Source organism: Takifugu rubripes, chromosome 17 (genome assembly GCF_901000725.2).
Source record: "Takifugu rubripes chromosome 17, fTakRub1.2, whole genome shotgun sequence".
Classification (NCBI taxonomy): Eukaryota; Metazoa; Chordata; class Actinopteri; order Tetraodontiformes; family Tetraodontidae; genus Takifugu; species Takifugu rubripes.
Window position 1 is genome coordinate 2,448,552 of NC_042301.1, and position 255,861 is coordinate 2,704,412.

General features: G+C 45.7%; 14 protein-coding genes, 3 long non-coding RNA genes and 2 other non-coding genes across 44 annotated transcripts in view; 8 read left to right on the top strand and 11 right to left on the bottom strand.

Annotated features, from left to right (window-relative positions):
* The window catches only part of septin9b (septin 9b), a 40,224-nt gene extending 4,505 nt beyond the window's left edge, over positions 1–35,719 (top strand). The window contains exons 1-11 of one of the 10 annotated variants that reach the window (XM_011612361.2): positions 2,402–2,550; positions 11,992–12,675; positions 27,108–27,293; positions 28,524–28,652; positions 28,748–28,829; positions 28,998–29,135; positions 31,656–31,773; positions 32,444–32,539; positions 32,713–32,809; positions 34,004–34,055; positions 34,218–35,719. In XM_011612361.2, coding sequence (XP_011610663.1) covers positions 2,529–2,550; positions 11,992–12,675; positions 27,108–27,293; positions 28,524–28,652; positions 28,748–28,829; positions 28,998–29,135; positions 31,656–31,773; positions 32,444–32,539; positions 32,713–32,809; positions 34,004–34,055; positions 34,218–34,434 — 1,821 coding nt within the window. In that variant the 5' untranslated portion in view covers positions 2,402–2,528 and the 3' untranslated portion in view covers positions 34,435–35,719. The other 9 variants (XM_029850124.1, XM_011612360.2, XM_029850127.1 and 6 more) reach the window with 9 other exon arrangements.
* Positions 24,190–26,476, bottom strand: LOC105417612 (uncharacterized). Its single transcript, XR_965201.2, has 2 exons — positions 26,341–26,476; positions 24,190–24,461 (listed from the first exon to the last, which is right to left on the bottom strand). It is a non-coding gene; the product is annotated as an uncharacterized lncRNA (long non-coding RNA).
* A 74,202-nt stretch (positions 35,720–109,921) lies between the features above and the next one.
* Positions 109,922–124,005, top strand: tnrc6c2 (trinucleotide repeat containing adaptor 6C2). Its single transcript, XM_029850174.1, has 17 exons — positions 109,922–110,125; positions 110,493–110,645; positions 110,743–110,820; positions 110,964–111,021; positions 111,102–111,241; positions 111,341–111,490; positions 112,220–112,360; positions 112,682–112,801; positions 113,347–113,430; positions 113,874–114,141; positions 114,215–114,379; positions 114,773–114,958; positions 115,052–115,201; positions 115,479–115,694; positions 116,303–116,376; positions 116,551–116,690; positions 117,532–124,005. The coding sequence occupies exons 1-17, from the start codon at positions 110,003–110,005 to the stop codon at positions 117,872–117,874; spliced, it is 2,589 nt and encodes an 862-aa protein (XP_029706034.1). The 5' UTR covers positions 109,922–110,002; the 3' UTR covers positions 117,875–124,005.
* A 61-nt stretch (positions 124,006–124,066) lies between these two features.
* On the bottom strand, positions 124,067–128,305 carry cd7al (cd7 antigen-like). Of its 2 annotated transcripts, none has more exons than XM_011612356.2 (5): positions 128,145–128,305; positions 127,612–127,965; positions 125,158–125,526; positions 124,654–124,754; positions 124,067–124,455 (listed from the first exon to the last, which is right to left on the bottom strand). In XM_011612356.2, the coding sequence occupies exons 1-5, from the start codon at positions 128,194–128,196 to the stop codon at positions 124,270–124,272; spliced, it is 1,062 nt and encodes a 353-aa protein (XP_011610658.2). In that variant the 5' UTR covers positions 128,197–128,305; the 3' UTR covers positions 124,067–124,269. The 2 variants fall into 2 exon arrangements, with proteins under 2 accessions (XP_011610658.2, XP_011610657.2); XM_011612355.2 differs by having other exon boundaries at positions 125,158–125,529.
* Positions 128,306–130,786: 2,481 nt separating this feature from the next.
* znf207b (zinc finger protein 207, b) lies at positions 130,787–135,040 on the bottom strand. Its single transcript, XM_003971952.3, has 10 exons — positions 135,000–135,040; positions 134,447–134,573; positions 134,195–134,333; positions 133,849–134,031; positions 133,664–133,730; positions 133,498–133,559; positions 133,237–133,376; positions 132,117–132,365; positions 131,680–131,836; positions 130,787–131,590 (listed from the first exon to the last, which is right to left on the bottom strand). Exons 1-10 carry the CDS (start codon positions 135,038–135,040, stop codon positions 131,442–131,444), a joined length of 1,314 nt encoding a protein of 437 aa, XP_003972001.1. The 3' UTR covers positions 130,787–131,441.
* A 979-nt stretch (positions 135,041–136,019) lies between these two features.
* rhbdl3 (rhomboid, veinlet-like 3 (Drosophila)) lies at positions 136,020–159,977 on the bottom strand. Of its 3 annotated transcripts, XM_011612351.2 has the most exons (9): positions 158,994–159,967; positions 158,567–158,590; positions 145,676–145,834; positions 143,018–143,242; positions 142,793–142,941; positions 141,077–141,189; positions 138,444–138,544; positions 137,905–137,965; positions 136,020–137,575 (listed from the first exon to the last, which is right to left on the bottom strand). In XM_011612351.2, exons 1-9 carry the CDS (start codon positions 159,111–159,113, stop codon positions 137,304–137,306), a joined length of 1,224 nt encoding a protein of 407 aa, XP_011610653.1. In that variant the 5' UTR covers positions 159,114–159,967; the 3' UTR covers positions 136,020–137,303. The 3 variants fall into 3 exon arrangements, with proteins under 3 accessions (XP_011610653.1, XP_029706835.1, XP_029706834.1); XM_029850975.1 differs by lacking the exon at positions 145,676–145,834 and having other exon boundaries at positions 158,994–159,977; XM_029850974.1 differs by lacking the exons at positions 145,676–145,834; positions 158,567–158,590; positions 158,994–159,967 and adding an exon at positions 145,044–145,270.
* A 2,409-nt stretch (positions 159,978–162,386) lies between these two features.
* rhot1b (ras homolog family member T1) lies at positions 162,387–169,613 on the bottom strand. Of its 5 annotated transcripts, none has more exons than XM_029850972.1 (20): positions 169,309–169,613; positions 168,666–168,724; positions 168,505–168,586; positions 168,368–168,411; positions 168,237–168,290; positions 168,092–168,144; positions 167,837–167,945; positions 167,075–167,176; positions 166,878–166,976; positions 166,679–166,787; positions 166,478–166,598; positions 166,316–166,400; positions 165,878–166,023; positions 165,290–165,390; positions 165,048–165,178; positions 164,775–164,858; positions 164,584–164,706; positions 164,299–164,501; positions 163,857–163,979; positions 162,387–163,466 (listed from the first exon to the last, which is right to left on the bottom strand). In XM_029850972.1, exons 2-20 carry the CDS (start codon positions 168,696–168,698, stop codon positions 163,349–163,351), a joined length of 1,920 nt encoding a protein of 639 aa, XP_029706832.1. In that variant the 5' UTR covers positions 168,699–168,724; positions 169,309–169,613; the 3' UTR covers positions 162,387–163,348. The 5 variants fall into 5 exon arrangements, with proteins under 5 accessions (XP_029706832.1, XP_011610651.2, XP_003972029.2 ...); XM_011612349.2 differs by having other exon boundaries at positions 169,081–169,613; XM_003971980.3 differs by having other exon boundaries at positions 169,056–169,613.
* A 150-nt stretch (positions 169,614–169,763) lies between these two features.
* Positions 169,764–173,039, bottom strand: LOC101079083 (arf-GAP with dual PH domain-containing protein 2-like). Its single transcript, XM_011612347.2, has 11 exons — positions 172,724–173,039; positions 171,874–172,004; positions 171,524–171,615; positions 171,334–171,419; positions 171,118–171,230; positions 170,892–171,038; positions 170,697–170,780; positions 170,554–170,616; positions 170,392–170,469; positions 170,075–170,303; positions 169,764–169,979 (listed from the first exon to the last, which is right to left on the bottom strand). The coding sequence occupies exons 1-11, from the start codon at positions 172,809–172,811 to the stop codon at positions 169,951–169,953; spliced, it is 1,140 nt and encodes a 379-aa protein (XP_011610649.2). The 5' UTR covers positions 172,812–173,039; the 3' UTR covers positions 169,764–169,950.
* A 669-nt stretch (positions 173,040–173,708) lies between these two features.
* On the top strand, positions 173,709–175,808 carry tefm (transcription elongation factor, mitochondrial). Its single transcript, XM_003971978.3, has 5 exons — positions 173,709–173,867; positions 174,097–174,581; positions 174,674–174,823; positions 174,906–175,084; positions 175,433–175,808. The coding sequence occupies exons 1-5, from the start codon at positions 173,825–173,827 to the stop codon at positions 175,695–175,697; spliced, it is 1,122 nt and encodes a 373-aa protein (XP_003972027.1). The 5' UTR covers positions 173,709–173,824; the 3' UTR covers positions 175,698–175,808.
* Positions 175,809–175,978: 170 nt separating this feature from the next.
* On the bottom strand, positions 175,979–182,961 carry suz12b (SUZ12 polycomb repressive complex 2 subunit b). Of its 2 annotated transcripts, none has more exons than XM_029850940.1 (17): positions 182,667–182,961; positions 182,280–182,424; positions 181,891–181,937; positions 181,724–181,788; positions 181,475–181,543; positions 181,320–181,369; positions 180,597–180,682; positions 180,271–180,502; positions 180,038–180,143; positions 179,849–179,954; positions 179,584–179,761; positions 179,389–179,474; positions 179,103–179,246; positions 178,839–178,996; positions 178,511–178,709; positions 178,243–178,322; positions 175,979–178,164 (listed from the first exon to the last, which is right to left on the bottom strand). In XM_029850940.1, exons 1-17 carry the CDS (start codon positions 182,679–182,681, stop codon positions 177,861–177,863), a joined length of 2,070 nt encoding a protein of 689 aa, XP_029706800.1. In that variant the 5' UTR covers positions 182,682–182,961; the 3' UTR covers positions 175,979–177,860. The 2 variants fall into 2 exon arrangements, with proteins under 2 accessions (XP_029706800.1, XP_003972026.2); XM_003971977.3 differs by having other exon boundaries at positions 179,389–179,477.
* A 71-nt stretch (positions 182,962–183,032) lies between these two features.
* Positions 183,033–188,888, top strand: utp6 (UTP6 small subunit processome component). 3 transcript variants are annotated; one of them, XM_011612345.2, is made up of 21 exons: positions 183,050–183,160; positions 183,618–183,707; positions 183,798–183,889; positions 184,073–184,157; positions 184,241–184,282; positions 184,435–184,527; positions 184,609–184,656; positions 184,733–184,796; positions 184,879–184,997; positions 185,089–185,166; positions 185,252–185,333; positions 185,526–185,607; positions 185,698–185,876; positions 185,991–186,070; positions 186,218–186,295; positions 186,746–186,925; positions 187,217–187,297; positions 187,589–187,698; positions 187,808–187,874; positions 187,990–188,062; positions 188,407–188,888. In XM_011612345.2, the coding sequence occupies exons 3-21, from the start codon at positions 183,798–183,800 to the stop codon at positions 188,556–188,558; spliced, it is 1,785 nt and encodes a 594-aa protein (XP_011610647.1). In that variant the 5' UTR covers positions 183,050–183,160; positions 183,618–183,707; the 3' UTR covers positions 188,559–188,888. The 3 variants fall into 3 exon arrangements, with proteins under 3 accessions (XP_003971999.1, XP_011610647.1, XP_029706427.1); XM_003971950.3 differs by lacking the exon at positions 183,618–183,707 and having other exon boundaries at positions 183,033–183,160; XM_029850567.1 differs by having other exon boundaries at positions 183,618–183,889.
* LOC105417610 (uncharacterized) lies at positions 188,806–190,574 on the bottom strand. The gene is made up of 2 exons (XR_965199.2): positions 190,410–190,574; positions 188,806–189,876 (listed from the first exon to the last, which is right to left on the bottom strand). It is a non-coding gene; the product is annotated as an uncharacterized lncRNA (long non-coding RNA).
* A 344-nt stretch (positions 190,575–190,918) lies between these two features.
* Positions 190,919–206,093, top strand: LOC105417609 (uncharacterized). Of its 3 annotated transcripts, none has more exons than XR_003891517.1 (2): positions 190,919–192,706; positions 199,795–206,093. It is a non-coding gene; the product is annotated as an uncharacterized lncRNA (long non-coding RNA). The 3 variants fall into 3 exon arrangements; XR_003891518.1 differs by having other exon boundaries at positions 201,996–206,093; XR_003891519.1 differs by having other exon boundaries at positions 190,919–192,293; positions 201,996–206,093.
* On the top strand, positions 192,870–192,957 carry mir193 (microRNA mir-193). Its single transcript, NR_105314.1, has one exon. It is a non-coding gene; the product is annotated as a microRNA mir-193 (primary transcript).
* Positions 194,886–194,980, top strand: mir365 (microRNA mir-365). The gene has a single exon (NR_105313.1). It is a non-coding gene; the product is annotated as a microRNA mir-365 (primary transcript).
* A 13,661-nt stretch (positions 206,094–219,754) lies between the features above and the next one.
* Positions 219,755–224,196, bottom strand: LOC105417625 (uncharacterized). Of its 4 annotated transcripts, none has more exons than XM_029850844.1 (7): positions 223,328–223,571; positions 222,809–222,890; positions 221,913–222,101; positions 221,677–221,753; positions 221,407–221,560; positions 221,223–221,308; positions 219,755–220,979 (listed from the first exon to the last, which is right to left on the bottom strand). In XM_029850844.1, exons 1-7 carry the CDS (start codon positions 223,416–223,418, stop codon positions 220,834–220,836), a joined length of 825 nt encoding a protein of 274 aa, XP_029706704.1. In that variant the 5' UTR covers positions 223,419–223,571; the 3' UTR covers positions 219,755–220,833. The 4 variants fall into 4 exon arrangements, with proteins under 4 accessions (XP_029706704.1, XP_011610721.2, XP_029706706.1 ...); XM_011612419.2 differs by lacking the exon at positions 223,328–223,571 and adding an exon at positions 223,783–224,196 and having other exon boundaries at positions 219,756–220,979; XM_029850846.1 differs by lacking the exon at positions 223,328–223,571 and adding an exon at positions 223,028–223,105 and having other exon boundaries at positions 219,756–220,979.
* A 296-nt stretch (positions 224,197–224,492) lies between these two features.
* On the bottom strand, positions 224,493–240,564 carry rab11fip4b (RAB11 family interacting protein 4 (class II) b). Its single transcript, XM_003971976.3, has 13 exons — positions 240,134–240,564; positions 233,821–234,071; positions 233,528–233,713; positions 231,121–231,255; positions 229,827–229,862; positions 229,067–229,166; positions 228,685–228,788; positions 228,459–228,599; positions 228,291–228,372; positions 228,033–228,170; positions 227,730–227,888; positions 226,730–226,873; positions 224,493–226,389 (listed from the first exon to the last, which is right to left on the bottom strand). Exons 1-13 carry the CDS (start codon positions 240,209–240,211, stop codon positions 226,273–226,275), a joined length of 1,671 nt encoding a protein of 556 aa, XP_003972025.3. The 5' UTR covers positions 240,212–240,564; the 3' UTR covers positions 224,493–226,272.
* Positions 240,565–247,932: 7,368 nt separating this feature from the next.
* naf1 (nuclear assembly factor 1 homolog (S. cerevisiae)) lies at positions 247,933–250,553 on the bottom strand. Its single transcript, XM_011612343.2, has 9 exons — positions 250,453–250,553; positions 249,912–250,091; positions 249,693–249,807; positions 249,496–249,589; positions 249,310–249,392; positions 249,065–249,225; positions 248,907–248,958; positions 248,550–248,637; positions 247,933–248,462 (listed from the first exon to the last, which is right to left on the bottom strand). Exons 2-9 carry the CDS (start codon positions 250,085–250,087, stop codon positions 248,146–248,148), a joined length of 1,086 nt encoding a protein of 361 aa, XP_011610645.2. The 5' UTR covers positions 250,088–250,091; positions 250,453–250,553; the 3' UTR covers positions 247,933–248,145.
* A 3,807-nt stretch (positions 250,554–254,360) lies between these two features.
* The window catches only part of vegfc (vascular endothelial growth factor c), a 17,405-nt gene continuing 15,904 nt past the window's right edge, over positions 254,361–255,861 (top strand). For both annotated transcript variants that reach the window (XM_011612341.2, XM_011612342.2), the window contains exon 1: positions 254,361–254,884. In XM_011612341.2, coding sequence (XP_011610643.1) covers positions 254,753–254,884 — 132 coding nt within the window. In that variant the 5' untranslated portion in view covers positions 254,361–254,752. The remainder of the gene's footprint in view (positions 254,885–255,861) is intronic.

Consider the following 255,861-nt stretch of genomic DNA (forward strand, 5'->3'; position numbering starts at 1 on the left):
GCAACCGTGGCAACGACGCACACGAACTCGAGCGGGAGAAGGGGCGAAGCGGGATGAAGACCAAGACGAGCGCCTCGTGGGGCGGCGATGAGGTCATCAGACGCTGGCCAGCAGCACAATATCACACCGCTTGCTCATTCCCCATCATTTCTTGTTCTCAGACGGGACTCTTAATCTGCTGCTGTTTTTTTTTTTTGGGGGGGGGGGGCTTCTGTTTTCACAGTCATCTGATTATCATGTTCAAAGAAAACCATGTTGATCTGCGTGAACAGGCTCCCTAAAATCCCAATGAACGGCCAGAGGCGTCACCCAGAAGCTGAAATCGCAGCTGTTTCAGGATGGACTCTCGTCATCTGTAACGTGCACACTACCCAGATGGGCAGCGCACACTCAAAAGGCCAACATGAAAGCCTCACCTTCCGTTGTGTGTCTGTAGGTTCTACTGGTGTGAGTTAATTTCATCGCTCCTTTTGTCTTCCCCTCCATTTACCTCGTTCACCTCTTCCCATGGCCGCTGCTTTTATCTTCTCCTCTGTTCCTTCTCCTTCATTGTGCATCACTGCCCCGCAGGCATTCCTTTAGTGTTGGCCTGCATGCTGGTGAGTTTCTTTGCTCCACTCTTATATAACTAAATTTAGCATGTTTGAGTCACGCGGCTGGGCAGAGGTCGCGCTCTGTGGTGACGGCTTACATTAATGTGCACCCCAAGGCTCACCATCAACCCTTGGTCAATTTTGGATTCTTTTTCTTTTTCCCTGCGTGTTGGTGTGCCAGTCGTGCATGAGTGATCAAGGACACGTGCCCATCTGCACCTCATGACCATCTGTCTCATCTGGTGCGAATGTGGCTGTTTGGTTTAAATATATCAATGAAAGTGTGTGTGTGGTTTTACAAATCCAATGGTACTACCAGAGAAGTACTTGAGCTTCTGTATGACTATTTTGAAGAGAATTTGCAGGTGTGTGTGTGTGTGTGTGTGTGTGTGTGTGTGTGTGTGTGTGTGTGTGTGTGTGTGTGTGTGTGTGTGTGTGTGTGTGTGTGTCTGTTAATGATGGAGAAAGGAGGTGGTGAAATGTATGATTGAGAGGGGCCTTCTTTGTGCACCATGTTTTCCTAAATTATGTCCTTTACATGCTCAAACAACTTCATTTGTTCCACAACCAGCACTGTCTTGTTGCATTTTTCAGATTATTTCAAGAATTCGTGACGCTAAAACCTAAAACGAAGCAATTCTGTGGTGATCTGAGTGATAGAGAGCTATGTAAGTCAAAGAATGGCTTCGTGACCCCTTTAATTGTTGTGCTCCTAATCAGACATATTTGAATAAATATAAATAAAGCTGAAAGGTCACTGTCACTTTAGAAAGAGTCTGGGCCACCGGGGGGAAACTCTGGGGCACACTGGTGACATTTTTACCTGAATTCTCTCATCTTCTTAATCGCTTTATCCCTTTCAGGATCATGATCATGGATCACGTGCACATATAGGTGACAGCTGGGTACACCCCTGCAGGAGTTGCCCTCTGCGAGCATTTGTGGGTCTGGTACCTTGCTCAAGGGTTCCTCAGCAATGCTCTGAAGGTGTTCTGGTACCTTCCCCTACACACCTCCGAGACCAAGAACCCTCCGCTTCTCAGCCCAGTTCCCAACAGACTGAGCTACCACCTCCCAATATATTTATTTCCATATAAAAAACTATAGAAATGAAGCCGGAGGCTGGCTTACACCAGTCAGAACCGCCATCACTATTTTCCCATTTTGGATTATATTTTGTAAGTTCCATGCCGATCATCCTGTAAACCATCTTTCTAAGCAACCTGGGCGCGGTTGATTTCAGGTTGATTTTTATATTTTAGAGATTTAATTGGAAATGTAAACACTCTTTCTGCTGTTATTGCTCCGTCTGGAAGACAGGGGTCAATGAGAGACATTCTCAAGGGGAAAAAAAGGAAGAGGAAGCGATCCATTGAGCTGACATGAAAACAAAGATGGGTGTGTGCGGCGTTTTCTTGGGAGTTTCTCACCCAGATGGAGGCCAAGTGGTCTGAGTTGAAAGCCGAGGCCAGGGTTCAAGTGTGTGTGCCGGCTGCTTTAGTGTGCACGACGGGTTTGGGGGCAGATGTGCAGCTTATCAGGAGTGTGGCGTATTCGGAATTGAGCAACAAGGAGGTCAAGTGTCCACTCATTTCCTGAATTCGGCTGAGGATCATGCAACTATTCTACTGAATGTTTCCCTTCACTTTCGGTGAAAGAGGAGAGCTGGGATGAATGGAGGAGCAGTCGAGGGGCTACATATGACGAGCACATGGCCGCGGCTGTCTGCAGCGCTCGCTTTTTACCCTGACAGGCTGAAGACATTAAATCTTGGAGGCAGACGCAGGAAAAAGAGGGAGGAGTGAGGGAGGGTTGAACGAGGGGGACAGGGTGACGAAAGCCGAAGAAAAGGGAAGTCTCCACCAAAGAAAAAAGGAGGAGGGAGGACAGAAAAAGCTACAGTTACATGTGACTTCTGGAGGTAGCCGATCAGTTATGGAGCGAGCCCGAATCGCCGGTAAGTTGGACCCTTTTTGAAACTTGTGGGAAAACTTTTCCCAGCTGAGTGAGTTTGATCTGAAGGAGAGGTGATTTTACTCAGGCTGCAGGGGAAGCAGAAGTCAGCAGAATCCTCTCTGCTTAGGTTTGCTTTACTTTCATTTGGAGTCTGTCCGTCTGTCTGTCTGTCTGCCTCAATATTTCTCCCTCTGTGGTTTATTCTGTGCTGTATATTTATTTCCAGCGAGCTGTCACCTCATCCATTTCCTCTTCTCAATGACGACTCAGCCACGGTTAAATTAATTGCAAAGTGCACCAGCCACGCTCTAATCTGGAAGCGCTCCCTTATTCCATCATCGGAGGGGAGACAAGCTGTCACAGAAGACTCCCCCGACTGGGGAAATCTAATCTTCCAGTGCAAAGTGGCAAACAAGCAAGCATGGACAGTTAATTCCTCGTGGCATCATCAGCGGACGTTAAAGCCGAGGCGCTCGGTCAGATTAATGCTGACTGACACAGACGGTTTATTTTTGGGTTACTAGTTAGTTGAAGTTGACCTTGGGTATCGTCAGATGCTTTGCGGACTCTCCGTAGAGCCCTGAACCAGACTAAAACACTCGGTAGCTTCTGGCTAAACAGCTAAGATGTGTTCCTCAGTTATCATTGTTTTTTTCCCATTTAATTTCAGTGAGGAGTTTGTTTTTTACTGGTGGAGCTTCAGTCTGGCCAGGCTTGTTCTCAGACTGCTTTGAGAGGATAAGGCTAATCTAGCATCCTGCAGTGATTAAAGCGTCATCTCGCTGATCCCTGCCTGACAAATTAGCCGTTAATTCAACCATTAATGGAGTAGCTGTGTAATATAGAAACAGGCATGTGACCACTTGGTGGCACTGTTGGCTCGTTCTCCGGAGACACTAAAATAATCCTCAGCAATGAAACATCTTTGCAAATGAATAATGAGTATTATGATTATTTCTTTAAGCAAGGTACAAGAATTCAGTGAGGCTACAGTGTAGACTGACATCTTTGTCAATCATTCTTCACAAATGAGGAAGTCTTGCAAGGGCAGTTCTACTTCCTGCCTCCGGCCTGTGTTCTGCACTTATGTTTGGGCCAGTTGCCTTGACGACACGGATCAAACACAAGCACTCTTTCATCCATCCAGCATAGATGGGGTTTTCAACTTGATCTAACGTCATCTCGATTTGGGCGCCTTGAGAGTATATGTTCAGTTAACCGTGTGTGTCTCACATGTTGTCATGCTACAAGCGCCAGTTTGTGACGTGCTGTGGCTTAAATGAAGGGAAATTTAAATGTGGAAGTGGAGGAGTGACCTCTGATTATAGCTTTAATCATTTCAAATACATTTACATTCATGCAATAGCTCTGCTGCAACTTTAACGCGTGGAATTAACGCGATTTCTGAAACGCGTGCACAAAACCACGGCCACCACCAATATTATCAACTTCAGGTTCTCGCACCAGAACTGAAAGTGTTTTATATACTTTTAAAAGAAAGTGGAGGATGAGAGTGAACGGCTGGCCGCTCTGCCCTCCCGGCAACAGATAATTATTTAGCAATGATAAGTGAGGGAGCTGTGAAAACAGGCAGCGGGGGGGGGGTTCAGGAAACACTGCGGGAAGCCCCACCTTCAGCCCTCCGGAGGGAGGATTTCTGACAGGTGAAATTATTCAATGTGACAGAAGCTCAGGCCAGGCGAGGGCTGATGGATGAACACGGCGAGGAGGCTGTTTACAAGTGGTTCCACTCGCAAATAAGGTCCAAACAGCAAATCAGGTTGTGTCAGAATGTCGGAGGGGAGCTTGCAGAGAGATGAATCGTTATTTTAAACTTTTGAACTTTCAGAATTATGATCGGGCCCTTCTAATTGCTGTAGCATTGCCAATAGCTACATAATTTCCTTCATGAGCGGTCGTGCTGATCGCCGTTAAAATCTCGTTACCTTGCAACCCCGTAAACTCGTATGGGCAAATACAAGGGGCACTTAAATGGAAATGTCACGTGACTTCCCAGCAGGTAATAGCCCAGCAGGTTTATCAATATACAGCATGTAGGGATCTGTGTGAATGACAGGAAATCTCCCTCGCGGGTGAAACAATAAATGACTTAACGCAACATTGTGTGTATTCCCGAGGGAGTCGCCGTGCTTTCACACTAGCCCATAATTATTATTTAAAAGGTACGAAATCAGCACAACTCTGGCTATGTGACTAAATGGCTTTGGTTACGCACATTCATACCACAAAAAGGCTTCTCAGAGTCCTGCGCCAACACACCAGTGTCTGCACTTGCACTCAAAGCAACCACACGTGCACGTGCGTGCGCCATCGCATTTTGACGCCCCTCGGAGTCCATGCGTACATGCACGCGTGTGGTTCAGATGTTGATTCGGAGCTTTCCCCTCATTCTGCTGCTCTTTTTTTGCCCCCTCCGCAGACAGTCCAGAGTGTGTATCCAGATTTAGATAAATACACACTGGCTGGGGGAGGTGTGTGCTCCACACACTGCGTGTTTGGGTTTAATTGAGTCCTGTAGAGAGAATTGCAGCATGTGGTTTTACAGCACAGCCCACTTGGGACTGCACGGGCATGGAGGGATACGTAAAGTGCACTGACACAGATGCCCGTCTAAATGTACGTCCACGTGTTCTATATGTTGCAGCTATGTTGACAAATGTTAACCAAAATACCAAATACAGTAAGAAGTGAGTGTGAGTGTGTGTGTGTGTGTTTGACATCCTCTGTTCTGCGTCTGGAGACGCCTTCCCAGGAGTTAAATGCACAGACCAGACCACCATCAACACATAGCATTATTCAGTTAGTTCCCTTCGACCTCTCAGGTGTTGGGCTGAGGGGGTGGAAGGTGGAATTCCCATCCTATAGTGCCCGGTAGAATGGCGCTTTTCATTCAGATTGTTTTTTTTTTCCCCGGGGTACTTAGGGGCTGTCGGGGTACCTCCTGTTTGTGAGGTTGGGTAATTGGCAGTATATCTTCTGGACACGTTCTGCGGCCCTTGTTTTAAATTCTAGACGACTGATTGTAAACCAGCGTTCTGCTTTTTGAACTCTCGATTGCCGCCTTGTCGGGGAGAAGAGGAAGTTGTGCAGACCAACTGACTCTTTCTTTCACCACTTCGCAGGTCTTTCCAACAGCGTCTCTTTCAGACAGCCTCGCTCGCGCGTCGCTCGCTCCCCGGCGTCCCGAAAGACTGCAGCAGTGCCAGATTTCCTGGTCAGATACGGCCTCCAGTTCTCATGCTCCTGTGTCACAGAGGGCAGGTTGGTGCATGAATAAACCCTCTGATTGCCCCGAGGCCTCATTTGTATATCTCTAATGTCAACTTTCGCTGGGAAGCCCTGCAGGCTGTGCTCCTTCTGTCGCAGGAGAGCAGCAACTCCAGGCGCGACTACGCTTTAATTAACATGCCAGTCGGTTTGTAGGGGTTGTTTACTCAGAGACGGAGCTTCAGAGTTAAACAGCAGCATCTCGTCGACAAGAGGGGGGAAGCTTTTAACCCGTCCGCTGGCAGCACAACTTGTTTAACATGACGTAAACTGTTTGACCTGACGTCTCCTTTCAACTCAGACCTGAACCATTCTGGTCGGGGGGGCATCCTGGGGAATGACCAGGTCTCTGTGAATGCTTGCGCGTGCATGTATGAGTGTGTGTTTGTGTTGGGGTGGTGCACACACACACACACACACACACACACACACTCACACTCATATATACACAGGACATGAGGTAGAAGGGGGGGTGTGTTCCTGGGCAGGGAGGAGTGAGCGAGGAGGCTCGCCTTGCCACTCTCTCTGACATCTAAATAGCCGTATCGGAAAGCAAGTGGGAAGTCAGGGGAAAATACGTTTGGAAAATTGGTTAACTTTGACTGTATTTTCGGAATTTGTTCCAAGAAAGCTCATCGAAAGTTCGACAGAGAACAAAAAATGTCCGGCAATCCACACTTGGAGGGAATCATTTCTGATTTCGAAGGTTTGTAATTTACAATGCTTCTTTTAATTAAATTGCAGGCAATTTATGACAAAAAGGTGGGGGGAGGGGTGGGGGGGTAGAGAATGGGAATATGGGAGCACATGTGTCCAGTTTACCTCGTACGTCTGTGTGCTACCTCAAAAGTGTTTATCATATTGTGGCTGCATGTGTGTTGCTGGGTACCATTAAGTCCAGTCTGGGTGAGCTTCTTTTATCGATCCTGCCGCAGTTACGTCACAAAGGTAACCGCTGAAAACTTCAAGCTCGGACAAATGCAGGGCAAACATCCGTCACAAGTGCGTCTCCCATTTGTTTTCAAAGCCAGTTGGCATTGATTCCCTTTGTGCGACTCTTCCTCTCCCCTTCTGTGTTTCCTCCATCCACGCTTCTTTCCTCTTCCTCCTCCGGTCACGCTGGGTCGCCCCAGCTGTTCTCCTGCCTGTTGTGACACACGCAGAGCGGAAGCCACAAAAAGCAGCCGTTCTCGTAGAAAAACAGCAGAATGGAGAGAATTTACGGGTAATTAGAGGTTAATATTTGACCTTTGGAACCTTCATTTCAAGTCTTACATTTTAAACATGGGTGTCATCTTTAACGTGTGTTTTCTCAAGGCGGCTCCCGCTTTAAAGTGCCGTTTTTAGAAAAAGACAAGATGCCTGCAGTTACCAATAGTGACCACTGTATCAGCCTCGTGAATCGAGCACACTGGTCTGCTGTTTTCGGAGACAGCGAGTTAATCCCGGTTCTATCCCAGCTCATTATGTTTTCCAGTGCATCGGGAAGCTCTGTGTGATCCGCTGAGGAGGAAATAAAGGCGTAAAATAAGCAAAGTCAACGTAATTGATCAGAGTGGTATAAGTGGAGGAATGGAACTCTTGTGTGGTCAAAGCACTGAAACGGCGTCTCTCAAAGACTAGAATGTGTAAACAGGACCGGGAGAGAGGGGGAAACCAATCCAGAATCAAGCCCCTGTACTTTGTGTTGTCAGAGAAACTGTAGATTTGGATTTGCGCCTCCATTTTGGGCCAACCTGGGCCCGATTCACAGTCTTCTGTGTTATCTGCTGGTGTTGTTGCTCTGGTGTGTTTGAATGTTGCGGCAGGAAATGAAATGGTGAGCGTGTGTAAACCAGGCCAGAGGGTTCAGCATGTTATTAGGCTGATTCCAGGGTGAGTTGTGAGGAACAGCTTCTCCGCAGCTCCCAGTGGCGCTCTCTGAATATTTAACAGCAGTTGGCACACGGCGCTGACACCATCGCATCCTCTGCTCGCTCATTTACAAGCACCGTGTGTCCTGGTCGCTTTTTTAAAAAAAATTTCCCCGTCTTTTCTCTTTTTTAATTTGCTGACATGCGTTTTCTGTGCTGGGTCGGGTGACTCGCAGTAAAAAGTGGAAGTGGTCCAACTATAATTTCTTCTTTGAGGTAACTCCAGGTTCCCACTTAATCACATTTTTTCCCCCCACACACACACACTTTGGTCATACCTCTCAAAACAGTCTCTCTCTCTATGTATGACTCCAACTTGGGGTTTTCAATCACATTGTGGGGTCTGATCATCCTTTTAGGGCCCAAACTTGGGACACCCACAAATCAGTCTTCACCTTTCAGGTTGAAGGGTGAAGGGCAAGCCCTGATTTGAGGTTCCTTTGAGGTTAGGGGCTTGACGAATGAATGGAAAAGGAGTGGAAGTCAAACTAAAGGTCCCGTAAGGATAACTGTGTGTGTGGTGCTGCTGCTGCTTAGTGTGTGTGTGGTTCTGAGTCAACATAGTTGCAACAAATCAAAAAAATGATCTGCAGCAAGTCTCTGCTGAATTTCTCCCCCAGTGCTGGACATGGGGTCGTCCAGTCCCACACGGTAATCCTGCACTGGCAGTTTTCAGCACTGCTAACCCCAAAAAATGGACAGGAGGACGTAGTGCGTAGTCATTAGGGTTTGAGCCGTACTCCTAAAATATGTCCTTGGCCTTGTCTCGTCAGACAGGATCTTTTTCCTGGTTTCCCCACGGCCATTTCCATTAATCCTTAATAATCATAGTTTTCTTTGGAAGAGCTCTTTCTGCTTAACTTTCTCTGCTGCCCAAATTTCTGGGGTGATGAACTTTCAGATTTTCAAATCTGCTCTTGCCTCCTTCTTTATTTCTGTTTATCAGTGCAAATTTGGCATTAAGTACAATCACAGTCCAAATCCTCTTATTTTTTTCTTCTCTTCTAAGCTTCCTCATAAAATGTCTAAATATTACCACTGGCAGTTTATTTCCACAAAACTCTGTAGTTGCTAAAGTATAAAGGATGAGTATTGGGATCTTAAACACAACAGGAAGTGTTCACTCTTGTGCTTTCTGTTGTGTTTGCTTAAACTATTTTTAATCATTATTTAAAGTTCATTAATTAAAAGAATCACCAGGCAAATAGCTAAGATTTTAACATGGAGCAGAAAACCACAGCCAAGAAGCTGATTATGCACAGATGCAAAAGGGGTTTTTCTAAAGGGAAATTCAGCGTCCTCACCAGTGCGCGTTCATGGCCGCCTCTTTGATGGCTGCACATTTCATCAAAGGAGAACGGGACGCCAGCAAAGCCGACGTTTTCTCCCCGTCCTCTCGTGTCGTGCTGGTGGTCAGATGCTCGTCCATGTTCCTGCTGCAGGCAGTCGTGCTGTTTGCGCTGCTCCACAGATCAAATGAAAATGGAAATCATTTCATTGGCCGTGCGCCCTGCTGAACTCTGTCACTTCCTGTGACCTGTTACTTTTCCCTTTTGACTCATGATGCCAAACTGGAACTGTTCGTCAGCTGCCATCAAAAGCGCCCCGTCCTGCCTGGGATATGAGAGCTTACGGCTGTTCAGACGCGTTGAGACGGCCGACCACTGATGGAGCAGTGAAAGAACTCCCGGTGAACTTTGACCTGCCCCTTCCCTGGCACTTTCACTTCACATTTTGCCTTTAAGGTCACCTGAACCGCCTCGGGTGACTTTACATTGCAGCTACCTTAACTGCCGTGCGCGCCGCGGCCTCAGGTTTACTTAAATAAAACAGTCGGGAACGAGAACAGGCTCTTAGGGGAGTTAAAAGAAGTCCAAAATGTCAATTTTACGAAATAAATACATCCTATCTATGGGTCCACTTAGCTGCAGCACCTCTAAATGTAGTGACTAAAACTCGTGGCAGCAGCTGAGCTGTTGTAAGCTCTGTTGGTTTACGTTTCTCCCGCTAACGTTATCTTCCTCCATGACCGTCTGTCCGGACCGTCCTGCTGATTGTTCGGTGTTTGTCCGCGAGAGAAAAGGTGACGACGGCGATAGAGGCAGCCTGGATGAACACCTGGGCTCTGTTAGGACAAACACTGCTGATGGAAGTGAGGACACCCCTGCCTCCTCTGCTGGAGGTCTGTCCGGTTTCAGAAGAGACAAGCTGGGGGGGGGGGGGGGGGGGGGGCAAGGAGATGAGACTTCTGGCTGCTTTTAATGAGGTCCCTTTGAAGTAGCCTCATTTCCAGCTCGTAGTCTGGGAATGCTGTCATAGTGGAAATGATATTCCTTCAGAACCATCTGTCCCACTCGTCCCATTGCTCTGTGACCCTGCCCTGTCAAGATTATGTAAAAAGAACCCCAAGCCAAGGTAAAAGCACCAGCAGGGAGCGTGCAGAAGGTCCGACCCTTGAAAACACATGACTATTTCTTTTTTCAGTTTGCAGAGAGCATTAAAGTGCAGAGATTCACCCTTCACTGCACACTCTCAGAATCCAAACAAATGGCTTGAAAAGACGGCACTCAAGTCTTCCACGGAAGACGCCTGAGGGCAAATCAATTCAAAACAGCGGAGAACAAAAATGCTAAGATCTGAGATCGCTCGCAGCTCGCCGGCAGACTGTCTCAAGTCTACATAATGTGTTTTGGTTTTGTTAAAGTTTTCTCTTTGAGTCAGCGCCTGTGAAATCTGCAGAGAGATTTTGGCAGACCGCCTCATCTGGCCAGAGCTCTGTGATCATAAAACACGGCACAGGAAAGCAGCGGTACCATGGATACAATCCACAAGGAAAATGGGCTCGGTCGCCTCTAAATGATTAGTTCATTGTATAGTTTTATGTCGCTCGAGGATGGCTTTTTAATGGCCCCTTACTGAATAATGAACTCTGTTCTTATCAAAACTGGTTTAAGCGGGCGATAGGTGTGCGAGGAACACAATGGCCCTGAAAATGGGTGTGAATGGGTTTGAAATGTGTTAACATCCAGGTCTTTTGTAATAAAAGCAACCTTATCAAAGAGTAAATCAGACCTACTGCACATAAATGTATGCATAATCAACATTAAAGTGCAGGTACAGGGGATTAAACCTCACCTAGGAACACATATGTACAGTTTTTTTTTTTTCATAAAAATACACTGATGACTTTTTTTTTTTTTTTTAGTTAAGAGAGTTTTTAGCTTTGTTAGCTTATCTCGTTAACGCAAACCAAGAACCAAACTCTGGCCTATATTTTTGTTGGGGCTCCAAATGTTCACCGGGCTGGAACAAAGAACCTTATAGCAGTAAATCTGATGAGCAATTGTGGCTGATGAATGTGGGAAGTGCAACAGGGACAACAGTTCTCTCGCTGGGGGCACGGCTGCTTAAAAATAGACATGTGCAAGTACGTGCTCGTCTTTATGACCACTGTGAACAAAGCGAAACGCAACACAAAGACGCATGAAAATGCAGACAAGCCACAAACCATAAACCAATCAAGTCATTGGTGCCGCCTTGTTGATTTGCTGGAAAATGGATGGGTTGGGATCTTTAGGGTGCGCGTGAGAGGACTGTGCCATTATGATACTAGCTCCCGGCCTTTGGGTTGGCATCGCAAATCCCTGACAGGAGTTAAATTCAAGTTGATCCCACGCCAGCGAGTCCGTCACTCAGGACCCCAGTGTAGCAACTTTCTCATGCTACATGCTAACAAAGGAGGAGGAGGCGCCTCGAGCTTGGAGATTTGCCTTAATGAGTGGCGCTCAATGATTCTCTCAGGGACACAATTGTGGAATCTGAAACAGGAGTTTTATTAGAAACTGCATCACAAATTGTAATAAAAAAGGAAAAGTCAGTACCTGTTTATCTGTATTTCCCTTGTATTTATTTGTATGTGTTTTGCTGTGTTTGGATTTACTTGTAAATTGTCATTCAGCTGGGTTTCATTGCCAGTTTTATCTTGTTTCATCGAGTCCTTCTGAGCATTCTCATTTGAGCAACGCTCATTTCATTATCTGTTGTTTTCTTCGTCCGTTTGCTCTCTTTTGGTGATTATAAAAACACTTCTGGACTCTTAAAAAGACAAACAATGTTTTTTTCAACGCTGAATTGATTACAAGTATAAAAAGCTGAGAGCCGGCGACTATTTGTGCTTATTATAGCATCATTAATCGGTGAATTTAACCAGGTATGAACGTGTTTTGTGTTTTCCTGTGCAGCTCTGAAGAGGTCTTTTGAGGTGGAAGATGTTGACACCTCATCCCACTCGCACTCTCCCGGCTCCCGTCGCACAAACAACTCCCCTCACCGCAACGCCATGTCGCCCACCAGCATCTACTACCGTGAGCTGGGTGCTCCTGCCACCGCCACAAACAACAACAACGCCAATTACGCCCAGCCCCGTTCCATCATGGGCGGAGGCGGCTCCAGGACCCCCGAGCCCGTGTCACGCCGTTCAGAACTCAACATCGACATCACGTCTTCCAGCAAGCAAGTGGATAACGCCACCAGCCCGTCCGCCACGCGCTTCGTGTCCAACAGCGCCCTGAAACGCCCCGAAGTCCTCGGCCACTCCAAGACCCCCGAGATGAGCCACAGGAGGGAGGTCACTTTTGCCAAGACGCCCAACGACTCCCCTGTGATCCGCCGCCACGAGGGCAACAACAACAACAACGGCACCGGCCGGCCTCCTGAGCAGAACCACGCCCGCAAGTTCGAGCCCCCTAGTCCCGGCGATGTCCGCAAACCTGACATCAGCATCACCCGAGCTCCTCCGGAAAACAACGGCCACCACCCAGCGGTGCACCACCCGCATCACCCCAACCCCCACCACAACACCATCGTCACTACTTTCCGCTGCTCCTCGCCGAGTCACGCCGGACGGAAGTCCCCCAACCCTGACAGTAAGTAGCTAAAACTGAGGTTTGTATTCATTCATTCGGCGGTTATTGCGCAATCATATCAAGCCTGTCCCAGTCCTCACTGGGAGAGACCCAGGCAGGTCACCGGTCTGTCACTGGAAACACGATTCACGCGCACCTGGAGGGAATTTTGTGCCTCCGATCCACCTAATGTTCGTGTTTTTGGGCCGTGGGGGACCCGCCCGTAACGCCATCCATTTTATTTCTCAAAGATGTCAAATTTAAAGTTAAAAATCAACTTAAAACGCCGATTATGAAGTGAATGTTCATCCGTGGATGATACTGAGTGTCTTTTCTGGAGCTCCATTCGGATCATCGTTGATTCGTCATTAATTCCAAAGCTGTCACTGACGACCGGGACTTTGGATCTCCAGAACTTCTGGCTTCTTATTCAGGAAAAACATGCTCAGAGTGGCACCATCTACTGGTGTGGAGAGGGCAGAACATGCATCCTCAATGGCGTTCCGCTTTCCAGGTTGGTCCACTGCAGATTTGTGGCACCGGAAAACACCGGAAAATCGTACAAAAGTTGTTTTGTTGTTTATGTGGCATCTCATTAATTTGCCTGCCGTCATCTTAACTCATGCCAGAATAATGCAACAGTGGATCTCCCAAATGGGAGGAAGGGTAATAAAATAAGTAACTTTTTTGATTAGTTTGCTGTCTGGATAGAACCAGGATCCTGGAGCATTTGTGCTCTGTTCCTAATGCAGCATTGGGGAGCTGTGGTTGTTGTTACCAGTTAACCACAACAGCACAGGAAGTGAAGTATGATTCAATAGTCATTAATGACCCAGTTGCAGTGGGATTGAACTACAGTCATATTTTATTCACCAGGCTTAAATTAGTTTTTCCTGTGCTGTCTGGATATGACAGAGCAAGATAAAGAATTTCTACTGTGTATTTACAAAGGGAGGGTAGAAGGAGGTCTGTAAATGTTAAGAGGATAGGCAGAATACACACTTCATCTGCAAAGTGAGCACATTTTTAAGAAGCGAGGACACGTTCCCGGTCGTTACAACTTCAAAGGGCTGTTTGATGTTCGAGGCTCGGTTTTTGGGGTTGTGACAGGACCCAGAGTGGGCCGGAGTCAGGGTGAACGCATGTTGTCAATAGGAGTCCTTACAATGGAGCACTTGCAGCAAACGCAGGGACGTTGTTGGGAACGTCGGCTCTCAAGATAAGATCAAGGCTGTGAGAAAGGCAGGACAATCATCTCACACTCCCAACGTGCCACACGACCAAGCGCTTATTTAGCAGCCTGAAATGACGCCCTAGTCAGCGGAATGCTGCGGGCTCCTTGAGAAGATGCTGTGATGCAGACTGATGCTCATGTACAACATCATTAGATCTGAGTCTCACATGCATTAATAGAGGGCTCTTTTAAATCACACACAGCCCCGTGGGATGCACACTGTCATGCTTCTGCTTGGTATTACCGTGCATATAAATGTGTGTGTGTGTGTGCTAAAGTCTCCCATGTTCGTCTCACAGCATGTGATGGTGGGGTAGGCTGTTATTTGTCCACATGGCGAGGCCCTAATTGGGGTCTTAATGAAGGGTGACCTGCCCAGAGGGCCTTGGGGCTCCGGCTGGGCCACCCGGAGGGAAGAAAGATCTCAACAGTTATTCGGTACCATTATGTGGCTGCATCCACTTATTTAAAAAAAATAAAAAAAAGCAAAACTCTTTATGAGGAAAAAAACTGAGGAGAAGCTAAAGTTTTATTTTTAATGCTGGCAGTGTTTTAGATCCTGAAAAACACTTTCCTGCCAATTCAGTTTTTCCAGTAGGAAATGACATCACACATCCAGCATCCTGTGCTTCCTTCCGTCTTCTGTCAATGCATCGGCTCCCCCTCCTGTGTAACCTCGCTGCCGAGCGCTTCCCCTCGCTCCGGGGTCGTGCCATCGGCTCCCTCGCCGACATCCATCCATTCTGTGATGGAAGCAGATTTAAAGATAGGCTGAGGTGTCTGTGCATAAGGTCATCGTGGAAAAGGTCAAATATGCCCCCGGGGCAGAAGTAAAGGGGGACGGATCGTCCAATAAACCAGAGCATGAAGACGACAGAAAAAGCAAGTTTTTTTTCTTGCTTTAACACAGGCGCCAGAACTTTGGCCATCCAAGAGGAGTGCTGAATTTATAGATGAGTGATTTTAGGGCAAAACTTGAGCTGCAGCTTCACTTCAGGCTGAACAGGGAGAGATTAGCATCAGGTTTGTTGCTGCACGTTCAGCCAGACGGAGGAACTTTATCTTGACAGGCAGCTCTGCTCTTCATCAATCTATGAGAGGCTGCAGAAAGGCCCCTGCCCAACCACCTAAAAAATCTCAACCATCTAGGTTCAGAACCAACACCTTCAGAGAGGATACATAGGTTTCAGACTAGCCTTTCACTCTCGTCTGCTGCTTTACTTGCATGAACTCTCCCTGATTGGGTCAAATTGATTATTCATGTACAGTTGTGTACTACACAAGTTGTAATAACTACAAGTGTCCGTTTGCTAGTAAAATACCATTTTTTATTACTTATTTTAAATCCAATGTTGCATTTCCTCCCTTGGGTTAGCAAAGGTTAACCCCTGAGCTAATGGGATGGGTTCAGGCTATCACTGAGGCCACTAACAGTAGAATTTTTCGAGCGTATCATTTGACGGACAATGTTTCGCCCCCAGCAGAGATGGATCCATGATTCTGGCGCTTATTTCCTGCAGTGCCATGGTGACCTGGTGCACAAATTAAAAAAATATCTGCCCAAACATGCACACCGAAGGGGCAAAATGGTACGTTTCACATGTTCTGCATAAATAAACACAAAGTCTTGAATCTTTCTTAAGGTCCAGAAGCAGCAGCCGCTTGTCTTGCATGTGGATTAACCTTCTGGTGGTGGGGCGGGGGGCGGGGGGGGGTTGCAAAGGGACTGAGGGAGATTTGTCCCAGCCTGCGCAGGTCATGAAAGGGCACACGCTCGCACACAAACTTCAACTATTTTCGTCGTACTTTGTCATCTGTCAACGACAGACAATTCCAGGGACCCCTTCCTCGAGGGTGACAGCGTATCGAGGTCATTCCCCTCCCACTGTAATTACTGCAAACTGATCCACAGCCATTATATGGCCTGTCAGCTAATTACCCAGATAAAAAGGGAAGAGAAGCAGAGAAAAAAAGGAAGGAGGCATTTTGCCTCCATGCTTGTGCTGGTGAACGTCGCTGCTTAAAACTGTGCAAGTGCAACTGGTGTTTGGAATTATTCCATTAAAATTACAGATGGAAAGGCACAATAATTGACACAAAATAAACAAATAAACAGTGACACAGATCATCTCTTATTACCGATTAGGACTTTTCAGAGTTGACTGACAGAAGATGGTTTTTATTGTTCATGTGCTTCCAAAAGCAGCCACCAGAGGGAAGCGTGTGATCAATGAAATCTGAAAACACACGTTGCACATAAATTTTAATTCCTCCATTTTGGAGCCACAAGCGAATCTAAATGAGATCAATTATTCGTGTTATTTAATTATTGGATAAGCAAATTGGCATTTTCCCAACATCCACCACTGCTCCATTTCAGCTCCATAAATCTAGCAAAGAGATGTCACAGCTGTTTGGTGCGTTGCTATAGGATACGCTCTTTTTCTAAACAACGACTGACAGTTCTTTGAACAACGTGGAGAGTAAGAGCATCCAACATGAAAGGATCTTTTCATTAACTTACATTTGAGGAGGGGAAGGGAGGAGCTACGAGATGTGAGAGCGATCAGCCACGCTGCCCCAGATAAATGTTCTCTCCCTCTTTCTAGCACACACACACACACACACACACGCACGTGCACACACGATTTCCGATCTGCCCAGTTAAAGCTTTCGGAAGTTGGAGTTTATGTTGAGCATCTGGGGGAAGTCAAGTGTTACAGAAGTTTCCCACCACTGCACAAAGACCTTTGTCCTGTTTGGTCATCTCATCGGATCCCTAAATGCAGTGAACTCACTCTTCTGTCATTTACTCCAACACACACACACACACACACACACACACACCATAATAAGCCTTTTCCATCACCATAAAAGAAAATACAAATACGAGGATATTGGCCATCAGCGGGTTGATGAACTGAGGGGAGATAACGTCGAGCCTCGGCTGACTTTATCTTCATTAAATTGCTCGTCTTCCGTCTCTCCTGATGTGAGATACCACCGCTGGAGTTTCCTTGTTCAAGATATTGATGTAAAAATCATTTCCGTTATCTCGGCCAAGGAAATGAAGGCAAAAAGCATCGCCGAGCCTTCGAATGGAAGCAAAAATCCCGCTGTGCCCATGTGGTCCTCGGGATGTTTACTCTATGTCTGGGGAAAATAAATATCACGAGATTAGAATCGATGGACGTTGTGTGTAATTGTTTGTTAATGGAAAGCAAAAGTTGAGATGAGGTCACTTTTTGCTCCACAGTCTGCTACCCGTGCTCAGCTCTATGTGTGTGTTTGCATGTGTGTGTGTGTGTGCGCACGCATGAATGCCCACGCTCACACACAGATGGCCTTTTGTACCACGGTCCAGCCATCTGCTCCAATGTGTCAGAGTCACTTGAGCAGGGTGCAGAGAGATTCGAGTGCACGGCTGTATCCAAGGAAGCATGTGTGGGGACGTTAGAAGTGAGCGGTCCCCTCGCTGCTGCCTCTTTCCTCTTCGTGTGTCCTCTTCTACGAAGATTCACCTCACAGTGGCTCGTAGAACACCGGCGCTGCTCCATCTCAGCGGTTCCTGAGCTGGGGAGCTCAGATTTCAGCTCCCTGTGGAGCAGTGGTGAGGGCTCTCCCCGCTCTGTAAATGCACCCTCATGTTTAAAATAAGTGTCTCTAACCCTGCAGAGTGGTGATGGAGGCATTTTCCCCGTCCTGTGGATCTAAAACCGGGCCAGAAGGACCAGGCCAGGCCGAAGCACTTTGTCATTTTTAGTTTTCCTGCTTTTTCCTGCAAGGAAAGCATCCCGAGACTCTCTGGCACGAGTCTAAAAAAATGGGTTTTGGTTTTAGCTGAGCAGGATGTGCCACCCACTGACTGTAAATATGTCACAGCCCAGCGACAGTGCTGAAATAAAGCATCGTGTTTCTGTCGTTGTCGACAGTGGGCAAGAACTTCAACCGACCGTTTCATCTAAGAAGGCAACCTTCCCGCACCTTAAACCATGAATATGCCACCAGAGTGTTTAAACAGCTGTAGAACGGGACTTTATGGATCGTGAGAAAAGCCTCAGAAGTGGCTCTCTGGGGTCCTTCGTGTGACCTTTCACCTCCTGATTTAAGGTGTCGATGCAGCAAAGTGACCTGTTGAGTCATCGCAGAGTAGAAGACCTTTGGCTTCTGTTCAAAATGAGGGGAAAAGCAGATGAATTCAGTGATTTACTGAGTTAACTGTCAGCTTATAAGCCAAATTCCTCCCCTGGATATGGAAAATTCGATACCCTCGCTTTGCTGGATGTTTAATTCCCGAGCTTCTCCTGTCCTCTCTTTGTTTTTGAACTTGAGTCATCTCTGTCCATCGCCTCCCACAGATCCAGTGAGGGGGCCAGGGATTCCCCAGAAGGCTGGTTCCTTAGAGCTGCTCTGTGTTTGTTATTCATCAGGGAAGGCTGTTCAGAAACAGGCAGCAAACACTGTCTTGCTTATCGGAACTAGCGACGAGCTAGCTCCACTTATCTTATCCGTAGGATAGTTAAGTATTTTAAAGCAGCTGCTGCATAACTGGGCGACGGGCATATTTTTCAAGCTAACTTTTTTCTTTGTAGAGACAAACAGAAAGAGGCTAGCAAGAGAAATGGCTTCTGCAAGCAGCGAGATATACAACAACCGCGAGATGGAAGACGTTTGTGAGTATCTGCCTGGTTGTCTTCCGTACCATTGGGAGGGAAAGACAGAAGGACTGGTTTTCATTAGGACCCCTCAAGCTGATGCGTCTTTAAAAAACCCACTCTGCTCAAACTTTTATTGCCTTTCTCCTTCCATTCGTGCTTAATATGCATACTGGATACTTTTCCTCTTGTGGCTCAGAAGCAAGTATTTGTGGTGTTGAGAGCCGACTGTAACCAACCCCCACTCTGTGCCCTTTTTGTGGTATTAATTAGTCCAGCTGGGAGAGTTTTGCAGGGTAATAACAGTGTAAACACCCCTGTAAACAAACACTATCTGACCTCAGTATCGGCTCAGTTGATTTTTCATCATTACGAGAGCGGCTCGGAGACTTGCCTTTGCAGAAGCGCTCGGGTTCGCGGCACTTTGGGGGAAATATGCGCAGTATTGTTGTCGTCGTTGTTGTTGTTTTTACCGCGAAGGTGCGACGCAGTTGGGGAAACATGCACGCTTGAATCCGCCTGCAGTGTCTCTGATTTCAGCAGAAACGGGGGGGGGAGGTGGCGATGGGGGCGTGAGGGGAGGGCATTTCAGGATGTTGACATAAACTCTGCTCCTTCATCTCTCTCACACACACACACACACACACGCCTGTCTCCATCTGCACCACAGGGGAGTGGAGCAACCACCGCAGAAAAACACAACAGGAAATCTGTAACAGATCCCAGTTATCTTCCCCAGTAAATATCCCATCCAAGCCAGATGTTGCTCTTCTCTCCCTCTGTCCCCGTGGCTACTTCCTCATCCAACTGTACCCCAGCTGCCCCTCCTCCCTCACATTTTATGACCTCTTTCTCTTGCTCCTTTGCCCCTCGTCCTCCCTTCTGCCCCCATTGCTGAGTCACTCTGCCTGCCTGAGTCATGGAGGTGAATTTGTAAATCAGCTCCATATGCCTCTGATTTGGTTCCCACCAGCAATTAGTCCCGGCCTGTAGGCCAGTCACAGAGTGTTTGCCAGTAACCCCCCCACCCCCACCCCCATCCCCATCCCCACCCCCGCCCACCCCAGCCCAGAATCTGATGCTGCCAAATGGCCGCAGGGTCTCAAACATCACAGACAGCTGTAACCTCAATGATGAGGCAAATTCTTGTCGTTTCCATAATAATCTGCTCAAATCTTCCTTCAAATGTTTTGAAAGCGCGCACGATCAGATTTGATTCATGACGTGCACTTACACGCCGATCAGTAACCGACAGTCCTAAATAAATTTAATGGCCATAAATAACCAGTTCAAAGATGCTTCTTAAGCCCTCATGACTAGAATCACAGAGATTTCCTTCATTTCATCTTTTGTTCCCACCAGAGGAAATTTTAGATCATCTGTTTCACACACATCGCTCCTCTTTTGATGTCTGGAAAGAGATCTATGATGGAAAGATTCTGGTGGGAACTTCTGACGAGGTGACGTTACTCTAAATATATAATGCAAAATGGTTGCATGCACTCTGCTCACTTTTGCAAACAGTTCTGTCACACCTGAATGTGCACTGGGGACTTTATGTCATATCTACCTCCATGCACCCAACTTCAAGAGGAAGGAACCATTTTCCGCTGAATGCTGCAAAAACCTGTTGCAGCTGACGCGCCGGCTGTTTCCTTCCTTTCAAAATCGTCACGTAGAGCAGATTTTCACAGGACTGTTGGGTTTTTTGAGCTGTTTTAATCTCTTTTAAGGCCTCAGTGCAGCATAATTCCCTGAAGCTGAGACCAAATCAAAACAGTGGTGCCGCGATAGCAGAACAGGGCCAAAGCCAAAAAGATGACGATCAGGCATGTTTGGCTTTCTGTCAGGAGCTCTTTACAAAAGCACCAGTGCGAGACTGACGCCTGCTAGTTCTCCATGGCTGCAACAGCCTTGAAACAGCCACCAGGGCCACGTGTGGTTGCTAGGTAACGCATTGAGACACACAAAGTCACAACTAATTGAGCTGATCCAAAACAGCAACTGGCCAACTTTAAGTAATGAAGTTGAAAGATGCAGACGCTCGACCATATTCCTGGGGTTTTTTTCTCTCTCTCTCACTCGCTCGCTCACTCACTCACTCACTCACTCACTCACTCACTCACTCACTCACTCACTCACTCACTCACTCACTCACTCACTCACTCACTCACTCACTCTGTGGAACATGGTTCGAGGTATTCTGCAGGCACTTTCTCTCAATAAGGGGTGTGTCCGGCAGAAAGCCTTCCCAAACTGCTTGGGATGGCAGTCATGTGACCTCGGGTGGGCGTGGCCTGTGGGCGTGGCCAAGGGAGCAGCCGCGGCAGTCCAGCCTCACCAGCTGGAGCTGTGATTGGGAGTAGAAGAGAGTGGAGAGAAGGAAAGGAAAAGGGGTTAGGTAAGTTGTTGCTTTTTAGGTTGTTGGGGTTTTTTTTTTGCTGTGTTTATTTTGTGTTGTATCAGGAAGGTTGTGAGTGATTCTGAGAAAAAGACAGTGGATTTGGCGGTGAGAAGGCACTTGGCCTCAGGGATAGTGCTCCAGGTGTGCTGGGTGCATTGAGGTTGGTAACTTTTGAGGTTCTCTGACTTGTTTCTGGTGGGAAAAAGTTTGTCTGCACATGGGCCTCATGCTCTCTCCCTGTGTCTCTTCCCCCATTGTTCAGCCATCAGGGAGAGTTTGCAGGGGGAGTTCTGCCCCCCTCCCCAACACAGCCACACACTCCTCCTTCCCACTTTTTTCTCTGCTTCTCTTCCCCATTGTGTCTTCAGCTCCGGAGCATGCATGGATAATCAATCTGGCCATAATGGCACAGAGACTGGACCAATCAGGGCAGCCTTTATTGGATTTTAAAGTTTCTGCGCTCCCCCTCGAGTGATGTTGTCTCTCTGGCCTCCGCTCTCATCACATCAGCCCGAGTTTGCAGCCCATCTTTGATCCAGTGCAGTGGATTAGCCAGACACTGATGCATCCAAGCTGTTTTGACATGATTTAATTTTGACAATCCCCCGTGACGGCTCTCCGGAGGGGGACTTTTGCAAAGTTCAGGAAGAGTTGACGAGTTAAACGGTTCGTATGTTCAGTTTCAGTTGCACTTGGGCCATTCGGGAATTGTAAGAAATCTTCTCTGCAAATGCTTGTCGGCTGCTTTTATTGTAATTTTCTGCCCTGGGGGGACTGGTAAAATAACTCCTCCGTGTTTGTGTCACATGATCCAGCGTTACAGTCCGCATGACATTGTTTGAATAGTTGCTTTGCTGTAAACTGCGACCAGAAGATGCAGCCTAGTCGTTCCTCCCGAGCTTGTTTTGGCGGGATTGCATTTGATCTTCAAGTCGAGCAGCACCACAACAGGAGTAAAGCGTGAATGAAGACCTGGAACACATGGCAGTCGACATGCGCTGTGTGTGTGGGCCCTGCGAATTCCCAAAGTTGCTTCATGTATGATTAATAACAATATTACTCACACCCGGCGCCATTGAAATCCACTTTGCTATGTGCTTCCTGCTAATGATGTTAACTGACTGATAGTAAATACATCAATCACTTGCACATAATCCAGCCTGGCAACGTGCAGTAATGTTGGTTATGCTGAGGTTAAAAACGTTTCAAATGTGATATTTCAAAGGGAAAATACTTGGCTTTTGTTGTTGCTCATGTTTTTTGACCAAATTCCAACAAGGAGAGGGAGGATTTAGAGAAAAAAAAGGCTGTCAGACAGAAAATAATTTGTCCCGCGTTACCGCTCGTAATCATCAGTCATTTAGATAATTGTAACCGTGTGTGTGTGATTTCATGAACGTGGAACAAATGAAAGAAAATTCAGATGTGTATCTGATCGCCTCAACATCAGAAGACATGTTGGTGTCATTTCTTTTTAAAAAAGGAAGCAAATGTGCCTGATTCAGTCCACAAGAGGATGTGCTGTGCATGTGTGCTACACGGGACAGGAAGACATATGGTGTCCTGTCACGGATGAAAGGTCGCGGCTGGGTGGGTGGAGGCCCTTGATTCTGTCCACCGCAGCGTGTGGGCGAGTGTTCAGACTTCTTCTCGGCCTTAATGTGAGGTTTTATTGTGAAGAACCAATTTTTTCGGGGTCTTTTTGCCCATTTTCTAGTGTTTATGCTTTGGTGAAATTTGAATGGGCTCTCTTAGTTGCATTTTAAAGGCAACGTGCGTTTAAATACTTTTCCTCAGTGACCTCTGCGACCTCCAACTGTCCAACTCTGAACAGCAGGCAGCTTCTTCTCTCCTCTTGTCCTGAATAAAGCAACATGTTGTTTTCCCACTTCATACTTGGTTGTTTTGACTTTAGGCATTCTTCTCCATTAAAACACTGCTGACATGTTTGGTTTGTGGTCGATTACAGCTCTCAACCGGTAAACACGTGTGTTTTCAGTGTTATTGTGGCAAATATCTCCCATCCCATGCTACGGGGTCACAGTCTTGACCCCAATAACCCCTCAAAGTACACCTATTTTCCGCTTTGAATTTAGTCTTGACTGTTTTGTGGCATGTCATTATCCGCATTACTAGAAGTTTTCAGAGTGACGGGTTGTATTTCAACACCGAGCGGCACCATCTGCTTTGCGGCACCTCGGGCCAGGGGTCCGGCAAAAGCGACAAGACGGAGGGATCAAACTAGGCCTCGAGCATTCTTTGGAGCCCTTCTTCAGAGCCGAGGTGTGTTCAGGTCCTGATCCACGAAGCCTCGTCGTGTTACGCGACCGGCACTTGTCGCAGGGTTAGAAAAACACTGTTTTGAATTGTAATTGTAAGTCAAGTTCCTTTCTACCAATCAGAATCTCTGCAATTATACACTTGAATGCCCTTTTTTGGCCGTCTTGCTGTGAGGATCTTGTGGTTAACGGCTGCTTATGCTCATAAAGTAAGTGGTTGTAGTAAGAGGAGATTGCTTTTTAACCTAAAACACCTGGTTTCAGTAGGCCGTAAAATGATCAGGAGCCCCGTTAAAATAAGTTCCCTCCACACAGAGACAAATATCACAAGGGATTCTTGTTGAGGGATCGTTTTAAACTCCCCCCGTCTCAAAAAAAGTTGAACTTTAAAGAAAGAAGAACATACACTCACTGGGCCTTGAAGGCATCTCAGGTTGTGTAACAGTTGGGGGGGCGAGCCACGCTCATCTCGTACTCCGCTCGGCTAACTCTACGCCTGCCATTTCTCATTATCGAGGAAAAGGCAGCGGTGCGTCGCAAGATCGGGTGCGACGTCATCATCATCATCGTCATCATCATCGTCACCACCGCCACCTCATTTCCCTGCCAGTGTGGACATGCTGTACATGCACATCTCCCTTTCTTCTGAAGAGGTTCTGCTGTTCAGACGGAGGCACCAATGGGCCGGTGGAAATGACATGTGAAAGCGAGACACGGAAGACCCCCCCCCCCCAGGGCAGAGATGGGTGGTTTGAGCCACATAGGATCCGAGCTTTAAAAGAATAAATATTATCTGGATTAGCAGACAGGGTTTAGGAGCTTTAAGTAGGAAAACAGACATGATAGCTACTTTTCCCAAAGCTCCCCCCCCCCAAAGGAGAGAACATCTTTTTAACACATGCTTGGACAAAAACTGGGCAGTGGCGCTGCAAACAGCTACAAAAGACTTTTTTATCCCTTGTATTTCTTTATAATTTCATGTTATTCTTTTAAAGCACATTTCATGTTGGTTTATTTATATTATAATTTCACAATTTATGAGGCCATATATATATTTCAATCACTTAAGTCAATTAACACTGATCCAAGATGCGCACGGGCCCAACAGTGCACAGCGAAACCCAGATTCCGGCGGGTCAGCGAAGGTATCACCGGTGTAAATCTGAGGCCCGATCCATTCAAATCATTTCCATGTTTTCCTCTTTGTTTTGTGTTTTCGTGCAGAATGGCGCCACCTAGAGAGGGATAGATCATCAGCGCACGCACCGATCATGCGACAATTTGCTCGAACCCACAACTGAAAACAAATTACGGTCGTAAAATCCAGCCTCACGCATAAGTTCCTCATGCTGCTCCGACTCTGTCGGGGGATTTTAAGGTTGATGTGTTTTGTTCGTCCGGATATTTTACCCTCAAGCTGCTTGGAAATTAATGATTTATATCCGCGAATGCTACGCAAAGGTTTGGTGCCTGGTGGGATTTTATTGGTGGATTAGCGGGGTGAGATAGTTGAGATATCCGTGAGGAAGCGGGAATCTCTGTTCCAACAAAAGATGGAAAATTATATCCGATGAAAGGGGAATATGTGGTGTTAGTTTTCCAGCTGGGTTATATTACAGGTCGGGAAGGAACAAGGCGCTTACGGATATCTGATACATGTTTGTATAAAGGATTTGCTGACCTTTTTCTAGTCCCAACAAATTTCCTACAAATCCCATGATGCATCTGGTCGCCCACTTGTCTTCTGTACATTGTCGGCGTCTTTTAAACTCCATGATCCAAAACTTGAAATAGAATCATTTCAACAACACGGGCCCGATGACATCATCGGGGTCACGTCCTCAGACACCTCCCGGCGCCATTGCAGCCGCATCTGTGCTGTTATTTTATAATTCTGACATTCACATCTTCATTTTTGTGAAGCGCTTTTAAGGTGCTGCCGTGCAGATAAAGAGGCCCTTGTGGTTTTGTGCGTCTCTCAGTTGGGAGGAACAGGAAACCAAACACAAGCCTGAATAATAACAGCCACAACTGGCACCCTACTTTACTAATGCGCTTCCTAACTTGAAATCAACACGTTCTCAAGTGCAACGAAAGGCACCAAGACCCCGTTTGAAGTTAGACACTCATCTCTTTGATGGGATCTGGCCGTTCGTGCAGAAAAGACCTGTGGACTCATTGAACTCTTGAATCAGCTGGACATCAACTGTCTGCGCAGCGTCTTTATTGTGAAGCGCTCCAACACTTCCTATTGCCTCCTGTCAATTGCTGCAACTTCCGCAGACTTAATGCTGCACCGTTGGTTTAGCATCCAGCGTGTGGGATTTTGAAGCTTTCCAAAAGAATTTAATTCCCTTTTAGTCACAGGGGGAGGGAGGAATGTATCAGGTCTGCTACACGAGCAATGAAGTCGCATTTGTTGCGTCAGCTAGCATCGCCGAATGATGTTTCTGCTCCTTCGGGGTGACTGTGTGACACGCTTAAGAGGCTGCCGTGGCCGATTCGTCATCGCGTTACACACTGATGATGTGAGAAGCAGGGAAAGACGGCGGCTAATGGCCACTTTAGGCTAGCTTATCATTTCCAGCTCTCTTGGCTCTGGTCCTTTCAGTCTCTATTCTTCTGTTGCTTGTGTTTGTGCTCCGCCTGCCAGTTTCTGTCACCAGGCCTGCACGTTTGCCTTTGCTAGAGTGTGAGCGCTTGTCTATTCTTAGAAAGCAGCAAAGAAGCCAGCGAATGGCCTCGGGTGAGCTGGGTCAGCGTGCCCAGGAGGCGGCTTGGCTGACGACCGGGATCCTGCCATTAGAGCTAATGTGGATTCTGTCATTCAGATGCTAACTGAGGCGATCGTTCTCACTAATGCGGACTTCAGTTCGGGGGTTTGCCAGGCTTCTCAAGCACAACTCGGAAGCTAAGGATAATGTAGCCAGATTTGGAATGCTGGAGGATGACTGAGTCACTCAGAGGATTCAGGGTTTCTGGAGGAAACATGATTTCACCCTCCAGAACTAGGACATTTGTTAACCCCCCCACCCCCATTTGTTAATCAGACTGCAGCCACAGTTAGAAAACCCAACACAATAATTGAATTTTGAAAAGGTTCTGGAAACACACCTTATTTTGGGATGTCTCCTCTCCACGGTGGAACCAGGAAGGTGAAATCGCTGCAGATGGCGTAAATTTTTGCTCCCTCCACAACAGAGATTCGTTGCATGTGTTTCACAAGTACCGTTTGTGAATGTGCACGCGTTCTGCGGCTGCAGACAGGCGGCACAAGTTTTCTGTGACAGGAAACGTCGTCCCCTCCCTCAGTCGATCGAGCTGCTCACTCGATCACATTTGAGAGAGCGGCGGGGCATCGGGCGGCATTCCTTCAGCTAATCACTCGCTAAAGTGAGGTAAGCCGCTGCTTTTAGGCGCCGCTCCTTCGTCTCTCGGGTTTAGCTCAACCTGAGGCCAGCTGCAGCTTTCACATCATTGATTTTTTTTTTTTTAAAACGTCTTCCTTTCTTCCTCTCTGGTTTCTCTCGAGGGCTGCGCTGCCAGCATGAGCACAATGACAGGTTAATTTGGTTTATTCCTTTTTAAATGTGCACCACATCTGCCAAATGTCTGTACAAATATGTGTTTGGTGCTTTAGCAGAGAGATGAACACTCTGGTTTTGTACAGGTGTGTGTGTGTGTCAGTGTGTGTGTGTGTGTGTGTCAGTGTGTGTGTGTGTGTGTCAGTGTGTGCGTGTGTGTCCTGTTTCAAACAGGAAACCAACCAAAACGATCTTCTTCTATTGGTTTTATCTGAATTTGCTTTGCAGTTGCTGAATCATTGAGTTGATTAACACGAACAAACCTCCCTTTAGCTGTTCCTGTTATTTGCCTTTCAGGGTCAGAGGTCAGTCTGAGCCACAGCAACATGTCCGAGACCGCCAAACCCAGCCACGCCAACCCGCAGGTCAAGGGGGACAAAAGCCACGGCGGCGAATTCGGCTATGTGGGCATCGACGCCATCCTGGAGCAGATGAGGAGGAAGGCCATGAAGCAGGGCTTTGAGCTCAACCTCATGGTCGTCGGTACGTCTGACATCATAAAATCATGTCCCATGAAAAATAAGCAAATTTTAAACTCGGTAAAATTGTAGTTTGTACTGACTAGTACAAGTAAGTAACGGAAGGAAGTAAGTAGGACTGCAGATTCTCTGATACGGAAACATTTCAAGAAAAAACGTTGCGTTTGTGTTAGTTGTGATTTCCTCACTTGTTTTAGCAAGTTCACTGCCAACACACACACACCCACACACACACACACACACACACACACACACACACACGAGTGGATAAACGTAGACTGTCGAGCTGAGAAAGTGGCTTAATGACAGCAATAACTCCCATGGGCTGAAGCTCTCACTCCAGCAGTTTGGTCCGTGCACGTGCAGCTCGCGCTCGTGCAGTTAATGGTGCCGGCCCATGTTTCATCACGTCGCGCTAGAACTGAAAACCTCCAGTCTTGATTGATTTGGGTCGTGGCGACCAGCCAGAAGGGACGTCGCGCCGATTCCTCAGATGTTCCTCTGCATCAAAAGCTAAATTCTTTGCATAGAGGCCGACGTGAAGGCGTGCCCACGTACGTATGACTATTTATTTGTGAGTATCTACTCACTACTACAAGTATCTACTCGCGTAGTCCTCCGACACCTCAGGGATTGTGAAATAGAACTCCAGAGTCACACGTTTTAGTGGCTTATTCAGTGATGGGTTTAAACATGTATCATGTTCTTCATATCAGAAGGCTGGCAGGGACAGATCGTCTACACACACCATAAACACCCATTAGTCTCTGTTTTAGATGTTCAATTATGGGTCTTGGACTTGAAGTGCTGTTTATTTTATTTGCATGTTTATATCAAAACACCCGAGCTGAGGGAAACGTGAAAGTTGTGAGTGTAATAAAGATGTCTGAAGAGGATGGGGGAAAGGTCAGAGCAGCTGGGGCCGTGGCCCCCGTCCCTTGTTGCATTTGCCTAATTCCAGCCTTCAGCCAGCCTGACCTTTGGAGTTCCACCACCCTGGGGGGCAGTTGTGTGCGTGCGGTGTACATACGATGTGTGTGAAAGATGAAGTGCGCCACTGGTTGTCGAAGGCCTGACAGCTTGGCAACACTCCACACGCCATGCAAGTGCCCACGGGGGGGGGGGTTAATATACGAGGGAGATAAACAAGCAACTGTCTTCTTTAGCTTGCTAGCCTATGGCTAGTGTTAGCAATAAATTGGGAATAATATGAACAACATCTGTTTTCCATTAGGTCAAAGTGGTCTTGGGAAGTCCACGCTGATGAACACCCTGTTCAAGTCCAAGGTGAGCCGTAAGTCGGTAAAGCCCGACCCGGAGGAGAGGATCCCCAAAACCATCGACATCAAGTCCATCAGTCACGGTGAGCTGCGGCCCATCGCCGCTCATTCCGTCGCTCCGTCTTCTCGTGCGTGTGCGTGCGTGTGAGCGTGTTCCTCCACATTGTTCTCTGCCCAGATATTGAGGAGAAAGGAGTGAGAATGAAGCTGACGGTGATCGACACGCCCGGCTTCGGGGATCAGATCAATAATGAAAACTGGTGAGCTGATTACAGAACTCTGAAGTCGTTAGCAGGAACGTAGCATCCGTTGCTACGTGCCACCGCGCCAGCCCCGCTCACACCCTGAGCAGAATATAACCACAACATCAAATCACAACTGTTGAACTGCTGTCTTGCACAACTGCTCATGTGAACTGTCTCCCCCAGCTGGCTGCCCATTATGAAGTTCATCAATGACCAGTATGAAGCCTACCTGCAGGAGGAGATCAACATCGACAGGAAGAAGCGGATCCCGGACTCCAGGGTGCACTGCTGCATTTATTTCATCCCCCCCACAGGCCACTGGTGAGTTCACGCTGCACGGCTGTGGCGGCCTGCTGGCGTCCAGCTTCTTGTTTCCACAGCTGCAGGGATGAGGGGGACGCAGAGGCGGTTCGAGGCGGTTCCCACGCACGAGGGCGGCCGGGTGCTCATTGAGCGGCTCCAAGTGGAGAAATGAAACAAATTCCTCCCGTAAACCCTCAGCCCGCTGCTTTTTGCTTCTTAAATTCAAGCCGCATTTCCATTAGGACTATTTCATGGGGCATTTTTTTTTTGGAGAACTCCCTCTCAAAAAGTGCACGAGGGAGAGACGTGCACCGAAAGCAGCCCAGCTGAACGCTCCGTCCGCTGCTGCTTCACATTTCTGCCAGTAGCTCAACAGTTGTCCACTTAAACACACTGGGAGTCGTTGGAGGGCTGATGTGTGTGTTTGGTGACCCCCCCCCCCCCCCCCACATCACAGCTGCCACTCCAGAGAATGTGTGTGTTTCCCTGACGAGGGTGTGTGTACAGACACGCTAACACTTGCGTTGTGTAGCATGTTTTGTGAATCGTCTCGTTAGCAGCTGCTCAGTTCGGCAACCGCGCTTCCTCTTCATCCCTCCCTCCCTCCCTCCCTCCCTCCCTCCCTCGCTGCCTCGCTCTCTCTCACTTCCTGTATTCTCAGAGAGTTCAGGTTGTGGTCGTCGGGTCCCAACGCTGCAAACGCCGATAAACATCTGGACGCTCGATTAAAAACCATCAGACGCTAGTTTTGATAGCAGCAGAAAGATCTGCTTTCCAATGAAACGCTGATTTTACTGGTCGTTCTGATCGTTTACGCTCATCAATTAACTCTCAGTCGAATCCTCTTCGTTCCTTTTCGCCTCTTTTAAATGCAGATGAAGCCGCCCAACCCTGCCGATACATCCCTCCTCTGCCGACAACAGGCAGGAAAAGGATGACGCAACCTTTCTTCTCCAACCTTTTTGTATCATTTAACATATTTGGGTTCGTCCCAGTTTTGTCGTTCTGAGTTTCGTCTGATTTCTCGTCGAAGCTGCACGTCAGCAGTTCGCTTTCGGGGTCGTTTCTGGGGTTTTTGATATAGAACTGTGGTCCAGTGAGGCAGAACGGCCTCAGCAGCCATTTCAGATAACGAGCCCAGCCACACGGACTTCCCTCTGGGCTGTCACGCTCATTGTGCACGTCTGGCTGCGACGCAGGAGAGCTGCACTTTAGTCTCGCTGCTGCAGCTGCTGGAGCCTCCAGTTGGAGCAGAGAGTTCAGTTCTCCTCATTTACTGACTGTAAATATGACGTGAGGAGGTTTGACATCAACACGTGCGCATAAGTGCATAAATGGGACGCAGCATATGTTTATGTGCAAAGATCAGCCGTGCGTAAAGACGCCGCTATACCAGTTTGTGTCTCCTTCCATCAGTTGTATCATTTATATTCCATATATATTTAAACGGATGCGTCATAAACACACTTGTACATTTTACGCAGGTTCTTGGGGAGTCAAACGCACAAAGTGAAAACATGTCTGGTTCGTATCACAGCGTTGCCTTTACCTCGGTGCGGCACACGCTCCCGTGGGTGCACGTCAGTGTGCACGTCAGTGTTGGAGCCAAGCGGAGCTCTCCCCCAGCTGTCCCTGGGTCTCTGAACCAGGCTGGCCTGGCTTGGCAGGGGTTTAATTGGAGGGCGAAGGAGGCAGCATGAGGGGAGACTGTCTGGAGGAGCAACCGGGGGCCATTTTTGATACAGAAGGGGCAAAAAAAAGGGAGGAGGGCAGGGAGAAATGGGGGGGAAATGAGGACAAACTGTCAGCAGGGACGGCGCTCCTCAACCGTGGATGTGAAAATATGTCTTTGCTTTGTGTTGGGCGACAGCACGTCGGAGGATGAGCAATAATCGCCGCCGCCAAGGGGGTCATGTGGCGGCCGGCGTTTGTTTGTTTGACTTCGATTTAAAAAGTTATGAACAAATTTCTAATGACATGTTTCAGGCAATGTTGATAATGGGTCAATGAGCTAGTTAAATTATGGTGATGTTCTGGATTTCGGAGGGACTTTGTCACCGAGGGGGCTTTGATCATAAAAGCAACCGTGTTCCCTAACATAGTCGGTAGCTTTGGCTAATTGGAACCTTGGTCTTTAAACTGCTGCCTCAATCAGCGATCTTTTAACCGAAGCTAAGCCCCGAATACGAGACGAGCGATATATTGCGGCAGACAAACTGCAGTATTAGTTTTGAGTCATGAAAATGAGGGAAATGAGCGGCTTGGCAGAGGTCTGCGCTCTCTGACTGCTATCAGCTGTGATCGCCTGTTTAAGGTTCTATTGTATCCAAATGGACGTGTGCAATCTTCTGGAGGTCGACTCAGAACACCTAAAATCATTTAAGTTCATGAACAAAACGCAGTTTGTTGAAGCGCACTGGAAACCGTGGCTGCCATCTTGTGGCCAGTCTTGGTAATTACAGACACGGCCCTCCTTGGAGCCCAGACTAGTTATTCCACATTCATGCATTTAGAGCCGTCTTCTTCTTCTTCTTCCAGTCTCAGGCCGCTGGATGTGGAGTTCATGAGGCGCCTCAGTAAGGTGGTCAACATCGTCCCCGTCATCGCCAAGGCCGACACGCTGACCCTGGAGGAGAGGGACTTCTTCAAACAGACGGTAAGAGGAGCGTTCCGATGCATCCATGGCTGCATTTATGCACTGGGTATCCTTCGCTGGGATCTTCTGTCCAGCACGGCGAAACAAGATGGCCGTTTTGGCTAGCGCTGCCCTCCCTGGTGCACGGTGGAAGGTCTCGGGGCTTCCAGCTTGTTTTGGGTGGCCACACCAGCTCTGGATGACCCTGACGCTGTTTGACAGGAAGCCTCTCAGGCTGATTTCCCCTCCTTTCCTCCAACACATTTGGAGGGGTTTATGTGGTCGGGTTCCTTTAACCACCAGTTAGTGTGGCTTTTATTTTGTAGAATTTAACTTCCTCCTGTTGCCAAGTAGAAATGGTCAAAATAGAAAATGCAGACGCAAACAGGAATAGCTTCTTTTTTTTTTTTTTAAATCCCTCTCCTCTTTCGATCTTAGTTTCTGTTTTTGTAAACAGAAGTGGCCATCATAAACACTTCAGTCTGTAATTACCCCCCCACCCCCCACCACCCCGACTGTCGAGAACGGAAAGGATGGGAAAGCTGAGTGTTTATTGAAGTCTTCAGCTTGTCAGAGTGGCGTCTCAGCACAAATATCTGAAAGTAAACGTCGCTTTACTCCAGCAGGGAGAGCGCGTCTTTAATTTAGCCCAATAGAAGAAACGTGTGCGCTACTGTGCTTGTGCGTGCAGATCAGAGAAGAGCTACGAGCCAACGGGATCGACGTTTACCCTCAGAAAGAGTTCGACGAGGATGCGGAGGACAGATTGATCAATGACAAAATCAGGGTAAGCTAGTAGCCTCCAGCCGTTCGCCATCACGGACCAACACACTGTGACACACAAACGCACCTTTGCCCAATCACTGACGGCGTTCTTCGCGCGCCCAACATGCTAATTTCCCTGGTGGACACCCCCTAAAGGGATCAATAAAGTACTCTTGAATCTTGAATCTTGAACAGGAAGCGATCCCGTTCGCTGTCGTAGGCAGCGACCAGGAGTACCAGGTGAATGGCAAGAGGATCCTGGGAAGGAAGACCAAATGGGGCACCATCGAGGGTAATTAATGACTCTGGAAAGAGTGTGTGTGTGTGTGTGTGTGTGTGTGTGTGTGTGTGTGTGTGTGTGTGTGTGTGTGTGCGTGCGTGTGACTGACAGGAAAAGGCCTCTGCTGTTATTTCAATACCATCATCCTTTGAATTGTTTGACCTTCGAAGGATGAATACTGTATTATCCCTTAAAGATGATGCCGAACGCACCCGTGGAACAAAAGAGAACCTTTCTAAAGTTCTTCAAAGTTCTTTCTAGAACACCATTGAAAAAGCTAATTGAGGCAAGCAGAGAGGAACTCTTCATTAAATCTTTGGTTGGAGGCCACAAGGTCAAACGCGTTTCTTAATTCCTACTTAAGTGTATTTCTGAGGGTTTTACAAAGTTATTTAATAGACTTCAATGCACAAGTCTGTTGCGATGGATTTACGGAGCCCTGAAGTCATTTTGGACGCGGCGGGAAGACGATACTTCTCCGATGGTGCTGTTAGGTAGAAGTGCGGAGACGTTTGGCAGCGAGAACAATGGCTCCTTTCTCTCGGAGTACCGGGAGAGAGAGAGAGAGAGACCACGAAAGAGGAGGGCGAGGAGAGGAGCAGCTGCCCGACTAGCTCATTTTGAGGCCAAATCCAGATTACAGCTCTCACTGATCAGAAATGATTCTCAAGGCAATTGCAGAAGAGAAGGTGGGCGCTTAAAGTTGTGCATTGCACTTCATTTATGGTTCTTTATTAGCGACGCAGCTTGCAGCAGTTCACGCCAAGATCTAGTAGCGGCGCGCTCCCCCGACGCTGCTAATCAGCTCTCACACGCGCAGCAGTTATCCCTCTCTCCTCTTTTCAAAGAGAATTTAATTTCCTGCCGCTGGATTTCAAAGCTTTACATAAATAGCTCTCCTCCCTTTTTTCATCTATATTCTTGACATAATCTATAATTCAAACACATGTTGGTCTGACTGGAGGCACCGGCGGCCCCGTCGCTGGGACTTCATTAAAGCGCCTCACTTAAAGTTCTCCAGGATGGAGCAGATCAGGGCTGCAGTAAATTACTCTAAAGTGGAGGCAGGCGTTATCTTAGCTTAAGAAAATTGGTGGAGGTGTCACGCTAGAGGGAACTGACTTGTGAGCAGTACTGGGAGCAACGCTGCCCCCTTGTGTTGGTCAGAGGAAACGCATCTAACCTCCTTTTTTCCCCTCTCTGCAGTGGAAAATATTGCACACTGTGAGTTTGCTTACCTGCGGGACCTTCTTATCAGGTGACCTTTCATCAAACTGTGTGATCGGTTTTAAGCTACGGCAAAATTAGACCTGTTTTTATTTTCATTCTGGCGCTCAGCGCCTGACAGGATCTGGAGCACATTGAATACATCACCGAAGCGCATGTCTGTGTAATTTAAAGTCCTCTATTCTCCTCTTAGGACACACATGCAGAACATCAAGGACATCACGAGCAACATCCACTATGAGACGTACCGCGTCCGCCGTCTAAACGAGTCCAACGGCCATTTCAGCATACAACCGTCCGACCACGCGGCCGTTCCTCCAAAGGCTAACGGTCAGCACGAGGAGCAGCCCGCCGTCCTGCAGGCCAACGGGGTGCCGCCTCAGCTCGAAGTCCTCTCCCACGAGTTGTAGAGTCGCATAGGCGGCCAAATCTGCCATCTCTGAAACCCAAACACAGCCAGGCGCGCACGCATCATCCCGTTTTTTTTGTCTCGTTTGTTTACATTCATAAGACCGCAAGTTTATCCGGTGAGACAAAAAGACCGTTTGCCTTTTGCTATCCAGGATTGTTTACAGTGAATCAATAATGTTTCCAGCTCGCTGATAAAGAAGAATTTCCCCCGTCGGCCCCACGTGGTTGTGTTCATTTCTCTCTGTACAGGGTTTAGTGCAGGTAAATCATGTAAAATAAATCATCAATAATTCTGTTTTTCTTGATCAGGATGGGGAAGATAATTGTGTTTCCTCCAGAACATCTTTGGGTTGGCAGCAAATTTGGCCATGCAAGTGCAACTAGATTAGCTCCGAGCTAGCAGAAACCGCCTGCACCGCTGTCCCGATGTCCTCTGTGTCGTGCTCTATAGATTCGTATAGATAATAAAGATAAATCAGTAGGTTAAGGTAAGCCTTATAGTGTTAAGATGGCAGATAGCTTTGACACGTCCGCGCTGCAACAGCAACCCGCCGCAGCGGTAGTTTATCATTATCAAGTCATCCTGTTCTGTTTTTAAACTCCTCAAATCACGCCGTCTATTTCCTCCGACTCCAGTGTTGTGGTGTCGTGCATCTCGCCGCGCCCAGTTATTGATGTTTTTATTGCTGTTGTTGCTGTTACGTAATTGTGTAAGATGGGGGAGACGTGCGTCTTTTGTTCCGAAACGCCTCGTCCTCCTCCGTTTTCTTTCCGACTAAATAGCAAATAAAGTTTTCTTTCCATGCCGTTCTGAAGAGAAGCACATAAAGTATTTACGGTTGATTTATGGATTTGTGTTTATGTGCATGTTAAGCATCATCGGTTTAATTCAACCTTCATTACAGCTCTTTGACTCGTGATCTTTACGTAGCTTTTAGGAGTGGAAGCTCCTCGCCTTCGTCCTACCCTGGAACAGTAACAAAGGACTTTTCTAAAAGGTAACATATAGAATCTATATTTCTACATTATTAAAGCCACTCATGGACACATTAGAAGTCGTCTTCAACGATCAGTTTAAAAAAAAAACAACCCAATATTCTAATGTGAATTCAGCAAAATATGGTTTCCACGGTTGTTTCTCAAACCCACAGAAACTGAGAAAATGATGGGATGGAACTTTGTTGACTGTTGTGTAATTCTTGTGTGATTTGTTCTGGTGTCCTAGGTCAAAGGTTAATCTTTGATATGCTCTTCTCAGAAATAAAGATCGATATTTTTATTGTTCAACGTTGCTCGTCTTGCTTCTCTCGGCATGTTTGGAGTTGGAGCCCAACAACCAACCAGCCTCCATCAGCTAAGATGTCGCTTTAAAACTGCGTAGACGTCGGCTGTCGTTACTCTAAGTGAAATCTGCACAGCGGGGGGTTCGATTTCTCCAAATTATGCTCCAAATGAATGTGAGAAATGTGGGTTTACAGCTTTGCGGTGAGTCGCCAGCTCTGCAGAAGATCTTGTTTACACCTCTGTCACACTCGTCCGCAGCGCTCCTTTGCTTGTGGAAGGTCACCGGCGGCCTTTCACACGACGGCGATGGCGCTGTGGCGTTTTCCCGCCGAGCTCGTGTACAGCTGTGGGCGAGTGTGCGGAAGATTGTAAAAAAAAAAAAAAACACACAGCACATTTAATTTAGGTTTGTGTTGCTCGCTAGTGAAATGTGGCGTTTCAGGTCCGCCGGTGTTACCAAGGCCATTTTCTACCAGATGTTCTGCCGTGTGTGTCCTTAAATGGATTTAATGCAGGGCCCAAAGAGACGCCTGCTGAGCCGGGGGGGGGGGTGCTGGTGATGAGACGGGTCCGGGTGCTTCTGCTGATGGCCAGTGAAAGAATCCGACGGGCTTGGAGGCAGTTTAAGGCGGTTTCGCATTAAACGCTGCAGTCATGTTGGTCTTATGTGTGTAAAAATAGAATATGATCCATTAACAGCTGCAATTACCTAAATACATTTATAAGTGAATGCGTGTTTGGGTTTTTATCTCCATTAGTGTCCTTTTGTGGTAGATGTAGGAACATCTGCTGCGGTTCATCTCTCTCTCTACCACACAGCAGTGCTTTTTACCCCGATGGGTAACCGTAGATACCCTCTTTATTTGACTACATGGAGCTACAATGTGGACAGGCACCGACTGCTGAGCAACTGAGCAAAATTCAGGTAAGAAATATTCATTTCAACACTAAAATTCCCGGAGTAGACCAGGAACCTCGGATTTGGTCACCACAGAGATGAAGAAGGTTCCTATTAGTCGAGCGCAGTCAGAAATAAAGCAGTTCGGGTATAAAATTCCATCTGAAGTATTTACATTGACTGATCAGTTGGACCCCCTCAGAAACATCTGTGGCCATATTAGGGTTGAGGAGGAACTTCCTGCAGTGTTGGGAGGAAATGACCTCATTTTACGGGGTTCATTGTAGGAAGGGTGATAGATTTAAGATGGCGCCAGAAGAGTTCTGGCCTTTGACACTAATTTGGTCCAAATAAAAGACGGGCCTGAAAACCAGCTCCAGGAACTCCAGGTACGTTATTGGGATCCCACTGTCACCGGCTCCACGGGTCCGTCCGACCTGTGCGGCCAGATGTTTGCACGCATACTTTTGTGTGTGTCGTTCTTGCTGCTAAAAACGAGCTTTTTGTGAAAAGATACAATTTCCCGACATTAACGTGGGTTTTTTTCCCCCAACATTTTTAAACGATGGCGAGCGGCCCCCTTTCCAGCCCACAATCGCAGATGCCGTCCTCGCCAAACGCACCAGCAGGTACATTATGTTTCCCAGTTGGACCATATTGCCGGATAAATCATTGCGCCGCAGCCGCCACCATGTTGCTCCCTGGTAGCGTCTCCCCGGTGCTGTGCCAACTCTCGCAGCGATTCCTGCTGATTTCAGCGAATACCGTGTTTTGTGGCATTTGCACGTGCTTTTAATACTCTCTTTTACGTGTTATCACCCTTGGCCAGTGACACCAGTTGCTACAGGTTTCCTCAACCCCTCACACACACACACACACACACATGTTTCAGGAGCTTCCATTGCCTCCGTAGCGCTACGCAGAGCTATTGAGAATCCTGGTAAATCTGACTTCAACCCAAAAACAAAGGACCGCAGCCCGTTCCTGGCTAACGTGCCCCTCCTGCCCCACGTCGCCGCGTCTCCGAGTGTTCCTCGCTAAGGTAATTTGTCGGTAATTCATCAATGTTCATTAATGCCGTTGCATCGATTAAAGAATCTGCATGCTAACGAGTTCCATTCCCGTCCTCATCCCGTGCCCCCCCCCCTCCCGGGGGCTTTGGGCGCCGTCATCAAACTCAACACGAACCTGCGATTTGCCCACGGTGCACCTCACTTTTGCCCGTTTTGCCCTTGAGTTCGCCAACTCTCGCCGTTCTCCTTGCATGTGAAGCGCGGCGCTCCTTTGCTGTGGCTACATGCTAATGTGCCACATCCATCTGTTTGTTTGTGTGATTTGGACCCCCCCCCCCCCATCCCACCTTATCATGCCCACCTCCTACATCCCCCTCCTCCTAACGCCTCCGTTTCACCGCTCCTCGCCGTCCCTGAGACATCAGGGGGCTTGTCTGCCTGGCTCCACGCCAGGCGCTTGCATGGTCAGGGCGGGCGTGGGACCGCCGCCTCCTCGCTGTCTGTATGCAAATTAGCCTTGTTTTGATTAAAAGCCAGCTGCGTATTTCATTAACGTCCCCGGTGAAGACAGGAAGGAAGGCTCGCCTCTGTGGAGGGGCGAAGCTTCTGTGGTTGGAGTGATGTCACGGAAGCTGTTTAGTGCTGTGAAGGGGAAACAAACAGGAAGACAAAAGGGCTGCCCAGGGACCGCTGCAGGCTTTAATGGGACCGCGCGACCCGCACATCAATTCAAATCTACACTGGCGCAGAGTGCCGGGGAGCGCGCGGCGCTTGACGACACGTGCAATTGAGAGTGAAATGTAGACCTCCGAGGATGGCGCGCTAGCAGCAGTACCGCTACCCACCAGCAGGCTGCTGATGCAGAAACAGCCCCCCATCGCCCCCTCTAATAGCTTTGGAAATGGGTTAGGGTCTGCAACGTACCGGGATCACGGCCTCGTGGCATCGTTACCGTGGTAGCAGCCCCAGCCCACACAGGTGTGTTCTGGTAATTCGATAACATTCTGCTTTTATGATTAAAATGCTTGTTTTTGGATTCGAATGTCATTTTCCCCCCTCCCCCCTGAACCTAACCGTCCTCTACTGTGATGTACGGGGGGTTGAGCACGGCGATGAGAAGGAAGGGGGGGAGGATCTCCTGGCACGGGGCCAACTCCCGGGGAATCCAAAGACGTTGGGAGGGACGGAGCGACACTCTGCATAATCAATCAGAAACAATCGCGCGAGAATGCAGCGGCTAGGCCGTTCTTGACAGCGCTGATTGTATTTATGCAGGTCTGGAAGTGAGGGGAGGGAGCGTAAAATGGGATTGGGATGCAGGCAGGTGCAGGGAGTGCTCATACGGGTGGCCCCCACAGCAGCGAGCCAAGGACATACACCCCGGAGCATCTGATTGAATGCCGTGCCAATAAAAGGAGGCAGTTTCATGCACCATTGACCGAGTTGGCATTCTCACAGTCACACTGAGATGAAACTCCCTCCGAGGTCGGGATAATATGAATCACATTTGGTTCCTCGGTGGGCCGCGCTGCTCCCAGGGAAAATTAAACCGGACCCTCAATTCCCCCTTTTGCTCCTCTGACAGTTTGCAGGCGTATATATCTCCCCTCCAGACTAGCAGAATCTGATTTAATCCCGCTGCTCCGGAGTTTGTGCTTTTGGGGCCGTGTCCCGGAGTGACTAATAGAATGCTTGTCTTGTATCTCCTCAGCCGTGACCTGTTTTTTTTTATCTGTCACAATTACGTTCACTCTGGAAGCCTTTGTGCCCCGCAGTCAAACACAGCACGTTAGCCGAAGTAAAGCAGCAACTCCACAAGGACATGTCTGCTTTTGTTGATCTGCTCTTATTTTCCTTGTGTCCTTTTGTTTGAATGAGCAAATCTTGGGGGCCAGGTCAAAGGTCAGCCTAGAGCTGCTGCGTCTTAAACATATAGATTTTATAGGTTTTATAGATGTGCTCAAAGTATTGAATAGTCCCCTTGAGGGTATTAACAGCGCTTATGGTTAGCATGCATGTTTTAAATGTGCAGGCAATACATACGCTTCTCCAGCTGGAGGAAGTAAACAGGAAGTGAACGGAGGTTCTAAATCAACAGGCTGGAATCGACATAAATGGCTAAAAAGAGAAAATACAACAGAATAGAAAAAACTACTTGGATGTACACTTACAGGCAAACAAGCTAGCTGCTATCACACATTTTATTCTCCTCTTTAAATTTTCTAAATGTCTTGTACCTTCTGTACATTTTGAAAGAATAACTTGATGTGTTTATCTAAGTGAATAACTGTGATGTGTTTATCTAAGCAGCACTCACGGATAATTTGAATCTAATGTTGCATTAATGTATGTAGGTTTCAGGGAGAAACTTTGAGAGACCTTCAAGCCTTGAAATTAGAAACTAATTATTTGTGAGGATCCCAATTAGCTGCGCTCTAGAGCCCTCCTAGGCTTCCTGGGCTCCAATGAAGAATGGTAAAAGGGTATCGAGAGCGCCACTGCCCCCTGTTGTTCATCTACAGCATCAACACCCAGTATATGCATTAAAAAGGCTGACTTTAATGCATATAGTGATCATGAGGCCTCTCCAGTCCACCTGCCTCCCATCCTCTGCTCGCCCGTGTTATCAATTCACTGTTTTCGCAAGGAAAATATAAGTTAAGCTCACCTTATTTACATTTATATGATCAGATTTTCTTCCTTATGGTCTGTATGCAAATTTGCCCTTTTCTCGAGTCTTAGCCGCCGAGTGTGTAGATTTGTCGCGGGGGGATGGAGTAAAAACATAATAATGTTGCCCTCCAGGAGGAAAGAGACCCAAGTAAGGATTTCTGGACTTCATGAATTTTTGTTATGATCAATTTTATTTACTGCGTCCAAGACTCCCATTTTGAATAGTCTATAAGACCTGAGATTGATTCACACCTCATACACGTAACCTTCTTATTTTCCCACTCCTGTAACCTTGGGCGATGCCTCTGCAAAGTTTAGAACATCATTTGTCATTTTCCTCAACTGATGAGTCGACCATAAGTGTGTGAGTGTGTGTGTGTGTGTGTGTGTGTGTGTGTGAGAGAGAGAGAGAGAGAGTTCTTCTGTTCTGTCTCAGCACATGAGGGCCGAGAGAGAAATATGACGACCGGCTGGATGGATGCACTCAGCTTGAGTTTATTTAGATAAATGCTCCACTCAATTGTCAGAAAAAGACTGTATGTTATGTACTTGAACGACCATTATGTTTGTGTGTGTGTGTGTGTGTGTGTGTGTGTGTGTGTGTGTGTGTGTGTGTGTGTGTGTGTGTGTTGGGGGACACAAGAGAGAATAGCACTTGAGAAAATTGCTTTTAGCCAGCATATTGCCTGAGCCAGCTCCTGTACCTGAGGATGGGGAAGCACGTGGCAGGTCATGACAGACCCCCCCCCCCCCACACACACACACACACACACACACACCACCACCACCACCACCAGCCCACCTGAATGCTCAACCCGTGTTCCTCACTTTACAGTACATTCTTCCTGACCACGCCGTCCCCTCGACTGATGAAATGCTGGTGTGGACACTCAGAGCGTGGCCTTACAGTAGAATCAGGTTATAAGAAATTCATTTTCTCCCTGGCAGCACTTTGACTGGGACGTTGCTCTGAGACTGAGACTGAGGCTGAGGCTGAGGCTGAGACTGAGGCTGAGGCTGAGACTGAGGCTGAGACTGAGGCTGAGACTGAGGCTGAGACTGAGGCTGAGGCTGAGGCTGAGGCTGAGGCTGAGGCTGAGACTGAGGCTGAGGCTGAGGCTGAGGCTGAGACTGAGGCTGAGGCTGAGGCTGAGGCTGAGACTGAGACTGAGACTGGGCTGAGGCTGAGGCTGAGGCTGAGGCTGAGGCTGAGGCTGAGGCTGAGGCTGAGGCTGAGGCTGGGCTGAGGCTGAGGCTGAGGCTGAGGCTGAGGCTGGGCTGAGGCTGAGGCTGAGGCTGAGGCTGAGGCTGAGGCTGAGGCTGAGGCTGATCTGAGGTGTCATTTACCCTGCACCTTTCTCCTTCCTTCACTATGCAACAACATTTCAATGACAGTGATTCCATGGCACCTCCTCACGTGCCTCGTGCTGCCGTGCACGTGCACGTCAAGATCCTCAGCAACGTGAGAAAGTTGGACCATCCAGTCACGTTTGTAACACACTCACTGTGGTCTGTGTAAGGCCACGCTCTGTGCTGGTTTGCTTGTTTACCTTATTTTCTATCTCCACAGAGGTCTCTCTCTCTCTATGTATATACAGTATATCTATGTCTCTCTCTCTCTCTTTCCTTCCTCTGTCCTTAGTTAATCAGGACTCAGGAGTTCATCGGTGTCAGTGCGCTAATGTTTTATCGGCCCTTCTCTCTCTCTCTCTCACACACACACACACACACACACACACACACATGAAAAACCCCAATGGAAAGCCATCAATAACCTCACCCACAGCACACACACACACACACACACACACACACACACACACACACACACACACACACACACACACACACACACACACACAGTTTCCACAGACCAGCCTGACACATCCATCCATCTCTCCACACACACCACCAGCATCAGCTCTCTCCCCAGCCTTCCACCACCCGCCCAACCAGCGCTCTCCCCTCCTCTTCCATCACCCACCTCCTCCCCTCCTCCCACCTCTCCGCACCGCTCGCCACCGCTGGCTCTCAACCTGAGAGCATCTGTCATCCCTCTGCACCGTGAGCTACAGTGAACGTGATGGGAAAAGAAAAGGTGGGGGGGCAAAATAAAATTGGCCGTATGCAGAAACTGCTAAAAGGTAGATGTGTGTTGCCCTGGCAACAGCTCTGAGGTTATTTCCAAGCGCTGATGGAAATCAGTGTCATGTGCCAGGCAAGCAGGCACCTCCGTCCTCAAGAAAATTGGAAAATGGGGAGGTTGGGGAGGTTTGGGGGGGCAAAGATAAATGCAGAGAAACAGACGTTTGTTTTTTGCCCTTTTTTCCTCTATTCTTTTCTTTAACCCTCAGCAGCTAATTGCTTTTCTTTAAAGAAGCTTGAGACTTGTCAGCACATCCCTGCTTTGTTGCATCTTAGCTGTCTTCTCTCTCTGACCTTTATCTTTGCCCATCAGATCCACCCCTCCGCTACACACTTCCCAACACCACCGGCCTTTAAACAGAAAGTGCTTTTCTTTTGTTTTCCAGCCAATATTTTCATCAGAAGAACAGTGTTGACATCTGCTGAAACATCGTCTCATCTTCCTTGTGTGTGCACAGACCGTGATTAGCATGCAGCTAAAGCTTTATCCACACACCCCCTGTTTAGCTTTAGCCACAGCTAACAAAACTTCTGCTGTTCTGGGTTATTGTGGCCCTACGTGAACAAATAGTGATTTTTTTTTTAGCGCACAAACTCCTTTTGGCCTGCTTGCGCACAACCTCTCCTCTTCATTTTCATGTGAAACGTGGAGTTCACACTCCAGTTGACACGTTTGCAACAGCCGCGTTATCCCATTGCTGACTGTTTGCCGCCCCAGCGTAATTTGCCGCATCGGCACTCTTTCTTCCCGACTGCCCGTCTCGTTTCCCATCATGCCTTGTGCTGAGGAATTTGCAAATTGTGCGCTTGGTTTTTTTTTTTTAAATTGCTTTTGCCGTGTTTTTGCCATTTGTTGCTAACATTTGAATAAAAATGTAGATCTTGATTTGATATTTGCACTAATGGCCTAAAGTAATTCAAATCGTTTTTGTGTCGCGTTGAAATCCTTCCCCACAATAAGCAATGTTCATTTCAGCGTCCCCACAAACTCAATATTGTGCCTGTTTGGGGTTAATGTGAGCCGTAAGAGCAATAAAGCTGATCATTATCTCCCCTGTACACACACATGCACGCAGGCTAAACATCTCCCAGGCGACCCTTTTTCTCTGCGTGTTTTCTGTTGCTAATATCAGGGTGATAATTTGTCATTTAATGTTTCATTTTTCTTGCTGCCTTTGCTCGGGATGTTTAATTTGAGTCTTAAATAAACTCCCGAAACCCTGCAGACAATTTCGCCCCCTCCCGACTCCTTCTCACCCCCTCTCAGCAGCCTTACAATGGTAAAAGAATGATGCGTTCAAGGGCGAGCATCAGTACTTTGTCCACCTTGCATGTCTCAGAGACATGCTGCTGGTCTGGCCTGCAGAGTGTTTCAGGGTTTTGTGTTTCACAGCAGGGGTCCTGATATCCTTCACCTGTCTTACGTGGCATTTCTGTTGAGCTCTTTTCACAAGTATCCGTGTAAACCGGCTTAACACAGAGTCTGTGAACTGTGTGAATGGAAACCCAGCGAGCGTCTCCCTGCTGCTGCTGAATCCTGACGCTCTCCCCTGAATACTCCGATGCCACGTTTGCCACTTCTGTTTCAGCTGCGCTGTGCTGGTAGATGAATATTCATGCCCGTGCATCACAGTGCCTACATGCATCACAGTGATTTCCACCCGTGTCATCAAGCTATGCTAATGAAGCCCCCACATGGCTGCACAGGCCGGGCAGCCCCTCTTTGTCTTCAATTAATGACGCTGGGAAAATGTTTCCTGTTCTGCTGAAAATGAGTCTCATTAGTGCACAATTGCTACAGATATTAATGGAACTTGGTTGGGAAGACATATATTTCCCCATCAGAGAGTCACATGGCTTTATGGGATGTCAGTTTAATGGCAAAACTTTGGGAAGAGATCGAAATTGGAATGCGATTTTCCATACTAACATAACACACTTTTCACTTTGATCCCGACATTTACTGGACGATGTTTCCCCTAACTCACACTAACCTATAACCCTCACACACACACACACACACACACACACGCACGTATTCACACACATGCACAAGCCTTCCATGATCGAATTTCCCTTCAGCAGTATTAGGTTTGTTATGTTTGGACAGTTTTTTCCTTTTATATTCTCATGTGTCTGTTATATTAGAATCTCTTCTTCCTGTCGGCATGTGACAGGCAGCTCAACCTGGAGATGAGACGCTGCTGAACTCTGAATTGCGCCCTCTTGTTCCGCTCCTCCTCTGCAGCCGCCGTGCGTGATGAACCTCGTCTTCATCTTCTTCAGATGAAAAGGAGAGCGCCGTGGTGTCAGAGGGTAACTTGTGAAAGAGACGGAGAAAAAAAAGGGTTGAGGAGGGGATAAGAAGTAAAGCTGACATCAGGGTCAAGTGCTGATCCGGCATCACGTTGCCTTTTTGACTCATCTATATGCATACGTTCGCACACATGCGCCAGAGCCCGGAGATGCACGTGCGTCGCTGCACGCCCACACGCTCTGCCTGGAAACCTGCCAGGGGGAGGTTAAGTTGCACTGAGGCGGGAAGCAGATGGACATAATGAAATGGAGAGACTGGACTTGTGTTTTGCGGGCGTGTGTGTGTGTGTGTGTGTGTCTGTGTGTGTGTGTGTGTGTCACAAAGAGAATATATGGTGGAGGGAGAAGCGGGGGAAGCGTCCCTCTGACAGACTGCACCGCCATGCTCAGCCAGTTCATTGCTGTCATTCCTTACATCTTTTGACATTTTCAATTATGTCTTTCACACATGGCTGCTTTTTTCTGCCATTCTACACCTCCCTCATAACCCTGCTTTGCCTCTCTCCCTTCTCCCCTTCTCCCCCCCCCCCACCTTTATTCTGTCTCCTCTCCAAGTGGCCGTTCTCTCGCTCATTGTGTGGCGATTTTTTATTTATTTTTTTATATACGTGTGGGGTCACCGGCGCCGGGATCCCATTACTGGAGTGAGCGGAGGATGCCGGGCTGCACGAAGGACGGACAGAAGAGATGCAGTCAGATATGTCAAGGACTTGGCTTCAATTTATGTGGTGGAACTCACAGGAAGAGCCGCACAAAAACACCCGGACTTGGTTTTTTGACGGCTACATCCTTATTTGCACGGATCCGGCTGACAGTAATGGAGAGCAGATTTATCTTTGACCGAGAGGTCTGTGCTAAAGGTGCCTCCTGGGGCTCGTTTGTTCTTTAGCAAAACCAAGAAGAGAACAAGAATGATAATAAATGACTCTAATTTAGGATACAGCAGAGGTCGGTGGGAAGAGTCTGGTATTTACCAGGTGCCTATTAACGTATTACCTAAATGAATAAAGCAAGTATCTTAATTAACAATGGGTCACTTTAGTTCAAATGAGTCCAAAATCATTTCTACTTTTAAAACTCCAACCTTGTTGGATCCTTATTTATTATGTAATCGACCAACAGATGATGGAAAGCGTACATACCTGTATGTCTCTACCCAAGGAAAACTCTTCTATATGGATATTTGCCACCGAACGGACTGATCCAGCCTTAATGAGGATGTAATGTTTATCTCCACTGAGAGGATCAGAGGACAGGCCTGTGCACGTGTCACATTAATGGGGAGCTGGGCCATTTTCCTTCAGACCAACAAAGTGATGGGCTTTGAGACTGATTAGTTAACTGAAGGGTCGTATCATAATAAGAGAAAAACACATTCTTCTCCATTATAGTAGCCCTGGGCGGAATGCGGGGGGGGGGGCTGTCCCTCTCCCTGACAGCCATGATGTAATTTTATTGGTTCTAATGACTTCAGCATAATCACCACTTTTATGACACAGGCAGCTTTTGAACCGTCACCAGTGTGGCCTGCTCATACTCGCAGCCAGACAAACAGAAAACAAGCGATAAGAGCAGATCTGAGACGGGATCTGGTGCCAGATCTGGTGCCAGATCTGGCACCAGATCACAGCAGAGATTTACCAGGTTTCCAGCAAAGCTTTGATTTGACAGACGGACAGAAGAGGTCGCTGTGCGAGGCCTCTAATGTGCTGGGTGCCGGGCTTGTTCCAAGCCCCCCTCGTCTGTGCAAAAGGGAGGTTGAAAAAGAGTGTTGGGATGGGAAAACAGGGAAGTCGGGGGCACAAGCTGAAAAAAGGGATGGGGGAGTCATGGTCAAGGGCTGATTAATGAGCCTCTAATTTAATCAGCTATTTCCATCTCAGGAGGGCCTCTCCACACGGCCGCGTAGCAGCTTATTATTTCTAACAAGTCGGTGATCTCCCCCTTTTCCTTTCTGCTCTTTTCTTCCCTCTTCTGTCTTTCCTAGATCCCCATTTTACACGCAGCGCTTATCTCTGTTACAGTCAGGCTAGAGAACAGAGCCAATGATTAATGGAGATTTAAGACCTATGAAGAACGTCTAATCTCTCGCTCTCTCTCTCCCTCTGTCTCGCTACCTCACTCACCCACCCATGCGCGCACACACACGCACACACACACACACGCACAAAAACAAAACTCAATATATAAAAAGTGTCATTAGCCATCTTTGAGCATTCATCACTTTAATTGCCCACAACACAGCAGCTGCCCAGTCTGAAAGTCTACAGTCGCGTGTGTGTGTGTGTGTGTGTGTGTGTGTGTGTGTGTGTGTGTGTGTGTGTGTGTGTGCGTGTGTAGGTGGGTGGGTGTGTCTAATGCAACCCTAATCAGTAATATTGATCTAATACAGGATGGTCACATTTGTCTCTCTGGGTTAAACCATATATTGAATATGTGACTCTTGTGAGTGAGTCAGTTTGAATCTTCACGCTTTCATCACCATAAAATTTGTCATAGGTTGGAAATGATCTTAAAAATTTGAACAGATGTGTGTAATCCACACTGAGGAGTTTAAACTCAGGTATCCGTTTGCAGACAATTGGAGAATATATTATTCTAATAACATTTTAACCCCCAAAGGATAATAGCTGAAGTTCCAGCGACCTCCTTCCACATGGATTTTTATTTATTACTTACTAAAAGGTCCGTTTAAGATCACAAACGGGCCAACCTGGGCGTCTCGCCTAGACTGATGGTGGCACCAGCTGCAGCTCTGTATTAATTGGCATTAACTAATTCACAATAAAGACACGTGTGTCAGTAAATTGTGCAGTTAGATATGGAGAAACTCAGAGTGACAGCAAACAGACAGTGGAAAGGAAGACAGCTCCTCTTTATCACAAAGACGCCGCCTGGATAAAACGGCACACGCAGCACCTTTTAAAGCTGCAAGAGCAAATCATTTATTTCTAGATAATTAGAAACGATGGCAGCTTTAGGGGAAAAAAAACCAAGAGAGGAAGTGATGGAATAAGAAAGGCTTTGTAGTGAGTCAGAATGGAGATGAGAGCTCTTTAATGTTTCCTCTGATTACTAAGTGTCTGCATCCATTATCTTTACACGGTGAACAGCAGAAATCCATAAAGGTAAAATGTGAGTCATCTGCCAGTTATCACTCTCAGTGGCTTATGGGAGCTGCCTCCCCCACGACCCAACGGCCCCGATGCCCCGACCAGCATCCCTCCACACACTTCAGACTCCCATTTATTCAACGGTGCTTTACACCGTCCCCGTCCCCGCGTGTGAGTTATTTTGCGCGCAGAAATGCTGCTGTGCAAGCGCGTCAGGCCATTTCTTCTGTGAGACCCGTCGAAGAAAGGAGGTCCCCGCTACGATCTTCTGCCACGGCGCTCTGAGAGGTATTACCTCTCTTATTGCTGTTGAAAAGCACCATCAGTGCCAGCTGCGCTGATTTATGTGGCTGAACCCCTCCACCTCCGGCTTCTTTCCATTAAGCTTTACAATATTCCCCCCATTGTTCATCCCCCCGGCGTTATCGGCCCTGCCCAGGCCTGTCGGCAGGACCGGGCCCGCACGCACGAGCAAAACTGCTGGGGGGGGGGCAAGCGATGAGAGGGGCGGGGTACAACAGATAGGAGGAGGAGAAGATGCAGGGATGAGAGGAGAGATAGATAAGTGGTGAGAAAGGGGGAGGAACTACGGAGAGATGATGGTAGTAGAGAAATGTGCAGGGAAGCATATTGAGGGAAGGTCCATCTCAACCCTCCTATAAGGGGGGAGCATAGGTTAGGCAAGATGCAGGTGGCTGACTATAACCATGAAGGGTGGAGACGCCACTTGGCTGCATTACTTTGGGTCATTATGCTAGCGTGTTGTCCATTAAGAACTAGATTTTATTGCCTCTGGATGGGACGGGGTGAGTGTGTGTTCAGCGTGGGGAGGTAGGATGATGAAAGTGGAGGGGAAGCTTGTTGAAATGGACCCTGCTCTGTCGGTTTAAGTCGGCTTTATTGCTCCACAGAAGGGTTTGAAGGAGCAGAAGCGCGCCGGCGTAGGCTCCTTTCAGAAGGAGGTTTTACGACGTGGCGGCGGCAGATGCGACGGCACCCGTTAAGTGCAGCCCAATGAACGCGTGGAAGGTCGTCTGGAGAAAGGTCGAGGGTGCCCCGTGAGTGGAATGGGAATAAGGCGCAGCTGTGTGAGGAGAATCGGGGCGGTCGGGTGCCGAGATCGAGGATGCAGAGACGGCGTCAGCGTGGCACCGAGCCTGGGGGCGGAGCCATGATAGTTCTGAGGACAAAACTGACCCGGGATTGTTCTCCCAAATGCAGCCCTGTGCTTTTTCATCAAAACTTCCAAATCTGCTGCTTTAGTGAACTTAAACGGCTCAATCCCCCCCCCCCCCCCCCCCCCCCCCCCCCACACACACACACACACACACATGCTAATTGAGAATACTGAAGACAATTCCCCAGAAATGGCACCAAAATAAATGCCGTTTGTTTGGTGAATTTCAAATGAATTGCAAATCACCCTTATTTCATATTCGGGGGGGCTCTCCTCCCTTTAAGAGGGGGCTCCTTCCTGTAAAAGATCTTCTGACATGTACCTCTGAGAAGAGGAAGAGGAGAAATTGGGATTAAAAGAAGATGAGAAAGCCTAGGGAAGGGGGGGGGGGGGGTGAGCGTGGCGGATTAGCTTGCTTGCTTTCAACTCAGTGGAGAATAAGAGAGGAGAAGTTTTAATATCTCTAAATCAGCGGCTCGATATTGAAAGTGTCATCTAATTGAAAATGATTTAGGACACCCAGCCCGCCTGGCAATCACATATAAATTCACTCCTGACACCGGCTCCAAAGTCTCTCTATTTCGACTTTATGAGTCATTTGCATGGTGGGGGCCTGGGAGAGCATAAACCATGCAAATGATATGGAGCACTGCAGTAGGTGATGCCCCCCCTCCCTGCCCCCTCCCTCACCTCCTCCATCTTCCCATCTCCATCTTTCCCCCTCTTAGCCTCAGGAGAAATGCTTTCTGCTTTGTCCAGAAAGTCATTTCTTTCCCTTGTTGTTCAGCCCTGTTCAGCCAAACAGACCTCATTTCCTTAAACTATATAGGATCAGATGGAGATATGGGCCATTTCTAGATCTATATATACTATATATATATACCTGTGGTCTTATAGGAGAAAGGAACCCCAGGACTGCATCTGTGCAGGATGTGTAATGAACTATTATTTGATGGATCGCCTCTGCCTTGACTCTAACTAGAACTTCCCATGTTATCTTCCAATTGGATCCGTCATCACCTTCTGCTGTCTGAGTTTAAGGCTGAAGATCTGGCCTGTGCAGAGTCTGTGTCAGAGGCGTTTCTCGGTGAAAACGTCACGACAAGCTGTAACAAAATGGCCCATCTTTGGCATTAAATGACTTCCAGAGCAGATCTTGACTTGACTGCCCTCCTCTCATCTCCAAAGGATATAAAAGAGCAGGGAGTGAAAGTTCAGAAGGCCTGGCTGTACATGCTTTACCCTTTATGGCCCCTATAAAACTTTTATGACTTGGAAATCCTCTCCTTCGCTCTCTGGAGAGAAACACTGAGATTAAGGGATGAAAGGATGATGGAGAAATGGAGACAGATGGAAAGCAATAAAACCTGTGCCTCTGCAGCTCCTGTTCGCACAAGAATGGTCACAAATTCAAAGGATGTTCCAGCGTTTCTGTCCCACCAACGCTGGCAGATGTGAGCTGACAAAACGCTACATCCGCGTCTGCATTATTGGCCGATGTTTTGTGGCCTGTCTCTGTGGAAACAGGAGTAAGTTATCCCACCGGGTGTCATTTGTGTGTAAAGGAGTGTGTGCACATTTCCCCCCCCTCTGGATCTGTGGTTTTGGTCCGTTTACCAAGAGGAGCCTCCCTCCTCTATAATCCTCTGTGTATTGTGTTCTGTGCGCGTATGTGTGGGGAGTGTCGACATTTTTCTGACACCACACACCTGCCACGACAGACGGTCATGTGTGCAAGTTTATTTCTCATCCTATACGTGTTAGCAAGCGCATGCTAATGTTCACGGAGGGACGGTATGTGTGTATATTGAAGGGTTGTGGAGTGAGTGACTGCGGCGCTCTCGAGTGTTGCCAAGGGAGCCGGTGCGTGCGGCAGCGGCCTTGTTTGTCTTCCACCGCTGCTCAAACAATGGCTCCCCGTGGGCCGACTCCACCTAATTGAGAGACTACAGAAAGAAAGAGAGCGAGAAGAGATGGGGCAGCGTTTACATCAATTTAATTGCACACACACACACACACGAACGTATACGTAGGCACACTCGCCATTTGGCACATATATGGACGTGTGGTCCTGTATGAGCATTACACACTGGTAATAAAGGTATTGCAGAGCCACTGTACACGTTATCAGCGCATACACACACACACACAACATACGTACACCACCAAAACCACACTCGCTCTGCACGTTGCATCATGATTGCATCAGGGCTCCAACGCTCTGGCTCGTGTTCAAACCAGATGATTGAAGGTCAGGATTGTTTGTTCCAGCCCGTAGTGTGTATCTGCCGCATGTCTATAGAGGCGTTTGTGTTTGTGAGGGGAGCCGTCGTGCACACATTTATGTCATTTTTGTCAGTTGTGGCGGGATGACAAAGCACTGAAACGCTAATCACAAAAGTGGAGATTCAGGTAGCTGAAAATATTCGATCGACATATTTCTGTGTCTGGTTTGGCCACCCAGCAAAGCTAAACAAATGCAGTATTGTACATTTTACATGTACTTTTGGCGGCTTTATCTGTTATTCGAACACAAGAGAACATTTTTATCCATTATTTCGTGTAAATTAACAAACCACACAACGGATATGCAACAGTTAGCATACATTTCTTTTCAAGCACACAATATTGCTCCTGCTTTTCATAGCAGGGAGAGAAGGGGAAGGGGGGGGGGGGGGGGGGGGGGGGGGGGGGGGCAAAAACTCTCTGGGCCTATTAGACTGGCAGTGTAGAGAATCTACCAGGAGAATATACTGCAGAAACAAGTGGATTAAGACTGCCTAATGAGGACAGGCAATACCGTTTGATGGATGACAGCCTTCACCGTGAACTGCCGTCCGCAAAGAATGTGTGTGTAGGACAGTTTCAGTGCACAGGTGCATGTTCGTGTGTGTGGCAGAGAGGGAGAGTACGCGCCTTAATTTGTACCGTCGTCTTTGTGCCATTACTGTCTGCATCAATGTTCGAGAAGAAACTGCGGTGCCCTTCAGTTTCATAATCCTGCAAATGTATTTTTTTTTAACGCAAACACGACAGCACATCTCTATTGAAGAGTGAAAACAACACAGGTGATTGTTGTGCACGCTGCTTCTGTTCTTCACCGACGTGCTCACTTGGTTGTACAATAAAAAGTGAAGAGCCAGAGAAGTGACGGCTTTTTTTGTAGTCAATGGGGTCTTTTTTACAAGCTATTTAAGAGGATAAAAAGCATGTCCTTTTCAGCGCGACATGGTGTCGGAGTGTTTCAAAGGCGCTCCAGGGCCATTTAGGAGCAATGGCAGCGCCGCCCGCTTTGATTAAAGCTCTGCAGTGCAGAAAGGAGAGAGGCAACACTCTGTTAAGTGCATATGGTAATGACCCTGTCGTCCTCCTGCTCCCACACCGACCACTCCAAATGCACGGAGGAGCCCGATGTCCTGTCTCTGACTCAAATCGTTAAACAGCGTGTCATTGCGCTGGTTAGGGAGTGGGAGAGGGAAGTGGGAGAGAAGTGGAAGAAATGGAGGGCTGCGTGGTTTTTGTCCTGGTTTTGATTAATTATGCTTGCCGACATAGCAGCTTGTGACAAACTAGCATAGCTATGACCTCTCCTATTCTCCTCCGGCTGAGGCAACCTGCGTTGCAATCACAGATTAATATGAAAATATATGCACTCCTAGATGGTTTCTCCATCTTGAAGAGAGAGTGACAGGATGAAGACATACTAAACCTGGGCTCCCTATGTGTTTGTACATTCAACCTGGCCCATACGGCGATAGAATTGTACTCAGGTGCACCACCATCCATTAATACGCAGGTGACAGCTTTAAACGTGGCGGTGTCCTGGTCTGTAGGTTAGCTCATTTGCATGGTTGCTCTGTTACATGCCATTGGCCCTCACAGATTGTCTCCCACCATAGAAGGCTGCAGTAATTAACCCACCACAACATACTTGTCATTCCGTAATTGACCTAATTGTTTGGCTTGTCAGCTCCCGTTCAAAGTATTAAGCAGTGAATATTCTGGGTGTCATTAATCAAAGGATTATCCCGTATGCAGGGGAGAGCAAAATTCCTGTCTCATTGTTTAGGAGATGCAATAGAACATCTGCATGGTGTTGTATAACCCCACTTTTCTTCAGGACCTGTCGCTGTAAGATTTTTACATGCATTAAGCCAATAACAGCTTGTGAAAGTGCTTATTTTACAGCCGAGCAACACTCCATTGAATTACCCACAGGGTTTATGGCGTACCATGTTTGTGTGGCATGTCATGGCTTCTTTAAACCTGTGTAAAATTGAATTTTGTATAGTCCCCCCCCCCCCCCCCCCCCCCCCCCAATAAATCAGTCACTCTTCTCTTACCATCACATCATCCCATTACTGTCAAGCTCACCAATTTGGCCTTTAGTGCTATCTTTGCTAACATGAGCTTAGCAGCCTTGAATCCTTCCGGAGGTGCGGCTGTGTGCACGTATGGGAGTGGGCTTTTTCCCTGGGTCTTTGCATGTGCAACTGAGGCTTAAAATGTATTTAGAAGCAGAGTGCCCATATCTTACAGTAGAGGTGTTGAGATGCCATTTTTATTGGATTTTTAATGGGACGAGATTACATCCGGTGGGTGCCTGACGCCTCCAAAATGATCTGGTTTCAGCTCCCTGCTCTGGTCTGGTTTTGGTACGTTCTTGGGTAAATTAAGAGGTGAGAGCCTTATGACCTATGCACACACCCAGAGCATTAATAACAATAACAATAAAAAAAGTAATCAAATCTCTAGAAACAATATGTACTTAATGCTGGCCCGGGATCCGCTGTTAAAAGCCCACCTCATCAAACTGCAAATTAGTCTCGGCCGTAACTTTATTACGGCCCAGCCTTCAGACGGGCAGCCATAAATAATTCAACTGCAGCGTCTCTGGAAGCACAGAGATTTAATTCCCTTGAATAGGAAGTGTGTGCTTGCATTGCTCCATGTGTCTGTGTGTGTGTGTGTGTGTGTGTGTGGGGGGGGGGGGGGTTGCATTTGCTTAGATGCACACATGCCTGTGAGGTTTTATTTGGGCTTGTCTGTGCGTGTGGTGAAATTAAAATACCCCTCCACCAAAAAGCCTCAACACCAACCTCCCTTATCCCTCTGCTCCCACATTGGCAGGCTATAGGCTTCGGCCTACCGTTGCGGCATGCTCCCCATCTAGTAGCGCCATGGCAACGTGCGCAGCCTCGTCCATTAGCCGCCCAGCGCTTCAACCCTCACAGCTAAAGACAAACGGGGAGAGTGAGAGAAGGGAAGACCAGAGTTAATTAGAAATAAAGTGAAGAAACAAGAAAAAAAAAGATTAAATATAATTTTGAAGGTGATAGGTTGATTAGTGATAGGTTAGGTGATAGGTTTGGCTCCCAAACAAGCAAAAGTGGTAGGGAAAATCTCCCTTTTACCAGGAAAAACCCTTGAGCAAGACCAGGTTCATATGGGGGGACCCTCCTGCTGATGGCCAAGAAGAGAAGGGAAGGAGACAGGCAATGAGGTGACATTAGAGCCGAGTTTTAAATAAACGATTCCACAAATATAAATTCATTTTAAGGGTTAATCAATATTTGCAGTCATTTAGTGCTATTTCCTCCTTCAGCATTTCAACTGTGCTGCTATAAAACATTGTGTCACTATTTGCAGAGCTCTCTGGTGGAGGAGGGCTCGTTCTTCTGCTCGTTTCTAATAGTGTCCAAAAGTCAAGTCTCCCAACAGACAGCTGTGGTATGAAGGGATGCCTCCGGACTGATGGAATCTGTCTCCTGCCCATGAAAATGTCATCATTGTACCTGCTCTATATATCTTCATTAGCACGGCTCAGCAAAGCATCAGGGAAAATGCCCCCAGTGTGATGGGAATGCTCTAGCAAAGTGTCCTAACAGGCGTTTCATCTGAGCTTAATGTGTGTGTGGTATTGGGCTATTAGTAGCTTTAGGACTCCTTCAGAGCAAAAGCCTGAGGTGTGCTGGAGCAGAGCTCGTATCCACCTTACTGCAAGAGTGGGACCACATCGAGGCCGGTTTAAAGGACCTGGGCGTGGGACCAGGGGGAGCATCTCTGGCCCAACATGCAACTGAGACATGGAATGACTGCAGAGGAGGAAAGTGGGGAGGAAAAAGGTACAGGAGAAGAGTGGGTGTGATGTGGAAACGGGTTTCTTCTGCCTCTCTTCAGATCATGTTATGCCTGATTGTTTGGACAAGAGGTGCGCATGTCATGGACACACACACACACACACACACACACACACACACACACACACACACACACATTCTCATCTTCTCCATAGAAAAACAACAGGTGCAAAGCTTGATGGGTCGCAAGGTGGATCAAGGCATTGCAAGTTCTGCAGAGTCGTGTGTGCAGGAACTCTGTGTGTGTGTGTGTGTGCGTGCGTGCGTGCGTGCGTGTGTGCATGTGTGCGTGCGTGCATGTGACTGAAAGAGAGAGAGAAACTAACATGAAGGTTATAAAATGAAGGCAATATCAGCAGCAATATTGATGGTCTGGAGCAGGAACACACAGTGTGTGTGTGTGTGTGTGTGTGTGTGTGTGTGTGTGTGTGTGTGTGTGTGTGTGTGTGTGTGTGGTCCCTCCCAATGTGATCTCATCGGGCTCAAAGCTCAGTTCCATCAAGCCGTCTTCCCCAGCGTCCTCCTTGCGCTGCCTTGCTCCACCCCCCCCCCCCCCCCCCCCCCCCGCCCAATTTCCACCCCCACCCCCGCCCCCTCTCCCCCCACCCTCTGGCTCACTGAGTCTCAGCGTGGATGCACCGGTGCAAGTGATAAGGCCAATATAACTCGTGGATAAAAATGGAATTAGTTTCCCGCTGTGAAAAGCGGGCACTGGAAGCCAGGGGGTTTCAGTGTGTGTGTGTGTGTGTGTGTGTGTGTGTTGGGGAGGAGGATGAGGTTGCTATGAAATAAAACCCCGCAGCCTGTCCTGCTCAACTATCAATCCTGCTGCACTTTATTTCCTCTTTCTGTATATTTCCGAATTTACTTTTTTTATTCTTCATTTTTGTTTGAATGTTGACACTTTTTACAGCGTTATCATCAACTTGAACATTGACAATAACACTGAAATGTGTTTGTTAAGATATGAAGAAGCTGCTCATGGCCAGGGCTAAGCTATACCCCCTGGACAGGTTTCTGTCCCACTGCAGGGAAACCAGGGGGCAATTTAATCCCAAAGTACCCCAAATGCATGGAGAAAACCAGAAAAAACATGGGAACACCCCTGTCTGACTTGAAGAGTGAAGCAACTCCCCAGAGGAAAAACATGCCATCCCAGAACATTCTTACTAGGCAACAACGCCAACTGCCCCCTCATACAGACGATAGCCTGAAGGCAACATGCCCAGATAACTCACACGGAATGGGCTTTTCCTTCCATCCACCCCACACTAGTGCCCCTAGTGGTCAGGCCAGGGTTCCCTTTTTTGGTGTGAACATGCACTTCATGGTTCAGATGTCTCATTCAGGTACACCTGGCTTCCTAACCGAACTGACCTCCTACCAGGTGTGTGTGGATGTGTGTCTTTCCCCCTTATTGTCCCGATAAGGAAGAAAGCGCAGTTTAATAGCAGAGGTCTGAAATATTGATGAGGGCCCCACATGGAGCGCACAGGTCTTTAGCGCGGCTGCTGTGAGGTGCTTTGTCATTCTCGGCTGCGATGTAGCTCCAGGAGAGAGGCCTCAGGGCAGTTGGCAATGGGCAGGAGGCTACACTCTTGCTCCAGTCCTAGACCTCCCATGATGCCCTACTGCACTTAGGTGTAAGAGAGAGTTTCATATTTTTGAATTAAGGTAGGGGACAAAAATGTCTGCGTCTGATCAAGATGAGAATTCTTCAGATTCCAACTGATTTGACTGAAAGTTGCGCGTTGACGTCAGAGCCTCCTGCAGATCCCGCACCTTCCTCCCTGCTCACATGTCTGGTGTGAACGCTCCATATGGGCCGACCCACGACAGTGGGGACGTGGTGACATAGGCGATGCTGCCCGTGCCACCGCCCCTCTGCTCACGCCGGCCGCCATGTTGCTGTGTGAGGAGGCGCCCTGGTCACTGCTGACTGATGGAAAGATTGAGTGTTTTAATCAAAAGCGTGGTGGTGCTTGTCAGCCAGCCACATATTTAAATGGGTTAATTAGTATCAGGCCACACGGGGGGAAACTGACGATTCAGCTGCTAAATAAGATAAGCTGTGAGAAGCACGCGTGGGTGTGTGAGTGAGAGAAAATGCGTGATCCCGAAAAACCTTTAGCGTAAATCTGTGTGTGGTTTTGCGTCTTGTGTGCTGTATATGACTGCGTCTTTAAGCACAGAGGGTGTAGGAGCGCAGTGTGTGAGTGGCTTTGGAACGTAAGGGGGGGCGACTGTTGTAATCTATAAGAACAACCTGGTGAAATGAGCATTAAATGTGCTATTTTGTGTAATCACCCAAGAAGCGTGTCTTGCTAGGCTCATTTTCTTCATGGTGTCTGTATTGGTCATTTAACCTTGGCTATAATTGTGTGCTGGAGTATAGCAGGGATTACAGAACTCTAGCAAACACAATTAATTAAACAAATAGATGCTCATAATCAGTAGATTGCTTATAATCTGTAGTATCTCCTGGCGCAGCTGTCCAGTAGAGCTACAAGCTATGGCGCATCGATAAACCGTGTCACAGTTTCTTCATATTCTGCACAGTGTTTAACATTAAGGGAGGAATCTTTCTTCACAGCAGCACCAGGCCTCTCATCATCCCAGTGTCCATAACCTACATATGAGGAATTATTCATCTCGTCCCTGCGGCGCTGAGCTGTATGAGATCAAGTGTGCAGCACAGAAGTGGAATGATAAAGAAAAGAAAATGTGGCGCTAGCGCTAGCTATCCTTGTGAATCTCAGAAATGTTGATATTTGCCCTGAAGACATTAGTATAACCTGCGCCACAACCTGCATATTCAGAAGTCTGTGTTATCCTAACTACAATAAGAAAGCTCAGGTCTTGCCTGGCGATGTAACAAAGCGCCTCACACAAAGGCGAGCTTCTTAGTACGGATGGTTCACCTGGGAATGAGCTGCAGCGTCGGGGCCAAATCGTCTGTGCCGCTTCAGCAGGAGCTCCCCGAGCGCACGGTTCATTAGAGGATTTAATTTATAATGATGCAAGATCGTTCGCTTACAAAAAAAAGGGGGAGCTCGGAAAGCAGTGGTCTGGATTTGTTCGGACTCCCGAAAACTTTTAAATCCCTGTATTTCCAAAAATGACGTTTTGAATAGCAACAACAGCATTTTAAGAATCGTGTGAAAGGACTCTGGTTCCTCGCACGTTCTGAAATGCTCGTGAGAGCAAAGCAATGAATGACCTTCAGCTGTCCCTCTCTCCCAGGCTCCGCTTCTCCTCTTTCTGTTGTTTTCTAAAAATAGAGCCAGCCCCACCACCACCACCACCACCAATCATCAGCAGAGTGCGGCGGATGGCCCTGTGGGCACAGGCTTTGGCAAGAGGGTGCCAGAGATGAGCCTAATTAACTCATTGAGAGGGAGAGAGAGCACGGGAGGGATAGGTGGGGGAGGAGGGAATCTGAGGAGAAGAGAGAAGGACAGAGGTAGGGGGTGTGTGAGGAATGACAGAGAGACAGAGCGGTTGCGAAGAGGAAGATGAGGAAGAAAAGGAGGAGATAATGAGAAGGGGCGACAGGCACCGACAGAGGAGGCAAAGCAAGGTCTCTGGGGCAGGGATATCGCAGTGAACAAGTGATGGAGGGGGGCACTAATTAGACACAGGACCGATGCCCCTTCTCACTTTACACGCTGGCAGAGGGAGAGCGCCAGAACAGGGGAGAAGGACTGGTGTGGGGGGGGGGGGGGGGGGGGGGGGGTGCAGCAGTAAGATTTGAAAAGGAAATACGTGCTCGTCGATATCGTGAGCGAATGACAGCAATCAAGCCAACTCAATTAGCTCAAGACTAGAAAGCAAACGGCACCTAATCGGTTCTGTCAGCCCCTTGTATGCAAAAGAACCACAAAAGAACCGCTTCCTGCAGGGAGGAGGTGGACAGGCGACGGCGAACACGCATCAACGCCGCTCCACCGCCCTTATCCGCACGGATCTGGCGTCCATTCAGGATGCTGTAGCACACATGTTTTGCCCATTCATGGGGGCTGTTTTACAAACATATGCTTTCCTCCTCCACATGTGTGCACTCCCCTCAAATTAGGCAGCCACCACTTGTGTTTTCAATGCCTCAAAAGGCTCAAACAGATTTAAAGAGGTTCGCTTAAACACGTCGTTTTGAATGAAAAAGTCCAATGTGTTGGTTGAAATTGCAGAAAGATTGAACATAACAGCCCGGTCAAGCTAATTAGACTCAGGACCAAGAGAAATACTTCCACACGAATCACAGTTTACAGGAGGGAATATAACCCTCCTGGTCTCCCAGTTTTATATGCTGCTATTGAGATGATTGATGTCCATCCTCGGGACACAGAGAGGGAAGAAACACTTATCAGCCCTGATGGTCATGCTAATGGAAGCTAATGGTTTTAGCTTCATTAAAGAATGTGATTGACCCTCTTTGATCACCAGACCAGCAGGGAGAATCCGGGCAAAATCAGCAAAAGAGCATCATAAACCATTACCCCCAGCAAAGAGCCCCCGGGCAAAGTCCTAAAACCCCATTCAGTGGCCAACAGATCAGACTGGTTGTACTGGTCAGCTTCCAATGGTGGCACAGCGTAAGCCTCAGTGGGGTCTTCCTGGCAGCAAAGGCTGTAGATGTCTTGAATACAGCTGCTGCAATAACTTTTACATGACACCCCCCCCCCCCCCCCCCCCCCCCCCCCAATGACTGTCCTGCCCCAGGTTGACTGTAATTAACAAAGAGGAGGAACAAGTGGCTAATTAACAAGTTATCAAGCGGCAGCCGCCCAACATGGGCTTACAACACCTCCGAGTAAGGATCTGACGACTTCCTGCCCCCATCTGCCGCCGTGCACGTGCACAGTTGTATGCCTGTGGGGGGGGGGGTTGGCACAAGCCAGGTGGTCTGGCTGGCAAAGCATGTTGCTAAATAAGGACGGTGGATGGATTATTTGCATTCTGTAGATTCAAAAAAACTAAGTAACTGTATCCAAGATACAACCTAAGAATCTAAAGAAAATAATATTTGTTGTTTTGTCTACGATCTAAAATGGGGGCGGAGCTTAAAGGGCACCTTCGTTTCTTGTGTTTGTGTCGGTGCATCCAGGTGAAGTGAGTATTTCTGGATGAGAAAATGATGGAAGGAATCATCCAGAAGCAGCAAATGGTGGAAAAGATCCGTGTTCTATCTGACCAAAACCCCCTTTATGTCCCAACCCGACCTGCCAGATTGTCCTTTTGTTCCGCAGTGATTTAAATGAAACGAATCTATTTCCCAGATCATCAAATATAAACATTTCTTGACATGTTGCTGAGGGCAGACAGCATCAGGTGTGATGCTTGATGGACTCGTGTCAGGATTCATGTTTTATTGACTGCCTCATTTAGCATTCCAGGAAAGGCATCCCAGAAGAAGCCTGTTCTGAGGTCAAACAACGCCTTTTTTGTCCTTTTGTTTTATATTTCTGCAGCAGGAAAAATGTCCATGGGTTTTTTCCTGCATCCCTTCTCACGTCTCCTTCCCCATCCGCAGTCAAGCCTGGGCTGCTCCCTCCCTCTGTTGTCAAGACAACCACACAACACGGCTCTGCCCGTGATGTCTGAGCATCTGTCTGCGTTTGTCTGTCCGTCTCTTCTTTAGTTTGTCCCTCACTTTGAGGAGCAGACCCCTGACTGGATGAGAGTCGGCTCTGGCAGCAGCCATCAGCATGACCGATCACAGCAACGCTGCGTCGCGCTGATAAACTGCTGCATTCCAAGGCTTCCAGTGTTGCTTACATAAACAGAATATAGGAGCTTTTTTTGGGGGGGGTGACCCTTGTGTTGTCTAATCAGCGCCTCATTGTGTGGCTGAGCTTTGCAGCATCAAACTGCCTCTGCAAACAGCACGTCCTCCCCAGCAGGCGCAGCTATGCTTCACATCCAGTGGGTTTGATTTTCTCTCTGAAGGAATACAAGACCCCCCCACCCCCCTCACCCCCCATACACACACACACACAGGCACGTACCTCAGCCGCACTGAAGAGTGTGGGGGACAGTCTTTTCACGCAGCGTGGCGTCAGCACTCCTCTCACTCATCGGCTTGTGTATTTGCATTTTCATTTAATTGCCAGCGTCGTGCGTCGCGGCTCTGATCGCAGCCCCAGCTCGGCGCGCGACCCTTAATTGCAATCATTACGCAATGCAAGTAACTGATTGCTCAGTCGTACGCTGGGTTTAATTATGGGAACTGTGTTAAATGCATTACTTAACAGACTAATAGACCGAATACGGGGGCAGTTTTTGTCTTGGTGGATGAGACGGTGGTCGAACGCCGAACACATGACAGGATCTAAGATTCCTCTGTGCTCTGTTTTTATATTCACATTTCAGTGGACGTCGCTGATTCAACTAAATATCCTTTAATTCAAGGCTTGTCATTTCATTTATAGGACAATGTAGATTGAAAAGAAACCCCAACTCATATCGATGCGGAGACACACGCTCACATCCAGACGCTCTTATTTATTCTTCATATGCTCGCAGAAACGCTCTTCGTCACCAATATTGTCACGTCTTGCGTGTGAGCAGTTAGGAACAAAGAGGAGTCGTGAAGCGTGGAGTTGGAAGAAAAAAAAAAGCAATTACCCTGAGCGGGGCTTTGTACCTGGGGTTAGAGCCTCTGGAGTAAATAAGTCAGGGAGCGAGCGTGCGCTCACGGTGCAGATCCAAGACAAAACACACACTAATGCACATTTTCCCCGGGAGCTGGCACAAGCACACAAATTCAATCTTGCTACAAATACATGCTCCCTCTCTCTCTCTTACATACAACCACACGCGCACACACACACACGCACCGTCCCGTAGCCTGTCACAGTAATGAAGCTGAGCCATGAACACAAAAGCTGCAACAGAGAACCCTCTCAGCACTCAAACTCCCATTTCTTTCCTTCACTTTTTATTCTTGCCCCCCCTTTTTCCCCCTCCCTCTTATTGCAGAAGCAAAGACAATTTGACTTGGGACAGACTGTTGTGTGATTGTGTAGCTGTCAGTCTGCAACCGGAGACGCTGATATGAATCTTAATATCCTATTTAAGGCTTTTCTTCACCACAGGTCCTGATTTATTAGCTGGGTTTCCTCTCCTGTCTATTAAAACAAACCAGTGAGTCAAAATAAAGCAAACACCAGACTGGGGAGGGCGACTTGGGGGAGAAGAGGCCCGCATACGTCCACATTTCTTCATAATAGGCGAGGCCGGTTAATGTAAATGGTGGCAGAGACACAGGAGATGGTCGTGGAGTGTGTATCTATGTGCTCTGTGTGTGTGTGAAGGAGCGGGCGAGAGTACAGAGAGATGATTTGTAAAGGGTTTGTGTCTCCATCATGATTGCCTGTTTTGCATGCTGAAGGATACGGTGTGTTTGGTTACTGTTATGAGCGTTCCAAATGTGTGTTTGATTACACACAAGGCTCCCGCCAGCACTCATTTGCACTTGACATTGAGACAAAGCGTATTTTAATTGAAGTGGTAATTCACAATAATAGCTTCCATTCCTTTCATTGTCGTCTCGTGTTTCTAATGAACACATGCACTTGTCCGTGAAATCTTCTGCCCACGTGAGCGAGATGATGTAATTTCTGGGGAGGAAAACGAAGGGGGAAAAAAAACCAGGAAGTAGACTGATCATTTCCTGATATATGAGCAGTGTTGCATTGTAATCGTTTTCTTTTTAAGAGCACGTGTCTGATTTCTCCCCCTCCAGATGCTTAAGTTCTTCCCCTCGTGTGGTGGTGATTTTAACCAACCATGATTTCCCTGCAGACATGACGTGACGCTGGCTTAACCCGCCCGGTCAGTCAGCGGCGAGGTAACCCGTCACCGCCACGACAGTGAAGCGGCCAAATGAGGTCATCAATCTTATGACCCTTGACCCGGCTCCTCTGACCCACGGGTCTGTTCGGGAGGGAGTCTGGCACAGGGACGCTGGATTTAATCAATAGTAGAGAGAAGATGTAATGTCACTGGAGCATCTCCGGGGAGGATCCCTAACTAACGACCAGCCGCCTGTCAGTTAACCGCTGTTGCGTCCCGCTTCTTAAGCAGCCTGTTTGTTTTTATGAGCACTGATCATTGTAGCATTTTCCTTTATGCCAGTATTTGATTTAATAAGCTTTCGAGCGTGTTTTGTGGTTCTGATAAAAGCCCGAAAGCAGCCATTGTTAATCTTCGATCGCCCCTTTCTTCAGGGGAATATGAGCAGTAAATAACAAACAGAGTTGATCTTTTTTCCTCAGTTGGATTGTCCCGGCGAGATAACGTGCGGTTTTATTTTAACCGTGCTTGCTGATGCATCGACCGTCTCCATCATTGGACGGGCAAATCACAGCGGAGCGGTTCTCCCACTTACCGTCTGTTTCCAGGCAGATTTCCCCTCTCCTGCCTATTGTTGCGTAGGGAGCCATTCTTTGCGTCTTCCGCCGCTCAAACCCGGGGCAAAACCTTCTATCCCTTCCTCCTTTTTCTCCCTGACCACTTCTCCATTCATCTTCCTTTCATTCCCCCGTCTCCCAGAGGTGTCTGGTGGGAGCAGAGAGGTGACAGCCTCGTGTCTGACTGGCCCTGCTGTCTGCCTTTCTAATGAGCCCGAAACACGGGGGGGTCAGCCTATTATGCAGATGAGGAAATCCACCAGGCCGAAAGGTGTCGAACCGCCCTAATAGTGGGGTCTCTCTTCTCTTTTACTCTCCCCCCTACCTGTCCTTTTTCCTCTCCTAACCCTTCTCCCATAAGTCAAGTCATGCAAGGTCTAATGAAGCGGCTCATGTGTTAAGCAGACCTCCTGCTCGTCCTTCTCTTACCCCCATCCTTCTTACCATTTTTCCATCCCTGTGGTTGTTTGAAGTTCCCCTCCCTCAACGGTGGGTTCAGTCATCTCCCTCCGCCCAAGGCCACCTCTGTTTGACTGCTTACTCACAATGGGGTCTCTTTGTAGCTGCCCCCTGCGTGGAAGCTCGCTATTCCTGCCTATTCGTGCACATATTTGTGCACGTCTCTGCAGTTTCTTTGGCCTTGGGAGTTGGCGGAGCCCTTTTCTCCAGCTTCTGTTAGGCTGTACCTCGGTCTACAAGAGCTGGCCTGAACAAAATGTATGAGACAGGAAGTGACACACAAATAGAACCATGTCAACTGTAGATGAACAGAAAAGCAGTTTTCTTACTTGATACATGTTCGGGGGTCCAGTCTTCATTCAGTATTTTAATGTTTTCCACTGCCATCTATAGTATATATACATTTAACCCAGGTAAACCTATGACTGCTGATGTTTCCTCTAGGGGTCGCTGGGGTCACCAATATTGGTGCAGCTCATGAGCAATTAAAAAATGAAAACCTTTCATTTGGGGGGGGGGTAAATCAGTATTTGAGCTTTTGGCACTGTCCTGCAGATATTTACTATTTAATCGTTCGCCAGTGCAGGGCGCGTTGGGGGCTTTTGGTTGCTAGGTCAAATGGAATGATTAAACAGGAAGCAGTTCATTGGTCAGATCAGGTGATATGCAGATTAGAGGTGCCTTGCTGTGCCTTTGCCTGGCAATAGGAAACCGCATGCTGGGACTGTTTTAAGTGTTGCTCGGTGGCTTTCAGTGATTTTAGGGTAATAAGCTTTTGGCATGCTTTGGTTCTGCTTAGTTTCAAGGTTCAGAATTCCCCAAGATGTATTTTTAATCCTATGAAACCCCAAACCAGTCATTCTTTACATTCAGAACAATGTAATTATTCAAATCCTCTTCCTAGCAATAGGGATGTTAGCACTCCTGTCAAATCAAATCACCCACTCAGGGTTCAATGTTTGAGATGTTCTATTGAAATTGCGTAATAAAATCGCCCAAAAATTAATCATTTATATTTCCAATCCTTGGGATTCGTGTCTATCAGGGATATTTAGTGTCATAGCCCAACTCACAGCAAGAGGTGATCCTCATGATTAGCCCCTGTTGGCATAAGGTCGCATCCACTTCTCTGCGTTATCCCTGAGCGTTAGTCTAATGGACCAGGAAATACCAATAATGACTCTCAGCACAGATTAGCATCTGGCAATGCTACTGCTGTTGGACAACAGGCACGCGTATGGACGCACACACGCACACACCACCACCACGTTGGACACTCGCAAACAGAAACCATGCATTAGCACATAATCACACATGAGCGAGGAACAAAAATGTATAAATGGAGTCTGTGGAGCTAATTACATGCATGGTTTAGCAACGATCCCAGAGATAAAAACAAACAGTGTTTCTGTCAGTGTCCTCCCTCCCTCATACACATCCATCACAACCAAATGAACCCCGCGCTGCAACAACAAACACCATTATCCAGAGATTTGAGGATACAGTATATCGCAGATCACAGAAATGACATATATATATATACAGGAAACTACCTTGGGGCCAACCTGACAGTGCAAATATGTAGAGTTTGGAATCATTTGGTTCCAAACCTTTTGAATTTAAATCGGAATGATAGCGTGTGCTACAAATGCCTAGAGATGTAGCTATTGGTTATCTGTGGGTTGCAATCCAGATCAGTGCATGTGTGCATTTAACGTCTTGTCTGTTCGTGCACGGATGTTTCTAACCAGGCGGGTCATTAATGTACGCGATCCCTCCTGCAGGGCAGTTGAGTGGTCCGAAGGGAGAGGGCCTTTTTCTGTCTATAAAGAGGGCTCTCCACATGCCGTGCACCGGTGATAGATGGTCACTTATGCTGCAGCTGACATCAAATCTGGCATCAGTGATTATAAAGCCCTCGTTTCTTGATGTGACCCTCTGCAGCTAGCAGATCCCCCCCCCCCCCCCCCCTTTCCGAAGAAAATCCCATTTTTCTGACAGAAGAAACTAAAATGAGATTTCTTGGGCATGTGCGCACGTGTGTTTGGGGTGCTGGGAGGAAAATGGGAGCCAGAGGCTCAAGGTGTTCCCGAATGTTCCTTAAAAAATGAGGTTTTGTTATTTCAGTTGGTGGAGACTGCAGTAACCTATCGTGTCACCACTGAAGCGCATTTCTGTTTCAAAATTGGATCATTTATTCCTTTTTTTCCCCTCCTGTTTGTGTTGCTGTCTTGCACTGTAGATCTGAACTTTGCTTTCCATGTGATACAGCCATGATCAAGACCTAAATGCGCTGGGCTGTTGTTCTACAGGGATCTGTAGGCCCAGCGTGGCAGCTCAATGCTGAGACGACTGCCACTAAAACAAAAAGCACACGCACGGGTTGGGTGTGTGCACATTTGTGTGTGTTTTGAGGTTGTCTTTGTATGTGAATGTAAACAGCCTGCATTTAGCTTGTGTGTTAGCCGCTGCATCTTCTCACTTGCTCCTGAGGGATTCGGATAGCACCTTTAATAAGTCTCTACCCACAGAGGGCAAATAATTCCAGCCTCAGACTTTACTGAGGAACACCGGCTCAAGCCCCACAGTGTAGTCCGGAACCTTCTCACAGCAGTTCTATATTACACCTTGCATGTGCATGGCCAAGAACACGATGTATAAAAGCCTGAAATAGTGCATCTACGCATTAATGTTGCACATAATGGGCCACCAAAGAGAGTTAAATTACAAGGAAAGCCAACCACTGCATTGGTTTGGGCCTGGAAAAGGTAGAGAAAATACCAGAAGTCACCTTGAGGATGAAAAGCTGCATAATAAATGATGGGAATAGATCTATGTACTCCGATATCTGTGTGCAAGTGCCTCAGTAGCCCCCCCGGTTCCTATTACTGCACACTTTATATTTTAAACTTAGCAAATATGATTTTGTTCTGCGATGAGCTCCAATTAAAGCACCCCAGAATCAAACACAGAATGCTATCCTACCTCGACAAGGTCCAGAAAAAATGCTCTGCCACAGAAAGGACATGATTGCTAATGGAAGGATGTCAAGTCGCTCCCCCGGATATGGAAAAAGTTTTTTTTTAAAAACAAAAAAAAAAACCCTCTACATCCTCCACTTGCTCCATTAAAAGAAACTCTCTCTCCCCACTTTTCACGTGGCATTTTCAGAATCGGACAAAATTGCCAGGAAGACATAAAAGAAAAAAAGTTGAAGCCAGAATATTATATGCTTAAGCATGGCGATAACGATTCTCCATTGAGTCACTAATGGATTTTCAAAATGGCTCTTGTCTGCTAAGAAACGGCTTGACCCCTTTTTCTTTGTGCTTTTTTCCATCAGAGGAAGGAAACAGAATTAGTGTGCGGTGAATACTCATTACTGGGCCATCTAAAGTCATGGAAAAAGGCAGACATTTTCAGTAAATCTTGAATTATTGCATTTCGCCACTAATGCGCGCGCACGTGTGTGTGTGTGGAGTACAAATACAATTTAATGGGATTATGATTGCCTTAATACTATGCAGTGCATGGCCTGTGATCGGCCGGTAAGCTATACATCGCCTTGAACGTTGATTATTCCTTTGAATCACACCTATATGGGGGGGGGGTTTGTCCTGTTGAGACACATGTGCAACCTTCAACATGTGTGTCTGTACGTGTGTGTTTGCGAATGTGCTTTGTTTTATTTGATCCCCCTATTACAGAATTAGAAGTAGCTTTAAAAAAAATCAATTAAAAGTTGTAATTTCCTCTTTTCAACAATTTGTCCATTTTAATTGCGATAATTAGCCGCCCCACACAAATGCCTGTAATTTCTAAAACGCACATTTATCCCTATTCTGTCTGTGTGCAGTGAAATGATAATTGCTGGGATGATGGAGGTGTGATTTTGATATTTACTGTCTGGTTTTGTCCCACGTGTAAGATCCTGTCTTTGTTAATTAAAGCCTCGGTCACACGTCTGTCAAAACATTTTATGTGGGTAATCAGAGGAAGCTGTTTGAAACAAGGATGGAAGGATTTAATGAATCATTCTGCAAATATTATTATCCCCACTGGAACGTTTTGTAGTTTGTTTGTTTACTTCAGTGAAAGTCACACCTTTAAGGCTGATGGATCTCTTGTCTCTGTGCCTTTTATTGCCACACAGATCAGCTAGAAGGTCGTTTCTCGTGTAACATCACGCCGGTCTGATTTTTACTGCCGCAACACCTCTCGGCTTCAGGCTCAACCCCCGTTCAGGTGGGCCCCAAATTGCAGCAGCTCCATGTTGGGGTTCTTTCTCGATTTTCCATGGCTCCTCAAACCAAATCACAACCATTTTTGGATGATTTTGAAACGAATATTGTCCAAATTTAAAGCTGCACACGTGGCTGCTTTTCATAAGGAAGCATTGCTGTCTCCAGTCTTAATAAACACATTTGGGAGTCGTCATTTGACACATTTACACACACTTCAGAAATCTAAGGAAAAACCCTTGTTTATATGTTTCCATTAGATTTCTCTTGGAGTTGGTGCATCACTTATGGCCACTCAAAATGGAATACACATTGCTGCTGAGCGTCACTTCTGTTTGGGTTTTTTTACATATTCCTAGACAGGCTTATTTGGGGGGGGGCAGAATATAGAGAAATGCAGGCGTGTTAATCAGATCCCTCATGATAAACATCATCAGATAACTGCCGTTATCACATTACGCCGTATACACGATCACTTGGATAATCTGATAGCTTCAGAAATGATTGAATATGACTATGTAAAGGGGCCCAATGTCATGTCCTATTCACTTTTAACCCCTGCAGAGCAAGAATATCCAGCATAATCTGCAGCTTTAGCGATGCAGACACTCATTTAGGCATCACGTGCCATGGCCTGGGAGCGAGGATGTTCTGCAGCATTGAGTTGAGCACGGTTTAAAGAGATTACCCTTGGGAAAATTAAGCTATATTCCCTTTTTTGTCCTTGAATCGGGATAAAGGAGAGAGGATTCAACCTCCCTTTTCTCCCATAAGACTTTTGTCAAAAACTTCAGAAGTTACTGTCATCTGCGAAGCCAAATATTGTATTTTTTATTTCATCCTGTAGTTTGATATGCGAGCAGACCAAGAAACAACATATGGGAGAGAACACGATGCCCAAACGATGTCCCATAAGGTCCTCATTGTGGCACCACCTCGGCTGTGTAGGCACTGAGACAGCATGAGCAAAACAGAGGGGAACGCGGTTATTTTCACCATCTCTCGCTTTCCTGAGAACATACAACAATTTTCAGCCCATCAAATAAGTGATAAAACACACGCAGCATAGGGAGGGAGTCTCCCTAATGCGCTCTGCTCGCAGCGGGGCTCTCCATCTACCCGAGCCTCTCATCTGCTTCCCCATTCCTCTACTCCTGTTTCCCCTTAGGCCCAACTAGATACATCCAGGCTAATTGGATTAGCTGTGACAGTAATGCACTACTGGGTCTCCATTGCACAAACACACGCTAATAAATTGCAAATGGGAGAATTAGCACTTCCAGTATCGTTTATGAGATTAAAGCAGATTATGAGTGGCAGAATTAAGTAAGTGTTAGAGCCTCTTGACAAGAGGAGGAGAAGGTTTCTGACCTTGGGGCTGTGGACCAGCCCCGCGCCTGGACCGTCAGACGCAGTAATTAGCCGGCAGACTCAGTAGCATGCTGGCAGACAGGGTAATAATAGTGTCATTGCTATTAATAATGAGAGTGATAACGGTGCTCGTAATTATGACAGTCATAATCATAATGATGTAAATCGTGTTTCCGAGTTAGCACTTTAATCGTCGCAAGAGTGTGTGTGTGTTTGTGTGTGTGTGTGTGTGTGTGTGTGTGTGTGTGTGTGTGTGTGTGTGTGCGTGCGTGTGTGTGTGTGTGTGTGTGTGTGTGTGTGTGTATTACAAATAACATGAATGTGATAGATTTATTTGAGGCTGATAATTTATTGTCAACAGATTGCTGCAAGTATCTGCTGGATTATTATACATCGCGAGCCTTTGTTGTTGAAGAACAGCGTAGTTCCCGTCTGTTGCTTTAGCTCACAGCAACAGACAGCGTAGTTCCCGTCTGTTGCTTTAGCTCACAGCAACAGACAGCGTAGTTCCCGTCTGTTGCTGTGAGCTAAAGCTGGAGGTCCAGTTTGTTTCCAGGAAGGTCAAATAAAGAGAATAGGAGCTCCGACGTCACCGTCATCTGTCGCCTCGTGTGTGCACCTGACGCTGGCCAACAGTCTTTGGCAGCACTCGTTTTCAGTCCTCCACCGTTCCCCGCTCCAGCTCTCCAGTTTTACGCCTGTGCGTCGACCTTTCCCAGGCGACGCTCTTCCCCGCTTCCCCTTGACTCTTTGTAGAAGCAGCGGCTTCGTCCTTTTGATTCGCACCGCAGCGTAGTCTCGCATTAACCACCGGTGATTTATTTACAGCCTTCTTGATGCAGTGACCACGTCATTGAATTGCTCCGATTTCACCGTCTTTAACTTCTCCCCTTGTTTCCCCTCTGAACTGGTGTCCCAGGCTGTGTTTTGGCAGACAGGCAGCCAGCATGCTCGGCGTCTGATCGAGGCTTACTGCTGCAGATTTGGGAGCCGCTGTTTGTGTTTGCCCAGGGCTCTTTCTCTGCTTCTCTGCACCGAGCAGAATTCATTACCAGGGCACAGGCCTGGCGAAACTCTGTTGTAGGTGGCAGCATCTCGCACATCGCTCTGCCAAAGTTAAAGTTGGCCTCGGGGGGCCTCGGTTCACTTCGGGACTTTCTTAACTTTGATTTCCTGTTTGGACTGCTTAGCTCTGCACTGACACTGAAAAGCTGTGTTACAAAAGCTTTTTGGATAAATGCCTGCCAAAGAAAAGCCAAACAAGCCATCATGATTAATGTCTCAAACTCTCAACTAAATTTTTAGAACGCTCGAAGCGCAACAAGATAGAATTACAAACTGATTTTGAAAGAATTTAGAAATGATAAAATCACATACACCAGTGGAGACCTATCTAATGAATATTTCCATATTTCATTCCTTTCATATTGATTCTATTTCCCACTGTAACCACGGAAGCTAAGGGAAATAAGTAGTGATTCTTTGTGGTCTCCAATGTGAATATCTTCAAACCATGTTGTCTCTGATACATTTGTTCAGGCATTTAGACAATTTACTCAGGCAGGCCAAGTAACTGCTCTGTATATCTGCATTATCCATACTACAATACCCATAAGCCCAAGGGTTTACGCTGTCAGCCAACCAATTAACTCCAAATGCTCCCGCCAGCCAATTATGCTGAAATAATGTTACTTTGGAATTCCCCTACCACCGAAAACACACTCACACACACACACAGATGCCACCTTATTTCATCAGAATGCCAACTTGGGTCGTGTGCATGTGTGTAACAGAGATGAAGATGAAATAACCATCTGCCACAGGCAGACGTGTGTGAATCCCAAATGAAGACGAGTGGTGGGCTTCAAACAGCAGCAGCATGGAAATTGTAAATGAACAGAGTGCGTTTGTGCCTGGAGGCAACCCGACGTATACGCGTACCTACAGAGACGCAGGCGCCTCACGGTTCTCAGATACAGGAGCAGTGGTCAATTACTCCCTTTTACACACTTTAATCCCCGCTCGTTTTCCCCCTCCCCATTAGTCTTATTCCCCCTCTCTCTCTCACTTTGAAGTGAGATGATACCATCGGAACTGGGTCAACAGAGAGCAATGTCAGCTGTTTGCTGATATTTGTGGAGAGTTTGAATGTGAAGGGTGTGTGTGTGTGTGTGTGTGTGTGTGTGTGTGTGTGCTTCTGAGAGAGGGGGACTCTTTTTTTTTACTGTGTTTGATGTGAGTAATCTGAGCAATGTCCTCATTAAGGTGCTCTCACGGTCTTCCTTTCTTCTGATCAAATGATTGCGCGATAACAGCCTGGTCCTATTAGACCAGGCGGTAATTTACACTCACGTTTAGAACGTATGGCTTTCAGACTTATTCCGGAAAACCGGAGATATTTTGCATTTTAAACGAAAAATCTGGTTTCAGTCAGATCCATTTTCAAACACTGCATTTGGCTGATGTTTATTCAAGCAAGTCTGGCCTTTTCTAGATAATAATAATCACATAGTTTTTAATGAAAAAAGAAGCACATGAGACTCCACTCAAACTTCCTGAATTTAATGAAAGGTTAGGTGCATAAATAATTGTTATCTAGTCCCATCCAGTTAGTCTGCATGGGTGGAACCAGATCTGGTGCTGTCCTACAGACTTTGTCCTTTTTTCTGTAACGTGTTGCACGGTGTGTATTTTAAAGTTATGGGCCTTATATCAAAAAGAAAACAAGTACAAGTGATAGAACCTAATTGTCTGTTTAATATAGAATGACCTTGAATGAAGAGAGCAGGTCTCCTTCTGCTCTGACAAGCAAAAATCTCAGCTCGACTATTAAACACTCGACAACATAAGCGTTGAGTGTGGATCCCTGGCTGAGTAAATGTGGACGTTCAAAAAGGCCGACCGACAAAACGTTCATGTTTGTAATTATACTTTATAACACACTCTATTCTAAATGTGTTATCACGTCATCTAGCATCTGCATCCTGTGTCGGTGTGGTGGTGGTGGTGGTGGCGGGGGTGTACGGGTACACATATACGCTTAGCTTTTGCACATGCATCAATGTAGCCCCACATGAGACCTCTCAGACACAAAGGAGGTAATATATGTATGGAAGGGCCTCTGTGTCCCAGTCTTATGGAAATATAGTCTAGCTCACCGTCTCCATGCTCTGTGGGTAATGCCTGCTGCAAACCCCCCAAATGGACTATTATGTGCCTGCAGAGTAGGAGGGTCAAGAGACCTCAGATGAAAATTGGAATTGGGGGTAGGGATACATTAATTCAACTTAGGGCTGTGGTGATACAAGCTCAAATGGGATGTGCTTATTTCTGTGTGTACACGTCCACACGCCTATGCATGTGTCTGCCAAAAATGGCTCAATATGCACACACGCAAAGGGGAGACACATGAATGCATCACGCAGGATATTCATGCATGGTTTGCTAAATGTCTATAGGCTCTGGCGTGCACACACATGATTATCTGTGACTCCAGAGCCCGTGATGGACCGAACTCCGCTCCGTAATCTGCACCGGCCACATGCTTAGATCAATGCTGTGATTACAGCCGAATGGCTCTAGCACACCTCCCCCCTGCGCTCCCCCACGCCCCCCCGCTCTCCTCTGCTCCCCTCTCGTCTCAGTGCAACCTTATCTCCCTGGCTTAATCAAATTGCCAGTTAGAGGTAAAGGCCGGTGCCGAAGTTGTGGATGAGGGGTAGCGACAGCGCCGGTGACAGATAGAAAGAGAGGAATAATGAAGAGAGTGGTGCAGAAGCGCTCTGTCACAGAAAGGGAAAGGTGCTATAATAGATGCGGACAGAAACCGGCACTGGATTCAGCCTCTCGTCTCCTGCATTAGCACCCGGTTCCAACCCCTACCTACCCCCAAGATACACACATGCTCACACATGCACGTATATCACATTTCTACCACATTACCCACGTTATTCTGTATTCTTCTCGTCCATTCTGTTCCCCATCTCGTGCCTCATCTCTCTTTCCCTCTGTCTTTTATTCTGGTGCAGTCCCTACGTATCTTCAGCAGTAATTGACATTTTCCATTTGCCAACCTCTTTTCCTATCGGCTGCCAGCCAGCGTCGCCAAGGCAACAGCAATGGACCCGTAGTTGGAAGTTGGGAGGGGAGGGTTAAGTCTGCGCGTGCACTGGCCTCTCATCTCTTCTGACACACGCACGCACAAACATGCACACTCCCTCATTTGACCTAACCTCAGAAGCCCACTTAGGGAATCGTTAATAAGCAAAAAATAATCATGAAGGTGGTGTTGAATAGGGGCGTTTAAGCTAATTTAAGGAATTAATGAGCATTTTATGATCCCTCTGGGCTTAAAAGGGTTTGCAAGACTGGCCTCATGTTCTATGTACACACATAAAATCTTCAACTACAGTGTGCTGTGTCCATATGGATTATTATAGTGAGCTACTAAATATTACAGTGCTGGAAACATCAGAACGGTTTAGCGGTCAAACAGAAATGCACTGAGAAGCAAATATCTATGATTCTTGGTTATTTTGCATGCATTTCTCCCTCTTTTCCTCTTTGTCCAAAGTATTTAGAGTTATTAATGGCCTCATTAACTTAATTTTGGACCTTAATTACCCTTGCCTAGCGGGAAGGCAGCTCAGCCAGCCACATGAATATGCCTGCATCCCTCACACTCTCCCTTCCAGCGAAATTTCAAATTCATTCAGTTCTTTAAAAGTAGACACGTCACAACTGAATTTGAACTACACCCCCAAACTAAACAAAGGCACAAATCACAACAAGTTGACAAAATGTACCCATAAATTGTACGTTTTGTGAAATCACATCAGTTACATTTTTCATTATTCCTAAAACTTTGCGTGACACTTACAAATGTGGACTTCCATGATTTGAAAGCAGAAGCTGTCAAATTAAACTACAGGAAGCTGTTGAGTTTGTCATAATTGATGACAAAACTGACAGCAAATGCCAGTTTTCCATTTATGAAAGAGCTGCTTAATAGCAACCACCCTGAAAGAGCCAAAGTAAGACAAAACATCGATAAAGCTAATATGTGCAACACATGCTGATACTAATCAATAATTGACAGTGGGTGTTCTTTTCTTTACCTCATTATTTGTTTTTTTCCCCAGTTTAGTTTGTCCAAGTTTACCTCCACAGACACTTTTCTGCAACTGTTTAATTGTGCATTTAAGATTGATTAGAGGCTGATAAAAGGAATAATAAAAAGGGTTTTGCGGTCCACAGATACGAGTTACAACAGGTTGAATCCGCTTTGCTGAGCTGAAACGATGAAGCTGTGTTAAAGACAGTTTCTTGCCAAAAAAAACAGATGTTACTATTTACTGTAACAGTTTAACAGCTGCAAAAAGGTTCATTTTTTTTCTAACACACATTAAATTATTTTTTTTCTGCAAAAGGTGAAACAAGTTGCCTGCCAGAAAGTTTGGATTCAATTTTGCTACGACCCAATAGAGGAAAGCAAAAAGCCCCAGTTATGTGCCAAACCGCTGTCTCCTATCGATGCTTTTTTAAAAATAAAAATCAAAAATTCAATTTAAACTCTGCAGGGGCATGTGTAGCTTCCAGTAAAGATACCTTCCAGTCTGAGTCGGACAGCAGCCCTTCCTGGTCCACCTTCTCCCACCTGCTCTTGACTTGATTACTACACAAGCCGCACATTTTATTCATGCCCTGGCATCTTCATTATTATAAAGTTGGCTACTTTACTCAAAAGAAATGGCTGAATTGATGAGCGCTAGCCTAAGGAATAGAATGAACCATTGTTGGATTGTATTCAGACTAAGGTTAATGATATTGTCATCACTTATAGCACAGAAATGAGACAGTTGTTTATCCATCCTCTTCTGTCGTGATTTCCTGCTCAAACTATCGTGTCGTTCTTACAATCCAAATTCAATGAAATGATGAAATAGCTAAATTATTGAGACCTTACACACCAGCCTAGGTTCTCCATCTCCATCAATGTTTGAGATTACAGCTGCTTTCACTTCCCCGCTGTTTATTATATTGAGGTGGGGAGCGAGGAGACGATAGTGGTGTGGGGTGTTGGGACTGAAAGGGTAGATAATCAGTGGAACCGGAAGCACATCTAATAAACTGCACTAATGCAACACTGAAGACAATTTCCATCAGCATGGCTCTTTATGGTGTAACCCGTAGAGATTTCTGCTCTTGATTACTAAGGCAATATAGGAGATAAGGCCAGCTTGTGCAATAAAAACAATGTGCAAATACCCTGACAAATGCAGTGTCATTTACACAGACATGTCGCACAAATGCAATTTCTTTTCATCAATGCACTGATTTTGTTACTGGTTAAAGTCATCAAAGCTGTTGGCCAGGAGCGTCACTATGTTCTGTGTAGCGAGAGGCTCAGTCAGCTGCCCCAAGGCCTCTGCCAGCTTTTTGCTTGCGTCTGCATAGAACAGAAGCCGACAGATTCATTATTCTTTCCTTTACTTTTGTTTTCAAGGGCGCTTATCTCACTCCCGTTCTTTTCCCCTACATGTCTAGATCTTTGTCGCCTAATGGGCAACTAAATTATTTCAATTAAAAGGGTCACCTGTCAGTCGGATGGCTCCAGGTGATGATTTGGAATGTGGAACCTCTGGCAACGGCTCTCTGGACCAAACCGCCAGAGGAATTCTTTTCAATCATCTCTACTGTGCGTGAGCCAGTCCCCACAGCCTCTACAGAGCGCTAGTGCTGTTCTACCTCCACCACCCCTATTCCACCTCCTTTCCCTCCCTCCCTCCTACCAACCCTCCCACATGTCTCCTCACTTTAATTAGCCCTGGATTAAATTAAAAGCTATATGTTGGTGTTAATTGATTTATCTTGAGATGAGGTCTATAATTACAGATTCTCAATGGAGAGATCGGAGTCGGAACGCTGGAGACTTCCGCTCCTTTATTGTCTGAACCTGTGTGTGTGTGTGTGTGTGTGTGTGTGTGTGTGTGTGTGTGTGTGTGTGTGTGTGTGTTTGCGTGTAACCACCACTCCAAACATATTCGGCACTGTTTTAGCCAGTCAGAGGTTAGCGAGCAGGCATCGCGCAACAAACCAGGGAATAAAAGATGACGCAAATAGATGTCGTCTCGCCATAATGAAACACAATTACAGCTTTATTAGAAGATGTAATTGCTTTGTTAGAGCGTCTCAATTTGTCCTTGTTGTGCACCGTTTACTCCTTCCATTATCCACTGCATATGCTCATCCATACTTGACCTGCGGTGTAACGTGCGCCATCCATCCTTCAGTTATTATTCTGCAAGCCATTGTCTTCATTGTCTTTGTGGAAAGAAGTGGGCCGTACCACCGGTGAAGGTTCATTTGCTCAGAATACAATGAGACAGACTGAAGATCTTTAGCTGTATCACTTACTATTTGTATTCTGCTGCAGCACACGCATGCCTTCAACAGTCATCGAGATGGACAAAGACAACCTGCAAAGCTATAGGCTATACACTATCACATTATCATTCTATTCATCCCCCCATCATTCAGCTCTGGACAGGAATATTAACCTGCAGCATTTCTTTTCCAGCCTATTCTTCCTTCCAGTCCACTGCATGCATCCTAATCAGGTCCAGCAGAGTACCAGGTGCTGTCTGCATGTTGGCTGTAACACCACTTGCTGGCCAAGTGGTTGGCATCAGACCTGGAGATGGGAAACGAGCCCACTGGGGGCTATAGTCTGGCTGGAGCAGTAGTCAGACAGTTCCGGACATCCAGAGAGAGAGGAGAGAAAAGAGCAGTTTGAGGAAAAGAAAGGAAAAACCAAACAAAAAGGTAGTGAGAGGGAACAAAGGAGCGAGGGAGAAAGAAAGAAAAAGATAGAAACCAACTCATCTGGAGAATGAGAGCGGGGGGGAAAGTAAGGCAGAAAGATGGATAGGGAGGGAGGGGATGAGGGATGTGAGAGACATGGCTCATCTGCTTCTGCTTTCTGGCTGTTGCGATATTGCAGGATTTCCTAGATCAGCCAACTGTGGAAGAGAATTTTTCCCTTTCTTGTCTTGCCTTCACTCCCCCTCCGCCCTGCCTTCTCTGTCCACCCTGTCTCAACATTATCACTGAGCAATGGATTAAATTCTTATTTCTCTTCCAATGTTTTTTTGATATCAGATTTAAGTCCCTAAGCCGATCTGCGATACCTGTCTAACTGACCGATATCTCTTCCAACCTCCCCATTTTGAAGTTAAAGCGTGTTTTGAGTTGAAAGGTGCCATCTTTGGTCGGCGAAATTAAATAAAAATGTGATTTTGATCAGGTTAATTTTATTCACGAGTGGATTTATGAATTTTAACATTACATAAATACTGTGACCTTGAAATGGTCCCATGCACCGGTCATGGATGGGGCTTGTTGTTTGGTCATTTTTGCAATAAAACTGCAATAAAAGTGTCATTTACATACATTTGGATATCAGCTTCTCTGCAAGCATCAGGGAATTACTTTATGTAGATCCTAAACAGTCTGGGCCCCAAGCGGGGCCCCTGTGGCACACCGACATTATGTCTGAGGGCCAGAAGATAATTCTTGATTTCATTTGACGCTCTGGGTTCTGCCGTTGAGATACAACTGCACACATTTAAATGCACAAGGAGAGAAACTGAAAGTTGAAAACTTTCCTGGGAGAACATTTTGTTTGACTGCATCAAAGCTTTTATAAGATCCAGGGAAAAAGCCCCAACAGGACCCCCTTTTCAAGCTTGGATCGTTTATTACCTAGAAAGCAGCAGTTGGCAGCTGCTTGGATCTAAACCCAAACTGCTTATATCTATTGTAGATCGGGTGTTTTTCTTTTCTGCTCGTCTGTAATTGCATTGATAGCCGTTTGAATAAATAATAAATCTCAAGAAAATGATGTGATGGGCCTGCTGGGTAAATCTGTAAGCACATGTCAAGTGGCCACAGTCCAAACTCACTGTCTCTGGGTGGACGGACAGCAGATGAGGACTGCTTCCATGTTACGCCCCATCCTGCTCTAAGTGACTGATGATTAATTGCACATTATTAACTTAACTGAGATTTTTTTCCAGATACACGGGCGTTGATAATGTCTGAATTCTCTTTAATTGGCCAGTTCTGACAGTACTCATAATGTGCCATTTGCTCTGATCCCTCCCTAATGTATTCCTACTTCGCGATGATTTCTCCAATTTAGGAATTGGAGAGAAAATTGGCCAAAGGGATGAGGGTGAGTGGATGATGATTATTGGTTAGTTAGCCTATAGGCAGGAGCACATGCCTTTAGAGCTGGGGTCAAAATAAAGTTTGTTCAAGTGTGAAATCTCTGGTCTGGGTTTTAGAACTACCATGAGCTCAACTGCTGTTGTCTAAAATCCCTCAGACTTCTGAAGGATTATACAAATAATTATACAAATTATATAATGATTGTGATAATTATACAATTATACAAATAATTGTGAAGAGACAAGTTACAACTGGCACAGAATAGCTATTTATTCACAGTGTTTGTGACCTTAAAGATATTCATGATAAGGGATCTTATTCCTGATTTAATACCTGCTCTATGGTAAATGCATAGTTTTAATGCTTGTTGCCTATGGCATGTACTTTGGTTAAAATCCAATGTGCACGTTTGCTTTCTCATGTGCTTTATCCTCTATTCACCCTTCTCTCCCTGTCAGGTGTGTTTGTGTGGGAGCACGTGATTGTGTGAGTGCATGTGAATTTATGTGTGATGTGAAAAGCAGCATTGTTTATCACCTGTCTCGGTCCGATAAGGTGCAAACAAAAGGCAGCGTCCAGCAGCGCTGTAAATGCCGTGCTGGAAGCCTGTGTCGATTTTTACCAAAAAGAAAAAAAAACAGCTAAGAGTCACATAATTTCCAGATATTTTGTGGAATTTACCAGTGGAAGATACCCTCTATATGCGTGGTGTATTGTGAAGTTGACATTTATGACTATTAAGATAGTAATAATGCTGCGCTGACATTTGCCCGGGTGGAAATATGCCAGTGCTGTGTCGCTAGTGCTAGTGTTAGCGCTACTGCTGAACTGCCACCTTTTTGTTGTTCAATTAATGTTTAATAAGGGAGCCTGTTTCAATCAGTAGTGGGGTCAGTGAGAGAGGTGTCATGTGCACTATAAACAAGTGCAGCTTTCATACAAATGCAAATCCAGCTTCTTTCTTTCTTTCTTTCTTTCTTAATGGTCTAATATGTGTTCTGGTTAGCTGTCAAATTCTAACATACTGCGCATTGGAACAGTGGGCAAGGAGGGCAAGATGAATGTGATGGGAGATAAATCACAAAAGGGTTTGTGTGTGTAAGCACCCATAGGGAGGTAAGGCTTAGATGGGGGAGGTGAACCCATGAGAATAAGAAAGCGTGCCGCTAGAAAAGGTGGTAGAGGAGCAGAGGCGTGAAATTAGCAATGTGCTGTCCACCACCTAGTGTGCACCTTCTTACCCTCTCCACTTTATTATACCCAGGAAGGGGAACATGTCTGCATATCCTTCTAATCCAGTTTCATGAGGAGATAGATGCCGCTGTTGCCTGAGGAGCTCACCCAAATTTAAAACCCACAAATATCTCCAAAATGACACAATGTGGAAAGGCAAGGATAAATCGCTGTCACATCTAAACTCCAAGGTGTAACAAGAATTACCTATGAAGACGTGACAACAATGGCCCTTCGGCATGAATGGAGTACCTCAGATCAAAGGAGATGAAGAGCTTATAGAGAAGAACATCAAACCATTCCATTGGGTGGACCATTGTGCCAGTGGCTGGGACAGACATCATAGAAATAACCAGGTCCAGAACTTCAGTGAAGGCTGCTCAAAGACTCCAATGATCTAAGACAGGTACTAGGAAGTAACTGTAGTTTTCCAGAATATCAATGAGCGTGAACAAGACGTTTCCAAGAATCATGACAACTTTGAGCTGTACTTGATGATGAAAGATGTCACTCGACCCCTATACAAGCCCACTTTAGCTCCTTTTCTATGGGTTGTCCACAACTAACCTTTGTATTGTGTGCTTAGGTTTGTACATTTTAAGTCTAGAGAAATTGTGAGAGCGTGTGTGTTGTTATAGCCCTGTTTATCATTTGTTCCACCTTTTCTGCAGACTGTTTATGCTGAGACTTTTCTTACACATCTGTTTGCATGATGAAGACCTAGAGAAGAAGCTACATGCATTCATTAACTGCCAGTTATCCCAGATAGCATATCACATAGCACATGCACATGGTTAGCCTTATTTTAGACTTTAGATACTTTATTGTCAATTCACTCCATGTTTTGAACATACAGATGAACCGAAATACCGTTTCTCTTCTCTCTAGCTTATCGTGCTGTAAAAAATGAAAATTAAAAATGAATTAAATAACATAAAATAATAATATAAGTGAGGCAAAAAAGGGGGTCAAATAGGGTGCCAAAGACAAGAGTGTGCATATACAATGAAGTGAGGTAGGTTGATAGAATAACACAGTCAACCAGCCAGGATTGGGCCATCCAGTCATCTGCTGATACAATATTTAACTGAGCATGCTGGTGCAGCTTTGCCTCTGCTCAATATCTGTCATATGTTACAGATCTTATTAAATGCGATTCATCTGCATTACTTTAGAGACCCAAGAGACGTATGATAACGTCATTATTTCACATCACTTACACTCATGGAAACCTCTTAACGTGTAATTTCTGGCTAATAAAAGTATCAAGCATTGGTGAAATGTTTTGTGATACAATGAATGTTTTAGGAACTCTTCCTCATCACGGTGAGGGCTGTGGGCCGTATCATTCTATTTGACAGTGACGGAAGACAGCAAACATCTGCGTTGCTATCTCTATTTGCTCTTGTATTGTTCTGTCAATGGTCAGAGGAACAGAGGATTGCACCTGTGCATTCCCCCTTTCCTCTCCCTTTCATTCGTCTCACACTCCTCTCTTGTCTGTGCCTGTCTGCTGTCTATCCACATTCTTTCTGTCTCCCCGCCACTCCTGTCTCTCCTCTCTGCCGTCTCCCTTTCTCTCGCTCCCGGTGCAAGGTGATGAAAGCGGATGTGTGCGGGTCTGCAAGAGCACGCCTCAGGGATTTACACAGCCAGCCGCATGAAAGATTCATGATGCTCACAAGGGTGTGTGGGTGCGTGTGTGTCTGTGTATGCGTGTCTGTTCGGGGGCGGGGTGGGGTGGTGGGATGGGACTGGAAAAAGGGAACAAGGAGAGACAGAGAAAAGGGAAGGAGGGTGGGGGGATAAGGGTACAGAGTGTGAGACAAATTGATGGAGCACAGCAGGGCTAACTCGCCAGCCTACGATTATACTGACTGCGGCTTTACACATATTTTCAGATGCCACCAGTTTATTTATTTAGATATTCAGTTGGTCCCTAAATGTAATTCTTTGAATTCAGCTCTAGTTTTGTACCCAACCAGCCAAATTGAGACACTTCTTAAATAAAAGAATAAATAAATCCCAAATGACTAATTTTGAGTATGTACAGGACTGTTCAGTTCAGTTCCAGTTATGAAGGACACATTTGCCAAAACAAATCTCACAGTAGTCCATAATACTATTTTTAAAAAAGTAACTACCAGAAAACAATATAAGCACAGGAAGCCATTTAATATAGTAATTTGTTCTTGTGAAGTGTTTTTTTGCCATTATGTTCATAACTTGTTCCTGCAATGCAAAAAAAAGGGGGCAAAAAAGATAAAAGCCTTGACAACATGATGGTATTAAATAGTACAGTGGCCATCGTTGATTTGTGATTTTTTTTTGATGAGTTCAGTCAAACACGTTTGAGTCCGCATCATCCGATTTCCCTACCTACTCCAGGTTCTCTCATCTTGCCAGGTCCGTGCGAAGACATGCTGGCACAAGAGGAAGTGCAGCATTGCCAAGTGTCTATTGATGTAGAACAACTCTATTCACACACCTTTACCTCGCCTGGCAGACAGAAAGAGAGAACGCTTTTCTGTGTGTGGGTGTGTGTGCGTATGTCTATAATATATTTGTGTTTACCTAAATTCAGCAGGTGCCCTAATATCCCCTCGCAGGGCTTTCCCCCTCCCTTTCTCTCTCCATGCAGCAGCATAAAATGCCTTCCATTTTTCCGCTTTTGATTGCGTTTCAGATTGCACTGGCTAGAAGTGAACAAAATATTCAGGTAGGGGAGAAAAAGAAAAGGCAGGGGTTGAGAGATTGAACTTCAAACGCAAGGTCAGACCAAGGAGAGCAATGAAGAGACAGTCAGAGATTTCAATGTAATACGAATAGAGGAAATAGGGGGGAAACGGGAGAAAAGCCTCTGGGGGAGCATATTATATGGCCGTTACCCTCCTCTGGTGCAGTAGCGAATAGGAGAGGCTGAGTACCCACTATTTCAGTGACCTTGGAGGTCAGCTGGAGGAAAGCAACATTAATCAATCTGTCGCCCAGGCTGAGGTGGATGATAGCAAGCAGCAATGCTCAAAACAACCCCCCTCTCCTAAAGCCATCAACACCACAACCAGCTCCCCCTCCAGCCCTCCGCACATACAAATCTACCTCCCTCCATATTTATGCACAGTCCCCCTCTGCCCTCTCTCCATCACTGTTTCTGTTGTGCTGCTGATTATTCTCTTTATTTTATGCCGGCGCCCTTCGTCTTCTTCTTGTTCTTCATATGCCCTTAAGTCTCTCTGGATCTCTAGCTACAAACAGTGAATTAACCCATCGCCACCCTGTGTTAATGGACTTCTAAATATCAGCCTTTGCCTGTAGCCATGCCAGCAACATTTATATTAGTGGTGGGATTGAGTTCCATGGTTGCCTCCTGGCCACCTTCAGATGCAGAGATATGGATTGGCTGGTCTTCGTTCTCTGCATCTGTATAATCAGTGGAAATGTCTAGTGGGAGAGTTTATTTATTAGCATCTGGGCTGGTATTTAATGAACATCGGTTGGAGCTGTGTAATTTACGGGTAGACCTAAGACACACCCGCACCAAGCAGCCACTTGAATTAAAAGAAATTGTGATTCAACAGGCCAGTCCAGCTTCTGTAACTGCTCTGAACCAATAACCTTGAGGACAAAACCCTGTCTGAAATATCCGTAACATGATACCCAATCAGTGTATATAAAATAACATTTTAAATGAGGATTTTTCAATTCTTTTGGACTCATAGTGGGACAAAAGTTGCCACTTCAAATGCACACAACAGTGTTCCTTTTTAGATTCCAAACTGTTACAAAATGACAAAAAGGAAGCTATAACAAGCTCAGCGCCAACAACCAGCAAGAAATGTCAGCATGCCAGTGAAAAATTAAATCAACAAGCAACTGTGCAGGTGTAGAAGTTCTCTGTGTGTCAGTACAAACCAATCAATACAGCCAGAACCCTTAACAAACCAGAGCAATGGAGAGGATCTGTGCGTGTCTGTGTGGTTTTGTGTGTGTGTGTGTGTGCGTGTGTGTGTGTGTGTGTGTGTGTGTGTGTGTGTGTGTGTGTGTGTGTGTTTGCTGGGGGTATGGAGAGGGTTGGGTTGTTCGACGGCTGGGTTAATCTGCGACCGCTCGTCTGTGCTGGTGATAGTATTGATCTGGTGAAGATCATGTGAAGGTCAGGATATGTTGTCTCTGTTTGGTCTGCCTTTATCTTAATACACTGCCTGTCCTTTCACTGCAGATATATAACAGCTCGTAGCACATGGATCATGATAGAAACATTAAACACAACAACAGAGGCTCTATAAAACAGCAAAGCAGCGAGCGGGAAAATGGATCGGTGGCTTTAGATTTGCCTGTTTGAACTTAAATATGATAAGGCCGATAAGCGTTTTGTGTGGTGGGCAATGAGCGCACTTCATATGGAGCTTTCCTATTTCCTATTTAATGCATTCATCATCTTTTCCCCTCAAATCAAAGTAGTCTATAGGAAAAAAGAAAAAAAAAACAGTTTTATAAGTTAATCTAAAATGGCCAGTCCCCGCCCCCATGCATGTAATGATATCAGAAAAGAAATGTAAAGGATATTTTTCAGTGGCTGCTACGCGTGCAAGGTTTTCTCATTAAACCACAAAGTCACTTAAGAAGAGTACACGATGGAGTACTGTGTCATGCTGTCAGCCCAGAGGGAGGATCTCATTTTTTCCCATTATACGACAATGCATTTACCCACAATCATGATCACTTTGACAAATTTCACTTACTTTCTATTGAGAACTATTAGTATATTTAAGAACAGTAAAGTATAAAGGCAGATGTTAGTATTTTGTTGTTTGACACTTTCTCCCGTCCCCCTTGTGGGTCATTATTGTCATTTCACAATGATGAAACAGAAAATTGGTTCGTTTGTTCTTAATTATTCATTTTCATCCATAAAGGCAATCAATTAAGCTTAAGTGTGCAATAAATCTGATTAACCAGTCAGTTCCCAAAACACCATAAAATCCACACAGGTCTTATACCCCGGTAATGAGTTCGCAAGCAGAAAGGGGGGAAGGGGTTAATAAGCGAGGGTACTAACCAACAAATACGCACACATACACACACAGGCGTGGAAACGCTGGTCTTTTTTAGGTGAATTGGTGGGTCGGAGGGACATAATTTAATGTATTAGCAATTGGGGATGAAAGATAAGCTGGTGTTAATGTATGCTAATATTAAGGTCTGCAGCATGTAACAAAATAGAGCAAGGTCATCAGGAAAAGGCACACTTGTAATTAATGGATGAATTCATTACAAAAACAATGACTCAGCTCAGAAACGCCCATTAACAAGATAAGGCATTTGAAATGAAAATAGGAATGTTAATGTGTTTACAATGGGAGCCGCTGCAATCCAGCTTTCAGCCGTTACGCGTGCGTGCGAGTCGATGTTGATGCGCTCATTTGATGGGGTGAACATGCGTGCCTCGCTTACTGCCACTGCTGCATCATTCCTCATTATTCTCAGACACACTCGCCTGCTGCCTCTTTGCCTTCTCCCTCTCCCATGCCTTCAAGTATCCCTCCACCCCTCCCTCCGTGGCTCCATCCCTCCCACCCTCTCTTGCTGGCCTTTACCTGCCCGCAGTCCTCAGGGGAAATTACCCGAGCTCGGTTACAGTGTCCGGCTGCACTGCGATGCTCCGCTTTGCCCTACCCATACAGCACACACACACATATGGACACACAAATACAGTGCAGACATGGTCCTAAGCAGGCCCGACATTCCAATTATATCGACATTCTTTTGTCAAATGTGTGTTTAGAGCAGAGTGAAGGTGCATTTCATTGTGCAGCCAGTTCCATCATGCTGAGGATAACTACCTCTATAGTCTTAATGCAAGTTAATGAAAAGGAGCCCTCCTCCTGTCTTATGGACTTTCACGCCCTCGGCTACTTGCAGTCCATCTTCTCTCTCATTTGCATTACGTTTGCAGGATTTCACTATTCTTCACTATTGTTTGAAATATCTCAAATGATTGCTAATCCAAGTGAGAATACCCTCAACACTTCATTGTCGACGCAACTACCATTTGCCTTGAAGTAGCCACGGCACCCTTGCTTCACAAGCTTCTTTTATTTTCATTTTTATTTGACTCTTTCCCCTCTCAGAATTATCTTTGTGACAGGCCTTTTGCATATGTCAAGTCATGCCTTTGGAAATGTCACTTTGAGCGCAGCAGCAGTCCCCTGCCTGCATTCTGATTGCTTACTTGCATAACATTCAGGCTGTTAAGAAGGATCATGATCATGTATTCATAATCAACACCAGAGGACATACACCCAATGACACATTATATATTCTTCATTGTGGAACTGATTATAAAGCTCTTTTTTTTTTGTCATATGCAGTGTTGGGGACTTAATACCCAATCTGATTTTTACTTGCTACTGTCATGAAATATTTAGCTACCACTCAGATTTGGTATGTTCAGTTAACTCAATCAGATTAAATGTTAAAATGATGCATTTGGAGAGAAGCTTTAAACTTCAGCTTGAGATTAACAATTTATTTTAAATGCTAGAAATTCATTTGATGTTCCTATAAATTGATTTGTCCTGTCATAAACCACATAATATAGTTTGACTTGTAAAGTACAAATTATGTAATTTGTATGATGGCGTTCCAACTTTTTATGAATGGGTGTGATTATTAATGTTTCAAATGGAGATACTTTCTCTCATGGGAATCACGTGTAAATAATAAAATGTAACCACAGAGCAGATGCATTAAATATGCATGTGCACGTAAAATACCAATGCAGGATGCATGAGGATCTGCGATTTGGTGTTCGCACATGCGTTCTTGCGTGAACTGGTTCCTGTGTGTATGTCTGGCGGGTTCCCATGCATGGCAGCCTTGAAATTAAAACCTTATGCGGAACGTGGCTCGTGATTAGAAGGGAATTAAAACAACAGGCGGAAGAGACCACAGGAAAAAAGAGGAGCGGGGAAAAGGGGAGGAGAGGAAATGGAGACGTGTGCATGTGCACGGAGAGGAATGAGTGATTGCCTTTGCTGCACTCCCGCAGTCGCTGTCTGGGCTGCGCTTTTATCAGGGTGTCAGGCAGACCTTTCCCGCTGGCTCGCTTCTGTCAGCGGTCTGCTCAAATGTGATAGCGGCTGGGGAAATTTGGTGGAGGCATGAGGCAGAGAACAGTGGCGATGAAAGGAATCTGCGGGTTGCACTAAAAACAGACCCATGTGTGAATTAAAATAAGACACGACCTATATTTAGCAATATAGAAGGATAAAAGTATGCACACTCGCATAAAGCCATCCCTGTCCATCGTCCCAAACACACCGTTGTCAAACTGAATGCATGTTATTGGAGAGACGAGGTGCTGGTGTATGGACATTTATGCTAACGCTGCTGTGGGCACTTTGCATAAAGAGTTTCTACTGTGGAAACAGGGCTAAAACACCGAATTGATGCTTGAGCTGGCTTTTTTTTTTGAGGGGGGGGTGGGGGGGGGGGGGGGTTACCCAGACACAACTGTTTAAACAAACACACTTTTATTGTTATGAGTTAACAGCAATTTTCTGCGTACATTTAAATGGTCTGAGTTGCAATGAGCTACATTACCTTGGAAGAATTTTCTGAAGGCATTTGTTTCTGCTCTCACCTCTTTTAACCCCGAGTATGAACATCTGCTTTCTCCATTCAGCTAGAACGGTCTATTTTAATAGCTCTGGGCACCGTGCCTTAAAATAAAGAGAGAAAGGAAACTTCTGGCCAGGGGCCCCCTTGCTTTCTTACTAGCAGTCTCTCCGAAAGACATACGGAAGCTTGGAGTTCAGTTAAAGAGTTCTCACTGGTCAACATTCTCCTTTGTGCACTTCAACCTTGACCTTTTCCCACTGCACTATGGACATATGTGTGTGTGCTAGAGACAGAGAGGAGAGAACAGAGAGAGACTGGACACGGAGAAGCCATTTCCATGAGAAAGGCTTGCAGAGAATGGACAGGGGCCACATTTTCTTTCTGTGAGACAGCTGCAGATGTGATTCGGAGAGCACAAGGGCGACCTCATCCATCAAGTTGAGAATAGCCACGAATTTGCACCCTGTGTTTCTAGACATCATGTGATCAGAAGATTCTTGGCAAAGGTCATCCTGGGTAGGGAAACTTCACTTGGTCCCTTTAAGACACGTTTCAGTTTGTGATGCAAGATTCAAAATGTGGACTCAAGTCACCTTTGTGGGACCTATTTCCTTTGTGAAGTCTCCGCAAAGGACCTTTGGTACTATGCAGCAAAACTAGTAAATTCACATTCCACTAAAAACACTTAACTTGTGTGTTGATGACTCAGTGGGAGTTTAACCTATATTGTAAACACAACACCTACAGATTTAAAAATGGTACTGACAGGAGGCATGTAGCCCATAAACGGCTATAGGGGGCTGAGGGAAACGGCAACCTGCGGAGAACTCTCTACGCAGTTGTCACTAAGCAACATGGTTTGATGTTATATGATAGCGGATCAACTGTAACACCTCCAGTTATTGAGGTTTTCAGTGAGTACATCATGTAATATTGTCTCCATATTCATCCCCAGAGCAGCCTGACATTTGTTTCCTTCTTTAAAGACTTAATATCAGCTGCTTCCTTGCTTGCTCGCTTCGGCCATCACCTTTGAAACATGAGCCAGGATCTGACCGTCCTCTCTGGCAGGTTGGAGAATGATAAGGGGGCGGGCCGGAGAGCGGGCGAGCGGGCGGGCGGTGTTAGGAGCTGTCGTGTGATTGGTCGGGAGTGACGTATCCGGAGCCACTTCCTGGTCGCTCCGCTCTCCGGGAGGAGGAGAGTGCAAATGCGGTGTTGTTAGTTTGAACAAAATGGCTGCGAGACCACTGTCAACGAGAGCTCACTGAACGCCTATCATGACTGTCCGCTCCGCCGTCTGGATTCACATAGAATGTATGTCCCCGGAGTCGTTTTTCACTTTGCATTTGCGGTAGACCGCCCTCGGCTTGTCGTCCCATTGACGACCTAAACAGGAAAAAAAAAAAACAACAACCATATATTTTTTTGCACTTTACAACAAGTTGGCTGACTGACGGAACGTCGACTTAATAATCTGCGTTTTGTTTTTCTTCTTCAGAGAAATCCCGGCTAATATCGATGGCTTTTCAAAACCTCGGATCCATCGACGCGAACTAGCGCTAACGCTATCTTACCTTACACCATTTAGCTGCTTTTAAAAGTGATTTTTAGTCGTCTTCGTCTATGGGCTTTTTAAAAAATTATTATTTTTGTTAGCGGTGCTTCGTTAGCTTCTCCGACCACCCATTTTATTGTGACATTTAAACTGTTTTCGTCGAGTGTAATCCTACTTTATATATATATATTGGTTTTTTTTAAAACAGCGAATTTGCTGTGTGTCTGACTGGGTTTCCCTTGTTTACCTCGGTATCTTGTCACTAAGCTGCTTCAGTCGCCGTGTGATTAACTGCGACTGAAATTCTGCTTCATCTCTTTACGGGTAACTTCAGAAAACGCATTTTGGAGAATGTTTTTTCTACGTGTTTTTGCTGCCATGCACCGACTCCTCACCGAGAGCTGCCAAAGCTGCACTTAACGCCAGGTAAGTTCCGATCTAACCTTCCTCAAACATCGATGGACCAAACTCTGGCTGCAGAAAAATCCGGATTTGCAATTAGATCAGCCGAAATATGTGATTTCAGCGTTAACTGGCGATGTTTGCATGATAAAGGTCACCCATCCCATGTCTGCTTTTCCTGATGCGTTTGGAATTTTGGGGAAATCTCCCTCCTGTTCCTACTGTCGTGCACCATCGTGAGGACCTAAATAATCCTTGGACATATTTAGTGATGGTGTCCCCTGTGAAAGATGGATCAGTGGAGATGTTCTCCTAAATGCTGCCTTTAATGAGGTTTTTTTTTTTTGATTTTGTCAGGGGAAATGACATTAAAACGACACAACTTTCTTGTTCTATCGCCGCTCCTTCACGATTGGCTGGATGTACCGGAGCACACTGGGTACATGTGAGCGTGGTGGGTTCTTGGCCGGCTTTGGATTCTCCCATAATCCATGTAAAATAATGCAGAGACCACGCGCTCCAACAGAGCTCCCCATGGGCTGCTGTTGGACATTCCCATTTGGTCCCGTTCATGCGTTCATGGGCATTCAGGGTTTCGCCAGTCATGCACACATTTTCAGCTCATTTCACCCCTTTTGTCTTTGGTCCATTCTGTCGTTCTGCGCGTCTCACCGTGTCCGTTGCACGTGTGCATTCCTGTACATGAATTTTAAGTACATTATTAAAGCTAGTCGTCCCATTTCTCCCCTCCTTCCTTCACCCTGCGGCACAGCGAGGAAGCGCCGTGTTCTGATTGAACTGTCGTCTTCCATTGCGTACCCCCTTCCTGCATCCTGTCCCCAGGCGCTGGGCTATAGCTTTTAATATCTTCTCCGCGTGTCTTAATTGAAGTACATAATTTCCTGTACAGTTTTACCCCCCCTTCCCAACCCCGACATCTCTGTCACCACTGTATTATCTCTATCGTCACCCACCCGTGCGGCGCCGAAATGAAAAATGCGTGCCAGCAGCAGTGGCTCATATGTGTGGCAGCATTGTGTGTTTTTAAAATACGTGTACGTCACTTATTCGCATATCTGGTGCTTGTATATTCATGTTCGACTTTATGGCTTTTTGTGTGTGCACATAGAATTTCTAATGAATATATAGACATTTCTTTTTCTTGATTACTATTCCCCTTGCGATGGTTGTGGGGAGGGTGCTGGAGCTAGTGCTAGCTGATGACAGAGCCCTATCTGAGCATTTGAGGGTCCGGCGCCTTGCTCAAGGGTACCTCGGCAGTGCTCTGAAGGTGTCCTGGCACCTGCTCACCTTCCAACCTTTGTCGACAACCAGGGCTTGAACCAGAAACCCTCCACTCCACGGCCCAGTCTCCTAAGGACTGCGCTACCACTGACCCGTGCTTCCACTGCCTCATGGAATCTTTATTTATTTTTATTTTTTTTCTGACAGATGTTTTATATTTATGGCTGAATAAACCAGAGTTCACATTTGACGGAGATGGAGAGTGTGTGATTGTTTGTGCGCAGCTCAAAGCTAATTGTTAGCAGTTGGCTAATGACCTGCGGTCGTTCAAACGGCCTTGGACACGCCGACACACACCATGTCACATGACCATGGTTAACTCCCAAACAGTCCAACATCTTAGACTGTTTGTCCCAGAACTGCAAACTCTTATCAACTGTAACTATCAAACAACCTTTTTTATTTTATTTTTTCTTTCATTGGGCTCCAATCTCGGCGATTTACAGGAATCCTTTCTGACATTTTGGCAGCGAGCTCGCAGGAAATCCACATCACATGTTTTCTCAGGTCCGACCAGGCTGCACACTGTTGGCTTGTCGACGTGAATTTCTTTTGAGCATATTTGTAACGAAGCCACGAGGACAAATCCTGACTGGGACTCCCATCTGCTTCCTTACCACTAAAGGGGCAGAGTCATTTGTTTGAAAGGAAGTCCTGGCTCGCTTCCCCTTGGCTGACCCTCTATGGACATTACACCACAATCAGAAACTCCTAAGGTTTCTGCTAATAACACATAATTGGAAAAGGAATTCTTCACATTATGTGCCACCATAATGTGTCCTACTGTCACTTAGATGTCTTATGTTTCTAAAGTATACTCAACGTATACTTCCTGGTAAGCATTTAGCACTACCATTAGCATTTTCCCTGTATTTTGCACGGATCAGCGTGTTTGAAAGTGTCACTCTTTTTTGTTGTTGCTAGCGTTCCAATTGGTAACACTGCATCGCTGTGGTGCCAACAGGGTGGTTTTGACACAATCAGCTTACTCCATTTTCCAGTGCCAGACCATTGTATTTGGTGTGGTCATATTTCTAGATCGAGAGTGTTTATTTTTCTACGTGTAAACGCACGTTAGCTGGGCTCGTGATGGCAGTTCTCCAGGAAGTAACAAATAGCCTTTCCCTGTTTATCTGTATTTTAATACACATCACTGTGAATATAAATAGAGCCACTCTGTCATCCCACCTCAGTTACCGACTCCAATTTAAGGTGTGAAAGATACATTATGGGCTATTTCATCTCCCTGATATAGTAGCGAATGAATTCATTGCTTAAATCGTGTGTCACAGCGAGCTCAGTTGCAACTGGCTGTCAGTGTAAATGTGAAAAATCCTGCTCATCATAAAGTAATGTGTGACTTTAAGAGGAAGGTTTGTTGAGTTTCCATTTCACGTTTAGGAAATCTGGTGCTTAATTGCTTCGGGTAGCAGCGTTGTCGTATTAATTCCAAGTCCTGTTGATAATTATGTCATCTCGGGGCTTTTTGTTCGCAGAAATATAGAAAAGTTGTGGACACAGTTGTGTGTGAGCCCTCTTTCTAGTCAAAATGCGTGCCAATAGACGAGCAGAAGCTTTGGGGCCCAGCGGGGGAGAACCATTAGTGGACTGGGGGACAGGGGAGCCAGCGCCTGCGAGCCTTGGTAGGGGTCCAGGGAAGTGCTCAGTGGACCTTGGTCCTTTCCTCCCTGCGCTCCATGTCATTTAATTGGAAGGATGTAATGAGAATAATGTGGACATCTAACGTCTACAATGTGTCGTTCTAAACTGCTAAAAGAACTCGGGCCTAGTACAGGGCCTTTCTGCCTGGATGGGAAAGCTTTGGGCAGCTAACTGCAACTGGTTGAAGCATTTCTGCATCGCCACAGGTCCTTGATCCCTTTCTCTTGATGGTTCACCGAATATCTTTCATTTGTTCCTCTGCTCCTTGATTAAGCTTTCTTGTATTCTCAGTATTGGCTGGAAGAAAGATGGCGGCTCCGTCTTGTGTGTTGGGCGTTTCTCTGTTAAATGAGCCACGATCAGTTAAAGTGCTCTTATCGACTTGCCAATAGGAAGCAGCAAAGACACTGAGAGCTAATTTTCTGGAAGCCAACCTCAAAGCTACTATATAGGGAGAAGTCGGACTTCCCCACCACGCACCCCGGTTCGCCCATCCATTCCCTTTCACTCGGTTCCATTTCTGCCATCAGTTCAACAAGTTAGCCAAAGTTCCCCTGGGCTCCACTGTCACCACAACAAAGTAACGAATCTGTCCACCTGCCGGTAACAAACCTGCTTCATACCGTGTGAACGTGGCCGCGGAGACGATGGAAACGTCTGCAAACAGGCGCTTGTTGTTGTTGCTTATCAACTGTGGAATTTACAGGCCTGTTTTCCAGGGGGAGTAAACAACCCACACCTCCAGATATTTGTGGAAATGACCTGGTCTGCAGCAGATTACAAGAACCATCCCCAGGTGGAAGGACTGTCCATGATTAAGGTTTATGTAACACGGCCCAGGGGAGCCCTGTGGCCTTCTGCTACCGCGGGAATTGGGGATTTACCACATTCTTTTTCCTGAATACCTGTTTTAAACGTCGTCTCCCTCCCTTTTGTGATGAATGTTCTATATATGGTGGATTCATCCTATCCCGATATTTTCCTTGAACCTTCCATCTCTCTTCGTTTGTCTTGCTTGGCCTTCTTTATGCTCCGAATCATCTAATTCTATCTGCTTTACATAGTTCATCCCTCACATCAAAAATCCCCCCCCCCTTGCATATTGAAATTCTGCCGCTTCTTTCCGCCTTTCCCATCTTCCAACGTCGTCTCTCCCGTTTCTCTGCCTGGTTTTCCAGCGGCTGTCATTTTTAATTGGTGTTTCTGTGCACCAGCTTTCATCCTCTGCTTGTTTTTCCCTTTCTCAACCCCCCCCCCACCCACCCAAATTCTCATCTTCCCTTCTCCTCCCACCTCTTCTGCATCGCTGGCATCAGACGGCCTGCCTCCTGCCTGCGTACATCAAGATTCCCTGTCTGTTTCTATGTGAATGGGAGTTTCTATCCCCTTTTTTTGCTACTGGGAGTGTTGTTTTAGTCCTGACGACAGCTGATGTTATGCATCAGAGATCAACCCAGCAGTCCCAGCATGCGCTAAACAACTCTAATCTAATGCATAGAGCATGAAAACATATAGATGCAGAATGCTTTTGTTCATCTGCTGCTCAACTTTGAATTTGAAAACTGCTGAAAGGATATTTGAGTGCAATCAAATCTATAAATAAGCTTCAAGTGGAACCATGTTATTTCATTAAGGCTAACTCTCTGCTGTTTCAAGCTAATTCTATCTTTAGCTTCTGCATTATTCGAAATTAAATTAATTCCACGATTGGGGGCAGGAAAGGTGCTAATGTGAGCAAAGAATGAGAGAGATGAGAAGGGCAGGGCTTGTGATACAATATATGGAAGCAGAGCATATATGGAAGGTTAAATATGCATCAAGATGTCTTTTAAACAAAGAGACCAAGTCTTCCAGAAACCTCTGGCAGTGCGCCAGTGAAACACAAGATTAGAACAGTGAAGGGATTGATTGTGCAGTGCAAAGTTCCTCTGAAAAGGGGGGTGTTCCGCCCTTTCCCACCTCCCATCCAAGCTATCCAGCCTCTCACCAAGACAACAGATGCTGATGTTGTCCTGCTTCTTGCTGAATGAATGTATAAGCTGACAAATACAAATTGCTCTTGATCCAATACTTTGCAGCCCCTCCGGAGCGAGCCTTTGTTAATCTCGTACCGTTAGATTGTCTTTGTAATTCGCAGCTACTAATTTAAAAGTAAAATCTAATCTGTCTTTAATACTTGTTATCTAATAGTGGATGTTATTATGTAGCAGAGGTTTAAATTGCTATTGATACAGGCTTAAACCTCGCAGAATACCCAACTCATACTGTAAATACACACATGACACAGTTGTTCTAAACTCAAAACCATACTTCCTCATTATTATACTCATTATATACAAATTGGGCCTGCCTTTGTTTGTCTGCCCTATTGCCACAGATTGTGTACGGGCTGTCTTCTGTCATTATGATTGACAGCTTCCTCGTGCCTGTTAAGATTACAGGTTAAAGGCCTTCCATTACTCATCTTATGGAAATATTGGCTCAGTGATGTCGATCATTATTTATTACTGGTATAAGTACTTTTATGTTAATACACAATCATCCAGCAAATTCCTATGTGTCTCACTGACTGATTGACTCCCTGCCTACCGACATTGTTACAGTTGTGTTGTTGCTGTTTAGCCGGTCATTAGCTGTGCAATCCGAACTTTTTACTGTCGATCTGCTCTGTTAGACGTTGGTTTCTTTGCAGCCCTGTTGCAGGGAAAGGGAGATGACATTAGAGCAACTGACGTTGTGCTCAAATACAATTTTTGATCCTTAAAAAAAGACCTTTTGTAAAATGTAAAGGTACTTTAGGTTAGCTGCCATTAGCCAAAACAATCGCTTCAGCGGTTGATTTTCCTTCTGCTAAGGCAACCAACTGTATTCTGCTGTGCAACATTCAACGGCATTATCAGCCAGTGCACGTTTATTGGTAGTTTGGAGCTCTAGTGTGATGAAACGTGGAATTTTACTAATTATTTTAACTTGATAGTGGTTCAACTTTTCATTAAGACCTCGTTTCCCTTCTCGTTTAACAGCTGAAAGAAGCTAGCGACAGAAAAACGAGAACCATTTGATGGAAGAAAAGAAAAAGAAAAAACAAGAAGAAAAGACCAAGACGGACATTGCTCAGAAAAAGGTGAAGGTACAGCACACACAAAGCACTAGCATACGGCGTTTAATGAAACGGACTTAAGATCGTAACATTACGTAGGGTCTTTCCCTTCAGAAACATCCATTTAAACTGTTGAACAAGTAACTTGTTTTGTGCCTGCAACTCTTAAAATGTCAACTCGGAAAGGGGAAAAAGTTATTTGCCCTCTTTCAAGTTGAATAAAAGTTAAGCTATTACAATTTCATTGACAATTATGAAATAATTACACAGCTTTCTTGCTGCATTAATCTCCTAACTTAGCTTTCTTAATAGGTGCTTGACATTTCTCTCTTTTCTTGCAGGCTGCTGATCAACAACCCAAAGGTGAGCAACACAATCAAACGTACTGAACGCACTCATCTACCTCTTTTTTCGACTCCCTCCCAACCCCTGATTATACATTAATAAGCGCTGATTAACACGCAGCGACCCAGAAAAGCATATCCTCATATATACGACGATTGTGCACATTGCACCAAGTGTGGCATATTGTGCCCAGATGGACAGGCGTAGTTTTCACCTGTATGCACAATGATGCCATTTCATTCCATGTCGCTGGCTTGCACATATACAGAACAGTGAATACAGTAGAGTCTAATGCAAAGTGATGTGAAGTGACACTCGGTGCGCCCTCAGCACCAGCCAGTGAAGCGTGACGACATTCAGACAGCAGTGAAGTGTATGGGGGAGGGTTGGGATGGGAGAGGTGAATGGCACAATGGAATGGAGTTGTGAGCTGAAATGAGACAATGCACTGAAAGAGTGGTGTCCCTGTATGTCCCTGGTGTTCCCCTGAGATGTCAAGCTTACTCCAGCTTACTTCAGCTTCCGTATTGAGCTGCGTTGAACACGTTTAGGTCGTTTTCAAGCAGAATAGATTTACATTTACTGCTTTATGCTAAAACAATGCTTAAGCTAAGTATATGGGGGTCGACCAGTCTAAATAGTAGTAGCTAGGTTATCTGGACTGTTGAACTGAGCAAAAGTCAGCACGGCTTTCCTTGAACTTTAACCTCTCAATTAAATTTCCATGACTGTAGGCTCATTTTTTTAAATCAACAGTTTTGAAAGTGTCTTGTGTTTTGTGGTTGTTGCTTGATTGATTGTGGCTTTATTTTAAAGACATGATTGTTTAGCCCACGTTTCATTCATAGATATTCACTGTTGTTCCGATCGCCCGTGTTGTGTTTTGGTTTGTGACTTAAACCCTGACTGATGAGCTGACAGCCAGGCAATTATACGTTTTGTCAAAAAGTTGGCTCATACAAACTTAAATCTTTGATTTTTGCTTTAAGAGACTGTGGAAAGTGGATATATAGTTTATATAGAGTGACTCAATGTTTTAGCTGTCAGTTCTGAGTATACGTTTGTCTCTGGGCTTTACTAAATTAACTTACAGGCAATGCCAAAGAAATATGAAATAGACTGAAGCCGTGTATAAAAGGAACAAGTAAAGTTGGAGACGGCTCCAGGGAAGGAAGGAATGAGAGTACTGAAGCAGTGGTTAGTGGCCAAAAATGACCTTCAGGAGTCTGTGACACTGTTACTATAGGAAAGGACGCAGCCATTTGATCCATGGCATGTTTAATGGGAGATGAAAGAGAAAGGAACATGAATTCCAAACGTATTCTCATATAGGCAGTAGGTATTTATATAGAGGAGGGGAAAAGGCCTGTTTGAATGCTATTTATTGAGTGAGCCAGAAGGACCTCATCTCCTTAATGGCATCAAGTGGAATAAGTTGACTCTTAATGTGTGACACTAAATAATGATAATAAATGTGTTTTTGTGTGTGCGCGGGGAAGGAGAAAATCAGAATTGAAAATGGGTGAATTTGCTTTCTTATACACTTTCAGAAATTCATAGACACATACATATTTCCCCCCCCCATCCTTGGTCTCAGGCATTTCAATTTGTTTGCAGTAATCGATCTCAGCCTTCCACATCCATATGTATGAAAATGAGATAAAGCTTTGGCACATTGGAATTAACTTTGCTGCCCTCCATTAGCCATGGCGCTTCACAGAATGCAAGGTTCCAGGAGGAACCGTGCCACTGCCTCGCACCCTCCTCCCCACCAAGACCCCCCCACCACACACACGCCGAGATCCCCCTGATTCTGGACCCGCCCATTACCTCAGAGGGATGCTGATTATTCATCCTCGGCAGACACGCGGCTTCATTACACTTTCCCCCACCGCAGCAATCACAATCAGTCTGTATGACTGCTTCACTTGCTGAACAATTTTGACAAAAACATGCATATTCCAACATGCATCTAGCCGTGGTTCCATGCTCGGAGTCGGCAGAAAACACGGGTACCTCGGGGTCTTTGTGTCTGTTAAGAGGAGCTGAATTATGGAGTCCGCTGTAACACATCTGCTCACAAATATAATGAATTGATTTGAAAATGTCCTCCCAAGGGAAACTCGCACAGCAGGAGTCTGCGAGCAGCAACTAAACTGTAAGACATCAGTGCATCTGTTGCATTCCCAGTTGCCAATAAACCGGATATCTGCATTCTGTATTTCTGCTGCCTATGCAGCTTTTCCCACAAATGGCAAACGTGTTTCCAATGTCCCCATTACCGCCAGCATTTCTGCCTCCCACCGCATTAAATTCAGCCTCCGCCTCGGTGGAGCAACACATTTTCATGCTGCCACCACAGCAGTAGCAACATTAAACTCTATAAACACGTGTGTGTTCTAAGGCTGCCTTGGATTTGCAATTTTCTCTGCTATTAATTGCACCAAACATTTTTGAAGTGGAATTCCATGACTCACCATCTAATTAAGGAACAATTTAGTTTGGCAATTGGCCTGCTTCTCACTCCTGTTAACCACATTTATAAGCGCTGGATGAATTAATAGTAAATAGCTTGTGAATTACATCCTGTGGATTTATGGCTACCAAGCATAATTGCTCCCCCTTCCCCCTCCCCCCTCCTGCCCAAATGTGTACAGCCTGCACGCACTGCGTTAGAGATGCATGCAGATGCACACACTCAAACAATACCATCCTCTCTGCGTGCACGTTGGCTTGTAGCTGCTCACAATCGAGGCCACTGGGATGCTCTTACCTCCTCCCCCATGATACCCTCTGCAAAGCGTGAGCCGTTTCATGTTGGCTATTAGGCAGATTATAGGCTGCAGCATCACTGATGCGAGTGACAGTGGAGCCCGCGCCGAGGCCGTGGCGCTGGCGTTGGACAACTGCTCTGATGGCAGGGAAAATGACTCCTCTCGCTCTTCCTTCAGGTCAATGTCAAACACCACTCAGACCAGGGAACGTCGGCAAAAATGACAGCTGATATCTTCATTAATGCTGTCATTGTACGGTAATGTTACAGATATAGTAGAAGAGGAAACTCATTCATCATTGATAGTATACTGAAGCAATTAGATTTTTTGTGTTATATGTGTCTGAATATAAGTGATTCATAGTGTGTTCTAAGGATGCCGAGGCTTTGACCGCAAGCTTGATTTGGTCATAATACATTACATAATGTTCATAGAATTACAAAGATGATGACTTCAGTTAAAGGGGTGTTTGAGCCATTTTTATTTCTCTATTCTGTGACCGTATTAGCAGCTGTTGGGGTTAAAATGAAAAGATAAATGAAAGCAGGTGCTTCGGTTAAAGAATCAACACTTGTGATTGAGCAGTTTGGGGTATTCATTAAAGAGGAGAAGGGGCTGGAAGGGCAATTTTAAGAGAAGAGGTCACTGGAGGCCTCGGGGGTCACAGGAGGCAAATGGAGGCATATTAAGCAACTGGGAGTCTCTATAGCAACCAAGCATTATAGGATGGGTGATGGGTGAGAAAGTTGGCATTTGAGTGAGGCCATTTCTCTTATTCTGTACTTACACCGGCAGATGGCTCCTTACAGAGAAACACCCTTTTCCCCTCCCATGCGTGCAGAAGTACACACACTGCAACCTTTGCCTTTTGTGAGTTAAAAGTTTGTTGCCTCCTCTTTCTATTATTGTTGTTGTTGTTTAGAAAAAAACATAAATCCATGTTGTTCTACGGAGATTTAACCAGCTTCAAATCAGGCTGTTTTCTTTACCTGTATTCTTCTGTGCTCATTAGATTACTACATGCACCATTGTGTAGGGAATATAGCCCTCCGCGTTGCGTCTATCCCTCCCCCCCTCTAAAAACATGGCTGCATAATAAAGTGGCTCAGTAGACAATAGCCTAAAGTGATGTGGGAAGCTGCAGTCCTGAGCACTTGGTGCAGAGAATCCAATCACTTTTGCTGTCCAACAATAGCATAAACCCTGCTTCATGTTCATTTTCAAACTGTGTTTTAATACGTTCACTTGGCCTCAATTCTTTCCCTCCTCCTTAATATATGTGGACTCCTGATTCAGAACCTCGTTCTCTCATTGTGCTTAATTAAGCCTTAATGCAAAGAAGCCCTGTAATTAAAAGTTTGGCGCAAGGTTGCAGAGTGTGCCTCAGCTGATGGGATTAATGTATGAATTTACAGGCCACTCAATACAAATGCCTATTTAATTAGCTCCACTTTTCCGCTACACTCGGAGGTATTAATGCCACTTAGTGCAATAAATTTTCCTTCTGCACTCTTTGCATTTAATGGAAAACTTACCTTCCGTTTGTCTCGTTTACTCTTGTAGTAAACTGAACAAATGTGCATCTGTCTTTCTTGGAAAATTACAGTTGTACATTTTGTAAATCCTATTGATTTGGGGAGAAAAACAGAAACACCAAGACAAGGCATAAAAAAGGTGGGGGGGGGGGGGGGGGATGAATCCAGTGATGGAAAAATATGGGTAGATGTGATGGAAAGGGAAGGGGGCAGGGAAGTGAGCTTTCACGGCCCTTCTGTCTGATTGGTTTAGGCAGCATCAGGCGGAATGAAGTGGATCTAATCAGAAGTGTGCGTCGCCAGCTGCATTTCCAAGCCTTAAAGTGCCTGTAAGGCACTGCTGTAGGGATGCAAATACTCACTCTCTCTTTTAATCATTTAAAGGTCTCCACTTAGATGGGCAGTATCGGATTTATGAGCACTATAAATTTTCCTTGTTCCATTGTCAAGTTATCCATCTCTGCATATGTATTTGATCCTAATTTCCATTATCATACATAATGACAATGATTTCCACCATATTGCCAAAACATCCATCAACGTTTTACTGATTTTTCCCTTAAAGGAGTGAGTGTCAAAAACATGATGTGCAAATATGATGCACGTGTGTTGCATGATTTTTATTGGATTAACCTAAACAGGGAGCAAAGCAAATCTATGTGGTCACTAGCTATCCAGGAACAGCTCTTTTTTTACACATTTTAACATGATTCTGATTTAGACTGTTGACTGGACTACAAGACAGAAAAGGTCCAACAACACAGACAGCTGCATGTTTAAGAAACAGTCCCACAAACGGCTAAATCAAAGGGCTAAACAACAGCATACTACAAATTATGTGTATGAATATATGCTGAATTTAAAGGATACCTAGGAACCAGTCCTCTTTTGGCTGCCTGTGGCTTGATAAAACCAGATTCACAGGAATCTCACATCACCTTGAGCGACATCATGATCGATAGCCTTACTTTGTTAAATTTTTAGTCTTTAACACTGATTCTATTAGTTGATATAACCTCTAATTTGTATGTGTGTGTATGTGTCTTTCTGTGTGTGTGTTTCTGCACCTGTGTATTGCGTCGATCCAGTGCCAGAACCTGAACCCACTCAGCCCAGTCTTGGCCCACCACCCCTTCACCTCTACCCCACCAGCCCTGCGCTGCCCTACTCCTCGCCTTCGTCTTCTGGCAATGGCAAGCGCGCCTCCTCAAGCGGTCAGCAGACGTCTCAGACTCCCCCTCAGCAGCCGTGCCAGTTGTCCTCTGCCAGTGCTCGCTACCCACCCAGAGAGGTACCCCCACGCTTCCGCCAGCAGGAGCACAAGCAGCTACTGAAGAGAGGCCAGCCGCTCCCTGTTGGAGCTCTTGGTGTTTCCGCCATCTCCTCCTCCTCCGCTTATTCTTCTACCACAACTGCCAACGGCGTCACCCCGAACTCCACCACAACAGCTGTTGGTAAACTGCACTCAGGTTTGTTTCACACATCCAAGAATACTAAGAAATAAACTACCACATTGAGGCTATTTCAATTTTTATCATGTCTGGCCATTATTTTATTGAAATATGACTCTGAAAATGCTTCATTAACATTTCATAACACCCATGCTTTCTTCCTTCTTTATCCATCAATCAACATTTTTATCACATCAGTGAAATAGTATCTATTGACTTCTGAAAATGTGAGTTTCTGGCACATTTCTAGATGGTAATAAAACGGACTCATTATTAATAAGCTAATGGAACTACGTAGTTGGAAATATTTGTTTTGTCAAAAAGTCCTTCCGTTGATTATTAATCCTGAATTGAAATCTTTTTTTTATGCATTAGATTGTTATAGTCATAACCAAGGCACTCTATTGTCAAATGCAGATGCATTTAGCGAGCAAATCCATTTGAATTTATAGAATCTTTTTCATTTTTCACCGCAATACAGTGAAGATGCCATAGTTGAAGACATTAATCTTTACTGTCCTCCTTTTGTCCGCTAATTGTTTTGCTGTTTGGTCTTGGCTACTCACTGGTTTTCCCATGGCTCCCTCTGTACAACAAACTACAACAACCCAAAGGCAGAATAACCACTGGGTTGGATACTATCTACTTCCTCTCTAATTTCTGTCCCAGGGGCTTCTGCTACACAACATGTTCTTTCCTGTCTGCTTGGCTAATAGCCTCAAGCTAGTGGTCCTGTTGTTGCAATCATCACCGGGTGGCCATTTTAATAAAAAATCCTTTGACATTCTTCTTGCTAAAATACTTTCTGTGTAAATGTTAATTAGATGAGATTAAAATGTATTTTAGATGTTCCAACTAGAAGACACAATGAAGCTTCTAGTGCTTTGATTAGGTGTGCAATAGATTGGTCAGAAATGTCTGAAAATCTAAGCAGGAGAAGGGATTCCTTTCCATTAAAACAGCAAGCGAGGCGTGACCTCTGATTTCAGGACACGTTTCTGACTTTTGTGTTGAGGTTACCACAGCCCACAGGGATGCGCTGCTCTCTTGCTTTCCCCCTGTCATGTAATCACACATTTCGACTCGCAGAAATGCAACCACACAGTGCAGAGATGTAGTAGCTCTGCTGCAGCGGTAGCGCGACCCAATTGTGTCCTCTCGGATCTGTTTTCTGCTTTTGAATTAGAATTGTGCCAAATTAATTAGGGGCCATACTAATTTTTCCTTTGCATGGTATTTGTCATTCTAGTATGCTTACAGTTAACACCTATCTGTCGGTGATCCAACGGACCCCTCCCAACTCCATGAAATATTCATAGACTTTCACTAGACTCCCACACAACCACCACTCTCCAAAGCCCATTTAAACCAACACGACTACCAAACACCAGACAGAGCCCCCCCCCCCGCCGCCCCCCCGTCTGATTTCCCTCTTTCACACCCAGCTTCCCCATTTCCCCAGCTGACTGGGGACCATTAAGTAATCCAGACGGGCTGCCCAGTAGCAGGTGCTTGAAGGGGGGGGGGGTCTTGTAAGATTGTGGGAAAAATTGGCTCAAACAGCTGTTTGCTGGTCACCCAGATGGAGCCTTGAACCCGACAGCGTAATTAACACAGTTGGACTTTCTCATTTGAAGAATTAGAATTTCTCTTATTTCAGTAAAATGCTTTTATTCCCAGTTACAACAAACAGAGGAAAAGTTCGGCTTTATGGCCATTGTTCTTCAAATGCCATGTCTTTATTACGCAAGTCTGCTTTTTCAAACACGATATTATAAAGTAAAAAAAAATGTTGATAATTATTACCGTCAAAAAAATGATCATAGGACGACTTTCTCTAATGAAGCCAGGGAGGTGTAGACTTCCGTATCAGCTAAGGATGCATTATGCATATGCCCATACACGTAAGGGAAACCCCTAGTGGCTTCATTAATCCAGCCTCTGCCAAGAAAAACAGAGGAATCACCATGGTCTCGATCCTCTGTTTACTTTCTTTTCTTAGCTGAGGTAAACAGACATGAATGATGAGCATTTTAAAGACTTTGTGGCCGTTCCCTGAATCCCTGTCTTGTAAAGTAAGATGAAGAAGGGTGCCTTTGGGGGTAAGGAAGTCGCGTCTGGCTATGGTTCCAGTGTTATGTCACCCCACAGTGGGCTCCGAGGAAACAATTGTCAATCTGGTCACCGTCGATATGTTTGTGCTTTCTCTTCGCTGTCTCCCTTTTTTGTGTCCCTTGGCATCACATGCGTCCACCCCCATCTCACAAAAGTGTCCTCCATATTTTCTACCTCCATCACCCTGAATTCTGTTCAAGAGAACTGTAGCTTTTTATCTCTGGACTCCCTGCCCATTGCTATGATGACATGTGTCATTCATCCAGGTCTTAACTGGTTTTGCTTGAGGATATCAGTCATATTTAAAGAGTAAGATGCTTCTTAATGCATGTACAAGCACAGAAATGCTTGCTAAAAGGCAACCGTGCTCCCTGTTGGAAGCAGGGCAAAGCACAGGGGGCCCTGTTCAGCTTTTTTTATGACCCCTTTATTCACAAAGCATAATCAGTGATTGGTTTCCTAATTGCAACCAGAATGAAAGCCCCATATTAGAGACACATGATTTCAAAAGCTGGCTGGAAATAATTGTCCTCTTTCCTTTTGTATTTTTATGTTCCGCTTTGTCGAGTCGCAGCTTTGCCAAAACTCAGCGAGACCTTTCTGTTGGAATGTCAGGGTGAAAGGAAAATGGCGTTCCGGTAGTCCAAGCATTCACTTGCTGGAGCTTCTGAGGTGCTGAGTTGAGATCTGATGAAACTATTCTCATATTTTCTGAAAAAAGAAAACGACAACAGAGCTGGGACACACTGTAATGTGGGCAAGGGTTGAGGATTTGTTTCCTTTCTTTGGCTTTTGAGAACAAAACCCCCACAAAGTCCCTAAGAGTTGTTTTCTGTGACTGCTTTGGTTTTGTTTCATTAGTTCCTCAGACAAGGCACTTAAAGTTGCAGATATTAATGCTTCAGACATGAGGGTCTAATAGCTCATCATACCAGGAGGATGATCTGCCACCCAACAGGAATGTAAATGTCTTTAATTTCCACGTCATTTCCTTGTTTACCAAGTAGTTCTTGGATCTGTTAAATGTCTCTCAGTGCCCTTTTTCAAGTTTTCAGTGCCAGATTGGCATTTGAAATTACACTATTGAGTCACATTATGATGCGTTGTTCTTCTGTGGCCAAAAAAAATAAATATATATATATAAATTATATAGTCAATCAATCATTATTTAGCTTGACACAAATAGCATCTGCTTTAAAATTGAGTTGTCATTTTGGAAAAATTGCATGTGTGTATGTGTGAAGACTATGCATCTCCAACAAATTCCCTTTTCCCTTATCTGACTGGATTGTTTTGACCATTGAGTCTTAATCTCATGACAAATAAGAAAAAGCATTGGTGGAAACTATTGCAATCATGTGATGGAAACTACTGGCAGTATAATGTGAAGATGTGGAAATATAATTACCAAAGACAATACTTTCCTACCTGTTTTGGTGTATAACACTTTATTGAATAGATTGACACTCACTCACTCACTCACTCACACACTCACTCACTCACTCACTCACTCACTCACTCACTCACTCACTCACTCACTCACTCACACACTCACACACTCACACACTCTCCTTCCCTATCCTGGATTGATTTCTGCCCCAGTGTGGCTGTTTTTGTTTGTTTCTGCTCCCCTGAGGGTTGCTGAGTTTTATTAGATGCCCTTCAGATGAGAGCAGCCCATCGGTTAGGATGTTAGCATGCAAGATCGATAGCCTCTCTGCTTTCTCCCACTAGCATTAATAAGATCATTGATTAACTGCCTCTCTCTGATTGATTACCCCTTTACTGCATAAAATAGTCTATTATTAGTTCCTATTCTGATAGGATCATTTTGTAGCGAATGAAATTGCTTCTGTGTGATACCGTTTTTGTATCAATAATCATTTCAGAAAGCACTGAATTTTGCAATCACATGCAAATGTTATAGGTATTAGGACAAGGTGAACACACATTCATCTGTTGTTATTTTGGCTAGCGTGCATACACGCATTGTTTTGGACTTCTAGAGGTGAGAAGCCAACAGACCAATGTATGGACAGCAATAGTTAAATCTGCTTTCTTAGTCCATTGCGGTTGGAGGAATGGGCTCAGTGGAGCATAGGGAGTGATGGATGAGAAGCCATGCTGGTTTCATTCCAATAAATGAGCAGCGTTCCACTTGGGCTTCCCTTCACAGCCGCGACCGGCGAAGACACGATGGAGACGGATTGGCCTCTCACCGCTGGGTGTTACAGAAGAGCAGAGAGAGGAAAAGGGAGAAATTAAAGTCTGAGGAGGAGGTGCAGCGAGATGAGACCAGAAAAGGACAAGTAACACTGAGGTTTAATGTCTGGAATCTATTGGAGAGAAAGAGAAAGATGTGAGGGGCAAAACTAGATGAGTTAGTGGAACTGAAATAGGAAGTTGAAGTGAGAAGTAAGTGAGGCAGGAAGAAAGATGAGTAAATAAGAAGCCTGCCTCCATCTTCCAGTTTCTATGTGGATGACTGCACCAGGGTAGAAATATATGGATATGATCATATCTGATATGACAAGTGGCACGCTTGGTTGTGCATCCTGATTATGTGTTGGGTTCTAAAATGTGCAAGCGTGGAAGATTATCCCCACTATGTCTGATGGCTAGCATTATTCAACCAAGAAAACAAAATTGGTCCAGAGGGCTAACATATCTGCACTTCCTGGTTCTTCCTACTCTAAAACAATGCATTTCCTTACATACATGCATCCCCTAACCCTCTCCCCATTCTTTGATAAATCCCTGTCGCACCATTTTATCACATTTATATTATTCCTTTATTTTTCTGCAAAACAAATCTGCTCTTATCCCACGCATCATATCCACCTCCCACGCATGACATATAATTTTGTATTGCTGCATTGTTTTATTTATTTTTTTGGTTTAAGATTTCCCCATTGTCTTACTCTCTCCCTTTCCTTCTTCTTTTAGACATATCCATCCAGAGTGGCCCAGTTGGCCTGTATGAGACCTCTCACTGGGGCGCCTCTTTACCAGTTGACAGCCCCTCCAGTGCCAACAGCTGGGACAAAGTGATTATTGACCGAAGTGACACAGAAGCTTGGCCATCCATCAGCCGCAGCAGTGATCTCAACCATCCAGCAGTCCCAGAATGCCCCGTGGGCTCAGCTAGCTCTAACCAAGACACAAGTGCTGTCACCACCACCTGTAGTAGTAGTAGTTCCCTGAGTATGGCAACAGGTGCTGCAGGCCAACAGGCCCACTACATCTCTCTCAAAGCAAATAATAACATGACGGGACCGGGATCAGCCAACGTATTAACCAGTAATAGAGGCTGGGGCTCCGATGGTAAACAGGATGGTGTAAATAGTAGTCGGGTAGGAGCATCAAGTAACTGGGGCTCTCCCAATTTTAACCTGAACCTCAACCCTAATGCCAACCCATCTGCCTGGCCTGCCCTGGGCCATGAAGTTGGCGGAGGTGGCATTGTTGGCTCAAATGGCACATCGAGCACTCCATCCCTTCCGCCGGGTATTAATGGAAATGGCAACATTATAAAAGGGAGCATTGGAGGTCCTGATAATGGTGCCGGAAGCTGGGTTGGCATAGTAAATGCTAATGAGAATGATCAACAGCACTCTTCAGCAAAAACAAACTTGTCCTTTAATATGGAACCTGCTAACACTGATGGACCAAACCACGCTAATCAAAAGCAGCAAGCTCAGGAGCCTATGAGCCCTATACATGGGTTAACTGGTTGGGGAGGCCAGTCACCCACTGAATCATCCCAGCTTAATGGGGACACGGCAGGAAGCTCTATATGGGGAGGCGGAGAAGCCAAGGCAGCTGACTCTGCCAAGGACTCGGGCTGGGACACAACTTCCTCTGGAGGCCATTGCGCCTGGGGTCGACAAGGCAGCGGCGGAGGGAGTTGTGGAAGTGGCGGCTGGAGCGAGTGGGGAAAGCCCTCTGGAGATGCATCTAAAGCATGGGACGTAGGAGATGCTGGCAGCTCTGGTTCAGGCCAAGACCAACAGATTGGCTCATGGGGCCAACAGCCTGGAACAGCCCCGGCAAGTGAAGGTAGTGGTGACAGCAGTGAAGATCCCATCACCTCTCAGAGAGACAGGTCTTCTCGCATGGAGTTAACCCCTTTGCTACCCCGTCAGGACTTGGACCCAAGAGTTCTGTGTAACACGGGCTGGGGACAGACCCCCATTCGACAACATACTGTATGGGAGATGGAAGAAGTCAACTCTGATGATGGAAAGAGCACCAGTAGCTCAGACACCTTGGGTGGCTCAAGTTCTAATAGTGCCACCTCATCAACCAGTGGAGGTACCATCAACTTGAATATGGTTCCCAATCAAAGGCCTGGGTCTGGGGGGAAAAGTGACAATGGAGGATCATCGTCGTCCAGCTGGGGAGCCCCACCAACACATCCAAGACAGAGCGGGTCAGGGTGGCAGGAGCCCCCACAGTCACTTAACAAAACAAATAGCAGCAGCGGTGGCTGGGTGGACCCTTCACCAAACAATGGTCCTAGAAATGGAGGTTCACCAACCTGGGGTTCAGAGGACAAGACGCCCAACTGGGACAATAATGTGATGAAAAGTCAGCATAATAGCTGGGGAGATGACCCTAAAAGTTCTCACAGTTGGAGCAACATTAAAGGCAGCTCTAATGGCTCGACCACAGGAGATTGGGGAGAAGCAGACATCAAGGACAACGGCTCCTCCACTACCATGTGGGAAGATGGAGGAAGTGGGTGGAAGGAAAGCCCCAGAGGTGGAAACAGAGGTGGAGGCTGGGGTAAGCCTCCCCCTACAGTTAATAAAAACAGTTGGGGCGAGACCCCACGTGTCAACGGTGTAGTGCAGGGAGGCTGGGGCTCTTCCAAACCCCAAGAAAGTAGTAGTGGCAGCAGTACTGGCAGCGGAGGAGGTGGCAGCATTGGTTCCTGGGGTGGCCCAAGCTCTGTAAAGCAGAATGCATCTAGCTGGGGCATTGCCGGCAAACCCGATCAGGGCGTTGAACCCACAGGCTGGGAAGAACCCTCTCCACCCTCTATTCGTAGGAAAATGGAGATTGACGATGGAACATCCACGTGGGGCGATCCCACTGCTTACAACAAGACTGTCAACATGTGGGATCGTAATAATCCCAACAATAACCCAGGCAACAATGGCCCACCTCCCAGCAAGAATAGTGGAGTGATTCTCCCCAACAGTAATAACAATCACTCTATCACCCCTGGAAACAATCACCATCTCTCTCACCACATGCACCAACATCCCCAACACTGCCAACCTCCCAATCACCTGCAGCATCACGGAAACAACAATGGTTCACCTCACAATGGCAACCCAAGCGCAGGCCCACAAGGAAGACCGTCCCACTCTAACCCAGGTACATTGTTGCAGCAATGAAAACGAATCCCAAATGGTCCATGTTTAGGACCCAAGTTGATGTTATAGAATAAACATAAGTGTTTTATTTCGAGGTGGAAAGATTAAGAGTATTAAAAAAAAATGACAGAGGAAAAGTGCATTAGGAAGAGTCCTTTCTTTTATTTAGTTTTAAACAAAAAATGTGAAAGTGAGTGAGAAATTTAATGCATGTACACCTAATAGGGGATCATTTGTAGTTCAAATTGAATAGGTAGCCTCTCAATAGCTCATTCTCACTCTTATTTTTTTCTAAGGGGTTCCTTTCAGGATAAAACATGCTTGAAAGCAGTCTTTATATATTCACTGTAGCAGAGCAGACAAGTTTAGAATTAGTCTTTTATTAATGTCACACTACAGTAGCTCAGAATAAAGGCCTGACAACAGTGTAACAGAGATAAATTCCAAACTTAAACCAGTGATATCTTTTTGGATTATTAGAATCTGCTTTCACATTGGACATTATTTAATTGATATGTATTTTACAGGATGGGGGGAGCTTCCTAGTGTCCATTCTAAGTCAGAACCTGCTTGGGGTGAAGCAGCGTCTCCCACATCAACTGTGGACAATGGCACTTCGGCCTGGGGCAAGCCCACTGGGGGAGTGGCAGGATGGGGAGACGGTTGCCATGAGCCTTCTGGACTGTATGGGCGCACCAATGGACCCCCAGCATCTGCACCTTGCAAGCCAGGTATCATTTAAGATAAGATCTTATCAGCTTTCAAATTGCAAACACTTTCTTTATCAAAGCAACCGCACACATCTGTGGGTTGTGTCGACATAAATATCTACATTTCATGCCAGTTTAGATTATTTTAGAGCTACAGTCAAAGAAATTCCACACTTCAGTAAATCTTTTTTATTTTCCTTTTTTAATCCTCTGTGCTATGTTTGAAATTCAGAGCTCCCCTTCTGTCAAGGCCAACAGCGACACCAAGTGGTCACATAGAAAACTGCCCTCCTGCAGTTGTTTTTGAGAACGCCTACAGCTCATCTCGGGCATTTGTAATCTTAACATTTCTTACATTTTCTTTTTCTTTCTGTGAACTTTTTCTTAGGACCCAAACCTATGCAAGATAGCTGGGGAAATGGAGAAGATATGGGCCACTGGGATGCAGAAGATGGGGATATGTGGAATAGCCCCACCTCCCAGGAGAGCAGCTCTTCTTGCAATTCCTGGGGTAATGGACCCAAGAAGATCCCAAAACAAGGTCAGAAAACATGCCCTGACTTTAGATAGTGACAGGCCTCGATGCTGTAAATCTCTTTCATTTGAAAACATTGTGCGTTTTGATTGTGCTTTCACAGAATAAGCTTGGCAACAAGCCAGATGAGGTTTGGATTATGAACCGTCTCATCAAACAGTTGACTGACATGGGCTTTCCGGTATGTGAAAACACGATGGATATTTGTTATTTCTTTTATATTTTGCTGTTTAACTGAAAGCTGAACGTCTCGGTCTCCATAAAGTCGATGATGCATGCAGTCAAATGGTCCCTGAAAAGCTTCTGTTGTCCCATCTGTTACAGAGAGACCCTGCTGAGGAGGCTCTGAAGAGCAACAATATGAACCTCGATCAGGCCATGAGTATGTTCCCATCAGTACTTTTAAGTGTCCATTGTATCCAATGCTGTTTTTTTACTAATGTCTTCACGTTCCCTGTTAAGGCGCTCTGTTGGAGAAGAAGATGGACCTGGACAAGCGTGGAATGGGCATGTCTGATTACAGTAACGGCATGAACAAGCCCATTGTGTGCCGGCCCTCTGCACTCTCCAAAGATCCCTCTGACCGCACCTTTCTTGACAAGGTAAGACATTAAACTTCAGTCCATTTTAAAGGACAATTAGAAAGGTCTTCAGCATAGAATTTTGGCCCTCCACAACCAAACTTTTTTCCTCATTTTCAGGATGGTGTCTTGTCAGACGATGCCCCCCCATCACCATTTCTGCCTTCCCCCAGCCTGAAGCTCCCCCTGGTCAACAGTAGCCTTTCTGGGCAGGGTCTGGGACAGGGCAACACGGGGCTGGCCATGCAAAACTTGAACAACAGACAGCAGGTAACACATCATCTATGCAGAATGTACGAGTCCCCCTGGGAGCCACAGGCGGTTCTGTATGGAGGTTGCCCGTTCCCCAACTGCCTCTGTTTTCTCTCCGAGTGCTCCGGCTCCCTCCCACTGTCCAATGACATGTATCTGGGCGATAGCTGAATTGGCTAGTTTAAAGTGGAAGATGGATGGATGGATGGACAATTGGTTCCCATTGGAAAAGATTAGTCTCCACAGAACTGCTCAAATGTCCACTTTTAGTTGTTTTGTACATGCATGACCTTGCCTGAAGTGTTCATTGAAATCAAATAGTTGTTGATCAAATAACCTCCCCTGAGGCAGCTGTGGCCCAGAACAACTACAGTGTGTCCTTGAAGTGCAAATAAAGACATTGTGAAGAGCTCTTTAGGTTTGCTCCAACTACAAAGATCACATTGTAGAGATGTGTATGAAGCTGCCCTGTAACAGACAGCTGATGTAGGTGATCACTTAGCTGTGATATAATATTTATCAGCTATTATGTGGATAGGAATATTGTGAATATTTGAGTAGCCTTTGACATTAATGTGCACTCATTGGTGCGTTAAACAAACCCATGTTGAGCACTCGTGTGTTGTACTTTAGATTTTATTTTATTTTGTTAATAGTGGCTCAGGAAGAAAACAACGTCGATAGCTTGACTAGTAATAAAACTTTAGAACAATACCAATGCTTGTTTTTTTACACGCTTTCCTTCAGATACCGAGTGGAATGTTTGGCAGTAGTGGAGCCGCACAAACCCGGGCCATGCAGCAGCAGCCTCCTCAGCCACCAGTGCCACCTCTCAGCTCCTCCCAGCCTAGTCTACGTGCTCAAGTGCCTCAGTTTCTCTCCCCTCAGGTAGATGAATTTATTTTGCATTTGCGCTTAAACTTTTGTCCGTTTGTCCTGTTGTAGCTTAACAATTTTTTTAAAGTATCGTTTGAGTCACAGGTGTAAGAATATATTTTCTGACTAGTTATATTATTATAAATGTGGCTGAACTCACCGAAAGACAAAAAGTGAAATATTTTGTCTCTTTCTCACGAGGCCTTGTGGTAATTTCCACCACAAGTGTCAGACCTTTGGTCGGCTTCCTCTTTTGTTGATCTTGTGCAACTGTTTTTGTTTTTGTGTCCTCTTCATGACTTCATATTCTTCCTGGTTCCGCTCTACCCCCAGGTCCAAGCACAGCTTTTGCAGTTTGCAGCAAAAAACATTGGTCTGAATCCTGCACTTTTAACCTCACCAATAAACCCTCAACAAATGACTCTTTTGTACCAACTTCAGCAACTGCAAGTGGTGAGTCCAAGTCCCAGTTTCATTCCGTTTCAGGAGTAGATGGCACAAGTTGCCAGCTCATTGCAGGATTAGCATATAAAGCAATCAACCATTCACACTCGCATTTCAACAAGAAATATATACAGTGGAACCTCTACTTACGAAATTAATTGGCTCCGGAAGTTGTTCCGTAACCTGAACATTATGTAAGTAGAGACGTGTTTTCCATGTAAATGCCCTAATCCGTTCCAAGCCCCCAAAAATTCAGACATAATTTTTTTTCTAAATCAGAAAAATGCATTAAAACATGTAACAAATACATGTTACAATTAGATTACCGCACAATAAATGTAGGAATTCAGTGCAAGGCTTCTCCAGGAACAAAATGAACTTTATTACAGGCTAATCTTACATTAGCCGTCATTACTAGCAACAAATGTTAACGCTTGTGGCAACACCGCCATCTAATGGACAAACATACGAACACCCATTATAATTAAAAATTTTCCCCTCTGCCCATGTCTTGTATTAATCGTTGTCCTGTCTTTGTGGATTTTATAAACTAGGCGTACCAGCGTTTACAAATCCAGCAGCAAATGATGCAGGCGCAACGCAATGTTTCTGGCCCCATTCGACAACAAGAGCAGCAAGTGAGTCAACACATCACAGCATGTGCAAAATGTGTGACCATGAGTGTGATTCCATGTGGGTGCTGGTAAAAGGTGACTTCTTTTCCTCACAAAACATGCCTTAACATCTCATGTGACAACAACAACCGCATGATGTAAGCGCGTGAATTGCTCAAGCTTCAAAATGTTGCCATGACCACAGTTTGCTCGTTGTTGAATAACAGACTGTTTCTGTGACTGAGACGGAGAGTTTGTTCTCCTTTTTTATTTTCCACACGCCACCATCATAAGGCTCGGTGAACACGTCCTTGTTTATGTCACTTTTTCCTCAATATTCTATCAAACATGTTTCAGGGCCCGCCTTTCCTTTGTGAACCTTTTTAATTCACTTTATCCTTTACTCCTGTGTCAATGGCCAGCTTGTCTTTCACCAAGTCATTACAGCGTCGCTCCTTCTCATCCAGGTTGCACGTACAATCACCAACATGCAGCAGCAGATCCAGCAGCATCAGCGCCAGCTGTACCAGGCACTGCTGATGAAGCAGCAGCAGCTTCCCTCTCATTCCTCCTCCTCTTCTTCCTCGGCTGGTCTGCATCATTCCGGTGGCCCTGTCTCCAGTAAATCAATCCTGGATCCCTTCACAGGCTCCCATCAGGCCCCGGGCCTCGCCGACTCACTGCACACCAAAGAGCCGCCGTCTTCGCCCAATGCCTACAACACCTATCCTCTCTGTAAGTCTGACCTGGGGCAAACGTCGGTTCAATAAATATGGTGCACATGGTAACACATTGTTTTTGTGAACAGCTGGACTGAATCCAAACATGAATGTCAATTGCATGGAGGTTGGGGGTTTATCCTTGAAGGAACCCTCTCAACCCCAATCCCGCCTGTCCCAGTGGACACACTCCAACTCCATGGACAGCCTGTCTGGCAACTCCTCAAACTTGGAAAACAACCTCAATAAGCACGGTACTTTGATTGTGATTAAACTAAATGGTTGTACTATAGAGTAAAGTGAGTGGATCAAGTGAAAGAAAACATGGGTTAGCTTTACCAGTACGAGCCACTTATGCAGTAGTATGTATGTAATGTGTGTTTTTATGGGATGCAGAAGTGTTTGGAGGAAGAGAATGAGGATTCATTTTCGTACGTCTGTGAAACTTGCAGAAATGCTTTTATCCAAAAACCTTTTTGGATTAAAACATGAAAGCAACTTCTTCTTGAAAGCAACATAAGTCTCATAAGTAGCAAATATCCGAACGCACTAATGTTCTTTTTGGTAAATTTACTTAATAGTAAGCTCATTTCTATTCCTTCAATTAGAAATTAGAACTAAACTGTTTACTTATCACCCATATTTAGGTGCCATATCTGCTTCTATGGGCCCTCCTGGGAAGCCACCCCAGCTGGATGACTCTTACAGCCCTTACAGTCTAATGTCAAGTTCCGAGTCTCCCACCAGCCCCCTGGTGCCCCCAGACAGCTGGGGCCAGGGCAAGAGCCCCAATGAAAAGATCTCTAATGGGACCAACATTAACTGGCCCCCAGGTAAGGACATGATTCAAATAACGACGACATTGAAATATGCTAATTAAATCCCTCGTTGCTAGACGTTTTCACCGAGTGAGTGTCTTTTGACAGAATTCTGCCCAGGTGTGCCATGGAAGGGCCTTCAGAACATCGACCCAGAGAATGATCCCAACGCGACCCCTGGCAGCGTCCCCAGCGGTCCCACCATCAACACCAACATCCATGACGTTAATCGATACCTCCTACGGGACAGGAACGGAGGTAGGACCAGAGGCAAGGCCACATATGTTACTCTAAGACTAACCTTACAATTTTGCTGTCAACAACTTTGTTTTGAAAGCTCATTTTTACATGTATGTAAACCCTTACTTGATGAGTATTTTGGTGGCCCTAGAGCCACAAATTATTATTGATTTAGTTACGGGCCCATGAATTATCTGATGCAACTGGTGTCTTATTCTGAGCCTGAGTCAATGCAATGTTGCCTCCTTGTTTATGTACCCTTTTTCTCATTTCTCCGTCCTATTTTCTCGTAAAGGTAAACTGTCCGATATGAAGTCCACCTGGTCACAGGGGCCCATCTCCCAGAGCCAAGCCTCTCTGTCACACGAGTTATGGAAAGTTCCTCAGGGGCCACGCAGCACCACAGCCCCTTCACGTCCGCCACCAGGACTCACAAACAGCAAGCCCTCTTCTACTTGGAGTGGCAACTCTCTGGGCCTGGCTCCAGGTTGGAATGGTTCTTACTCCTCTGGTGAGTGCTCTGATCTGTATAATGAAGCATTTATAAGGGAAACACCTGAATTGCTCCTGACATGTGCACTTTTTTAACTGTAAGCCATTCAAGGATATAACAAACACCAAGATTTAGACTTCATGATAAAAGTTCTCCAACATTAATTATTTCTGATGAAAGCAATCTAAAAATGTTCAACGGGGAGGCGTCCTTTTTCATAGTGAAAGCCACATCGTTGAGACGCACATAGCACCCGCACAGGCGTGACTGAAGATACACGAGTGTGGTGAAGGTCACAGCTGCGTGCCTGCAACATGTAGCGCTCACCAGAGTCTGTACGAACACGCCCCGCTAAACTGACACCCTGAGGTTTACCGGCTGTTCCCCATCAAAACAGCATTTCTGACCTTTTTACATGTAGCACGAACAGAGAGGCTGTTACAGTTTCCTCTGCAGCTTTTTGCTGGCAAATTCCTCCCAGTGCTTTCGCTAGCGTTGGGTTTTTCTCTGTCAACTTGACTCTTCTTCACTTCTGTGAAGATGTTTTCTTAAAGCACCCACATCCCAAAACCAATTAGGTACCTAAGACTTTGTATTTTTAGTCGAGAGTTGTGTTTCTTTTGCAGAAGGAACCACCTGGAGTACCGACAGCTCCAACAGGACCAGTAGTTGGCTGGTACTGAGGAATCTCACCCCACAAGTATGTTTGAAACCATCACTATCTCTACCATCATTACTCATGCTATAATACCTTTATTATAGTCTCCCGACTGCGACCAAATATGAACCAAATAAGATTATTCCAGTGAAAGTAAAGTAAAGTCAGGGTCAAACCTTTACTTAAAGGAATGTAAAATCCTCTGTTTTGCTCTAGATTGACGGTTCGACTCTGCGGACCCTGTGCATGCAGCACGGCCCCCTGATCACATTCCACCTCAACTTGACCCAGGGGAACGCTGTGGTGCGATACAGCTCCAAAGATGAATCCGCAAAGGCCCAAAAGTCTCTGCACATGTAAGCCCTCAGCAAAAGTGAAGAAATCCAGTTTGAATAGCCTGTTCCCTTTTTCTAAGTGAAGTATCAGCCGGACTGAATGGGGAAAACCCATTGAGGTTTTTGTACAAGTGTGACTGGATGTGTGCAGATGTTATTTTTGGATCCGGGGAGTCACACAGGGACAGACGTTACAGCCGTGACCCAGTCAGATGTGTTGCAATATTCAAGATTCAAGATTCAAGATTCAAGATAACTTTATTGATCCCTTTAGGGGGTGTCCACCAGGGAAATTAGCATCTCCAAAGATCTACAGCATCTACAAAATTTCCCACCACCATTCCCCCCATCAAACCTATTAAAGATAATAGAATATAAGAAAATAAGAAATAAAATAAAATAGAATAAATTAAAAATAGAATATGAATATAACAATATAAATATAAAACTATAAAAATATCACATGAAGTAGAATCGAAACTGGATGACTTGTAACTAATATTCTTCTGGGAGTCAAGCAAACCCTGCCTAATCTAATCTGACCCACATTTCATGTAATCCAGTGGTTCTGAACCTGTGTGTACTGAAGCCCACCAGTTTACCATGCGCCTTCACCCAACCCTTCTTCATTAGAAAAATAAAACGGGATTTCTTTTTTTCCCCTTTAGTTTTGCCGCTGCTGGACTAGAATGCAGTTAGGCTCCCACCACGTTCCATTAAACATGCGAATCCATGTTGTACATATTCATAAGACCGAACCACTAATGGTTAATCAGCTGTTTCAGAAGTGGTGTGGTTACTACTTATATACATGCACAAACGTACGCGCTCCCACCTGAAATTTTCTCTTCGTGTTTTTAAGGTGTGTACTTGGAAACACCACCATTCTGGCAGAGTTTGCTGGGGAGGAGGAGGTGAACCGCTTCTTTGCACAAGGCCAGTCACTGGGGGCAAACACCACTAGCTGGCAGGCCAACCAGGGATCCAATCAGAACCGGATGGGAGCAGCGCAGTCCCACTCTATCGGCCAATGGAGCGGCGGCGGCGGAGGCAAGACCAGCGGAGGAGACCTTCTTTGGGGTGGAGTGCCCCAGTACTCCAGCCTGTGGGGCCCTCCGAGCGGAGAAGATGCCCGTGTGATTGGGAGCCCCACGCCGATCAACACCCTGCTGCCCGGAGATCTGCTGAGTGGAGAGTCCATGTAGGGTGGCGTCATGACACTGGGGCCAGGGCAACAACCAACCCACCCTCCCTCCTGTTGGCCAACGGTGGAAGGTGCAGTGGAAAAAAGGAAACAGAAACTCAAACAAATGTGGTGATAATCAGTATGATTTCGACTTTTCTGAACTGTGAATCGTGAATCAGAAAGGCAGGGTCACAACCACAGACTGCAGACTCCGGGCCTTCTGTTCAGCCTTTTTTTGCTCTGGTTTACTGTTGTTGGGTCCTTTTTTTTTTTTTTTTTTAAACAAACAAAAAAAAACCCCAGTAAAACATTTTATCTTCTTTTGATATTTTTGAAATGAGACATTTCAAAACAAACTGAAAGGAAACAATACAAAGAAAAGGTAGCGATTTTTAGATTTTTTTTCCCAACAACCGAGACATTCTGTGCGAAGCGTTTCTAGTAGAAGCAATCAAAATTTCCACCCAAGACTTTTTCCCTCCAAATCAGACTTGTAAACAACCATTCCCAGCATGTTTGTGGCCAATGATGTGGTTCAAAGACCTTTACCACTGACCGATATGTTACCATTTGTTTCTCAGCACTAATATTAGCCTTAAGTGCTCTGGCCCAGGTCCTTCCAAAGCCTTTTTCTTTTTTGAAAGTTTGTTTTTTAACTGAAGAAATGGATGAAACCTTGCACAGTTTCACCCCTGGAGCAGTGGAACAGGACGTTTCTGCTGACTTGCGCCGTCACTGGAGGCCTGGCCATACGTTGAGCCCAACCAATCATCATTTTCCATCACGTTTTTGCTTCTTCTTTCTTTTCATATCTCAACATCCGAACTGAAAGATCATTCATCAGCCCGGCTGAACGTGCTCTCGTGTGCGGGCCACGCCTGTTTTTTGCCGTCACCTTCAAGCTTGGAACCCAGAGGTGCTTTGTTGACTTTTTTTTTTTAATGATTTATTTTTCAATTGTACAGAATCTGAGTCAAAATGAACATAGTTCCGCCTTCACGTGACAGGTACATTGTGCAATATACACTAATGACTTTTCTTCCGTCCCCCCTCGATGTCCAAACAAGCGTCTCTTTTGTCTTTTGGGATCTCTTAATCTCCCCCCCCCCCGCCCCCCCACTTTTCACTGAGTGCAGCAAGACTTTGGAACTTTAAATCTTAACCCCCGGATTCCCGCCAGACCACCAGTCCCCCCCCCCCCCCCCCACCTGAAACTGTCGGGGAAGAAAAACTCTGCAAAAAGGAAGCTGCATCCGCTGAGCCGTGCATGCAGGTAGTGGGGTGGAACTCTGAGCGCACAGGCGTGCACACTTCCTCTCTGCACGCCACAGCCACACCCATCCACAGCTCGTGGGATTGGATGGTTCTGGTCGACTGGCACAATACCAAATAAGAGGGGTTTCTCCTAATGCAGTAGACCTACGAGTGTTCCTTGTGTTTGGCACCGTCCAAACACAAGAGACTAAGACTTTTATCACTTCTAAGGGTTTTATCATAGCACTTATTACGAGCAAATCGCTTCAACCGCAATCCAATAAATCAGCAAAGAGCAGGAAAAAACACTGAATGAGGGGGAAAACCTGCTCATGTACTGTAACCGTGGGAAAGTGTCTGGTGTTCGAAGGGAAGCCAAACTGAGACTCTTCATTGGACTTTGGAGGAAGAAACGCAGTCGATGTTTTTGTTTGTTTTGTTGGTTTGTTTTTTTCCCCCTTCTGTGAACAATATCGAAGTGAATATCACTGTTACTCCAAAACGTTTGCCTTCTGTCTGGAGGCACCGGACCGGCGGCGCCGCGCTCGCCGCTCGCTCGCCGCTCGCTCGGTCCGTGGGAGTTGACTGGGGAGGGGAGCATCTTACCGAGTGCCTCTTGTCTGTGGCTCTTGGGGCGTCGAGCAGGAGCCCCACAGCGCAGCACCTCCTCCCGCACTCCGTCTGACCCGCCTGAAGTACCCGAAAAAGCAGCTCCTGCAAGACTGGCCGTTTCCAAAATGATGGGGGGGGGGTTAGGGGTGCTGGGGTCCGCCATTGCTCGACCCTGCTGTCCCTGCCGTCTCCCCCGGCCCTCCGTTCTTTGACACTTTAGCTGGAAGATGTAATAGTCATATTTCTGGGAATTTGCCAGTCTGCTTATTTTTATTTTTATTTTTATTTTTATTTTTAATTGTCTTTGCGTTTGTTGTTCTGCGGACGCTGGCCGCTGACCCGGCCCTTCGCCGTCCGGGTGCAGAAACACTTTGGTCAGAGGTGCCTCTGTAGGTTCATCCTGTGTATCGAATGCAAAAGGCCGATCGACGCTGCCGAGCGTTATTGATTGTCTCGTCCGTAACTGCCCCCACTTTTGTCAGTATTCTGTCGTACTTCCAGGTTTCGTTTAGATGTGTAAAAGAGGAAAAAAAACTACGAAAAAAAAGGAAGCGAGATGGCGTCTCGGGTGGGGATGTGAGTGTTTGTCGCTCCAAGCTGCTCCGCCTGCCTGTGGACTGTCCCTCCTCCCTCTGCCTAGCTGCTACGCTATGACTGCTGCCTCCTCCTCTCCTCTCACCTGAGCCCAGTAGACCCAGTAGCCCCCCCCCCCCCCAAACCAGACACCGACAGGCCCTCCTATCTGTTTTCTATGCAAAAGACTAGAGGCTGGGGCCCTTTACAGCACGCCAAGCCTGACTTGGGAATGAGCACTCCTCCCAGACCTTGGCCAACCCTAACTTGATGCCCCCCCCCACCGTGCACTTCTGTTAGCACTTCAGAATGGTCACTGGAGCACTGTCATGTTCCCAAGTCCAAACTCTATCCAAGGTCAGCCTTTTCTCTGAGCTGAAGACACTCGTGTCCAGCTTGATCTCAGGGTTGGGGAGTTGATGATAACAAGTAGGAGCTGCCGCTCTCCACATCTGTCCTTTGTCCTGTGAGAGTAAAGGTCAACGGGCCACATCTGCACCCCCTTGTGTACAGACCTCATGCTAAATTGGGCAAAAGTTCATTGGTTTTACCGTTGACAGCCCCCGTTGTTGCGGTTGGAATTGAAGCCGTTGCCAAGGTAACGTGCCGATTGAAAATCGACCGCGTCATCCAGAGAACGTCTGTGTTTCCAGGAGGAGCTTTGATAAGGGGGGGTTCAGCGGGGGGGGCAGCAGGGGTCAAACAAAGGCGGCAGCATCACACCCTCCAGCAACTGAGACGTGTTTTCTGTTTTTGTTTGCTTTGTTTTTTAATGCTTTTGTGGGGACTTCCCCACGCTAAGGAGGAAATCTTTACCAAGTCGGGGGTTCCGGTTTGCTACAGTGCACAGTTGATGGGTAATCCCGGGTACATATTTTTTTAAAACCAAAAATAAATCGCATTTTAACATCATTTTTATGAACTTTGACATAAAAATCTTTAAAAAAAAACTGCTTAAAAAAATCTAAGTAAAAAAAAAAAAAAGATCTATAATATGTTAAAGCTCTGCACTTCTAGCTGAAACGTCTCTGGTCGTCAGCCCCTGCTGCCCCCACCTAAAGGAGCAGACTGGTGGCCGGGGTGCCTTTTTTTTGTGGATGCTGTATTTATGGTCATTATTATTTTTTAATGTTTGTGTCCCGCTCAAAGCGGACCCACTGAACTGTACATTTCCACAGACCCAGAAGGCTTGGGCCCACTGTATCAGCCTCACCTTCCACACTCTGCATCGGCAGGACGGGAGGGCACAATTCAAGAGGTACAAAAGTCTTAAAAAAAAAGAGGAAAAAAAACAACAAAACAAACAAAAAAAAAAACCAGAAGAAAACAGGAAAAAGGCTACCTTTCAGGACCCGCAGTCCTGCAGCACACAAGCAAAAATCACTAATGCCTGTTTCTGTAACTGCCTTGATCCAAGCTCAGACCCAATAGCCGAGGACCTCCCAGCATCCTGTACTGACTGGAGAACCCTGAGGGTGAAGGGGGTTTCCCATGCTGCACCAGCATCGAGAGGCTCTCCTCTCTACAGCTCTCTTCTGCATGACAGTATATGTATCCACCACAAACACATATATATATACTGTGATTACGCTGTGTGGTGTCGCCTCTTTTTGGATCGGAAAGTTTCGTTTTTGTCCGTTGATACAACAGAAAGAAGGGAAGAAAAAAAAAGAGCAATATGTATTTTTTTTTTCTCCGCAAGTAATGATGGAAGGAAAAAGGGGGGGGGGGGGTAAACTGATACTTGATTGATTGAAAGCTGCGTCTTTCTTCGGGTTCGATATGCACGCTCTGGTTCTGGTGACACCTCGCAGTACGTGGACGAGCTCGTACTGTGTGTGTGCATTCGTTTGTTAATTAGCCTGTTATCTAAAAGCCCAACGCAACTGGTGGAATTTTTCTTTCCTTTTTTTTTTAACCACAATTGTTTTAAAATCAAAACATATCAAAAAGGAAAAACATTGAAGATAAATACTTGAATCATAGAACGCCAATAACTTAATGTGAAGTCAGTGATGTTTCTCTCTCCATCTGACAGGTACATTTGGGGCTTTTAGAGAATATGAAAATGTATTAAGTTGCAAAATCGTACAAAAAAAAAAATGCAAATGTTATCTAAGACGTATGCTTGAAATGTGAGACTGCGCGAAAGAGTTTTATGTTCAATTCAGTGTGTTGAAATTTTGTCTTTTAATGTTCTGTTGAAGAAAAGGAGGAAAAACCCCCATTTATTCTGATGTTGTTCTCTTCTAACGTTGCACTGAGTGTCTTCTACCCCTCACTCAGCTGATCGGAGATGGACAAAAGTGCGGAGGGGAGACGGTGACAATTCATGTGTACATGTTTACTCAAGGACATTCAAAAATGTGTGTTTTTGTTTTCATTCTATCTGTAAAATGTACCTACCTTATAGTGGCTTTTATTGTGGAATAATCCTGTCCAGGATTAGCATTCAGTATTGCACCATTTTGTTTAAACTATTAACTAAAAAATAGAAAGTCTAACAAAAAAAAAGTTAAAAACAAAAGTCAAAAAAATATCTAAAATGTAAAAACCATTAAAAAAAACAACTGTGGCCATAGATAGCTGTAGAAAGACTAGTGACGCCTGTAAAGGGAGGCGGGAGGCGATTTCGAGGTGCCTCGTTTGCGTGCTTTTATTTTGAAAAACCCCACCTGTCGTTTACAAGCATTTGATTGGTGTGAGGGAATCGGAGAGATGCTCGTCCTTTAGAACAGAGCAGGAGGAGAATCCCTGCGGAGCCAAGAGATCCTGCGACTCTCACAACTCGGGGATGGAGCGGCCTCATGTTTCAGCGTGTGCGGCGCCTTCTGCTCACTATCTTGCACATTCAAAGAGATGGAAAAGGTTTTTGGTGGGGGGGGGGGGGGGGGGGGGGGTTGTCTCAGGAAAGGCCCGGGTTTCCAGATACCGACTCCCAACATTTCCGTTTGTGTGAAATCGATTAAGACCTCCAAACAAAACGATGTTTGTAGCAAAAACGTGTTTGTACCAAATAAGACGGAGAATCAAGTTTGAATTAAAGTCCGGAGCGCTTTACGTGTTCAATCGTTAGGGGAGGGGGGTGGGGTGGGGGGGGGGTGCTTTACAGGAAGAAGCATTTGCGAGGCGTCTGTTTGGGTCCGGTAGTTCAGGAGCGTCGTCAATCATCTGTGTCTGCTGCAACCTGACGCAGGCGAGAGTTCCTCAACACGTCACAGACCTTCAGTCAGGGGCGGGGGGGGGGGGGTTCTAAGAATCAATCTATGCACAAAGGGGAGAGGGGAGAGTCCAAACCCAGCTGCTGTAACCGCGGGCGTTTGTGGACTCGCGCTCTGGGGTTCAGGGTTCCACGTCGGGTCGTCCTCGCCCCCCCCCCCCCCCCATCATCTCATCGCCTGGCCTCGCTGTGTCATCCCTGACCAAGGAGCGCTCATCCTTCTGCTAAAGCACTGTGGGTCGGACCGGGGGGGGGGGGCTTTTCAAGGCTGTGTTTTCTAAGGGGGGGGGGGGATCTTTGCCTTTCTCTTTACTCTTAAAAAAGGAAAAAAAAATGTCTGTAACTGAAATACAAAGTTGTGGCTCTCAATGTTCTGTTTTCTCCTCATAGAATGTGATTGTTGAAGACATGCACCAGAAAAAAAATGTGTCCATGGATTATGGCGCTTCTTTCGGATTCTATTAATAAATGACAAATTTTCTTGGCTGTTATTTTGTCTCTTTGTTTTTTTTCCCCCCCGTTTGTTGTCACACACGATGCCTTCATGCGGAATCGGAAAAAGTCGTTTTATTTTACAAGCGAGAGCTTCTTGGGAACATTTGGGAACATTTACACTTAAGAACCACTCTGAGCCGTCGCACCTTAAAAAGTAATGAGTGTCTTTGTTTGGGAGACGACCCGCCGGGATTCGAACCCGCAACCTCCCGTGAGGTTCTGCCAGCTGGTGCTGAGGGTTTGATTGACAGCCGGGCGTTTCATTCCTGGTCGGTCTTCCTGAGGCGCCCCCTGGGGGTTTCATAGTGGTTTTCTGGAAAGGACTTCTTGTACTCCGTCTCCCCGGGGGCCCGGGGGCCCGGCCCCCGCGTGGTGCCCAGCATGCCGACCATCTCCTCGTAGACGGGGGCCTGGCGGCTCACTTGGACGCTGCGGCGACTCTTGGTCTGAAGGGAACCGACAGAAGATCCCAACATTTACTGATCGTCCATCACGTCGAGGTTGTTACAGCCGGAAAACAAGCAAATAAAAGGTGTCGGACGGCCGGGGGCGGGTAATTGGTTCTGAAACCAATGTGGGTTCTGTGGTCTGCTGCTGTGAAAACAGTTTCATTTCCTCTCTGCCCCCCCAACAACAACACTTACTTGAAAAACCACAACTGTGAGGCAGAGGAGGATGAAGAGGAAGACGACAACAGCCGAAAGAGCGTAGAGCAGAGCAGGAGTCCCGGAGCAGCTGCAATGACCTGCGAAGACGCACGCACGCACACACACACGCACGCACACACACACGCACACACACACACACACAGAGGTGAAATCACAGTACTTCTCAGAAGAATCAAAAATTGTCTGTTTAAAAAAGAATGCTTTATCCCCGCTAATATTCATAAAGGGGCAGATCATTTGGGGGGGGGGGGGGGGGGCAGATTATTTCGGAGGGGGGGGGGGGGGGGGTGAGTGTTGAGTCAAAAGGAAAATTGTGCAAAAGTGAAGTAAAACAAAAAGTGCACAATAGCAGAAAAATGATGCAAAACCTGTTTCCTGCTGTCGTGAGGAGCGTTTCCCATCGTTAGAATTACTTTGTAAACTAATAACTGCGACCCCCCCCACCCCCTACCACCGTCCCTGCTGCCCCCCCCCTCCCACCTTCCACGGACACAAAGATGGCGCGTGTCCCCAGGCCGGCGCCCACCGGCCCGTCTGCGTGCAGCGTCTGGCAGCTGTACAGGCCGCCGTCGTGCGGCAGCAGCCGCTGCAGGCTCAGGTTGTGGGTGAAGCCCGCCGGGCCTGGAGCCGACAACACTTGGATCCTCTCCTTGGGGATCGGGGAGGGGGCAGAGGTGCTGGCAGGGTGACGCTTTGAGTCGTACAACACCTCCACGGCGTCGCCTCTTCGCCGCTTTAAAATCACCCCTTCCACGGTCCCGCGGGCGCCGTGAGGAGGGGGGCAGGGGATGAGGGCGGAGCCACCGACACACGCCTGAACCAGATCTATATCCAGCGGCCCTCCGGCATCTCCTGGGAGGAAGGGAGGGAGGAAGGATGGGAGAGAGGGAGGGAGGAAGGGAGGAAGGATGGGAGAAAGGGAAGGAAGGATGGGAGGGAGGGAGGAAGGATGGGAGGGCGGAAGGAAGGAAGGACGGGAGAGAGGGGAGGGAGGAAGGATGGGAGGCAGGAGGGACGGAGGAAGGATGGGAGGGTGGAAGGATGGGAGAGAGGGAGGAAGGACGGGAGGGAGGGCGGAAGGAAGGAAGGACGGGAGGGAGGGAGGACGGGAGGAAGGAGAGAGGGAAGGAAGGACGGGAGAGAGGAAGGACGGGAGGAAAAAGGGAAGGAAGGATGGATGGATGGAAGGAAGGAAGGACGGGAGGAAAAAGGGAAGGAAGGATGGATGGATGGAAGGAAGGAAGGATGGAGGGAGGGAGGAAGGATGGGAGGGTGGAAGGAAGGACGGGAGAGAGGGAGGGAGGAAGGATGGGAGGCAGGAGGGATGGAGGAAGGATGGGAGGGTGGAAGGATGGGAGAGAGGGAGGAAGGAAGGACGGGAGGGAGGGCGGAAGGAAGGAAGGACGGGAGGGAGGGAGGACGGGAGGAAGGAGAGAGGGAAGGAAGGACGGGAGAGAGGAAGGACGGGAGGAAAAAGGGAAGGAAGGATGGATGGATGGATGGAAGGAAGGAAGGACGGGAGAGAGGGAGGGAGGAAGGATGGGAGGCAGGAGGGACGGAGGAAGGATGGGAGGGTGGAAGGATGGGAGAGAGGGAGGAAGGAAGGACGGGAGGGAGGGCGGAAGGAAGGAAGGACGGGAGGGAGGGAGGACGGGAGGAAGGAGAGAGGGAAGGAAGGACGGGAGAGAGGAAGGACGGGAGGAAAAAGGGGAAGGAAGGATGGATGGATGGAGGAAGGAAGGAAGGACGGGAGGAAAAAGGGAAGGAAGGATGGATGGATGGAAGGAAGGAAGGATGGAGGGAGGGAGGAAGGATGGGAGGGTGGAAGGAAGGACGGGAGAGAGGGAGGGAGGAAGGATGGGAGGCAGGAGGGACGGAGGAAGGATGGGAGGGTGGAAGGATGGGAGAGAGGGAGGAAGGAAGGACGGGAGGGAGGGCGGAAGGAAGGAAGGACGGGAGGGAGGGAGGACGGGAGGAAGGAGAGAGGGAAGGAAGGACGGGAGAGAGGAAGGACGGGAGGAAAAAGGGAAGGAAGGATGGATGGATGGATGGAAGGAAGGAAGGAAGGACGGGAGGAAAAAGGGAAGGAAGGATGGATGGATGGAAGGAAGGAAGGATGGAGGGAGGGAGGAAGGATGGGAGGGTGGAAGGATGGGAGGGAGGGAGGGAGGAAGGATGGGAGGGTGGAAGGATGGGAGAGAGGGCGGGAGGGAGGGAGGACGGGAGAGAGGAAGGGAGGAAGGATGGGAGGGAGGAAGGATGGGAGAGAGGGAGGACGGGAGGGAGGAAGGATGGGAGGAAGGAGAGAGGGAAGGAAGGATGGGAGAGAGGGAGGGAGGGCGGAAGGAAGGAAGGACAGGAGGGAGGGAGGACGGGAGGAAGGAGAGAGGGAAGGAAGGACGGGAGAGAGGAAGGACGGGAGGAAAAAGGGAAGGAAGGATGGATGGATGGATGGATGGATGGAAGGAAGGATGGATGGAAGGAAGGACGGGAGGAAAAAGGGAAGGAAGGATGGATGGATGGAGGGAGGAAGGATGAATGGATAGAAAGAAGTAAGGACGGACGGACGGACGGACGGACGGACAGACAGACAGACAGACAGACAGACAGACAGACAGACAGACAGACAGATGAAAGGAAGGAAGGAAGGAAGGAAGGAAGGAAGGAAGGAAGGAAGGAAGGAAGGAAGGAAGGAAGGAAGGGTTACATCATTGTAGCAACTTCTCTGATTCTTTAGCGCAGACAGAAGTTATTTTGTCTAAACTGAACAAAAGAACAAACATTTTAATAAATGTGGTTTTATCAAACTACGTTTTTACGTCCGCTGGCGTTGCTCAACCAGAAGTGGGAGGAGCCAGTTGGAGGTCACTAGCTTTTAAAGCATTTTCGCTCCCACGGCGTCCTGGAACGTGCGCACCTGCTTTGGAAACTCACCAGCTGTGACGAGCAGGAAGAAGTCGGTGGTTCCGGGCAGGTGGAGGTCCGCCGAGGCCGCGTTCCCCACCACGAACTCGCAGCGGTAGCGGTCGGTGTCGCCCACCCTCAGCTGGGAGATGCTGACGTTGACGGCGCGGCTGCTCGGGTCTCCGCTGGCGCCGATGCGCTTCTTGTCGCCCCCCGTGGTCGCGCTCAGCTCGGTCCCGGTGTACATGAACATCACCTCGCCGGGCCGCAGCCAGGTCCGCTTCAGGTAGACGCCCAAGGGCGGCGAGTCGCCCCGCTCCAACGCGCAGGGCAGCAGCACCGACTCGCCCTCCCGCCGCTCCAGGAACTGAACGTCACCGCGAGCTGGAACCAAATAACAAACGTTGCTACGCCGACTTGTCTCGTCTCATAGACAAGCTAAAGGTCAAGAGGTCAACCTCAGCTTTTGAATGAGACACCAAACCTGACATTTCAAAACCCAAATCTTTTCACCACAAACAAGGTTTTACACAATTGTGCTAATCAGAGACGACCGAACCCACCTTGCGTAACGACCAAAGCCCATAAACACACCAGGCCCCAGAAGGCCGCCATCCCCGACGCTGTCACAAAGGTTCTAATTCACGTCCCTGTGGAGGGCGGCGAGGTCGACCATGACAGCGCCAAGGCAGATGATCCAAAAGCTGCAGAGGTTGGGTGACTGTAAGAGAAACCAAGAGGAACTCGGAGAAGCTCCACCTTCAAAACCTCAAGACAGACAAAGAGGAAGCGACGGCTGAACCACAGGCGCGATGGACCAACCTCCGCTGCAGCGCCGTGGAAAACAGCAAAGCCCAGTCAGAAGGTTCTGGACCCGGCCAATGTGCTCCGGCTCCTCTGGGCAGGTCATCGCGCCGGTGCCCTCGGAGAAACACTCTTTAACATTTCCCAGAGAAGATTCCGTCTCTGCTCATGGAAGGATGGACTGATGAGAGCGTCACTAGCTACAGCTTCCTTACAGAACATCCTTTACTTAATTTCTGACATAACGCAATAATCCCTAACCTTTTGATTGATTTATTTATTTTTGTTTGATGGGGGGGGGGGGGGGGGGTGAACACATTCCACCTTCGTTTCTAAAACTTACCATTTAACAGCAACTTTCCGACGTTGTAACAATTAAAATGCGCCATTTATTTTACATCCGGTTTTTTTTTTATTCATTTTTTTCATATTTCCATGACTGAGTGTTTTCATTAAATGAGTTTACCTAAGAGTTACGCCTAGGTGGCAAGAATTTCGCCACTTAACCACCTTAACCGGTTCCGAGAAGTGCACACAGATTTCCATTTACGGTGGGGTTGGGTTTGAAGGGGGGGGGGGGGGTTCCGGGGTTTTTTAGGTCAAACATCTCCGACAGTGAAAAACAAATGTGAAATTACAAAACAGATTAAGACAGTAAAGTGTCACGAACATGGTTCTAGTCAGTATTTAATTAAAATTGGCCGATTCAGAGTTTTTATGCACCTACAAACTTTATTGTAAATAATTGTGTTGGAAATCTGAAGAGGAAATTCCTAATAATGCGCCTATTGTTCGCTGCGGGTGTGATGTTGCATCTTTACCAGCAGGCGGCGCCACCAACGCAGGAATTTCAGGTGATTCGAGGCGAAACGTAACTGAAGCTTTTAAGATTTTAAATTAAAATCTTTAAAAAAAAATGACGCCACTCCAGGTCAACATTCGATAAGTTTTATTTCCTTTAATACAAATACAACAGTTGATATATGACTTTAGCACAGTTCACTCGTTTTGAGGCATCGAGTCACTTCGCTGTTTAAGGCGGAAACCTCGATCGTTTTCACACGCGGAGCCCAAAATAAACCCTCATATTCTCTCAAAATAAACCCTCATATTCTGTCAAATGCTCAAACTACCCATGATTGGAGAGGATCCGCGGTAGCACCTGGTGGAACACGACGAAATGGTTTAGATTTGGACTCGTTCCCATCCATGCGTTAAATGAGCTCTCAACCACTGAGGCGACAGCACCACCTGGTGGACTACAAAGGAAATGCGGGTTCTATTCTGGTATTAAAGACCAGATCAAACCTATTCTGCTAAACCAGTTTGGGGTTAATCTTTAAAAATGCTACCGTCCCAGCCCTCGATCCCAAACACCAGAACTGATGCCATTCATATTTCCAGTCTTTCATAAAAAGTCAGCATTTCTCCACAATTGGTGTCAAAAATCCTCATGACTGCAATCAAGTGGGGGGGGGGGGGGGGGGGGGGGGGAGAGTGTGTGTGCGCCGTCTACAACCATGCACCGACACGTCCGCACCATTCAACCACGGGGGGTCCATTTTAATGAGCGAATATTGAAGAGACCACAGCCTGGTGGATCCTCCTGCACCTTAACTCCACACATGAAGGTTTCATTCATCAGAAAACAAATAAAAAGGAGTTCTTTCCTCGCCCCCCCGCCCCCACCAAGACACAAGGCTGGGAACCCAACGACTTACCCATGTCTGTCCACTTGGCGAGACGGGACAAAACCAAGACGCTGGTTCTGATCTTTAACAGACATATCAGAGGGCCTAACATCCAGTCTTAAGGACAGACCCAGACTGTAACAAAGTTCAGGTACTTACTGGGTTTAACTGACCTGTCATGGCAGCTCAGTGGGATTTTATGCTGATATTGACGGGCTACAGACAAAGACACATACAAAGCAGTGAGTGACACGGCCAGAGGAAATAAAAACTTGCCACACTAAATACCTTAATGTATTTGTTGCACCACCGCAATCCGGGCGAGTTCAGCAGGACAATGGCTCCTAATCATGCGCACAAGGATTTAATTCACAAATATTAGAGATGGAAATCCCATTCTAATGCAGGGCTCCAGCGGTGCCAGTGGGGCCACGCTCAAATCTGCGGTTAATCTCAGATTCTGAGGCCGAAATGTGGGGGGGGGGGGGGTTCCCGAGTTAGTGGGCTGGTGGCACACAAGCACATTAAGCGTTCCGTCGGACACGTTAATGTCCAGTCTTACAGAAAGTTAAGGACCACTGGGGCTCCGCAGAGACAAAAAGATGGCGGATTTGCCGGACTGGTGTGGCGCTGGCGTCAGATGTTTAGTAACACAACACCGGTACAAACCTTCAGGACTCACCTCCATGTACGTCAGGACAAACCAGCAATGGATTTCAAGACAAATTTTATTACAACAGATCCATAAAACATTACAAAGGATGCATACAGGTACCCTTTAGACTGGGGAGTATTAAAAACAAACCTGAAATAAGAATAAAGCTAGAGGCTGATGAGTCACGACTGTGTTACGCTAATCATGTGGAATCATTTACCTTAATGAGGCCCTCACCAACCAAAGTTGGGGACGCAAGTCCAACAGCACCTAAGCGTGCTGTGAGGGCCTCAATCTACCCAAAACAAACATCCAAAATAAAGAAGGAAAAAAAAACAAAAAAAGAAAAAAAAAAAGAGACAAACGTTTACAAGAGAAACTTGCCTTTGTAAGGAGTTGGTACGCTCATGTAACTTCAGCAGCTTCAAAAGAAATATGAATTACTTTAACACACTGCCATTAACCTGAGTGAAACCTATGGGGAAAGAATATCCTCACATGTAATCAAAGAAGAACACAGCATAGCTTCGGGATCTTGGGTGGTTATTTTTCCAATATAGAAGTTACATTAAATGTCCACGTGTTCTAACAAAAAATGTTGGTCTTCACCACCACAGGTCTGACTGCTCTTTGCTTGCAGCTAGGTTTGCAAAAGGACAAGGAGAGAAAGGTGTTAACCTCAAACCTAATGTGGTGGCTGCTTTGCTGCTTCAGTAGCGTCCAGCTGGAGACATGGCGGGCGGCCTCATGCCCATGTGAGTGCCTCCCTGGAAGGGCACCATAGGAGGACCCTGACCATATGGAGGCATCCCTCCGGGCATGTAGCTCGGCATGCCTGCAGGAGGGGCCCCATACTGACCTGTAACAAGAGCAAGAACAGGGTGATGCTGGAGGAGTTTTACTCCTTATAACGGGGAGGTGGGGGGGGGGGCAGAAGCGTTGTCCTACCATGCATGGGGTGCCTCATGCCAGGCTGCTGCTGTGGCAGGCCTGGCTGTGGGGGCATTATGCCGCCTACAGCTGCCACTGGGGGAGCAGCCACATGGGCCTGACCCGGCCGGGGTATGAGACGTTGGTAACGGGGCAACTGGGCCTTCATCTCTTCCTGATGGCAGAACGACAAAGCAAAGCGCACACTCACACCAAGGAAACGCCATTACTGCCCTTACAGTGCACGAACAAACAACTCCAAATGGATACAAATGTCATCCTGCCCTGATCTCACGCTGCTAAACACGACTAATCGTAAGGATGCGTGCGAAAATATGTTTGCATCCGGATACGTAGAATTAAGATTATAGCCGTAGCCTATCAACATATACTATTATATGCAGCAATAATTACTTACTGTGTAAAGGTAAAAATAGAAAACACAAGCAACTTACCAGTGAGATATCCTCATCAGGGTGGATCAACTTACTAGTTGCACTCGTGGTGGTGAGGGTGGCAGGTTTATTGGTGACTGTGGCTGGGGGCTTAGCCACAGGGCTGCTAGAGGAATTAGAAGCAGAAGTAGAAGAGGAAGAAGAGACAGAGGACTGAGTATAAGCTGGGAATGTTGCTTTGGGAGGGTCAGAAGAGGCGGCTGTGCTGTGGGAGTTTGAAGCAGCAGCTCCTGAAGTGCTCTGCTGGGCCTGTGCAGACAGAGAATCACACGGTACAGTGAGAAAACGGACCGAACAAGTGGATGAAAGCGCGGGAAGTTGCATCACAGACGATAAAGACGGCACAGCTGCCTCAACTTTGGCGCGAGAGAAACTTCAATTCTGAGACGTGACTAGTAGTCAGAATGAAGATTCATGACGGACTTCCAAGAATGGTGACTAATTACTGCAGAATTCATGCATCCAGGGGGTCGAGGAGAGGGAATATATGAAATTATCTGGCTTAAAAACAACTATTCTGCCTCATTCTGTGTTAAGCACATGCACAGTAACAAAGCTCACAGACAAAAAGGTGATGCGGTCAGAGGAAATGACCCTCCGGTACCAAAATAAGGACTGACGGCCCGTTTTGAAGCATATTTATGCTTACAAAAGCAAATACTGTCAGTAACCAGCCGGGTAATAAATGAGCAACATGCAGCTGCCACATTCCAAGTCAAAGTCCTGTCTGTGAGCGTACTTGTGACGTGTTAGGAAAGGGAGGCGGGGAGGAGACAGACTGAAGGTCTGCAGGTGGAGAAGAAACGGCTGCTGTGCTGCTATTAACACCAGAGCCCATCTGCAGCGTGGTGAAAAGGAGATAACAGCATTGGCACGTACACGTCTACCCAACACTTGAAGAAGTAGTTGAAAGAGGGGCAGGAAAGACAAGGTTACGGGAAATCAGAAAGAGCTGGAAAGATGCAACACAGTGTAAGACAGTCAGACATGCTGCGTTCATAAGAAAGAAGAAAGATAAGTCACGCAAATTACAGAAGCTCCGTTACATAAGAGACAGGTTTACAGAGGCTGGGGACAAAGGGGAGAATGCGGCGTGTTGTGCGTTGGACGTGGCGATCACCTGCGCTGCACTGGGAAACAACGGTTTGGTGACGGCGGGCTGGGCCGCTGGGGCAGCGGGGCGGCTGGGCAACGCTCCCGCGGCAGGAGCTGGAGCCATGTGAGGCATTCCCGGTCTTGGAACCATGTGGGGGGGCATTCCTAAATACAGACACACACCATTTTTATTGCAAAAATTAAAACATGCAGGACAAGGAGAAGGTGACCACCTTTAAAGTCTTTCTAATAGGTGAAACGATCACGCCAGTTAAAAAACACTCACCAGGGGGTATTCCCGGCATTCCTGGCATCATGGGAGGCATCATTCCACCCATTGGCATCATGCTGCAGAAGACAAGGAGTCTTAGTTGGAGGGGAAACTCTTGAGCTTCACCAACGTAAAAGTATCCTTAAATTACAGTTGCCATCCAATAAAGATCAGCTCTTACCCTGGTGGAATTCCAGGAGGCATGCCGTGCATCATGGGAGGAACACCAGGCATCATCGGAGGCATCCCTGTAAAGTTAAAACACACGGCTTTTGTCCTTTATTCAACGAAGCTGCAAACGCGTTGACATTTTATTTGAGGATTCTTGGTTTTCGATGCACGTCCTTGGAATGATCCGGCCCTTACCCTGATATCCTCCGTGCATCCCATGTGCGCCAGCCACGGGAGGAATCCCCAGTTGGGCCATCGGTGCTGCATAGCTCGCCTGGGCCTGGACGGACGCGCCCTGCTGTGTCGATGGGCCCGCTTCATCGTCGTCGTCATCCTCCTCATCCGAATCGTCCTGATTTGACTTTTTCTTTTGACTCTCTGAAATCAGAGACAGAATGTCAATCCATCAGGTTTACCAACAAAAACTGAAAGGACATTTCCTTTGTTCCCCAAGAAAACCCTTTTTTTTTTTTAAAAAGAGGAAAACGCCAAACACGCACACCGCATTGACTTCGACATGCGGTTATTTCAACACACCAACCTTGAGATTTCTGCTCCAATGTTCGCCGCCTGTCCTGCATGTCCTTCTCTGGAATCCCCTCCATGCCATAGATCTCCAGCTCGATGTCTGTTCTTCCCGGAATTGCATTTGGAACACTGTCAATCGTCTCTTTGTGAACCTACACATGCAGATTTGGGCATATATATTAATTGCCCACGTCATGGAGGCATTACTAAGCAACACGTGAATAAGACACGGTGAATTAATGAACGGGAAAGAAAAGCCACCAACCTGCATGCAGTGAATAGCTAAACCCGGGCCAGTGTATAACTTCTTGTGGCAAATGTGGCATTTAAAATGCTTTGCCTTCTGATGCTGAATTAGAATCTTTTCATCGTCGAAATCTCGATTGCAGTACCTTTCGCATGTCATTAAGGACACATAACGGTCACTAAACGACAGAATAAAGTCGCAAACGTACCGATGATCGAAAAATGCGCATTTTCAGACTCCCGTCTGGTCATTAATATTAATCTCATTAGTCAACGCATGACAATGTGGTTAGCCAGCTAGCATAGCAACGGTTCCCCCCACATAATTTCCTTCATTCATCCTATAAACCGTGTGTAGCGTTCCACACGTACAAAGATATCGCTTCATAACACGTGCTAGAAACAAAACCGATACAAACCACTATAATATCTAGACATAAATCGCGACGAACCAAGTCTTTTGGATCTTATGTTAAACCCGCAGAGACGCTACTCGGGCCTCCTTTTGTTAAGCTAACACGGAGCCTCATCCCGTTTCTAAGTCGGTGTTTCTTATTCGCCGGAAAGGATACCAGCACCATGGCTTCATCTGCTTCTTCTTCTTTCGCCCCATCCTTATAGAATACTGAAAGACAACTATACCAACGCAGAAAATCTGGACTTATTATCTGTTTAACAGAAGCATTCTGTAGTCCCGTGACAACGCCGAAAAATGGCGGTTAGCTGTAGGAAGTCGCCGGAAGTCTCGCGTGAACGGAAATTACGCGTCACTCGCGTGAAGTCAGGTTGTCATCAAGTCAATTAGTCACTAATCCGCTGCTCATTTGGCTCTAAAGTGTCTTTATTTCTTATCACACAAACATGTGGGTTAAATAATCTCAACATTGTGTATTATAAGAGAAGAAACGTCACTTTGACATCAACGGACTAACCAAATAGACAGTTTGGTCCTGGTTCGATTCAACACTGCATAAATCATCAGTGTCCGCTAGGTGGAGACAACGCAACACAAACAATAGCGCCTTATCAGTGCAGACATAATCCTTTAGATTTGGAGCTTTGAGTTAGATGTCACAGACTTTGTGTCATTTATGCGTTCTTTGCACCGTTTCGCTGCGTAAAATCATGTATATCTCTGTACTAGAGATCATTACATAATTAAAACCATTAAATTAGTCTTTACAGACAACCTGGGTCCGCAAAGGGCCAGAGATAAAAAAAAGTTAATGAATGGCCACACAAGGAAGATATTCTCAAAGGACAGCAGAGCCTTCCTGTTAATGGAATATAGTTTATTGTTGTAGAATCCAAATTTGTAAGTTCACAGTATGTGAAGTGAATCTGAGGTTTGTTTAATTTGGGGCATCTTCTGATATGGATGGCCAGGACCTTACAAAACAAGTAAAGTAAAACATTTAGTTAATTAATATTGAACTGTCAAATAAATATATAGATTAGTACATTTTAAAAGGCAATTTTTATAAGAAACAATTGTGAGATGATTGTGGGTCCTTCATGAAAGAAAAATCAGATTTTTTGGATTTACTCATTATTGAAATGCTGAAGCCAAAATAAAATCCAGGGAACAGCGGTCCATATAAAACAGTTTAATCTTGTACAGTATGTACATATCAAATCTACAAAATGTTCACAATGTTAAAATATCCCCATATTCCTTAGCCTTTACTATTTACAATCCCCAAACATCTCTGAGCAGTTTTTAAATAGGATACAAATAACTCACATATCACACACATATATGCACGCAACACACCCAACATCACCACGTTAAAAATGTCAACAGCAAAGGCATGTTAAAATATTAACCTGTATATAATATTAATAGTATTTGTTTGAAGCAGTAACTAGTCTAACCAGAGGTTAAAGTACAGTACGGTTCAGAGCTGTAAATGTTTTCAAGCCCGCTTCAATCAATTAACAGTTAAATCCGTGACAGGAACTAATAAGCATTGATTTACTTCCTCCCCTCCAGTTGGTTCCTGATGCGGCAATAAAAGGTCTCCAGTCTTGATGCACTCGAGGTCAGGCCTGTGTGTTCTCCAGAAAAATACACTGTACCGATACAGAATTGAGTGACAAAACAGTTGTTACAATCAAGCAACTCATCACAGACACAGATTGAATCTTTTTTTTCTTCTTTTTACGGAGAATGCTTATTCCACCCGTAAAAATATTTGGCATTATGCATTTTGAACAGCGCACGCTCACTTCGAAGTTGACGAAAACAGGACAAGGGCCGGTCAAGGCGTGGGAGCTTAACGATTGACTCCATAACAATGAAATCGTAGGGTTAGACTTATGTTTAAGGCATGAAATAATAAATCAAAACCCGTCAACAAAGTATCGTTATCTCACGACTTGGGCTCTTTGGAAAACTTAAGATGGACGGAACTGCGTTTTTTTTTTCCTTATGCACATACAGAAAAGGTCAAAGCCACCCTATATGTCTCTGCGGTAAATCCTGGTCAGTTCCCCCCCCACACACATCGAATAGTCCTCGTATAGGGCTGCTTCCGTGCGTCACTACGTCGTCACACAACCTGACGCGAGCAGGGCTGAACGTGGTTCCTCCAGCAGAATTCTACTTCTGGCACTGACAGGAGTGCAGAGAAACATTTTTCAGGCTGATGTCTCTATGAGAAGGCACTGTTGGATCGAGGAGAGAGGCCGATTAAGCCTATCGGGAACTCTTGGGACCAATATCCAGCAGTTTTAAACAGCAGACAACGATGAGCTAATGGCAGGGCTTAAGCACTACACCTGGAGCAATTTTCAGGCCTGGCCAGGCAATCAAGTATTCCGAGTATAAGTAATAAAGGGGATGTAATATATTTGCCTTCCCCGCAACATGTACTTCATGGTGGCGGGGGCAGTCGTACGTCAAGCAAGCTGTAAGCAAAGACGTTCCAGAAGACAGCACAGAGCACAAATAAGGTGTAGACGCAGAAGAAGATCCAGAACAGCGTCTGCTGCTGGAGCCTCTGCTCGTAGTTCTGCAACACCACCACGCCCAGCGTCAGACCCACCAACACCCCGCCCAGGTGAGCCACGAAGCTCGGATTAGGGCAGGGAGGGAAGGCCGGGGGGTAGAACCTCAGCCACACTGCTCGACCAAACTCTACGCTCACTGTGGGGAGAGTGAGAGAGGAGGACAACACAGCGTTAGCTCATTTTCAGTCCGTTGGGTACCTCGACAGATAGGGGCCCAAAAGCACTTTGGACCCTTCCCAAGCGTTAACAGTGGAAAGGCAGATGAGAACATCCGTTCTAAACTGAGCCAATAGGTGTTTTGTGAACTATTCCATTTCAAATTCCAACCTTTTCCTCTCGTGTGTCAGTACAGACTGAAGTTACACAGACAGACGGATTCACAAAGCTGATTAGAAAATAAAAATCATCTTCTTCGATAGAGGACATCAGCTGTTATATTCGGTTTGATTATTGTAGGAAACTTACTGCACACCAGCGCCATGGCCATCCGAAATAATTTGAACTGACACTTCATTCCGGACCAATTCTGCCAAAGAGAGAAAGACAGGGACAATATTTTTAGATTCTGATCATGGTGACAGAACAAACTGTGCAGAGGTTCAAAATCCCTCTCTGACACGAACCAACATCAAATCCTGCCCTTTATATCATGTCATGTCAATTCCAAAGAGCCCCGGGGACACGATGACCCACAATCTGCTCTTTGTACTAGATGATATGATTCCAGGTGAGGAAGAGGAGGAAGACATGGATGTCAGACTGCAGGGTGATGGGACTCCTCCACAAGCTGTCACATAAACATGCGGAAACTTGTGAACCAGCTAATGGTGATGGGGAGGAATGTATGGAATCTGTAGATAGCACAGCAGCTGCTGGGTCCCAAACGGGTCGACTTTGTTCATGTTACAAAGTGCTGTGGTGACTAGAACCGAGTCATCTGATAATCACTTTAGGTAAAAGCACACACACACACACACATGGACATGCACTCCTATTAATCTTACCATCACCACGTTGGCCAAATGGGCAGAGACCAGCGCGTACACTCCCCCAGATGATCCGACCACAGGAGCTGTCATATCGGTGACAGACACGGCCAGAGACCCTGTATGACGACACAGTCAACAACAACTCTCACAAAACTACACTCATTGATCAAATCAGTCAACATGTGTGGACTGAACGTTTAGCACACTTTGTATTTCTGTTTACAGCCGCACATATTGCAGCTGGGTGCTGCTCGGAGATGATGGCCGGCGCCAACAGTCTGCGAGTGGGAAATAAACTCCAAATAAAAACGAGCCCGTAACGCCACGCTGTGTCCGTCTCTTTCCCTCCCGGCTCTCCTGACCCGTGTCTGCTTCTGCCCACGCCGCACTTGGAGCCGCTAATGAATGACCTTTACACTCTAAACTTCAGCCAGCTTCCACTGCGTCTCACTTTAAAGTACAAACACCCAGGATGCATCTTCGCCACTGCCATGGCAACTAAGGAGAGGGGGGGGGAGGGACCTTACACAGCACAAAAGATTTATTAATTTAAAGGCAAAATATTGGCTATTTTATTTAAAGTGACACCTCCGATGATGGCGTGCTTCGTCGTTATTCCACATACAAAGACAAATAGTTGGACAGCTAACCGGCCTCTGTGATCTATTTAACCAGTGAGGTTGATCCCTCCAACTCTGGTGTCACCCACAACACCAAAGGACATGCCCATCAGCAGACGTCTTATTTCAAAGGAATACTTAATGAGACGCTGAAATAGAAAAGTCCGTTCAAAGCTGGGTTGGCATTTAACACTAAAAATCTGGCTTTCCCAGGTGCACGAACCATAATGGCTGCACAGTTGGTGGTGCGATGACAGCGTCTGACTAACCACTTCACACTTTCCTCCACCAGCAGACACAACAAGGGGAAAAAATCCCTGTAACACTACATCTGTGATCACACGATTTGTTTGCACGTCGTGACCTTCGTTGGCGAGATTAAACGGTAATGTGCATTCTGTGCAACAGATTGTCCACATCATGACACCCGCAGTCGTTAGAAATAGACCAGATGGTTCGATGGCTCCGTGCTCACTTCTCTAAATTTGAGATTTCCCGCCGTTGCGCGCTCATAAATGTATCGACGCATCAGTACAACAACAACATGCTCTACAAAGTATGATATTAATGTCATTCGTCCGCTGGTGCAATTAAAGCATCGCCTCATGTTTTAATAATGTCTTTCCAACTTCAACCGGTCCTGTAAAAGTGCCAGCTGAGCCCATTCTGGTCGCCGCTGATGTCGCTTGGTATGAAATCTGACCATAACAACGCAGATTTCATTTCTTTGATTGTTCTTTTTACATCGCCAACATCTAAACTGCTCAAGGGCAGCAGGTCTGCCATCTAGATTTTGGCTTAAACACCAGTTCAGTGTGTATTTCATTCCCAAGCGTTTCCACGCTAGCACGATGCCACGCTGTGATAACATTTGCATGTACTTGTGACAGAAGATGCCTGGATGTTTTAGGTGTTCACAGAGTTGTTTCATGTTAAAATTTATGCAGACCCGCATCCTGAACAACACTGACTAATAATAAGGCAGAAAACGCAGCGATACGCAGCGGTTCCAAACAGCGTAGCAGAACGTACGCGTCTGCTAGTGGTCGATATCTAATTAAAAGAGCAGATGCTTGTGTGTGTGTTTGTGCATGTGTGTGCATGTGTGTGCGTGTGTGTGTGTGTGTGTGTGTGTGTGTGTGTGTGTGTGTGTGTGTTGGTCACTGAGTGATTGATGCTGGGTTTCCTCTCCTTTCATTTCCTTGTGAGCTTAATGCTACCGGCCATTACAGCTGGTCTCCCCGGGGTGTTTGCAGCTGACCCCTGCTCACACACACACACACACGCATGAATATTCAAGAGAACTGTACTGATGGTCGCTCATACGTCACAATCCTGCCTGCTTTGGTACAACATCAACATATTTTTTTCCCCACATATCGGTAGTTCAAAGTTTGCTTTTTTTTACCATTCAATATCTCACCTTTGGTGAAAAGGGCGCTACAAACGTGTGCTGATTTAGTAAAGAAGAATAATGAACCTGTCCAACTCATCCACCTCTGCTCCTGTCCTGGCTCTTTTTAAATCCCCCCCCCCCTCAACATCTTCAAAATTTTCTCAGGCTTAGTTCATCACTGCTCCTTCATCTCTGACCCTAACATTTTATATCAGGCACACACCCCCTTTCAGTGTTTCAGTGTGTGTGTATGTGTGTGTGTGTGTGTGTGCGTGTGTGCGTGAGCCCCATCTGAGATGGATCCCTTTTGCTGAGTCCTATTCTAAATTAAAAATGGCCAAAAGGGGACTCGGGAGGCTTTGACGGGTCAATGACAACCCCCTACATCCCACAATGTCTGGTTCCATAACATAAATACAACACCATCTGCCCCTAAACACCACACACACACACACACACACACACACACACACACACACACACAAAGCTAAATAGTCTCATTGACTCATACGCACTCTCGTATAGGCTGTAACCTGATCCTCTGCTGAATGCATGAAAAATGTACAACAAGCAGATGGAACACCGGCAAAGTGCAAGTGTGTATCGTGTGTGTTATCATGTCACACACCCACCTGCCAGCACGCCACACATGTAGACCAGTCCAATACGAAGGGCCCCGTGGACCATTTCTAGAGGGACGCCTACGAGCAGCTGCATGGCCATGTTCAGGCCCAGATGTTCGATCCTGTAAAGCACACACGGCTACAGTCTTGACCCATGTTATAAGAAGTTTAGAAATAGAAAAAAACGAGTTTAAAACCATGACAAGATAGTTACAGTTTAGGTTTTTCATGTCATATTCACCATCATAAATCTGAAATGTGGTTTTAGACAATATGATAAGTCTCATTTTCCAATCAAGACGTGCTTAAATCTAAACAAAATCCAATAATCTTCATGCACTGACACAATTAGATAAAAATCAAGCTGTAATCCAAACACAATGATACAACCTTTTACTTTTAATAGGAATGATATTTTGAGGTTTATAAAGGTAGTTTTTGCATTTGATTGTTGAGATTTAATCATGTATTAAAAAGAACATGTATTAAAAAGCAAAAATGAAAAGTTTCACTTTGTTTTGATCATCTCGGTCAGCAAAAACCCCAAAAGACAGCCAGCTAAACTAATGTGGTCCCTCCTCTTTCCAATAATCTTCGTAAATGTGCCTCAGTTATTTCCGCCACTTCTCTCCCTTCTGCCTGAATTTTAAAAATGGAGCCTATAAATTACAGAGTCGAGCCAGAACGAAGATAAAGGATCTCTCTACTGATCTTAGAGACAATGAAGTATATTGATTTGGGTCAGGACGGTCTGACCAAAAAACAGGAGAGTTCATTCCCACATTCATCTGCCCCCTGATGGCCAACGCCGTCAGGCAGATATCTGGACACCTGCCACTGATGTGCAATCACTTTTAAATAAATATGAACCGGCTTGGGTGCTAAGAGAGATGCAGTCATAATTTGTTCATTTAAACTGGATGCCCGAGGTTGCCAAAGGCTTGACGAGAATGTCAAATCCACAAATTATGAATGGGTAAAACATCTACAGCTCATCTGACGCTGGTGGTCCTGTACCAGTCACATGACCATTTAACAAACTCAAGGCACAATATGATAACGCTGAATTATCCTAGTCGCTCGTTTCAACATAAGTCGATCTCTTGTCGGTTTGATCTCATTCCCACAGCCACTTCCCACGAATCCCAGTGATGTTCTACTGTAATCAGTGCATGTTAAACATCCTCCTGTCCTCATTTCATAGCTCCCGGCTCCTCGTTTGACCGCACACTGTCATTATGCTGTTTTTACCGGCAGGTCCGAGCCCACTTAATTAAATAATCGTTTAATTAGGTTTCTCTATTGAGACTAGAGGGAATATTAAAGCTGGATGTCCCGGTCTGACTTGATGATGGCAGGAGGAGAGGAATGGAAGAGAACTCAGAATCTATTTCAGTTGCCACAATAAGGATATCAAAAACATTTAGCATTTAGCGGATTCTTCAGATAAAGCATTTTGCTAATTTTCCTTACATCTTTACATTCTGCAGAATTGCTTTCAAATTGTTAAAGGAAATAACGACTCGCTTTTTTTCCTTTACCTATTACAATTTTAGGAGATTTATGTAATTCATTTTATTTGTTTATTAGAGGAAATGTCAGCAGTCACACTACAGCTGTCTTTTTCTATTACTGAGAATAATTATGAGCTGAATTAATTAGCATGTTTCAATAAAGCAATCTGATGTTGGCATCACTGAGGTATTTTCAGTCAGCTCTACTCACCCAGTGTGCATGAAAATGTAGCTGAGGTACCTCCAGGCCTGGGCTCGGAGCTGGGGGTGGTACGGTAATGGGCTCTTCAAGAAGGACGGGCTGGACACCTGCAGGACCAGGCGGTCTAACTGGAACCCATAGTACATGAACACCACAACCTGGGAGAGCCACAATGAGGCGTCACCAATCAATAAAGACTGTTCGCAGACCTTTCAGCGTCCATGTCGGCCTTACCTCGGCAATGGTGATGGTCAGGATGAGCCAGGGTGGGGGGCAGTAGGTGTAGCTGTCAAAGTACCACTTGCGGTCGACTTCCCGGGGCAGAGTCTCATAGGCAACGTGTCGCACGAGCCGCTGGGACAGCCCCAGCCCAACCTCGTCTCTGAGGCTGCAGCCTCTGAGCTGCCTGCTCCCCTGCAGGATGGCTCTCCGGAAACTGTTGGAGCGCTTGTTGCTCATCTGGATGAAGGAGGAAGCAGGAGATGGAAGAGATGAAGGGGATTATGGGAGGTGAGGGAAAGGAATATTGCATATCTGTACTCTATGCTTATCATCAGCTCTGTATCAGTTCTGCACTTCTAGTAAAAAGTTTACGACTGTCCCTGGCTCAGTCCTCTCCCTCAGCCTCCTCTCTGTCCGTCTCGTCCTTCCTTGGACTCTTGCAGCTGCAAGAGTAGGAGATCAGAAAACTCCTGCTCCTCTTCGTCTTCTTCTTTTAACAAGACTTGCAGGCAACCCTCAGAAAAAGCCAATTATTTTGCACTTGGTTTGGGGCATTTGAAGGTGTGGGAAATTGATTAAAGGTCACCATGGCCACTCACTAGACCACACACACACACACAATTGGACCTCCCCAGAGCAGCTCTGCCTCGTACAGACAGTAAATTCTTCAGTGTGAAGTGACTGTGAAGATTTAGCTCCTTTTGCTCAGGCATAAAGAGACACTGTCTGTTTATCCACGGGCGAAAATACAAGGGGGGGAGGAAGAGAGGAGGTGAAAGGGACAAATGAGCAGTGATGTAGGAGAACCTTCACAGTCGCACAATTGAAAAGCAATTTGGAGTAAAGAGAAAGAGGACAGAGCTTCAGACCCAGGCAGAAGACGAAGGATTAAAAAGCGCGGACCTTCGTTATACAGTCAACGCAAGACAAATTGATTTACGGTGCTTTGCTGATGACATGTGTGAATCTTATTATCTCATGTCAGAGCAATTCACACATGCATCAGAAAGCCACCCAGTAAAATATTGCAATGAAGAGATTTTGAATGTGCAGCTGGACGTCTGATCGCCAATATCACATCACCACTCAAACATTCTGGGCTGTTCTGATCCCATATACACTGGCACAAGTCCATCATACACAGAAGGACGAACAAACTATTTTACACAACCCTACATGTGTAATTTAGTCCTTTAGATTGTGAAGACAGGAGAATGACCAAAGATGGAGGAGGTAAAGAAAAGGGGCCATTGGTGTTTTGAACACTGTCACAAAGCACCCGAAAAGGTAATTACGGGCATTCACAGTGATGGAAGAGCTGCAGTGCTGCGGCTTGACAAATACGCCTGTTTCAGACTATCTGGGCTCCTTCTCTAAGTCTATATTTTCTTTACTCCGTCCCCGTCTCTTGTAGCGACTAAAAAATAGCAGCTGAAACGACCAGTCATGTCAAATATCCAAATCAATGTGCAAGGAGGTGGGGAATGACACATTACAGACCACTCTCCTGCTTTACTTGTCTGGTTTAAAAGAGAAAAACAACCCAAAACATTAAGAAATCATTCATTCTTCTTTAACGTATACTTCTTTTTTTTAATTGGTAAAGAAAAGGTTGGAAATGTGAGACAGTCAGATCTTTTCCCGCTTGGATCTCCTCGTTCTGTCACAACCCAACACGTCAGACATTAAAAACCAAAACACAGCAACTCATTTTAAACCATTTGACATTTTGCATCCAGATGAGTCATTTTATTCATTAACTAACTAAGTCCGCCGTCCCCTTATTACCCCCATGTGTCCAGCTGCCTCTGTATGCATAAGAGCTGGAGGGCAGCAGAGTCATGTTGGGGAAAAAAGGACAAATGAACAAACACCCTATTCCTCTGTCCCACCGTGACCTTCAGCCCGTCATTTGACAAGAATGCAGCTCTGGAAAACCAGTATGAAAAGCCCTTTTGACATTTGTCCAGCAGGCCTCGTACCTCCGCCACTCTTCCACACAATAAACAGAGAGGAGGGGAGTTGCGCTCGCACTCACGGGCCGTGGCGAATTCCACACCATCTCTACAGACAGACACGTGCACGCAGACGTGCGTGGCATCGCTCTTCCATCCAGCGGTCTTCCGCCCGCAGGGCCGCTACAGCCATGGGTCAGCAGCTCAAACCGGAGGATGAGACGGTTATGAGGGTGGGAGCGAAGCCCAGGTGCTCGAACGAGACCTTTGACCATCAGCAGCCTGAAGGTGAACGTGAAAGTGGGGCGAGGTGAGGGTAGGAGGGGTATTTATCATCTGCCCGACTCAGTTTGCTCAGACGCTCCACCCTGCAGCTGCGAGAGCGAATTGTGTGTGTGTGTGTGTTTCTGTGTGTGTGTGGTGAAAACAATGACGTTAATGACCTTCCTCTGGAGATACCGGTGAAGACTCAATCCTAATATTCCCCCAGATGTTTCCTTCCTCTGTATTTTTAATTCTAGACATAAATATTTCACATTTTGCAGAGTCTTATGTAACTCTCGCTGGTGCACAACAGGATGTGTCTACCTTCTGGGAAGGTTTTCAGCACAGCATCTCTAAACGGCTCCATAGGTCTCCAGTGAGGACACAGCTGGTGGGTTGCTTTTAGAACGGCCGACATTAACTTCACCAAAGCAGGAAATTCACCCCTTACCAGGTTGACAAAGTCTTGGTAGCAGATTTTTCCATCCGCGTTTCCATTAGTGAGGGCCAACAGGACTTCCAGTTTGTGGGGGTCCAGCTCAGAACCATGCGTTGCCAGGAGATCTCTGAACCGCTCCGTGCTGATGAAGCCCGAATTGTCCGGGTCATACTGTCAATAGACACGTACAGCTGAATTAAAATCGACTGGGCCTCTTTCAATTGATCTAGACAGGGAAATGGAAGCATAAACAGAAGCCACCACTTGAATTCTAGTCATTATTGATTATGAGCCCAGACGTCATGCACTGTGAACAAAACAAATAGGGTTGAAATGAGCAGCCACAACAGCGCTGCACGCACAAATGCATCTGAGATCCACCAAATCAAAGATCAAGACGCTCATAACCTTTACTTCTAATATCTCAATCACGGCTTATTTTCAATTTAGAACTTCTAAAAGCTTTTAAAAGACACAGTTTCATGTTGTGATTCATATCACTGTTAGTTGTTGGTAAATGAACAGGCCAATTTTGCCTGGACTTCCTCAAAGATTTGACCTTATTTCCTCTTATAAAACTAAAACATCGGTACAAACTCTGTTTAGATGAACTCTCAAGCTGTTTGTGCACTTTTATTCTTTTATTCTCCATCTCAAAAAAAATAGTAAATATTGCTTTTGCCTGTGTTCTTGTACTTGCTACATACGGAGTACCAAAATCTGTGCAGTATTCTACTAGCAAAGTGAGGACATTTTTGGGACGTGAGGACATTTTGGTTTGGGGACTGGCTGAGGGTTGAGACGTGACTTTAAGGTTGAGGTTAGAGCTGGATTTAGATAAGGGTTGGTGGGTTAGCTGGCATGTTTAAGGTTAAGGTTAGGGAACTAGGTAATGCATTACGCCTATGAAAGTCCTCCCAATAATAGAAATAGAAGGATGTGTGTGTAAATGTGTGTTGCTGCATTTATGTAACAGGATGCAATGCGCCAACCTTGAAAGCCAGAAACCCATGAAGATGAAAATTTGACTAGTGTGTGTGTGTGTGTGTGTGTGTGTGTGTGTGTGTGTGTGTGTGTGCGCGTGTGTGTGTGTGTGTGTGTGTGTGTGTGTGGAGGCGAGCGTGTGAAAGTATGTGCTTGCCATATGCTGGTGTTGGCTGAGCCTAAGTAAAGCCAAGGTGGCAGCAGGTGCTCTGTGCCCAAACATAACAGAGAGAAGAGGATGCTTTGTGCTGTTTCTCTCCACATTTCCCATCATATTTCTTTTCAAATATGTCTCCACTTCTGCGGAAACTCTCCCAAAATATTACGCGATGGTTACCTGCTGCAGCGCCACTGCTTTTGATTTTACTTTTCTAATTATTCCTGTGTTAAGCATCGTGTGGCTGTTGCCACTGTTGCCATGATGCTACAGCTAAAGTGCAGAAACGTGCAATTCTAACTCCTAAATAGTTTAACTTCTTCACTGACTCCAACATATAACCCCCCACCCCCCTTCTCTCTCCCTCTGTTTATGTTTATTCTCTGTCGCAGAGAACGCCGACCTTCTTTTGCCGTGATGCTGCCAGTTTCTGCCGGGTACATTTTGTCATGAAGACGCAACTTCAGCCGATGCCGGTCGCACCGCTCACTCAGTCCCTGACATCTTCTCTGTCTGTCCCCCCACTGGTCTTTTATTTCTAACCGGGCCCAGGGATTACAGTTTAATCCAAACACCTCCCTCTCCCCCAGTTTTTCTCTCAAATGCACGCTTAAAGCCCCATTCACCTCCTCACGCAGAGCATCCCCTCGCCCGACATTCTGGGTCATCTGTTTACTCCCTTTCTTTGCTTCCTGTCGGCCATACTTTCTTTGCATGCACACACGCCTCTTTACCGTGGACTCTGCAGTCTTCTGGGGAGGTGGGGGGGGGGGGGGATGCAGGCTCAACAATGGGCCTCCAGTGGCAATTTCATGCAAGATTTAGCTGAACTGGCGCCCCTTCAGAGGTCTGCATATGAAAATAACCCCCACGCAAATAACCGGCTCTGAACAGCAGAAAAGGCAACCGTCATGGCCGTTAACCTCTCGTCTAAACCTCCAAAACAGCAACGCAAAATCAAAGATAATCATTCAAGTTTGAGAACGTCTCACGTCTCGTACCACATGCAACAATACAGTATTACTTTTCCCGTTTTTATTTGAATTACTACTATAAATACAAAATGGAAATTTTGCATTAATAGTAGTAAAATTAGCAAAAATGTTCCCCTTTTATTTACAAGGTTGTTTCTGATGTGGCCTTTATTTTACAACCAGCAAAAGGCAACACATCCCTCAGATTAATCCCTCAGACACAGCAAAAGAAAGAGTGAGCTTTCATACTGAGATATTTGTGTCAGCTTAAGTAGACAAAAAACAGCAGAGTATAAGGAGGGGTTGTGATTAGACTGGGGTGGGGGGGATTAGACACAATGCCAGGTTTATTGTGTTTGCCCCCATTTTCATGAAGATGAATATGAAAGAACAAGGGGGCAGGGTCTCTCAGAAGCCTCTGTAACTTTTACTGCAGCAGCATTTAAGACTGCATGGAGAAACTAAAGAAAAGAGCCCCAATTCAAAGAAAAATGTTCTGCTCCTGTATCGAGCTCTGACTGACCTCCGCTTTCACCTCCAGAAGCTTCGAGTTGATGTATTATGAATGGTCAAACAACTAAATCCCACTGCTGAAATGCTTTGGCAAGTGAGGGAAAATTTCAAGCTAACAACTTAAACGTGTACAACGTGAGAGGTCAGCAGATCTCTGAAGTAGTCAAAGGAAATGTAACTTTTTCGGTGTTATGACAACATATTGAAATGTGTTGCTGGATGTTCTTTTAGCCTTATTCCTAATCAGGACCGAGTTGCTGGTGTGTATTCCAGCATTAAACTGGTTGAGAGGCAGAAATGCAGCCTGTCCGGGTCACCAGACAAGGGAAACGGCAGGGACCTAGGACCGAACCAATGACCTTCGTATCATTACACTCCTGCTTGAGCTGTAGCACCTGACGCAGAACAATCGGCTGTGGGAGAGCGGTCGCACGTGGAGATTGTCCTCTTTATTTTTCCGAAGTCGCCTAATTTGCTGGTGAGCTCCCCTCTGTGACGTAAAAGATTGATGCGTTCAGCATCACCCCAATTTTCATGAATTTGAGTCAATAGGGTAGCTAACAGCATGCTAACACAGGTGAGTCTGCTGTGTTGTGTGTAACCTGATAGCTGTCACCTCCAGCAGGCACTGACTGGTTACCAACATTGGTGGATTGTGTCATTGTTCTGAGAGAGAATCCACCAGCACCCAGAATAATGCCGCTTTATGCTTCGGGGGAACGCGGACACTGCAGCATAGCGCAGACTCGGGATAGTGAGCTTGTTTGTCTGCTGTTAAATCTCACAGGACAACCAAACAACTGAAATGATTCAGACCGGGGTGATGTGTGCGGCAGGAGACGACTCTTCAGTCTGGCTGTCAGTCAAATTCTTTTCCAGATTCTCGATTTCATTGTCATCAAAGTGCTCAAATTCAATGCGCTCTCCATATCGGTTGGGAGCAAATTTCCACTTTGGATGATTAAAGATAGTCAGATCCAATTCCCACCCTGCTGGTGTCGCCGGACAGCTGAGTGGATGGAGAAGTGGATGAGCCACCTCTGATTCACAGTGTTAATTACCCAGATGTCACTTCTCCACTCATGGAGAGGGTTCGGGAGGGAAAAGGTCAGCCGTCTGACTCGCATAAAGACCAGATTACAATGCATGTCACAGCCCAGCCTGCTCTGCCCACCTCACACTTGGGAGAAAATGCCACCGTTGTGACGGTTTAAATACCTCAACTCCTTTGCTAAGGCGAGGTCATTGGTGCACAAGAGAAGAGGCAAGAACATCATTGGATGACACAAAGCCCATCTAACACACATGACAGATGATAACCTTCAGCTGAGCACAGATCCAGTCACTTAAGCAGCGAGATCAACAGGCAGCTGGAGGACCTTGCTTGTCCCAGCACAGCAATTTCTCACCTACTCTCTTTAATCCTGTTTAAATACAGGCATGTTTTCCCCAGGGAAACTCCTGTAAAAGACTTGGGGGGAGTGTTGTACACACTGTAAACTTGAGCCTGCTATTTATCATGCGAGTAGGTGATTATGGTCAGAGAGGGAGCAGAGGGAATCCAGTGGGATCAGGAGACTAAGAGACGCACCGGGAACAGGGAAGGAGCCGTAAATGCACCGCTATGAACACAGCCTATTAAAATAAATGGTATAGATACTGCTGAATAGTTTTGCTTGATAAATAATAGCATACCAGACGAACAAGCTTGAATATTGACTTTAAAAAAAACAAAGACACTTATTCAGTCTCTGTCCTCTCTACTTCTTCCATTACGGCTTTTCTCAGCTCCTCCAGATTGGCGGAACAGTTCCAGATGCATCAGCGTGGACGACCTTGTCTCAAAGCCTGACGGCCAAATGGACCTTCCATCCCTCTACCAACATTTTTCCAAAGGCAGCTGCGGGCGTGGAACCCTCAAATAAATAAAGCTCATCACACCGATACGGCAAACACTGGCCTGTGAAAAATACAAGCTCTCCTCAGGCCAGAGTAAACACACACGTGGGCGTCACACATCAGCATGGGCCGGCACCGTTTCCCTGCCAACTGCACCGTAACCAGGCAAACTTGCTGACGAGGCTGTTACCACTAGTACACGTATAGCGTGGGGGTATTTTATATGTAAACCTCCGAATGACCTCTTAACCGCCTTGTGTAGAGTTAAAAGGCCTTTTTATAAAGAAACATTATGTAATATTAGCTACTGCTACATGTTCCGTACATGCAACATGGAGGCAACGTCCGATTTATCCAACAGGGAAACACGGTACCAGAAAGAGAGGCGCACGTTCTCAGTTTAATTCAGTTCGACTGCTTTATTTATCCCCAAGGGGCGCTTTAAAAGACACACATCCAAGGACATAGTGGAGACACAGCCTTGGGTAATTCACCCCCCCCCCCCCCCCCCCCCCCCCCCCCCAATTCGTGTTCTTTATTTTAATGAGAGGAAACTTGACTTGAGAGTTTTCCAATATGCACTCAATAGTGGAAAAAGTGAAGGAGGAAAGTTGTTCTTCCAGATGTTGATAATGAAAGTACCATTAACGAATATTTAATGTGGAGACATGTTAATAAAGCCTTGTTAGCACACAAGGTAAACCTCTGAAGAATGGAAAACATCTATCCTCAATGCACTTTCATTCTTTTAAAAGAGTTTTTGCACACACACCCCACGCATATGTATATATTGTATGCACACTCTAATATTAATGAAAGATGCTTTTCAAAACCAAAATCTATTTTATGCCACTGTTGACTGATCATTCTGTACAAAAAGTGCAAACCCTCATCAAACATACAAGTTTATGCAAAGCTGTGTGGTCTCAAGTGCAGGACCCAAGTAGTTCAAAACCAAGACGGTGGCACAAATCCTGACCTCTTACCCTAAAACTCCCCTTTACACAAATCTGAGACCCCCCCCCCCCCCCCCCCATTACTGCCAGGACAAAGCCCCCCATCAAAGGTGTCTTCATTCATTTGGAAGCTCTTCACAAAACAAGAGGGGGAACAAGCGATGGCAAAAACATTTGTTTAAGCAGTCATCCACGGCTGTCTCGCACCCATTGAGCCCGTCCTCCTGCTCCAGGCTGGCCCCGAGGTCAAAACCTCCCACCGCAACACCACCAAAACCCCGCAGCACCGAGAGCAGCGGCCCTATTCACCGCAGAGATTTATGATCTCTAATAGCTAATGGACAAGAGGCCGGGCTTCCCTCGAGGGAAGGCCTCCTTTATTATTTTCAGCGAATCTCATAAAGAGAAGGATTTGAAAAGAGGGGAGCTCAGCGAGGGCGGAGGTGAGGACAAGGGAGCCAGAAGGACCGGCGGTAACAATTTCAAGGTTACCATCTGGGTTGGCGAAACTGTCAGCATTCAACAACAGCCCCTCCCCTACATAAGAATATAGCTGTACAAGGAGGAAGACATGTTCTAACTGGGCCCTCGGCCACCGCTGACGCTTCACTTCCTGGAGGATTAAATGAAGGCTTTCTATGAATCAGTGATGATTGATTCATAAATCCCCTCATATTTATATGCTAAAGATTAAGTAAACAGAGGCAGCTGGTCAGCAAAGCTTCACATTAACATATAACCTCATATAAATTTGAATAACCTGGTTGGCTCTCCTGGAGACCAAGGCGGGTGTCTTAAGAAGCCATCAGCGAGGGCTTTAAACACTGACGTGAAGAATGTGAGTGAGGGCACGTCGCTAACAAAAGCCTGAACCTTAACATGTCTCAGTCAGCTGAGAGTTAAGCTCAGAATCGGTTTTATCCCGAATGTAAATGCTGAAAATCTGACACGTTTAATGGTAACTAGCAGCCCGGGAGGCTGGATCAGGAAAGATCTTACAAAGCTTGTTTATTTATCCTCAGGCTTCAGAGAGCAAACTGGGATTAACATTAATTTACTGCATCCATTTACTGCAGTAAAATAAATAACAGGGGACAGATTTTAGCAGCACACTCTGTTTTTGTGAGGACGGTTTCTAATATTTCTACAGATCAATTATTAGTGGTAACTTAAATTTGTGGTTTGCATTAAGCTCTTAAAATCACAGCATCAAAAGGAATTTTCAGCATCGCAAACTCTCTCTGATGTACGTTATTTTAAGTTAACTTGAGGAAAAACATGATATGACATGTCATTATATATCAGTCTATAACCGCGGGTGTTTCTACATATGCGATCTAATTTCCATAAAAATAAACCGGTGGTAAACAAGCGCCGTCCTGCCCGTTGAACCTACATCACTTTTCGGCTGCGTTGAGTGTGACTGTGCGAGCGTCCTTCTCCACTTCAGCACAGCCGGCCTTTGGCGTGGACGGCCCGTAAGACGACACGAGGAGGCCAGGACGTAGAGATCTGGTGAAAGCAATGCGCGTCGCTCAGCGCCGGTATCTGCTGAGCCCGCTGGACAGGGAGACTCCAGGTTGCCGGTGACAACAGTAAAACAGACACGGTATGTGAGAGCACCAGGCCCAGTGCACCCAGCTCGATGGTATCAAGATACCATCGCTGATGCTGTCAGTCTATTCTAGTCAGTATATAAAGTATATAAAGACTACCAGCATATAAATATTACTTAAAAATGTATCTGTTTGAGAGCTTTGGGGAATATATCTGACTGCGTATTGGAGAAAATAACACAAGTGGAACAATGCGTCTGATGGAGTGAGAGCGAATCAGAGTTCAAAAGTGGAACAAGCTTCAGAATGAAGCCAGGATTTCACTGGTGAGGGTTATGTGAGGGCAATAAGATTCTGATTCAGTCACTGCTGGTGGGAGAAGGTCGTTTCAAAGTTGCTTGTGGTAATAAAAGCCCAAAAGAAAAAAAACAAATCACCTTTCATCTGAAAGGTTCGACTCCCAAGACTATCGTGTTAAATTGTTTGTATAAGTGAGATCTGTTGAATTTTCCTTTTTCCTTTTCTAATATTCACACTGCTGATATTCTCTGAATGCTAACGGTGTCATTCCAGCTGCCGAGGCTCTCCGACCTTGAAACACCGAGAGCCACTCTCTGGAAGCCTCTTGTGTGAAGGTTGTCAGCATTTCTGAACAACCCAGACAAACGAGACACCTCCATCTGCTTTGTTCTGAGCAGAAACAGTTTTCACCTGTGCACATGAGGCTGGGTGCGAAGAAAACCTTTCAGGCCTTTAATGAGCGGTCGTTGTAAAGGAGGGTGCTTCAATCCAGTCTGACGAGGGCCATAATCCAGCGGGTTTTCTGTCCTACCAGGTAGATGTCCCAGGTGGAAGCAGTGGTCTTCCTGGTAGGTCAGAAAACCCGCTGGATTATGGCCCTCATCGGACTGGATTGAGGAAACCTGTTGTAACGTGAAGGACACGATGAGGAAAACAAGACAGCAGAATAAGAACATGCTCAATTTGTCTGAAATATGTTATAAGGTACCAGCACAGTAACAGCATGAAACATGGGGAAATAAATAGAATAGCTGTGAACTGCAAACTATGGACATGTTTACGGTGTGTGGGATGTATAGAGCCGCCAAAATGCACTTAGGTGGCAACATTAATTGTCCTGAATCATCGCATCACAAATCTTTAGGGCACACGAACCGATCCTGACGTCTAAACTCTGCACGTGTCATTGCCCAGTGGGATCCAATCAGGCAAATAGATCCCAAACACAACGTTATTGTAGCCTGTCAACAGTGAGCCGGCGCCAGACTTTACTCACAGCCTGTGTATTCTGCCACAGAAACATAAGCTAACACACACACACACACACACTCATGCACACGCATGCACACACACGCACGGGTCAGGGCCAGCATGATTCTGTCATCAGGTCTGTCTCGATCACCGCTGGGAAACAGTCTCAGCCATGAGGAATGCTGGACCTCTGATCCCCAGAAGGTCTGTGACAGATTGAAACAGGAACCAAAAGATGTTCCGTGAGGGAAAGGTAGAAAAAGATGTACTTTCGCTTTTAAATATCTCAAAAGAAATTCTGTTTCTGTTTGCAGGGAGAGAAATGAAACGTCTTGATTACAAGCCAATAGGGTGTCCTTTAAATGCAGCCACAGTTCTGTTCTCACTATCAAAAGTAACCAAAACATGTTTTTACAAAGCTAAAAGGAGCCCATTTGGCTTCCCATTGTTTTAAAGCCTAACGAGTACTAATAAACTGAATTTCCAAACACGCACGTGGAAATTTGGAATGTTTTTACAGACCCACCCACTCAATTACTCTGTGAGTTCCCACATTTAGGTCAATTAGTGAGTGAAATTCTTTATTCTACATTTGCAGATCTATGGACCTGGCAGTTATTTTTAGCCCTGGATAAAAGCGGAGGATGTTTTCACACTCTGCCAACTGGAACCGTTGCCTTTCATTAAGGAAATCTATTTGCAGCCGAGCGGCGGGGAGCCAGAAGAGCGGGGGAAGACGAGCTGCCATTCAATCCTTCGATGAAAATGTTTAAGGTTCCCTGCGTTGGTTTTATTTTCCTATCAGTGAGCAGCACCGGCAAGTCCGGGGGGGGGGGTTGCGTAATCAGTAATTAATCGAGACATTTGAAAGACAACTTTGGTTTAAACATTGGCTGTGGGAAAAGCATGAACCATGAGAACATAGGTAGACAAGACAAGTTGTCTCCTGTCCACAGAACTGTCTCTGTGGTGGGTGACTGCATTTTTTATTATTTTAAATGCAGAATTGGTGGGAAAACACCCGATCATTTGTCTTATTTCCCAGTCTTTGTCCTCTTCAGCCGGTGTCAATCACGGCAGCGGTGATGAGCAGGTCAGCAGATTGCGACCCGGACATCTGCGTGCGTGCCAACGGGGATCGGCTTGTAAGCCAGAAAGAAAACGGAAATAAACCTAAGAATCTTTGCAGGAACGGCAATAAAAAGCCCAATTAATGCTCACCTGCAGTGGCCACAGCTCATTGTCTCGAACCCTCCTTTGTTTTTAATGGGGGGGGGGGGTGAAACTGACAGGGTGTGGTGAGACAAGCCGTCCCTGCGTGCACCAGTGAGCAGAGCTGTCGCGGCACCAGTTGCCATTCGTTTCAAACACAATCACAAAAGCGGGATGCTGAGAGGGTGCCAGCTGTGCCATGAAGAGGGGAGAACGCCGTGCCAGTTTTAAATAATAACCCTGTTTTTCCTCCTCGTCAAAATGTCCAAATAACATTAAAAACAAGGCAGTAACTGCAAAAACAAGGCCACCAGTGTGAACAGGTGGCATCCCCTCCTTGAATTTCGACTTGTTTTAATTAATGACATTAGCGGCGAGGTATTAATAATGCACACAGCCATCTTCATGCGGGCCTGGACCTTAATGCTCCTGTCACAGCTGTTTATTTCGCAGAGGTTCGAGGCCTGTTTCAGTCACAACATGGTCGCACTGCTTACGCGGAGCAAATGTAGCAGAGGAGAAGCTTCTCTCTGGGTTACAGGCTCAACAATTAAAAGAATTTCAGTGCCTACAACTGCATGCACAGAGTTTGTGAGGTTGCTTTCATTGCCAGGAGGAGGAGGAGGAGGGGGGGGGGCAGAAGTTGTGCACTGCCGTTAAAAGGTTCCTGGATGAGTTGCCGGAGGATGAAGCTGTGCTTTCACTGCAAAAGCCCGACGGCATTCCTGAAAGATCTGAGGGGGTCTTACACTCGTGTGGATGCAGGGAGCGGATTCAGGGGCTGTTCCGCGGTGCGGGGCAAGAAATTAGAGGGAAACACTTTTCCTGAGCGGTATGCAGCCACGTGAAAGCATTTAAGCACTAAGCTCCGGTGGGCGCGTGGCTGGGGCATTTCAACACGGGGGAAAAGGCTGCCAACCCAGGATAAAGCTGTTATTTCTCTCACACAAACAAAGTCGAAGCCAGAATTACAACTTTAAGACAAAAATAGCCATTTGTGCTCACTTGTTTGGTGCTGTTGACTTTAGTCTGGCTAAATCTAGCATATCGATGCATCAATGGATGTGAATCACTGTCGAATATCATATCATTAATCCCAGTCCTCTGACACAACAATGGAGGGTGAAGGTGACGCCCCTCTTTATCGCAACGGCCCCCAAAAAACCCAAAACACAACCAATAATGGAAAATACTTGTAAAATATCCCAATTCATTTCCACCCCGAAGGCTCAGAAACTGAGCTCTTTTCCTGTTTACTAATGTTTGGCTCATTTCTCTTCCTCTCTTCGTGATCTCAACATATGTACATATGATTTATTAGATAACTTCTACATAAATACATAAAAACAATGGTGAGCAGGAAGCTTGGTCGTCGCTGGATCATGAAACAGCCCCTATAGAATGTGTGCAATCAGGCTGGTTTTCTTCTCGGGCTGGTGTGTGAGGAGAGAAAAGGCTGCGACTCTCTGATAACGAGACAATAAGGGTTCACTGCAGCTGCCATTCTCCTACCAGCATTGTCTCTGCTTCATTAGATCTCACAGTCTTTCTTCTGTCCTCCTGCTTGTCTCGGGCAAAGGCCAACACAAATCAAAGCTGCATCTGAGCTACTTCCACAAATCAACGATACGGTAGCCTCGAGAGAGCATAAAATGAAGGCTAAAGCTAATTTGGACCCTGCAAATCAGTGCGAGTGATGGCTGTAATTCACACTGGAGTCACCAAAAAGGATCTGCAAGGTGGGAATACAGAAGAAAATACAGAAGATTCAATCACTCCTCAATGGTCTAAAGATGAGGGTTTTCGAAGGGTAATGATTAAGTAAAAGATGGGTGTTGTTGAGGCTGCTTAGCAACAGATTCTAGCATTGACAGGGTGCTTTCCTCGTTTGCATATGGCATAGACATAAAGTTGTTAAAGGCACAGGAGTTTTATGCAGGCTCCCTTCGTGTGTGTTTAAACGGACAGACAAACAGTTTTTCTTGCAGTCTTTTTCTCCCACGTCTTTCTTCTGATTTAAAATTGTCCTTTTCCTTGTCTGTACTGACCCAGCATTAATCTTAGCTGTTTCACAGTCGCTGTGGGGGGGGGTCATCGGGGCCAGCGCTTTGATGAATGCGGTGAGCTTTTGTGACGACGTGGACCGGGGCAAGAGAACGCTGGCGCGAGTGAGCGTTTTGTTGTCTGCAGATGAGGCATCGGCCATGCTGACAAACCCAGGTTTTTTAAGTCCACTCGAAAATTCAAAGCTGGGCTGCACCCATAATGACAGCGGAGTGAGAGGCCCACTTAATGCCTGCCCATAGAACGCCCTCCATCACGCAGACGCCGCTCGCCTTTTCCCATAATCCCGAGGGATCTCAGTCTGACCCTGAAAGAGTGCGCCTGACACGAGCCTCTGACTCCGCCCTATAGATCTCTGCCGACCCTCTGAACACACACGCATGTAATTACCTCCATATGATAATAAGGTGGCTGGGCAGGTGCTCTCTCTTTTCTGTGTTTCTCTGCGTGGGGGGGTGGGGGGTCGTCTGTCACAACCTGCTACGCACATGATCAGTCTTTTTCTCTTCTCCTGGGGGTTCCTGGCTATATCGGCGTGGTTCTCCTAACATGTGTGCATGTGTGTGTGGGTCACCAGCATGTGTTTAGAGGTCTGTCTGACTGATAGATCATTGCATCCCCAGATTATGTATCACTCTAATTGCATTATCAGGGTCAATGTCAGTGGTCTACGCACTCATACCTTCCAGTGAGCCCCCTCTGCCCCCCCCCCACCCCACCCCCGGCTCTGATGCCCTCCCCCCTCAGTTTGATCTGACAACGCTGAGTCCTTGTTGCCTGATATGCTGGAATTGTTCCTCAGCAGGCAGGCAAAGGATTTAGTGCTGCACTAGACAAGATTTAGGCCTAAAAATACATTTATCTAATCACCCTAAATCATAAACTGGGGCTAAAAGAGAAGAGATCTGCAGATCTCCATCTGCCCCGGCCGATGCTGCCACTTTAGTCGGTATTTTGCTAAACTGATTGAGCACAGAAACAAACAGATTGGCGATTTAAAACGGATAAACGAGCTGAAGTTGACAGTAAAGCCACTCCAGTTAGTGGCAAAGGTAGAAGTTGAAGCGAAATGTTAAAGAAAGAGCAATTTTCAGGTCAACATTACAGTATGGCAATAGATTTTTATGTCAGTAGGTCATTTTATCTGTTTTTTCATTCCCACAGCAGCACAGGTCATTCCAATTATTTCATGTTTACGTCAATTTAGTGTTTAGTGTGTTGCCTTATGCTGCCACCAGAGATGATGTCAGAGGCTAGCGTGAAAACCTTGAAAACGAGGGAAACATGCGGATGGTTGAAGAGGCTGCACTACATACCTGATCAAACAGGGACTTCCATTGCTGAGACATGAAAAGACAAAGAAATAAATGAATCAGAGGAGGAAAAAAGTTCCCAGGAACACCAACCAAAATGGAGAAGAACACATGTTTAGAAAATAATACACCTCAGCCTTAAAGACCCCCTGCTGGGCAGTAATTGCCTTAACTGCATGTTTGAGATCACAGACCAGTATAAGCAGATCCTTGTGGTCAGAAAGCCATCATAAAATAATAAGGGGGTCTCTTTTTTATTCTACCTTACAGTCATCCATCCTGGGGGCCTTAATATCTGTTTGAGACCATCACAACAGCTACAGATTTCATTTATTGTGCAGGTATCCCATCATATAACTCTGGTATCAATGAGTTACTGAATGAATATTGGTTAGATTAACATATTCAGAGGGAGGGTGCTATTACTTACATCCTCTGGGGCCACGGGGTTGATGTCGGTGGTCTCCAAAACCTCAATCTCCTCACCCTCCGCGTTCGCCGCCACCGCTGGAGAAGAGTTCACCGTCATCATCGGGCTGCCCCCCTCCATACACCCACCCGGAGCAGCGACTGAACGAATCAGGACTAAACCCACATAGTTTTCAATCCAATCTAGGCTTCCCTGGGGCGCGTCAGACAACTGACCATCCTCCTGGAGCCTCTCTCCTGGAGAGCTCAAACAAGCTTGTTCCCTCGAGGTTTATCCAGCACGCTTTGACTCCTACAGCGGGCAAACAAGTGTTCCAAAGTTGGAGGCAGTTCAGCAGCGCCGTCCGCAGCACTACGGGTGCAGACTGAAGCCACCCGGAGCTGACGCAGCAGCACTCTTAAGTTTGTGAGGTTTCTTAATTTGAGATAGGCGACGCAGCAGCAGCAGCAGGGAGAAGATCACAATAATGACATCATCAAGCGGCGAGAGCACCGTGACGCGCCGGAGACCGGCGTCAAACTGGGTGACGCGCGAGTCTCCTCTGGCGCGGAGAAGCCGGATTTAAAGGGCGCTGGCGCACTCACATGACGGACTTCTGGAAGGAAAAGTCCACCCGGGAATAAGCTCCGGTTTTTTGTTGCGTCACGACAGCTGGCACGCTCGCCGGACTCGGGGACGCGACAGTCGGCTGCTCTCCCCGCCGCATGCCAACGACAGGAAACCTCGAGAGGGGTGGGGAGGGGCGCAAAGACCGCCTCCAGTGGGATGGATGGTTCAGATCCAGGGGTCACCAGGGCTCTCCTCCAGTCAAACACATCCCAGACACAGAGAGAGGGAGAGAGAGAGATATGGACGGGGGGAGGGAGGGATGTCAGATGGAGGTGAGGAGGATCGGACCGCTGTCTCATGTGTGCATGTGCAGCTCCGCATTTTAATAATGCGTCGATCAATCGGCGTTTTCCCAACGGGAATGGATGTTTCTGAGTTTCAGAACATCCCTGCGGTCCCGAGGGAGCCGCAAACATCAACACCGACGATAAAAGGCGTCAAGCGGATGAGGAGAAATCGGCAACCTCACTCACACCTGGAGACAAAATCTCATGCAAACGAGTCATGAGAGACCTGGAGGATTCTAAACCTGAGGGCAGCCAATAAAACAGATCATTTTCAATTTTAAAAAAAGACCAACACTGAAATGATGAGATCCATCCATCCATCATCAAGCCGGCCAGACTTCATTTCTGACACAAGTTTTTACCCTTATCAGTGCTTCAGGAGAGAAATACAAGGATTTAAGAAAAAAAAACATTTAAAAGGATGAGAAACTACATCGAAATCCATAATAATGATATTGGCATGAGCTTGTTTTTTCTATCCTGTTTGAATTGTTTTTGTCTCTTTTTTGCGTTTCCGAAAAATCTCATCTAAAGGTTTTTCAAAAAATAACATAAAAAAACAACTTGCAAATGTTGTTATTGCTGCTTTTAAGGGCTCAGGGAGCAGTCGGTGTCTGGGGCTGTAAATTCCAGGTTGATTTCAGGAGAATAAATCAAAAGATGTCGCCTGCAGGTCTGCTGCCACAATAACACTAATGAGACCCCTTCAGACAAACCTGAATGACACCGAACAATAACAGCCGAAGCTGTTATGAGAGGAAAATGATGTGATCTGAGTCCATCACTCCACCTGTGAATCTTAGAATATGATGGTGTTGTCATGGAAACAATGCAGCCAGTTGGTGTTGCACACCCTGGGGGTATCTTTTCAACACATCTGTGTTGATTAAGCATGTTAAAGTATTGAGTGGCTTATCTTTAGCCCAAACAGTCAAAACCTCAAACCATTTTTTAGTCAGAAAAGGTTATTTAATTTGGGTCTTTAGGGTCATTATTAAACCATTTTGACTATGACCCACCTTATATTCCTGAAGGCCACATTTACTGTCTTTAATCTTTAAATCTCCTGGTTATCAAAGAGTAAAATAATCCAACTTTATAATAGTTTGGAAGGAGCTCCAGTCTTCAGTTTGTGTAGTTGTAGCGCCCCCTATGGCCACTATCAGTATTTGAAAGGTTTCTGCAGGCGGCCAAGTCAGTTGTTTGACTGACTTAACTTCAACCTGTTGAGGTGGCACAACCTGGAGTTTTAGGTGCGTTTATAGGATCATTAACAGTTTGTAAAAGCCATCCTCCATCTCACCTTCACCTTTGTCCTCCAAACACTCCTTTGCTCTTTGAGACCGTTCTATCGGAACCTCACCAGTCCACAGGACCTGTTCCCAAAATGCACCAGGCTTGTCAAGATGTCCTTCTATAAACCTCTGATGCTGAATTTTCTGGTGAAGACAGGAGCAAGTGTCCCCTGAAGACCCTTCCATGAAGGCCATATTAGTGCAGGTGCTGCTCAACAGATGAACACTGAACCACAACTCCAGGTTCTGCCAGATCTTAGAAGTCTTCTGCAGTCAATCACAGGTTCTGACTTGCTTCACAAACACTGCTAAGAGCCACTCTGATATATTCTTCGATCTTCCAGACCTTATGTTGACCTCAGCTGCTCCAGAAAACCACCATTTCATATTGCCATCTTCTTCTAACCTTCTCTGGCTTTGTGAGCATCAATGGTTTGGATTTTCAGAGTTCTAGGCAACTGCTGAGAGGAACCCAGGGCTGCTGATTGGTGGAACACCTGGGTCAAAGTCATCCAGAAGGTCAAACTTCCTATAATACACCTGTATTGCCCAGAATATTGAAGAGTTTCCCTTTATGCTTTTTGGAGGTCATTTTATTTTCTACTTAATTTACTACTCTAAATAGCTTCTGACCCCATCAGACCAATAATGAAGTTTCTGAGATCACCACTGAGGTCTTTTTTTTCTAATCATTGTGCTTTTTAGTCCGATAAATGTATCAAACCAGCTCCAGCTGGGCCAATGCATCAGAATGCTGCTAGCAACTAATAACACAGACAGCTTCGCCGATATATCGTTTCACAGAGATATCGTCACAGAAAATTGACTTCACTTTTGACTTTCATGGTTGTTTGGCTCCTGGTACAGTGACTGTCTCACATAATTACAGACGCTCATTAGAGAGAACCAGCCAGGCTTCAAATGTCTCGACAGCACCGCCGCAGCAGACGGCTTCAGATGAGAAAATACAGGCTTTCTGGGAACGCCACAAATTTAATAACCGCTGCCTTTCACCGTCCCCACACAGCCACCAAGCTTCTTGATTGCTTCTCAAGAAAAAAGCGTGCCAGTCTAAAATAAGATTTGGACAAGATGAAAACAAGAAAAATCCCCCCACAACCCTATGAAACCACCAAATTAGGTAGCTCTCGAAAAACATGCACCCAAAATTTTCCAACCCATAGACCACAACACTAAGAGTAAAAATTTTAAATATCTATTTTCATGAATGTGTGAAATGTATTGGTCTGAATGATAAGATACCTTTTTGTAGCACTAATACGCTAAAACTAGATTTTTTCTGCTAAGCAATACTGCCCCCTGGTGGTCATTCGGACTTTACACGAATTTTTCTCTCCCTCCGGCAAAACTAACATTTCCTTCAATTCTTTCATTTATTTCTATACAAATAATTACTTTATTACATCAGATGTAACAGATATTTATTGTAAACGTAAGAAGCAGGGATGAGTGAACATTAGACAGCAAACTTAAAACTTCTATTCTTTGGAAAGCTGCACGAGTCATGAAATTGCATCTTTTGCCAACAAACCAACGCTATAACTTAAATGAACATTTGTTGGTTAATTACTCCCGGCCGATTTTCTTTACAAAGCACGGAGAATCGAGGAAGACATGAGAAAGAGTAGATGGAATATCCACAAACAGCCATCCGCTCAGATTTAGAAACAGTAAAATAAGACCAAACACTCTCTGTCATCACTGCACACTGGCGCGAGTTCCTGATCCCACTGGTTAGCCGATGCCCTTCCATTCCCCTTCCATTCTTAGTGTGAATCCATTTGGAGAAACATATACATTAGATAATCTACATAATTTACATCAGTCCGTTTTAGAAAAGCTTAAACACTATTGTGGAACTTACATCACTTTTCCCATTTCGGTTAGCAAACAGCCAAAGATACTATCTTAAAATGGAACTCACTCCAGTCACTCATGGCTCATTAGCAGCGTATTCTGGTTTGTATTATAAAATATAGATATCATTTTGCCTGAACATAAATAAAGCATGTTGTAATTGGAGTAAAAAAAAAAAAATCTTTGGAGGAGAAAGAAACAAAGGATGGAGAAGTTAAGGTTAAATTAAAAATCTGAACACCAGTGAACACGAGAAGATGGTTGCAAGGATATTGGGGCTCAGGCATCACCGTGGTTTGAGCAGCACTCTGTACATGGCGAAGCCCAACACAGCAAACACTGTGGCGCCCATGCTCGCTCTCAGCCAGAAGGTGGAAGTCTTCAGGTCTGTTGGGCTCATATGTCTGTTAAACACAGAGGAGCCAGAGAGAGATAAACACAAGAGGCCACATGGGAGAGAGATCATGAAAATGTCTATTTATAAGTCACTCAATGGAGAAAGGGGGGAAAATATTGGCAACAGAGCAGAGATGGAGCCTGAATAGATACAGAAGAGTAGAAAAAGACAGTCATGAGGGAGGTGATATTAGAGTGGGAGAGCTGATGGAGACAGAAGAGCAATGTATAAATTTTAACCAGAGCAGGAAAAAGACATTAAAAAAAAAGTCATAATTGGCTGGAAGAGAGAATGAAAGAATTATTGGGGGAGGAAAAAAACTAGCTCAATTCAAATAAAACATTACTGGATGGAAGAATGATGAGGGGTTTAGAGACTGAGGGGTTAATATGAGCACCTTCTGAGCAGGACAGTGGAGAGTTTGGCCCTGACCATCTGCAGCAGCTCAGAGTTGAGAAAGTTCTGACACAAGCAGAAGGTGCAGCGGTTACAAGTGCACATGCAGCGCAGTCGGGCGTGGCTGCAGAGAAAAACGGGACACAGAACACAAGCGCTATGTTTAAACTGGGCTGAATGTTGGTCACAGAGGCATATTTGAGGAAGGTGCCTGTTAAATAAGGTGGGGGAAAAAAGAGGCAGAAACTCTGAAACAAAAACAAACCAGGGGGACCAGAGCGATCCCACCATGTTGTAGCTCAACTCGCTTTTCTTTGTCTCTTATCTCTACATTCATCGCTCTTCCTTCTAATATAACCAGAACAATTAGAGACTCGGGGAATCGCTATCTGGAGGAGCACCATTTGGGAGTATTTTGGTTGGAGCAGATCCTCCCTACTTACGGGTACATGGCCATCGTGGTGAGCCTGGTGTAGATGTTTCTGCTGGGTGCTGCTGCCGTGTTACAGGTGAAGGACTGAGGCGGAGGCATCCTGTACCTCCTGCAAAACTCTAGAGGACTGCAGCCAAACATCTGTTTGACCTCTGGCAGGTCCGACTTTGCCGCGATCATCATGCAGGGAGTCTTACTGTCCAAGAAGTATTGCTGGGACAGAGAGACAACAGAAGCGGGCTAAAACCCTTCCATAACCTCTGCTCATGAACCTGCTCACCAGGGACGGATTTACCTTAAAGACGTTGGCGCAGTACTCAAAGGAATGCGGGTTGCTGACGTCGTACACCAGGCAGACGACGTCGCAGGCCAGATCCACGTCAGACAGGTAGTCAAAGTCTGGGAAGACTTCGTGGAGCTGAGAGGGGAATAACATGCGCATTTAGTTAGACAGTTAACAACATTCAAGGCCTATTTGATACTCACAAGAAGGTACTTCTCCTGGCCGTAAACATATGTGGTATTGATGGCATAGTAGGATTTGTGCTCCTCTTTAATTAATTTTTGGTCCTGTGAAGAGACATAAACAGATTTTAATGACAATAACATGAATCTCACCATGATGGGGGAAAAAAAAAACTTTAAATGACCCAATAAGCACCAGATATAAGAGGCAGAATGTCTCAAAAGAACCTTTATGTTTTTAACTCACTTAGCGATAGAGTGCAAACATAATTAGTGGTGATTATTGGCATTTACTGTGAGGTTTCTCCCTAGGAAAGCTTGAAGGAAGCTGCTCTTTCCACTGCCGCCGTCACCGAAAACATTGCAGCGGAACACGCTGCGCTGCGTCTGCTTCTTCTGCAGGTCGATCTTCTTGTCTCTGGTCACTGCAGCGTGGACACAAAGATCCATCAGGTTCTACTGCTGCTGTCAATCACACATGGCTGCAGTCGCTCAACCAAATTGGTCGAGAAAAAGGTTGGGGAAGTACTACTCACCTGTGATTCCTGCCGCCTGGGACTCCTGCTCAGCAATTATTGAGAAACCAAGATAACCCAAATACTCCAGGCATCGCTGCACATCCAGATATGTGGTCAACCTGTAGAAAAAAAAAAACGTGGCAGAACAAGACAGCCACACTTAACTGGACATTTTAGGGGTTTTATCTCTTTATAATTTTCTTAAAAGGTAACATGGTAGCAGGGGCGTCGAATCTTAGTCCTCTGGGGGCCACAACCCAAATGGGTTTTCTGACCTACTGGGTAGATAGCTCTTTTACCTGGGTTCTCACCTGCCTTGTTGGAAACCGTTTTCTGCCTGGCCAGTCAGAAAACCTGGCCGGGTAGGGGCCCTCGAGTATTGAGTTTTAATGTCTTGGGTTTAGATTAAGGTATTTATGCTGACAAAACCATCAGGCATGCTTTTTTTCTTATAGCTCTACTGTAATGTGATTCAAATTTGGTTATAAGAAGCTTTATTATACGTATCTACATTTCAAACACATGAACATGTTTTTTTTAGAAACACCACAAGGGGGAGCCAGAGTTTCAGATCTTTCATAGTGCCTTGAACTTCTGATGACTTACGTCCACTGGGAAAGATATCCCTGATAGGTGATCCATCCCTGTTCATTAGTGCAAACTGTGTTATTGACATCTGCACCCCAGGGCATGTAGGGAAACACATCAAACAGGTCTGCAAGCTCCTCTGGTGACAAGGCACAGTCCTGGTCCTGATAGACACAAAATGTGGTGTTTGGTCAACTCAGCCATTAAAAAATAAAAATAAAAAATCAAAATTTGTTTTGTCAGTTATTTGGATCGACTCTTGTTTAGCAGAGTGAACTCCCCCTACGTGCACAGCTGAGACTCATTTCACTGAGCGCAAGCTGCCATTTATACTCTTTGACTTTCATCCTAATCTCACGGCTAAATCTCCTGTCAATCCCTCACCACTGACAAGACCTTAAAACCACTCAGCAGGTGATCAGTGTTGGTCTTTGCAATGGGAGTCTGGGATCTTACCTTGTCATGTTTGTCAAAGACGCTCTGGAGAAAGAGGTAGGCATTGTGGTTGAGCTCTGTAGTGGAGTCTGGAGGGATTTTCAACCTACACATAACCACATGTGACGCAGTAGATCTCGAAAACACTGAGGCCTAGAAAAGAGATCATGCACACGGACTCACAGGGGAAAGAGGTAGTCCTGGTTTAACTCCAGGTCGTCGTCATAACCAAACCTCCTCAGCACGGTCCAGGTGGTCTCATGGCGCCCTCGCTGGATGAACAGGGTGTGGAGGAAGAGGAAGCCTGCACAGGGACATCACAAACGCACACTGTGGTTACCGGTACACTATATCTAAGAGCGGGACACGTCCACACTCTTGTACCTTTGAGGGTGAGTCCATCGTTACACACGCCTTCACTCAGATTCTTCCGGACCACATTTTTCACATCTTCCAACGCGCGAGGCTCCAGCGGGGAGTTGAAGCACGTCCTCTGACAACCATCAGACATAATATCGCCATCGTCACGGTGACCACGAAAGCCTCGTGTTAAGCTTTCCATCAACGACAGACGTCAGCTCACCTGGAAAAAGTTGAGCTCATTATCGTTGAGTGTCCCGTCATTGTCCAAGTCCGACACTTTGAAGATTCGACTCAGGGCTTTTACACAAAGGGATTTCATCTGGCATAGAGACAACAAAGGTCAAGGTTCACACATGCCTGGTAACACTACACAAGCTGACAACAACAGTGTTGCAGAGGCTGTATTTATCCTCTTACGGCTTTCTTCTCTGGACAATACAGAGGGCCCGTAGGGTGCAGGACTGCTTTCTGAGCGTAGTAAAATAGCTCAGAGATGTTCTTCAGGTTTTTGGCTGAACACTGGCGACACAAATTAGAGGCAGTCAACATGCAGTTTACAACAACACAGCAGAGCTACTGTAGGTGGACGGTGAGACACAGAAAGATGGGAGACATTTTTAGTCTGGACCCTGTTGAGACCTGCGAACGTCAGCGGGTGTAGTGGCAAAGTGTTGCCGACACTTCTTATATAACCGTGCGTACGTGCGTATTCGGTGTTGCCCATTCAAAGAGTGCGAGCATGTGCATGTGAGCTTAGTCAGGCCGAGACAGGGTATTAACACAAAGTCTGTCTGAGCAAGATGGCTGGTCTAATTAGGCGCTGTGGTGATGGGAGGTAACGGTCATTCTGAAGAGTACCCCGTTTTATAATTGATGCTTCGACATACAATAAAATGATACCTTTACACGGACGGCCACGTGTCAGGTAGAGACCGTGCACGGTATTAACACTTCATCATAACAACACAGTCCCATACGTCATCGTATAAGTGTCAGATAAACCTAAAAAAAAAACCAACAACACGAAGGTTTGCTGTTCCTCTTTGCACCTTAAACACTTCCACTTTGCAGTTATGGCTGAAATGATGTTTCTTCCTCGTTATAAGCAGCAGTTTATATTTTACATCAGCCCCCGATGATGTGTTAAGCACGCGTCTGCGTTAGATTGAGAGGTCTCACCTCCACGCAGGTTTCTATCTCGCTGTACTGGTTCATTATTGGCAGGATGGTCTCCATGCTGCTATGTTCCACCAGGTCTGATTTATTCCCAACGAGGATGAGAGGAACCCTGGGCACAAGATTTTAAGCACATCCCATCAATGCATGACTCAAACTGTAGAGCAACAATAAAGATGAACAGAAGGAATTTATTGCTTTAAAACAGGGAGAATCGGTGCAGCATATCAGTGCATAGGAGCTAACGTTCTCTCACACCTGCTGTCCTTGTCTGTGTTCTCGGTGATGAGGGGAATCCAGTGGCTGACCACCTGGGAAAGACCAAATGATTAAACATGAAAATGCAAACATACAATGCAGCTTCTAAGAACAGAATTATGTCAATTCAAGAAAGACAACTAACCTTTTCTATGGAGTTCTTGTTGTTAACGGAGTAGACAATACAAATCACATTTGCCTGTGAGAGAGATCAACAGGGTTTTTAGCTGAGCTCAGCAGTGCTGTAAATATTAACATCAATGCACAAGGAGAGACCTTGTTGATCTCCTGAAACAGCTGCTCGTCGGTCTGTTCTGCTTCTGGAAGAAAACAGAAGAAAAAAAACCTGTCCAAAGTGTGGCCTTTACTTTTAGAGGTCTGCAAAGTAAAAGAAATACATGTTTCAAAAGTACCTGAATAGTCCACAATGTGTGTGGGGACCCTCTCGGGCGTGACGTCAGCAGGAATGGTGATCTCCTCAGCTCGATAGGGAACCTCGATTCAACAAATGAATGGAGAACGAATGAGGAGAGTCATTACAGCTTCAACCAGTACATTTTCACACTTCCCGTACCACGTTGGGGAACTCCTCGCTGACCAGGGACATGATGAGAGACGTCTTCCCAACTTTGGCTGTTGACAGACAAAAAGACAAGTGTGCAATCGAGGAAGGTTCTCCAGAAGATCTCAGCCCAAATGAATCACTGAGGCCTTTAGGAGTCATCTTGATGGCTGGATCTACCACTTAGAATGTACAGGTCTAATGGACCGCCAGGTGTTAAAGAGATGGTGAAATTACTCTGCACTGATTAAAAGCAATGAGAAGGAAACGTCAGCTAGATTCTCCTTCACAAAAACCGTTTGTCAGCATCCTGTGGCTGGTAGCATCACTGAATGCCCGAATCTAAGGAGAATTTACTGAAGACAATCCCACTGCGCTCATTTCTATGGCATTTTTACTTACGCTCTCCCACTAATAATATCCTCACGTCTTTGCGCATTCTCTCCAGCGTTGACGAACTGGGTGAACTGGGTAAACTGGGATTGGTGTAACATTTATGCTCCTGTCGGGATGAAGGATGCAGCCAGTAGGCTCTCACTGGCTTCTTTCCCTTGCTACGTTCGCATCGGAGCTTGGGTTTTTTGCTAATTCGGTGCAGTCGTTAACGCCGAAATTACAAGCCGCATCGGGTATTCTCGACACTAACGGAACGTACTGACAATATTTCGCCAACTTGTCACAATCTGCGGCCGCGGACGTTTTCGCCCAGCTAATCTTCTTCACACAAACTCGACCGGAAGCAGGCGGCAGCTAGCAAGCGAGGGCGTTTTGGCCACGCCCCTCTGTTGCAGCTGACTGCAAAGATCGTCTGACGCTGTAAGGAAAACAGAGCTCTTACACGGGATCTAAAAAGCGGTCGTTCGCTAACGAAGGCGGCTAAAACTACACTTACAAAATCAAATAACAAAACGCGGGTGTATAAAGATTAAATACTTCAAGGTAGGTTCGGTTGTGTGGTGTAAAAACACTATAATGGTAGCACAAACAAATCACCAAATGAGACGTCTTGACTGTGTTTTCCCAGCTATGTAAGCACGTGCAACGCGCAAGAAAAAAACCTGCCCGTCCGTCCGTCCGTCCATCCATCCATCCATCCATTTCTCTACGGGGTCACGTTGAAGGATAACTTTATTGAATTTCATTTTGCATTTTATTTTATGAAATACAATTTTATAAAGATGCTGGGATGCTGGGGTCTGTCCGAACCAGGCTTTCACTGTAAGTGATGCTCAGTGATGTTAAACCAGCAGAACAAGTCTAGCATCTTAAACCACTGCAAACCAGCAGGCAGAACCAATCATTTCCCCCTTCTCCAGCTGGCTTCATCTACAATACAGTAAATAACAAAAATGTCAGGGCCTTGATTCCAAAACCAAACAGCTGCATGTCAGGTATGAATGTATGTATGAATAATGTCTTACTAGCATAATCCTCTGAGGTCATGGGCTGGGCAATGATTTTTCTGAAGGCTTCCAGCCACTCTCTCTGATCCTGCTCCTGCTCACACTTGAAGACAAACTGCCTCGCGGGTGTTTGGAGCCGGATGCCACATTGCCAGCGCCCTCCTCTCATGCCCTTGCTGGTACTCTCTGAAACAGAGTACTCATGATTCTCTGTGCCGATGAAGACGGCTCCCAATTCTACAGCATCCTGTTGAAAAGAAATAACGCATGGGCAACTATTCAACCCTGCATTTGATTTTAAAAACAGATTTCCAACCAATCTAGGTATAATGTACCAGTGGAGTTTTATAATATATAAGCTTTCTGTTCACTGAGCACAGTGTGAACCACCTCTTCTTGAATGGTTCCCGTTGCTGAAAGCACACAAACACAGAGAGTTGACCTCAGATATAACAACAGCAAATAAATTGCCCTGCATGAGCAGATTGTTGACCTACTGTTGGCCCGGTTTTTTCCATGTAGCCCTCCTTCAGGCACTGCCAGGTTATTTGAGGAAGTAACTGCAAGAAAAAAAAACCGCTGACATGGTTAAAAAAAACATCAATTCCCACCAGCAACACACTGGAAAAAGCTGCCTCACGTCATCGACATGAAGAGCGGGATGCTTCTTCTGCAGGTATGCAAGGCGGGTTGCCCTGATGGCGCTGAACAGCGACACAATTACCTGTAATGCAGCAAATTAGAACTTCGGTGTTCCCTTCAACCGAGGCAGAAATTCAAAACAGATGTCCAACGCAGCTGTTTTTGCTCCCAGCTAAAGAAAATAAAGACTCACGTATCCGTCCTCATGATAAACAAAGAGATTCCTCATCTGTTCGCCATGCAGGTAGGAGATCTGCAGACCGTGAGCGTGGCTGATCTTCTCCGGTTGGAACACTGCGTTCAGGTCCTTCATGGAGATGACAGTTTTGGGAACCTTGGACTTGGTTGGGTGGCAGAACGGTTTCAGATATTAGACTTAAGCGGAGAGTGATCCACAACACGTGAGAGGCACAACTCACATCTCCCTTAATGAAGTATCTGAGGGTGAAGTCTTTCCTGGACAGAAGAAACCTCCTTTTAAAAAACTGCTTGTTGTCTTTGCTTTTTTTCCACAGTGTCACCTCAAACAGGTCTGGATAAGAAACCAATGCGAGGAACAAAGAGCAATTAAGCTGCATTGCAGGCAAATATATATATATATATATATATATAATACTATAATTCAACATAATGACCTGAGCAATAAACTTGCTGGTGGTTACTTTCGCCAGTGAATTCTCTTCTTTCGTACTTGGCGCGGATCCACTGATCTTTAAGAACTCTAAAAATAAAAACATACACCAACCCCCCAATAACTTTATGGATAGAATAGTGTTCTCCATGTTCTCATGGACGATGCTCCGAAGAGTTCTGACAGCCACTCACGTGCAGTCGTTTTGTTGCGGCCGGTAGATGAACGTGGGGACACATTTCTCAAAAAAGGCTCTGGCTTTAGAATTTCCCCTTTCCCGCATGAACTGTGGACGAAAGAAAAGAAAAAAAAGGTTCACCAGTTGTCTAAGCATGTTAATAACACCCAGTACAGTAGTTCAGATATTTTTTCTCTATGCTTTCAAAAGAGTCTATGTGTGAAGTGACAGAGAATACATGGAAGTATGGAAAATACCTTTTAAGATAAGATTTTAAGATTAGCAAAGACCATGCAAATGTAAAATAGCATAACGCACAAGTCAAAATCTTTACTAATTGTTCAGTGCACAAACTCAAAGCAAAACCTCAACGAGAGAGTCTTCCCAGTGGTCCAAACGTATGGATTTCACTCTGCTGACGGCCGGCAGATTACGATGAATCCCTGAGCAGTTCAGGCACACAAAGATGCCGAGAGTGTATGAGGCCCAGTCAGGATCTGTGATCACAACATGTTGATAGCGTGAGGGTGGTAGGTGCAGAATGAACGTGTCAGGTCCGGATCGGTACCATAAACGACTGGACTCTACTTAAAAAGACTAAAAACAGTGTGGAACATTTGCTGTATTTTGCTCTTACAGAAATGCTGACTGCTTACAAGAGGAACATGAAGGTTGCACCATCTCTTCCGCCAATAAAAGCTTTTATAAAACATGGCGTGGCTATAAACATTACTTTACACACGCCTGTTTGTGTAGTTGTTTTGTATTGAAAATCCCTGTGTTCCACACACACACACACACACACACACACACACACACACACACACACACACACAAACACACACAATCATCATTGACTTTTAAACCTATCATAATGCTAAAAATAACATATTTAATCTTTCCTGCCGGCTGCTGTCAGACTGCACAATAAACATAACGCCCGCTAGCACAATCTGAATATTATATATTCTGATACGTATATTGTGATAACCCTCTTTACTATGTACAGGTATACAGGGGCTGAGTATCCATTTACCTGGATTATTGTAAATATACATCCTCTTTGTATATTCCAAATTCTATTCTATTCGATTTTATCTTATTTTTCTCTGCGTGCTCTTGCTGTTGTTGCGCTGTAAATTTCCCCGTGTGGGACAATAAAGGACCTGAATCTGAATCTGAATCTAATGCTAAAAATATTTGTGAGGGTACTTACCAGGAGCTCCACAGTCAGCACAAACATTGTTACCTGGCTGTCGCACCAAATCAAACAGGATTTTGTTATTTCTTTCCAGATTGGCCATAAGTGAAAGTTGTCAGACAGATGCTGGAATCAAAACAAAAGAGCTGCCAGAAGAAAACTCCATATTGAGTCCACACATTAATGCTAGGGAGCCCCGCAGCAGGTAAAAATCACAATTTCTTTTTAGTGGTATGCCGCTAAGCCTCAGTGTTTCCTCTTACCAGCACCACACCATGAAGTTTATTGTTCTGCACAGAAAAGCAGAGGTCCAGAAATAACAGCGAAAGGAAGTGAAACGGGTCTCATTGTGTAAAAGGGTGATTGACGTACAATCACAGGGTGAAAGATTCATAAATAGAATTTAGAGTTTGCCTGATGTGGGTGATACCAACATGGAAGGAAAAAAAAGAGATGCGTTTTCTGGATTGAGCGATATTCTGTCAATCACAATGGATAATCTGACAAAATTTCCTTGTTAGAAGAGTGTCTAGTAGTGCAAAAATCACAAGATCTATTTAAAAATATCTTTTTTTTTATTGCTTTTATGAAATGTTGATCCCTTTTTAAATATCCTAAACAGATTCAGCAACCCATAATAGAAAATTTGGTTTACATTTGGGTTAATTCAGCACTTGAAAGGCTGTATCCATATTTGCAGATGCACATTTCACCTATATGCCACTTTGTGCTATATTCTACAACTTTCTAAACTATTGTGACATAGTAGTTGTAATACTGTTGGACTTCAAAAAGGAACTTACACATTTATTTGGATAATTACAGCAACGTATTTTGAGGCGCTTATATGTTAAATACATTTTTCTAAAAATACATATATTTTCCCAAGACAGAAAAAAAAAAACATCAGTATTTCAGTATTTTAAGTCAGGAATGCATGGAACTGTAAACTTTTTTTTTGGGCCAGTAGAAAAAGAAAACCCGGAACCCTTTGAAGTGTCGCCGTAGCTGGCCGGATGGATATAACTGACGGACCATAGCCAAAGGACGAAGTTGGCTAAGCATGATGTCTATGATGTCTTAGCTAAACAATCGATTATTTATCGGTTATCTGCGATGTTGTTTGCCAGAAGATTTCTTTGGTTTGTCACACACCAAAGTAAGTGGTTTCCTTTGAATTTCAAAAGTACTTGCCTGACTAGCTGTCCGTATACTTGAACATGGATCCACAAAAATAAGCTAACTTGTCAAACTATCAGGGTACTAATTGACCCATTTTCTTTACTCTGCACAGTTTGATATGTAATACGCAAAGTCCGTTACTGTTTCCCCGAGTTAGTTTATATTAGCCGTTCAATTGCACAATGCATGTGGTGTTTTCTCTGCAGAAAACTATGGTGGACCGTCGGGTTTGTTTCGCCGTCCTACGTCCTGCTCTCTCCCGGAGCGTGAGCCGCGCTATCTGCAGTGCACATGTTGCTGGCGGGCTCGTGTTCCCGTGGCAGGCTTTGAAACGCTGGAATCCACACTCCTTTCCAGCACGACGGCTTGCAAAGAAGACAACAGGCCCTTGGATGCGTACTATACCTCCGAGCAGCGAGAGGTCATCCTCCACCTGCTCAACACCGCCACACCCTCGGAACTGGCCGGCGTCAAGCTCCTGAGAGGCCGAAAGTCGCTCAATATTGTGGAGTACAGAACAAAACACGGACCGTTCAAAACCCTGGAGAGTTTGGTGAATGTGCCGCTGCTGAAGCACAAAAGCGCTGTCACGGTTTTCCACTCCATCCTCAATCCCGTTAAAAAGGAAAGAAAAGTGAAGATCAGTCTGGCCAAATTCATCAGGCCAGAGGTCGACAGGTCCTGGTTAGAGGTGAGGTTCTGCTCACGTTGAATGTCTGTCTTCCACAGGTTTAATCCACGATATGAAGATAGTGGTTTGTATGTTATTGTCTGTTTACGCAGGATGCCGGTTCCATTGTGTCTGTCGTATGTGGAACGAATAAAATCGCCTGGAGTCATGTGAACCGGGGGATGATGGTGCTGGATTGGCAACAGGTTGACTGTCCCAATTTCTTCAGGGGAACATATTTGGCTTCTGCCTATTTGAGTGACGTGAGCATCAGTTTTAAAGTGTGCTGTCGAAACCAGTTTGGTCTGGGAACGTTTCTGAGTCGACCTCCTTTTCTACATTTAGGTCTCTGAAGTTGTGTCGCTTCTCCCCTCAACGGATTTCTACATCATAGAAAAGCCCTCCATCTCGGTGCAGAACACGGCGCTCTTCCCCATCATGGCTCACATGAGGACAGTGGAGGCCATGCTGTTTGCTTTGTTAGAACCGAGAAACACACCACCCAATTCCAATATCCCTCCCAGGTAGGATAAAGGCACAGTGGGCACAGAAAGTGTTCACACCCTCATGTGTCTGTCCCTGCCCCTCACAAGGATCGGTCCACTTGTTTTAGTCTCTTGAACGCTATATCCCTTTCGGGGTGATGAAGAAGGTGCTGGAGCCCGTCCTGCTGTATGTGGGGGGAGGTAGGGTCACACCCCTGACTGAGCATTTAAAGGTTTGATGTCTTGCTCAAGGGTACAGTGCTCTGACAATGTCCTGGCACAGCTCCATTAGCAGAAATTCTTCATTGCTGAATGCAGATTGATGGAGACATTAGGTTTCCAAGAGGCTCTGAATACGTTGAACCACATCCATGTTTCCTTTTGCAGAGTTCTGAACATGATGCGGACCGGAGTGGGACGCCATTTTGGCCTCATGGTGGGCGAGTCGCGGACCAGCGGCGCACAGACAGTCCGGCAGTTGATGACGGATTCGGTGACTCAGAAGATTCCCAGAGTAAATTTCCCCCCCGAGCTGCTGTTGAAGTACAGGGATCATTTTCAGATGGGCGGCAGACGGGAAGGAGAGGAGCTCTGCGACGCTCTGCTCCAGGCGGTGGCCTTTTACGAACTGCTCAGCGAATCCTCCAGCTAGCAGGCGCACCGGACTAACGGTGCACCGAACAAGCACTTCAGCCACAAAGGAGGTCCCTCAGTTACATTCTGTTGCAAAAAAAGGATTAAAGATTGTTTTTGTTGTTTTAAAGATTTGAGATTGTTTGGATCATTTAAAAATCTGAAAATATTTTGTATTTAAATGATTAAAAATGGGTTATTTATCCTTCGTATATATGGCACAAATGCCCCGAAAATTCAAAATGGCTGAATTTGACGATGGTCTTTACTGGAAACGGTGAAGCAAATGAACACGACAGGTGCAATAAGACCAAATTTATTTTATTTAAATATAAAAATCCCCTAAGCAATAGTGTACAGTCCATAAAGTTCAAGAGTGTTCTGACAAGTTTGCAGAATGAATACAGAAACCGTTACGCAGGGCAGAAAAGACGCTGTGGCTGACCAAAAGGGGTGCTTTATAAAATAAGGTGTTCTCTACAAAAAAAGAAAAAAAAGGTAGAATTTAAAAAGTTCTGAATTTTCCCTACTGTAAAGGATGCATAAAACAAGACTTTTTTTTTTTTTTTTTTTTAAAGTGTTCCCCTTTGGCATAAATTGGACCTGAAAAACTGTCAACCAATAAACAGTGTATTGCTTTGAAAAAGATAACCTGTTAATTAGCGGAAACACATCACATTCGACGTGGTTACATGTTTGCACAACTGGTGTTAAAAACAAAGTTCAGCAACAAGTTCCAACCTTTACTGTCATGCACTCCAACACAAAATACACACTGCTGGTTGTTTCAGTGAACTATAAAATATTCAAAAAGGTTGAATTCCCTGGCATTCCTGAAGTTATATTAGGCTTAAGGGCGATAACGAAGAATTTTTGAATGGATTTTCCGGCTCCACGCTTCAAAGTTTACTACCATCATGGCACCTACCCTCAAAAGCCACAATCCACTGTTTCTAAAATAAGCTTTACAAATATCTTTATATACTCTAAATGCTGATGCCAGGTAGATTTTTTTTTTCCTGTTACCGTAATGTCATCTTAACATATACTTATTCAAATTTGTTAGTCACAAAAGTGAAATCCAAAAAGCTGCATTTGACCCTGCAGTGCAGAGCTCCACCTTGTGGCAGCGTGTGTTACTACACCAACACAGGTTATTCCCCATTTCAGCTCCATGGTAAACAAGAGAATTCCTGATTTGCTAACAGAATTTTACAGGTACCTGCTCTATACACAGGAGCCACAGATGTGTGATAAATTTATTCTGCACCGGAAGAAGTTGCACAGAGGTTTATGTAGTTGTGTTGCAAGTTTACAGAAACAGTGACCGGTTGTCAATAAGTTTTAAATGGTGGAACAGCAGAATGATTTATTTGAGCTCTTATTTTTTCCCCCCCCATCACCTTCCAGGTAGGTCAGAAGTTTAAGTGGCTCTTTTTTTTTTACTAGCATGTCTTGGGAACCCTCAACTCATCAGTTAGCCAATCAGAAGCTTTCAAAGCTGTGACACAGCTGAAAGTAGCACAAAGACACAATCGCCTCAGTCTATTGAACTTCTGGCCAACCAGGAATGTGATTTAGTGACTTACAGGTTAAATAACACAAGCACAAATGTTGACAGCTCCGACATTTGTGAAGGAGTGGAGAGATTTAATGATTTATGTTAAGGATGTAAACTTCCAACTGCAACTAGAGTCCTTAACAGCAGGTTCTAACATTTGGTGGAGCATTTAAAAATTAAACAGTTTCAGAAAGCCTTCTAAACAATAAACAAGTGCTAAAATAATCAGCTAAAAGAATATTTTTGACAAGAACACCGTATATGTGTACAAATAAAGGATGACAAATTTACAGTTTTAACTGTAGTCTTCATGACAGTTAAACTCTAGAACAAAGACAAAAAACAGACATCCAAAGCTTGTTCACACTCACTCCTAAAAGGCAGAGACTTCAGCTGCATCTACTAAACAACATCAGCTGACAGGATTCAGTCCTCAGATTCTTGCTTTGTTTAGCTGTGGGCCATTTCTTTATAATTTGTTCATATTTGGTTCAATTACAAGTTTCAAAAACTTGTTTTACCTTGTACACCGGCCTGCTTAGGGTCAGAGCCTCCGGTGACCAGTCGTCCTACGCATCGAAGCACCAAAGGGTTGGAAAGAAGAGAAAGATCCTGCCACATTCACGGCTCCGTCAGTGTGCTTTTTGTCCTCTTGCCCTGTTTACTCCCGCTGGAGTTGCCGTTGCAGGCTCCTGCCAATACCAGAGTCTGGTCCTGCTCCTCCTCAGTGCCCCTCAGATCCTCTTGGATCTGTTGCAAACGCGCCATGGCCCGGTCGATGGTGGCCGTATTAACCAGGTTAAAGTCGTGCATGTTGACCAAATGCAAGAGGAAGTTTCGACACAGGTGGCGGCGGATGATGTGAGCGCCGCGGTTCTCGGTGAACAGCATGATGGCCTGGTGCATCTGGTTGTCTGCTATGAAACTAAAGAGAAAATGGACTGGTTTTATTCCAGCATTCAAACATCTACTCCGTGTGGTCATATTGGCCGGTCAAACGTACCCGTTCTTCATGACATGCAGGTTCCACAGCTTCATCACCTCCTTCTCTCCCTCGTTGACGTCTGTGAACTCGTCTAGTTGCTGGAAGTGAAAGAAGGAACGCGATGATGTCAAGTTGTCAGTGGAGTTTCATTGAGCGCCATCATTCTAAACCGGACGCTTGCAGGTGCAACAGGCACAGACAGTCTTTAAACCGACCAGAAGGATTATTCACTAAAAAGAGACTTGCTTATCCCCTGCAATGAAAACCAGCTTGAAAATCTTCTCACCGTTGCAGTCTTCTCCCTGAGCCACTCTGGATCCCTCTCATCCTCGCTGTCCAAATCCATTTCCTGGGGACGGAGGGGCATGCAGCTGTCGCTGTGGAAATAAAGACGGTTGTGTCCGCTGACGTAAGTCCTCTGCTGCTCCAGCTCGCCATCTTCAGTTTCAAGGAATTCAGAAAGACTCGGTTTGGTCCTTTTGGGCCTGGTGGATACGGGGAAAAGAAACAGAACAGAGGTCTCACCTTTGATTTCACGAGCTTTGCCCATAAAATCTAAATGACTCAGATATTGGTTGCGTCTGGTTTTAAAACCCCGGGGGCCACTAAACTACCTGCAAACCAGTATGTGGGTCACCGCGGTCCTCTTCACTGGGCCGTTGCGGCTGAAAGCAAAGCCGGGTTGACTGTGGATGTCCTGAGGGTTGCCGACATACGAGCCGTCGTAGCACTCATTGATGGAAACATCTATTCTCGCTCCTTTAGGGTGAGGCTGCAGAATAAATAAAAGTTACTGCTGCCCAGAAGAGTTCTCCACCAGCTGTGAATCGGTGACTATTTGATGCAGTTCACTTTGTATTTTATACCCGTTGACTTACCACGTAGCTGAAGATGAAGCGGGAATGGGAGAGCTTGAGGTGTTTGAGCAGGCTGTAGAGTTTGCTGCAGTTCAGGGTGCACCAGGGACAGTGAAGGTCGTCTCTGGCCTCCGTTTGCTGCCGAGTGTTGTTGTTGTACAAGAACTGAGCAAGAACAGGTCACTTTTGTTAGGATGTGATGGTGTGCAAGAGCTCCGTCGCGTCTGAGCTCTTAAACCAAGAGGAACCCGTGAAGAGCCGGGATAAAGTGGTTCTGAATTTCCAAGCATTCTTGCTTTTCAGGTACCTGATAAAATATACGGAGTTTCTGTTGCGGCTCGCACTGCACCTGCTCTCTCTTGGTCTGAAGATCTGTGCTGGCCGACTCTTTCACTGCTGACGGGAACAGGGAGAGGACAGAAAAATCCCAAAATCAATTTTCCGCGTTCAAAAATCAGGTTTGTTCATATTCTTATTCATATGCTAATTCAGGATTCCTTACTCATGAGGGCAGCTCGGTGGTTGCTGGTTCTGGTCTCCATGGGCCCGGGACCGTCAGAGTTGCGAGTAGCGAGAGGTTTGGCAACTGGTGCGCTGGACTTTCCACTCGTATCACCTGTCCAACGCAGAACGAACTGCAATGTGGGTCCCTGAGAAAACGTCTCAAATGGCGGCAGCCTCTGTGGGAGAATCAAACCCAAAAGAGGTGAGTGGCGGCGTGCGGATATAAGACACACAACAGGCTCAACCGCACGCGAACCCACTACCTTTCCGTCCAGAATGGTTTCCCATGTGGCTCGTTTCTTGCTAATGGGGCTGTCCTCCATTCCTTGCATTGAGACTTCATATTCCCCATCCAGCAGCTGCAACCTCCTGTGGTTAAAAAGCGTTCTGGATTCACAACGGTGGGTGACATGAAAGGGAAAAAGATCCAACATCTGCAACAAAAAACCCACCTGTTCTTATCAAAGACCGTCATCTGCGCCACATAAGTCTCCGTCGTCTCCCCCTCCTCCCTGTGGGACGAACTTCTCTTCTTTCGAGTGTGAGTATCCGATACATCTGTGCACAAAAGAAAAGGAATAATAAAAACAAGTTGGTACAATTATCACCCAACTCTGTGACCAGCTTTACTTAAAATGGAAGCTCCTGTTGAATACTCAGTTGAGAACTGCTGTCGGCTTCTTACCAATATTCTCGTTGGCCTCCCCGTTGACTAAACCATTGGCGTCTCTGCCCACCGTGCGCGACACCCGGAACAGGAGGGAATAGGACTTAATCATGTGGCTGTTGCTAGGCTCAAACTCATTGCTGGAGACCAGTAAGGAAGGGTAGGAACCAGGCTTGGTATGGTTAGTGTCAGGATTCAAAGGCACCTGCTTTTTACCTGTAGGCACTTGCTTAATAGGACAGCTGACATCCTAAGGAAGGAAAAATAAAGAGCAGTTGAAGATCATGGGTAAAATAGAGCATTCTGCTCAACGTAAGCGCTGCCTCTGCAACATTCCACTTTACCTTGCGTTTCTTATGGCAGACTTTGACAAGTAGCACCTCTAAAGTCACAGAATTTTGCTTATTTTCTGTATTCTGAGATGGCTTTTCTGTATGATGACAACAAAAGGTACAAGATAAGCAAAGAATTGTTCTAGCGAGAGCTTTGCAATAAGTCTTGAGGCGTTTTTATGAATGTTCTGGACAATGTTAGAAATTAGCTGATATTAATATGCTTTAGACAATCAGTATTTCTGGGGCCAATCACCGACTAAAGTTTAAATAAACAGATAACTGATCAGGAACCGATTACCCGAGGGAGCAATATATCTATTTATCTTTTAAACAGATGAGAACCGAGCGTCAACAGCAAAACAAATGTGAAAAAAATGACACAGATGAGACACAAGCCATCTATGCAATGGGAGCGCCGAGAAAAACGACAAACCTCAGTGAATTAAGTCACTACGGCCGATCACACAAAATGTATAAAATTAAATGTATAAAACATGCACAAATCTAACGCTGCAATCGCTCCTCGTCCCAAAAGTTACAGAATGAAAAATGGACCTCAAGAACTATTTTATATTGCAAAAAGGAATGAGCAAACAGTGGATGTTAATGTATCACCAGTAGGTGCATCTCTGCAGGTGTAAACGATTTTAACTGGTTTTCTCCGGCTTTTAAATGCTTCAGCTTACAGAAACACACGACATGAATGTTTAGGTAAAAGGAAATAATGCTTACCATCCTTATGGAAGAACCCAGTGAATGTTAACTGAAGATGTGAAGGTAAACTAAAAAAAAAAAAAAAAAAAGGATGAGGTGGGTAATAATCAGGTACAGTTAATGCCCCTCTGATATTTTGCTGGCTAAAAACAAGTCATTTTTTTTGTATATACCTTGGAGAATCCTGCTCCACCTTCATCTTTTCTATCATTTGCAACATATCATCCACTTTAAATGTTTTCCTGGGAGAGAAAAAAGACAAAAGAACAGTGTGAAGTCAGTGAAAATAAATCTATACTCAAAGTGATTATGAATACAGCTGGCATTGTTAATATTTCCAAAGCGGCATCACATCTTTACCTTATACCAATTCAGACAATTGATATTTACAAAACCCAAATGTGTGACATCAAATTTCATACCTTCTGGCATTTGTTCTACTGTTTCGATGAGACATGAAGGTGAGTGTTCTGTGCAAAAATATAGGCTAAAATGGTTCAGAGGGGTGGGGGGTGGAAAACAAACATACTTTTAGACTTTCAGCGGGATAACGGGTGAACCAAGAGGTAGATTATAGATAACAACTTACAGCAATCAAGTTCCTTGTACGGAGAAACCTGTATATCTGCGTTGGTTCTGAAAAATATGGAAAACATTATGATGTTTGATGTGGTTTGTGTGGGAACTTTATAATGTTAATAACTTTGCAAAGTCCAAATAAATCCTTTTATTTTCACGTTTTGCACAACTATATTACTGTAACTTGGCTAAAACATGGGAGGTTGTTTTACTTAGATCCAGACTCGCAAAAATCCTGGCGAGATATAATTGTCAACAAGAAAGTGTGTCACAATTAAACCAAACACTGACAATAAACTTCCATGAAACATAAGGGGGGTAGTTAAAGCAGATAAAAAGGGGGGAATGCTTTCCTTGTGGTCACGAAAAGTCCTAAATTTGCGAGCAGTGAGTTCTCACTTTCAAAGGCCTGCAGGAACAACTCATGGTCGGCCTGAATCTGCTCCATCTTCGGCTTCTTAACAGAGTTCATCATTGCAGATGCGGCGGGGTAGACAGCGCCGTTAGCCTTGCAACTTGCCCCACTCATAACATGTCCTGAGTTCTGCAAGTCAATCAAGAAGTACGTTGATGCATTTTAACAAAACAGAGGGTTGGACAACACGTTAGCTTAGCCACCGGACAAATACTCGCGTTAGCAAACGCGCTACCCAAATCACTCAGCTAAAAGCTCAATAATAATGTGTGGGCTAGCTTAGTATTTCGGTGTACCGCAAGGTTATTTATTCCATATAAACCACTAAATTCGACTACATCAGATGTACATTCGAAGTAAAAGCGACCCACCCTAGCCGATGGCATGAATTTAGAAGCTTTGCTGCCTCCAGCACAAGTCTGGTAGACTCAGGAGTGGAGACCCATGAAGCTGAAGGAGAAACGCTGGCTAGTTAGCTAGCAATGCTAACATTGTTGATCAGAAAACAAATCCTCTCCGCGCTTGCGGTGCCCAAGCATTCGGCCGTCGCCAATGCCGCTCAACACGAAGATGCCGCGGTTGGAATTAATAATTATCTCTCTAAAATGCCCTGGCGCTGCGATCCCCTTCGGTTTGTACTGAACAACAGAGTATTAGTTATCAGCCAATGGGAAACGAACTGAGAGGATGCGGCGCTGTGATTGGCTGCTTCCCTCCGGAAGTGACACACAATTTCACGATTTTGCGGGAAATTGTGTTTATTAGAGTTTTCGTCTAAACGCTGTAAGTCGACACGCTCGTCAGGCTGCGAAAGGTGGATTTTGGTGCATTCTCCGTCTCCAACCCTTCAAAATATTATTTCCTGGTAATAAAAGGCACCAGTAAATTTAATGCATCGTTAATAAGTATTCAGGGGAATTGTTTCCAAATACATGCTGGATGAATGAAATACATTGGGGAGAGTAGCACTCGTAAAATAGCAGTACTCGATTGTAAGTAATGGTGTCGAAATAGTAATTAAATCTTATACAGAAAAGCTACGAATCGAAATTTGACCCAAAACACGCAGTTGATTTAGCTTCTTAACATAATCGCGATAAACTAGGTGCTATCTGGTAATATTGGGAAGCTGAAATTGAATTATGGCCTCAAAAATGATATGATCATTTTATTTTATCTTTTATAACTGCACTATGTGATCGCAATATTTTATTATACGAACATATATTTCTAATTGATAAAAATCAGAGCAACTGTTTAAATATGTTGCCCACTGCCACACTCTGGACCAAATCCCTGGTAACTTGTTTCCCACACGGAAGCTTTTTGCAGCCGGAACAGGATCGGCGGCCTAATCACAACTTCCGTATCCCTTCCGCACATGTGTGAAGGAGAACATCTACGCTTTAACTGTCCGTCAGCTTCATATTATTTGTGAAAATCCATTCAATTTTAGTAAGATTACTCTAGAATCTTAACGCTTGGCATTTGCGTATTACAAGATGGCGGAGATCGTCCAACGGCGAATTGAAGAGAGAATCCCTGAACTGGAGCAACTGGAGAGAGTTGGGTTATTCACGAGGAAAGAAGTCAAGTAAGAAGTTTTTTTTTAAAAAAAAGGTTAATCTGGTTAATCATTGTTTCCTTTCTTTACTACATATCAGTATATGTTATTATACCATCGTGTCAGTTTAAAATTCAGACATGCTGGATGTTTCAGTTGCTTCTGAAATGGTCATTTTATGATTTGTATTCTTTTTTTCTCCCCACACCACAGATGTATAATCAAGAGAGTTACAGCTCTGGAATACAAGCTTCACAGGTTGATTCTAAACAAAGAAGACTTCACTGCTTATGTCCAGGTGGATCAGCATAACTGTATCAATCAGCAAACACTAAGTGATCTTTTTTAAAAGCTAATCTTAAAGCCTGTGCCTTATTACAGTATGAAATCAACATTTTAGAACTCATCAAGAAGAGAAGGGCAGTAAGTATGACATTGTATTGCTCCCCAATAATTTTTCCCCTACTTATAATTTAGGAAGTCATTGACAGTCTCTTGGAATGTCCAGCGTGACATGTTACAGTCTTATATTATCCTTTGATCGCAGCATTTGGCTTTTCATTTTATTTTCACAGCACATACATTACCAGTTCAAAAGAGAGGAGATTGAGCACCCCATCATCCATAGAATAAACAGTGTCTTCAGGAGAGCAACAAATAAGTGGAAGGTACTGCAGATGTAGGAATTATATTGTTTAATTCTATTTCATTAGATAGGTGCCTTTAATTAGGGGTGAATTTTCCTACAGGATGATGTGCAGCTGTGGCTGTCCCATGTTGCTTTCTGTAAGAAATGGGTACGTTTGATCTCAGAATTTACATTAAATACCCCGTCTGAGCATGCTGACAATATTATTCTCTTCCCCCCACCAGGCCACCAAAAGCCAAATAAGCAAAGTGTTCTCCTCGATGCTTGCGATACACCCTGACAAGCCAGGTAGGTGCAACACTGCTTTTGAACATACTGTAACTCGCACTGTATGGTCAGATTAAACTAAAATGAATGAACCTCTATTCAGCCCTTTGGATTCTAGCGGCCAAGAGTGAAATGGAGGATAGAAATTCATCTGAAAGTGCCAGACATTTGTTTCTGAGGGCTCTGCGCTTTCATCCAAACAACCAGAAAGTTTACCAGGAGGTAGAATTTTTTATTTCTCTGAAAGAATCAAAGAGCCTATTTCCTCCAATGAAAGTAGATATCCATTGTTAATCCTTCAACTTTGTGTTAGTACTTCCGTATGGAACTGCTTCATTGCGAGAAACTGCGGAAGCAGAAGATGGAGCTGGAGAAAGCTGAGATGGACCTGGTGAGTGTGTCAGAAATTCAACATTTACTGTGCCTGTTGTGGAGAAGCAGTCTCCGGTCTGTGACTGAGCACTCGTGTGTTTCAGGGGGACTACGAGTTTTCTCCAGAGATCCTGAGTGCTAAACTGGCTGCGGTCGTTTACAAAGACGCAGCGGAGAAAATCAAAGGTAAGAAACGTTAACATTTATATACAGTTCCACCGAGCTTTTGCAATTACAAATACTGAATGAGACATTTGAATTTCATCTGTGGCTTGGCTTCATGAAATAAGCTACGATTTATTTTTATGACTGATGTGTGCATTTTAGATAAGTTCTGAAGTACCAAAGGCTCTTTTTCTCCCCTCCTCTGTCCAACAGAAGCCAAGTTTGTCATCTCACTTCTGTACATTGCAGCCATCTTTGATTTCACCCAAGATCTCCAGGAGCTCATTCTGCAAGAGTAAGCAGCGAGTTTCTAGTTTTCACTGGCTCACCTTCCCTGTGCATCCCACAACTGTAATGTTCTTGCTCCCCTTTCATTGTTTGGCAGCTTGCAGGGTAATTACACAGAAGACAGCTTCACGTGGGACTTCATGGCCAAGAGGGAGCTGGATGCTCCGGGCGCAGGTGAGGAGCTACAGACGGTCAAAGGTCGGGCGTCAGACATCAACCGCCGAGAAGAGCGCTGTTGCCAGGTCTACGAAGAAGGACTCAAGACCATCAATACTGGTGGGGGCAACAGATTCAGCACAGACTCATTGCTGAATTTGTACCAAAAGCTTTTTGAATTTGAATGAAGTGGTGGTTTTAATGCAGACCTGTGTTGTTGACCTTGCGTTTCAGAACCCATGTGGACGTGCTACTTGGCCTTCTGCTTGGAGAGGCTGAAGAGAAAGACTAACGTGCAGGAGCTAAAGGAGAAGGTACAAGAATATTTGTTGTGAAATGAATGCATTAATCATTAGTCATTGTAAGTACATTTTTGAAACATTAGCACAGAAACATTAGTGTATTTTAAAGATGTGTTATGGGTTCATCTTGACTGAACGTCTGGTGTGTGTGTATTGCAGAGGCAAGCGAGGCTGCTGGGAGTGTTCCGGCGTGCCCACGACTGCTCCCTATTAAAGGAGGAATATTATAAAATATGGGTAAGATTAAGGCTTACGTCTGTAACCTTTGTGTTCAGTAATCTTTCATTTGAATTGCGATTCATATAAATCGCATAAACGAAAACCATGTGTAAGTTACCAATTTAGCTTTTTCTGATTCAACGTTCACAGCTAGTCTGGAAAAAAAGAAGCCATTAAATGCGAAAATTCAGAGTTTTTGGAGTAAATATATTTAAAGATTGTTGTTTTCCTTCTCTCTAAGGTCAACATCACCCTGAGAATAACAATGTACTTTACTAAAGCATGCAGTCATCCCTGTTTCAGAATGTTCCCAAGTCTCAATATAATTTTGGGCATTGTAAATTGGAAGATTTTTTAATTTATGGTCAGGGCTGTCGGTCTTACAAGGGTTGGGCCAAGAATGTTTAGCTGAATTTCTGGTTATAGTTGAATAAACTACTGTTTTTTGGGTTTTTTTTCCACTCACAGGTGCAGATCCTGCTGGAGTCTGGAGACCATGAGGGAGCAGCGAGCATGGCCAGAGCAGCCACCGAACGTTACAGCCAGTCGTTGGCGGCGTGGAGCCTCTGCCTGCAGATGTCAATGCAGCTGGAGAGTGTCGATATGAGCAAGCTATTCCAGGACGCGCTCTCACACGTCAATCCCAAGGTGCACAGAGCTCTAAGATATAAAGCCTCTGCAGTTGTTTGATTGTTTTGCCTGCTTGCATTTACTGCCACACCAGCAGCAGCTGCAGTCTCAGTCCCGTTGCTGTGTAAGTGGGTCATCACCTTGACCCCATTAGACTCTGATACACACGTCCTTTTGAACAAGGCAGCCGTGGAGGTCGATGAAAACGATTACAAATGTCTGCCCCTACTGCTCATGAATAAATCATACACAAGTATGTGTTCTCAGCTCCATTTTTAGAGTTAATTCTCTTTTTTTCCATGTGGACAGGAGAGTCTGCGTCTCTGGCAGATGCAGGTCCAATGGAGCGAGGCCAAGCAGCAGCCGGACGAGACTGAAACCGTCTTCAAGGTAATCCATCTGAATCCAGATCGGGCTTTGGAATGTGTCAGCACTGCCGATATTGTTCTTCCCTGACAGCCTACGGGCAGGGCTGCTCCTTCTAAGCAATAAATTTAACACAATCTGTGTGTTTCTCAGCCAGAACAGTAGTTCTTTAGGCTATAATGCTGATGATTTCAACACAGTAGAATGGGGAAATGAACTGAATAGAGCCCAGCTGCTTCTGTGCTCCAGCCCTGAAAAAGGTTTGTCCTCCAAAGTGAAGAGCGTCTCGTTGACGTTTTTTTTTTTTCAACCTAGAGAGCCTTGCTGTCTGCAGTGCCGGCGGTTTCCATGGAGATGAAAGAGCGCTACCTTGATTGGTCATACTCCACGGGAGGCTACAAGAAAGCTAGAAAGACCTTTAAAAGGTAAAATAAGCCTTCTGTGTGGGACTAATTGAAATATGAATCCAATTCGTGGGGCAACAGAAGCATCTCTTGTCACAAGGCTTTTCCAATCGTATCGCTTCTTCTGTAGCTTGCAAGACAACCGTCCCTTGTCCAAGGCCTTTTTCACCACGATGATTCAGGTGGAGAAGAAACAAGTATGTATTTCTTCAGCTGTATTTGGTCATGTGAAGAACCCTTTTTAGTTTCCTCTTGCTGTAGACGATCTTGACGTGCAATAACAGCTGCTTGTCTCCTCGTTTCCTCTTTCAGGACACTCCCAAAATGAACAATCTGAGAGGTTATTACGAGAGAGCCCTGCAGGAGTTTGGCACGTACGACGATGGTAAAGTTTAAAGTCCTTTACCCAAATATGCAGCAGCTGAGCTACACACTGGCGGGTTTCTGTCAGCGTGCTGCTACCGTCTCGGTCCCCGTGATCTCAGTAGGACTAACCCGGTTTACCAGGCTAAAGAAATGAAACAGAATGAAAATGTCGCTTCATTCCCAGTTTAAATAATGAATCAGGGTAAGGCGCTGCTCTTTGCCCAACTCTAGTTACTTCACTTTTCAAAAAAGGGGGCTGCTAAATGAATAATTCCAGGCTTGTTTGGTTTAGAATGACGGTTCGTCCTATTTGTTCATCACACACCTGACTAGTTTGAAACAAGCAGTTTTGTTTCCCTGCAGATCTGTGGCTGCAGTACATCCAGGAGGAGCTGGGACCTTTCGGACAGCCAGAGAACTGCAGCAAGATCCACTGGAGAGCCATTAAGTTTCTGGAAGGGGAGAGCGTGGAGAGGTTCATCTCCAAGTACACGCTGCTGCAGACGGGACATTGAGCGTTTCATCCGCCTTCCTGACGATTACAAGCTGAGGGAGCAGCACGGGCGTTCCTGTTGGTCCTGGAGCAGATGGTGGCTCCACCGATGAATCCTGGCTTCAGATGAGAGGCCGGTGTTGTAGTTTCTGCAACTCAGGAAAATTCCTGTTGGTTCTTCTTCCCCCGACTGCCCATTTTGTATCTACAGCTGTTTGTGCTGCATCCCCCCCTCGACAGATGATGGAAAAAGAGTTCACCTTAAGGAGTTGAATTAAATTCCATTTATTGGCGTTTTGTTGAGAAGACAACCTTTGCTGCTGTTGTGCTGACATTAAAACAGTCTTTTATTCTGAGCATGCTCGAGTCTCTAACAAAAACATCCTTCAAGGACTCATTTTACACTCACAGCCAGTGTTTGTAGACACGATCAAGAATAAGTTATAGTATTTTTTTTTAAAAAAAAACCAACAGGTCATCAGTGGTAATAGAGACACTTCAAATGGTAAACTGCGTAAACAGTTATATTTACAGTTTTTAAGGGCACTTGAAATCAGCTGACACAGATTAGCAGCTACAGTAGTTAACAGCTACGAGATAAACCAACACATTTAAATATTGACATAGCAAAATGACACCAGCCTGACAAAAGGCAAGCATGAAAGCTACGTGCAAGCTGACGAGAACGCATCTGATCTCCTGGAATCATTTTTGCTATATTTCTTTCGTCAGTATTTAACCTAACGAGAAATTGATAAAGAAAGTGCTTTAAGGCACAAATTGCGATGGATTGAGCTCTTCGATGTTCCCTTTAGAAAATAAATCTAGATGGTTCCGTCTGACACTGAACTCTCCTCAAGTATCTGTAGAATTAGGATAAACACGCCTGTAATTGTGTTTGCGTAAATACTGGCCCATTATCTCAGCCTTTTACAGCTGCACCACCCACATAAATATTGATCTCAGAGTGTTCAGCCCTGAAAATTGGAAAAATAGGGCTGAATTCATCTTACTCCTGGAGTTACTCGATGCATTCATTAATACTAAATGGATCCCCCCTCTCTAACCTTGTTAGAGTTTCTTCACAAGGATGTAGGTGAAGAGTGCCAACACGCCCGCTGACAGCAGCCCGATGGCACACTGGTGTATGGTGATGACCTTCTCCAGGGTGTGGATCCGCTGCTCCATGGCGTTGGTGTGGATGTAGTCATAAATGGAAGCCCCGATGCTCCACACCATCCACACGGCATCCACCAAGGCTTTCACAGTGGGGGAGACCATTGAGAGCTCCACCCGCAGCTGCACGCAGGCCGCAGATGCTGCTTCGTTGCCCCGCAGCACTATGGGCAAACAGAATCACATCGACACACCTTTTATCTGACAGACTGTCAAAACATTAAAAATATACCTAGAAAAATTTGTCTCTTTGTCCTATTATTTATTAAAGTGAGTATTAGACATTATTGTGCTGAGAGGACAGCCTGGGCCCCAAAGACCATTCACTAACTTTAATTTCAACCAAAAAGGGATCATATTGAAGGAGCGGCAGGTGTCTGATTCTAAATGGCACACTTGTGAAATGAATACCTTTAGATATTAGCTCCACCTGACCTCAATATACTTCTCCATCTGTCTGGTTTTTCCCACATTGACTGACAGCGGCGTCTGTTCGTGCTGACGTCATCGTCGGGCGAAAAAGACACCCACACCACCTGCACGTGATCCGGTCTTTGGAAGTCAAGAAAACTTCGATTTGTGCCACAGAAAAAAGGGGCCGAGTTCAAACTGCGGAATGAGGAACTAACGCGGAACGAACCGTTGAGACGCGGCTGAAAAAGGCGAAGACGTTTCCATTAAAAGCCTCGAAACTCACCGACAGCCGTCAGACGTTGGAGGAACGACAGCGAGGATGCCGAACATCCACCCGGTTAGGTAGCGGCTGGAGACGGTGTTATGGAAGACGAGCCGGGCCGTTGCTGCCGGGTACCGAGTCAGACATCGGAGTTCGATCTCGATGGAGACCCAATACAGTGCAGCGCTTCCGGTCACGCCCCTTAAAATAAAGGGGTATTATGTATAAATTAATGTATGTATGCTACTGTGTTTGATACTATATGGGTTCTGTTATATTGTTATATTAATGTATGGTTGCTACTGTGTTTGATACTATAGGGGTTTTGTTATATTGTTGTACAGTTCTGTTGAGCTGTGTTACATTTGTTTATTTGTAAGAAATCCAATGTTGATAAAGCTGTCACTTTCATTAAACATGATATAAACTATATACATATATAAAAGATTCTAAGAACAATGAATTATTTAGTGTCAGCTCGATTATTTAATTTTGGCATAGAATAAACATTAGGGCAGACAGAAAAAAGGGGAAAATATTCACATTTGAGGGGTGAAATTAACTGATTATTAAAAGGAAAAGGAAGAAGTGTTAACAGAAGAAGAAAAACCAAATTCGATTTCAATTAAAGTAAATTAATTAATCAATTAAAGAATATATATAAAACGGGCTGATCAATCGTACTTATTTAGAGTTTACTGAAATTTCCCCAGGTTGATCTGGAGGGAAAGAAACGATAAAAGATTTGGATAATATCCTGCGCGAAGCAAGCAAAAATAATTAAAAACACATCGAACGTTGTCGGTTACTGTGCCCAGTTTAGTCAAAAACTGCTCAAGTATGATAAAGGATGAAATAAAATACCAAAAACGAGTGATAATGTGAGACTGAACAGAGATAACATCACTGTTACCCAGAATTAACGGAAAGCTTCGTGACTTTGCATAAACAGCCTAAACCATTTTTAAATTCAATTTTCCTCCGAAGCAACTAGTAATTTTAAGCAACACTTGATTTAATGTGTTTTGTGCTCGACAAAAACATGCACTTCACGGAAAATGATGCAACGTCCCACTAAAAAGCAGAATTTCACCCAAGACAAAGAGAATTTTAAAAAGGCTGCGTCATAAAACACGTAAGAATTGATCATTAAAGTCTGAAAAGAAATGAAATCCTTCCGACCGTCAGGGCCTGAACACACCCTGAGATTACGCCGCTTCACGTGGTGACACGCGCTAAAGGAAACAATAAAGGTTGTGTTGGACACGTGCGCGCAAGCAACGCGTCATTGCGCGCCTTCGCCGCCAGGGGTCGCGGCGCACCAACACGCCGCTGGTCAGGGACGTAACATGAGAGGTGTGATGAACCTGGGATGCGTGCTGCCTCCTGACCAGCATCGATAAAAAACGGGGAACACCTTGAGAGAGACGCAGACGCGCCGACGGAGACGCGGCTGGACGCGGCGCGGCGGCGTGCGGACGGACGAGCGAACGCTACGCAGGACAATGTGTGCAGTTACAGGCAAACACACATGCTTGCACAGTTCTCCACGTAGGGATTTCTGGTCTTCTTAAGTGCTTTCTTGAATAATAGGAAATAAGGTCCGGGGCCGCTGCGTCCCCTGACGGAAACCTATAATTGGAGACGAGTGAGTGACGCGCTGAAAATAACCAGGTTACCACTCAGCACCGGTCCTTTTTGGGGAGGGCCCAACACGAGGGCGCCACACCATATATTTGCTCCTTCAAGCTTGGGAATACCCTGCCCATAATTTTGAGGCTGCAGCATGGCAGCAGAAGCAGCGGCAGCGGCGGCAGCACCAGGATCCTCTCTCTCTCTCTCTCCGTGTGTCCCTCTCAACAATGGATATTGGGGGACCGGCTGGCGCGCACCGGGAATGTCTGGGTAGGAAATGCAGAAACATTTTACCAAGGTGGGAGGGGGAGACTGGCACAAACCTCGACACTGTTGCGTCTGCATGTTTTTCCCTCCGTGGACAGAAGAGGGGAAGATAGGCTGGGGGGGAGAGGGGGACTGTGCGACGTCTTCCAAGAAAAAAAAAAAAAAATCTCCCCCTTCTCCAAAAGAATAATCTTGGTAAATTTGGGATGCACGCAGCATGAAGTGATCAGATATTACTGGGGTGGCGCTGGTGCTGGCGGATGGACGGTGAAGTTAAACTTCGCAGGCTGACGCGATCTGCCCCAGCCAGGCAGACAAAGTCTCCATATGCTGCGGGATGCTGACACCTGTCCGGCTCTAGGTAACAATAACCAGGGAGCATCGCCTACTTCTCCAGGCAACCAGCAGATGAGCGGGTATGTATCAGGGTGGGCACAGTCGAAACCCTCAGCTGTCCTCCATTAGCTCGCATTTACCTTTGGAGTGTCTTCCTAAGCTCCTGATTTGGGCATGATGATGAGGATGATGATGATGATACTGCTGCTGTTTGGTGATGATGATTGACAAGGATGATGTGTGTGTGTCAGAAGCTGGGTCTTTGCGGGCAAGGTGAGTCCTCAGTTTGTTCAACTGGCCTACAAAGTCCCAGTCTCTGGCTCACGTAACCTCCAAGTTATAGAAAGTGCACTTCTGCTACGTATGAATGCTGGAAAGGAAAGCGATTGAGAGCAGATGGGAAGTGAGAGGAGAAGAAAATCGCGCAGCAAAAATAGTTATAGACTCATGCGGCATAAAGGTTCTCCTAAGGTCCGTAAACGCGCCATTTATTTCGGCTGTGATTTTTAAAGGCGGGATTTACCATGATATGAAGGTGATACAGCTGCAGGTGTTTCAAAGTTGTATTAAAATGGAGAATGTATCCTCCAGATGGTGGAGGTCATTGGCTCATTATTGTCTGGTTAGCATAAACCTGAGCTTTAAAGCCTTGTGAAGGAGAGACTCCCCTCTCGCGTGCAGAGGCCCTTTCTATCTGATGCACACGATGATGAGCAACTCGCCATTTAATTAATTACTATAACCATACGGCCTACATTCCCCACCTGGCGCCACGACCCCCCCTCATTTTTAAGCTTTGCTCGAAACAAACTGTTCCGAAAGCCAACCTGAACCTCCTTGAATTAAGATGAGTAAAACTTAGAGCTGAAGCTTGAGAAGAAATCCAAATTCCAATGTGATCTTCCAGGTTAGAGATCTCAGGAGATTGGAGTTGTTTTAGAGGTGGGTTTCTAAATCTGTCCTGACCCTAGCATGCTGTACATGCCTCGCTAATGAATTTAGCGTCCTGACACTAGATGCTTTACGTAATTAATAGAGACACGGCGGACATCCCCCCACTGCAAGTGACACATAGATAGGACATTTGCTGAAGCTTGGGATTTTTTTAAAATATAAAACCCCCTCGGCAAATAAAAACGCAAGTAAAATTTAATGATGGCATGAATTGGGTGCTGAATTAACATCTCAGTCAGTATCTTTTTAATCTGCCTGTAAATTTTAATTTAATTTTTTTTTAACGCATAAATCTGCTTTTTTTTGTCTCAATTTCTAAATTAAAACCTGACAGCTAAATTCTTTCTGATTATGCCACTTCCTAAAACTATTTTTATTTTTTGTTGTCGTTGCTTGAAGGAGTTTCTCTTAGTGTGTTAAATAAAAACCCAAGCTCAAATATAGCGAACACACCGAGCCTGAGATGCACTCAGCTATAATAGTTGCCGCCAACGTAGGCCCGCTAAAGAGCAGTGACAAATCTCGCAGTGTGGGTAAATCCACTCCAGCTAAAAAGCTCTCCTTATATGCTGCAGGAGAGTCCGAGCCAGCGAGCGGAGGGCCTAGTAAGGGAGGTTCAGTGGAATGAGCCTGGTTTGAATAAGCAGCGTGGCTACGGGGAGCTCTGGGATAGTCACCAAGCGTGCTGATTAAAGTTGTGATATTAAACAGCGCTGGCTGCTGCTGGCTGCCAGGCCTCTCTCAGTGGCATTCTGCATTGTTTAAGTGGCCCGCTCGGACTCCTCGCGCCACCGACCGCACAGCTATGCTTACATCGTTTAATTTTCTCGCCGCGACTGTCTCAAGGCAACACATCCGCTTGTTAAATAGTCGTTATCCCGCCCCCAGTCTTACTCCTGGGTTTAAATTGGCTGTGTCTCTCACTGCACATCACTGTGGGCATCATATATGAAACATATACGAGTCAAATGACCTCAGCTTGTGTTTACCTTTTGTTGTTCAAGCTGAATGTCTAACAAACACGCGGAGGGCTCCTTTCTTGGACATTCTGCTCTGAATTCAACCTTGAAAACCCTGCCATTGTGAACTCGATTCTTTAATGGTGCGAAGCAGGCTCGCACGTGTGACCTCGGCGCCGTTTAAAGGTCGGGCTAAAGGCGTTTCGCCACTTTAGGTTGTTGCTGTTGTTCAGAAGACGCTTCTCCAGATGCTGGGTGCTCACTCAGGGAGCCAGAACTATGTAGTAGTTTGATCTCAAATGTTTGGAATGAAACACTGAAAGTTTAGGGAGGGAGAAAGAAAAGGCAGCAAGAAAAGTGAGGGACTTTTAGGGGCAGCTGTGTTTTATTAACCCAGTCATAATGCCCCTAAAAATCCTTATTGCTCTTGCAATTGTCAACAAATCTCCTCTTAAACAAATTCTTTATCCTTTCACATCCTCAGTGTGGTCGTGGTCATGTACAATGGTGCAGGCATGGCTTGCATTTAAGGTTTCCAGCTCAGCCAATCCAGCTGTAGGACGTGCAACAGGCAACTGCCGCACACATGCCGTCTCCGTAATCTGTGTTCGACAACGTTCTTTTCTGAAGGCAGAGTCGCTTGTTTCGATCCGCACCCAAAAAAAAAGGAGGGGGGAGATAATCATTTTTACGGACGGTACTAATGCTGCCCCTCGAAGAGACTCGTGAATAACAGCGTCATTATCTTCCCGCCCCGGTCTTTGCGCTTTAAAATGCAGACAGGAGAGTCCCAACTGCGTCCTTCTGTATTTTTTGACTTTGCAGAGTGCCAAGGGACAAAAAAACCCCCAGAAAGGCAGGCAGAGCGGAAGGTAAGCGGCAAAGGTAGACCAAAAGGGAGCGTGCGGAGTCCAGCGGCGGCTAAATGAGAGGACATGGTGATCGAGTATTGACCAATAGAGAACCAGAAAAGAGAGACAGGCGGTGGAGAACTTGGATCCGGTCCTGGGTGTGGTTAGGTGGGCTGCTGTGGCTGTAGAGAGGGTAGCGAGGAGCAAAGCTCTCCGCTGGAGAGTGAGTCATCGGAGGGAGGCCATTCCGTTTCCTTTGGGATCGACGTTACCAAAAGAAGGAAGAGTCTTCTTCATGCTCGTACAGCGAGAGAGAGACAGCCAGACCAGGGGAGTGAGGGAAAGTGTGCACAATGACTCAGGGCCACGGAGCACATGGCGATGGAGGAGGACTGGCGAAATTACTCATCGCAGCGTGTGGAATCTCATACAGGCATCACAAGGCTGACAGCGCGTTCACCCCTGCTCCCACCTATCCAACACCCACCGTAACACATTCAGGCAAAAAAAAGAAGAAGAAGAAGAATAGAGATCGGTGGAGGCCAGTTCAGCCGCCGCAGCCCAGTTTGCTTTCAGCCGAATGAGTTTCAGGGTCATTAATCTGTGTCTAAACTGTGTGTTTTTGCAAACAGGCAGGTACCAGACTGTCCAGAAACACCTGTATCTGGCGGTGGGAGGGTCAGCTTTGGTGTCAACATTGGACTTTGTTTCGTCTGAGTTTCTGCTTTTCCCCCCGTTGTGTTTTAACTGGGGGCAAGTCGTTACAGGTCCGCCTGATCTTGCTTTGAATTAGGCAACCGTTTAAAAAATATTTAATCGTTAATCATCCCCGTGACATCTCCTAAAGGAGACCTGAAATCATTTTCACAAGTGTGTTTACACCAAACACAGAGGTGTTTTTTTTTGCCTTGCAACCATTGAGGCCACATAAATCCACCCTAATAGTGAAAAATGGGCAGATATGAGGTCTGTTCCAAAGACAAGACAGAGGACAGGAACACACCACGGCTACTCTTCATCGATGGCCCTGAAAGGCGACGACCGCGCCACGATGGCATGACTCAACAGGTTTAAATGGCACACCCATAAACGCCGTTTAGCCCCCACTTTGCAGTTTCAGATCTCTCTGCATCCTAGGTTGCCATTAGAGTGTGGGTCCCCTCCAATCCAGAGCAAACATAGTTGACAAAAGCAACAAAAAGAGTGGAGCAGGACCATCCCTCTGCATATTCCCTCTGCGCGCCGTTCAAAAATGAGAATGAACCCCGCTGACCTGTTTTCAGCCAATCAGGCGGCGCGGCCGGTCTTTGGTATGACTAGAATAAACAAAGGATGGTAATCAACCACCGCGTATCTGCGATGGCCTTTCTCCCTCGTCAGAATCCCTTAGGCCAGATTAATGGGCTGCTGCCTTCGCTGCCGTCCTCTGCGCGTGTCTGTCCTCTGTCAGCCATCTCCACAAACATCATATAGACGGTCAGACGTCGCGATGAACGTGCATTCCTCGTGGTCTCTGTAACCCGCACGCGGAACATCCCTGCTGGTTTGGCACCTCCTTTCATAAATATGCGTTTGCTGTCCGTAAATAAATCTGTGGATTGTCATAATTTCTGAGGTTCGTCAGTGTGTGATGGAACCGTGCGATTCTGAGTCGGAGGAGTCGGTTGTTTTTCTGTGATCAGATGGGCTGCAGATGCTTCGGGACCTCTGACCGAGTGTCAAAGAGCTCTTTGCTTGCTAAGGCCTCAAAGACAAATAGCGCAACCCGAATTAAGTGAAACTCTAGAAAACCTCTGAAACCAGCCGTTGTCTTGGTTTGCGCTTGTACGGCCCAGTTCTGCTGCAGTTGGAACTATTGGATGGATTCCTGCGTTAATAAATAAACCTCAGAGGGACACAAATTCCAGTTGATCCTTCTGGAGCGCTCTTACTGCAGCGTGCAATAGTAAAAGCTAACATTACGAGGCTGTGCTGCGCTCTACGGGCCGACTGAAAGGTCAGAAACAAACGAGGGATGACTCAGGCTTCAGCTATAGGTGTGGGAGGTGTGTGGCCGTTTCCCCCAGAGTATATCAAAAGGTGGTCTTCAGAGGTCAGGAATGTGGTGACAGAGGCGCACGCCGTCGACGTGACCTCTCCTGTGTTGTGACTTTCCTTTCAAGTTTCCGCCGATGCGCCAGTCATAGAACGCCGCTCTGAGCACGCTGAAAAGCCGCCCCTCGTCTCGTCTCTCTCGCCAGCCTCAGCCGGGGGAAGGTCGCTTTCCAGTCGTTTGCTGGCAGACTTCATTCGTGGTTGATCGGACTTCAGTGCTCGTGTGGACCCCGGTGCTGTTGCGCAACAACGAGCTCCGTGGAGCCGCTGGCAGATGCCCGATTCAAGGAAAATGTGCGCTAGCGAGGGCAAAGAAAAGAGGTTTGTTTGGGTAGAAAGATCATTTGCCAAAGACGTTTGCTCCTCTGCCAAAAACTTCACCAGCCCTTACCTGGGGCGGTGTGCGCAGCCTCTCCAGGAGCGATAATGGAAAGTCGGCTGGTTGGCTCGTCGACTCCACGTCCTCGCCACAGTTTTGCGAGCGGAGAGAGAGCACGCACTTGGCCACTTTCAGCATTGCGCTTGTTGGAACTGAAAATGTGAAAGCAGCATCAGAGGCAAGATGTTTTCTTTTCACTGCAACCCATGCAGTTAGGAAAAGGGAATACACATTTTCTGCTAATCGGGGACATGACAGATCCGCATGCTGGCTGTGATCCTCCCTGTCTTCTCACTGCGGAGCACTTGAAGTTCCATTGTCTGGCTCAAGCCAGCGTGCTCCTGTCCAGAAGACCTCTGTGCCAAGCTTGGCTACGAGGACATTACAAAAGGGAAAACCCATCTTCCCCCTTCTTCTATTACAAAAAAAAAAAAAGGTTTTCCGCTTCCATTAAAGTCGTCAATGGCGGTTATTCAACGCACTTGGGAAGCATAAATGTCTTTGGTCACCGTGTTGGCATGATCATCAATCACGGGGATCGTGTGATCCCTCCATGGCTGGCTTTCATAAGAGAGACAGCGTGCATCCGCTTTTAAACCCTCGGTGCTTTTTAGGCCTTTATCGATCTGCAGAGCATATGTGAGCCTGACGGGATTGAAATATCAGCGACTGTGTTTTTGTTTCTCACTCTAACCTGTGCAGCTGTTGTGGATCGGAATAAAGTGTTTTATGTTGGTACCCCAGTCCCTTCCTATCAACCATACTATGGAGACTATAGTCAGACTTGGTCCCGTCACCTGGGCTATCCTGAGCAGATTGAATCCATCCAATCAATCACATGCATGACGTACTGTTTGATTACTTGCAAGCAGCAAACATTCCTTCAGCACCCTTCTTGTGTGTATTTTAAATATAAAGCTACCATAAGCAACCTGAAATCCAGGCTAGCCCGGCTCAGTTCAAACAATAACCAACTCCCAGCAGCACTTAAGCTCACCAGTAAATATTGGCCAGCTCTATCTGCAGCATGCCCATCCCTTTAAATAGAACCACAACCCTGCAAGTTGCGCTAATGCTCGCGGCTTCTGAGTCTGGCTACCTGCATCTCTCCTCTGAGTATGTGCATGTGTTTCAGAGGCTCCGTGCGCTCTGGCTTTATCAACATGATCGCAAGCGTGACTAAAACGAAGGTAATAAGAACAGAGTTGCAGTACGTCCAGCAGAGTTTAGCAACTGCAACTTTAGCAGCCATTTCATTAATCAATTTATTCTCATGTCATGTGTCATCGCCATTCCTGAGCTGCGGGATAGGAGGGGGCAGAGGTTAGGCAGTTCAGAGGCTGAGCTCAGCTTATCTGCCCCTCCCATTTACACTGACTCCAGTGCAGAGCAAAGCTAGCAGAGTCTGTGTTTAAGAAGCTATTAAAGAAGCGAGTAAACGTCATTATTTTAAATATCAAAGCTTGAACAAACACCCCATTGTACAGTAGCTCGATAAATATTTCCACAGGAATAATTAACACAGGTTTAACCAGTTTCAATCAGTGGGATGGGAGGGGAGGAAAGGGGAGACACACAGCTAAGACTCACATAATAGTCTCTTTTTTAGGGGGGGGGGGGAGATGACTTTTTTTTCCCACAATGCTGCTTCAGATAATTATGTCCTACATAATGGAACTCAGCAAAGACGACATCTGATCATGCTCGGATGCAAATCCCAGCGCCACCCCCCCCCACCTGAGACACGGAGGACCGTATGTTACGTAATGTCGCAGGCAATTACCTAAGCAAATAACAGATTTGCATGTCAGCGGTGAATCTAAAGGCTGAAAGGTTCTATTAGGTTAGACTTTGGCAGGAAGCTGTGATGCTGCTACACATAAGAATACCTTTAGTGTCAGAGTAACTCCATGAGGATCCACTCTTGTCAGCCCAGCAGAACTGCAGCGGGTCAGTCTGGTTCTTGGATGGACGCGTGCGAGGTGCCAGTGGATTCAATGGACACATTTTCTGGAAAGTTGACTCTTTCTGACTGTCTCCTGTTAAAGATGAAGCTTTAGAATCTGTTTTTTTTAAAGCAATGCATGTGTGTATAGTAAGCTAAACATCAGTCAACTAAAAGGGATGCACACAAGGTCATTTATGTATTATTTAAACGTAATATTTCACGATAAAGTCAAAGCATCTGCATCTGAAAATGGGGATTTGCCTTCTGTACTTGTCGGGCAGATAAATATCTGTCTCTGAGTGGCCAAAAGCTTTTTAATAGGACTATAGAAAGTATTATAATCTCCTTTTGTCAGAACCGTCTGTAAGTGCCGGCGAGAAGAAACAAGGGAAAAAATGATCTACTTTTAGATTTACAGCAGCGAGGTCACCAAAGAACATGGAGCCAGAGCGGAGTGGTGCAGAGCGCTTCTCCACCCGCCGCTCCCTCCGCTCCTCGGCTCTCTGTTGCTCTGCTCAGGTCCTGATAATGCTGCTAAATATCACTTTTCCAGTGGGCATTTGGAAGAAAGTACACAGAATGTTATCGCCCAGGTAAAGATGAACCAGGCTAAAGCAACGTTGCTTTTTAAACCCAAGTCAGGCTTTAAATCACTAAAAAAAACAAAAAACACTGAAATTCTCAGCGGATTCCTCTTATATCTGATTTCATTGTGAATTGTTAATTACACTAGTTATCAAAGCAAAGTCTGAAAATTCCACTGGCTTTCGCTCCTGCTTGGATTAAATGGACATTTAAGAGATGGATGCGCACATCCGCTGCCAGAGATTTCACCCACGGTTCTCTCGGCCTCCTTCTTTTGTTGTGCAGACTTTAGGTGCGTGTGTGTGTTGTACAGCAGCGATGGAAGTTTTGTAGCTGAAGGTGCAAAGAATAAACTGCTTGGATGTTGGTTTGTGGAGGAAACCTGGTCGCACTGACTCATCAGGTACCTATAGAGGTGGAAATATAGGAAGAGCGCACGGCAGTGCAGCCAGATCAGGTTGTCAGAGGCCATATTTAAAATCTGGGTCAAAGCCCAAGCCTCAATCTCACTCCATCTTGCACTCTACTACAACTTCCACCCCTCCGTCATCTGTGACCTACGCGTGTGTAGTGGTGTCGCGGGATCACATTGCACGATCGACAACATCGATAAAACCGAGCTTTGAAAATCTTTCCAAAACCAGACCGGTTATCATGTAGCCAGCTGTCGCAGCATTTTCATAAGATGTAATCATTTTTAAAACAAAAGTCTTGCTGCAATAGTTTGGAAGAAATTAAATACGGATAAATAAAAAAGGAAATGAACTGCAAAGTATGATTTTTGAGGGGAAATGAGGGTTAATCAGTGTCAGCTTCAGCACTACTTAAACACAGCAGCACAAAATAGTTTATGTGATGAAAATAATAGAGAACAGGGAAATCTAACTCTGCTATGGCTCCTCTTTTGCTCCTTTCACGTCTGTTAAATATGTCTCTCTTTATCCGTGACTGATTATTCAGTCATTACATTGTGCTCTGCAATTATTTGCACCATATATTACTGTGTTACATTACGCTTTATAATCCGTATAGCACACTTTTGGGCATGTCTTTCAGGGATTTATGCATTTAATTTGAAAGGGGGAGACGTGAAAGGAGAGAGAAGGCCTCAACAGCAGGATTTGGTTGGAGAATCGCTCCGATTCCCAGTTAGAATTTGGTGTTTCTTTTCAGTGGCTGTGTGAAATATGCAGGATGCAACGCGCGCCAAAGCTGGAACGCTTCTTATCGCCATAACAAGGCTGAACATATCAGAATTTAAAGGCCCAATAAAGCACAATTTTACTGGCTAAAGAGCAAAACTTTGTCCTCCAAGCCTTGACTTTATAAATTAACCAGCCCGGTCCGCCGCATACTTTGCACATACTTGGAAATTTGATACGCGGCTGCGCAAACCATTACGCAGCCACCGATAGAATGCAATTTAAGATCCAGGCAGTAACTGCGGATGCTTGATCTCTAACGTAGGTTTGGCACATCCGCGGCCCCGTTCCGACCTTTGAAAACGGGCAAATCGTCTGCGAATCAGCGTTGATAGCTGCCGGTGCTAATGTGACGCTAACACGGCTGCTAATAATATGACGTGATGACACTGTCCAGTTTTTGCAGAGGACGCCTCCCTGTCAGGGGTTCTGCTGAGCAGTTCTTAGGCCTGATATGGAGACGGGCCTGTAGCCACCAGCGGAGTCTTGCTGAGCTGCAGAAGTTCTTTAAAGCCCTGCTGAGACCTGCCAGACCCACAGCTTTCCCTGCCAGGGGCCTCGGCTGAAGTGAATTATAACCCGTGCTCCTTATAACACGCTAGCATAGACACACACTCACAGATAGTGTGAAACACATACAGCATGCAGGCTTGCAGTTACATGTACAGATAGAGTCCAGTGTGATAAACCACTACACACACACACACACACACGCACACACACACACACACACACACACACACTCCTACTTCTAATGGAACATGCCATCTCATTGGAGCCCTCTTCTGTTCCAGTCAGGTCGAGATGGTTGTGCCGCCGGATCAGCTGGGTGGATCCCTCGATCTAAACGTGTAAAGCGTAAGTGAGCACACTCGCAATTCCCAGCTTAACCGACGACGTGCACGCAGGACGCACGCGCGCTGCGCATACAGGCGAGATCATTCTTCGACAGCGTGTGAAGAAGCAGCTAAATCACAGGACAATAGTTCAGCAGAGGCCCGGAGATCGATGCAGAACAGTTAGGAACAGTCTGCCTATATGCTGCTATGCTATGGATTTATTGCTTTGGACTCAGCTTTCTTTTGACCTCTTCTCGTCCCTGTCCAGGCAAACATGCGGCAGCAGCTTCCTGTCCCTGACTGCCAGTTTTGCCTTTCCTGATTCTAGTCTGCCTGTGGCGGCTTGGTCCTCTCCTGACATTTGACCCCGTCTTGGAGTGAGTGCGCTCTTCGCTTCGCGCGAGCTGCCGGCCTCAGCACGTCGCGTCCATTGCCTTACCCGCCTGCCCTTCACCACTGCTGTTTTTGTGCTGCAGTTGGGTCCAGTTACAACCCCTTAGAGTCGGGCTAGCCTTGCCTAGGTGTGTCTCTCCCTGGTTGGACTCCTGCTTCCTGATGGAGACCAAGTAATGTCGATCAGGGGTGATACGGTTCGCTGGTAACCAATCGTTGGCTCTAGCTCCACCTGTAAACAAGAAAATAATCCCATTTTCATTTTAGATTAAGGTTTTAATAGTTGGAGAAAAGGGAAATGTGTCTGTGAACCTAGAGTGTTTACTAAGAACAATGAATTCTACTGTCTTTTTACAGAAAGGCAGAGTTCCAATGAGGGAATGGTCACACGAGTAAATGTCAGCCAACCATGTATTCACAAGTCCCTCAACAACTTGTTGCCCATAAGAGCCCCTCACACAATGCCCCAGTAGAAACAACAATAGTTACAGCCAAAAGCGCTTCCTATTTATAAGCTTGAAGATTATGTAACATGTTTGTTTGAGTGACTGGAAGTGAACGTATTGCTTCTTTTTTTTAAAAAAAGGATTGGTGTTTTGGGGATGGATGGTACCTAAAATAGACTTGACATATACAGTAGTTTACTTTTAAATTTTCCGGAACAAGGAGGGAAATTTGTCGTTTTGCTTTCATTTCTCACTTTCGGCAGCAGCGTGCACGGAGCAGCTTCATTCTGGTGTCTTGATGACAAATGAAAAAGATGGGGGAAGGGGAGAAATGGTGGAGAAAGTGCCGAGCGAACGGTGCCCACCGTTTAACCAAAGGGCACGCTTTCAATGCCTCCTCTTGGGGTGCTTGGGGTGCTGCTCACTGGTTGGCATAGAAGGCTGAGAAGCCTGAAACGTGATGGGACATGACGGTATTCAAGTGTACTAATATAAGTGTAATATGTTGTCACACTGGTTATACTATGATATATGATGTTTAGATTAATGCTCTCATGCCTTTTATTTTGCTATATTTCTCTATACTTTCTGTTATAACCACATTTCCCAGTTTGTGCGAATAACAAATGTTCTGGAGTTCCACATGCCTATGTTCTCGGACCAGTACTTTTTCACTTTATATGTCTATAAAATACAGTCTTGCTTTTGATTGCTGAGCAGCTATTGACGCCACATCGCCCCAAGAATTCAACTAACATTCCGACTATCTTGACGCATCTTTCTCCCGCTAAAACCAACAACTGTAAGTGTCTGTAAAATAACATTTACAGTTACTGTAAAGTATGATGCGGATGTGCTAATATCAGTTTGTCATGTGCTTGAAGTTCAGCTTTTAGTGAACAGTTTGGATAAAGAAGAGGAATCTCAGACATAACTAGGTATATAATTTATATATGTTAAGGATGATGCTTATATTTACAGCTGAATTGTGTTGATATGTATTTTCCCCGCCTGTGCGCATGTAAAAGTTGCCATAAAATGTGTTCATGAGTAACAACATTGTGCGTCTACATTAGTCCAGGAATGTTGATGTGGTCCAGGGTTTATTAGAAGAGTGCGTGGGTTTGGAATAAGAGTCCCCCAGAGCCGAGTTGGGGTCTTGAAGCACTAAAGAGCCTTGACCCAGACCAAACGCACCCACTCGCTGGGACACAGCTCTGCTCTTCCTTTGGCTCTGCACACTAACGCAGGCCGGAGAAAGACACCAACGGGGAAACGTGTATTTTTAAATAGAAGACGAGAACAAATGTCACTGTATTCCCCGTCTCTGGCTCAAACGCACAGATGTGACCCGAAACTCATCCTCGCTGTCATGCGTTGCTGGACATGCAATGAAGAGCACATGACTCGAATTGGGTGTGGTGCGTGACCTCTCATCAGACAAAAGCGTCCCACAGAGAGAGCTGACGTGGGAGTCTGTGCCTCCCTGCCTGTCGGCAGTCATGAGGTCTCCATCCCGTTCGCCACGCCGTGTCTCGTGGTTTCAACATCATAAAATGTTGGCGGCTTCTTGTCAATACATCAGCTGCTTAGCCTGAGGAAAGCGTCAGTGTTGAGGAAGTAAATGAAACGGCTTTAAAGCCATGGCTAACAAGAATAAAGCTTTTGAATGATTATGCTTACACCCTAGAAATATCTCACTGAGAGGGCCTGATGTCTTTAAGGGCTGATTTATAGTTCACGTGAATGTCCTGATGGCTCAAAAGAGAACAATACTGAACTGAGATGAAATATTGCTTCATCTCAGCTACTGCTCAAGCAAATAACCCGGCCCGATTCGCTGTTATTATCAGAATAAATGCCCGTCACGAACAAGGCCTGTCAGAGATTACCTTGAGTTTCCTCGTCAATCAACACGTGAGAGGAAATGACGCGACCGACGTATCAACGGCTGGTTTCCAGCGGTTCCGTCAACCCTGGCTTCATGAGCATGCCCATAAGTCACAGCGAGGGGTCTGCGTGACTTCAAACGCCTCATTTTGTATCAGAAATAAATAAATGTGCAACCAGAGGAAGTCATCGTTAGAAAAGCAGCAAAAGAGACAGGAGCGAGGAGGGAGGGACCGCAGATGAGGGTTAAAAAAGTTGACTGCTGATCCTCTTCTCTGACTGTTCCCTCTGTGAGGACTGAAACAAGCATGTTAAAGTGTGACCCCCAAAGTGTGAAATCCAAGTGAGCAGAAAAGCGCGAGAACAGCGGATCCCAGTGTCCCGCGTCCATGTCCGTGTAACAGCTTCGTGTCCCATGACGGGGCAACGCCGCTGAAAAGGCAGCACCTCCGGGCAGCGGCTCTCGGCACCATCAGATGCGCTGTAAAGGAGGACAGTGTTCCTGTCCCGCGCTGCAGCCGCACTGAGATCATCTGCCGGCCAAACCGAAAAAAGAAGCGATTGTCTGGTGCGGCGTGGACGGCGGCATGATGATCAAGTGAGGAGGCTGAGAATCACAGGCTCGTAAAAGCGTCCATGACAAACTCTACTGGCTTGGGGGGAAAGATGGATAGACACACGCGAAGGCTGATACATGGCTGCACTGTGGTCTTCTGGTGACCTCTGACATCAGGTCAGCTCCCTCCGTAAACACTGAAACATCAGCTTTGTTAAATATTTATGTCCTATAAACTCGATTGTTAACTAAATGTCGGAATACAATAATCCATGTTTGAAAAAATCCTAAAAGGTACATTGATTGTTTTTGATAATGTGGGGTTTTAATGTTACACATCTTTTTTCCTGTGACTAATAAACTTGAATCTTGAAGCACGATTCAGTCATTTATTTAAGTCTTTTATCAGTAAAAAACTGAAAAATGTGTTGTCTGAACGTCAGTTTGAACGTGGTGGTGAGAGGAAGCAACCAACAATCTTTCTGTGGCGTTTGTACAAACCTCCAAACACACAAAGACAAATTTAAATTTCTGATGTTTAAATGGAACTTCACAAAAAAAAACAACCTTGTGTAATTTCATGCTTCAACTGTAAAATGCACTAATTCCCCCTCTGTTCTCTATGCAAAGAGAATTTGGTGAGGGAAAAGGAATTTAGAAATGATTCAGCTATACTTATTTTTCTCAGCCTGTGTGATGACAGTCACACCATAACACACAAACACACACACCCACACACACAGATACACATACACACACACACAGAGCTAATGAGTCAGACATTCCATGCATTAAAAAAATAAACAGCTCTCTCACACAAATGTTGGAGAATTCAGATCACAGGTTTTAACGTTCTGTAATGTAACAAGCTGCTGTAGGAATTAAAAAGAAAGGAATAAGACTCTGAAAACACTTTCCAATGTTTATTCTCGACACTCTTTATGCATTTTCTGGTATGTTTTGATATCGATGTTATTCGGGTCTGAAGAATCTGCAGTGAGAGGTCTTGGCAATGCACGAGATTCCTTCAAAATTCCCCAGCCAAATTATTAACTCCTCCGAAAACCCAAAAAAAATAAGTATGTTTAGCTGCTTGGAAATGGAACGAAGCCCCGTTCGAACAGAAATACGTAATGAACAACGACGAGATCTGAATTTCAAAGCGGTCAGATGATAAAGCATTTTCTTTTTTGGCATTCCTCACAAAAACAAATGCTGAGGACTGGTGACACGCCCTGCTCGAAGAGCTGCATCATGTGACCATGTCATCACGGCTGCGGGTTCAACGCTTTAGCGGCGCCACGTGACCGACCTCAGCGGCGCAACCTGTGATCGGCACCTTGACAGCCCAGCGGCAGCAGATGGCGAACATGTGGACGAACCTTATCTGCGCGGCCTTTCAGCCAGACAGGCAGTGCTCTGACATAAAAGATCAGACGGCGCCTCTCGGCGCGAAAAATTCATCACGTTAGCGAAAGCGAAATGTTTTACCCATCTGAAATGTCTGCCGTTGGCTCCGCATTTCGCACTGGTAAATACATTCAGCTGTTAGCGTCCAGTGTAGCTCGTGAACAATGCTGGCAGCTCCACACCTTCAGCACGAGGGACACATTAAGATAATTTGTAGGAGGAATTGGCCTACTTGCTCCTCAGCTCAGTCCCCAGTGAATGTGTGTGTTTTTAAAGTATGTCCTCTCCCTTAAAGAGTGGGATGAAAATCTTAGCCGAGCTCAAAAAGAATTGCAACACGATTACAAAATCTGAAAGAAGAACACGTAAAAGGATCAAATGAAATCCCTCTTTCACAGGCCTGACAAGCAGGGACTGAGCATTCAGTAATTAGCTTCTTTAGCATTATTATGAGCTTCACACACCACGTAAATGCTTCTATTTGTACAAATAAGCTGCGATACAAGTAGACAGAGAGGCCTCACTCATTAGCTCGTTGGCTAAAAGCACCCGAACGCTTATTTCCCCTCGTGCCTGTTCCCGGCACCAAGTCTTTTAAGGATGTGTTTATCAAAAGGATGCGCGTGTCGTCACAAACCAGCGCGAGAACCGCTCCGATCTGCTGGTAGGAAAACCCCCTTTTTGGGCTTGAACCAAACCAAAATGGTGCTACTATTAGAGGCGGGAGGCTGACGTGCCAACGAGGAGGGGAAGGAAGTTCAGCATCTGCCTTGTGCAAAAGAGGAAAATCTCAAATGTCAACACCGGTCCCTATGGACAGCAGTGACACCTGACCCTAACGCCACACTTGGCCATTGCAGAGCCGGAGCTGTGAACGCACTCTCGCCGGCGGGAGGACTTTCCATTCGATGTCAGGAACGCACTCCCTCTTCGCGATCCTGACTTCCTCCTGATGGCCGCAGTGGGTAGCAGACGGTTTTGCCATCCATCTCTCAAAATAGCCACCTGTTAGCGCAGCCAGGTCAGATGGTTTTGAAACATCCATGGCAAATGTCGCTGGAGTGGAGGGGCGGAGGGTGCAACAAGTGTGTGAGCACCTCGCCGCGGCGTGGTGGTCACGGGAAGGTCTCAAGTGGAGGTTTCTTTCACACCTCGGTGACAAGGAGTGGCATGGGCCACTTCAGGAAAACATGTGTGAGCGTCTGTGTGTGTGTATATGTGTGTGTATATGTGTGTGTGTGTGTGTGTGTGTGTGTGTGTGTGTGTGTGTGTGTGTGTGTGTCTGTTCTCTTCACCCTCCCTTCATGTCTCCATTCAGGCACCAACCATGGCTAAAACATAATGAGTCACATTGGAACAAAAGCTCCATTCAAAACCTCCAAACACACAAAGACAATTTTAAATTTCTGATGTTTGAATGGAACTTCCCAAAAAAACCACCTTAAATTTAACCTGAAGCTTGAAGCAAAGAATTAACCCTCAAAATTACCCTTGAAGTTTAAAGGACCAGTGAAAAGGTCCTCATGTCTGAAAACTGGCCTTCAATATGGAATAAGTAGAAGAATAAAAACACACACACACACACGCACACGCACGCACACACACACACACACACACACAAGAACCCCCCATCCCCACCTCTCGCCTTCCCAATCCCAGGAGCACATCGTGCGGCTGTGGCTAACACCAGATCAGTCGCAGCCAGCTGCCCGGTGAGGATTCCTTCACCGCGCCGATGCCGCTGTGAGAAAACCCCTGAGAGCCAAAGTGGTCGAAGGCGTCCCGCCGCACCGCGCAGCTGCCTGCGTGTACACGAGCGCGTAAAAAAGACGGGGGCCAAAAAAAGAAGGAAGGATCTTAAGGCAGAAACCAAGCGAGCAAACCAAATCTATTTTCAAGTGTCTTCCTTCCTCAAAAAAAGGCCCAAGGTGCCTTTTTTTAATCCCACGCGACTCATCATTTGACCCCTTTGCAGATCTAAATCCTGACATGTTCAGAAATAATGCTTTTTCCACTTCCACTTGAGGACTCACTGGACCCAAAGTGAGTAAAATAGCTGCCATTTAATGTCACTTGAGCAAATTTGTCTCGTGGAACTCATTAATCTGCCTGGGTGATCGCCGTGGAGACGGGTGGTCGAGTTCTCCTTCAAAAGACAACCGAGTTATCGCTTATTGACCATTGAGAATTCCTTATGAGGACCGAAGCCGTCTTTATTTAAGCCGTAATGGAGGGTTGGTTTCAGTTTCAGCCCATCAGCTTCCAAAAATGATGATGAGGAGGATGAAAAAAAAATCAACCTAAAAAGCGTCCGGTGATTTACAAGTTTTTGCTCACGACCAAACTCGGTGGATAAATTTAGAGTTCGCACTCTTTGGGACGCGAGATTACATTACTGCAAATGATACAACTGTTGAGCTATTTATATGGGGGGAAATGCCCAACCGTGGATCCTGGGGGGGAAGACATTCAAATTCATTGTTGGGATTAAATGCGACGACGTCTGTTCAGATGTTCGGACCAAAACTACGGACCATCTCATGCGCAGGAGGCCAATAAGGAGAGGACGCCACTGTAGTAAACTAGGAAATTAAGCCTGATGTGAGAAGAAATTTCCTTGGTGGCCTTTTGTATTGCATCAATTCATGTCCCACAGCCTAGAATGACGTAAATATCAACTCTGCCATTAAAAAAAGGCTCCTAAATCACACTGCGTTGCTCTTAAACAGCATGTTTTTTTAATTTAACTCTTTCTTAGCACTGAAGGGGATGAAGGTCGCTTAAAAAGAAAAAAAAGAAAAAAGAAAAAAGGATGAGTCAAAGTCATCACCCGAGACTGTATCTGCGTTAAAGAGGGCGGGGGAGGGGTGGGGGTTGGAAATGTATCCACAGTCCATCCCTCCTGTCAGCTCACCACAGACAGGGCGAGGAGGAGACCAACGGGCGGCGCAAATTGCCAAAACTTCCACCAACCCAGATTCAGAAGGGCTTGACTGTGAGTCACGAAGGAATTTCCCTGACACATTTTTTGTTTAAGCAAAGACAGTTGTTTTTACTTTCAACTTTGCATCGGAGATGTGTAGCGTGAAGTAATCTAGGTCACGGGGAGTGCACCGGCCCGTCCGTGAAAACACGTCCCCATCGACAGTGGCAACCACCTCAGACGCCCGTTAGCGCTTCTGTTTGGGATTTTCTGGTGTTTCGCTCCGACTTTTATTAAAATTATTCTGTCTGAAGTAATTATTGAACGGCAGATTTGGGGTTTTACTCTGCGGCACGCTCCGATCCAACATATGCTGAGCCCAAATAAGTCCAGATGGAACCAAGATGTGGAGCTTAAAGATACCAGTTCACTGTTTGACAGACAGGACAACATTTTGTCTTCTTCTCAGGCGGAAAAGACAGAAAACTGCTGGGAAAAACAGGCAGAACTGCTGGTTTCTCTCTTTACTAATCAAACTATTTCATCCACAGGCCTTTAACACAGTAGGGGTGTGTGTGTGAGTGTGTGTGTGAGTGTGTGTGTGTGTCATATTTAAACAAACTGCTCCACACTGGAATGCTGACAGGGACACCTGAATTTAACAGTTAAAAAAGTACTCTTAACAAGATAAATCCCCCTGAACACACACACACACTCTCTCTCTCTCTCTCCCTTTGTCATGCCATAAAGTGAGGAAATTAAACACACACACACACACACACACACACACACGCACACACACACACACACACTGTATGCATATGTAGCAAAAGTGCATTAACATGCATACATTCCTGAGTTCTGGATAAACACTGAAAGAGTGTTTCCTTAAACAGAACTGCTGCCAGCAGTTTGACTGGATCTGTGCGCGACAGAATCGCGCTGTTCCCCGTGACTTAAACTGCTTCCCTGAGTGATTCCCTGCACGGATGTCAGGCACGGGCCACTGAACAGCAGTGAGATATCGAACGTGGACAACAATACCTCTGAGCTGAGATCAAAACAGATGCTTTCCAGGGAAGTTCCAGGGAAGAAAGCAGGCAGGGCCAGCACAAAACCCAGCCACCCCCCCACTCCATTAACAATGCTAGCTCTGCAGCAGCTATCGGAGTTAGCCAAAGACTGCAAATCACAGCCAAATCTAAAACCGTACGCACCGCACAGCCCTGCCAAGCGAGCGACACATTGAACTCTTTGGAGAAGGTTTCGTCAGTCATGTGACAAATTTGGTTTTTACGAATATCTGAGCAATTCTTCTGTTGTTATTGTGCAAGTTCTGAAGAAAACGATCAATGGAAGTCTCACAGGCGCGCAGAAAACATGCAAATGTGGCAGAAAATAACACATATCCGACACAACGACCGAATCAAGAACCAGGTGTCAATAAGCACGTGAACATTAATAATTTAACAAACAAGGTAGGAGCATACTAAATAGAATAAACTGTGATTAACTTAAGACATTTCTGTGTCTTACAGAAACCTGACTTAATGAATATCTTACACAAACACACCCTTGTACATGTATCTTTGTGAGGACTCCTTCATGGACACAGGCCTTTACCCTTACCACTCCAACTAAGCCCCCCAGCCCTAACCTTTGACCTTTAAACCATGTCTGAACCCTCAAACGGCCTCGGAGGTTGTGAAAACAAGTGAAAGTATCCCGAAAATGTCCTCACTTTGTTAGTAGAATGCAATACCCAGGACGTAGCAAAAGCAAAAATACACGCAGAGCTATTTATGAGTTATGCCGACATTTCAGCTGAAATTCGAGAAAAATGTTCACGTGTTCTCATCATTTGAAGTCATCATAACATTCAGCCTCATTCTAATTTTGAAAGGATTAAGAACCTTTTTTTTTTTCCCAATGAAGCGGTTTTACTGATAAACTATATTTAAAGCAGATATTTTGAATTCTTTACTTAACCTTTGTCAGAAATAATAACACTGAACTGTTATTATATATCACCTTTTAATATAATTAATAAAAAGACATTACATTATAAATGAGCAAATATTTCTAAAATATGTATCTTTGATTCAGAACAGTTTAGACAGGCCTCTTGTATCAAGAACACACGGTATCAGTCTTATCAGCATTTATTTTAGGAAACTCAGCCTTGAAACACAGCTTAGCTGCTTTGCTTGGCAGGAACCTAATTTCCCAAAACTAGCCCAGTACAGCATAAACATGCAGGAATAACTTGAGAAACACGAACCTACCGGGTCCATCTTCTACTAATCTTTCTCTTTTATTGCACTTATTGAACCCTGGGACATCTGAAATAACTTAATGCCCCCGCCCAGCCAACGTTCTTATAGAGAAATCTTCTGTCTGTTTCACTTCGTTTTCATCAGGCCTCAGTTTGCATTTGGCGGTGGGAGCTGAGCCAAGCACATTTCTCTGACTCATCAGTTGGGGGGGGGGGGGGGGGGGGGGGGGGGGGGGGGGTGTGGAGAACAAGAGAAAGAAGGGGGGGGCAGGAGGTGGCAAGTTCGGAGTTTCCCTTTGCTCTTGCAGGCAAAGGCCTGAGCAGCAACACTGAGCAACAGGCGGAGGGAAGAAAAAGTGCTCTATTGTTTCAGGCCCTTCTGGCATAGTGAGCCTTCCTGAAACACACACACACACACACACACACACACACACACACACACAGACACACACATAAACACAGGCACACACATGCACAAATGTGCCAAAAATTGAAGAAAGCTGCTGTGGGAGAAAATTTCTAAGAATTTCGCTGAATTTTTTCTTCTGGCAAGTCAGACCGCACTTTTAAAACGGCGTCTCATGACTGGGACGATCAAATATCTCGTTACAGGCCAACAGCTTCAAACGGACGCTTCTAACAGAGGAAAGAGAGGAAAACAGAAAAAGGCCTCTGCGTCGCTGCGATTTCTGCCTGTGTACGCTGACGGGGTGCCAGCTTTTACAGCACACCCGGAATTTTTCGGCATAAAAAGGGAAGGACGAGAACATCTTTCTCCAAAAAGAGGTGTGGGGGGAGGGAGGGGGGGAGGGAGGGGGAGTCAAAGCCGTTACATGAGTGATGCTGATTTCTAAGAAGCAACTGGACATTCTTTCTAGGAATCGTCATGGCTCGATTTAGAAGAGTTTTCAGCCTGAATACCCTGATTGTGGCATAATTGTGCTTCCTCTTTGGTAGCAGCTAAACCGCCTGATATCAGTGTGTTGTGTTTATCAGCAGGAGATTGTGAAACACAGCGACGCAACGAAAACGTTTCCCTTCTCATCTCAGGATGTTTCAGGAAAGTGCCCCCCCCTCCTCCCAGAGCTGCCAGGGAGGCTCCGCTGTTTGTTTTCCACTCCGGCGTGAGGACACTTTAAACAAGAGTGACGGCAGGGTCTATTTTCTACACGTGGAAGGCAGGGGGAAACTCAAGACTGGTTTTACCCACTTCCTGGAAGTGGTAAAGTGAGCAGGAGGCCCCTCTGTCGGGGAAAGGGGAAGATAGAGACATTATGTGATGAAATGTGCACAGATGGAGACTCAAAGAGGAAAAAGCTTAGAAATCGGCCCATCAAACCCATAGAAAATCCCGTCTGAGGTCGTATGCAGTGGGGCCTGACGCCTTCACATGCGTGTAATCCCCGCGTCCGCGCTTCGAGAGTTAAGGCTTGGAGCCAAAATACATCACCCGGATGACATATTTCAGCAGACACAGATAGTGGGGGTCTTAGCGTACCTGTTACAAGTATCTGATTTCAGGCGAGCTGCCTCAGCGCACACACACAAACACAAACACGCACAAACACAGGCACACAGAAAGCCTCCAGGTAGGTGAAAGAGGATGCAGAATGTGGCAAAAGCAGCGAGAAATGCAAAAATCCAGCAGATGTTCGCGTGTGTGCGGAGATAGAAAAAGCAGGGCTAACATGGACAGCAACAGGGTGCGAGTGTGGGAGTTAAAAAGCTCCTTCCAAGGCTCCAAGGTAGAAAGGATAAGAGAAAAGACACGCAGGAATGTCCCACTTTACTTTTCAGGTCCGAAATGACAGGATATTTAAGCCCCCGTGATCAATTTCTTCCGAAGGCCTGCCCGCTTCACACATGGACACACACACACACACACACACACACACACACACACACACACCTTCTGACTCAGCAGCCTTCTCCTCTGTCACAGCAGTTAAATGTTACGAGTCCTGCACGGCAACCGCGGCCGCACTCGTGCACCACAATGTGACCCGGGTGAAATGCTGGGGTGCACGAGTTTGGTGTTATCAGAGTGTTTAGAACTCTTAAGAGATACGGTCCAAATAAATGAGACATGGAAGTTGAGGTAGGGAACAGAACAGACTGGAGCCAAACAAAGCGTCCCTTGTCCTCCTCTTTCTCCTCCGCCTGCTCTCTCCTGTCACTGAGGAGAAGCTAAGGAGGTCACCGGCTCTCTACTAAGCACTCAATCAACCTGCTCGTCCTGAATACGAGGCCCGGTTCCCTCTGTTTATCAGCTTGTTACGCTGCCAGGCTACACCGCCAAGGGCACGCAGGTGCCATCAGGGCCAGATGCCAGTTTAATTGGGTCCACGCTGTCCTGAAACTCACAGGGCGGCTCTGTTTACCGCCAGAAAAATTCACAATAAGAGCAGCCTTTTGACAACAGTCGTGGCAAAATATGGCCCGGGTCGACCCGTCATCTTCTCCTCCCTCGTTTCATGTACCGACGATGACTGCTGGAAAATGAGTCAGTCGTTACGAGGCGGTCCGGATCAACTGAAGTTGATGAGAATATATAACGGATGAGAGTGAGAACAGAACACCCAAGGAATCTGGCAAATTAGCCACAGCGCCGCTCGATCCGGGATCATTTGTGCGACTCGTGGGGATAGGCAGCAGAAAGTGTCGGTGACATTTCAACAATATCTGAGTTTTGGGCTGCAAAAAAAGGGAGAAAGTTGGGGCAGAAGGAGGTTTTGCCACTGTAAATTGCGAACCGTTGTGCTCACGGGCCACGATAAAACATCATATTCAGACTGTCAGCGAGTTGCAAACCCAAAAAAGTGTCTGCTAGAATGCATTTAAGTCGAACCTGAATTGCCGGGGCAATTTACTGGCCCCTGTGGTGGAGTGGGAGGCATTTAGCAGCTGAATTCTACCACGGGCTGTTGCTGGGGTGCGAATGAACACACGAGGCTGCAGATGCCTCTATCAGCTGTGACAGTCAGGTCACATTCCTTTGTTATGTGCTGTCCAGTGGGCCTTCCCCTTCGGAAAACTAATTATAACTGAATGCAGATGCAAAGACGGAGCCACTGACCACATCTTCAGAGAAAAAAATGTATCGGGAGGGAGAATAAAGGGCAGGAAAAACAGTTATATTCTCCTGAATGGAGGGTAAAAGAGCTCAAGCACTGTGGAAAACGTCACAGATTGCCCTGCTCATTTTTTCTAAATTGTGTGTGTGTGTGTGTGTAAAAGAGGGAGCGGCAGACAGAGACAGGAAAAAGAATGTAATTCATCTTTAAAAGGGCAAATTCCCTGGTGATGCCGGGTGTGCAGAGTGTGCCTGTGTGTTTGCGGAGCGTAGAAATGGGCGTGGGAGGTACGAGCTAGTTATGCTACAACGTTCCTTATCACCCCACAGAGAAATGCGGGGAATGAGGTTTCTGGGTTCTGTCTGATCCAAAGCGATGGAACCCATCCATCCCAGCTCTGCCGCTTACATCAACCCAAACGCTCAGCAAGTAGCACGTTGGCTAATTTGACCTGCTGCATCCAAAAGCACAAGATTAGACCTCAAACACAGAATATTCTCATCAGGTATTCATTTAAAGAGTGGTAAAGTGAGCCCCACTTTCTCCTCTAGCCCCAAGGTTTTTTATTCTATTAGCGTTCATGATGGACAAGTGACAAATGTTCTGTCTCGTGCGATTTCACAACTCAGTTAACGACTTTGAGCGGAGCTGATTGAGTCTCGACTACATCCTCTCTGAGAATGAAGCCCGACGAGACGCCGCAGTCTGCCCGATCAGATTAACGGTCAAAGTTTATGCAGATGAGTTGTAAATGTGAGAGTCCGACTAAAGCACATTACATCTGGCTCATCTGTAATTCAGATGCAGGGCTCATCACAGTGACTCTGCACAAACCAGGTGTGTGTGCACGCTCCGGTGTCACACACAGTGTGTGTGTGTGAATTCTCTTCTCAGAACAAAAGCATGTTTCCGTGCTTCTGTTTGCTTTTGTTTGTTTACGTTATTTTGTAATTATTTCCTTTATTAATTCTTTCCTGTTTCTCTACATGTGCTCATTTTGTCACCTCGGTTTCCCCCCGACGCAGTTTAATCTGCACGTTCTCATTCCTTCCGTGCCTCTTATTCCACTGCTTCACCAGTTTCCTCCTTCATCAATGACAGGCTGCCCCCCTCACCCTCCCCTCCTCCCTCCTTTCTTTTATATGAGTGGTGGGTCTGTGGGGCCCTTGTTATCCAGCACCTATCCAAGCATCGCTCAGCTGGGAAGCCAGACGAGCCGGATGGGCTAGTGTCAGACAGAATGACAAAGATGTCTGGCTAGAAGATGCAACAACAGGGGGGGACAGCGACGCAGACCCTTCCAGACAGGCTGAAAGATGGAAAAATGTGGGCAGACAGACAGGCAACGCAACCGACCAGCAGGTCGCACGAACCAAAGGTCAGGTGCACAGCTGATAAACACCGCCTCCTACTGGGCCGGCTGCGGTACTGCAAGTGGGCAGTCAAGGACACGCGGAAAGACGGTGGACTGCAGATTTCACCTGAACTCCAGTGACGCATCACAAGCCCCCAGGCTGCCCGCAGAGATGCTCCAGCTGCATTTGAAGCTCCACGGCATCAGTTTGGTAGAGTCAGACTTATGAGATGACATTTTGCGTGTGAGAAATACACGACAGCCTTTCAGCAGACAATACTAATTTGACATTTTATTAAATGGTGATTATTTGAAGTCATCTGCGTCTGATCAACTGTGCCACCAGCCCGGTTCAGGGACACCCTGTCCCGCATGTTCTCCAACACATGGACTTCAAATGGACGGTTTTTTATGGGGCTCGATGAGAAGGTGATTGTTTTCATTCAGATTTGTGTGTGCGGCGAAACAGTTCTAACACACGTGCCGGAGGTGGGGGTCTAGAACAATGCCCGATGAGGTACGCGCCGAGGTTCTAATTGCCAGTCGTAAAACACCAGAGGCAAGTCATGATCTCACTGAGCTACCTTCAGATGTGAGGAACCAGCTGGTTTCAGCAAGGTAAGAGACAGATGAGATAAAACCCGAGTTTTCATTTTGAATTTTGAGCCTGCGAAAATGAGGACCGATGCTTCAAAAAGATTTCAAAACCTAAAAGAACACAGTATCGTTTAAAAAGAAAACACAGCGCAGCTAAAGTCCTATAAGAGAAGATTCTAGAGACGATTGGCTGGTCTGTGCTGAAAATGTTGCCGTCGATCAAGTCGGGAGGAATCTCTGCCAGTGCCAACGTTCTTCTGTGTTCCGTACCTTCATAAAACCCACCCGGTCACGTTAAGAATGTCCATCAGCTGTGTTCCAGTGACGCACCGGACATGAATTTACCAGGAACGAGCTTCTAAAACTGGTGCGGAGCTCCGGTTTCACCATATGTTGATGGTTTCAGGCCCTCTGATTCCAATTGCTGTGACTCAGTCAAATCTGTTGCTTTTACTCTGTTCACCAGATGTGGCGAGAGATTTCCTTCTGTTAGTTCCCCTCTGGATCTGAAGCACTGCTGCACTGGCTCAGGGTATCGAAACAAAGCTAACCCAGTTGGATAAAGGTTTGGGAGCGTTTAGAAGCAGGGGACCTGGACGCGATGCGGCCGCGAACTGCGGCGGGTGTTCTCCATTACGGTGGCGTATTTCTGTGCTGTTGACAGCAAGGAACTCAGAACCTCTGACAAATCAATACGATTACATCCTCAGGGCCATCAAAATGTTCCCAAAGGAAAATTTACAGTCCCTGCTGTTGTTAAGTTTAATGCAGTAGTAAAATTAAATTGCTGTTTCTTTCCTGAGTGAGGCGGCTTTTCCAAAAAAGAGCCTTTTGTTTCCATCTTTTACCAATTTTCACAATTGTGGACTGAAGATAATGGTTTGAATTTACCAGAATCCTGTGCTTCCTCCAAAAGAGCCAATTTATTTATGTTCCTGCTCTTCTGAGATCTGTCTGCGGTCAGCTCACCACAGGCATCTTCCGGGATTTGCCGTCTTATCGCCAAAACGGAATGACCAGACGCGTTTAGAGGAGACAAAAGAAAGACGTGACTGATGGTGAGTCACGGCAGAGAGCCGGTCACACTCACAAGGTCATCATCGCTACCATCCAGGATCGCACCAATATGGAGCGTTTTAGGGATTTTGGACCGACCCGGTTGGCCTTCACTGTAAAAATCTGTGAACCAGCATCGATGTGTGACACAACAGCAGCACCGAGAACAGGAATAAAGCTGATTGGTTGGGTTTAAAACGCTATTTTACATGGCTGAATATTGAACAGCCAGCAGAATATGTATCGATATGCAAATCGTCCTAATCAAATGTTTAGTTCGAAACAGCAAGTATTATTGAGTCCACATGGCGAGTTCTAAACGGATTTCATGCGTGTGCTTTGCGTAGGTGAAAAGAGTTAAACAAACCACAATCCTCCTCTCTGCCTCCTGTTGGGCCGCTTCCCGTGTGAGGCGAACAAACCCATTATGTTTCCAGATCAGACTCCACGCCAACTGACTGGTCACACTGGAAACACACACACACAAAAAAAACAAATGTTGCTGATTCACAAAGGCGAAATGGGAGATTTAATTTAGATTATCCTCTGTTATTAGAGCACACTTTACCACAAACACTCAGATTGACATTAAATGTGACATTGAGCGGGGGAGTTTACGGTAGAGGATGTTTGCCCCGAAGACAGGAAGTGGGGAAAAGGTCTACTGAGACACATTGGAACATTAATCACTCGGCGCTAACGTCACATGTTCTGCATGAAGCACTCCATGTCTTAACTGTGCATCTCTGATGCCACCCCCACGTAACTGCGTCGCAGCAGGGTTGTGTAGATCTGACGCTGCTCCTGCTACAATCAATAACAGATGGCTGCATGGGAGCAGAAGAGGGCAGGGAGGAACTCCGACGGAGGAAACAGAGCCTTTTCATCGACCAGTTAAACTTCAAAAACAACAAAGGAAACATTGAAGCAACAAGCGCGTATAACAACTTCATCTGCCGATGCAAACGAGCTCCATTCCTCTCTGCTCTGGCCAAGAATATTCATTAAAACGTATACGTTGCACATGTGGAGTCCACTCCGAAGTGGATCTTTACTTTACTGTGTGCCAAGTTCACAGAGTGATTACAGGTAGGGGAAATGAACATCGACATTCAGTTTGGGATTGGTTCATGAAAACCAAACATGCAGAGAGATACAAACAGGTTGGAAAATCAGCCCAAGATACTGAGAAAACTGGGGGGGGGGGGGGGATTTGTTCCTCCATGATTTAATAATCTGCTGAACATTTTCAAAAAGAGCTTCAAAATGGCCAAAATGACAATTTTATATCAGCCTTGTGCTTGTTTTCTAAAGCACATGTGCCGCCCACTGGCTGATGGTCATCTCATGGTCATGGACACAGACCTGATGACTAAGGAAATGTTACTATATTTCAATCATATCTGAGTTACAGCAGGAGTATGAAATGAGTCTGTTGGGTCCTGTGTGTTTCATTATTTGTTTATTTTAGAGGACGACCTTTTCCTGATAGCTATACTCCAAACGGTGGCTGCAGTTAAACACAGTCATGCACACTGAATGATTTCCTGGTGTCATGAAATATGCAGATTAGAGTTTTGAGGGAGAAATAAGCCCATTAAATCTGTGTCAACTGATCATTTATAATGATCCATAATATAATCCTGGCATTAACAACACACTTTCTATTGAAACCAGGGCGAAAAAAAGTGTCTCAAATATTCCACATCCTTGAACACGAACCCACTGAACTCCCGGAGGTGGCGACTTGACTCAAATTCCGACATCAAGCACCCCATCTAGTGGCAAAATGATGTCACTGCTTCAAAAAATAATAAAATAAAAACTTGAATCTTAACGAATTAACGTGCAAAAGTTAATGTAAAAAAAAAAAGGTTTTATTGAAATTTTGAATAACACAAAGCACCGTTTTCCATTTTTTTCACGAATGAAGAAGTTTCTTTGCGTACTTGTTAATGTGGAAAATAGAAACAACGTAACCAAGGATGCCAATAAAGGACAACAAGGTTAGTTTTCATATATGACATCAAGTGGGATTTAAAAAAAACAAAAAAAACATAAAAAAACAGCATTGTGTATGTGACACTTAGCTAAAATCACTACTTAAGATCACAGAGTTCAAAAAAAGCAATATAAATGCTGCAATATAAAATATAAAACCTGAATAAAAATGATGAAATAAAACCGAGTATAAAACAACAACCTGACTCTGGCCTGGACATTTTTGATGGCAGCATTGACCCTTCACACAGGAACTGCAGCAGAGAAAACAAACTTGACACAATTTAAACTGAATTTCACTGAAGGTAAAATACAAACAAACAGAATCCGCCAGTCAGATCAGTCACGAGCGGCTTTCAAATATTTACAACGTAAACACCGATTATATAATAATCGTAAATTATAAAAGAAGGTGTCTAGATTACTCATCCGCATCTGTAAACTGGTCTGGTTCAATGGGAAAGCTCTCCCGAACCCATTTAATGGTCTGTACGTGGTGAACGGCTGGTATGTAACCGCCTGTGAGCAGATGTGTCAAGTCCTGCGAGGCCACACTGTCTTTCAGACCTGGACGAGACAAATACAGAGATCTGGTTTACAGTCATGGCTGTCTCAATCAATTACAAAACTCTCTAAAATAGCTGTTTTTGTATTATTACTTCAGAGGTGAGAGTTCATAAATGGAGTTAGTCACCAATGTTGCTTTAAAAATCCACCAGAAATGAAACTCGGCATGTTCTGGACCATTCTAGGGGGTTTTCTTGACGTCACTTTAACGTTCTAATGTCTCGTTAAAAAAAAAAAAATTACCATCTGCAGTAACCGAGTAAAGTTTTGTTGCCACGTCCTGGATCTCGCGGTCCCACTCTTCCACTTGTGGTGGCATCCCAGCAGGACTAAAACAGACAGACACCAACAAGTCAAGTCACCAACATTCCAATTCCTGGCATCATTTCAACTGAATCCGACTGAAGGGAAAAGGAAGGTGGATTACTCTTCAGCATCTGCAAACTGGTCTGGTTCAGTGGGAAAGCTCTCACGAACCCAGTTAACAGGCGGCACGTGGTGGACGGCTGGTATGTAACCGCCTGTAACCAGTCCGTTAAGTGTCGATTCCTGCAAAGCCACGCCGGTTACGTCATCGAGACCTGGAGGAGACAAAGAGATTTGATCTACATATGATCTCCTATAATGCCAAAGGCTCCATCTTTTCTTTCACTTTTTAAAATAAACTCATAACAAAATTTAGGGTATATGAAATTACCGTTGGCAGTAACTGAGATCTCAAGGTCCCAATCTTCCGCTTGTGGTGGACATCTAGGACAGAAGACGTTTAGGGGTCTTTGCACAGACAACAGGGAGGAATGAGGCAAAAGTTAACGAGCATTGCTGTTATTTATCACTGCAGATACACGATTTGAAAGCATCACTGTTACGGAAGTCGATCAAATTCAGGATTACAGGCGGAATCATGGGGCGCCTTCTCCAAAGAGGATTCACCTGTTGTTCTGTTTCAACGTCTTCTTTCTCCTCGCCCATGGCTTCACTGCAGTACCGACGCTGGAATGCGCCGAGGAACGAGACGCAGCTGAAGCTGAGCTCTTCTGGGCCCTGAATATTTTCAGGGAGGTCGCGTTAGGTCTCGATGCTGCCGCAACCTTGCCCCCCCGAGCTGGATTCCCAGGAGAACTAGAACAGAGAGGCGCTTTTTAAATTCACTTAAACATTTCACGTTCAGGCATGTTTGCACAGGCAACAGGAGGAAGAAATCAGCTGAAAGTTCACATGCGGTTATTTATCAGTGCGAGATGAGACACTCGTGTGCCGAGGATGCCAGAAATAGAATTGTTGGACTACAAAATGGCGCCCCCCAAACTGGTTTTAAAAAACAGAAGCAGGAGTGCGAGCAGCGCTGCAGCAGAGGCGGGAGGTTGGTGCGTCAGCCTGCCAATGGGTTTGCTGAAGACCAGCAGTCCAAAAACATGCATTACTTGAACCAGGATAAGACTAAGAGAACCTTGCTTTGATCAAATGGTGCACCCAAACGACCCCAAACACACCTCCAAGGTTATTATTTGCCCCAGAAGCTGAAGGTAGAGGTGATCGACTGGCCCAGTATGCCTCCAGACCTAACCTAAATTGACCACCGCGGGGCCATCCTCAAGCATGGGGGAGTGGAAGAGGACTCCAGCAGCACCCTATGCAGCTCTGGTGACTTCCTCACTTAAGAAGGATAATGGCGTGCTCCATAATAATGGTGGTTACATAGGACATTGACAGTTTGGTCACAATTTGCACATGTTTACGATGAAGTCACATGTATTATCAGCTGTTTAGACATCAATGGCAGATGTTAAACAGGCAGATTTAGGATTACAGGTCAGGAGGCATCTTACCTGGTGTTTTGTTTGAACCTTTTCTTTCTCCAAATACAAGGATTAACTGCAGTCCTGATGCGGCCATTTGACATCATTTCACCTGTAAAATAGAATAACGCATTAAAAAGGTGCAAAGGGTGATGGAATAAAGTTTTAAATTATTCAAATATTCGAAACTTTTCAAAAGATATCCGATAATCATATTAAATTCTATATATACATATAAACGGTACAAACATGGACATTGCTTATTAATGCCATATATTTGTCCGTCTTGATTCATTTTGTTTTAAGCACATTTAAAGCAAAATTAACGCAGTTTAAAAAAAAAGAAGTGTAAAACCGGCGTTTCCAAGACCAACCGACCCGATCTGGTACGTATTAATTATGCGACATCATGACGCATTTTACAGCGCGCCGGCCGAAATCATCAAACCCTCATCTCTCCTTAGATATGAATATCTGATCTCATCAGATCTGAAATCGGATCAGATCTGAAGTCGGATCTGATCTGGAGCGAGATAGTGGTGGAACAACCTCTCCTGCCCTGCACGTCCACGTGTTTAATGAAGGGAGGTGGGAAAAGTACAGATCTCGGAGAATGGCGAGTCCCAACTACACTTGACATACGCCCCCCACCATAAATAGGCTAACCTAAAATAAAACCACGACATCTCTTCAAAACCACAAATTCGCTTATATTGGGCTAATTGTGAAAGAAGTGAAGGCCATTGTCAGCTTATAACAGTTAATTGCCGCCCCCCACACACACATAGTGATTAGCCACGCTAATTGGTAAAGCTAACCTATGGACTCGTCCACATTAGCAACTTTATATGCGTTTAACTTAATGACATTTTCTTAAAATAACAACGGCTAATGCTCCAAAATAAATTTGCAAGAAATACACTTCGGCGGAGCAACTTTTTTTTTTTTTTTTTTTTTACAATCATCCATTAAGTTGAGAAGTTTTGCCTATTTAAAAGACTTACCTGTCCCGCTGCCCGACGCAGCGACAGCGAGCGCAACAACCGCCTCGCCGGCAGGGGGCGCCACCAGTGGTACCAACTCCTCTATAGGAAAAGTCGCCATTGGCAATCGCAAGGAAACACGAAATAACGTCTAATCTGCATAATCCAAATGTGATTGTAATATGGTTAAAAGTGAATAAATAACATCCTGTCAGTCACTTTTCCTGTTGATTTTTGTTCTTGTTTGGTTTTGGTAGCATTTTGACAGTTGGCCTAGTTTCTAAACCTTGGAGGTTGTGTAAGGTGTAAAGTCAGTGACGTATTTCAATGTGACATTGCAAATTGATTGTAGATATAGATTTACACCGTCACTGTCACAAAAATGTGACGGTAAAGGGCGTCAATGCAGTAATTCGGACTCACATGAACCAAGTTCCAAGTTACAGGATGCAAGAGGTGTTTTTATATCCGGTCACTCGTGGCAGCAATTTTAGTACTAAATTTTGATTTCTCCTCTTTTACAGTGCTTCAGCTCCATATATCTGTATGCAGTGAGGCCTCACCGGGGTCATCCAGCACCACCGGCGTGCATTTATGGGTCTGAACTGCTCTTTGACCTCTCTGCAGACAAAGTCTTGGATGAACCTACCAGGGCTGAATTACCTCACACAACACTGTGCACAGGAGCACAATAACACTAATAAAACTATTATCAATCATCGGGCGACAAATTGTATTGCTTAATGTGCAGTTTAATTGTTTTAAAACAGAACAGCACAAGCAGCTACAGAGTGAGCAGATTTGTAAAGCGAACCAGGACACAAATCAGCAAGCGTCGTAATATTGCTTAATGCTCGCCGCTGAGTACCGTGTGAGGAAGACAGGTTGCAGCCAGTGTGAAAGTCCAGTTCAAAACAGACCAAAAACTATTCTTTTAAAAAAAGAAAATGCAATTAGGCTTCCCACAACCCGTGTCCGCAGAAATACAGCCTGGACAAAATATTTGCCGCTAACATGGTCTGCCTATCAAACATTGTGCTATTGCGTTCCTCCAAACACACCTACTGTGAGTTAACTCTGCTAACACAGTACAAAATAGATTTCAGAGTATCAAGTCAGAAATACAAATGGTCACTATATTCTTACAACATTTACAGGTCAAGAAATTGTGTCAGACATGGACACAGGCTGTAGCCACATCGGTTCGTAAAACACTCTGAAAAAGGCACAGACAGAGATGAACCATGCAAGAAGAAACAGAACTTGTGTGTGTGTGTGTGTGTGTGTGTGTGCAGAACAGTTTAGTATAAATACAGCCAATTGTAGTTCTTTCTCATCTCCAAGCAACGGCGTCTTGAGGACAGCGCTGACTACCGTACATGTCTATTACAGCATATCATAACCAATTAAAGCTTTTTAAAAAACATTTAATAAGCCTGATTTTCGCCATACAGACATATTAATACCCTGTTGCACATTCATAATATTTACAGTTTGCTGTTGGGCTTCAAAAACAAGATGCCGGTTGAATGAGATGAGATCCGGAAAGTGACTCTCCTGTGCTGAGATGATTCCCGTGAGCATAAAGAGATGTTTCTAGGGTTTTTTTTAATTTCTTTTTTAAAAAGCCATCACATATATTTTACATTCATATCCTTACGTTTCTGTGCAACATTATTGGGTCTATTGCTAGCAACTATTTGTCCAGCAGCCGTGGCAAGAAGACACTCCTGGGATGCCTGGGCTGCTCAATAAAGTGACGCTTCTCACCGGAACAAGCTAAGGGCCACTTTTGGATGACCGACTGACGTCACAGATTTAGTCACAAACTGGGTGGAAGACCTTTTCAAACATCAACAAATATAACAATCTTCACTTTCCACTGTCCACCAGCAACTTTACCAAAGCCCTCCTCTCATTTCCTCTCCTATTTTTTGTGACGGCGCCACCTGACTCTGACTCTTCTCTAGCTTGTCAACATCCTCCATCCCTGGTGTAGAAAAGATGCGGTAGCACCCGAGCGGTCCGCCCTGATGCCACCAAAGGCCAGGTTTACAGCCCGTTTACAGCTCCTCTCTCGATTATATCGTTTCAAATTATTTAATACTGTGACACAGTAGAACTAACATTAGCACGGACATCTTTTCCACGTTTTCTGCGGAGGCATTTGTCCAATGTGCAACGTCAAATGTCATCTCTCAAATGTTTTGATTGTAGTATATTCAGGGGTGGGGAATTCCTCATCACGGTTTTGAGTTGGCTGAAAAGTCCCGTAAATCTGGGACAGAAAAATCTCTCACCTTCAGCTCCCCTCTAAAAGGAAATAATTAAAATAATCCAAAGAGAAGTTGTTCTCCTCTTCTCACAGCAGGGGGCGACACTTGTGCAGGTGTTCCCAAGCCCGGTTTCGCTTCCAACCAGCCGATTCCTGACCTGGTTCTGACGGAACAACTGGAATGATTTTTAGGTCTCCTTAGATGGGGAACAGTCCTCATTCCAGTTGAGCTGCCGCTACTTCTTGATCTCCAGTATGGAGGGATTGTGGTCCAGAATGGACAGGATGATTTTGTCCATGTATTGTCGTAGACGCAGGTTGATTTCTTCCTGCTCCTTCAGGGCTTCCATTAACTGCAACAGCAACGTTTATACATTCAACAAAAGGGTAGAAACGTAATAAATGTCCATATAACTTTGTTTAAGGGCAACAACCTGCGATTAATGACTCTGATCTTATCCCATGAGCTGTAAACCACCATTAAACTTGCTAAAACCTTTTAAATTTTGAAAAATGCTATATGAATTCAAGTCGATTGCAGCTTCTGCTACTGTTTGCCATTGATAGTACTGGATTTGGTTCCTGGTTTTTACCAGACGTGCCCGCTTTATAGGCTTTTTATTGCATCTTTCTGACCCTAAAGCTATTAAAGATGCTACAGAAATGCATTTTTGTTATGCTTTGTTATCTTACCTGGTCTTTGGAGGCGTTGTCTATCTCCGTAGCTAACGACTGAGCCTTGGTCTGCGTCGCAAATAGATTTTTGGCCTCAAACAGACTGAGGCTCAGGATCTGACCGTTGAGCTCATCGTTCTGCTCCCTCAGCTTCTGATTCTCCTAAAAAACACACAACAAAGGTGGGCGTGAGACGTGGGATGACGGTGAGATACCTGGCCAACGCACGAGTGTCAGGAGAGATGGTGGTTGAAGAGCAAGCGAAGAATGGCCTTTAGTCAAGCCTCACTCAGCCCAGCATGTAACAAAAACACTGCACTTTTCAACCCATTCAGTAGCAAACACAGAACCTATTCAGGCAACACCTACAGCACCTAACAAAGGTTATTATGTGTCACAGAACAGACTGCTCCACTTCTCTGCCTGCTGTGTAGCTCTGTCGCTATTTCCGGCGTCTCTCCTGAACCGTTGGGGAGCAAATTGTAGCATTAACCCCAATTTAGTATGAGTTCATGCGTTCCATTGCGATTAATGGTTAATGGGGATGTCAAAGGTCACAAATGTGATTTTACCATCAGAGGCGACGGAGCCGAGTGTGTCCCAGGAATCCAGAAGGTCCTGGGACACACACACACACACACCCACATTCACAGAGGTGCACAGGTGAGTGTAACATACTAATATCCTCAACCTGTAGTGAGCTTCGATTATGTCTATTATTTACTGTGCAACAGGTGCGTCCTGTAGGACTACAAACATGGATCTTGTAGATCTGAAGAACGCAGGTAAGTAAACAATCCTCCGGAGCTGCTGTTGTGAATGTTAGCTAAGCTAGGATAAGTCGAATTCCCCCCTTCTATAGCAAAGACAGCCTGCTCCCTTTGAGAATCCCAGCTGATGTTTCCTTTTAATTGTGTGTTTCAGGTTAATTTGAACCCTTAACCCTGCAGAAAGTAACAGCTCCAGGACTCTACACACATGCTTGAAAAGCGATACTGTCGGATGGTTTCATCGCTACCTGTTTGAGCCTCTTGACTTCATGCTCCAGCTCCACCTCCCTGGTCCTGCTGCTGAAGTCGGACAGTCCTGAGGAGAAGCTCCGACCGCGTCCGGGCCTCTCCGTCTCCAACTTAAACATGTGCAAGTGCTCCAGCTCTCGACGCAGGTCTTCTATCAACTACACAGATGGCAGATGAAGAGCAACAGCGCACTGCCGCGGTGCTCGCAGGCGCGGCGAGGAAACGAAGGGTAAAAACAAATGGTGGACTAGAACAAACAGTGCTCCAACCGCTAGCAAAGAGAACAGAAAAGTCCCTCCCACCTCCTGCATTTCCTCCTTTTCCTTCTGGAACTGCTGCCTGTTCTGTCTCAGTTTGTCCATCATTTTCCTGTAGAGGTCCATCTCATCCTTCAGACGCAGACTTGTGTCCTCCAGCTTGTCCGTCATCCTTTGTTTTTCCTGGTCCCGCACAAGTGCAAAGACAGAGAGGACAGTTTGGCGTATTCCTCTATTCACTCGTTCACTTGGAAGGCACGTCAGAAATATATATTAACACCTCCTATCTTAGCGAGTACATACCTCGTCCAGTTTCTCTGTCTGAGATTTGAGCCGGCACATGTTGTTGGCAAAGTCGCCGTTCTCGTCCTCCAGCTGTTTCACCCTAAAGAGACACGTTGAGGTTCCTTCAGCGTGTGCAGACGCAGGATGCAGATGTTTGTGACACTACTGTTGACTTGTCTGTCTCACCGGTTGGTCAACAGGTCAATCTGCGTGTTCTTGTCTCTCTCCATCTTACTGAAGGCCTCTCGATGTCGTCGTAACTCCTCCAGCAGATTTTGTTCCCCTCGCGTCTCCTGGTCCTTCAGCTGCTCCTCCAGCTCGTGGACCCTGAGATCACAGGATAAACCCGCAAAGGTCGTGAGTCAGAATCGACGCATTTGTGGCGGGAGGAACGGCAGCAGACGCTCGGTACCTGTGCACGAGCTGCGTGTTCTCCTGTTTTAGCTTGGACTTGAGGTCCCCATTCAGCAGAATCTCATTCTCCAGTTCTGCTACTTTCTTCTCCAGAGAGGACACCTGGTAAAACCGGGTCACGAGAACCAAAGACTTAGACATCACTGACCGTAGGCTCCAGAATCGTTTAGAAAAAGGCAGCGATGCTCATTGCTACTTCTAAAAGACCGAATTTTTCAAACCAAGCTGTGGTTCAGCCCGGTCTGAAGTGGCGCCACTCCTGAATGTGCCATTTATCAATTTACTTTGACAGGGTAGCCACAAAGAAAGAGGAAGCCCTATAAATCATTTCCGTAAGCATTTGTTGGCTGCTCACAATAGACCCAGGAACACACGCGCACCTTCTCATTGATGTCGATGTCGCAGGAGTCGATGCTGTCTCTGAAAAGGTCCTCGGTGCTGCCGTTGCTGCTGCTCAGGTTGCTGCTGTGAAGCAGCTGCCTGCTCAGACACACAGAAGCACACAAACACGGTGAAGGATCCCTCCGGGAAAAAGATCCAAGTGAGGATAAGCTGCTGGTTCCTTGTGTGTGTTTGTGTGTGTGTAAAAAATAGAGCCTGTATACAAGACAGGACAGTGCTTTAAACAGTAAAACTACGCATATTAGGTTTATAAATGTCTCAATTGAAGGGAGGTTTTAAGACAAATGAGAGACCACAGATGGGGAAGGACAGTAAAGGACCCTGGGAGACAGAAGCCGGCCTTATATTGAATACGTAGATCAAGTGGGACAGGCCCTTATTACTCTGTCATGATAAGTCAGCGTCCATGTGTGTGAAACTCTTCCACTTGTGGAGGCTTAAGGGTCATGAGGGGAACGCGAGTTCACCCTGTTGGTGTTCAAAATCAAAACAATCGGTCCTGCCACTCAGGCTCCTCGTTGCTGCCTGATGGATTTCAGTCCTTCTAGACTTGAGATAATTAAGCCAGAGTTCAAAGTTCTGGGGGAGCTATAAAGACAATATAATCATATTTGCTTTATGCCTGTTTGCATTTCTGTGTTAATCACCAGAGCAGCCATAGGCTGTCCCCAGAAGCACGTGCACACACCGTGCCGATAAATCTGTGACACTTAGACAGGTGAGGGGGGGTTTACCTACCTTCCAAACGCAGTGCTGGAGATTTTCCTGTTAGGGCTACAAAAGGAAAAAAAGGAAAAAATTACAAACTTTGTTCGAATGAGAGTAACCCTAATATGACCCCGACATGTTAACAGACATTAAGGGATCGTGTTAATTCTCATTTCATAAGCAAAGTGGCAGCCCACATGTACTATTGATGTCGTCATTTTGTGTTTGGGCTTGTTGCTCGATCTCCCAACTACAAAATCTGAGCTGCAGCTATGGTCAAATCGCAAATGTCTGATGTCGCGACACCTAAAAGGCCTCGTTATAATTCCCAAGGACATTGTGACAAAGTCAGAGACAAAAGGAGGGTCTTTATAAGGGGACGCCTTTGACAGATGGAGGCAGAGAAGAATGTGGAGAGCAACGCCGACGTAATAAATAGTTTGAGGAATAAAAATGGCGACTCTTCATTGCAGACATGAGCCAGCCTCTACTCTGGAGGAGGAGGAGGCGGAGGGATACGACGCTCCGCCGTGTTTTTGTTATGATTGCAGTAGAACTTTTGGCCACAAACTTACATACTGCTCCTTTAAACCAACCACCTTTGAATACTGCTGCTGTCACTGGCTTATCTGGACACCGACAACCTGCCTCCTTCATCGTGCCACCTCCTCAGAGTCGTTCCTCTAATTAACGCCACCCATTTTGTTGCTTCTTCTTTTAATTCTTTGTCCTTCCTGATCATTTTTTTTGCAAAGCTCCGATTGGCGGAGCCATGTTGGTTGATAGTTGATGAATGATACGCGCTCAGAAGAGCGTCTCCGTTAAGCATCCTTCGTTTAAACACTTCCTTGTCTGCCCATATGTACACCTGTGTGAGGACACTAATGATCACACAGATTAAGTTTCCAAAAATAGAATCCCTGTTATAATGACTGATGAGGTAAGCGCAGGACTAAGAGTTATATAATCATTAAGTGCTTCGTGTGTGAAGCAGCATTAGGGTGGACCTTGCACTTCTCGGCACCAACATGACACAAGGTAATGTACGTTTTTTTTTTATTACACCTTATCACAATCATTAATAACAAGAAGAGTTTTCAAATGAGCAAAAATGATCATGACCAATCTGGACTGAGGGCACCAGTATTACAAATCCTTTAATACTATACAGTTATTTAATTTAGGTGTTTTCTGGTGGTTTTTTTAAAAAACTTTTGGGCATAAACCCAGTGACAGAACAGCTGAGGCGCTTTGGTGAGGAGCTGGTATAAGATTATTAATAGCACAAAGGCAGGTACATCAGAGCAAGAAAACGGTGTCCTACCTGTTAGCCTTCAGGTTTTTGAGTCGCGCATCCAGGTCATTTAGCAGGTTGACCTTTTTGCTGCACTGAGAACAGTAAACATCCATGAGTTCCTCCATGTTTTGCTGGCGCACCTTTCGAGGGGTCTGGCCCGCACTGTTGGCGAAGGAAAACGGCTGTTACTACGTACAGTTGTTACTGATCTACCCAGGCAAGAAAAGCAGAACGCAGAACCTACTGTAGGCACATAAATGAAGGCCAAAACCCACGGACCAAAGTAACCGCCAATGTGAACAGCTACGGCCAATTCACCTATCACCCACGTGCATGTCTTTGGTACCAGAACACCCAAAGACAGCATCTTGCTGCGTGTAAAACCAATAAAGGCCACAATCACTCTCAGGGTTTGAAATGGAGGGGGGGAAGCCTCATTAATGTCACTAAATAACATTTTTTGTCACAACTTTACATCGGTGAGCACTCAAATCCCTTTTCATGCTGAAGCACTCAGGATACATTTACATTTTTTATTATTCCCAATTCATTTTAGTGAGTTTTATCCGTTTGTTATGCATGCGGAGCACATTAAGAACTATTACCAGGCCATCAGCCAGGAGTCTCAAACCCATTAAGCGCAGGCTTAGACCTTCAGAAATAAGACGCACAATGAGACCTTGTAAAAAAAACCAAACAGGTTTCTGTTCAACAGCATGAACCCAGATCACAGTTTCAACTGTTTTAGGCATTAGTCATTTCGCAATCCATACAATCCATACAACAAGACATTTAAGAACAAATGAGAAACAAAGTGGTTGAAATCCATCAGTCTGGAAAGGGTCACCAAGCCATTTGTGAGGCTCTGGGACTCCAGAGAACCACATTCAGAACCATTATCCACAAATGGAGAGAAATGGGAGCAGTGGGAATCGTCCCAGGAGCACGCGGTCTACCGAAATCCATCCAGGGGGTCATAAATGAACTGGGAATAATAGAATAACCCCTGAACAACTGCACTTGCCTCACCTGAGGTCAGTGTTCATGAATCAACAATAAGGAGGAGACTGGGCAGGAGGGGCATTATGGGAGAGTTCCAAGCCAAAAACCTCTGCTGATCAAAAAGAACATGCTTTTTGGTGATTAGCTCCCGGTTCGCATTTGCCAAGAAAATACTCGTTGATGTCAAGACTTCTGGGTAAATATTCTGCGCTTTCACACATAACAAGGACCGCAAGTTTGGATTTCCTTTCCATTAATAAAACGATCATTTAAAACTGTAATAACTGCGTCTGGTATTAAAGATTGAGTCATTGAACCATTTAAGTGTGGTAATCATGGAAAAGGCAAAAATCCCAAAGGGTTCAGATGCACCAAATGTTTGTGTCTGGGCCTGGAGGACATGGATAAAGACAAGAAGGACGACGATGCAAAGAACCAAAGAATCAAATCAAAGCTAACGCTGTTGTGATGTGGTAACAGGTTTGTCTGAGCTGAAGTAGGTTATCATTACACAACAGGTAATAAACAGTCATCAGCACCTTTGCTTATTACTGGCAGCTTTGTTTTTCTGACTGGGAAAAAAAAGAAAATGCCTTCCTAAGAACCAAAAACCACGAGGACAAAGTAAAATACCAGGGCTGCAACATAATATTCCAGAGCAGCTCTGAATGAATTGCACTGGAAGAAAGCATCCAGGTGGTGGTGGGTACCACTCAGGAGAGGAATGGTCCTTCAGAATGACATGAATGAGATCACTGATAAGCACAATACTGGCTAACACCCCCCACCCCCCCTAAAGAATGCAAAATATGAATGTAACGATCAAATAAATGTTGCTTCTGGTGAGGAGAGGAAGAGCAAATGTTGGTCACAGGAGTTCCACGGGAGATGATTTGATAATGTCAGAGTGAGTGTGCTCATCAAAGATGCCAGCATTTGCTCAGCCAGCCGGAGGAAACGACGGAACGAGAGGCCCAAACGTGAACTGGAAGTCCAAAAATTCACTCCTTCCTCACCCCGATTATAATCCAACCGGGGGTGAGTCAGCGAGTCTATTTGTGGACAGATTTTATTTTTCAGAGCTTCAATGCTGCCACCAGTTGGAGAGAAAAGAGCTGCTCGGTGCGGATACACAGATGGCCAGAAAGTTAGGAGGAAAATCGAACACAATAAGAATAAAGTAAAGTATTACAAGTTTATTTGTGTTTAGAAGTTAGATGCTAACAAACTAATAATGCATATTTGATTCTCCACTTTAGAGTGGAACTTTAAATAGCAGAAATTACTGTTAATGAATGCACAAGTAAGAAACTTTGTGTATTTGCAAAGTAAAAGGCAAAAGTTTTATCTTACTAATCAAAATGATGTGGATTTAAAGGATGTGCGGTGATATAAAACAGCTAGTTTACTAATAACGCTCCTAATAAGTCACCTTGAGGGAACAGAGGAGCCGAGGTCTGAATAACCGTTGGTACGAGTCTCGTCGTCGGGGCAAGGGCTGCTGGGAATGTAGTCCGGTTCCTCGCCTTCTCCGTAGTCCTCAAATTGCTCCTCGTTCAGAGAAGCTGAAGAACGTGTTGACAGGTCAGAGGTCACCGAGATGCTGGTCTGAGGACACCTAAGAGGAAAAAAGTGGAAGGGGCTGCTGTGATCCCGAAAAACAGAGCAAATGCTGAGGGAAGGAAGATTCTGAGATGATGAATCAGACGCTGGGGCGGGACTTACTTCTCCACGGGAAAAAATAGATCCCCGAGTGCGTCGTCCTTGTCTCCTGGTCTGATCAGGCTGTCGGAGGTGTCTGACCCTTGGGTGCTTCCCACCGCGCTGTCTCGGTCCGATTCTCTTTCCCTGCCCTCGTCTGACACCTCCCGTTCTAAATCCTCCACCTCTACCGATAACAGCTGACACTCAGGGACAGGGTCAGGATGGGACCGCGTGCACATGATGACCGGGTAAACCGCCTCCCCCTCGCCACCCTGGACAACAGTTGAGTGACACATCAATTTAAATGTAAATAAAAAATATCCAGTTTTATAGAGAAAAGCATGTCATGTCAGAAAATGTTTTCATATAAGTTGAAATGCTTCAGAAGGTATCATGATTAAATATAATAGAACAAAAAGAACCAAAAAAAAGTAAAGATTAATTACAGGTTGATATTGAATGAATTCCTTCACAGTGGGAAGGGCCTTCAGAGACCCATGGGAGTCTGCAGGCTAGGTGAAAGGGCAATAGGTCATAGGTCACAGGTCCTATTCAATTGTCACGTGACCCACAGCATTTGAGGAAAGTAGGAATTATCTCAGTATGGCCGGAGCTGCAGAGGGTAACAGAAAAGTGACAAAAAGAAAGGGGGCAAAAATGGCTCAGTAGGTTCTGACCCACCTAAAAGTAGGTCCCAATTAAGGGAACTAATCATATTTCTCCTAATGTTTTCCCCTCGCTCTTTGAGACGACATTGAGACAAATGTTGCATGTTTGTGCTGATTCGACGTTTTTTTTGTCTCATGGGGACGCCACAATAACCCGTGTGTGCTGCTGAATGCTTCCTCTGTCCTGCAGCACCTGGCCTAATACCGCCCCTTCCAGGTCCTCTCGTCTACAGCACCATCCATCACCACTGAACCCCACGCATGAAATTGATTGATGACATGGGAAAGCGAGAAAAGCAGGAAAGTTCAGGAATGGAAGCAAAGGAGCCACACCTGGCATTCAAAATGAATCAATTCAGCCCCAGAAACCTCTTAGAATAAAGCTAAACGTCTGCATTTTGATCACATTTAATCTTTTTTTTTCTGTATTACAAGTAAGAACAATCGTAAAGACCTGCAACACTCTCCCCCATTTGATGGGAAACAGTGGAGACACGCAGAAAAAATTCAAAGAAAAGTTTAAAAAATACTAGAAACCAGCCAAACAACCCAGACGAAGCTTCAGAAAGCTGATTGAAGCAACTGTGAAGCAACATCCTTCCTAAAACCTTAGTAATGTCCTCAGACCTTCAGCTGGGCCTAGTTGGAGGTTTACGCAATATGAATGATGAGCTTGATCGCTGCCTGTTGACACAGTCCTGAATGTGCTCACAGCAGGAAGATGTGAGCTGTTACAGCACAGCATTTGTCTTATTTCCTCCGATTATAGTCAAATCCTCAACACTTCGACATGCAAATCCATCTTAGACGAGTCAAACTGGATTCATGACTTCATTCCTTTAAATCCACCTGAAACATTACAGGTGAAACCGTAACAACTATTGGTTTGTAGGACGAGTTGAAATGTTCATTAATCCTACCTGAATAAGGCACAACTATCCGTTCCCTACGAGAGTAGCAAAGTTAATTATTGGCCAATTATTAGTCATTCGTGTCAACGAGTCAAACCCACAGACTTATGACCACAGATGATAGTTTCTGCAAAGTGGATTATCAACAAAGACAGGCTTTAGAGAAGGTTTGCTTCCTGTTTTCAGGCCAACGGGAACGTAAATGTTTCCTAACTCAGGAGGTTAAAACCCCACAACCAAGAGTGGTTGCTGGTTTTGACAGCTGAGATGCAATAATCAATCACACACACACACACACACACAAAGGCAGTGACATAATGTAACTAGCAAAGTGCTCAGCGTGCACGCCTCTGCAGCTCATTTCTCCACATATTGCGACTTACACCCAAACTAACACTCCAATAGCTACGTTGAGGGCTGTCTGCCACCTTTTATTGCTCGTCTTGGATTCCAGGCTGAGCCTCGATGAAAGGGCCACTGATTGAGGTGGCAGATTATGGGCTGGGATTCTGTTTCAAGAATCAAGGTACTTGGGGACGGAGCTCTGAGATGTTAACCAGTACAAGTAGGGTAAGAAATACAGGGAGTAATAATACAACGTTACGTAACGTAGTAGGTTATTGTCAAAGCTTTGATCATCTTCATATGCTGAAAATGGCCCCATCATGCAGTTCAAAACCTGTCTGGAACCAGAACATAATCCAGACTATCGCCCATCTCCATGTTCCTTGTCTCATTATCAGCATTTCTTGAAAATTCAATTAAAATGAGTTAATAACTTTGAGTTATTTTGCTAAAAGACAAACACCGGCTGTCACAGCGATAATTAGTGACTGAAAGGCCAATTTAGCTCAGAGGTGTGTTTAATGAAATACTTTAAATTTTTGTGAAGTGGAAGAGCAACACCTGCACTCTGTCGTCTTCTTTCAAATTCAATCAAAACTTCAGATCTCAGAAGGTTTCTTTCTGATACCGAATCAGATCAAATAGTTTAAAAATGTCCTAAATGGTTGAAAACGCTGCGTAAATTAAGAAGGATGGGCCTCTAAAAGGCTTTAAACAGCTTTGTGGTTTGCCGTGTTTGCAAACTGAGTAGAACATGATGACACAATGAGACAATTTGCTGCTCCTGTTGGGCAAAACAAGTGACAAAATGAAGACGGAGGGTCTGCAGCGATCCATTATGATGGAGCATTTATTTAATATAAATCAGCTGTAAATGGGGCTGGAGGAGGTCTGGCCCATGTCCTCCCAACTGACTCGTGTTATTCCTAATTATGATTTTGCTCTGTTTGTGGGGGGGGGGGGGGGGGGGGTTACATTTAAAAAAGAGGAAATGAGGGTTAAAAATCAGAGGGGAAGATGAAGCGTCTAAGATGAACTGTTTAACATCCAGCGATATTTCATCCTCTCTCTCTCTTTACCATTCCTCTAAGCCCTGAGCTGTCTTGAATGTCCCCGCCGCAAAAATATCTACAGGGGAGTCTCAGGCGCACCGGGAAAAAAAGGCGGGAAGGCACAAGACACAAGAGCTAATCACCAATTATCAAATCTGTTATTTTGTGAGCAAATGATTGGTTCATTACAGCTTGGAATGTTGTGATTGGCTACCGTTTCAAAGCTAAAAATAACTGCCTACATTTGCTGATTAGCTCCTATACTGTGAAAGCACACACACACACACACACACGCACACACACGCACACACACACACATGCACACACACACACACACACACACACACACACACACACACACACACACACACACACACACACACACACACACAGAGTACGTCAGGCATCTGTCATGTCTGGAACATTATTACTCAGCTTCCGTGATAAGCAGTGTTTGTCCCACGTGTGCACAAATCTCACCCATGTAACCCAAAGAGGAAATACTGAGTCATACTCAACATTTTCTTAAGCCGGTGAGGAAACAGTGTAACAAACAGAGAAACTCTGAGACAGACAAACACCTGAGAGTGTAAAGCTCCTTTTTGTGTCTGCTCATTCATGAGCATGAAAGGGTTGGTAGAGCACCAAAACCAGGACGTTTGAGGAGTCTCTCTCGCTCTTGCACGCGAACACACACACACACACACACACACACACACACACGTAAGGGCGTTTGTCAATGTGTTGTCCTCACAAATCCAGTAATACACGCACACGCACACACACACACACACATTTTTCACTTCTTGGTCTCAAGGGTAACAGGTAGCTCCTTGGATTACTAGGAATGCTGTGGAGGACAGAGGACATTGTCGGGAGTAAATGGAGCTCCACACTCGGGAATGTGTGGAGGAATTCTCAGGTGTACCGGGTTTTCACGCGCGAAGGAGCTAAAATAAGATTTCAAAACGAGTTCACCGCGAGTTTCATCAGGTGGGTACCTAAACCACTGACAAATGTGTCCTAGCAAACGCTTCCACACAAAATGGACGTTTTTTGTGTGGGTGAGCGAGTGCGTGTGGGTGGGTGTGTAAAGAGGGACCGGTAAACAAGGAGAACTTGAAATACATCCCGTCATTATGAGTAATTCAATATCTTTCACTTCACCTAACAAATGTGTCTGTGGCGGTTTGGTTTATAACTTCATAGCCGGAGAAGGCGGATTCTTCGGCCTAAATGATGCAGTGATAGTGCTGCAGCTCGGGCGTGAAAAACATGAAAAGAAACATGGTGTTACAGTGTTAGAGCAGCACTTTCATTCTCTCCGCGCGTGGTGACAGTTCTTCAGAGAGAGAAAAAGCAGGCAAAAGAACAACAACAGCAGAAAACCCAGCCCTTGGCCTCAGGAATCCTCTCACAGCGAGTATGGGAATAATTTAAGCTGTCATGCTCGCGTGCTGATGGGGGACAAGTCACGTCTCAGTGGTGGTGACGGCGTGCTTGAGCCAAGCAGCTCCAGCATCAAAGCGACAGGGTGGAGCAGCACTGACAAACGTCCCTCACGTTGGACCTCTCGCTGTGTTTCAGTGTTCCCATCTCTTACCCAGTCAGTTTGAGTTCTGTCTGCTCTACTCAAACACGCACAGTGACAGCAGCAGTTCCTGTTGCCCCGGTCTGTCGCTCGGGGGCATTTTACTGTGCCATTAGGGTAACGGCGGCCCCCTCAGCAGGAGGTTAGGGCCCTTTCTCTTCTCTCCAATGTGCAAAAGCAGATTAAGAAAGACCTGCAAGAGCTGACAAAGCACCTGTGGACACTGTGGAGTAAAGAACCAACAATAAATGTTTGTTTTGGTCTTCATTCTAGTGTCATGGTGACAGGAAATTACAAGAAGAGAGTCACTGTCTGTTTCAAACGCTGCAGATTAGCATCCATTCATCCAGTAGCAGCTTAGCCTCGCACGCTAATCTAGTTATTCTAGTCCCAGTGTACACAACGCACAATGTCAGTCACACTTGGTTTAATCTTGGTTGAAGCACCAAAACCAAAATATTATTGTCAAAACACAGGTGTACATGAACACACCATTAAAGTCGCCTGGGTGGACACAAAAACTCTTCTAGGAATGTTTAGAGCCGCGCACAATAAATGGTAGACTTCCTGTTTGACTCAAGAGAAAATCTCATTATGCAACGTCCAGTCACAGCCCAGGAGTATTCAAAATGACTAGCGAGCCCGACATGTCTCGATCCTCACAATACACATAAATCTCACCACAGCGGCGCTGTTTTTAAGGGCGCTGAGCAAATAGCTGGTTAAAGAAAAGGCACATCAACCAACGGTTGTGCCACGTGCTGTTGCAACTGTAGTAATTCGGACAATTCTTGGGTGTTGATGACCCACTAAAGATAAGACCGCAAACATTACAGTAATACCAGCGGTTGGCGTTGCACCTTAATATAATAATATAAGAATTCCAGATTTCAAACTGGAAATGAGGTCTTTCTGTGTGAGCATGTTCTCATGTCTGTGTGAGCTTTTCTGTCCAAAACCATGTGCATCAGGTCTACTGACGACTCTAAACTGCACTAAACGTAAGCAAATGGTGTGTGTGTGTGTGTGTGTAAGAGAAAGAGAAAGACCTGTGATGGATGTGAAAGAGGAATCATGCCCTTCAACAACAATCATAAAGGAACCTGCAGTCTTGCTATAGTCCCCCTCCGACTAACTCACCTTGGTATGTGGGAAATAGTTAACATATCATTTTGTTAAATTTTGTTGCCTCTATCACATTTTATCACCGCGTCAAACACTTGTGTTTAAGGTCACATGCTCAAATACTGACATCTACAGGGTTAGCTAGCATGAACTGTCCTTTCCAGGACAAACTGGATCTTGTCATGTGCTCTGCACATAATTCTGCGCACTCCTTCCTCCTCCCAGTCTGCCATCACCACCCCTTCCTGCTACCCTGATTTCCAATCCATCCCATCATTATCGGAGGGATGCTGGAGCACGCCGGGGCTGGAGGCAGAGAGAGGCGGAAGAGCGGTGATGTGGCACAGACCCTAGCATCTGTGCCAGGAAAGCGGCGAGGCAGGGTCAAATATATGCAGCACACATTCAAACACAAACCAGGGGAGGGGAGGGGGGCACAAAAGGCTGTGCCCTGTCACTGACCTGCCCCCCACCACCCCAACTCAGTCTTCCCTCTTCAGTAAAAGCCCATCTCTGCTGCCATTAAAGCTTCATGTGTCTACGCTGCACTTTTTTTTTTCCTGTTTTGCTCCCATTCTGTCAAGTGCTCTTTCATCAACCCCATTTTCCGGCTGGGTGGGTGGGTGCAGTCTGCTGGCTTACCCTGTTTATTAGCGAGGGGAGTCCATGGTCAGAAGTCCCCCTCTGTTCACCAGCCCAACCGTCAGCCGCTGAAGTCATCCACGGGGACTGCGGGGTCTGCACCACGCACACAAGCACACGCGCAGAACTCACACACAGGTGTTCCCCTCAGCAGCGAGAGGATGAGGAAGCCCAGGAGGTTCCGAAGAGAGAGCGGCTGTTAGCGGCGCAATTTAAACACAGACAGCGCAGAGCAGCGGTGCAGGATGGATCGCTCATTCTAAAACCGCTCTTTCTGACCTGATCTCCATCTGAACAGACTCCCTTTATCCCTATTGCTAACACAAACAAGCACAGACTCCGGACCTCACACTTTGTTCCCTCTCATGGTCGCCGGCTCCCTGGCTGAGACGCATTCACGCACTACGAGCCCGGATCAGGCAACAGTTGTTGAATTCATGGCCCCGCCCCCTCCGCCTTACACCCTCCTTTTTTCTGGTTGGTCGCGTAGCAACTGGCTTCGGTGGGCGTGGCTTGCTCGAGTCCTCACATTGCTGCACACTCTGCACCCTTTTGCCTCCCACTCAGGCTATATTTGCATACCAAGTCCTGCCTGCCTCTGCTGTGGAAGAGGCCAGAGCCTGTGTGGGCCACCGAAGGGGGGTGCGACGGGTGGGGGGGTGCGACGGGTGGGAGGGTGGGTAACAACTGCCACTTGAACTGAAACTGTTCCGCTTTGGTGATGCAGCAGAATTTACAAGGTGGGTGAATTAAAGACAAAACTGTGGAGTGACGAGGGAGGTGACAGTATTCAAGAGTTGAATGTGTGTAGAACATGATTACATGCATTCTGCGTCTCCAAACTCTTGTAATTTGATTACGTCCCTAATCACGTGACTCATCATTTCTTTATAAATACAACATCAACCATTGAATCTGAAATTAATTAAGGTGGATTAAGCAGACATAAACAAAAGGCAAGGACCCTGAACAGTTGAGCAAGAAAAAGCTTTTGATGCAATAATTAATTTTCCTAAAGCAATCCAATTAAGATCCAATACTCAGAATAGATTTGCATGTTAAATCAGACTTGAAGGTGAAGAGGAGGACAATGTGGACCTTATCATGATGTAATGTTATGTTAAGTCCTTCGCACAAAATCAGATTTTAAGTCCAAGCAAAAATGGAGCTCAAATAAAAATTAGATCAATAATTCTAACACAAGTAGCCAGAATTTACCTTGGAAATTATAGGGTGGCTGATTTTTTTTCTGCTTTAAGAACAAATAAGATCTCCATTTCGAATGTTGTTTCGGAAGAAAAGGTCAGAAAAATGTTGCCTTTAATGTGTGTCTGGATGTAATTGTTATAAAATTATTAAAATGAAGTACTTTTCACTTTTATGATTAATTGTATAGTTTGAAGAATGTAAGCAGTGTTATTAGCTACAGGCTATTTCTGCACATTGATTTCTACCCAATATAACCTGTCACTGTAACCAACTATCCTCTCATTTGATTCAAACATGGAAGCCTTATCTCGCTGACGGGTGCAGGGAACTGCAGAGGCGAGAGAAATGAGGACGAATGGGGGCTTAATCATTTAAACAGCGGGCAAAGTAAAACTAATTGGGTGGAAAGGCATGCACCCTTAATACCCTCCCCTTTCCCTCCACCCGTCTTGCTTTTTTTGCTCTTTCTTGCAGCAGTTTAACCAATGGCTGTTGGTTATTTGTTTAGGTGCAATTTGTTAGCGGCCTGGCCCCTTTCCTCCCTTTCAAAGAAGTCATTTATGATTCTTTTCATGTTTGCCTCAATCGTGGTGCAGCATATTTATGGGGCACAGGCCCGTTTTCACTACGTGCTAGTTAAAATACAGATGAAATAATATTAAATTATGTCAGCACTTGTGATTGGTCCGCATAAAATGCCTTTGTAAGTGGAAAAAGAGTTAAATTCTCGACTGTTTACTGGCTTTGGCAACGCCCAAACTGCTCAAGGGGGTGTACGACTGTAGGTCACACTTCAAAGCTCAGTCAGGTGATTCCAGAGGAAGACCACGTACAGGCCACGACTGTCCCACACCACGGGCTGAGAAGAAGACTGTAATCAACGCGGCGTTCCAGAGTCCAGCCGACGGAGCTCTGTGGGGATTCCGAACCAGCTGCTGGGGTTCGCAATGCAGCAAGACGAATTACAGTACGCACGAGGGAGGGGGGGCGGATAAGTTGACCTAAACAGAGGCGCCATTGGAGCAAATCAGGTAAATCATGCCTGTCAGGAAAAGAAAGAGGAGGATCAAGAGAACATGAGCAGGAGGAATTCACCTCAAGACGTGGAGATAGTGAATATTCATACCCTCCTGGATAGTTGATTCGCTACACGGACAGATTACTAATCACATGCACTGAGAGATTTGACTGATAAGTAATCAGTGCAACAAAGGTTCGGAATGTCCTAATAGGGAATGGTATGTTCTGTAATAGGATAGGCTTCTCATAGGATCATGAGAATGCCGTGCATGTAACACTCATTGACATATTTTAACAGGCCTTTTTCAACCGAGTCAAATGTGTCTCGGCGAACGAGCCCCCGTCGATCACGTTAGAACAGGCCCGTCGGGAAGCCGGTGACAACTGGATCAAAGATGACAACGCTGCCAAGTTGTTCAAAAGGTGAGAGGCAGGTTGGAGCTCAGGTCGTCCAACGAGGTTGATAGTACAATGGCGGTTGACGCCGAGGTTCACACGTCGCCCACATTTTAATATCCTTTTTCTGGAGGGGGCTCCTGTCCTGTTCTGGCTCCCCGTGAAGACGTGACAGTCTAATAGCGATTCGTTAATGGCACACCTCTCCAGGGAGAAGGCTGGGATCGACCATCTGGACGCTACCGAATCACTGCTGAGGAAAAACACGTAACAGCTGGAAGCAGCTGTTCAGCAGCTCTTTATTCAGCTCCGAGGGGATGGTTGCCACATACCAGCTAAAGCAACTTTCATTTCCCTGCAACACAACTTTAGTAGGAAGAAGAACAGACACTTTAAGCAACACCTGCTTTGCAGAGTAGCCTCAAATTACTCATTCCTTCCAAAAATGCAGTGTCAAGAACTCCAGCGCTGTGTAACATGGGATGGCCTTTTCTCAAAAATGGGCAGCACGTGGCTCCCATCCAAATTATACCAGCACCATTGTGGTTTAAAGACACCTGGGGGGGGGGGCGACGGGTGAAGCCGTTAACGCTTACAGCGTGAGGACTTCGTCCTCTTGCTCACAGTTATTGTTTATGAGAGAAACATCTGCTGGAACACGACCGACCTTTACAGCAGTACTGTCGCCCTGACGCGGAGATAACAGGTGAAACTCGGGTGACTCTGACTTGCATAGATAAGCCACATGATCTCCTCACAGCTTCGGTGTTAACATGATAGCGGAAGCTGAAAAAGAATAACCGAATGTGACTGTTGATTGTAACTGGGGGCACAGTCCTGCTCAAGGTTTCTGCCTGTTTGAGGGGAGTTTTTCCTGCTTGGATGCGGGTCTGGCTCAGCCTTGAGACAACCTTGATGCTTTGTAAATAAAGTGAAAATTAATTGAACAACAAGGAAGAAGAATGATAAAGTGAAAGAGAGAGAGAGAGAGAGAGAAAGGAAATCAATAAAACAATGAGAATGGGGAAACCAAATGAGGAAGCATGACAAGGTTAAATAAAGCTGATTTGGGGCTGTTACAAGCAGTTTAGTTTATCAGCAGTGAGAGGACGAAGATACAGCACACACACACACACACACACACACACACACACACACACACACACACACACACAAACCTAACAAAATAATAATTATGAATTACAAGAGTCAGTTGGATAGAAGAAGATGGGCCAGACCTCCAGCAGCCCCAGTCAGCAGAGAGCCAGGGGAGAAGGACACAGACCAAAATGATTTCCTGTCTGCAGCGCTGCCATGCATACACACACACACACACACACACACACACACACACACACACACACACACACATGCATAGACAAACATTCTATCGGCATTAGTGAAATGAGTTATACTGTATCTATGATACACGACCTGGGTGCTCACAGCTTGAACAATACCAGCTGTGTGGTTTCGAGCGCAGCCAAAGATGAACACACACTTCTATGTTCGGCTGGGTTCTCCGCTTCCTTCCTCACAGTTGTGTCATATCGCACATTGCTCGCTGCGTTGCATGTAAAGTTGAGGCAACCTTTCAAGATAGGGAAGCTGCTTGGAAGCGAACACTTCAAACAGAAACGTCACTTTTTGTTCAACATCGTGGGTTCAAACGGCGCGTCCAGGATTTCGGACCTGTCTCCGGGCAGAAATGCTCCCAGATTGAGCAAAGCCATCACTGCAGGTCACCATAGACACGCTTTAATGAGCCGTGCTAGGATACTGGTAACCTGCCTTCTGAAGGTGACTCAAGGACCCTCCCAAACAACCCTCCCCATTCTGTGGCTGGTGGCCGATAAGCTTCAGCTGTGCTCTAAACTTTGTGTTTGCCTCTTCCTGTGCACATGAGAGGACGCAATGTCACCTTCTGTGTCCAGGTACGACACGTGCAGGAACACATGCGTTCAAGAGGTTGGTCTTTGTCCTAATACAAACAGACCAGAAGCACAGCAAAATACACACATGAACCGCACACAAAGTCAAAACAAAAGTCGTTTGAACTTCCAGATCTGAAGAGGAACAGCAGAGAACCACAGCTTCCTCTTTGACAGGACTGCATTGGTTGCAGCTTCGACAATAGTCCCTTGATCCTTAAAAGGTCATAATCGCTTAAATTATAATGAATCATTCGCAATAGTTGACCTTATTCAATTCTTCAAAATACGAGACACATGCATGAAAGGCGACCCAAATAAATGCAAATACACACACAGGAAACAGAGATAGAGAGGAAGGGAGGTAAAAGTAAGAAGGAGAGCGGGAGGAATGTCCCAGGATGAACCAGTGATGTTTGGGTTCATTAGCAGTCCGGCGGCGTCGGCCTACAGTTACAGCGTTATGGCGTCCTCTCTTGTCCTTCAGCGCCATTGGCGGAACTCTGCTGGCCCTTGTTTCTGTTCCAGAATTTGTGCGTAGGGTTGTTTGCATGTGTGCAGCAGTCTTTTAAAACTTTAATTAACCGGCTAAGCCAAAGATGTCGGTGCCAAAACCTGAGGAGGGGGTGGGCTGCTCTCTTCTGCCCATCCAAATGAAATCAATGACGAACGCATCTTTTTTCTGCTCTCTTCCTCGAGCAGGTCTTGGTAAACCCTCATCGCTCCTCGTGTCTTTCACAGAGGAAGACAAACACCCACACGAGAATAAGATGGGTTAGGAGTGGACCAGTAGAACACCCTCAGACCGGGTCAAATGCAGCGAGATCCTTCAGAAACATCTGCTCCAGCAGAAGGTTTTAAAGTTCACACATTTCACTACAATACGGCCTCATCACCTCGTTAGCAGACAAAAGGCCACGCGTCTTTAATCAGAAGAGAACTGGCCGATGGAAACGACAGCCTGGCGGAACGTGCTGCTCCTTCCCATCCTCGCTGATGAGTCGCGATGTGGCAGCGCGGATCGCGAGGTTTCTGTGGCTGTCGACGCCGCTATCGCTCAACTTCCGCTTTCCCAGTGGCCAGAAATTGAATCCGATCCTTCCTTGTTGGTTCACGGTTCCTCATGGCGCCGCGCTGCGTCGAATCCCTCACCGTGCACGTACTGCAACATGTTCTTAACAGTGCAGTCTTATTTTACTGTAAATATGTGATGTTTGTGTCTCCTCTCTGTCCTTCCCCTCCTCCTCTACTCATTTGTCCATCATTAGAAGGGTCTCCATGCATGAGCCTGGTTCTGCTCAAGGTTTCCACCTGTTAGAAGGTAGATTTGACCTTCCAGCTCATTATTAGTTATTCAGTCCTGCTGTATGAGCTGGTTCTGTATCTTTGTTGATGCTGTCATGAGGAAGTGCTCAGCTACAGTCTGCAGCGCTGCTCGGAAGAGCGACCTCCCCATCTTGCTCGCAGGCGATGGTAAACAAACGTGCCCTTTGTACTCTTTTATCTGTGCTTCAACTTTCTTTTCCTCGCCGCTCTGCGACCTCGCCGCTTTCTGCAGCGGCTGGCAAAGCAAATCCCCCACAACTCAACTGGCAAGTGGAAGGAAGGAGAGGGGAGAAGATGGAAATGAGGAGCACAAGAGGATTATGCAGAGCGGCACCGGCGTGCTGAGGATTGCTAAGTAATGCATCAGAAGCTGTGCACTCAAATATGTTCAAGATGAAAAAGAAAGGTGTCCTAAGACAGAGCTCCTCTGTAGCCGAGCAATGCGTGATAATAAACACGGCATGAAGAAACGGAGCAAAAATAAGCAGGAGCGGAGTCAAACACAGTCGTAAAATGTGGTGATAAGGATAAAAGACTTTGTGTGTTCAAGGGAAAGGAAAATCCAGGAAAAAAAGGTAGATTATTGATTGTTTTACTGCAGCAGAAATGCAAATCTGGATGGACGGAGTGTTCATACAACCCTCTGCTGGTGCTGGATGAAAGACGGGCGCATTAATGGAGAATCAAATCAACTTAAAACAAAGTCCCTAAAATCCCCGGCTGGATCTTATTGATGCATCCGTCCTTCCATCGCTGCTTTGATTATTATTCTCAGAAAAGCCCCACAATGACAACACAGCAAACGGCAAAGTGACTCAACACCAGTCACTAACAACATGGATGTGAATCAGTGTTAAACCTCACCACTGTATACTTGATCCCACTCTGGCTTTACACTTTACTCTGCTGGTTGTATCTAGGTCACACACATAATATTCAACAAATACACACTGCTAATAATCCAAATAATCTATATGGTAACCCAAACCAACTTAACCTGATGCATGAATGAGCTGTAATTACAGTTATGTTATGAAACCCTGATGTTTTTGTTTGAAGGGATCACATGACCAGATTCCAGCACAGTCCAAATCACGCTTACCTTACACACACCTCTTTTCGTAGCAGGACATGTTAACGTTAGGTCACAGAGGCTCCTCGTTTCAGAGGAAAACGGTGATGGTTTGCAAGTGTTTGGAAGACACAATGGGCAGCGGGTGTATTGCATTTCAATGGTGTGAATATTTCAAGAGCGCGTCTCTGTTGGTAGAAAGGTTACACTGCAGCAACATCAGACGGTTCTGCGCTTACCCAAACCTGCAGAGTCAAGAGACAAAACCTAGAAAATAGGCGTAAACATTAAACAACAGCTACTGATGCAGAGCTGCAGTGCAACCCGCCGCTCTCATTAATATCAGAGGACATGGAACAATGGGCATAATTCATGTTTCTAGCCGCAGGGCCACAGGTGTGTCACACCTAAGACACACCTAGAGACACCTAAGGTAATTTTCCACCTACAATAACGGCACAAAGACAGATCGTTTCAACTAAACAAGCAGTAATGGGAAGAAGCCAAAACATATTTTGAGACACAAATCCGCAAAAGAACACGTTCATGTTGCGCCAGAGTTGTTTGCGTAAATCGGTGTGTAAATAGTGCCACCTAGTGTCGAGACCAGCGACGTACAGGCATGCACACATCTGTGCTATTCAGGTATTTTAGTGGCTAAAATTAAGTGGAAATCCCACTAATTGATATCATAAAATTTCAAACTTATTTTCTCAAGGCAATTAAATGCCTCAAAATTTCTGTAAAGGTTTATAAATCCTTTTAGTGTAGTAGTGAATTATCCAAATTGGCGTTCTTTATGTATAAAGAAAAAAGGTTTGAGGTGTCAGAAATAACAAGGGCTCTTTTTGCATTGAATGTTGTTTATAGCAGTGATTCTCATAGTGTCACACATGCAACAAAACTAAAAAAACTTCGGCATATCAAAAATATCATTCAGATTAAGCATCAAATCAAAAGCTCCTGTTGTAAGAAAACAAACAAAAAAAAGAATTGCACAGTTATATACAGGTAAAATAACTGGAAGCATTTGAAAAGAGTTGGTTGGATGTGTTGTGTCACTGTGGAGGGGGGGGCGGAGGAGGGGGAGGGGGGAGGTCAAAATAGGGGACCGGGTTTGAAGGCCAGGCAGCGCCAGAAAAAGAGGAAGGAGGGGGCGGGTAGAGGGGAAAGTTGGACGGTGGGAAGTGGAGAGAGGGCGGAGGAGGATAAGGGTAGGAAAGAGGGTGGTACATGGCAGGTGGTGGGCGTGGGGGTGGGGGGAGGTGTCTGAACAGTTCATTCCGAGGGTTTGGATGCCTGAAGCCGCGTCCGGCGGTCTGAGGCCTGCTGTTGAACTGCTGCAAGGTATTCTGGGTAAAGTGGTCAGGGTTATCTGGAAGAGAGAACAGATGAGCATCTCACACTCACACACACACACACACACACACACACGAGCAGAAAAGAATGGAATGTTAAACACCTTTATTGCTGCTGTCCTTCTTCTTTCGGGAGTTCTTTAATTTCCTTTTAGCCTCCTGTTCTTTCTCATCGTCACTGTAATCCAGAGCCTGAAGGAAAGAGAGTCGGTTTCATTCCCAGACAATTCGGGCTACTATCAGACTGCTGATCGTGATACTCAGATCTATCCCATGAGCACAATAATCGTCAGTCATGACATATTTTAATTGGGTCACATTATAGATAATATGAAAACGAGACGCTTGAGAAAGAGCGGCTTCACTGAAACTGACAGAGGAGCCTCAAATATGATTCTCAAACAACCTTTTGGAGTGAAAACAACACAACACTTGCTTTAATAAAAAATCAACATGTTTACCTCTAACGGCGGCTCATGGTCATTCTTCCAGGAGGCATCGGATCCCTTTAGACTGAAAGCAAATAGTTCCAGCGGATTAAACTGGTGTCACCTACAGATCTCAAACGGCATGTTTAGTAACAAAGAACACTTTGTGGGTGAGCAACACCTCAACTTACAGCTTCAGCTCTTGAACTAGAATGTATTTGGTGTATTCCTTCACGCTTGGTGCGTAGTAAACTGTCAGTCCCTCCATCAGGCCCTTGCTGAGTATCTGGTCCGCAGAGTTGAAGCGTAGGATATATAACGGACTTGACACTGGACCGAACACCTCAAAAACCTGAACCGGGACAAGATTACATTAGATATTCCAAGAACATACAAACTAAGGGGACCAAAATCTCTTAAGCGGTGGTTGGCCCACCTTGGCCAAGGCCACCCTATCAGATCTGAAGAGGATGCTGTCGTCGGTCAAAGGTGGAGCATCTTTCAGAGACTGGACGACAACTGAAAAGGGGACAGAGGTTACTCGAGACCCTGGAAGTCGCCACTGGCGCTTTTTAACAGTTAACTGTCTGAACCGGTCCACGTTGAACATGCATATGCTTACCAAGCTGTTGTATAATACTGGAGACTGTTCCTACAGGCTGCAGCGCTACGTCTTCTGGCAATGACAGACTGAGTTCCTCCACGAGAGGCAGCTCCTAAACTCCAGGGTTGTGAACAGCAAATGTGGCGTCATTTCACTGAAATGGTCGTCGTCTTATTTCAATTGCGGTTTGGAAGAAAAGCCACAACAAGCCTGACCTCGAGTAGAACTTCATCTCTGGATTTGATGGGAGCGGGCTGACTAAATCCTTCATCATCCTCAGGTCCAGACGCAGGGCCACAGAGAGATGAAGAGGAGGAAGAAGAGCTGTCGCTGGGTAGATAAGAGGAAGGTGATCAGGTAACTTCAATAATTTGCTGTCTTTTACTGAAATTAGATCACAAGAGTGAACACTGGTGGCCATGGTCCTTTACTACCTCTCGTCATCTTCTGAGCTGCCATCATCATCACCAATCTCTCTGTAAGATGCAGTGAGTTGAGCCAATGCTCCTGGGAGATGTTGACCTGTTTCTGCAGCTCCGTTGGAGATGGAATCCTCCACGTTTATGCTCTCTGCAGCCGCCTCCGGTGCATTCTGCTCCGGTTGATCCATCGGACTGACACAACATAACCAGCAGTTGTTTTTTATTTGATGCACATCTTTTTTCTTTTTCTTTTAAATGTTGCTTCATTTTTATTTATTCCCAGTAATACTGTGATGTTAAGCTATACACGTTCAAATTCAAAAGAGCTAACTGTCTGCGTGCAATTTACTTTTTCGTTCAGTTCAATACTAAACAAGCAAAAATATCTTCGTTCCCATTCTGGCTCCATTCAGTTGGCTAACACTAAACTAGCCAATGAGCTAAAGTTGGCTAACAGATCAGATTCCATCGACGTGAAAACTTGCGCCATTTATAACTCCATAAGAACAAATTCTACAAATACCATGTTTATGTACTAACAATTACGAGTTACCTGCTCGTCTACGAGGCCTTTGGAACAACTTCGCTGAAACGCTAACGTGTCAATATAGGAAAGTTGGAAACTACTTCCGTTGTCGTCCTTAAAAAATAAAGGCTTTTGCCGACGGTGGTTGAAGAAAATCATGGAAATACTAAGCACTGTGGGCCTGAGAAGTATAATATGTTACTTTATCTTGCGTTTTGATGTCAAACCAAGCAAAATTTTCCGATAGCTGAAGAGTTTATAAGTAACTTTTTGAAGTAAGAATGCGTAATTTCCGGTGAATGTCACCCCGTCTCCGAGAACTTGACACATCCCCACGCCGCCATTGGATTCACCATGTGGGGTCATATTTATCCGGGTATGCGCACAACCGCTGCGCAGTGCAGCCTCGGGAACCCGCACAGACGTTTATGAGTACTTTCCTCACGAAAATAATCAAAGGTTTAAAAAAAAGGTTGATTAAAAAATATCCTAACAATTAATAAACGATATCAAAAATTTTTGTGGTCGCTATACATTTTAACCAAGTACCTTTGGCATATTTCAATAGGAAAATCTTACAAACACGTTTAGTGAAGAAACGAGACTACAGCCTAGATATTTATGGAAACATGATCTGTTTTCAGAACACTTATATTCGTCATCTATTTTACAATACTGATACTTGAAGAAGCAAGTGCGTTATTCTTATTTTACCAAATGTGTCCAGAAGGTGGCAGCACCAGCTCACAATTTAAATAACTGATAACAAATCCGCGCGACAGAAACCAAAGAATTTTCAAACTAATCATAGCCTCTTCGTGTCCATGGTAGACGTTTCCCATAAAAGTGTCCCTCATATGGTTCAACAATCGGGGTTTGATGATTCAATGTTCAACGTTCATCTCGAAAAGTCAGAGGCAAAGATACTGATCTGAGAGAACACATGTGACAAGGTTGCATCACAAGCTCTGCAACCAAAGTGTTAACGCTCAAGTATCAGACACCTCCAGCTCTGCTTTGAAGTCGATCTGACAAGAACAAGACCAGCCGTCATGGCTTTGAAACTGTTGGACCGTTTGCCAGAGCGGATCAGACGCGCGCTATTGTTGGCTCACAGATTCTACTATTGTGTGCATTGATAGGAAGTGGGCCTGTGGGAGGAAAAGGGACTCACACAGCCATTCTGATTGTCAAACAGATGAAACAGAACAGAGAAATCATTATATCCTCATGTTCAAATAGATTTCAAAGCATTCATGGCAGTTTGTGTTGAAAATAATTCATATCACACGTTAACTGTACTGTAGAGAAATATCTTTGTTGCATTAACAACATATTGGGATGTAGCCTTTGGCAGTTTTGGACTGTAAAGTTCAAGCCCTATTGTGGAAGGAAGTTTTAGCACGTGCGACCGCAGCGCCAGCACGTGGAGGCCGAGCTATTACGTTAGTTAGTTGCTAACCGCTGCTAACTAACAGTAATGCTACTAACAGCTACATAGGAGAAAAATATTCCCAATTTGAAGCAGCATTCCATCGCTGTTGGTCCGCAGGTCATTATTATTGTTCTTTGACTAAAGTACAAACCAAAAAGATCAACATCAGAGCGACCTCTGATGGAACAACTGTTTCAAATACTGGGGTTTTTAGTGAAAGTCAGAGATTCAGAGGGCAAAACTATGCACACAATTTATTGAATCTAATTAATTTGGGCTTTCCTGGTTTCTGGTATCCAGGCCAGCACTTATGGCCTTTCTGTTCAGGCCTGTTTGTTAGGATGAAGTTGTCACTCTGAGGAGCCACAGGATGTGTTTGTTGGTCATAAAAACATCAAGGCTTCATCACACACGCACACACACACACACACACACACACACACACACACACACACACACACACATGCACACACACACACACACACACACACACACATGCATAGGGGTTTGAAGACATCACTCTTCTTTTTAAGGGCCCCGGTCTCACTCATTGCCCCACACATGGCAAACAGAATACATTTATCTGCAGCCTGACACCTGCTCCTGTGGGAAAATTCCTTAAATTCCTGAGATTTTTTTCCCCACCTAATGTCCATATATCACTTCCACACTTCCCTCTTGGTGGGTAACAGTATTTTCTCCAGTACTTTACAAGCTGCATGAAACAGAAACGTAAAGGGGGAAAAAACCCAAATGAAACAGATTTGATTTCAATGTAAAATCCCAAAAGACAGCAACGTCTTTCAGATGTTGGACTCTTTTGGTGTAAAGTTGTAAAAAATATTAGGAGCAGGGGAAATGATTTAACATGTAGGAGAATGTGCACACTAAAGCTTGTTGTTTTCCATTTTTAACTCAGGTCAAAGTCAAACTGAAGCAATTATTTTCATATCTGATCAATTTCCAGATGTTTGCCATTGCATGTCCTAAAGCATAGCATTCCAATTAGCAACACACACACACACACACACACACACACACACACACACACACACACACACACACACACACACACACACACACACACACACACACACACCACCTGGTGGGGTCTTGAGCTATTCGATCTTGGAATTAATCTGCATTCATGTTCCACTGTGCTAAACGTGTTACGTAACTTGGGAGCTGAGACCTGGAGAGAAGCAGCACAGAAAACAACATCTTCTCTCCTTCGGCAGTCAGGCCGTTTCACAATTTAATTTAGAAAAGAGACGTGGCCGTATGTTTTGGGTAATTTTGGATCTAAGCTCAACAACGATTGGTTTGAAACGAAGCAGTCGCCTTTTCCATTGAAAGGCTACGATTTGTTTCTTTAATTTAGGATCATTCAACCCTTTTATTCATTCTGTTTATCCAGGCAGACAACAATCATTTTAATATCCTGGTTATTATTTCTTTCTCATGGGAGTTGCACAACATCACTGCGCTATATAGTGCCCCCTGCCGGTCATCGCTTATAACTGCAGCAAACGTTTGTTAAACAAAACAAAAACAGAAGAGCAGGAAAAGCTGAATTACTCGGGAGGATCTTCAGAAACATCCTATCGACTGATACAGAACCCTTAAATGAACAGAAAGAAAAACAATACTACAAATACATCAATAATGAATACTTTTAAAGCATAGAAATTGTGCCATTTCTTTATATTTTGACTTCGAGTGGAGGTTTTGATGCTTCACCTGAGTACTTTATGAACTAAAATCTCCCAGGACATCCCATTATGTCACGTGACAGCCAAAAAGCAAACATGGCACTAGTGTCTGTAGGCTTTAGTGATTACAGCCAACTGGGAGAGTTTAAAGGAAGAGGATAAACCGCAGGAGGTCCACGCCGCTGTGTGCCCCCAGTACCTGCAGGCTGAGATGCCCCCCTCTGTCTCCATGGGGGGTTAGGCTCACATTCAAATGCCCCAGAACGTGCACGGTTCTTGAGGAAAAAGAGCCTGATTTTCCAACGTGAACTGAATTCACCAGCGGTGATCGATGCCTGCGGTTTCGGGGAGAAAGTGGGAGAAAGAAAGAAAACCCCGCCAACATTTCTGAGCAATTAATGTGTCAGAGAAACTGATGACTGTCCCGCAGCCCGGGGCCAACTGCTGAGCACTGGCTCCCAGCCTGTGCGCGAGACCCGGAGGAGTCCTGGGGCCCCCCAAAAATTCATACTAATTTTTTTTTTCTGAAAAAATAACTCACTTCGAAGGATCTATACATCACAATTCATTGCCAGCTGCATCTGTAAAACTCGATTCAGCTTAGGAGCGAGGATGGACGCTGATAACAGCTTCAGAAGTTTATTTATGCTCAGTCTGGGAGGCGCGTTTGGGGGGAACTTCACGGTCAATGACCTGCAGAGCGGTGACACACCTGCGCTGCTCACCCTTGGAAGGACACCCTTGGAACCAAGCGCGCGCACACACACACACACACGCACACACACACACACACACACACACACACACACACATACACACGTTCGATCACAGTGGGTGTCCTTATTCTTTACAATTAGTGAACCCTTTTGTTTCGCTTTAATGGGAGCGGGAGCGTTTTATTTTGAAGGCCTTTGGCGCGTTTCCGGTAATTGTCGCGTTAATGGCATAATTGACCGGCGGGTCTGACTCTCACTTCTGAGCTCTCATTAAATGTTCACGTCGTGTTGTGGCGCACCGATTCAGAAGATCAGCACTGGACCCTGACTGGATCCGGGGGGAGAGAGAGCGAGAGAGACAGGGAGAGAGGGAGAGAGAGAGAGAGCGTGCGTGTGTGTGAGAGAGAGTTCTTTTAAGCCCTAATTTTTCTGGCCCACAGTGGCTGAACAAGTGATTAACCACCATGCACCTACTGGGAATATGTGTACTGCTGGTCTTCCTGCTCTTCACCAACCTCGCCAGCGACTTTAGCCGCAGCGACGATTATTACTACGATTATTACTACGAGCAGGAGCGCACGGACGAGCCGGTGAGGGTGAGTACAGAGGGGATCGGTTCCGTTAGGAGAACCGGCAACCGCCGGGATCACTTCGGGGCTCCATTCATCAGAAACGAATTTTAAAAAAATGACATTTAAAAGACTGCTTCGCCCAGGTGGGGAGAGAGAGGGTTTATGGCGCAGAGAGCACCACGTGACCAGATTCCCTAAAAGTGCGGCACAACTTTGTTTAAATAGTTTGGAGCGTTGTTTGTCCGAGCAAACGGACGTTACTTCATGATTTAAAGGGCATTTTAAGAAAGAAAATGTATTTCTGCCGCTGGATGCATATAATAATATTCCCGGTCTGCTCTCATGTGATATTCTGGTATCAGGAGCCACAGGCGGGTCCAGGTGCAGCAGACCTCTTAGATATAGTCCCTGTGGTGCCCCGGAGCCCCCCGGGGTAGTCAGGAGCATCACACTACCTGACAGCCAGATGTTTAAGTGATGCGCTCAGACTCATGCACGTCATTTTATCTATTACAGCAGTTTGATATTTTTAGATCACAGAAGTGGACCAGAATGTTCCAGGAGGCTTAATTAGATCTAAATCTAAGTTTTGGGTTTTCTTCCCTCTGTTTTGACTTTATTTTAGAGAAGTTCATTGTCTGTGGCAAAATGTTGAAGCCATTTCAAACTTGTAATAATGTAATATACAGTATATACAGTACACACTATTTACCTTTCATTTATCTAAAACAACATTTCCCATAAACCCTCACTTGTGTGTTTTTAAGTGTTCTTCAGAACATTTTTAAACAGCTGCTTTGAGGACAAAAATTGGAAGTACTGGACATCATTATTCACAGAGGTTCAAGTGTGTGTGTGTGTGTGTGTGCGTGTGTGTGAGAGAGAGAGAAAGAATGTTAGTCACACCATCGGCCACCCAAATCAGAACCCTGTGTGAGTGTGTTTCTCTCACAAATGACCATAATTCCATCTTTCTTCTGATCCTTTTTCTGCTTTATTCT

What these genes read in the sequence shown, in the direction of transcription:
- cd7al (XM_011612355.2), bottom strand. Translation starts at nt 128,196, where the DNA reads ATGGCGGCCTTCTGGGGCCTGGTGTGTTTATGGGCTTTGGTCGTTACG. An exon ending in GGCTTTGGTCGTTACGCAAG is followed by an intron (nt 127,966 to 128,144) that starts GTGGGTTCGGTC and finishes ATTTGGTTCCAG; the next exon opens with CTCGCGGTGACGTTCAGTTC. An exon ending in CATCTTTGTGTCCGTGGAAG is followed by an intron (nt 124,755 to 125,157) that starts GTGGGAGGGGGG and finishes GCGTCTTCGCAG; the next exon opens with GTCATTGCAGCTGCTCCGGG.
- LOC101079083 (XM_011612347.2), bottom strand. Translation starts at nt 172,811, where the DNA reads ATGGCCAATCTGGAAAGAAATAACAAAATCCTGTTTGATTTGGTGCGA. An exon ending in CCAGCAAGTTTATTGCTCAG is followed by an intron (nt 171,231 to 171,333) that starts GTCATTATGTTG and finishes TTTCTTATCCAG; the next exon opens with ACCTGTTTGAGGTGACACTG. An exon ending in GACCTCAGAGGATTATGCTA is followed by an intron (nt 169,980 to 170,074) that starts GTAAGACATTAT and finishes ACTGTATTGTAG; the next exon opens with ATGAAGCCAGCTGGAGAAGG.
- tnrc6c2 (XM_029850174.1), top strand. Translation starts at nt 110,003, where the DNA reads ATGGCACTTCGGCCTGGGGCAAGCCCACTGGGGGAGTGGCAGGATGGG. An exon ending in TTCGACAACAAGAGCAGCAA is followed by an intron (nt 113,431 to 113,873) that starts GTGAGTCAACAC and finishes CTTCTCATCCAG; the next exon opens with GTTGCACGTACAATCACCAA. An exon ending in TGAGGAATCTCACCCCACAA is followed by an intron (nt 116,377 to 116,550) that starts GTATGTTTGAAA and finishes GTTTTGCTCTAG; the next exon opens with ATTGACGGTTCGACTCTGCG.
- tefm (XM_003971978.3), top strand. Translation starts at nt 173,825, where the DNA reads ATGTTGTTTGCCAGAAGATTTCTTTGGTTTGTCACACACCAAA. An exon ending in TTGGTTTGTCACACACCAAA is followed by an intron (nt 173,868 to 174,096) that starts GTAAGTGGTTTC and finishes TTTTCTCTGCAG; the next exon opens with AAAACTATGGTGGACCGTCG. An exon ending in TCGACAGGTCCTGGTTAGAG is followed by an intron (nt 174,582 to 174,673) that starts GTGAGGTTCTGC and finishes CTGTTTACGCAG; the next exon opens with GATGCCGGTTCCATTGTGTC.
- rhot1b (XM_011612349.2), bottom strand. Translation starts at nt 169,147, where the DNA reads ATGTTACACCAATCCCAGTTTACCCAGTTCACCCAGTTCGTCAACGCT. An exon ending in GCCAGGAGAAGTACCTTCTT is followed by an intron (nt 164,707 to 164,774) that starts GTGAGTATCAAA and finishes TTCCCCTCTCAG; the next exon opens with CTCCACGAAGTCTTCCCAGA. An exon ending in ACTGCGCCAACGTCTTTAAG is followed by an intron (nt 164,502 to 164,583) that starts GTAAATCCGTCC and finishes TCTCTGTCCCAG; the next exon opens with CAATACTTCTTGGACAGTAA.
- rhbdl3 (XM_011612351.2), bottom strand. Translation starts at nt 159,113, where the DNA reads ATGGAGGGGGGCAGCCCGATGATGACGGTGAACTCTTCTCCAGCGGTG. An exon ending in ACCCCGTGGCCCCAGAGGAT is followed by an intron (nt 158,591 to 158,993) that starts GTAAGTAATAGC and finishes TTCATGTCTCAG; the next exon opens with CAATGGAAGTCCCTGTTTGA. An exon ending in CATGTGTGGCGTGCTGGCAG is followed by an intron (nt 138,545 to 141,076) that starts GTGGGTGTGTGA and finishes GTCGTCATACAG; the next exon opens with GGTCTCTGGCCGTGTCTGTC.
- LOC105417625 (XM_011612419.2), bottom strand. Translation starts at nt 223,882, where the DNA reads ATGGCGACTTTTCCTATAGAGGAGTTGGTACCACTGGTGGCGCCCCCT. An exon ending in AGGTTCAAACAAAACACCAG is followed by an intron (nt 222,102 to 222,808) that starts GTAAGATGCCTC and finishes TCTCTGTTCTAG; the next exon opens with TTCTCCTGGGAATCCAGCTC. An exon ending in TTACTCGGTTACTGCAGATG is followed by an intron (nt 220,980 to 221,222) that starts GTAATTTTTTTT and finishes TGTCTCGTCCAG; the next exon opens with GTCTGAAAGACAGTGTGGCC.
- znf207b (XM_003971952.3), bottom strand. Translation starts at nt 135,040, where the DNA reads ATGGGGCGAAAGAAGAAGAAGCAGATGAAGCCATGGTGCTG. An exon ending in TAGCTATTCACTGCATGCAG is followed by an intron (nt 134,334 to 134,446) that starts GTTGGTGGCTTT and finishes CTGCATGTGTAG; the next exon opens with GTTCACAAAGAGACGATTGA. An exon ending in GATGCACGGAGGATATCAGG is followed by an intron (nt 133,731 to 133,848) that starts GTAAGGGCCGGA and finishes TTAACTTTACAG; the next exon opens with GGATGCCTCCGATGATGCCT.
- naf1 (XM_011612343.2), bottom strand. Translation starts at nt 250,087, where the DNA reads ATGGATCAACCGGAGCAGAATGCACCGGAGGCGGCTGCAGAGAGCATA. An exon ending in ACCATGAGCCGCCGTTAGAG is followed by an intron (nt 248,638 to 248,906) that starts GTAAACATGTTG and finishes TCTTTCCTTCAG; the next exon opens with GCTCTGGATTACAGTGACGA. An exon ending in GAAGGACAGCAGCAATAAAG is followed by an intron (nt 248,463 to 248,549) that starts GTGTTTAACATT and finishes TCTCTCTTCCAG; the next exon opens with ATAACCCTGACCACTTTACC.
- suz12b (XM_003971977.3), bottom strand. An exon ending in AACTCCGTATATTTTATCAG is followed by an intron (nt 179,247 to 179,388) that starts GTACCTGAAAAG and finishes GTTCTTGCTCAG; the next exon opens with TTCTTGTACAACAACAACAC. An exon ending in CTGCATGTCATGAAGAACGG is followed by an intron (nt 178,165 to 178,242) that starts GTACGTTTGACC and finishes TTTTCTCTTTAG; the next exon opens with TTTCATAGCAGACAACCAGA.
- rab11fip4b (XM_003971976.3), bottom strand. Translation starts at nt 240,211, where the DNA reads ATGACTTCAGCGGCTGACGGTTGGGCTGGTGAACAGAGGGGGACTTCT. An exon ending in AACACGCAGCTCGTGCACAG is followed by an intron (nt 228,600 to 228,684) that starts GTACCGAGCGTC and finishes CTGTGATCTCAG; the next exon opens with GGTCCACGAGCTGGAGGAGC. An exon ending in AAAAGGAGGAAATGCAGGAG is followed by an intron (nt 227,889 to 228,032) that starts GTGGGAGGGACT and finishes CCATCTGTGTAG; the next exon opens with TTGATAGAAGACCTGCGTCG.
- utp6 (XM_003971950.3), top strand. Translation starts at nt 183,798, where the DNA reads ATGGCGGAGATCGTCCAACGGCGAATTGAAGAGAGAATCCCTGAACTG. An exon ending in TCATCAAGAAGAGAAGGGCA is followed by an intron (nt 184,283 to 184,434) that starts GTAAGTATGACA and finishes TTATTTTCACAG; the next exon opens with CACATACATTACCAGTTCAA. An exon ending in TCTCACACGTCAATCCCAAG is followed by an intron (nt 186,926 to 187,216) that starts GTGCACAGAGCT and finishes CCATGTGGACAG; the next exon opens with GAGAGTCTGCGTCTCTGGCA.